Below are 220,317 nucleotides of genomic sequence, written 5' to 3'. Positions count from 1 at the left end.
AGAAGAATGAGGGGAGATCTCATTGAGACGTATAAGATGATGAATGGGATGGATAGGATAGAGGTGGAGAGACTCTTCCCGCTCAAAAAAGACAGTAGGACTAGGGGGCACAGCCTCAAGATAAAGGGGAGGCGGTTTAGAACGGAGTTGAGGAGGAACTTCTTCACTCAAAGGGTGGTGAATCTCTGGAATTCTCTGCCCGTTGAAGTGGTGGAGGCTGCCTCGCTAAATATTTTTAAGAAGCGGGTTGATGGGTTCTTGATAAGAGAGGGGATTAAGGGTTATGGGGAGAGGGCGGGAAAGTGGAACTGAGCCACAACAGATCAGCCATGATCTTATTGAATGGCGGGGCAGGCTCGAAGGGCTAGATGGCCTACTCCTGCTCCTATTTCTTATGTTCTTATTCCTAGAATACAGGCACCAGGAAGGAACAGCACCATGGGGCTACAATCTGGTTCCTAACAGGATGGTCACAGGGTCTTCAGTGAATAGGGGGAGGCCTTGATTGAGAAAGGCCACACAAATCAGAGCTTGGAAACAAATGAAGAAGAGTAACACAAATTCTGCTGTAGAGATAACAGGCAAAGGGAAAGCTTAAAGTAATTAAACTGAGAGAAATGAATATGAGAAAACATTAGAGCTAAAAGGGCATGTTACGAGATAATCATTGAATCCCTACTCTGCAGATGGAGGCCATTCAGCCCTTTAAGCCTGCACTGACTCTGAAAACATCTCACTAAGGCCCCCTGACCTATCCCCACACATTTCTCATGGCTAATCCATCTAATTTGCGCATCTCGGGACACTATGGGGCAATTCAGCATAGTCAATCCATCTAACCTGCACATCTTTGGACTATAGGAGGAAACCCACGCAGACATGGGGAGAACATTCAAACTCAACACAGGCAGACGCTAAGACTAGAACCAAACCCAGGTCCCTGCCACTGTGAGGTATCTGTGGGATTATAAGTTTGTTTTGTACAAACACATGCAGCGGAAGGAACAATTTCATTGAATTGTAGGCACAAATTAAATTTGGAAGGGATTATGTAGTCATGGCGGACTGGGAACTCACCCCAGGTTTTAAAGATGGGAAAAGTGGAAGAGTTGGAATGATTGAGGACAAAAAATAAGTAGTCCAGATTTTGAGTTGAATTAAATGGGAAATGATTGAAGATGGCAGTGGGACTTGTGTACCAGCTGTGAATGGCAGACTGCGGAGATTAGGCAAGTATGCAGCAAAAGTAGAGTTGTTTTAGTAAAGTATTTGAATCTGCATATAGATGGTGACAGGCAGATTAGTTTGAAAGGTAGTGGATTTCTGGAGAGGAATGTTTGCAGCAGTGTTGTTCCATGTTCTTACCCTGAACCGGAAAATATCATCAACTGTCCTCCCAATCACCACCATTTCCTTGCTTTCACCTGCTCTTTCTCTGATTATGCCCTTCCTCACCAAGTCTGTCTCCATTTCTGCAGATAGACTATCAATGAGTACTCACTAGAAGCGCACTGATTCACACCTTGAGTACACTTCCTCAAAATCTTGCTTCCTGTAAAGATTTGATTCCATTATCCCAGTTTCTCTTGTTTCTGTCACGTTTGTTCAGATGAAGCAACTTACTCTGCCAGTGCTTCCAAAATGTCGTTTTTTTTTCTCTCCACCATTATTCACAATCTTTGACTGTATCTGTTTCATTCCACAGTTGAGAATTTTAAGACATAAGCCATTTTGTTTCACTTTGCTACTTTTTTTAATCATTGCTTTACTTCATTTCTGGACAGCAGTTATTGTCATTCACACTTTCTTTGAAATGTTGTGTTTCTTGTTCCATTCCCATGCATTTTCACCTTGTACCATGAAGCTGTCTAATAATCTCTTCTGCCCTCCATCCTATCAGCTTGTTTCTTTTACCACCTTCCCCATTCATACATTCTCAAAACTTTTCTAACATCTCTTTACTACCTGTTCCCATCCTGGATTGATGTTAATTGGACAGGTCAGATCCCAGATTTAAACCTGTCTTGATAGATCATAACTTCATTTTTCTTAAAAAAAACCTTGGGTGACAGTTACTGAACACATTCACAGGAGTCTGCAAGTGTACTTCTAACACAAAAGATAAAAACGTTCATTCACAAGAAAAATGAATGATGTTACATTAGACAAAAATGTAAAAAATTCAATATACCAGACAGTGCTTCAAACTCACACTATTCCTTTGATCCCAGCAATCCCTTTACAGACACAAAATCCCAGTGAAAATTTACAACTATCTAACTCTAAGGCTTCTTGCTTGGATTGGCCCAGTGCATTTTCTTCTGGTGGATTCATGAGCATTTGCTAGGTGCTGTTTCCTTGGTTAGTACCCTTCCCTGAGACAATCAAAAGCAGAAATCTAAACTCACTGTGACGTCAATTGCAGAATAAACACAAATTCCTTACTCTCAGTTCCCTAACAGCCTTGCTGAATTTCTTTCCAGAGAGCTTAGAACTCCTGCCTATATTCTCTCAACCACCTTCTGTCTGAAAGAAAAAACACAATAAAATACAAAAAAAAATCCTTGTCAGTGGGAAGGATACAAAGAACAGCAAAAGATGGCAAAACAAATAGTAGGAGCCACAGAAGGGTAGGAAGTGAAATTTGCAATGGATATCAAAATCAATACAATTTTTTGCAGTTATATTAGGAAAAATATAGTCAGGAACAATTGTGAGTTGCTGGAGACAATATCGGTGATACTGTCAATGAGCAGAAGGAAACGGACAGATTTTGTATCTGTATTGGCAGTAGAGAAAGAGATCAGCACGCTGGAGTTTTAAAGTTAAAAGTTTTAAAGTTTATTAGTGTCACACGTAGGCTTACATTAACACTGCAGTGAAGTTACTGTGAAAATTCCCTAATCGCCACATTTGTGTGTGTCTGTGTTGTTATGAAACCCAGCTGATGTTATGTGCAAGACAGAAGATTGCTTTCATGTGGTATATTTTTCTTGTGAAAATAGGAAGAACTCAGATCTCTCTTTTGTTGAATGAACAAATAAAAGTATTTATTAAATTGGGAGAAAGATAATAAAAACTGCAAAGAACAACCTTAAACTTTGGCAAATTAGCAGTAATCATTTAGTCTCTCAAAAGACTAAAAACCCCAAAACATCTGTCTCCCTCTCTGCTGAGACCCCGTTTCCCAAACAACAACTGTAAATTTATTGGTCAAATCTAGCCAGTGATTACCACACTGTGAACAGGATTTGGGAATGGTCTTTGGTTCAACATGGAAAATAATCTTTTGCACAAACTGGCTTGTCGAAGCACATGATGTCTAGCTGAGCTGTTTCCTGAAGATCCTCTCTGTCTTGCTGCTGCTTTCGCAGTGCCTCATCTGTGTCTAAAAATATTTCCTGGTTACACTGAGTACTAACTGCAAAGAACATGCCATTCCCCACTCTTTCCTTTCTTTTATTAGCTGTCCAGACATGGTTTACAAAATACGTGGCAGTTTGATTTTACAAATTTATTATAATAGCCATCCTACCATCCCTTCTGAAAGAAAATGAAACATCGAACAAGACGTTTTCAATTTCTACAAAAACCTGCTTAACATTCTTACAAACAATTTTAGCATGCTTTAACAGAGAAGTAAACTTCAGTAAATGTATATACATTCTCAACAGCCTCTCGATACAGCATACACAATCACAATTTATCCACTCTGAAGCCACCTAATTCACTGCCAAGTGAACTACTTTGGACATAATGTGTCTTCAATGTTTCTGATAACTAATCAATCTTGTCAGCATTTTTCAGTAATTCTGCCTCCGGACAGTCTTTCTGTTTTTGAACATTTTCAATTCCTTCCTGAGGAAGGGATTTTCATCCTTTAAAAATTTTAACGTTTTCCTTGAACAAAGAAAATTCCAGCACAGGAACAGACCCTTCAGCCCCTCCAAGCCTGCACCGACCATGCTGCCCGACTGAACTAAAACCCCCTACCCTTCCGGGGACCATATCCCTATCCGTATCCATTGAAGTTTATAGCCTCCAGCTGGTACACTTTTACTTCATGTTGAAGCTCCACAGATTAGCAGGGTAAATACATGGGGTTACAGGGATAGGGCCTGGGTGGGATTGTTATCAGCGCAGGTGAGCTGAACATTCTCTTTCTGCACTGTAGGATTATAGGATTCTATAACTGGGTAAAAAATTTGGTCAATTGAGCTGAAATACCTCTGAGAGGGGTGGCTTCAGGAAATCTAGCTGATATATCTGTGATAATTAACAAATATTGATTTCCGCTGCCAGTTTTTGATAAGGAACCCAACCAATCAATGAGAACTCATGAAGAAGGTTCTTCAAAAGCTGGGATAGGGATTTAAGACACTCAGTAAATTATAACGTGTGATTTCCCTGCTACTTGGCAAGTGTGACAGCTTTTGCAGAAATTAGCCACATCTCTGTGTAATCCAGGCCAGTAGGGATGTTTTTGTATCTTTGTTTTGATTTTCCTTATCCTCAAATGTCCCCACTGTGGTATCTCATGAACTTTTCTTAGACTCTTGTTTCTATGTTCAGGAGGTAATACAGTCTGATGTTCTTCTGCCCATGTGTGATTTGTGTTCACCTGTGGTTGTCTCTACTTTCTCATCAGGGATTTAACATAAAGACACTGAGGAATATGCTGTGCTTCCTGTGTTGAATAGGCTTTTTGATAAATTTGCTGTAATTTGGAATCTTTTTGCTGCAACTCCACATGTTTGAAGTAAAAACATCTGTTTTTTTATCTTGATTTGATCTGCCTGCAATCAATTTGTGAAAAACCGTATCTGATTATCTCATTTCCTTCACCCTGCCCCTTCACTTCTGATTATTCTTTAAGTGTCCGTGATCTCTCTGCACAACCTGGGAAAATTCCAGGAAATTATTTTCATAAGGACTCTGTAGCTACATTGGATACAGGCTGTTCAACTACCCTGGGCATCACCACCTGTGATCTTGCCAAATCACTCCCAATATAAAGGGAACTCTTGCAATTGGTAATTTCTTTATAAGACCCTTGTCAGGCCTCATTTGGAGTACTGTGCACAGTTCTGGTCGCCTCACTATAGGAAGGACGTAGAAGCTATTGAAAGGGTACAGAGGAGATTTACAAGGATGTTGCCTGGACTGGGAGGCATGCCTTATGAAGTTAGGTTGAGGGAGCTGGGACTCTTTTCCCTGGACAGACGTAGGTTGAGAGGCGACCTGATAGAAGTTTATAAAATGTTGAGTGGAATAGATAGGGTGGATTCTCAGAGGCTATTTCCCCGGGTTGAAATGGTCGCTACGAGAGGACACAGATTGAAGGTGCGGGGAGGCAAGTACAGAAGTGATGTTAGGGGTAAGTTTTTCACTCAGAGGGTGGTGAGTGAATGGAATCGGCTGCCGTCAGTGGTGGTGGAGGTGAACTCGCTGGGGTCTTTTAAAAGACTTCTGGATGAGTATATGGGGTTTAATGAGATTGAGGGTTATAGATAGGTCTATAGATTGGTAGGTGTTGATGTGATCGGTGCAACTTGTGGGCCGAAGGGCCTGTTTGTGCTGTAGTGTTCTATGTTCTATGTTCTAATCCTACAGTTACTTCTCTCATCTTAAAATTGCTCCTTAAGTTGATCTTCACTAGAGGAATTTTCCTGTTTTTCCCATGAATGCTTGTGATCAGAATGTTTTCTTTTAGCATCCCTTCTGGATATCTTTATCCCACAGTATTAGGGATTGACTTGCTCCTATATTTCTTAATGTTTTCCCCCATTTTATCCTGTCCACGTGGAGAAATAAAATCCTTCAAGACATCTGCCACTTTACCCCTGGACAGGTAGTTCATCTCCTCTGGCTGCTCACTCACTCTGTGCATAAATCCCACCTCCTGATCTCCATTCTCAGAATTAATTTTTCTCTTTTTAAGATTGATAACTGCATCTGGTTTTTCCTTTAGTAAGCAGCGTTCTGATTGCACCTGGCCCAGTTTATTGACTTACTTCACGAAGGGTGAAGCTTCTTTCTCATGGTAATTTCTCTATCAATCTCAGCCACTCTCTTTCCCTAAACTGTCTTTCCTCACATCTCCCCATTTTCTAAATACTTCCCGATTAAAAAAAACAGAAAAAAGTTTGGTCCATTGGACCGGTTTATAATCCTCAGCTAGCCCGTCTAGCTGTGAACTCTCCATGTATGTCCTAACTATCAAAGAGATTGAATTTTTTAATTGCTCTAAACCCGTCATCTCTCTAAGGACTTCAAACATTTTGGGTATCTTTATAATCTGTAATCAATGATCAAAATAGTTTTCCTTCAGTCTTCCTAATTCAAGTTGAGTTTACCCAGTCTGTTTACCTCTGTTTCGAAACTTCTGCCTGGTTGCCTCAGGAACTAGTTTGGCAGAGGGGTGGGACCCAAAGCAGCAGGGAAACAGAAGAGAAAGTTGGGAACAGCACAGAAGTTAAAGAGAGCACATTAAATAGTAAAGGCAGTGTCAGTAATCTCAGTACCAGACAGATCAGGCAAAAGCAAGACAGAGACCAAAGGAAATCCAGATTAAACTGCATTTATTTCAATGCAAGAGGCCTAACGGGAAAGGCAGATTAACTCAGGGCATGGATGGATATGTGGGACTGGGATATTATAGCAATTACTGAAACATGGCTAAGGGAGGGACAGGACTGGCAGCTCAATGTTCCAGGGTACAGATGCTATAGGAAAGATACAACAGGAGATACCAAAGGAGGGGGAGTTGCACTTTAGATTAGGGAGCAATTAGAGAGGGGGCAAAACTTGGGAAATAAGGAAGGGCAGGTGACAGAAGTGTTAGTGAGGGATCACTTTGGGACCAGTGACCATCATTCTATTAGTTTTAAGATAGCTATGGTGAATGATAGGCCTGGCCCAAAAGTTAAAATTCTAAATTGGGGCAAGGCCAATTCTGATGGTATCAGGCAAGAACTTTCAAAAGTTAATTGGGGGAGTCAGTGGGAAGGCAAAGGAACGTCTGGGAAGTGAAAGGCTTTCAAAAGTGTGTTAACCAGTATTCAGGTTAAGCACATTCCTCTTAGTGTGAAGGGCAAGATGGCAGAAGTAGGGAATCCTGGATGACTCGGGATATTGAAGCCCTGGTCAAGAAAAAGAAGGAAGCACATGACAATCATAGACACCTGGGATCAAGTGAATCCCTTGAAGAGTATAGGGAGTGTAAGAGGAGAGTTAAGGGAGAAATCAGGGGGGCAAAAAGGGGACGTGAGATTGTTTTGGCAGATAAGGCAAAGGAGAATCCAAAGAGCTTCTACAAATACATAAAGGGCAAAAGAGTAACAAGGGAGAGAGTAGGGCCTCTTAAGGATCAACAAGTCATCTGTGTACGGATCCACAAGAGATGGGTGAGATCCTAAATGAATATTTCTCTTCAGTATTTACTGTTGAGAAAAACATGAATGTTAGGGAACTTGAGGATTGTACATCTTACAGAGAAGGAGGTGCTGGAAGTGTTAAAGCGCATCAAGGTAGACAAATCCCCGGGACCTGATGAAGTGTATCCCAGGACACTGTGGGAGGCTCGGGAGGAGAATGCGGGTCCCCTAGCCGAGATATTTGAATCATCGATAGTCACAATTGAGGTGCCTGAAGAGTGGAGGGTGGCAAATGTTGTGCCTTTGTTTAAAAAGGGCTGCAGGGAAAAGCCTGGGAACTACAGGCCAGTGAGCCTCACATCTGTGGTGGGTAAATTATTGAAACGTATTTTTGAGAGACAGGATCTACAGGCATTTAGAGACACAAGGACTGATTAGGGACAGTCAGCATGGCTTTCTGAGTGGAAAATCATGTTTCACAAATTTGATTGAGTTTTTTGAAGGGGTAACCAAGAAGGTAGATGAGGGCAGTGCAGTTGATGTTGTCTACATGGACTTTAGCAAAGCCTTTGACAAGGTACCGCATGGTAGGTTGTTGCATAAGTTTAAATCTCACAGGATCCGGGGTGAGGTATCTAAATGGATACAAATTGGCCTCTTGACAGAAGCCAAAGGATGGTTGTAGAGAGCTGTTTTTCAAACTGGAAGCCTGTGACCAGCAGTGTGCCTCAGGGATCAGTGCTGGGACCACTGTTATTTGTCATTTATATTAATGATTTGGATGGGAATTTAGGAGACAATGGTTGGTACATTTGCAGATGACACCAAGATTGGTGGCATAGCGGACAGTGAAGAAAGTTATCTCCAATTGCAATGGGGTCTTGATCAATTGGGCCAGTGGGCTGATGAATGGCAGATGGAGTTTAATTTAGACAAATACAAGATGATGCATTTTGGTAGATTGAACCAGGACAGGACTTACTCAGTTAATGGAGAGAGTTTTAGAACAAAGAGATCTAGGGGTACAGGTTCATAGCTCCTTGAAAGTGGAATCACAGATGGACAGAGTGGTGAAGAAGGCATTCGGCATGCTTGGTTTCATCGGTCAGAACATTGAATATAGGAGTTGGGACGTCTTGTTGAATTTGTACAAGACATTGGTAAGGCCACACTTGGAATATTGTGTACAGTTCTGGTCACCCTATTATAGAAAGGATATTATTAAACTAGAAAGAGTGCAGAAAAGATTTACTAGGATGCTACTGGGACTTGATGGTTTGAATTATAAGGAGCGACTGGATAGACTGGGACCTTTTTCTCTGGAGTGTAGGAGGCCGAGGGGTGATCTTATAGAGGTCTATAAAATAATGAGAGGCACAGATCAGCTAGATAGTCAATATCTTTTCCCAAAGGTAGGGGAGCCTAAAACTAGAGGGCATAGGTTTAAGGTGAGAGGGGAGAGATACAAAAGTGTCCAAAGTGGCAATCTTTTCACACACAGAAGGTGGTAAGTGTCTGGAACAAGCTGCCAGAGGCAGTATAGAGGTGGGGACAATTTTGTCTTTTAATAAGCATTTAAATAGCTATATGGGTAAGATGGATATACAAAAACAAAGAGAACAAAGAACAGTACAGCACAGGAAACAGGCCCTTCGGCCCGCCAAGCCTGCGCTACTCATTGGTTCAACTAGACCATTGGTTTGTATCCCTCCATTCCCAGTCTGCTCATGTGACTATCCAGGTAAGTCCCAGCGTGACGGCTCCAGCACCCCGCCTGGCAGTGCATTCCAGGCCCCCATCACCCTCTATGTAAAAAACATCCCTCTGATATCTGAGTTACACCTCACCCCTCTCACCTTGAGCCTGTGACCCCTCATGATCGTCACCTCCGACCTGGGGAAAAGCTTCCCTCTGTTCACCCTTTCTATACCCTTCATTATCTTATATACCTCTATTAGGTCTCCCCTCATTCTCCGTCTTTTCAGGGAGAACAACCCCAGTTTACCCAATCTCACCTCATAGCTAAGACCCTCCATACCAGGCAACATCCTGGTAAACCTCCTCTGCACTCTCTCCAAAGCCTCCACGTCCTTCTGGTAGTGTGGCAACCAGAACTGGACGCTGTATTCCAAATGTGGCCTAACCAGCGTTCTATACAACTGCAACATCAGACTCCAGCTTTTATACTCTATACCCCGTCTAATAAAGGCAAGTATACCATATGCCTTCTTCATCACCCTCTCCACCTGCGCTACCACCTTCAAGGACTTGTGGACTTGCACACCCAGGTCTCTCTGTGTGTCTATACTCCTGATGGTTCTGCCATTTATTGTATAGCTCCCCCCTACATTAGATCTACCAAAGTGCATCACCTCGCATTTATCTGGATTAAATTCCATCTGCCATTTCTCCGCCCAATTTTCCAGCCTATCTATATCCTGCTGTATTCTCTGACAATGTTCATTGCTATCAGCAAGTCCAGCAATCTTCGTGTCATCCGCAAACTTACTGATCGTCCAAATCATTAATATATATCACAAACATCACTAGTCACAGACCTCCAGCTGGAACAAGACCCTTCCACTGCTACCCTCTGTCTCCTGTGGCCAAGCCAGTTCTCTACCCATCCTGCCACCTCTCCTTGTACCCATGAGCCTTAACCTTCTTCACCAACCTGCCATGAGGGACTTTGTCAAATGCCTTACTGAAATCCATATAGACAACATCCACGGCCCTTCGTTAACCGTTTTTGTCACGTCCTCAAAAAACTCCACCAAATTTGTAAGGCACGACCTCCCTCTTACAAAACCATGCTGTCTGTCACTAATGAGATTGTTCTGTTCTAAATGTGCACACATCCTATCTCTAAGAATCCTCTCCAACAACTTCCCTACCACAGACAGCGAGCTCACCGGCCTATAATTACCCGGGTTATCCCTGCTACTCTTCTTAAATAAGGGGACCACATTCGCTATCCTCCAATCCTCAGGGACCTCACCTGTGTCCAATGAAGAGACAATGATTTCGGTCAGAGGCCCAGCAATTTCATCTCTTGTCTCCCTGAGCAGTCTAGGATAGATGCCATCAGGCATTTGTCAGTTTTAATGTTCCCTAAAAAACCTAACACTTTCTCCCTTGTATTGGAGATTCTCCGTAACGGGTCAACACCTCCCTCTGAGAAACTCCCAGTCAACACGTCCCTGTCCTTTGTGAATACTGATGTAAAGTATTCATTTAGGATCTCCCCTATTCCCTTGGGTTCTAAGCGTAATTCCCCTCCTTTGTCCCTGAGAGGTCCGATTTTTTTCTCTGGCAGCTCTTTCGTTCCTAAAGTATGAATAAAATGCCTTAGGATTCTCCTTAATCCTGTCTGCCAAGAACATTTTGTGACCTCTTTTTGCCCTTCTAACTCCCTGTTTGAGTTCTTTCCTACTTTCTCTGTATTCCTCCAGCGCTCCGTCTGTTTTCAGTTGCCTGGACCTAACGTACGCCTCTCTCTTCTTTTTGATCAGATCCTCAATTTCCCTGGTTATCCACAGAAATCCATATAGAGGGATACGGGCCAAATACAGACAATTGGGATTAGCTTAGTGGTTTAAAAAAAAGGGCGGCGTGGATAAATTGGGCCGAAGGGCCTGTTTCCATGCTGTAAACCTCAATGAGTCTATGACTCTATAACAAACTCATACGTATCAAGGTTTGCTCTTTCAACTAACTCAGCCTCTCCTCATCTTCTTCAGTGGCTTTACCTACAAGTTTACTCTGCAAGATTATTGTCCGATTCTCTTGTGGCCATTTTCTCCTCAAATTTTGGGGGTAACTATGAATGTAAACATTTCCCACCATGTTCGTGTCTGAGCTGCTTTCTCCCTCAGCCTGTTCTTGTGTCTTGCCTTTGATTTGTTGCACTCTGAGCTTAAATTCTCCCTTTTTAACTTTTCCTCTGTCTGCCATTGCTAACTTCTGCATTTCTAATTCCTTTTGAAAACCTTTCTACTTCTCCTTCTAGTTCCAGATTTCTCATTTTTAATTCACTTTCTCTTCTGGCGTGAATGTTTGCTACTTCCCTGCATTACTTTTACAGGACTGGGTTTTCTCTGGCAAGTTTATGAAGTACTTTGCCAGTCTTTCCACAATCTCGGATTTCTTTAACCCTACAACCGAGCTCCAGTTTATCTGCCAATTCCAACATCTTAGCCTCAGGCGCATGTTTCCATTTTGCCACGGTTATATTATCCACTCGCAAATAAGTTTGGATTAGAATGAGATCTGTTAGTTCTGCAGTTTTTTACATTGAATAACAAGTCCTCACTTTCTCCCCAACTTTCTCACACTCATTATCTTTAAAAAGTCAAATTCTCTCAACTAAAAGAATTCCGTTTTTTAAAATGACCCATTCCAACAGCTCCAGTTTTATGTTATGAAACCCTGCTGATGTTATGTGCTCCAGTCTCGAACACTGCTTTCCTGTTGTGTATTGTTGTTTGGATATTGTTTGTGGAAACGGGGAGAACCCAGGCCTCTCTTACTGTTTAATAAACACTTTTATTTCTTTGTTTAAGTGAAAGCAAGATAATAAAACACTGCGAGAAACAATCTTATACTTCAACAAATTAACAGTAAGCACGTAATCCCTCAAAGACCGAGAACCCAAAATATCTGTTTCCTAAACTCTGCTGAGACATCCATCTCCCGAACAACACCCACCTTAAAGAAGTTCCATTGAAGTTGATTTTTAAGGTAATTGAATTGAATTAATTCCACAACTTGATGGTCAGTAAGAATTCACCGACAGGTTCACACCAGCTGGGGTTCTGGGTTTTTGTGGGCTCGGATTCTCAGCTTTGGAGAGGTGGATCTTGCTTCACTGTGGGAACAATCTTCTCCACTGGCTCCACACCCTGCTGAAGGCCCCACTCCCTTCACCCAGCCATGGAAAGTATCTCAGAGGAAGGGGCATTGTGACCCCAGTGACAGAAGGGTCCTAGGCAGCCTCTTGAGTCGATAGGCAGAGATTAAGCTGTCGGCAAATGTCACAGACTCGCTGCATATGAAAGCTCAGGTCACAGGTGATATTCTCACAGGGGAGAACTGCCCTGGGGATAAGGGGGAGTATCTGATATCTGTCGCTTTATAACAGCCTCCTTCCAGGCAGCCTGTATCAGCAGCATCACACATCCTGCTGCACACCAATGCAGTGTTCCAAAGAACTGGGAATATAAATCCCATTCACACAGGATATCCAGGGTCAGTGGGGTAGAGTGTGAGACTGGGGGGTGATTGCAGTCTTCCTCAGGGAACACTGATTTTACTCACCTTGTTGTAAAGTTTCCTGTTGGATAGCCCCGCACCTTCATCCACACTCACTGTGAGTGTCACTAAGTAGCCTCCAGTGCAGGAATACAACAGAAGAGAGATAACTAAGAACAGCACAGCAACAGGAAACAGGCCCTTTGGCCCTAAAGCCCGTGCTGCCCATTTTAACACTCAGTGAGTGCCTTATTCAAGTCTTTTGTCAATCGTCGATGTTTTTGTCTATCTGTAATGGACCCCACAATAAAGAGGTGCAAATTTAGGGAATTATATGTGCTCCAGATTGAGGGAGATCCAATTCAGAGATAATTTATTGACACCAATCAGCCTAAAAAGCACGTTTTTTGGGGTGTGGGATGAAACCGGAGCACCCAGAGAAAACCCACGCAAGCACGGGGAGAATGTGCAAACTCCCATAGACACCGACCCAAGCCGGAGATCTGACCCGGGTCCCTGTAACTGCACAGCAGACAGTGATAGTCACTGAGCTGTCGTGTTGCCCGTCAGTTGGTCCAGTTTAAGCGTACACTAACGACGTGAAGCACTAGGCAACTCTTGAAGCAACATCCAAGAGCAGCCCTCACACGACCCACCATGTGTGTGCCCCTTGTTGGACAACAAGGCGGACTGATAAGGGAAAGAAAGTGATTACAGAGCAAAGACCACAGAGAAAATAAGAATCATTGCTTCCTTATGAGCCATGAGCCCAGAACCAGTCGAATGGTGTATTCGTGTATACAGTCCGCAGGCTGAAGACAGATTCTGGATAATCCTCTTTTCCAAAAGAAATTAATTCCACAATGGGAGAGGCAGATGTTCAATGAGTGAGTCTTGTAAATGCTGATACAGACGTTCAGATAGAAACAGTGTAAATGGGAGCTAGGATTCAAACCTGGATAGAGGTGCTGTTGATAGTGATTGGAAACCTGCTGCTTCTCATGTTCTGGGGATGGGGTGTGGTTCTGTGGGGGTGGGGTTGGATGGAGAGGTGGTTGGGTGGGGTGGGGGGGGGGGTGGGGGACCGCTGTCATGTGACATGCCGCCCACTTCTCCACCTTGGTTTTGACAAAGGATGGATGTTCCTTGTCTGAATGTTGGGATGATTAATGTTTCAGCCGTTAACAAGTTCAACAGAGGTTTTGAATCCATTTGTCCTCACAGCCAGGTTGTCTCTGTTCACCAGGGGCTTGACCTTGGAAATATAAAGGGCCTTTCTACAAGTCCTGGGGATTTGATTGTGGCAATTGCAGGGGCATTACTGCATCTTTCGAGATAACAAGGCTGTTTTGATGGCCAAAGTCATAGCTTCAGTCATTGAAAAGCTTTCATCCAGTTTAACAAAATAATTGCATCAATTAGCCAGAATGATACATATATAAAGTGCCTTGGTAGTTTGGTTTAATTGTCTCCAGTGCTTTAGTCTGATTTTCCCCGGAAATCTGTCATTGATTTGGACAGTAAGAAGATCACTAGACCTGAGGGAACCCTGGCCAGTTTCGGAGTGCACACAGTGTGTGATGGAGGAAACTGGACTGGGGTCAATTTTAAAGCTTACATCCATTGTTGTAATCACTCTTCCCATTTCTGTACTCCATCTGAATTGTCCAATAGATCCATCACTGGTAAATGTGACTAACCCATAAAGCCTGTGATGAGGTAATGATCGCTCCCTACTGTATCATGAGTAAGGAGCGTTTTTAACAATATGAATAAGACATTTCACAAACTTGAAAACATGTTTGTAAAACAAAGGTGAGGCAGTTGAGTTGTGTTCCTCAGTGGAATTTAATCCGGGGGTTGAGATGCTGATTTAGTCTGACACCTGTGCCCATTTTACAGAGGAAGCAAAGATAAGAACATAAGAAATAGGAGCAGGAGTAGGCCATCCAGCCCTTCGAGCCTGCCCCGCCATTCAATAAGATCATGGCTGATCTGTCGTGTCTCAGTTCCACATTCCCGCCCTCTCCCCATAACCCTTAATCCCCTCTCCTATCAAAAACCCATCAACCCGCGTCTTAAAAATATTTAGCGAGGCAGCCTCCACCACTTCAACGGGCAGAGAATTCCAGAGATTCACCACCCTTTGAGTGAAGAAGTTCTTCCTCAACTCCGTTCTAAACCGCGCCCCCTTTATCTTGAGGCTGTGCCCCCTAGTCCTACTGTCCTTTCTGAGCGGGAAGAGTCTCTCCACCTCTATCCTATCCATCCCATTCATCATCTTATACGTCTCAATGAGATCTCCCCTCATTCTTCTAAACTCTAACGAGTACAAGCCTAGTTTATTCAGCCTCTCCTCATAGTTCAACCCCCTCAACTCCAGCATCAGCCTAGTAAACCTCCTCTGCACTCCCTCCAAGGCCAAAATATCCTTGCGCAAGTGCAGCGACCAAAACTGCGCACAGTACTCCAGCTGCGGCCTCACCAATGCCCTACACAGTTGCAGCAAGACCTCCCTACTTTTATATTCAATCCCCCTCGCTATGAAGGCCAGCATCCCATTCGCCTTCCTGACCACCTGCTGCACCTGCAGGCTGGGTTTTTGCGACTCATGCACAAGGACCCCGAGGTCCCTCTGCACCGTCGCCTGCTGCAGTTTTTCGCCAAGTAATAGTCCTTCCTACCATTCTTCCTACCAAAGTGGACAACCTCACATTTGCCAACATTAAATTCCAATTAATGGAATTAAAGATCAGCACCAGTCAGCTCTGTTCCATTTCACACTTACTCAAACTGGAATGATTAAAGCCATTGCTGCTCTTTTGGACATTCATTTTGCTGTTGTGTGTTTTTTTTTCATTATTCCAATTCTCCTGTGGTGTTTTTGGCCTCATGCTTTGCTTCATGTTTCAATTATTAAACCACAAATTGAACAAGTGGCGTTATTCCTTTCCAATGATCTACATTTTTAAACAATGCCCACTGTGATGTTCCACAACGTCACATCAATGGTTCCACAACACTGTGGCATAGTGAATGTACTAGAACTTGGTTATAGCTTGGCAATGTTTTACCATCCAGTGACGGAGCTGATGGGAGCCAGCTATTGTTTAAACATGAGAAACATAACATTCAAAATTCTGATGGCTGTGCCCCAACTCCCCTGAATGAAGATGTTGACTTTGTTCTGAATTGTCCCCCTCACTCGCTGGGACATTATCCAAGGCAGGAAATAAGTGATAAGAATCAAACACCTTTACAAAAGTGTCCCTTCAACACAGTGTTCCTTTTCAGACTGGGACCTTTTCCTTGGAGTGGAGGATGCTCAGGGGTAATCTTATAGAGTTCTATAAAATAATGAGGGATATAGACCAGTTAGATAGTCAATATATCAGCGATCGGGGCGGCCTGAGGGGCTGGTCAGCCTGGACAGTCTGCTCCTGTAGTGGGGGTCTGCCCCCTGGGGGTGGGGGTGGGGGGTGCAGGAGATCAGGCGCTCCGGGACAAGAGGGGAGTCGGGGCATTGGGGGGGCGGGGGGGGGGGGGGCGGGGATTGGAGGGGCAGCACGCTGAGGGTCCAGGGTCGACCACTGATTGGCCAGAAAACTGCAGGCTGACAGTTCGGGGACACTGGGGTCACTGGGGTAAGAGGGGCAAGGTTTAAAGGAGATGTACGAGGCAAGTTTTTTTATACAGAGGGTGGTGGGTGCCTGGAACTCATTGCCAGAGTGGAAATGAATAGGAGAGTGACATTTCAGGGGCGTCTTGACAAATACATGAACACGATGGGAATAACAAAGAACAAAGAACAATACAGCACAGGAACAGGCCCTTCGGCCCTCCAAGCCTGTACTGACCATGGTGTTCCTAACTAGACCATCCGTTTGTATCCCTCTGTTCCCAGTCTGTTCATCTGGCTATCTAGATAAGTCTTAAATGATCCTAGCGTGTCTGCCTCAACCACCTTACTTGGTAGTGCATTCCAGGCCCCCACCACCCTCTGTGTAAAATACCTCCCCCACGTATCCACATTGAACCTTGTCCCCCTTACCTTGAACTTGTGACCCCTCGTGTTTGTCATTTCTGATCTGGGAAAAAGCTTCCAACTGTTCACCCTATCGATACCCTTCATAATTTTATAAACTTCTATTAGGTCTTCCCTCATTCTCTGTCTTTCCAGGGAGAACAAACCTAGTTTACTCAATCTCACCTCATGGCTAATACCAACATCCTGGTAAACCTTTTCTGCACTCTTTCCAAAACATAGAACATAGAACATTACAGCGCGGAACAGGCCCTTCAGTCCACAATGTTGCGCCGACCAGTCTTATTTTTAAAAAAAAACATTGACCCACTAATCTAAACCAATCCCTTTTCGTCCATAAACCTATCCACCAATCTCTTAAACGCCCCCAAACTAGGCGCATTTACAACTGCAGCAGGCAGGGCATTCCAGTCCCTCACCACCCTCTGGGTAAAGGACCTACCCCTGACATCCGTCCTATAACTACCCCCCCTTAATTTAAAGCCATGCCCCCTCGTGCTAGCTTTCTCCATCCGAGGAAACAGGCTATCACCATCCACCCTAATCCACCACCATCTAAACCTCTAATCATCTTATATGTTTCTATAAGATCCCCTCTTAGCCGCCTTCTTTCCAGTGAAAACAACCCCAAATCCCTCATACTTCCAGTAGTGTGGTGGCCAGAACTGGACGCAGTATTCCAGATGTGGCCTAACCAACGTTAGACATTACTGCAACATCACACGCCAACTTTTATACTCTATGCCCCATCCAATAAAAGCAAGCAGACCATATGCCTTCTTCACCACCCTCTCCACCTGTGCTGCCACCTTTAAGGATCTGTGGACTTACACACCCAGGTCCCTCTGTGTGTCTATACTCCTGATGGTTCTGCCATTTATTGTATAGCTCCCTGCTGCATTAGATCGACCAAAATGCATCACTTTGCATTTATCTGGATTAAATTCCATCTGCCATTTCTCCACCCAATTTTCCAGCCTATCTATATCCTGCTGTATTCTCTGACAACGTTCATCACTATCCGCAACTCTGGCAATCTTTGTGTCATCCGCAAACTTACTAATCAGACCAGCTACATCTTCTTCCAAATCATTTATATATATCACAAACAGCAGAGGTCCCAGTACACAGCCCTGTGGAACATCACTAGTCACAGACCTCCAATCAGAAAAAGACCCTTCCACTGCCACCTTCTGTCTTCTATGGCCAAGCCAGTTCTCACAGAAACCCAACAGTGCAGAAAGAGGCCATTTGGCCCATCTGCACTGACCACAATCTCACCCATTCCCTACCCCCAATCCCTCCATATTCCACCTGCTAATCCCTCTAACCTATACATCTCAGAACACTCAGGGGCAATTTTAGCATGGCCAATCAACCTAACCTGCACATCTTTGGACTGTGCCCATCTAGCTAGTCCACCTTTGATCCTGTGAGATTTAACCTTTTGCACCAGCCTGCCATGAGGGACCCTGTCAAATGCTTTACTAAAATCCATGTAAACGACATCCATGGCCCTTCCCTCATCAATCACTTTTGTCACCTCCTCAAAAACCTCAAATTTGTGAGGTTTGACCTCCCTCATACAAAACCATGTTGTCTATTGCTAATGAGACTATTCAGTTCTAAATGTGTATAGATCCTATCTCTAACAATCTTCTCCAACAATTTCCCTACCACGGATAATATCATGGCTTATAATTACCCGGGTTATCCTCGCTACCCTTCTTAAATAACGGGACCGCATTTGCTACCCCCAATCCTCTGGGACCTCACCTGTGTTCAATGAAGAAACAAAGATTTCTGTTAGAGACCCAGCAATTTCATCTCTTGTCTCTCTCAGTAATCTAGGACAGATGCCATCTGGCCCTGGGGGTTTGTCTACCATAATGCTTCTTAAAACATCTAACACTTCCTCCCTCGTAATTGCGATTTGTTCTAATGAGTCTACATATCCCTCTGAGACACTACCAATCAACATGTCCCTCTCCTTCGTGAATACTGATGCAAAGAATTCATTTAGGATTTCACCCACTTTCTTGAGTTCTAAGCATTATTCCCCTCCTTTGATTTTGAGAGGTCCGACTCTTTCTCTGGCAACCCTCTTGTTTCTAACATACATGTAAAATGCCTTGGGATTCTCCTTAATCCTGTCTGCCGAGGACATTTCATGACCCCTTTTTGCCTTTCTAACTTCCTATTTGAGTTCTTTTCTACTTTCTCTGTATTCCCCCAGTGCTTCATCTGTTTTTAGCTGCCTGGACTGTATGTATGCCTCTTTTTTCTTTTTGATTAGACCCACAATTTCTCTGGTAGAGGGATCCCGTCCCCGGAAGGGTAGGGGGTTTTAGTTCAGTCAGGCAGTATGGACGATGCAGGCTTGGAGGGCTGAAGGGCCTGTTCCTGTGCTGAAATTTTCTTTGTTCTTTGTTCACTGCGCATGCGCAAAAACCCAGAACTGTCAGTCTCTAGTGTGAATAGGGCCCCCTGAGCTTTTAGTGATACTCCCGATTGTAACCTCTTCTTTGCACAGATTGTTGGAAATTCGAATCTGAAGTTACACTGAGAAAAACAACATGATTTACATAAGTTTACCCAAGAATTCAACATTTAGAACTTTTTGGGCAGAATCATGGCCTAAATATCCAAATGGATACATTTTATTGCTATACAGATCTTATCAGGAGAGAGCTGACAGGCCCAGGACTCTATGTTCAGACAAATACATCAGGGGAAGCGACAGCAGCCTTCTGTCAAGAAATTCAACAGAGAACATCTGGCAAGGAACTGGGAAAATGATATCTTAAATTCTGTTGACACCACCTAGTGTTAATGAGAATAAAGATCTCTTCACTAAGTCAATTATTGCAGCTTAACATGATGTTGAATATAACACCCTGGATGATTTATGACTCCCAATTATTTGAACACACAAGAAACAATAAGAACATAAGAAATAGGAGCAGGAGTAGGCCATCCAGCCCTTCGAGGTTGCAAATAAGAAAATAACGCTTTCTATTTTTTCATAGCACGCTACAGCATTTAACTGAGTAAAACGTGAGTCAATGGGAATCAAGGGGAAATCTGCTTGGACTCAGACCTGACACAATGGAAGATGGTTGTGGTGGTCGCGAGGGAATCGATCATCTCAGCTCCAGGACATCACTGTGGGAGTTCCCGAGGCCCAACTACAGCTGCTTCACCAATGACCTTCCCCCCCATCATAAGGTCAGAAGTGGGGATATTTGCCGATGATTGCACAATGTTCAGTATCACTCACAACTCCTCAGATACTGAAGCCAGCCATGGGGATGTTTAATATCAGAATCAACAAGATACTGGATGCCCTGATGGACTTGGGGAATGGGCAAATCCCCAGGTCCGGATGAATTGTATCCCAGGCTGCTGTGGGAGTGAGGTAGGAAATTACAGGAGCTCTGACACAAATTCTTAATTCCTCTCTGGCCACGGGGAATACCAGAGGACTGGAGGATGGTTAATGAAGTTCCACTTTCCAAGACTGGTGGAAATGAATCAGGAAATTATGGATCATTTGGTAGGGAAATTAATGGAGAAAATTCTGAAGGAGAACATTAGTATCCACTCGGAAAGGCAAGGGTTGATTAGGGACAGTCAGCATGGTTTTGTCAGAGGGATATTGTGCCAAACAAATATTAGAATTTTTCAAAAATGTGATTGTGTGTGTGGATGAGGGAAGTTTAGTTGATGTAGTTTATGTGGATTTTAGCAAAGCCTTTGACAAGATCCCACATGGGAGACTGATGAGAAGGTTGAAGCATGTGGGGTTCAGGGAAACTTGGCACGATGGATCAGAAACTGGCTTAGTAATAGGATACAAAGAGTGATGCTAGAAAGCTGTTTGAGTGACTCGACGCTCGTGTCCAGTGACATACCACAAGGTTCAGTGCTGGGACACTTATTGCATGCTAATAATGTGGGGGGAATGATAAGCAAGTTTGCAAATAACACCAACATTTGTAGGGTGGTTAATAGTAAAGAAGAAAGTCATAGATTACAGGAATGAGTTGGTCAGATGGGCAGAGCGGTGGCAGATGGTATTTAACCCTGATAAGTGTGCGGTGGTGCACTTTGGAAGAAGTAACAAGACAAGGCAGTATTTAATGAATGTCAGGGTACACGGAAGTTCAGAGGAACAAATAGATTTCAGGGTACTTATTCACAAATCCCTGAAGTTGCCAGAGCAGGTTAATAGGATAACAAAGAAGGCATATGGAACACTTGCTTTTATCAGTCGTGGCCTAGGGTATAAGAGTAAGGAGCTGATGTTGGAGTTGTACAAAGCATTGGTTAAGCCACAGCTGGAGTACTGTGCGCAGTTTCACTCATTGTAGGATGTGATAGCACAAGAGAGGGTACAGAGGAAGTTCACCAGGATGTTGCCTGGGGTGGAGAATTTGAGTAATAAGGAAAGACGGGACAGGCTTGGATTGTTTTCATTAGAGCAGAGAAGGCTGAGGGGGACGTGACTGAGGTGTATAAGATTATGAGGAGTATGGATAGGGTGAATAGAAAGCTTGATGGGCCAAAGAGCCTTTGTTGTGCTATACAAATGTATGACGTTATGTTCAAATGCTGCAAGACCTGGACAATATCCAGGACTGGGCTGATAAATGGCAAGTAACACACACACACCACACAAGTTCCAGGCAATGACCATCTCCAACAAGAGAAGATCTAACTACCACCCCTTGACACTTAATGGCAATTCCATCACTGAATTCTCCATTGTCAACATCCTGGGGTTACCATTAACCAGAGACTGAACTAGCTATATAAATACTGTGCCTACCAAAATGAGTCAAAGGCTAGGAATTATGCAGTGAATAACTCACTTCCTTTAGATCTAAAGACGATAAAAGCAAAGTCCCTGAATGGGAGTATGCAGAGGATTAGTTTAGGACAGTCAGCAACCTGGTTTAGCCTGATTTTAATATCAGGGGAGACAGAGAGCTTTAGCATAGACTGACACCTTGCTCTGAGTTAAGGAAGGTGGGGAGAGGCTTCTGCTGTATCTTGTTTTTTTACTGTCCACAGGTCAGTGAAGGCAGATACAGCAGGAGGATGGAACCTGCGATATCACAGGTAGATTACTGGTAGGTGAGTCCTTTTCCAACTTTGAGTTTGGAAGTGAAGGCTAGGTGGGGACAGAGAAATTGCAGAAAGAAAAGATTAGTGATATAAGTAAAAACAAATTGTAATTCTAAATTAAATGAAGTCTAATTAAGTAAAATTGGGATGCAGAAGTAGATGATGTTATAATTGCAACACGTGTGGACCCCATTGTGGTTCATAGTGATCGTGTCTGCAGCAAGTGTTTGTTACTCGAGGAACTCAGGCTCAGAATTAGTGTGCTGGAATCTGAGCCCCAGACACTGTGACACATCAGGGAGGGGGAGAGGTACCTGGGTCTATAGGGAGGATGAGCAAACTGACCACAGCACGTTATTCAGGGAGTTGTTCAAATGATGTGGGGAGAAAAGACAAATGTTGTCATAGTTGGAGGTAGTATAGCCAAGGGAATAGACACTGTTCTCTATAGACAGGATCCAGAGTCTCGAAGGGTGCCAGGGTTTGGGACATTTGCTCTGGGCTGATTGGTGGGAGGGGGAGGATCCAGTGATCGTGGTCCATGTGGACCATCAACACAGGCAGAACAAGGAAGGGGGTTCTGTGTCAGCAGTTTGAGGAGTTGGACACAAAGGAACAGAAGTTCCGAGGCTATAATCTCTGGATTATTACCTGAGCCACGTACAAATTGACACAAGGTACAATTAGAGAGATGAATACGTAACTCAAAGATCAGGATGGGAGAAGTATGATTCGATTTGTGGGGACTGGCTCAGTACTGGGGAAAGTGGGGGCTGCCTTGGGACTGCTCACATCAGAACCATGCTATGACCGGTATTCTTGTGGACATATAGCTAGGGAAGGAGAGCAAGCTTTAAACTAAGGAGTGTGGGTGAGGGTTCAGTTGCTTGGAAAACTAGGAAGTCAAAGTTAAAGAAGGGAAAAGTACAGTGATGGTCCTGAGAGTGTCAACAAAACAGTGAGAGATCGTTTGAAAGTCAAATTACACAAAGGACTCATACAAGGAAAGGGAAATTAAATAATAAAACAAATTTAAAAGCTTTGTATTTTGAATGCCCAAAGTATTCAGAATAAAATTAATGAGTTACAAATTAGGACAAATGGGTACGACTCTCACCAACTTTTACAGATGCACCATAGAAAGCATTCTTTCTGGTTGTATCACAGCTTGGTATGGGCTCCTGCTCTGCCCAAGACTGCAAGAAACTAAAAAGGGTCATGAACGAAGCCCAGTCCATTACACAAACCAGCCTCCATCCACTGACACTGTCTACACTTCCTACTGCATTGGGAAAGTATAATTAAGGAGCCCACACACACTGGACACTCTCTCTTCCACTTCTTCCATTGGAGAGAAGATACAGAAGTCTGAGGACATGTACCAAACAACTCGAGAACAGCTTTTTCCCAGCTACCAGACTTTTGAATGGACCTACTTCGCATTTAGTTGATCTTTCTCTACACCCTAGCTATGACTGTAACACTATATTCTGCACTCTCCTTTCCTTCTCTATGAACAGAATGCTTTGTCTGTGTCACACGCAAGAAATAATAATACATTTCACTGTAAACTAATATGTGACAATAATAAACCAAATCAAGATTTGATAACAATTACTGAGATGTGGTTGCAGGAAAACCAGGTTTGGGAATTGAATGTTCAGTATTTGGGAAGGATAGACTGGAAGGAAAAGGAGGTGGTTAGTTAAGGAAGGGACCAGTGTTGTAGTGAGAAATGATATTGGCACTGGAGTCAAAGACATGGAATCAGTGCAAATTCGAGTCAACATGGTTTTATGAAGGGTAAATTCTGTGCAACTAATTTGCACAGATGGATAATGGGGATCCTGTAGATGTAGTATATCTGCACTTCCAGATAATGTGCCGCACACAAGGTTAATACACAATGTTAGCTCACACGGGATTAGGGGTAATTTGGGTAGAGAATTAGCTAACTAGAGAGACAGGATAGAGACAGGTCTTTTTAGGGTTGACAAGACGTAATTAGTGGAGTGCCACATGGTTCACTCCTTGGGCCCCAGCTATTTACAATCTATATTAATAACTTGGATACAGGTATAGTAGGTGCCATGATCGAATCTGCAGGTGACACTAAAATAGGTGGGACAGTAAGTTGTGATAATGAAATAAGAAAATTATAAATTGATATGGGAAGGTTAAGTAAATGGAGCAAAATCTGGCAGATGGAGTTTAACATGGATAAGTGTGAGGTTATTGTCCCACCTCATCTTAGTGTCACCTGCAAATTTGGTAGGAAAAATACAAAGGTGAACTAATATCTAAATGGAGAGAAACTTTGAAGTGCTTCAGTGCAGAGGGATCTGGGCGTCCTCGTACATTAATCGTAGAAATCTAATATACAGGTGCAGCAGTTAATAAGGAAAGCAAATGAAATTGTGTCTTTGGAATGTGAGTAGAGCTTAACCTCAAGTTGAATTTTGTTCAGGAACAGAAACTGGGAGATTATTAGTTTGAAGAAATCTACAATGGCCGTCAAAGAGACAGGTGAAAAAGAAAGGAATTTGCAGAATTAGCTGGGAGCACGGAGAAGGCAACAAGAACTTGGGATCAAGCTGGGGAGCATGGAGAAGGCAATGAGAACTAGGGATCAAGGCATCCATAACTGAGATGGATTAAACTACGAATGTTGCCTCAAAGAAAAGTTAAATTTGAGGAGAATTAAAGGAAATTCCATAAGGCTGTGGCATGCCTTTTGGTAGACCCTACAGAAGTATATTAATATTGATGTGACTTATAAGGAAAAAGCTTGGGGGAAGTACGGAGTAAAACATACAGAATTACGAGTTATAGTTTTAAAATTGCTCGTTTAGTTTAATTCTTTTAAGTATAATAAAGTTTGTATTTGTTTAAAGATGTTAAATCTTGTGGTGTAGTTTGGCACGGTGGCACAGTGGTTAGCACTACTGCCTCACAGGGATCCGGGTTTGATTCCTGGCTTGGGTCACCGCCTGTGTGGAATTTGCACATTCTCCCCATGTCTGCATGGGTTTCCTCCGGGTTCTCCAGTTTTCTCCCACAGTCTGAAAGACATGCTGGTTAGATGAATTGATCTGAACATACACTGGAGTGTGGCGACCAGGGGATTTTCACAGTAATTTCATTGCAGTGTTAATGTAAACCTTACATGTGGCTAATAAATAAACTTTATTTTACTTCATTGATTAAAGCATTGGGTGCATGGTTTTCTCTTCAAATGTTACCAGTCTTTAACTGATCAAAGGTTGGACTCAATGGGTGGGGCTTTGCTCGTTCCAAAACCAGAAACTCCGCTCGAGGCCAATGGATTTTTCCCTGGTCCACCTCTCGCCTGCCCTGATTCCTGTGGCAGGCACAGCGGTAAAATTCCAGCCATCCCTGACTGGGACAGTCCACTGTGCAGCCACCAAGGCTCCAAGCTGCTCCTTCATGGCTCCAAATCTTGATTTTGTCTGTCTTATTGGCATCCAGAGAATTTTCCAATTTAATATCTTGCCAGGAAGGAGCTCGAAATTGACCCTGCATCACCTGTAGCCAAATATGTCTTTGTTTAACCTGAGGTGACTGAGCTGCAGGGAAAGAGACAACAGAGATCTCATTCAACAGAAAATCATGAAGAAATCCTGTTTCTCTACCCCATAAGATAAAAGTTGTAATTGATTCAGATTCAGAACTTTTGTTATTTACAAAGAATTTCTTTTTCAGATTTATTGCACAATAAATACATTCTTCCCATTTGAGCTCTTTATAGAAATCAGATGTGAGTTTACAGTTGCAAGTAGAGAAAAATATTTGACTGTAAATGAAGTGGGCAGCAGGGATACTGACTGACATTTGGAATTCAGGATTCTGTACATGAGGAGCTATATTGAGGTCCATCCATTTCTCCAGTCTGATTCACTCAGTGTTTCGTACCAGGCCTTGTGTTTTCAGGGGATAACTTCCCACAGAAAATCAGTCATGAGTTTTTTTTCCATCCGGTTGATGTTGCAGCCTCAGTGATTGCACATTGACAGAGTTCTGGTCAGGTTTTCCTCCTCAGCCTGCGAGGTTTACGTATGCAGAGGGGCTGATTAAAGTTCACTGGGCTACCTCCGTCTGCGCATGCTGACCTCCATTCTCGCCAATTCCTCATACGACCGATAGAAGAGTTCAAATTCCCTGGATCCCCAGGCCCTCCAAACGTAGAGGCTCCAATTCCTGGCCTCATCCTCAAAGCAGCAGACCACTGTGTCCTTTGTCACAACGGCAGCTTCCACAAGTTTGCTGTGAATGGGTGGAGGGGGAAGAGTCAGAAAGAGTGGAGTTAGTAATAAAGTCTCTTATCAGTGATTCTAGATAAAAATACAAATTCTATATATTTAAAAAGGTTGCAGGTTGCTTTAAGAGTTGATTGCATGATTTGATAATGATGTCATTAGGGTGTTGTCAAAGTTCTACTTTCAGTTTTGTAATTTATGCAGTGCAGAGACTGTCTCTTTCGATAAGCACGGTAAGAAGTCTCACAACACCAGGTTAAAATCCAACAGGTTTATTTGGCAGCACAAGTTTTCACAGTCTCAGACTCCTTCTTCAGGTGAGAAGAAGGTGAGACTCACCTGAAGGAGCCTGAGACTCCGAAAGCTTGTGCTGCCAAATAAACCTGTTGGATTTTAACCTGGCGTTGTGAGACTTCTTATCGTGCCCACCCCAGTCCAACACCGGCATCTCCAATCTTTCAATGAGACCTGTTGTTGTTACTTTGAAGACGTGTGTGTGCAAACTACAGCTATTCTTTCAGTGTAAAACACAGTTAGGACATTATAACAAACTACACTGCTGACAAACAAGACTGATCAGAAACGTCAGTGCCCTTAAAACCAAAGCACTAGTAGCAGGTTGGCTCCAAAATGAGTTCAGTGACAGGAAGCAAAGGGTAGTGGGACAGAAAGACTCTTTCCATTGGGGTCCCACAGAGTACTGGAACACTGGACTTTTTTGGTATATAGCAATAACTTAGATTCTCAGAGACATGATTAAGAAGTTTGCAAATGATATGAAAATTGACCGTGTGCTTAATGTCACGGAAGAAAGGTGTAGACTGCAAGGTGATATCAATGGTCGAAAAACATCAAGGGGAATTCATTCTGAAAAAGTGTGAGGTAATGCATTTGGGGAAGATGAACAAGTCAAAGGAATAGATAATAAATGATAAAGTACTGAGATGTGTAATGGAACAGAGAAATCTTGGAGTGAATTTTCACAGGTCCCAAAAGGTAGCTGGCAAATAAATAAGGTGATGAAGGCATTTGGGATATTTCCCTGTATTAGCCGAGGCACAGAATAAAAGAGTGGATCGTTGATTTTAGAAATATTTAAAAGCTAAGTTGGGTCACACCTACTGTACTATGCATAGTTCTGGTCACCGCCTTACAGGAAATGTAATTTCACTACACAGGGTCACACAGATTGATAAATGAAGAATAGAGACACAAGGAGCAGGATTGGGCCATTCAGCCTCTCAAGCCTGCTCCACAATTTCATAAGATCATAGCTGACCTGATAGTACCCTCAACTCTGCATCCTGCCAACTCCTGGGATTTATCTAACTCTGCCTTAAAAATATTCAAAGACTCTGCCTCTACCACCTTTTCAGGAGAACAGTTCCAGAGACACACGACCCTTTGAGAGAAGATATTTAGCCTCATCTCTATATTAAATGGGCGACTCCTTATTCTTAAACTGTGATCCCTCGTTCTAGATTCTCCTACAAAAGGAAACATCAGCTGAAAATTTCCCGTCCCACCTGCCGCAGGAATTGTGGGTGGGATAAAAAAATTTAGCGCACTATTTAAAGATCCATTAGGGTCAGGTGGGAATTTTTGATCTTGGGATACGTGTGATTGTAAAATCTCTCCATATCGACCCTATCAATATCCCTCAGGATCTTACAGGTTTTGATCAAATTGCCTCTTACTCTTCTAAACTCCAGCAGGCACAAGCCTTGCCTATATTTCCTCATAAAACAACCCACCTGTTTCCAGGTTTTAGCCTGGTAAACCTTTTCTGAACTATTTCCAACACATTTACATCTGTCCTTATATAAGGAGACCAATACTGTATACAGTACTCCAGACGTGGTCTTACCCGTGCCCTGTAGAACATAAGTATAACCTTCCTTCATAGCGAGGGGGATTGAATATAAAAGTAGGGAGGTCTTGCTGCAGCTGTATAGGGCATTGGTGAGGCCGCAGCTGGAGTACTGTGTGCAGTTTTGGGCGCCGTACTTACGCAAGGATATTTTGGCCTTGGAGGGAGTGCAGAGGAGGTTTACTAGGCTGATGCCGGAGTTGAGGGGGTTGAGCTACGAGGAGAGGCTGAATAAACTAGGCTTGTACTTGTTAGAGTTTAGAAGAATGAAGGGAGATCTCATTGAGACATATAAGATGATGAATGGGATGGATAGGATAGAGGTGGAGAGACTCTTCCCGCTCAGAAAGGATAATAGGACTAGGGGGCACAGCCTCAAGATAAAGGGGGGGCGGTTTAGAACGGAGTTGAGGAGGAACTTCTTCACTCAAAGGGTGGTGAATCTCTGGAATTCTCTGCCCGTTGAAGTGGTGGAGGCTGCCTCGCTAAATATTTTTAAGAAGTGGGTTGATGGGTTTTTGATAAGAGAGGGGATTAAGGGTTATGGGGAGAGGGCAGGAATGTGGAACTGAGCCACGACAGATCAGCCATGATCTTATTGAATGGCGGGGCAGGCTCGAAGGGCTAGATGGCCTACTCCTGCTCCTATTCCTTATGTTCCTTCTCTTGTATTCAATCTCCTTGCAATAAACAATAACATTCTATTAGCTTTCCCAATTACTTGTTGTACCTGTATACTAGCCTACGCACTCAGGTCCCTCTGCATCTCACAGCTCTGCAATCGCTCACCATTTAGATAATAGGCTTCTGTTTTTATTCTTTCTGCCTAAAAGGACAATTTTGCATTTCCCACACTATATTTACCAGGTTTTTCCCCCTACTCATTAACCTATCTATATTTTTTTGGGGCCTCCTAATGTCCTCTTCATAACTTACATTCCCACCTATTTTCTGTCTCATCGGCAAATTTAACAATACCTTCCGTCCCTTCATCCAAGTCATTAACATATAGTGTAAAAAGTTAAGGCTCTAACATGATCACTGTGACTGATCATTCCACATATCTTGCTGACTGGAAAAAAGACCCACTTTTGCCTACACTCTGCTTCCCGTTAGCTAGCCAATATTCTGTCCATGCAAATATGTTACCCCCTATATATTTTCCACAATAACCTTTGATATGTGGCATTTTATCTTCTGTAGGCAGCACAGTGGTTAACACTGCTGCTTCACAGTGCCAGAGACCTGGTTTCGATTCTTGGCTTGGCTCACTGTCTGTGCAGAGGCTGCATGTTCCCCCCATGTCTGCATGGATTTCCCCCAGGTGTTGCAGTTTCCTCCCACAGTCTGGAGGATGTGTTGGTTAGGTGCATTGACCATGCTAAATTCTCCCACTGTGTACCTAAACAGGCACAGGAGTGTGGATTTTCACAGTAACTTTGTCGCAGTATACAGTGTGAACCTACCTGTGACACTGATAACGGAACTTCTGGTAACCTAGATCCACTGGTTCCCCTTAATCCACAGCATGTGACTTCCTCAAAGAACTCCAATAAATTGATTAAACATGATTTCCCTTTCACAAAATCATGTTGACTGATTACCTTGAACCTATCGAATTACTCTGCCAAAACATTTTTAATAATGGTTCTAACATTTTCCCTGTGACAGATGTTAAGCCTGTGGGCCTGTACTTTGCCGTTTTCTGTCTTCCTCCCTTTTTGAATAAAGGAGTTATATTTACTATTTTCCAATCTAATGGAATCTTCCCTGAATGTAGGGAGTTTTGGGAAATTAAAACCAATGCGTCAACTATCACATTTGCCAATTCTTTTAAGAGTTTAGGGTGACGCGGGTTTCCTCCCACAGTCCAAAGATGTGCAGGTTAGGTTGATTGGCTGTGTTAAATTGCTCCTTAATGTTCTGGGATGTGTAGATTAGAGGGATTAGTGGGGTAAACGTGTGATTGTGGAGACAGGGCCTGGGGTGGGATTGTTGTTGGTGCAGACTCAATGGGCCGAATGGCCTCCTTCTGTATAGCAGGGTTTCTGTGGTTTCTATGATTCCTACAAGTGATTTTTTGCCTCTAATTTCTCATCTCAACCCAAACTGTTTCATAATCCTGGTTTCCTGCAGTGTTAAAACCACCATTAACTAACAGGGTCACCTCCCTACATTTTCCTCACTTCCTATTCTTCCTAAGTATCCTGTACACTTCAAAATTCAGGTCCCAATCCATGTCCTCCTGTAGCCATGCCTCCGTAATGCCAATCAATGCGCTCTCAGTTCATCTGTTTTGTTTTAAATGCTTCATGCTTTCGGATACAGAGCCTGCAGCTTTATCCTTTCTCTAATCTTCAGTCTGATCTGTAGATTCACGGTAACTCTTGCACTCTCTATCCCTTTCCTCTGAGGTCGGGTCAGATAGGCTGCAGTATTTCCTCTGGAGCAGAGGAGGCTGAGGACAGTCATGCATAACATGGTTTGGTGTTTTAGTGGGGTAGATTGCGAGGACCTATTTTCATTCACAAAACACTCAATAATCAAGGGGAAGGAATAGGCTGAAGGAAATTGATAGAAGGATTCAAGTGGATTCCAGAAAAAAGTTTTTCACCCAGAGGTTGGTGGGGTCTGGACTTCACTACCTGAAACCCTTATTGCGTTTAAGTAGAAGCTTGAATAGGCAGTTGGAATGCAGTACAGTACAGAGGTATGGACCTTACATAAAATGTGTATTTCATAGAATGGTTATAGCACAGAAAAGGCCATTTGGCCCACTGTGACTGTGCTAGCTCCTTAACAGAGAGTTTTTCATAGAATCACAGAGACCCTACAGTCTGCACCGACCACAATCCCACCCAGGCCCATATCCCTACGTATTTTACCCACTAATCCCTCTAACCTACGCATCCTAGTACGTTAAGGGGCAATTTTAGCATGGCCAATCAACCTAACCCGCACATCTTTGGACTGTGGGAGGAAACTGGAGCACCCGGAGGAAACCCATGCACACACGAGGAGAGCGTGCAAACTCCACACAGACAGTGACCCGAACTGGGAATCGAACCCAGGTCCCTGGAGTTGTGAAGCAGCAGTGCTAACCACTGTGCTACCGTGCCACCGTTTCGGCTAATCCCACTCCCCTACATTTTCCACAGAGCCATACAACCTTTTACTTTTCAAATCATTTCCCCCGAAAACCATGATCCAATCTGCTTCCACCACATTCTCAAGCAGTGCATTCCAGGTTCATCCATAATAAACTTTCCCTCTTAAAGTCTTTGGGTCTTCCGTCATTCATTGAAAATCTGTGTCCTTTGGTTCTTGACTTCTTGCCCATGTGAACAATTTCTCTCTGTCTACTCTGCCCAGACCCCTTGTGATTTTGAGTACCTCAATCAGATCTTCTCGTTTCCAAGGGAAATGAGCCTGTTTTCTCCAATCAACGTGCATAAGGGAAAATCCTCATTCTTGGAATCATGCTTGTGAGTCTTTTGTGCGTCTAATGCCTTTCTGAAGTGACGTATTTAGGATGGAATCGAGCTGGAATCAGTGTGTTTGTTGATAAACATGATGTGGAGATGCCGGCGTGGGACTGGGGTAAGCACAGTAAGAAGTCTCACAACACCAGGTTAACAGGTTTATTTGGCAGCACTAGCTTTTGAAGTCTCGCTCCTTCATCCAGTGAGTGAGGACTTTTGTTTTCAAACAGGGCATGTAAAGATACAAACTCAATTTACAAGATAATGGTTGGAATGCGAGTCTTTACAAGTAATCAAATCTTAAAGGTACAGACAATGTGAGTGGAGAGAGGGTTAAGCACAGGTTAAAGAGATGTGTATTGTCTCCAGACAGGACAGTTAGTGAGATTTTGCAAGCCCAGGCAAGTCACGGGGGTTACAGATAGTGTGACATGAACCCAAGATCCCGGTTGAGACCGTCCTCATGTGTGCGGAACTTGGCTATCAGTCTCTGTTCAGCGACTCTGCGCTGTCGTGTGTTGTGAAGGCAGCCTGGGACAATGCTTACCCAAAGATCAGAGGCTGAATGCCCGTGACTGCTGAAGTGTTCGCCAACAGGAAGAGAACAGTCTTGCCTGGTGATTGTCGAGCAATGTTCATTCATCCGTTGTCGTAGCGTCTGCATGGTCTCCCCAATGCACCATGCTTCGGGACATCCTTTCCTGCAGTGTATCAGGTAGACAACATTGACCGAGTCGCAAGAGTATGTACCACATACCATATATGTACATGCTATATACTCTTGCAACTCGGCCAATGTTGTCTACCTGATACACTGCAGGAAAGGATGTCTCGAGGCATGGTACACTGGGGAGACCATGCAGACGCTACGACAACAGATGAATGAACATCGCTCGACAATCACCAGGCAAAAGTGTTCTCTTCCAGTTGGGGAACACTTCAGTGGTCACGGACATTCAGCCTCTGACCTTCGGGTAAGCATTCTCCAAGGCGGCCTTCACGACACACGACAGCGCAGAGTCGCTGAGCAGAGACTGATAGCCAAGTTCCACACATGAGGACGGTCTCAACAGGGATCTTGGGTTCATGTTGCACTATCTGTAACCCCCATGACTTGCCTGGGCTTGCAAAACCTCACTCACCGTACTGTCTGGAGACAATACACATCTCCTTAACCTGTGCTTAACCTTCTCTCCACTCACATTGTCTGCACCTTTAAGACTTGATTACCTGTAAAGATTCACATTCCAACCATTATCTTGGAAATTGAGTTTGTGTCTGTATATGACCTGTTTGTGAACACAAGTCCTCACTCGGCTGATGAAGGAGCCTGAGACTCTGAAAGCTACTGCTGCCAAATAAACCTGTTGGACCTGGCGTTGTGAGGCTTCTCACTTTGTTACTAAGGCCCAGGATCTCATTGCTTTTCTCAGCACTTTCCCAACCTGACCTGCTTCCTTCAATAATTTGCTCATAAATCCCCCCTCTGCTCTGGAATCTCCTTTAAAATTCTACTCTTTATTTTCCATTGGTCTCTGCATTCCACCCACCAAAATCAACTATTTCACATTTCTCTAGATTAAACTGCATCTGCCCTTTGTCCGCACACTCCACCAGCCTGTCTCTGTACTTTTGGATTTTATCACCGTGCTCCACACAGCTCACCTCCTAGTTTTATGACATCTGCAACTTTTGAGATTGTGCGCTGTACACCCAAGTCTCGGATATTAATATGGATCAGGAAAAATAGTGATCTGAGTATTGAACGCTGGGGAAATCCCACCACATAGCTTCCGACTATACATAGCCTGCAAAACAGCTGTGATCACCACCTTCCCAATCCTGTTCCAGACCCCCATGTGTTTCACCTTTGCTGACAAGCCTACTGTGTGGCAATTTATTGAATGCCTTTTGGAAGTCCATGTACATAAGAACATAAGAAATAGGAGCAGGAGTAGGCCATCTAGCCCTTCGAGCCTGCCCCGCCATTCAGTAAGATCATGGCTGATCTGTCGTGGCTCAGTTCCACTTTCCCGCCCTCTCCCCATAACCCTTAATCCCCTCTCTTATCAAAAACCCATCAACCCGCGTCTTAAAAATATTTAGCGAGGCAGCCTCCACCACTTCAACGGGCAGAGAATTCCAGAGATTCACCACCCTTTGAGTGAAGAAGTTCCTCCTCAACTCCGTTCTAAACCGCCTCCCCTTTATCTTGAGGCTGTGCCCCCTAGTCCTACTGTCCTTTCTGAGCGGGAAGAGTCTCTCCACCTCTATCCTATCCATCCCATTCATCATCTTATATGTCTCAATGAGATCTCCCCTCATTCTTCTAAACTCTAACGAGTACAAGCCTAGTTTATTCAGCCTCTCCTCATAGCTCAACCCCCTCAACTCCGGCATCAGCCTAGTAAACCTCCTCTGCACTCCCTCCAAGGCCAAAATATCCTTGCGTAAGTACGGTGCCCAAAACTGCACACAGTACTCCAGCTGCAGCCTCACCAATGCCCTATACAGCTGCAGCAAGACCTCCCTACTTTTATATTCAATCCCCCTCGCTATGAAGGCCAGCATCCCATTCGCCTTCCTGACCACCTGCTGCACCTGCAAGCTGGGTTTTTGCGACTCATGCACAAGGACCCCGAGGTCCCTCTGCACCGTCGTCTCCACGTAAGTAATAATCCTTCCTACCATTATTCCTACCAAAGTGGACCACCTCACACTTGCCAACATTAAATTCCATTTGCCAGTTCTTGGCCCATTCGCCCAGCCTATCTAGATCCTTCTGTAGACTCTCCACACCCTCCGTGCAATTTGCCGTTCCACCAATCTTGGTGTCATCAGCAAATTTCGACACCATACACTCGGTTCCCTCCTCCAGATCATCTATATAAATGGTAAATAGCTGAGGCCCCTGCACCGACCCCTGGGGCACTCCACTGGTCACCAACCGCCAATCCGAATAGCACCCATTAACCCCCACTCTCTGCCTCCTATTTGACAACCAATCCTCTATCCACGCTAACACCCTACCCCCAACTGATGTGTAGATCACATCAACTGCATTACCCTCATTGACCCTCTCTGTTACCCCCTCAGGTTTGTTCCAGCTAGCACAGAGTCCATAACCTCCACCTGTGCTGTACAGTTCCAATGTTTCGTTATTTTCTAAGAGCTCTTTTACATTTGTGGTGTTTCAGATTCTTGTTACCGAAAGCTTTGTGCAAAGAAGAAGCAATTAAAACCTCAGTTACAGCCTGAACATAAAACTGCACAAGAACTGAGTGGTTTTAGCTTAGCCACAGGCTGCTTACACTTCAAGACCTGACTAAGCAAAGAACAAAGGCTAATACAGAATGGGTTGTGTGACAGGAATCACATCTATATTCTGTACCAGGGGGAGTGGAAAACAGGGCCTGCCTATTGGAGAAGAGTGAGAAGCAGCCAGCCCACTGCCTGGGAATCAGTACTGGCAGTGTACAGTTGTACTGGCACTGTCTGTCTGTCTGTCCTGGAGATGATGTGGAGATGCTGGCGTTGGACTGGGGTAAACACAGTAAGAAGTCTCACAACACCAGGTTAAAGTCCAACAGATTTATTTGGTAGTAAATGCCACTAGCTTTTGGGACGCTGTTCCTTTGTCAGGTGAGATGCCCAGGCACCTCTGGACACGGGGAATGCCAGAGTGCAGCGGGTGAGTTACATGTAACTGCCCTTACAAGGACAGGACTATCAGAGTGGGATCGTCCTGTGTAAGATAGGGAGGCAACAAACAGCAGGATGTGCTCGCGAGCACCTTTCTAACTGCACTGAGCATCCTGGAGATGTCACAGAATTAAGAAACAGGAACCTTGGCAGATATTCCCAAATTTTCAAATATTTTGTTTTAGAAAATGGTTATTCAGAAAGATCAAGGAGTGAACTGGAATAATCCATGTTATAGCAACAAGTCTCTGTATCACTGCCCTGTGTTGCACCTGTCCTGTGGCCCCACGCCAGCTCTGCACTGCAACCCCCGCGAACCCTGCGCTGTGACCCCCACCCTGCACTGTGACCCCCACCCTGCACTGTGACCCCCACCCTGCACTGTGACCCCCACCCTGCACTGCAACCCCCGCGAACCCTGCGCTGTGACCCCCACCCTGCACTGTGACCCCCACCCTGCACTGTGACCCCCACCCTGCACTGTGACCCCCGCGAACCCTGCACTGTGACCCCAGCTCTGCGCTGTGACCCCAGCCCTGTGCTGAACAATGTGTTCAAATAGTTTCTAATGTAACTACGATCTACTTTAAACAAAAAACAAAGGAAATTACAGCAGGCCCTTCGGCCCTCCAAGCCTGCACCGACCGTGCTGTCCGGCTGAACTAAAACCCCAAACCCTTCCCTGGGACCGTACCCCTCTGTTCCCACCTCATTCATATACTTGTCAAGATGCCCCTTACAGTAATGACGTTACTAACACAGTTATATAACTAATCGAATCCAGCAATATGTCAGATTGGTTTCAAACACTTCCCCACCCTAATTTAAGCACAGAGTTAGAAATACTTTGGCTGTAAACCATGTCTCTGACACACTGTCCCTATTGTGTGTCAGGCAAGCTTTGGGACTTACTGACTGTGCAGTGGGCTTTCTCAGCAGCTTTCCATTTGCTTTTCACGCACTTACCAGCCTTTAGACATGGTTTCTGCCTTCAGTACGGCCGTTACCCTGCCTCGCTGGAATCCAGACTGGTTTTCCACCTCAATAACAATGATATCACCACTTTGTCTGGAATAAAACAGAACACAGCACTGAGAAAGGGGTTTCAGTGAGGAAGAACAGAACAATGCAGCTTGGCTACAATGGGCAGGGAATGCAACACACAGAGGAAACAGTACGGGGTGGGGTGTGGCGCAGAGCGACAAGGGGGGGGGGAAGCGGCTGCAGAGCGGGGAGGGGGGGGGGGCACGTAGCAGCAAACACATCCCATCCAAGAAATGGAGAGTCCAGAAGAGGACGATCTGACAGAGTTCCTAGGGAGAGTGGATAGTCTTAATCCTGACAGGCAGCACAGTGGTGAGCAACTGCTGCTTCACAGTGTCAGGGATCCGGGTTCAATTTCTGACTTGGGTCACTGTTTGTGTGGTGTTTGCACATTCTCCCCGTGTCTACGTGGGTTTCCTCCGGGTGCTCCGGTTTCTTTGAAAATTGATACTGGTTCTGGTCTTTCAATTGGCTTCAGCCAATAACCCTTCATCCAACAGATAAAGTTTCACGGTCCAGGCAGAACGGACCTTCCGATCCGAGGCAGAATTATTGCTCTGACAAAGGGTCACCCAGATGGGAAACGTTGGCTCTATTCCCTCTCTATGGACATTGTCAGAACTGCTGAGATTTTCCAGCATTTTTTGTTTCTGTTGCAGGATTATTGCTTGTCTTTGCTACAAGACGGTGAAGGGTCATCGACTCTGTGTCCTTCACAATCAGTGTGCCTTCCCATTGGGCGGTGACATTAACAATGTCCTCAGAATCGGAGTAAAGTTTACTGTCTTTCCTGCACCAATTTTCAACCTTTTAGTTTGGGAATTCCTCAGAAAGTGAGGACATTTCTACACTCAGGCAGTAAGTTTCTTTCAGAGAGAGACTGATGACTGGGCAGACACAGAGGTTCTGAAACCCTCAGTTCTTCATGAGATGAGATGGAAAACACTGCAGGAGACTCTGACATTCTCATGAAGACCTGTTGGACCCAAAATGTCAGCTCTGAGAGAGGGATGAGGAGGAATCCTTCGCAGGACTGAGTGACATCTTGGAGGTTGTGGTCCTGGAGAATGAATAATTCCTCCTCTGCTGTCTCTGTATTGCCAAAGCAATATTCAGGTTGTAGTCCGCTGGACTGTGTTGCTGAACCTATTGCCTGTTTCCCATGAAGAATGTTCTGGAAAGGATTCCTTGCCTGTGTCTAATCCATAGGGATCACACTGTAAGAGTGCTGGTGTCTTTCCAGGGTGACGGTCACTGGGACCCAGGCTTCTGCCCCAGCTGAAAGTTTCCGCCCCTTCAGAGCTGGAGATCAGCCCAGAATCTTTAGCACATCTGAAGCTGCAGTATCTGTCTCAGAGTTAATTCTCCCCAGGAATTTCCTCTCATCACGAAGATGAGGTTGTTAGTCTCCATATTCTCAGCTGGTCCTCTCATTGTTCAGAGTGTAACAGCCTCTCACAGAGAGAAATGTACCTCTCTCACTGCTGCCTACTCATCTCTCCCTTTCCTGACAGTCTGACAGGAATTTAGTTCATCCAAGAATTTAGTCTTGGACGATGCAGATGTGACAGCCTTGTCTGGAGTTGAAGATCATTCCTCTTCTGAAGTTTCTCCTCAGAGTCCTTCAAGGGAGAAGCAAGATCCTCGGAGTGGGCGTGCGGGTGAGGCAAGTCAGCCAATGGATAGAGTGGTCGAGGAATAGGGAGCAGTTGGATGAGATGGTAGGTGAGGTGGGGGTTTGTCAGGTTGGGTAGGGAGGTGTAGTCAGGTAGTGAGGGAGCTTGCTGTGGTCTGGAGGGGTAGTTGTGTTTGGTGGAATTGGAGGGTAGTCAGGAGGCTGGGGGGACATTGTTGGGAAGAGGGGTTAGTGTATGATTTGGGGGGAGGAGAGGGGGTGAGGTTCTGTAGTTATTCAGCAGTTACACTAGGACTTTCCTGCCTATTTCTTCCTGGGTAAATAAGTAATTTTCAGTAGTTTCCCACTCGAGCTCATAACTGGAGATATTTGTAGAGGTTCCCAGTGTGTTGGGGAATGTTCCATTGCAAGTCCTTGGGTGTGAGACTGTGTTCCATCTGGAAAAGCGGTCTCAGCCACAACAGATGTCTTTGCTGAATGGTGTTCATTGTGCTTCAGAACTTTGATTTTGAAAGGATGATGTATTTTTCTTTCCTGAAATGCCCAGAATGCACCTCACAGTGAAGATGATCAGTGTTGAGTTTCTTCTCTCGATCTCTGTACATCACCATGTTTCAGTAAAGTGCTGGGAACACCAGCCTCATTAACCAGCACCTTGGTCCTCAGACTCAGTTTGATGTTGGTTTTGTGAATGGGCTAAAGGTGGTAACTACTTTCCTGTAGTGAGTATTAAGTTCTGCATCAAGAGACAGATTGGTTGTCACCGTGGACTCAAGGACACAAGCAGAACTTGCTAACTATTTTCAGCAGGGTGTCATTTTTGGTGAGCAGGATTGGGAAAATGGCACCCTGTCCCATTCCCAACATTTTCTTGATGCCGATAGTCAGGGAGAACATGCTAGAACACGGAAGAGTAATCCGCGAATCTTTGAAGCTGAGTTTACATTCAGATTAGCACAACAACAGCATAGAGGAGTTCCCTGGTCAGGACGTGCTGTATATCTGTCATCATATCCAGTCTGGAGCTTTCTGTCGGATCTAGAATGCAGCTTAGCTCCTCTCATATCAGCAGGAAAGGTGAGGAATGGGCCTCTCGCAAGATTTCCTGCTCCTGTCACCAAACCCACCTGAATGGGAGCGGAAAATCCCAGTCAGGGAGTTTCAGCTCTCCACGATAACAGAAACAACAAGGTTACTGGGAGATGGAGTTTCAGAAACTCGTGTTTTTGACCTGCAGTTGAAGCATAGAACATAGAACATTACAGCGCAGAACAGGCCCTTCGGCCCACGATGTTGCGCCGACCAGTTACAAAACAATGACCCACTAACCTAAACCAATCCCTTTTCGTCCATAAACCTATCCACGGATCTCTTAAACGCCCCCAAACTAGGCGTTTTAGGTGTCTCCAGAAAAGATACGGGTTGAGTGAGGAGCATCAAGTGAATGCTCAAAAATTCAACAGAAAAATTTATTGTGTCAGTCCCAAACAAGCAGCCTGTGTGTCAGGCAGTGGTAACACTTCACTGGTTTATGTGCCTATAAAGATATTGCTGGGTAAAGGAGTATTGGAAAATTTAATCATTATCTTGCACTTGTATTGCCATCTTTCCAAACTTTTTGTCTGGTGTAATATGGTTCTTTTTTTTTGCTTAATTAATAATTTTATTCTTTGTTTTAAAGGTTCATCAACAGACTCGTGTGAATTTGTTCAATAAACTTACCTTCACGGTTTCACTCTGCAATCTGATTTGTCCGGTATTAACACCAGCTGAGATTGTAACACAATACATGGCAACCTCATTGGTTGGCCTAACAAGGTCAGGATCAGTGAGTCAGCAAATCGCTGCTATATATGGTCAGTGATACATTAATGCTCATTCAGTTCTAGTCAGCCTGTTAAATCCCACTTTGGTCCGTAAAGAGTTAACAGCAGAGAAACAACAAAATAGTTTTAAGAAAGCCAAGATGAAATAGAACCAGATTACAGCTCTGTCTTAAATTAGCTCTGAAATACTGTTCAAAGAAATTTACATAAACACTGCATCTGATTTACGATTGCTCAGCATGTTGCGTTCTGAGGTTACAGATAAACAAATAACTGCCCTGGAACATCAGCAGTATTGTCAGTGGTAAGGATTTAACTGGAATATCAGAGGGGCGCATGCAGTGAATCACCAAATCATTCAGAGTCTAAAAGAGGAAGAAAAGCAATCCCAGTGAGGAGCAACCTCTTCAGATCAAAGCAGAAAACTAGCTGGACCCGTGTTAGAACCACAGAAACATCACCCAGCCGAAAGAGGCCTTTCGGCCCATCATGTATTTGCTGGACAAGTGCAGACAGAAACAGCAACACATTGGGAAAAGAGCTTAGAAAACTTATCCTCTGCATCCCAAAACATTGCGTTCGTTATAGAAAAAGTTACGTAAATTGTAAAAGATAAAAGCTGAATTCTAATGCTGCTTTTCTATTTTTTTTTAAACCACCTACCTCGGGATCCACAGGGTGTCCTTTACTGTTAAGATTTTTACAGCTTGTAGCTGTTCGACATCGTCCACCGATGGGGAGATGTTGCCAGACCTGTCACACGGTACATTTAACTTGTCTGATTCTGAGTCAGTAAAATAAGGAAGACTTGGGGGGCTGACTGGTGAACTGAGTGCACCGAATGATGACCTGCTGTTCCTGTTGGTGGAGGGTTCAGAGGAGATAGAGCAGTAATCAGTTACAGAATCAAAATGTCTTATTATCTGTGTCCCAACCTCATCATTGAAGATGATGTTGACATCAGTGGAGTTTGAGTTAGTCTCGTGATTGGCTGGAATGGCTGTGGTCGCTGTGGCCCTGGTGAGCTGCTGGATGGGGAACATGTCTCTGAGCGGATTCCGGTCACTGCATGTATAACGGGCACAGATCTGGTAAGAATGATACATCACTAAGGTACTTGTCTTGTCATCCAGACACCAGATGGCCTCTTCCCCATTACATCCAAGGTTGCAAGTAATTGATATGACCTGAGAGGGAGCTTGATAAGGTTCCAGTCTCTGAGTTATTTCTGCAGTCAGTGTGTCTATGACCAGGATCCCAGGGCCGTTGCTGTACCACACTTCTGAGTCACTGCTCACCGCTACCATATCAGTTACCGGGTACGCGTTCTGTCGAGGGTCGTTGTCAGAGATTTTGAACTGAAACTTGTTTGCTGAACGTGAGCAGAGATATGAGGACCAACCCTCAGGAATCTCGTTGGCCAATGAGTAAACAGCGACCATTCCATCTGCCATGCCAGCAAGCATGAGTGGTAATTTCTGTGACAAAGGGAAAAGAAAGGTTCAGGGTTTGGAGAATATCTAACACAGTTTAAACTTGCAAATGTAATTCTTACACTTCTAGGAGATTCAGCAAAGGTGGCAAATGTGGGAGCACCAGTTAGAGGACCAGTCACCCCATCCATTAGTCAAATCGCCCGTCCTGGTGATTTCAGCTCGGAATAAGGCATGCTGATTTCTACATCCGATAATACACTGACTGTCACTCTTGTTGTTTATGACTTGTCCTCAACTACCTGCAATGTCCACGACACCAGATTAGGTTTGGGTAAACCCACAGCACAACATCACACATTCATCCTTCCAGTGGGACGTGGAACTGGGGGGCTGTTTGATGGAACATTGATCAGACCATGTTGTTTAAAACAAGATTAACCAGTCACACTGCTCCATGTGCTGTGAAAGGGGAACAGTTAACTGAAGATGGTCTTTGCTCCTCCAGCACATTCTTGCGGAGCCATGGAGTCATTGAGAACTCTATTGCCCAACACCACACCGTCCCACTGCATTCCATTCAACAAGTGGCTGAAGGTGAATCCTTTGAACAGGATTTGTGTAGAGGAGCAGGGATGTCTTGCTGCAGTTACACACAGCCCTGCTGAGGCCACACCTGAAATATTGTGTGCAGTTCTGGTGTCCTGATTGGAGGAAGGATGTTCTCGCTGTAGATGGAGTGTAGCAGACGTTTACCAGATTGGGATGACAGGATAGATGTATGAAGAAAGATCGAGTCAGTTAGGATTGTATTCACTAGAATTCAGAAGAATGAGGAGCGATCTCACAGAAACCTATAAAATTGTAACAGGACTAGACAAGGTAGATATAAAAACCATGTTTCCAATGGTGGGGGTGTCCAGAACAAGGGGTCACAGTCTGAAGTTTCAGGGTAAATTATTTAGGACTGAGATGAGGAGAAATTTCTTCACCCAGAGAATAGTGGGCCGATGGAATTCTCTACCACAGAAAGCAACTGAGACCAAAATGTATATTTTCAAGAAGAAGTTAAGATACAGCTCTTGTAGATAAAAGGAAATAGAGGGGAAGCGGGAACAGGTTACTGGATAATCAGCCACGATTATGTTGCATGGCGGAACACTCTCGAAGGGCTGAGTGGCCTCACCCTACTCCTATTTTCTACATTTCTCTGATTAGAGAATTGTGAAGACGCTGCCTAAATTCCCGATTATGAAACGTGTGAGAGGGTTGTTGCTAAGGGTGAGGGAATAGAGGAGACACACTCTGCATTTGTCTCTAAATAACCTTTTGCGAATGTTCTGATTCAATTACAATTACTTTTGGGAGTCTAATCAAAACAGGATTGGAAAAATTTTACATTTCAAAGTCCGTGTTTGGCCCAATTATTGACAGCTGGGCCCAAATTTCAGCTCAGCCCAGCCAGAAAACCATATTCATGCCCTTTTGTTTTGTTTCTTTGGGGAGTTGCTGGCAATCTCCTGCTGGAACTGCAGAGAATTCTGCAGAGAAGGTAGATACTTTCAGTCCTTAGGTCACTGCGGGGGGGGAGGAGGGAGGTGATTTTGCAGGTAAAGGAAGATTACTTGAAGGATGTTTTGAAGATTTGTGCTATTGATAGTGTGTGCGTGTGCGCATGTTTTACAGACTGACGTCTACAGTTCAGGTTCAACTCCTGTACTGGCTGAAACTATGCACGAAGGCCACATCTTCCCAACTTTGTCCCTCGCCTGAGATGTGGTGACCCTCAGGTTAAATCATCACAGTCAGAGTTTTACAGCATGGAAACAGGTCCTGTGGCTCAGTTTGTCCATGCTGCCTTTTTTTAAAACCCCAAAGCTAATCCCAATTGCCTGCATTTGGACCAAATCCCTCTATAGCCATCTTTTCCATGTAACTGTCTAAATGCTTTTTAAAAGACAAAATTGTACCTGCCTCTACTACTGCCTTTGGCAGCTTGTTCCAGACACTCACCACCCTCTGTGTGAAAAAATTGCCCTTCTGGACACTTTTGCATCTCTCCCCTCTCACCTTAAACATATGCCTTCCAGTTTTAGACTCCCTGACCTTTGGGAAAAGATATTGACTATCTGGCTGATCTATGCCCCTCATTATAAGAACATAAGAAATAGGAGCAGGAGTAGGCCATCTAGCCCTTCGAGCCTGCCCCGCCATTCAATAAGATCATGGCTGATCTGTTGTGGCTCAGTTCCACATTCCCGCCCTCTCCCCATAACCCTTAATCCCCTCTCTTATCAAAAACCCATCAACCCGCGTCTTAAAAATATTTAGCGAGGCAGCCTCCACCACTTCAACGGGCAGAGAATTCCAGAGATTCACCACCCTTTGAGTGAAGAAGTTCCTCCTCAACTCCGTTCTAAACCGCCCCCCCTTTATCTTGAGGCTGTGCCCCCTAGTCCTACTGTCTTTTTTGAGCGGGAAGAGTCTCTCCACCTCTATCCTATCCATCCCATTCATCATCTTATACGTCTCAATGAGATCTCCCCTCATTCTTCTAAACTCTAACGAGTACAAGCCTAGTTTATTCAGCCTCTCCTCATAGCTCAATCCCCTCAACTCCGGTATCAGCCTAGTAAACCTCCTCTGCACTCCCTCCAGGGCCAAAATATCCTTGCGCAGGTGCGGCGCCCAAAACTGCACACAGTACTCCAGCTGCGGCCTCACCAATGCCCTATACAGCTGCAGCAAGACCTCCCTACTTTTATATTCAATCCCCCTCGCTATGAAGGCCAGCATCCCATTCGCCTTCCTGACCACCTGCTGCACCTGCAAGCTGGGTTTTTGCGACTCATGCACAAGGACCCCGAGGTCCCTCTGCACCGTCGCCTGCTGCTGTTTTTCACCACATAAATAATAGTCCTTCCTACCATTCTTCCTACCAAAGTGGACCACCTCACACTTGCCAACATTAAATTCCATTTGCCATTTCCTGGCCCATTCGCCCAGCCTATCTAGATCCTTCTGCAGACTCTCCACACCCTCCGCACAATTTGCCTTTCCCCCAATCTTGGTGTCATCAGCAAATTTCAACACCCTGCACTCAGTTCCCTCCTCCAGATCATCTATATAAATGGTAAATAGCTGAGGCCCCAGCACCGACCCCTGGGGCACCCCACTAGTCACCAACCGCCAATCCGAATAGCACCCATTGACCCCCACTCTCTGCCTCCTATTTGACAACCAATCCTCTATCCACGCTAACACCCTACCCCCAACTCCATGTCCCCTGACCTTCTGCAATAACCTCTTGTGAGGTACCTTGTCAAACGCCTTCTGAAAATCCAGAAAGACCACATCCACCTGCTCTCCTCTATCCACTGCCCTAGACACATCCTCATAGAACTCCAGTAAATTTGTCAGACACGACTTCCCTTTAATGAAACCGTGTTGCGTCTGCCCTATCAAGCAATTCCCTTCAAGATGCCTCGCAATTTCCTCCTTAATGACGGATTCTAACATTTTACCTACCACAGACGTTAAACTAACCGGCCTATAATTCCCCGCCTTTTGCCTGGCACCCTTCTTAAACAACGGCGTAACATTAGCCGTTTTCCAATCTTCCGGCACTTCCCCGGAATCCAGCGACGTCTGGAAAATAACCACCAAGGCATCCACTATCACCTCCGCCATTTCTTTCAGAACCCTCGGATGCATTCCATCCGGTCCTGGGGACTTGTCCACAATCAGTCCCTCCAGTCTGTCGAGCACCACCTCTCTAGTAACAGTAATGTCATTAAGACCCTCCAGTCCTACCACCTTTCCATCGCTAACACCCGGCAAACTATTCACGTCCTCCTCCGTGAAGACAGAAACAAAAAAGTTATTCGAGACCTCAGCCATTTCCCCATCCCCTACCACTAAGTCCCCCTTCTCATCCTCTAAAGGACCAACGTTCACCCTAGCCAGCCTCTTCCTTTTTATATATTTATAAAAACTCTTGCTATCCTTTTTTATATTAAGTGCTAGCCCAGCTTCATAGCTTCTCCTACCCTCCTTTATCAACTTCTTTGTCAATCTTTGTTGACATTTAAACCTTTCCCAATCCTCTTCTCGCCCACTGCTCTTAGCTACTCTAAATTCCTCCGCTTTTAATTTAACACTTTCCTTCACATATTTTATAGACCTCTATAAAATCACCTCTGAGATGACTTTGGCTGATAGGATTAAGGAGAATCCTAAGGCGTTCTATAGGTATGTCAAGAACAGAAGGTTGGTTAGGGCAAGATTAGGGCCAGTTACAGACAGTAGGGGGAAGTTGTGTGTGGAACTGGAAGAGATTGGAGAGGCATTGAACCATTATTTCTCTTCGGTGTTCACGCAGGACGATATGAATGTAGCTGAGGAGGTCACTGGGGTGAAGGGGTGTAAAATAGAAAGTATTGCAGTTGATACTGAGGATGTGTTGGATATTCTAGAAGGGTTGAAAATAGATAAGTCCCCTGGTCCAGACGGGATTTACCCTAGGATTCTATGGGAGGCAAGAGAGGAGATTGCAGAGCCACTGGCTCTGATCTTCAGGTCGTCGTTGGTCTCTGGTATAGTACCGGAAGATTGGAGGACAGCGAATGTTGTCCCATTGTTTAAGAAGGGGAACAGAGACTTCCCTGGGAATTATAGACCAGTGAGTCTTACTTCTGTAGTGGGCAAGGTTTTAGAAAGAATTATTAGGGATAGGATTTATAGTTATTTGGAGAGTAATGAATTGATTAGAGATAGTCAGCATGGTTTTGTAGCGGGAAGGTCGTGCCTTACTAACCTTATTGAGTTCTTTGAGAAGGTGACCAAAGAGGTGGATAGGGGTAAGGCAGTAGACGTGGTATATATGGATTTTAGTAAGGCGTTTGATAAGGTTCACCATGGTATGCTTCTGCAGAAAATGCAGATGTATGGGATTGGTGGTAATTTAGGTACTTGGATCAGGAATTGGTTAGCAGATAGGAGACAGAGGGTGGTGGTTGATGGTAATTATTCATCATGGAGTTCGGTTACGAGTGGTGTGCCTCAGGGATCTGTTTTGGGGCCACTGCTGTTTGTAATCTTTATTAATGATCTGGATGAGGGTATAGTTGGGTGGATTAGTAAGTTTGCTGATGACACCAAAGTCGGAGGTGTGGTAGATTGTGAGGAAGGGTGTCGAAGTTTGCAGGGTGACTTGGACAGGTTGCAGAGCTGGGCCGCGAGGTGGCGGATGGAGTTTAATGCGGAGAAGTGTGAGGTAATCCATTTCGGTAGGAATAACAGATGTGTTGAGTATAGGGCTAACGGGAGGACTTTGAATAGAGTGGAGGAGCAGAGGGATCTAGGTGTACGTGTACATAGATCCCTGAAAGTTGGGAATCAAGTAGATAAGGTAGTTAAGAAGGCGTACGGTGTCTTGGCGTTTATTGGTAGGGGGATTGAATTTAGGAGTCGCAGTGTAATGTTGCAACTGTACACTACTCTAGTGCGGCCGCACTTGGAGTACTGTGTGCAGTTCTGGTCCCCGCATTACAAGAAGGATGTGGAGGCGTTGGAGAGGGTGCAGAGGAGGTTTACTAGGATGTTGCCTGGTATGGTGGGGAGGTCCTATGAGGAGAGACTGAGGGATTTAGGGTTGTTTTCGTTGGAAAGAAGGCGGCTAAGAGGGGATCTTATTGAAACATATAAGATGATTAGAGGTTTAGATAGGGTGGATAGTGATAGCCTTTTTCCTCGGATGGAGAAAGCTAGCACGAGGGGGCATGGCTTTAAATTAAGGGGGGGTAGCTACAGGACGGATGTCAGGGGTAGGTTCTTTACCCAGCGGGTGGTGAGGGATTGGAATGCCCTGCCTGCTGCAGTTGTAAATGCGTCTAGTTTGGGGGCGTTTAAGAGATCTCTGGATAGGTTTATGGACGAAAAGGGATTGGTATAGGCTAGTGGGTCATTGTTTTTGTAACTGGTCGGCGCAACATCGTGGGCCGAAGGGCCTGTTCTGCGCTGTAATGTTCTATGTTCTATGTTCTAAGGTTGTTAAGAAGGCGTACGGTGTCTTGGCGTTTATTGGTAGGGGGATTGAATTTAGGAGTTGCAGCGTCATGTTGCAACTGTACACAACTCTGGTGCGGCCGCACTTGGAGTACTGTGTGCAGTTCTGGTCCCCACATTACAGGAAGGATGTGGAGGCTTTGGAGAGGGTGCAGAGGAGGTTTACCAGGATGTTGCCTGGTATGCAGGGGAGGTCCTATGAGGAGAGACTGAGGGATTTGGGGTTGTTTTCACTGGAAAGAAGGCGGCTAAGAGGGGATCTTATAGAAACATATAAGATGATTAGAGGTTTAGATAGGGTGGATGGTGATAGCCTGTTTCCTCGGATGGAGAAAGCTAGCACGAGGGGGCATGGCTTTAAATTAAGGGGGGGTAGTTATAGGACGGATGTCAGGGGCAGGTTCTTTACCCAGAGGGTGGTGAGGGACTGGAATGCCCTGCCTGCTGCAGTTGTAAATGCGCCTAGTTTGGGGGCGTTTAAGAGATTGGTGGATAGGTTTATGGACGAAAAGGGATTGGTTTAGATTAGTGGGTCAATGTTTTTTTTAAAAATAAGACTGGTCGGCGCAACATTGTGGGCCGAAGGGCCTGTTCCGCGCTGTAATGTTCTATGTTCTATGTTTTTATAAGATCACCCCTCAGCCTCCTGCACTCCAGAGAAAAAAATCCCAGTCTATCCATTGTCTCCTTAGAACTCAAATGATCAAGTCCTGGTAGCATCCTAGTAGATCTTTTCTGTACTCTTTCTCGTTTAATAATATCCTTTCTATAATAGGGTGACCAGAACTGTACACAGTATTCCAAGTGTGGCCTTAGCAATGTCTTGTACAACTTTAACAAGACGTCCCAACTCCTGTATTCAATGTTCTGACCAATGAAGTGAAGCATGCCAAATGCCTTCTTCACCACTCTGTCCACCTGTGACTCCACTTTCAAGGAGCTATGAAGCTGTATCCCTAGATATCTTTGCTCTGTAACTCTCCCCAATGCCCTACCATTAACTGAGTAAGTCCTGCCCTGGTTCAATCTACCAAAATGCTTCAGCTCGCCTTTGTCTAAATTAAACTCCATCTGCCATTTATCAGCCCACTGGCTCAACTGATCAACATCTCATTGCAGTATGAGACAATCCTCTTCACTGTTTACTATCCTGGTGTCTGCAAACTTACTAACCATGTCTCCTAAATTCTCATCTAAATCATTAATATAAATGACTAATAACAGTTGGCCCAGCATTAATCCCTGAGGCACACCACTGATTACAGGAGACAGCAGCCTTTGGCCATCTGGGACCTTTCACGTGCATGGGTGCTCTCTGGATGGTGAAACCTTGGACAAATTTTTGTGCACGTGAATGGTGAACTTTGACTAGGATTCCTCCAACGCTGTGCTGCCATTCCTGTTATTTAAGGGGAAACTACAGCCAATGTTACAGAACAGGACTTTATTGTAAACTCATGTTAATGTGACACCTGCAGGCGTAACCAATACTGCACTCAAAGGAAATGTTCACGTTTCTATTAATGGATTTACCCAGTGTTTCTGTGCATTTTTCAGTTGATTTTGAGAAGGAATGTTGCACCTATCGACAATTTTAATAAACAACAAATTTATCATTTAAATAATTAAGAAAATTAAAACTGCACGTCTCTGGAATTCCTGTTCATTCCCTCCATGTTGGAGTTTGAAATTCCTTTCCTTGCCCCACTCCCCATCCTCCCCCCCCTCTGCTCCTGAGGCATTAACTTCAATACATGAATGAGTGTCCAATGGATACTCTGGGAGTTAAGCCTCCCTCACCTTTCATGCAGTTTTTTTTATTTGGTAAGAGAACTATCAACCTCATCAGAGACTGATTAACTGGCCATTATTTGTGGCAGCTTGCTGTGTACAGATCGACTGCGACATTTGCTCATAAGCAACAGAGGTGACACTTGGCTGTGACCCCTGTCCTGAGAAAGAGAGCAGGTACGATTGAAATACTTCTGGAGTTTGTGCACAATCAGGTCACTTGATGGGAGGAAGCAGTTCAGAGCACAGCCGATTCAGTCTCTCTTCACTCCACGTTCTGAGGAAAGTTTATGAAAGCTTCACTTTTCTATAGAAAATCCTAGAGATGGCATTCAAACTGTCAAACTTCGGAAGAAAATACAAATCAAACCACCTGAGTCACAAGGCAACGACGACGAAGTGAGGAGGAAGAGATATTGAGATTTTCTTTTTTTACAGAGTGAAAAATAAGTTAATTTTTAGTTAGCTGTAATAAAGCTCCTGGGGTGCAGCGGGTATTTGTCCCCGTCTTTGAACTAGAAGCTCTGGGCTTGAGTCCCCGCTCCAGGCCGACAACAATGTGCTCATAACGCAGAGAAACAGGTTGGGTGTCAACCCACAAATCACTGCAGTGTACGCCAGTAGCAGGCGGTGAGAGCTAGTCAGCTAGGAAGGAAAACTGGAGTCTCTATCGCCACTCTGGATTACTGTGATATTGCACGGAGCCACAATAACACAGACTCCTTCAAGGCTGCTTGGCTCGGTTGGCCAGTTTGGATCAGATCGATGCCAGCAACATGGAGTTAAATCCTGGCCCCTTGCCCTAGCCGTGGTGGGGGTGGCAGCACTGTGAGTTGGAGCTGCCCTCGGACAGATAACCGTGGTAGAAGATTGTGACTCAGACCAATCAGAGTTGGTACGTTGTATCCTCATGGCCTTTTACTCTTACCTGGCTTCCACGTGATACAGGCAAGAAACACTTAACAACAGCTGGAACATCCATCACTCGAAGTGGAACATTTAAGGGACACATCCCTTTAAGGCTGTAAACCTGAATCTTCTGATCCTGTCAGAAATAAACAAAATTCAAAAGGAATTAGCCAGAATCCGATCACAGAATTGTGAATCAACAAGAAACACTCAGTAGGATAAGCAGGTGTATTGTAGAATGTTCTAAATGCAGAACTGAGGTCAGTCAGCTCTTTTATCATAGAAATCATAGAACCCTACAGTACAGAAATAGGCCATTCGGCCCATCGAGTCTGCACTGACCACAATCCCACCCAGGCCCTACCCCCATATCCCTACATATTTTACCCACTAATCCTCGAACCTCTGCATCTATGGTTGATTTAGCATGGCCAATCAACCTAACCCGCACATCTTTGGACTGTGGGAGGAAACTGGAGCACCCGGAGGAAACCCACGCAGACACGAGGAGAATGTGCAAACTCCACACAGACAGTGACCCAAGCCGGGAATTGAACCCAGGTCCCTGGAACTGTGAAGCAGCAGTGCTAACCACTGTGCTACCGTGCCGCCCATGGTTATTATGTTTTAAAATGTCTCTGAATTCAAGGTAAAATGGAATCAAGCTGAATACAAGCTTTGCTGGAATTTGCCTGGAGACAAGCCCATGTGACCTTATTCTAAATTTTCCTAGAAACAAGCCCACGTGACCTCTTGCTATGGAGACAAATGCCAGGTCTACACTCTAAGGTCAGTATGTTGAGCTGGGTTATTTCCTGGCTTGCTTCTTTCACCTCAGGAAAAAGTGCTGCAAGTCATAGAATCTCTACAGTGTAGGTGGAAGCCATTCCGTCCATCACGTCTGCACCAACAACAACCCAGGTCCTATCCCCACACAACCCCAGGTATTTACCCAGCTAAACTTCCTGATGCTAAGGGGTATCGCCAATCCACCTAACCGCACATTTTTGGACTGTGGGACGAAACCGGAGCACCCGGAGGAAACCCACACAGACATGGGGAGAATGTGCTGAACTCCGCACAGTAACCTGAGGCCGGAATTGAACCTGGGTCCCTGGTGGTGTGAGGCAGCAGTGTGTCACCGTGCTGCCCCTAAAGTGAAGGGATCTTTATTTCACGGCTGAGTGGGGGGGGGGTGATGGTGGAGAGTTGGCAGTCCATGAGATGGGACTTGGGTCCCTTCCCCTGGATGCTGAGTGCTGAGGCAGGTGGTTCAAAAGGCACCCCTGCCTTGCTCTCTGGGATTTTCTCCCAGCTGTGTTCTTACACTCACCCTCCCACTCATGCCAACCCCTGCCCCCTCCGACATTCAGAAATACGGAGGGTCGATACCATGTTCTTCTGTAAATGCTACATTTGTTGGTGTTACCTAACCAGGAGCCAGTGTAATTCAGTGACTCATAAATAGCCAAATAAAAAGCAAACCCAGCTCTAGGTTTTATTTCGAGAGGGGCAGCATTGAAAAATAGGGAAAGAATGTTCAATCTGTATTGAACCTCAGTTATTCAATACTTAGCGCACTCTGTGCAGTTCTGGCCACACACAAAATATGCGGATCTATTTATCAGGAAAGAACTGACAGGATCGCTTAGACGAGCGAATGAGGGAAAGGAATGGAGATGCACAATGGTCGAAAAGATTGGAGGAGATGGAGCGGAGCATTAACACCAATGGGCTGGTTTGCTCAAATGGCCTATTCCTGTGCCGTATTCCCTTTACAATCCCACTCTTCCCAATGCTGTCTCACACACATCACCCCCCCTACCTAGTAATTAGAAAAGCAAGATTATACATGAGTTGCACAAGGCATTGGTGAGACCACATCTGGAGCAGTGTGTTGAGTATTGGTCTCTTTGTTTAAGGAAAGGTGTAAGTGCGTTTGTAGTTCAGATCAAGGTTCATTAGACTAATACCAAGCATGGGTGGGTTGTCTTATGAGGAAAAGTTAGCAGAGTTTAGATTTGTATCCATCGGAGTTTAGGAGACTAAGAGGCAACTTGATGGAAATCTTTGAGATCCAGTGGACATGGAGCGGATGGTCCTCTTGTGGGACAATTTAGAACTGACACCAAAATTTCAGTAAAATGTCTGACGACACCAGGTTTTAGTCCAACTGACTTATTTGATAGTAAACTCACAAGCTTTCGAGGGTACTCCCTCTTCGTCACCTGACAAAGAGGGAGTACCCTCGAAGGGTACTCTCAAAGGGTCATGAGTTTCTGGAACTCTCTTCCTCAAAAGATACTGGAAGCAGTCTTTGAATATTTTTAAGGCAGAGTTGAATAGATTCTTGATTAACAAGGAGATGAAAGGGTGTCAGGGTGGGTAGTAATGTGGGGTTGAAGTTACAATCCGACCATTCATGATCTTACTGAATGATGGAACAGCTCAAAAGGACAAGTGACCTAATCCTGCTGCTAATTTATATATTAGGTACCCACCCCCATATTGTCAATTTAGTACCAACGCCCCCCCCCCCCCCCCCACCATCTTAACCTATACATCTCTGGAAAGTGGGAGGAAACTGGAACACCCAAAGGAAACCCATGCAGACACAGGGAGAGTGTGCAAACTACACGCAGACAGTGAGCCAAGGCTGGAAATGAACCTGAGTCCCTGGCGCTGTGAGGCAGCAGTGCTAACCACTGTGCTGCCCAACAAGTCATCACAAAAACTGCGCCAAAGAATTTGGAAAGGTTATATAGGTTATGAGAGCTGACAAAAAAAGTAGCAGACGGAATATAAGGTGGAGAAATGTCAGAGCATTCACTTTGGGAGGTAAAACAGAAAAGGAGAATATTTTTAAAAGTATTGGTGTTAGCAGGATTTCAGAATCCTTGTACAGCAAACGAAGGAAGTGAGCATGCCCACACAACAAAGAATTAGGAAGGCAAGTGGAATGATGGCCTTTGCTGCAAAGGGGTTAGAGTGTGAGAATGAGAAAGCCTGACTGCAATTAAATACGGAGAACATTGCACAGCTTTGGTCTCCTTATTAAGAAAGGATAAACTTGCCTTTGAGGCAGCGACAAGGAGATCTAGTAGATTGATTGCTGGGAAGAGAAGATTGTCTTATGAGGAGATTATGAGCAAATTGGGTCTATATGTTCTGGAGTTTAGAAGAATTTCATTGAAATATCCTGAGTTTAGAAAGGGTTTAACTTGGTAGATGTTAAAAGGTGTTTCTCCAACTGGGCACTCAAACTGGGGGCACTGATACAGGATAAGGCATCTTGCACTGAGACAAGAAGGAATTTCTTCACTCAGGGAGTTGTGAATCTTTGGAATTTTCTATTATCAGATGGCAGTGGGTGTGCAGTCACTGAAAGGCAGTGAGCGATAGCTGTTCGGACACTAAGGGAATCGAAGGGTCAGGTGGGAAAGTGAAGTTGAGTTTGATGGTCAACCATTGTCTTAGTGTGAATAGCAAATCAGCCACAAAGATCACATAGGGAGGAATTCTCCAATCTTATACTTGCCTGCGGTTGCGATTCTCCGACACGGCCATTGCTGCCGGCAAGAATGGAGAATTTGGTGCTCAGCCGAAATTTCATTCACAGCAGCTGGGTCAGGGGGCCCCAGCCGCGGGGCGGGGAGGGGGGGGGCCCCAGCCGCGGGGCGAGGAGGGGGGGGGCCCCAGCCGCGGGGCGGGGAGGGGGGGCCCCAGCCGCGGGGCGGGGAGGGGGGGCCCCAGCCGCGGGGCGGGGAGGGGGGGCCCCAGCTATAGATTATCCGTGTTCTGAATTTTTACTTTCTCAGATATCCAATAGCAAAACCAAAATGATAAATACACTGCTGATGGGGGTATGTAAGTGTCTTTATTATGTAAATGATCTGTTTATATACACAGTGTAAATGTGTAGGAATGTTTCTATCGGGAGTTCTGATACGGGCTGTTGACATTGTGCTAAAAGGAACATCACTCACCTCTGTCGCTGTCCACAGTGCACTCTGCAGCTTTAACTGACAGCTTAGTCTAATTCCAGGGCAGCTGATGTGATCCACTTCAATCAGTCCTTTGTCTATATTCACAACGCTGTAATTCCTACAGTTCAGGAAAAGGGATATCACATCAGTTTGGTGAAAATACTCACCTGTCATGATTGATGAGAGAATGGGTAGAAATATCCTCTGTCTCAAGGAGAAAGGTCACAGCGTGAAGTCACTGGACACAATGATGGTCCAGTAGACTGTAAGGTGCCTAATCGCCTGAGGAGGAGTTGGGCTTCGCTGGAACATTGGCGCAGGCCAAGAGCGGACATGAGGACAAGGTGTTAAAATGGCAACAGCAGGAAGATTGGGGTCATGTTTGTGGTCTGAGCGAAGGTGTAAGGCAAAGCCAGTCTGCGTTTAGTCTCCCCAGTGTAGAGGAGACCCTATTGGGAGCAGTGAATGTAATAAACCAAATTGAAGGAGATGCAAGGGAAACAATGCTTCACCTTAAAGAGGGGTTTGGGTCCTTGGACAGTGAGGAGGAAGGCGGTAAAGGGGCAAGTGTTGCATCCTCTGCGATTGCGTGGGAAGAGGGAAGAGGAATTAGATGTAATGAAGGAGGGGACCAGGTGTCAGAGGGTGTAGTCCCTGTGGAATGCTGATGGAGGGGTGAGGAGGCTGGAGGGGAGACATGTTTGATGGGTATCATGCTGGGGATGGTGGTGATGATCCTCCGACACAATCTCCCCGAGTGTGACCCCCTGCTCAGAGCTTCAATAATTCTTTGGATTTAAATCTGAAATGTTCCAAGTTTTGATTCTTTGACAACTGTCTCTAGTGTGGCATCAGGCTCCTGATGTTTGATGTGCCCTCTGTGCCCCAATGTACCAACCAAACCACACAAACTAGAGATGTGGGACGGGGGAGCTCCCATGGGCACATGCCAAGCATACTGAGTTAGATAGCAGTGATTAATGTTAACATACAGACTGTACTGAGGAGCAGGAACATACCTATCATTTCCTTCTCCATTCCAGAAAATGACTGTGCGCTCGAGTTCCTGGGAAGGACAGAACGAGCTTTGTACACCGCATTGCAGCGTGTACATGAAGGTCGGAAAACTGGGGTCCTGCATCAACCTGAAGGTAGATCCTGCTGCTGGCCGCTAAACAATTCACACAAAAAACATACAGGTTAGAAAAGTTTCCTTCGTTCAGGTATTGGTCAACGTGACATCATAAATCACAAGTTATTTGGAATTCCTTGGCCATTCCCTGATACCCTGTCCTGAATTAGTTCGGGTAGAACTGTTGGGAATCATTTATGAGTCTGGCCCAGGACCTGGGATCAGGATAGGGAGCTGGAACCTCTCAATCCTCTCGGCAAAGGAGTAAATTCCAGACGTTCAACTCCAGAGTTGGTCAATGATACAAACATTCCATTTCGTCCCTGGTCTTTATCTCTCTGCCTCTGGTCTTCCTGTACTCTACCTCTGCCTATCTGTTCATACTCCAATATTGCTGTTTCTCCCTCTCTCTTGCTCGTTGGCTCTTACAGGCCTGTACTAATCACACATTATCACAGAATGGTCACAGCACAGAAGGAGGCCATCTGGGCCCTCATTTCCATGCTGGCTTTCTATAAGAGCAACTCAGCCACTCCCACGGCCCTGCTTTTCCCTGGAGCTCAATAATGATATTTCTTTTCCCTTTTGAAAATTAAGACTGAACCTGTCGCCACCACACTCACGGGAAATGCATTCCAGAAGGCCAGAAGATTTTATTTCAGAGAAGAATAAACAATGACTAAAAAAAAGGAACAAATTAGAACGAGAGTAAACTAGTGAGGGACATAAACACAGAGAGTAAGAGCTCATAAAAAGCATATAAAAAGGAAGAGAGTAGCTAAAGTGAATTGTGAGTCAACTCAGGTACATTTTAAATGGCACAGCAGATTTGAACGGCAGATTTGGCACCAAATTAGTTGAGAGATCTGAACTTTCAACCAGCCAAATACGAACTAATGAGGTTCCTTATTTACTGCTGCGTCTTTTCTCTCCTCTCTTTGAAGTGTTTTGGAATGTTTTTGCCACATTACGAGGGTAAGTTGTTGATATTTCACCTTCCTGCTCCGTTCTTTACCTTTTCAGGCTTTGTATCCCAGCACTCTGTCATTAGACTGTGCATTCTGTGAAACTGCACCTCCTGCAGGGTTCCCAGTGAAGGGCGTACGCCCTTGGCCAGCTTCTTAGCAATTTGTGCCTGATGTTGTCCAAGGACTGGCCGTCGCCCAGACAGCAGCTCATACAGGACCATTCCATACGAAAACATGTCAACCTTCAAAAACAAACAGCGTGGATTTATTTGTCAGATTGGTTGCAACTTTATACCATGTTCATTATATCTCTATTCATCAACTGGAAATTACACTGTCACAGAATTGTTCCATTTCTAACTATTCTTTTAGGGTTAATTTTTCTATTATCAGTTTGTTTATTATCCGTATTGTTCTAGGTACTCTTTAACTTCATCAATTCAGATTAATTCTGCTGCTGAGCCCTTTCTCAAACATCTTTGAAAGTTTGTACATCTGTTCTGCTATCGAATCTACTCTCCCCTCCTGGCCCCTTGAGCATTTCAGAATTTCATTACTCCATCACTGGCAGCCCGTGACGTTAAAGCTCTGAGCTCCAAAACGCCCTCTCAAAACTGCTCTTACTTCTTTCACTCTTTCTCCTTCTCTAAACTTCAAGATAAAACTAACCTCTTTGACCAAGCTTGCAGCAGACGGCTAAAGTAACCTGGTGTCAAAGATGCTTTACATCTCGGGACATTGTACAGATTACAGGAAGTTAGAGAGATGGTGGGGGGGGTGCATTTGGTGGGGGGGGGGGGGAATGGGAGGAGGCCAGGGAGGGGGACGAGGGGGGGGGGTGCGAGACAGAGACAGGGAGAGAGAGAGAGAGAGACAGGGATTGGGGGGGGGGGGGGGGTGAGAGAGAGACGGGGATTGGGGAGGGTGAGAGAGAGACGGGAAGGGGGGGTGAGAGAGAGAGATAGAGAGAGAGATGGGGAGGGGGGTGAGAGAGCGCGAAGGGGAGGATTGGAGGGGGGAACGAGGGAGATGGGGAGGAGGTTAGCTAGATTGGAAAATATGTTAACCAATGCAGGCACAGGGCTGATTGGTGATTGAAACAGACTGCTCCTGATGGCTCTACCATTTATTGTATAACTCCCCCTGCATTAGATCTACCAAAATGCATCACTTCGCATCTATCTGGATTAAATTCCATCTGCCATTTCTCTGCCCAATTTTCCAGCCTATCTATATCCTGCTGCATTCTCTGACAATGTTCATCACTATCCGCAACTCCAGCAATCTTTGTGTCATCTGCAAACTCACTAATCAGACCAGCTACATCTTCTTCCAAATTATTTATACGTATCACAAACAACAGAGGTCCCAGTACAGAGCCCATATGTACAAAGTGAATGGTGTGGAGCTGGGATATTAATCACACAGAATGAGTGTGTTTGGACAAATACAACATCAGAAATGAAATAAAGAATTCAACTATGAGACAGCTGCGAGGAGCAGAGTGGAGTTTGATGTTGAAATTATACAAAGCTATCTGGTCAGAAACTAATCCTGCTGTGTGCAATATTCTGAACAACTAAATTCTGCTTCATACCTTTTCATCATAAACAATTCCAGGCATGACTTCAGGTGCCTGATATCCCGGAGTACCTTCAACACCCAGAGCGCCTTCATGGAACGACTGTCGAGATATCCCATAATCAGACAGTTTCACATTCACTGGATCTGTCAGTTCCAGAGTCCAAACTAAAACATTATCAGATTTCAGGTCACAGAAGATGATGTTTTTTCTGTGCAGGTAAGCCAAGCCGACTGCAATCTGATAGGCAATTCTGTGAGTTAACATGTGTCCCAGGGGTATAAACAAGGTGCCTGTTTGAAAGAGAACAGTTATATCATGAATAATCTGTGGTTCATTTCTGATAGGCTTTCTTTCACATTGTGATAGAAATTAAATCATGAACCTTTATTATTCAATAATGGGATCTCGTAGTCCCACAACATATCCTGCTTAAAATCCACTTCTAATTTTCCACTCAAACAAGGCTGCTTTAGATTTAGTATTTACTCCTAAGTCACTTCACATTTTACCTCACTTTCCCAATAGCTCTGCAATGGTGCACTTCCACAGGCTTCATTAGAAACACAAAAGAATTTATTAATTAGAAGAACCACAACCACATGGCAATGCCTAGGTCCCTACATAGGTTGATAGGTTTTTGATAAGCGAGGGGATTAAGAGTTATGGGGAGAGGGCGGGAATGTGGAACTGAGCCACGACAGATCAGCCATGATCTTATTGAATGACGGGGCAGGCTCGAGGGGCTAGATGGCCTACTCCTGCTCCTATTTCTTATGTTCTTACGTTGTTATGTTCTTACATGTCTACTGCCTCAGGGAGGACTCCACCCCCAGCGGTGAATACCCACTCAGAGTCCCAAATGGTTCCCCCAACCCAAGTGACCCTTACTCTGCTGTGTTACCCTTCAAAGGACAAACAAATCCCCACAGTTTCTGATTCTCCAGTATGTTCTGTAAGTTATTCAGTGTATGCCAAAGTATTTTTCACTCTAACCTTTAGAGTATTCAGTCAGTACAGTATTGAGACTGCCCATTGGAGCTAGTTCCAAGGCAAAGCAAAGTGGATGAATACTGATGCCAACCAGCGAGACAATGCACGGATGCTGCATGGAGTGAAGCATGCTGGTCTCCTGACGGAACTCCAAGAAATTCCGCAACGCCTCCATGGCTTCCAGGTGCTTGAACATCGAGTCTGAAACGGAAGATTAAGAAGATAACTTTCGATAATTAGGTTAAAAGTTGAGAACAGAGGCTAAGGGCCCGATTTTATCATTTTGATTCGAAGTGCTGAATCTGGGAGTGTTCCCGATTTATAAACCTGTTCTCCGATGCCCCCACATGTTCTCAGCCTGAAGAAACAGCAGTGATTCTGAACTGTGCCGTGGAAGCCTGGGGCCGGGGCTCTTCGTGGCCAAAATCCTGCAGCTCTGATTGGAGCCTTCAACTGCGCGCAGTAAAAAGGAACTGAAAAATGCTCCACTCCACATCGCTCCCAGGTCGAATAATACCGCCCCCCCATCGGCCCCCGGAACATTACTGACTCCCTTATCCCCACCGCCCCCCCCACCCCCCACCACCTCCCCCCCCCCAACCCTGCTACCAATCATGGCCCCCTGTGCCCCCACCCCCCCCAACTGATCACACACTAAGTGGCGGTGAACCCCTCCACCCCCCCCCCCCACCAGAGAACAATCTGACCCGCCTGCCTCCAACCCCCCAACCAGAGAACAATCTGACCCGCCTGCCTCCAACCCCCAACCAGAGAACAATCTGACCCGCCTGCCTCCAAACCCCCCACCAGAGAACAATCTGACCCGCCTGCCTCCAACCCCCCCACCAGAGAACAATCTGACCCGCCTGCCTCCAACCCCCCCACCAGAGAACAATCTGACCCGCCTGCCTCCACCCCCCCACCAGAGAACAATCTGACCCGCCTGCCTCCAACCCCCCCACCAGAGAACAATCTGACCTGCCTCCTTCCTCCCCTCTCCCATTGGAGATCCATTGACCTGGGCATGGATCGCATTCTTCGCCTCACACCCGACTTTACCAAGTTTCCACGCCTGAAAACGTGTGCAACTTGATGGTAATATCGAGCCCTAAGAACTGAATTCTCCAGCCGTGCCCACTGCTGGGATTCTCCTGTCCCGCTGCCGTGAATGGAGTTTTGACTGAGTGCCAAATTCCCCATGGCGGAGTGAAGATGATCGGAGAATTCTGACTGAAGAATATTTCCAGGGCTTTGGCTTTTCTTAAACTCGGCAGTGCCTACATCACAGCTCACAATGGCGGCTCATCACCAACTTGTCAAAGACAGAGACCAGAAACAATGCTGTCCTAGTCGAGGGCACCCAAAGCTTCACAATATCTTAAAAACATTCCCACACTGCCAAACCTTTCATATTCTACATCTCTTAGTGCTAGGTTTCACCATTCCCAACCTTTCATTGCTAACTCTTATTAATAAAGATTTCTCACTGTATATTCATATGAATCATTCATTGTACTGTTAATAGACAACAGTTAATATCCTGAAATGCTAAACATCACAATTACTGATAACCTTTAATAAAACATTAAGCGTTATGATGCTGCATGTGATAAAATGACGCCTCCTCTAACTAACCATAAACAATGTCAATGTTACAGCTGGGATCTCCAGCAATAGGGTGAAGAGCTGAAGCTGGGGGTCTGAGCAGTTTCCATCACTCAGCCCTCTCACAGGTTCAATGTGCAAGTGTCTAATATCTGTAAACATTCACCCAATGACCAGAGTAAAAATGCTAAACAAGGGAACGCCAGGGGTCAGGAGAGTTTTGGTGGGCATGCAAATAAGATTCAGAGTCATAGAAGTTTACAGCATGGAAATAGGCCCTTTGGTCTAACTTGTCCATGCCACCCTTTTGTTCAAAACTCCTAAGCTAACCCCAGTTGCCCGCATTTGGCCCATATCCCTCTATACCCATCGTACCCATCTAACTATCTAAATGCTTTTTAAAAGACAAAATTGTACCCGCCTCTACTACTACCTCTGGCAGCTTGTTCCAGACACTCACCACCCTCCATGTGAAAAAAATTGGCTCTCTGGACACTTTTGTGTCTCTCCCCTCTCACCTTAAACCTACTGCCTCTAGTTTTAGATTCCCCTACCTTTGGGAAAAGACATTGACTATCTCGTTGATCTGTGCCCCTCATTATTTTACAGACCTCTATAAGGTCAGCCTCAGCCTCCTACGCTCCAGAGAAAAAAGTCCCAATCTATCCAGCCTTTCCTTATAACTAAATTCATCAAGTCCCAGTAACATCCTAGTAAATCTTTTCTGCCCTCTTTCTTGTTTAATAATATCCTTTCTATAATAGGGTGACCAGAACGGTACACAGTATTCCAAGTTTGGCCACACCAATGTCTCGTACAACTTCAACAAGACATCCCAACTCCTGTATTCAATGTTCTGATCAATGAAACCAAGCATGCCGAATGCCTTCTTCACCACTCTGTCCACCTGTGACTCCACTTTCAAGAAACTATGAACCTGTATCCCTAGATCTCTTTGTTCTGTAACTCTCCCCAATGCCCTAACATTAACTGAATAAGTCCTGCCCTGGTTCAATCTACCAAAATCCATCATCTCGAATTTCCCTGACAATTTGTTTACAGTTCCCCAGTCTTTCCTCTGGTGCAGCTGATTCCTGCAGGAATGATCTAACATTACTAGTTTTAACTCATTCCCAAAGTCCATATTAATGATATTCTAATATGAAATACAAACGCATTCAGTTACAAGATATTTACCCGAGTTGAAATCATCAGGTTGCTGTGGGCACTTTTTGAAGTGGAATCTCTTGACTGCTATGGGTATGGAGTTATATTTCGCCCTGTATACTGTCGTCCCGCTCCCTCCTTGACCCAGGATATGGTCTGTAGCTTCACTCTGTTCTAGACAGCGCATTTCCAGAAACAGCCTGTATAACAACATTAAACATTAGCCCAGGAATAATGCTTCAGTGTTCAGAATATACAATTCAAACAAAGACAAACTGAAAAATAACTATTTACGCAAGACTTAGATAACCTGGGATTGTGGGCCCAGAGCCACAGATGAATAAATGATTGTGAAGGGGCTTACTTCAATCACAGGCTGATACTCTCCTGCGTTTGTGAGCCTATCAGCAGCAAATATGGGAGAGAAACAACCTGAGATTGGAGCAGCAGCAGAAGTGAGGACAATGCAGAAAAAACCCAGAATTTTGGGGGAAGGTGAAGGAATGGCTGCTGAGATGTAGGGGAAGGAGAGTCTGAGGGAGCAATGGAGGAAGGTGAGACTGTGGGAGCCACAGAGGACGGAGAAGGTGTGAGGACCACGGGGAAAAGAGAGACTGTGGGGACCTGGCACTGAGACGCTGGCTAAAAGGCCCAGAGACGGAGGGTTGGGACTGATGGGTAAAGGCTGATAGGTGCATGAGAGGGCAGGAGAGAGAGCAAGAGTGTGCGTGAGTGAGAGAGAATTACAGAATGTGATTGTGAGAGAGTGTGAATGCCAGAGTGCAAATGCAAGTGTGAGTGTGAGAAAGGGTGTGTGTGTGTGAGTGTGTGTGTGAGTGAGCTTGAGAAAGAGTGAGCATGCAAGAGAGAGAATGAAAGAGAGAGATTGTGTGGATGTGTGTGTGAGAGAGAGAGACAGAGTGAGGTTGATTAAAAGACAACCAATCCTCCCTCATTGCCCAACCTCCCCCCCCACCCCCATGTCTGACCCTCACTCTCCCCCCTTACCCATGTTTTTTAAATCAATTTTTTTTGAGGTTACAATAAAAAAGTGTTTTGTCTTTTTAAAATCAGAGCCAACATCAGAACGAATATTTCTGAATCCCAATCTGTTTTTATGAGATTCTCACAGAGTCCTTACCGGGCTGGGAAATCAGTCATAAAGAGTTCAGGCACCAATTCCTCCAGTGATACCGGCTCCGCTGGGTGATTTGGACACTTGATGTGTGTGTCCCCGATGGCAGTCAGTAAGCAGTCTTCCATACTGAAGTAGTGCAGGCCCTGATCCTGGGAGTGGATTTGTGTTTCCCCGATAGCTGTGGGGGTGCAGTGAGGGCATGGAACGTACTGCTCCACCAGAGGAGTCCCATCAGCTTCAGTGGCCGTCAGAGCTGTTGGTCATACAAAGGGTTAATAGCCAAATTTCTGGGAGTTACATTGAGAATCCTGCACAGACATTGAGAAAACAACAATGTAGACTGACAAAAATACTTCAAAATAGCAAAGGACTAGAATCAACACACAACCGCATAATGATTGTTTACAATGTATTTAAATAATCCTTACTAACCTTATTGAGTTTTTTGAGAAAGTGACCAAAGAGGTGGATGGGGGTAAGGCAGTGGACGTGGTGTATATGGATTTTAGTAAGGCGTTTGATAAGGTTCACCATGGAAGGCTTCTGCAGAAAATGCAGATGTATGGGATTGAGGGTAATCTAGGAAATTGGATCAGGAATTGGCTAGCAGATAGGAGACAGAGGGTGGTGGTTGATGGTAAATATTCGCCATGGAGTTCGGTTACGAGTGGTGTGCCTCAGGGATCTGTTTTGGGGCCACTGCTGTTTGTAATTTTTATTAATGATCTGGATGAGGGTATAGTTGGGTGGATTAGTAAATTTGCTGATGACACCAAAGTCGGAGGTGTGGTAGATTGTGAGGAAGGGTGTCATAGTTTGCAGGAAGACTTGGACAGGTTGCAGAGCTGGGCCGCGAGGTGGCGGATGGAGTTTAATGTGGAGAGGTGTGAGGTAATTCACTTTGGTAGGAATAACAGATGTGTTGAGTATAGGGCTAACGGGAGGACTTTGAGTGGATAGGTTTATGGACGAAAAGGGATTGGTTTAGGTTAGTGGGTCATTGTTTTTTAACTGGTCGGCGCAACATCGTGGGCCGAAGGGCCTGTTCTGCGCTGTAATGTTCTATGTTCTAAAACAGAATGGTGAACTGAGGCACGTGATAATCTGGTGCATTCTCTCAGGAGCAAATCGTAGAGTCTGATTTTGGGGAGGTTTGAAAATGGGGTTGGGTGGAGAGAGGGTGGATGCAGGAAGATCAGAGGGTGAGGGTAGGCAGAGGGAGGTTGGTGTAGAGGAATTGAGTGTAGTGGGAAGGAGGCAGGGATCTCCGACAGTGGACTGGGGCTGAAATCTAAGATGGTATGCTGGTCTCGGCCCTCTGACACGTGTTGGAAATTCTGCATGTGCCTCCATGTCAGGGCCTGTAGCCAAGGGAATGTCAGAACATCTGTGATTATGGGCTACTTTAATCTGCATATAGATTGGGAGAGTCAAATTCGTCAGTACAATAGAGGAGGAAATTCTGGTGTGCTTATGGGATGGATTTCTGGAGCAATATGTTGAGGAACCAACAAGAGAACAGGCCATCTTGGATTAGATGCAATGAGAAAGGATTAGTTGGCAACCTAGTTGTGAGAGAACCCTTGGGGATGAGTGACCATAATATGATAAAATTCTTTGTTAAGGTGGATAATGGTGCAGTTGATGCTGAGACCAGGGTCCTAACTCTCAATAAAGGTAACTATGAAGAAACGAGGCAGGAATTGGCCATGTTGGACTGGACAACATCACTGAAAGGAAAGACAGTGGGCAGGCAATGGCAGCCATTTAAAGAACAAATAGGCGAACTCCAGAAGTTGCTTATTCCTGTTTGGAGCAAGAGTGGTGAGGGAATTGTGGCCAAACCATGGCTTACAAGGGAAATTAGAGAGAGTATCAGATTCAAGGAAGAAGCATACAAATTGGCAAGAAAAAGCAATAAGTCTGAGAATTGGGAGCAGTTTAAAATTCAGCAAAGGAGGATCGAGGGATTGATTAAGAAGGGAAAAATAGAGTATGAAAGTAAGCTAGCGGGGAACAGAAAAACTGACTGTAAAAGTTTCTATAGGTATATAAAGGGAAACAGACAAAAACAAATGTAGGCCCCTTACAGTCTGAAACGGGAGAATTCATAACGGGAATAAAGAAATGGCTGAAGAATTAAATCTGTACTTTGCCTCAGTCTACACAAAGGAAGACATGAATAATGTACCAGAAGTTCTGAAAGAAACAAGTTCTAATGAGGAGCTGAATGAAATCAGCATTCGTAGAGAAATGGTTTTGGGGAAATTGATGGGATTGAAGGTGGATAAATCCCCAAGTCCTGATAATCTTCATCCCAGAGTGCTTAAGGATTGGCCCTGGAAATAGTAGATCCATTGGTGGTTATTTTCCAAAATTCTTTGGACTCTGGAATAGTTCCTGCAGATTGGAAGGTAGCTGATGTAACCCACAAGAGAAAACAGGGAACTATAGACCAGTGAGACTAACGTCAGTACTGGGGAAGTTGCTAGAATCCATTATCAAGGATTTCATAACTCGGCATTTGGAAGGCAGTGGGATAATCAGACACAGTCAACATGGATTTACAAAAGGGAAATCATGCTCGACAAATCTATTGGAATTCTTTGAGGATGTAACTAGTAAAGTTGACTGAGGAAAACCAGTGGATGTGGTTTATTTAGACTTTCAGAAGACTTTTGACAAAATATCACATAACAGATTACTGTGTAAAGTTAAAGCACATGGGATTGCAGGTAATGTCTTGAGATGGATAGAAAGCTAGTTAGTAGATAGGAAACAAAGAATTGATATAAATGGGTCTCTTTCTGATTGGCAATCAGTAACTAATGGGGTTCCATAGGAATCTGTGCTAGGACCCCATATGTTCATCTTATATATTAATGATTTGGAAGCAGGAACTGAAAGTATTATCTCCAAATTTGCAGGTGATGCAAAGTTGGGTAGGAGGGTGAGCTGTGAGCAGGATGCAGAGATGCTTCAGTGTGATTTGGACAGGCTGAGTGTGTAGACATCTGCATGGCAGGTGCAGGATAATGTGGGTAAATGTGAGGTTATCCACTTTGGGAGCAATAATAGAAAGACAGATTATTACTTGAATGGATGTAAGTTGAGAGAAGTGGATACTCAGTGAGACCTTGGAGTCCTTGTGCATCAGCTGCTGTAAATAAGTGCGCAGGTACAGCAGGCAGTAAAGAAGGCAAATGGCATGATGGCCTTCATAACGAGAGGATTTGAGTATAGGGATAGGGATGTTTTGCTGCCATTGTACAGGGTGTTGGTGAGGCCACACCTGGAGTATTGTGTGCAGTTTTGGTGTCCTTATCTGGGGAAGGATGTCCTTGCTATAGAGGGAGCGCAGCGAAGGTTTACCAGGCTGATTCCTGGGATGGCAGGTCTGTCATTTGAGGAGAGACTAAGTTGGTTAGGATTATATTCACTGGAGTTTAGAAAAGTGAGAGGGGATCTCACAGAAACTTACAAAATTCTAACAGGGTTAGACAGGGTAGATTCAGAAAGAATGTCCCCCAGTGGTGGGCGGAGTTCAGAATTAGGGGTCATAGTTTGAGGATAAGGGGTAAAACTTTTAGAACTGAAGTGAGCAGAAATTTCTTCACCCAGAGGGTGGTGAATGTGTGGAATTCATTCCCACAGAAAATAGTTGAGGCCAAAATGTTGTCTGATTTCAAGAAGAAATTAGATACAGCTCTTGGGGCTAAAACCATCAGGAGATATGGGAGGAAGGTAAGATTAGAACATTGAATTCAATGGTCAGTCATGATCAAAGTGAATGGCAGAACAGGCGCAAAGGGCCAAATGGCCTTCTCCTACTTTTAGTTTCCATGTTTCTATGTAACTGATAGCTCCACTAACCCCAAGAAAGTTCTTGCTGGACAGGAACCGACAACTTGTTCCATTCTGAGCCTATCAGCAACCACAAACTGCCTGGACATTGTGATGGTTTCCAATCAATGGACTAAGCAGGGTTCCTGTCTCTGTGATCAATATAACTCATGCTAGTTCCTCTGTTATTCAGCTTCTGAGAGTGATTGAGTGAATGGGGGAACCTCTGTCCCCACACAGATTGCAGCATCTAAAAATTGGCTTGAGAAAAAGTTCTTGCAATCTAATTATTTTCATTTTAAAGAAAGTTTATTTATTAGTCACAAGTAAGGCTTACATTAACACTGCAACTAAGTTACTGTGAAATTCCCCTAGTCGCCACCTGTTTGGGTCAATACACCCGACATGTCTTTCAGAATGTGGGAGGAAACCGGAGCACCCGGAGGAAAGCCACGGGGAGAACATGCAAACTCCACACAGACAGTGACCGAGGCCAGGAATCAAATCTGGGTCCCTAGCGCTGTGAAGCAGCAGTGCTAACCACTGTGCTGCCCATGTTACACGTGGTCAAAATGTGAAAAAAAAATGCGCGGGTTAAGTGGATTGGCCACACTAAATTTCCTCTTAGTGTCAGGAGGTTATGAGGATCGGGCCTGGATAGAATTGTTGTCTATGCAGGCTCGATGGGCCAAATGGCCTCCTTCTGCACTGTAGGGATTTGATGAAAGGGTTGCATTTCTATAGCACCTGTCACAACCTCTGGGTGTCCCAAAGTACTTCTGACTTGTAGTCACTGTTGCAATCCAGGAAGTGGGGCAGCCAATTTGTGCACAGCAAGCTCCCACAAACATCCCACAGAAAATGAATGACCTGATCATCGGTTACAGATAAGCAATAGTAACAAGAGTTGGACATTCAGCCCATCACGATGTTCCACCATTCAATAAGTTGAACTTCTGCATCAATTCCATTTCCCTTACCCACATCCCAGACCTTCCTTAATTCCCAAGAACCTATGATCTGTCTTCCATTATATTCATTGAATAAAGATCTCCTAGGTAGAGATTTCCAAAGATTCAAACCTTCTGGGAGAAGAAATTACTCCTTAACCTCAGTCCTAAATGGTTGACCCGTTATCTTGAGAGGGTCCAGTGGGGGGAAACCACCTCAGTGTCCGCTCTGCCAATCCTCAAAGAATTTTACACACTTCAATGAGATCATCTTGCAATCTTCTAAACTCCAGAGAATATTCTATTTAATCTCTGCTCATAGTCCAACCTTCTCACTGCATGAATCAATCTAGTGAACCCTTGCTGCGCTTCCCCTCTTAGGAAACTCTCTCTTTCCTTAGGAAGGAGACCAGAACTGTACACAGTGCTTCAGATATGGGTCAACGTGATTGCAGCAAGGCCTGTTTGATCTTGTATTCCAACCACCCCTCTGCAATAAAGTCTATCATACCATTTGTCTCCGTATGGTAACTTTTTGTGATGTGTACAATGCCAAACAAATCCCTCAGAATAAGAACATTTAACAGTTTTTCACCACTTTAAAAAAATTTGACTTTTCCATTCTTTCTGCCCAAGTGGTTAATTTCACATCTCCCTACATAATACTCCACCTATGAGCTTCTTGTCCAGTCACTTATTGGGTCTATATCCCTTTGCAAAATCTTTGCACCCTCTTTACAGCTTACTTTTCAACTTGGTTTTGTAATATCAGTAAAGTCAACCTCTCATAGTAATAGAGATTGGAAATAGCTGAGACCCAAATACCTTGTGGCATTCACCTGAAAATTGATCTTCTAATATCTTACTCCAAATCTACAAGTCCTAAGCTTGTACAACAACCTTTCCTGTATTCCCTTATTAAATGCCTTCTGAAAGTGTTGACTGAGGATAAATCTTGGCCAGGACACAGGGATAACCTTGCTACCCTTCTATACAGAGTGCACACAGGAGTGTAATGGGAATGATTATGTTAATTAGGGAGTCAGGTTTAATAACTCACTGTTTTGACTGCAGCACTCCCTCAGCACCATGCTGGAAAGCTGCCTGGACTACGTGCTCAAGCTTCTGGAGTGGGACTTGAAACCAACACCCTCAGGGCTCAGATGAACTCACCGAGCCAATTTTAAATATTTTAGAATAGAATCCCCACAATGCAGAAGGTGGCCATTTGGTTCCTCGAGCCTGCCCCGAACATAATCCCAGCCAGGCCCTATTCCCGTAACCCCATACATTCACCCTGTTAATCCCAACACAAAGGTCAATTTAGCTTGGCCAATCAACATAACCTGCACACCCTTGGACTGTGGGAGGAAACCCACCGCCCACTTTGCCACCGTGCTGAGCCACGACACAGTGCATTAGTGGGAGAGTTTCTATGGCACGGAACTCCATATGTTACACCCCACTCTGGGTCTTACCTGGAAACCACTGATCAATCAAACAATTGACGTGATCAGTGATGAATGCCACAGCTGAGAAATCCCGTGTTTCGGAGTGGCAATTGATTTTTATTCCTGCGCTCTTCTTCCTCTTCCAGTTCACCTCAGAGGACTCCACACTGCAGGGAGGGAAGGACTTGTTGAGTTTCAAGGATTATGTGCAGTCAATGTCAGGGTTTATTTCAGTTTTCGAACAGCAGGCAGTCTCCACTGTTCCTTATCTAGTGGAAACTTCCATAGCAATACAACTAATCGTGATTACCTTAGAAACCCACCATCGTAGTTCACCTGCAAACCTTCTTGCCAATAAATAGTTTGATTTCTTCGTACTCTGAACGTGCTGCAGCGATTGCGACGGTGTGATCTTGTGAAACTGTAAACTGAGGTCCGATTGACTCTGCCTCGCTTTGGATTCTTTTCATTCTCAAAGAGCTGGTCAACAAAACAAACGGAAAAAGTTGGCAAGAAAACCATAAGATGTAGGAGTAGGAGCAGAGGTGGCCATTTGGCCCAACCAGTCTGCTCTGCCATTCAATCAGAACATGACCAATCTGATAATCCTCACCTCCACTTTCCCAATTTATCCCCATAACCCTCGATTCCCCTATTGTTTAAAAACCTGTCTCTCTCAGCCTCGAACATATTTAACGGCCCAGCCTCTAGAACCCTCTGTGATAAAGAATTCCACAGGTTCACTTCCCTCTGAGAGAAGAAATTCTTCCTATCTCTGCCTTAAACGTCTTACTCAGATTATGCCCCTTGCTCTTGAAGGGCCAGCACTGACTCAATGGACCAAATGGCCTCTTTCCAGGCTGTTATCAATTCGATGAGTCTCTAATTCACCTGCTGATGTCCCGGAGATATCAGGGGCAAAATTTCAGGTTGATGACCTTTCATCACTGATTGACAATGCGCAAACGCCTGAAGTCACGTACCAACCGATGCAAGAACAGCTGCTGTCAGACTTTTGAATGGACCTATTTCATATTAAGTTGATCTTTCTCTACACCCTAGCTATGACTGTAACACTATATTCTGCACTCTCTCTCCTTTCATTCTCTATGAACGGTATACTTTGTTTTCAAGTGACTGTACTAAAGAACAAACAGCTTTGAATGTTTGAAAACTCAGCCCTGTTTCTCTCTCTGAGCAGATACCACCTGTGGTACTTCCTACATTCCCCGTTTTTATTTTGGAATTCTAATATCTATTTAGCTATTTTTAAGAGGAAAGTTCCAATCTAACTCAAAGTGAAAGATTCAACTTTCAATATCATTTGTGATGTATGATTGAGATTTTAACTTTAACTAGTAAACATCATGAAAAAGAACCTATTTTTCCAACATTAACCTTTGATGAAGAATGTTTCCTGCTTTCGGGTTGCTGGCAGTGTGAGCAGGTTGAGGGGAAAATCCACCCAGCATTCTTCACTCAGTGACATTAACATTTCTACGATGGAGAATTTATCCATCCAATCACAGCCAACTGCCAATAACTCCTTCCCTTCTCCTTCCCATTCCCTCCTCTCACCCAACCCTTCCCCAAGTACATCACCTTGCCCCAATCTTCCTGTCTCTCCCACCCAACCCCTCCTTATTCCTTCCCTCCTTTCACAGGAACAGAAAATTGACTGAAATGGAGGCAGAGGAGAAGGTGGAGAGAGAGAGAGAGAAGGTGGAGAGAGAGAGAGAGAAGGTGGAGAGAGGGCGAGAGAGAAATAAGAGGAGTGGAGTGATGAAAGGAGGCGGGGAGAGATAGATTAAGGAGGAAGAGGTGTGTGAAAAGAAAAAACAAAGGAAGAAGAGGGGATGGAAGAAGAAGATTGGGAGAAAGGAGGACGAGAGAAGGGAGATGGGGAAAGAACCCCAAAGTGAATCTGAAAATTTGGACATGTCTGAAGCCCTCTCTTTATATAAATGCAGAGGTTGCAGTGATGGTTGACAGATTATAACAATATTCCCAGTGAGATCTAATCCAGTGTCTAACAATAGGTTAAAGTGGCAGAATTTGGGGAATCCCTGGAAGAGAACTTGGCCAAAGATCCGAGGTCTCTGCAGAAAATCCAGGAACTGTGAGCAGTGATCAGCCCTGGAAAATCTCTCTCGATACAGGTCAGTTTGCAATGTGGGTCCTACCTGGGCATCCATCTCCGCCAGGCTCATCAAAATGCGGGCAATAAACCTCTGCCAGAAACCAACCGGCACAAAGTTCATTTTGAAAAGTCTCTGGATGGTGTTGGTGCTCTTGGCCCTCAGATTACCAAATTCCAATCCTGGTTTCGGTGGCAACAGGTGTGGGAGGAGGTAACTGGAGAGAGAAGTACAGACACATCCATCAGCAGAAATGACTTCCTCTTCAATCACGCTCATCACATTCTCAGTCTTATCAAAGTGACCCTCCAAACTCCACCCCCATTCCTGACTGGTCATCCCAGATAACTTCACAAAGAGCAAGTGGGCCATCAGCAGATAGTACAGCCAAAGGGATTTGGGGATTCACACTTTCAAAGTCAGTAACAGGGACACATTTAAATATGTTGTGATTATGTAAGTGGATTAATAATCCACAGAATGAGAGTTCAGATCCCATAACGGCCATTTGAAAATTTGAATTTAATTTAAAGATCTAGAAATAAAAAATTGGGATGTGCAAGAGTGTCCATGAAGTTGTCAGATTATCATTAATAACTTGCTGCTTTAGGGAGAGAGTGCAGTCACGCTTCCTCCATCTGCTCTCCGTTTCAGTCCAGTCAACACCAAGGCCTTGTCTCTGACAAGGTCACGCAGCCAATTCCATTTCATCAAAGCACGAGATGAAGCGGTTTCAAGGCCTATCACCACCAGATGAAGAGAAAATGCTGCTCCACATCCTGAGAATGTAGTTACAGAGGCTGGCACTTTGAGGTAGTAATCAATCTGTTATGTCAGGGTGTTTGGATAGCTTCACACAGGATTTAAATGGTGGGACAAAGCTGTGGGAGAATTTAAAAATGACGACAACAATCTTGAAGTGATTTGTTTGGGCTGAGGGCATCCGTGACCAGGTCAGGGTGATAGTTACATGGACCTTCTGGGAGAGGATACGTGGAGCCCTCAATCAGATTAAAGTTATATCAACTGGAGCAGAAACCGGGAACTTTACAACATCAGAGAGGTCAGTTTGAGAGGGTACAGGTTAACGTGCTGCTGTAGCTCACTGGGCAGCATTCGCATCAATGAGTGGTCAGATTGTGGATTCCAATCCGACTCCAGAAACCTAAGCACAGAATCGAAGCTGATCCTCCAGCGCAGTGGGTGGGAGGGAGGGGGGAGGGAGGCGCCAGGGGGGTCAGGGTGGGGGAGGCCGCAGGGGGGCAGGAAGGTCACAGCCTGGCGGGAAGGTCGCATTGTCAGAGGTCCTGCTTTTTGGATGGAATGCTAAAACTGCGTGCTCAATATCGTACAAGTGTGTGTGTGTGTGTGTTCAAAAAAAATCCAAATGTTAACGCGGATTAACCAACGGGAAACAAAAACAGCATCCATTTTAACAAAAAAAAATGTCTCAGTGCATTTCACAGGGACAATATCAAAGGCAGAACAATACTGAACCAAAAAGGAGATATTAGGAGAGGTGATCCAAAACTTCCTTAAAGAGGGAGTATTAACAATAAGCTGTATTTATATAGCACCTTAAACATAATGAAAGGAACAAAGGCACCTTATAGGAGTATTATAGGATTCTGAGCCACGTAAGGAGATATTTAGCAGAATAAATTTATTACAGAAAGGATATAATTAAAGTAGAAAGAGGGCAGAAAAGATTTATTGATGGTTTGAATTATAAGGAGAGGCTGGATAGGTTGGGACTCTTTTCCCTGGAGCATAGGAAGCTGAGGGGTGATCTTATAGAGGCCTACAAAATAACGAGGGGCATAGATCAGCTAGATAATCAATATCTTTTCCCAAAGGTAGGGGAGTCTAAAACTAGAGGGCATAGGTTCAAGGTGAGAGGAGAGAGATATAAAAGGGTCCAGAGGAGCAGTTGCTTCACACAGAGGGTGGTGAGTGTCTGGAATGAGCTGCCAGAGGCAGTAGTAGAGGTGGGTACAATTTTGTTTTTTCAAAAAGCAGTTAGATGTCCAAGGTAGATTCTTTACTCAGAGAGTGGTTGGGGTGTGGAATGGACTGCCTGCTGTGATAGTGGAGTCAGAGACTTTAGGAACTTTCAAATGGTTATTGAATAGGCACATGGAGCACTCCAGAGTGATAGGGAGTGGGGTAGCTTGATCTTGGTTTCGGACATAGCTTGGCACAACATTGAGGGTTCTATGTTAGTTATATGGGTAAGATTGGTTAAGAGATATATGGGCCAAATGTGGGCAATTGGGATTAGCTGAGAGGCAGAGAGAAGTTGGGTTGAAGGGCCTGTTTCTTTGCTGTAAACCTTTATCACCAAAAACTTGGACAAAGTGATAGGTTCTAAGGGATGTCTCAAAGGAGGAAAGTGAGCTGGAGAAGTGGAGAGTTTTAGGGAGTGAATTCTAGAGCTTGGGACCTAGGCAATCCAAGGCTCAGCCACTGGGGAAGCCAGAATGAGATGAGTGCAGAGATCTGATGGGCATGAGTTGAAGGAGATTACAGAGGCAGGGAGGAGGGAACTCATGGCATGGTTTTAAAACAAGGATGAGCATTTTAAAATCAATGGGGGCGACACGGCAGCAAAGCGGTTAAATTGCTGCCTCACATCACCAGGGACTCGGGTTCGAATCCGGCCTTGGGTGACTGTTTGCGTGGAGTTTGCACGCTCTGCTTGTATCTGCTTGGGTTACCTCTGCTGTTCTGGTTTTCTCCCACAGTCCAAAAACGTGCAGGACTGGTGGATTGGCCGTGCTAAATTGCCCCTTAGTGACCAAAAGGGGATCAATGGGATAAAAAAATGTGTTGTTACGGGGATAGGCCTGGGTAAGATTCTCTATCGGAGAGTCAGTGCGGCCTTGACGAATAGGCTCCTTCTGTACTGTAGTGATTCTGTGATGTTACATAACTAGTACCAGTGTTGGTCAGTGAGCGCAGGGATAAGTGAATGGGACTTAGAGCCCAGCCAAAGCCAACAGAGTATTGGATAACCTCAAGCTGACAGAGGGTAGAATATACAACAGCAGCCAGGAATGTGTTGGAATAATAGACGTTACAAAGGCGTGAATGAGGTGAGCTGACGTGGATGATGTTGGTCAATGTTATCGAGGTGAAATGGACGATTGTGGGGGTGACTTAAATATGAAATCAGAAACTCACCTCAGAGCCGATATGTCACCGAGGCTGTGGACAGATTGGTTTAGTATCCAGGGAGAGGGGTTGAGTCAGTATCTAGGGAACAGGGTTTGGAGCAGGGATTGGAATGGCCCTTCCCAATATTTAACTGGAGAAAATCCCTGCTGACCGAGTGCTGGATGGTGGGGAAGCAGCAATGGAAGAATTGAGAGAGGTGGTGCTGAGGCAGAACTGGGTGCCATCAATGTACAGGTGAAAACTAACCCTGTGTTTTGCATAATGTCACTGAGGGGCAGCATGTAGATGAGAAATAGGAGGGAGTCAAGGAGAAACCCTCCAGGTAATGATGTGGGAGCAAGGCGAGAAATCATCACAACTTACACTCTGGGCACCATCAGATCGATAAGAACAGAATCAGGTCAGTTCAGTGCCATCAAACTGCACAAGAGTGGAGGGACATTGGGGGAGGAAGGCATGGTCAACAGTGTCAAAGGCTACAGGCAGATCGTAAAGGACAAGGAGGGAAAGTTTCTCTTGGTCACAGTCACGTAGGATGTGACTTGGATAAGAACTGTTAAGTATCCTGAAGGAGGAGATAGAGGTAGAGAAGCCGAGAGATCTAGGAAGGGAATTCTTCAACTGAAGTGAAATAAGATCAGGAATGCAATGCCAAGTTGGAAGAATATTGAGATCTTGTGTGATTGTGTGGTTGGAGGAGGTTACAGTAATAGAGAGGCCATGAATGGGCATTTTAAAATCAGGAAGCAATTTACCTGTTGCTCGCGATTGGAAGTGCAATCTCAAACTTGGCTAAAAACTGGAAATACTGCTCCTCAGTTTGTGCTGTGAAGCCAGTTCCAACCAGCAGCGCTCTGAGCTCCGACACCTGGATGATGCCATTCTTGGCAAGAGAGCGTGAGGCTTTGAGATTGATAATCCTCTCCAAGCACTCAGATAACCAGACTGGATGCAGGAAGTAGAGGTTGTGCAGGCCATGGCTGGTGTCTGGGAAATGCAGCAGGGCTCCAGTCTCAATCAGGAAGGAAAGGGCTGCCAAACAAACAGAGACACATTAGCTCACCCCCAGGGGCTGGCCTATCATTGTGTTGTCCTGAAGCTTTCCAATCGGAAGATGATTGGTTTCATTTGGGCTTTAATGGTTTCTATTTGACACTCATTGAAAAAAGTATCCAGATAAGAATACAAAAGAATGTCAGGGAAATGCACAAAAAAAAGCAGATGTTGAATTTTTACTCAAATACCAAGATGAAATACCGGTCTGAAAATCCTCAAAGTCCTGGATATCATTGCCGGGGGTCTGCTGCACAATCTCCTCCAGTTGCTGGTCAGTTAAGTATTGGACCTCGCTGCTGTTGCTTCTTCTCTGTTGTTCTTTCAGGACAGCATTCAACAGATTGAAATAGCTCTTTGGTATCTGTAAGAAAGGCCAGTGGGAAACTCACATTTCTACCGCTCCTTTCATGACATCAGCATATCTTAAAAGGACAATCAAATACTTCTGAAGTGTTACAACATCAGAAGCACGGCAGTGATCTGGCACACAGCAAGATCCCACAAGCAGCAAGGTGAGATTCTGCTCGTGATGTTGAGTGAAGGGAAACGTGGCCCAGGCCAATATTTTCTATTTTTGTTTGAACTTGGACCCTTTAACATTCACCAGCGAAGACGAACGGAATAACATCAGTTTAACATCTCAACCAAAAGGCAGGGCAGCAGTCAACCTCGACTTTGTCATCTAATCTCCGGAGTGCGAGGTGAACCCAAATCTCTGACTCACAGATGAGAGCTGTCTATTGGTATTTTACTGAATAGCTTGGCACAGTGGTTAGTACTGCTGTCTCACAGATCCAGGGACCTGGATTCAATTCTGGTATTGGGTAACTGTGTGGAGTTTGCACGTTCTTCCCATGTCTGCTCGGGTTTCCTCTGGGTGTTCCAATTTCTTCCCACAGTCCAAAGATGTGCAGGTTAGGTTGATTGGACATTTTAAATTGCCCCTTAGTGTCAGGGGAATTAGCACAGGAAATATGTGGAGTTACGGGTGGGATTGATTACAAGAAGGATGTGGAGGCGTTGGAGAGGGTGCAGAGGAGGTTTACTAGGATGTTGCCTGGTATGGTGGGGAGGTCCTATGAGGAGAGACTGAGGGATTTAGGGTTGTTTTCGTTGGAAAGAAGGCGGCTAAGAGGGGATCTTATTGAAACATATAAGATGATTAGAGGTTTAGATAGGGTGGATAGTGATAGCCTTTTTCCTCGGATGGAGAAAGCTAGCACGAGGGGGCATGGCTTTAAATTAAGGGGGGGTAGCTACAGGACGGATGTCAGGGGTAGGTTCTTTACCCAGCGGGTGGTGAGGGATTGGAATGCCCTGCCTGCTGCAGTTGTAAATGCGTCTAGTTTGGGGGCGTTTAAGAGATCTCTGGATAGGTTTATGGACGAAAAGGGATTGGTATAGGCTAGTGGGTCATTGTTTTTGTAACTGGTCGGCGCAACATCGTGGGCCGAAGGGCCTGTTCTGCGCTGTAATGTTCTATGTTCTATGTTCTATGATGGTCAAAAAGCCTCCTTCTGTACTCAAGGGATTCTATATGATTAGACTATGGCCAGAATTTCCTGGCCTCACCAGTGGCTGGGATTCTCTGACTCACCCTGTGGCTGGGGCTCTCCAACCCCCCACACCGGGATCCTCTGACCTCACCCCGTGGTTGGGTCTCTTGATCTTGCCTATGACTAGGGGGGGTCTCCGGTCCGGCTGCTGTGAACAGAGTTTTGCCTGAGTGCCAAATTCTGTATTCTCACTGGCAGTGGCAGCAGGGCTGGAGAATCCCAGCTGCGGGTGCGTACAGGATTGGAGAATTCTGCTGTAAATGGCCTTGTGGCTGCTTTGCTATTCACACTAAGAAGATGGCTGATCAACAAACTCAACTCAACTCCAACTTCCTTCGATTCCCTTAGAGTCCAAACAGCTCTCACTCACTGCCTTTCAGTGACTGCACACCCACTGCCCCCGACAATAGAAAATTCCAAAGATTCACAACTCCAAGTGAAGAAATTCCTCCTTGTCTCAGTACAAGATGATCAACACCTTATCCTCTATCAATCAGTTCAAGTCCCCAGCTGGGAAAACACGTCTTCACACATCTACCAAGTCAGACTTTCTTATTCTCACACTCTAACCCCTTTGCAATAAAAGCCAATATTCCACTTGCCTTCCTAATTCTTTGTTGTGTGGGCATGCTCACTTCCTTCGTTTGCTGTACAAGGACTCTGAAATCCCGCTAACACCAATACTTTTAAAAAATATTCTCTTGTTCCATTCTACCTCCCACATTTCCCCACTTTACATTCTACCTTTTTAGATTTTGATTTGATTTATTATTGTCACATATATTAGCATACAGCAAGAATCATCAATCAATCAGGATCAGGCTAACCTGGACCACTGGCATTCTATCAACTTTCTGAAGGAACTATTTACATAAGAACTAAGAGCAGGAGTGGGCCATCTGGCCCCCTCGAGCCTGCTCCGCCATTCAATAAGATCACAGCTGATCTTTTTGTGGACTCAAATCCACTTACCCGCCCGCTCACCATAACTCTTAATTCCTTCACTGTTCAAAAATGTATCTATCCTTGCCTTAAAAACATTCAATGAGGGAGCCTCAACTGCTTCACTGGGCAGGGAATTCCACAGATTCACAACCCTTTGTGTGAAGAAGTTCCTCCTCAACTCAGTCCTAAATCTGCTTCCCCTTATTTTGAGGCCATGCCCCCTCGTTCTAGTTTCACCCGCCAGTGGAAACATCCTCCCTGCTTCTATCTTATCCATTCCCTTCATAATCTTATATGTTTCTATAAGATCTCCTCTCATTCTTCTCCATTCCAATAAGTATAGACCCAGCCTACTCAGTCTCTCCTCATAAGCCAACCCTCTCAACTCTGGAATCACCCTAGTGAATCTCCTCTGCACCCCCTCCAGTGCCAGTATATCCTTTCTCAAGTAAGGAGACCAAAACTGTACACAGTACTCCAGGTGTGGCCTCACCAGCACCTTATAGAGCTGCAATATAATCTTGCTGTTTTTAAACTCCATCCCTCTGGCAATGAAGGACAAAATTCCATTTGCTTCTTAATTACCTGCTGCCCCTGCAAACCAACTCCTTGAGATTCCAGATCCCTCTGCACAGCAGCATGCTGCAATTTTTTACCATTTAAATAATAGTTCATTTTGCTATTATTCCTATCAAAATGGATGACCTCACATTTACCAACATTGTACTCCATCTGCCAGACCCTCGCCCACTCACATAGACTATCTACATCCCTTTGCAGACTTTCAGCCTCTGCACACTTTGCTTTGCCATCCATCTTAGTGTCATCTGCAAATTTTGACACACTACACTTGGTCCCCAACTCCAAATCATCGATGTAAATCGTAAACAATTGCGGTCCCAACACTGATCCCTGAGGCACATCACTGATCACCAACCAGAAAAACACCCATTTACCCCCACTCTTTGCTTTCTGTTACTTAACCAATCCTCTATCCATGCTAATACATTACTCGTAACTCTGTGCACCTTTATCTTATGTAGCAGTCTTTGGTGAGGCATCTTGTCAAATGCCTTCTGGAAATCCAGATACACCACACCCACAGGTTCCCCACTGTCCACTGCACATGTAATGTTCTCAAAGAATTCCACCAAATTAGTCAAACATGACCTTTCCTTCATGAACCCATGTTGCGTCTTACCAATGGGACAATTTATATCCAGACGTCTCGCTATTTCTTCCTTGACGATAGATTCAAGCATTTTTCCTACTGCAGAAGTTAAGCTAACCGGCCTAATGTTACTTGACTTTTGTCTACCTCCTTTTTTAAACAGTGACGTCACATTTGCTGTTTTCCAATCTGCAGGAACCACCCCAGGGCCCAGCAAATTTTGGTAAATTACCACAAGTGTACTTGCTATTTTGCTGCCAGCTCTTTTAGTACCCAGGGATGCATTCCATCAGGACCAGGAGACTTGTCTAGTGCAGAGGAGGTTTACTAGGCTGATGCCAGAGTTGAGGGGGTTGAGCTATGAGGAGAGGCCGAATAAACTAGGCTTGTACTCGTTAGAGTTTAGAAGAATGAGGGGAGATCTCATTGAGACGTATAAGATGATGAATGGGATGGATAGGATAGAGGTGGAGAGACTCTTCCCGCTCAGAAAGGATAATAGGACTGGGGGCACAGCCTCAAGATAAAGGGGGGGGCGGTTTAGAACGGAGTTGAGGAGGAACTTCTTCACTCAAAGGGTGGTGAATCTCTGGAATTCTCTGCCCGTTGAAGTGGTGGAGGCTGCCTCGCTAAATATTTTTAAGACGCGGGTTGATGGGTTTTTGATAAGAGAGGGGATTAAGGGTTATGGGGAGAGGGCGGGAATGTGGAACTGAGCCACGACAGATCAGCCATGATCTTATTGAATGGCGGGGCAGGCTCGAAGGGCTAGATGGCCTACTCCTGCTCCTATTTCTTATGTTCTTATTATCTCTTTTGTGATAATGACAGTTTCTCGGTTCTCACCTGCCATAGCCTTCCTGTCATCAATTTTTGGCATGTTATTTGTGAAGACCAACACAAAATACCTGTTCAATGCCTCAGCCATTTTCTCATTTCCAGTTATTACATCCCCCTCCTCATCCTCCAATGTTTACTTTAGCCTCTCTTTTTCGTTTTATATATTTGTAGAAACTTTTGCTATTCATTTTTATATTCTGAGCGAGTTTACTCTCATAATCCATCTTACATTTCTTTATAGCTTTCTTCGTGGCTTTCTGTTGACCTTTGAAGATTTCCCAATCCTCTAGGTTCCCACTAATCTTTGCCACTTTGTATGCATTTTCTTTTAGTTTGATACCCTCCTTTATTTCCTTTAGTCAATCCCAATACATCACTCTCTCCCCACGGTCCTGTAAACGTCTCCTGTCCCTCTACAGTTGCCCTTCAGAACCGAAACCCCATATCCCTGGGACTATTTTGGTAAATTCTTTCCTGGTGTTTATCAGTTTGCTGTTTGGAAGATTAGAGAAGTGAATGTGTGCGATAACGGTGTTGGCTCCATGTAAGGACTCACAGTGTCACATAACCAGTTACACAGTTGGGTAAGACCCTGCTCATAAGGGACATTATGCCCATTTCCTGGAGAAATCTACACTGCAGAATTCAGGGGAAATTCACTCCAATAGATCAAAGATTAAACATTCATTTCCAATTGTTTTCAAGATTTAAAAAAGTTGTGCTAAGATCCACTGCAACAACATTCTGTAGTTTCATAATCATCACCGCAGAATGTTTCACAACATCCTCCAAACAAAGAACCAACTATTGAATAATGCTTCCTCCACATGCTCTGTTAATAAAGATGCAGGTTCCAATGACGAAATTCAGAAGTTTATTTCAGAGTAAATGAGGAACAGTCAGTTCTCAACACATTGCCAATTCAGTGGGAGTGTGGATTGTGGGGGAGCGGTAAATCAGATTTCCCTTCCACAATACAATCTCTCTCCCTGGAACAAAACTTTATCATAATCAGAGCAAAATGGGGATGTGGCATTCAATCAAACTGCACCCATATGATGTACAGTGATGCAATCTACTGACCCCAGTAAAAAAAAAACAGCTCCAAAAAAATCAGCACCAAACATTGCTGTGCGGAGGAAATGAAGTGTTCCAATCCTGGCTGGTCACTTCACTGGAAGCTGGAATAAGCGGCTAGTGATTCCTCTGGGAATTCTGCTCCGAGGTGTTTCCATACAGGGATTCAGGCAGGCATTCCGCTTGGGTTATGTCTGGACACTGAGGAAGTGATTCTATACAGAGGTACCTCCAGTCATCAAAATCCCTCAGAAATAGTGAGGATTACATTAGCTAGACATTGACTCATCAGCAAAACAACACACAAACTCTCACGGACAGAAAATCGGTATGTTTATGGAGATTTAAAAGCTGGAACATGATCCTGTAGGAGGAGCATCCATAATCAACCAGCTGGTTTATTGTGTATCTCAGTGTAAGCAGGAGGGCACTCACCATTCTGCCCAGTAGTTTCTGGGAAGCAGTTACCATCCCGGTGTCCTTCATACTACAGGCAACTTGGAAGATCAGTTTACGAAGCCCCTCCAGTCCATCGAGCGTTTTGCACGATATCTCACTGTGAAGCAGAGATACGACAAAGGTTACGGACTACACGGGATTGATGGAGTCTTGGGTGTGGAATCGTAGAATCACACAATGCAGTACAGGCCCTTCAGCCCATCGAGTCTGTAGCCACTCACAACGTGCAGGTTAAAGTGATTGGCTGTGCTACATTGCCCCTCAATGTCCCAAGACATATAGGTTAAGGGAATTAACGGGGTAAATAAGTTGGTTGCAGGGTTAAGGTCTGGGTGGGATGATCTGCTGGGGAGTTGGTGTAGACTCAATGGGCCGAATGGCCTGCTTCTGCTTCTATGATTCTAAATTTTGGACCCATAACCCTGAATGTTATAATATGCCAAATGCTCATTCAGGTATTTTTTAAATGTTGTGAGACAACCCATGCAGCACATTCCAGACCCTCACCACCCTCCGGGTATAAGAGTTTTTCCTCACATCCCCCCTAAATCTCCTGTCCCCCACCTTGAGCTTGTATCCCGTCATGACCGACCCTTCAACTAAGGGGAACAGCTGCTCCGTATCCACTCTGTCCATGTCCCTCGTAATCTTATACAGGTCACCGCCTCACTCCTCTCTGCTTCAACAAAAGCAACTTAAACCTATCCAACCTCTCTTCATAACTTCAATGTTCCACCCCAGGCAGTATCCTGGTCAATCTTCTCTCCACCCCTTCCAGTGCAAAGGCATCATTCCTATAATGCGGCCACCAGCACTGCACACAGTACCCTAGCTGTAGCTGCAAAAGTATCAGCAATATCTTCCTCAGGGAGATGGAGCGATGGATAACTCACTCGGGGGGGGGAGATGGAGCGATGGATAACTCACTCGGGGGGGAGATGGAGCGATGGATAACTCACTCGGGGGGAGATGGAGCGATGGATAACTCACTCGGGGGGAGATGGAGCGATGGATAACTCACTCGGGCGGGGGGGGGGGGGAGATGGAGTGATGGATAACTCACTCGGGGGGAGATGGAGCGATGGATAACTCACTCGGGGGGAGATGGAGCGATGGATAACTCACTCGGGGGGAGATGGAGCGATGGATAACTCACTCGGGGGGGGAGACGGGGAGCGATGGATAACTCACTCGGGGAGAGATGTCAGAAGACAGAGGCTGGTTATAGAGGATTATTTTTCAAACTGAAGGCCTGTGACCAGCGGTGTGCCTATAGAAGTCTATAAAATAATGAGGGACACAGATCAGCTGGATAGTCAACACCTTTTCCCAAAAGTAGGGGAGTCTAAAATTCGAGGACATTGGTTTAAGGTGAGAGGGAGAGATACAAAAGGGCCCAGATAGTCAATTTTTTCACACAGAGGGTGGTGAGTGCCGAACCCCATCTTGCATCTTCCCCCAAATCTCCCCAGATCCCCCCATCCCCAACACCCTGCATGCTGCCAACTCCTGACGCCCAAGCACCTCCTTCCTATCTCCCCAAGAGTCCCACTGCACTTGGCCACCACCTGATGCTCTGCAGGAGTCACACCATCATTTAGCTCATGGCTCCTTCTGTCTCCACAGGAGAAGACCGACAATAACACCCACGAGAGGGTGAAGACAGGGGGGGTGGTGAGCCACACCTCCGGGTCCTCGCACTCTTTGAGGAGTGGGCGCTGGAGCTGTCAAGGGAAGGGGAGACACGGGCTGTCAGTGACAGTGTGGTCCGGCTGCTGTTAAGACGTGAATACTCGTCATTCCTCCACTCACTTTGAAGAAACTTCTTTGGGAGATGAGTTTCGGGTGCGTGGGGGAGGTTTAAAGGAGGTGTACGAGGTAGTGGGAGCCTGAAACTCACTGCTGGGGGAGTTCACAGATGCAGATACGATAGTGACCGTTAAGGGGCATCTCTACAGCTATGGGATGGGAATATAGTCCCTGGAAAGGTAGGGGGCCAACAAATCAGAATGGGCAGCCTGGTCGTGACAGGCTTGGAGGGCCGAAGGGCCTGTTCCTGTGATGTAAATTTCTTGGTTTTTTTGTTCTAATTCCAATGGAGACGTGTGAATCATGTGTTTGGCATCCTGGATTCCTCTCCCTCCCTGCACATAACCTTGTGTCCCGTGTTGCAGGGACAGATCCAGACGCCCCGGGGCCTTCTAGATCGCAGGCGTCAGCTACAGCTCCCGCCCATCCTGGTCCAGACAGCTCGCCAAGTCCTCGGAGGACCTCTGGGGGGTGGCACCATTTTGGCACCAGCTTCTACCACACAACTCACCACCCCAGACACTGACACGTTGGTGGGTCCAGTTAGTGGAGAGGGTTCTGGGTCACTCTCTGGTGAGCACGACACACCTGCTCACTGCAGAAGCACCGCCATCCCATGGAGGGACCCAGGGGCCCACAGGAACGCCAAGGGAGGAAGAAGGGCTCGAGACCATGCCAGGGCCTTCCAGGAGACTGTGGCTGTGGCTACACCCTCTGACTCTCTCACCCCTGCCCCCTTCCTGACACCAGGGCATCTCAGGGGCAGTGGGATGAAGAGGGTGTCATGGAAACATCCCAGGCACCTGGAAGCAGGCCAGTGTCCTCAAGGTCCAGGGTCTCCAGAGGATGCCTGCCATATACACAGGCAACCGGTCATGGTAGGCAGTTGGCCTCCTTCACCCCCGATGTACATTCTGGTGAGTCACTAAGATGTACCTTAATGTTTTCTGTTTGCAAGTTTTTATGTTCGAGCGTCTTATTTAGACACCTTTATTGCAATTAAATATTTTTCCTGCGACTAATTTGTCTCAGATTTGTCTCGAATAGGAATCCTCTTCCATTGATGGTTGCCAGAGGGATGCTTCATGTTGATGTCAGTTGGGGAAACCCCTCAATGCGGTGTCACTGATAAAAGGAAGCCACTGGTTCCCCAGAACCCACGAGTGATTCCCTCCCATCCCCCACTCGCCCCAGGGCCCTGTATGGGGGGTTTCGGATCCCTTACTCAGACGTGGGTCCAGGTGCCAGCGAGCACGCGGAGTTCAGGTAGGAGCCAGACTAGTTTGCACCAGAGCACCATCAGAACGGTGCTTAATGAGTCATCATCACCATCCTGCCTGCCAAAAACTCACTAACAGAATACCCAGGCCCAGCCCTCTGGTGTGGCAACGTCGCAGGATATAAAAGGAATTTGTGGGGGAGGGGGAGAGAGGGGGCATGGAACCCACAGACACAAACCCCCAGTGAGTGATCTGCCTTGCCAACCTCGCATGCCTCATTTGGGCTGCCAGCCCCCCAGTGCCTGGTTGGTGTTCCTCGGCACAGTCTTCCTCCTCCTCCTCTTCCTGCTGGTCATCCTCCCCAGTGAAGCCCAGATGTTGAGCCTCCACATCTTCCTGCCCCTCCAATGGGTCACCTCTCTGTAGAAGCAGATTGACAGCACATGACCACAATGCAGGGAGACATCACCGGGCTGTATTGTAGGATACCACCAGATAGGTCCAGGCACTGGAATCACATTTTGAGTAGCCCAATGCACTCTCCACTATTGCGAGGGTGGCAACATGAACCTCATTATAGTGGGTCTCCACCTCAGATGATGCCAGGGTCAAGGACGTCTCTGAGCGATTGCAGGACATTTTTAAATGAGTAGCCAGAGGTTGTTGTACATATTGGTACCAATGACATAGGTAGGAAAAGTCCTGAAGTGTGAATATAGAGAATTAGGCAGAAGGCTAAAAATGCAGGACCTCGAAGGTAGTAATTTTTGGACTACTACTGGTGCCACATGCTAGTGAGAGTAGGAATAGGAAGATTAGGGAGATAAATGGTTTGAGAGATGGTGCAGGAGATGGAGTTTAGATTTTTGGATCATTAGGATCTCTTCTGGGGCAAGGGTGACCTGTTCAAGAGGAATGGGTTACACCTGAACTGGAGGGGGACTAACATCCTGGAGGGGAGATTTGCTAGAGCCACTCGGGAGGGTTTAAACTAGTTTGGTGGGGGGTTGGATCCAAAGCAATAGGGATACAGAAGAGAAGGCTGAGAACAGCACAGAAGTAAAAGAGAGGACATTAATTAGTAAAGGCAGAGTCAGTAATCCTAGTATTAGACAGATCAGGCAAAAGCAAGACCAAGAAGAAGGGAAGACCAGATTAAACTGCATTTATTTCAATGCAAGAGGCCTGACAGGAAAGGCAGATGAACTCAGGACATGGATGGGGACATGGGACTGGGATATTATAGCAATTACTGAAACATGGCTAAGGGAGGGACAGGACTGGCAGCTCAATGTTCCAGGGTACAGATGCTACAGGAAAGATAGAACAGGAGGTAACAGAGGAGGGGGAGTTGCACTTTCGATTAGGGAAAGCATCACGGCCGTACTGAGAGGGGATATATCCGAGGGTTCGGCCACTGAGTCTATATGGATAGAACTGAGAAATAAGAAGGGGGAAATCACTTTGATAAGGTTGTACTATAGGCCCCCAAATAGTCAGCGGGAAATTGAGGAGCAAATATGTAAAGTGATTACAGATAGCTCCAAAAAAAACAGGGTGGTAATAGTTGAAGATTTTAATCTTCCCAACATTGACTGGGACAGACATAGTATTAGAGGGTCGGATGGAGAGAAATTTGTTGAGTGTATTCAGGAGGAATTTCTCATTCAGTATGTGGATGACCCGTCTAGAGAGGGGGCAAAACCTGACCTCCTCTTGGGCAATAAGGAAGGGCAGATGACAGAAGTGTTAGTGAGGGGTCACTTTGGGACCAATCACCATCATTCTATTAGTTTTAAGATAGCTATGGAGAATGATAGGTCTGTCCCAAAAGTTAAAATTCTAAACTGGGGCAAGGCCAATTTTGATGGTATCAGGCAGGAACTTTCAAAAGTTAATTGGGGGAGTCTGTGAGAAGGCAAAGAGACGTCTGGTAAGTGGTTGAATAAACTGGGCTTGTACTCGTTAGAGTTTAGAAGAATGAGGGGAGATCTCATTGAGACGTATAAGATGATGAATGGGATGGATAGGATAGAGGTGGAGAGACTCTTCCCGCTCAGAAAGGACAGTAGGACTAGGGGGCACAGCCTCAAGATAAAAGGGGGGCGGTTTAGAACGGAGTTGAGGAGGAACTTCTTCACTCAAAGGGTGGTGAATCTCTGGAATTCTCTGTCCGTTGAAGTGGTGGAGGCTGCCTCGCTAAATATTTTTAAGACGCGGGTTGATGGGTTTTTGATAAGAGAGGGGATTAAGGGTTATGGGGAGAGGGCGGGAAAGTGGAACTGAGCAGCGACAGATCAGCCATGATCTTATTGAATGGCGGGGCAGGCTCGAGGGGCTAGATGGCCTACTCCTGCTCCTATTTCTTATGTTCTTATGGCAGGCTTTCAAAAGTGTGTTAACCAGAGTTCAGGGTAAACACACTCCTCTTAGAGTGAAGGGCAAGGCTGGCAGAAATCAGGAATCCTGGATGACTCAGGATATTGAGACCCTGGTCAAGAAGGAGGAGGCACATGACACACATAGGCAGCTGGGATCAAATGACTCCCTTGAAGAGCATAGGGGGTGTAGGAGTAGAATTAAGAGAGAATTCAGGAGGGCAAAAAGGGGACACAAGATTGCTTTGGCAGATAAGGCAAAGGAGAATCCAAAGAGCTTCTACAAATACATAAAGAGCAAAAGAGTAACTAGGGAGAGGGTAGGACCTCTTAAGGATCAACAAGTCATCTGTGTGCGGATCCACAAGAGGTTGGTGACATGATGTTAGGGAACTTGGGGAAATAAGTACATCTTACAGAGGTGGTGGTGCTGGAAGTCTTAAAGCGCATCAAGGGAGATAAATCTCCGGGGCCTGATGAAGTGTATCCCAGGAGATTGTGGGAGGCTAGGGAGGAAATTGCGGGTCCCCTAGCTGAGATATTTGAATCATTGATAGTCCTCTAACTCCTCCTCCTCAGCTCCAGCAACAACCAAAAGAACAGCAAGCTTGGTTGCTTGCATTGCAAAAGCCATCTCATCACTCTGAAGGTTGGGGAGATACGGAGAGGAGCACATGTAGATGTAATGGAATGTTGCTAGCCGCTTGCGCATCAACAGTCACAGCCCCCCCAATTCCCCCAGCCACATGCTCCCCACAATCACAGCCCCCCCAATTCCCCCAGCCACACACTCCCCACAATCACAGCCCCCCCAATTCCCCCAGCCCCATGCTCCCCACAATCACAGCCCCCCCAATTCCCCCAGCCCCATGCTCCCCACAATCACAGTCCCCCCAATTCCCCCAGCCACACACTCCCCACAGTCACAGCCCCCCCAATTCCCCCAGCCCCATGCTCCCCACAATCACAGCCCCCCCAATTCCCCCAGCCCCATGCTCCCCACAATCACAGCCCCCCCAATTCCCCCAGCCCCATGCTCCCCACAGTCACAGCCCCCCCAATTCCCCCAGCCCCATGCTCCCCACAATCACAGCCCCCCCAATTCCCCCAGCCCCATGCTCCCCACAGTCACAGCCCCCCCAATTCCCCCAGCCACACACTCCCCACAATCACAGCCCCCCCCAATTCCCCCAGCCCCATGCTCCCCACAATCACAGCCCCCCCAATTCCCCCAGCCCCATGCTCCCCACAATCACAGCCCCCCCAATTCCCCCAGCCACACACTCCCCACAATCACAGCTCCTTGAAAAGTTGAGAGGCTGCAGCTTTGTGCACATCCTTCAGCTGGAAGTGAGCTGAGTGCACTAGGACCCAGCAGCATCGCAATACCAGAGGTCAGTGCTGAGTCCCGAGTCTGTGCTGCAAATTGGACGCCGGAGATTTCACTGAGCAACAGCCCCCCCCATCCCCAGCACACACTCGCCGAGCTCCCACTGACCCGAGACAGAAAATGGCCACAACAAAAGGACATCAGTGAGCAGCAGAGCGCTGTCGGACGCTGTACACTTACTTCCTCATTAACCCTCACTGACAGAGCACCTGAACTGGACTTTTATGGAGCAGGGCTATTTTCTGCTGATTCTGGATTATTGAACGCGGTGGTAAAGAGGGAAGTGCTGCCCACTAATTTAATTTAAATGCATTTAAATGGTTGCTGTGTCCGTTTTGTGCATGGTCCCAATTCCGGCCATTTTCAGGGCGGAACTAGCTTGGGGGGGGGGGGGGGGGGGGGGGGCGGGGTGGGGAGGGCGTGGAGCTTCTCACGCCTGACTTTACCAAGTTTTCGCGACAAAAACATGATGGTAAAATCGGGCCCCATCTCACTGAGAGAGAGACAGAGTGACGGATATCCCGGTACTGAATCCTGGTACTGGCAAACATTTACAACATCTGTATTTACACATCTCTACTTACTGCTTCTCAACAGTGTAAGGGGAAGGAAACATCTGGAATGGAAAAGCGTTGAAGATTACACAGCTGACCAAACATCAAACTCCCTGAATGGACACTCACTGTAAATTCCGGCAGCTGATGTCAGGATAACCTGTCGCTCGGGGGCCAGATGGAGAGCGGCACAGCGCCAGGACATAGGCTCGGAGTGTCGCTATTCTCTCTGTGCGGAACTTGGTATCAATTAAATCCAGGTGGGTTCCAACAACAATCACTGTAGCATTCGGAGATTTCGCCTGAAACAGAACACAACAAAATATCTTTGCAAGCCCACTTCTGGTTCAATTGGTTCATTTTTTGTATTTATTAAACAATATTTCCCAGAAAGCTGAAAAAGCAAGAATCCATCTGTGTAAAGATCATGTGGAATTAAAAGAGAGGGAGCAAGACAGAGATAGAGAACCAGAGAGACAGGGGGAGGCAAGGGTGGGGGCAGAGTGGAAGGAAGAGAGGAGGGAGTGAGAGACAGAGGGAGAGAATAAGAGAGGGAGAGAGAAAGGGAGTGAGAGAGAGAGAGAGAGAGATAGGGAGAGAGAAAGAGAAAGAATGGAGAGAGGGAGAAGGGAGAGAGGGAGGACGAAGAAGAGAGAGACAGAGATAACGGGGAAAGTGAAGGGAGGAGGAAAGAAAGGGAAGTACAGAGAGAGAGAGGAAGAGTGGGAGAAAGAAAGACGGGGGTGGGGAGAGAGAGAGGGAGTGAAAGTCAGAGAGCCAGAGATTGATTGAGAGAGAGAACGACCATGAGAGACACAAAGACAGGTAGGGGCACGCACATATACCCAAAAAGAGAGGCAGTCAAACAGACACACACGGTATCTGGATTGTTAGCCGTTGGAAACTGATGGGCCTCAACTAACTTCATGAGGAAGCCAAGTTTAGGAATATTTTCCACTTGCAGAATGTTGTCGATGACACATGGATCCTCACACTGTGTCAGAAACATGTACAAGGGGTTATGCAGCAGGATGTTATTGAGTTAAATGAACTTCATGGACAGTCACAGAGCTCACTGAAGAAACAGAGCTCATTGACTGAGAGCTAAAAGAATCATCGAATCAGACAGAGGCCCTTCGGCCCATCGAGTCCACACCGACACATTAGAAACACCTGACCTCCCACCTAATCCCATCTGTCAGCACTTGGCCCATAGCCCTGAATGTTAATCGTGTAGTGGAGAAGTGCACGCTGGTTCCATCAAAATGAAAAAGGGGGGAGATTCTTAGTGCTGTCGTAAATCTTGATCAGAAAAAGGTGCCAGTGAATTTCTGTATCCGCAGTGTTCGTGGCCAAGGCTGTGTTAGTCACGTAGAGATACAGGGGTGCTGGATGAGGGGTATGAGAGATAAGAAAAAAATTGCTGCAGATTAGAGTGCGTACACCAGAGAGACCCCTTAAAATCTGATCCATCGATCTCTGGAATAGCACTGGTGCAGATGTTATTCCAAAAGATAACGCTTTATAATGAAAAAGATTGTTATGAGTAACAATGCTAACTAATGGTTATGATTGATTTACCTCTACATTTACCTGTAAGTATGCTTATGAAAGATAAATCTTGCTGAATTTCTGCCCACCTGATAACCCAGCGAACAAATCTTCAATGAAAGGAAGTGGATATTGTTCAGCACACAAACACTGGATTTATGGTTGTTTAAAAATCACCACAAATACCAACTGAAACATCTGGTTTCATGACAGGTACAATGGAGGTAGCCCAGTCAGTCTTGTAAGTCATACTAATTCTTCTTTGACCTTGGGATAAATTGCACATCGCACTGCTCTTGCTTTGAGATATTTTGGTTGACTATTTGGCTTTATTGTGAGTTTTACTTGAACTCCCAACATTGAGGCAAGTGTCTCTTTGAAAACACTCTGAAAACAATCCAGAACCCACTGTAGGTCTGTTTCTGTTTTGTCATTGACCAGTCTGCTACAGTGCTCCAGTTAAGCTTCATCTTCACCAACCATGATCTCCCAAAGAGAGTTGGAAAATTACCACAGACCATGTGAAGAGGCAACTCCGCTTTCTGTCCATTCAACTCTTATGTTTATCATGGTGTAACCTTTTAACAGCACAGTCTCTTCCACGTATATCCTTAAAATCACATCAGCTCTTTGTAAAGGAAGATATTTCAGCCTTTATTGGTATCTAGTCTCAGGAATTAAAGCTACAGCAGCATCAGTGTAAACAACTATCCTAACAGATGTCCATTTAACTTCAAAATCACCCAGAATGTGTGAGATTCACCCTGTATGGAGAAGACATTCAGTTGGAACTCTTTATATTTCTGGACATTCTTTTCTTCACCGTCATAATTACTTTCTTCTATGTCATAATTTTTGTTTTGCAGAATTCAATTTGTTCTTCTGCTTCTGAATATTCTCGGTGTTTTGGGGGCATGGTGGTTAGCAAGAATAGTCGTGCAAAAATTGGCTGCCTCAACACCAGGGACCCGTCTTTCGATTCCAGCCTTGTGTGGAGTTTGCACATTCATCCTGTGTCTGCGTGGGTTCCCTCCGGATGCTCCAGTTTCCTCCTACAGTCTAAACATGTGCAGATTTGGTGGATCGGCCATGATAAATTGCATTTTAGTGTCCAATGATGGTTAAGGGGATTAGCCATAGTAAATGCGTGGGGTTTTGGGGATGAGTGGGGTTGCCTGGGTAAGATGCCCTTTCAGAGAGTCGGTGCACACTCCTGGATCGCCTCCTTCTACACTGCACGGATTCTATGGTTCTCAATAAGCTTTTGCAATATGACCCATTTTTGCATTGACTATCCTTGCCCCAGTGTTCACTCGCTGAAAGGCCCATTTTGGCACATTTGTGACATACTTGTTGCTGTTTTGACTTATGGGCAGTTCCCAACTTGCACACCTTCATTCCTGTACCAAATTGTGAAGCCTCTTTAGCAGCCAGTTCCATTGACATTACGATTTCTACTGATGTCTTTAAAGTAAAGCATGTTCAGTAAGCGATCTTCTTTAGATAGCTTCACTGGAGACCACAAACTAGGCAATCTCAAAGAGTATCTTCTAATGACTCACCAAACTCACAATGTTGAGCCAGCCTTTTTAAGGTTGACAAAAACTGTGTAAATCTTTCACCTTCCACTTGATGCCTTTGGAGGAACCTGAACTGTTCCACAATGATCAGTGGCTTTGGAGATTATTGCCCTTCAAGATCCCTGTCAAGTCATCGTGAGCTTTGGTTTCTAGCTTTCCTGGATGAACCATGTTCAAATTGTATGGTTTACATCGTATTGTACAGAGAAAAACTGGAATGAATAACTCGTTTGCAACTTTGTTTAGAGTTATAGAGGTTTACAATATAGAAAATGGCTCAACTTGTCCATGCCACCCTTTAGTTTTTAAAACCCTGAAGCTAATCCCAATTGCCCGCATTTGGCCCATATCCCTCTATAACCATTTTACCCATGTAACTACCTAAATGCTTTTCAGAAGACAAAATTGTACCCACCTCTACTACTCCCTCTGGCAGCTTGTTCCAGACACTCACCACCCTCTGTGTGAAAAAATTGCCCCTTGGACACTTTTGTACCTCCACCCTCTCCCCTTAAACCCTATGCCCTCTCGTTTTAGAGTGTCCGACCTTTGGGAAAAGATATTGACCATCTAGCTGACCTATGCCCCTGAGGTATTTTATGGACCTCTATGAGATCATCCCACATCCTTCTACAGTCCAGAGAAAAAAGTCCCAGTCTATCCAGCCTCTCCTTATAACTCAAACCCTTAAGTCCTGGTAGCATCCTAGTAAATCTCTTCTGCACACTTTCTAGTTTAATAATATCCTTTCTATAATAGGGTGAACTGTACACAGTATTCCAAGTATGGCCTTACTAACATCTTGTACAACTTCAACAAGACGTCCCAACTCATGTTTTCAATGTTCTGACCAATGAAACCAAGCATGTTGAATGCCTTCTTCACCATTCTATCCATCTGTCCCTCCACTTTTAAAGAGCTTTGAACATGTACCCCATGATGGGCCGAATGGTCTAATTCTGTTCTTATTTGTTGTGATCTTATGGTATGCTAAATTAATGATCCAGTTTTGTTCATTAACTGGTGGCACAGTGGTTAGCACTGCTGCCTCACAGTACCACGCACTGGGTTCAATTCCTAGCTTGGCTCACTGTCTGTGTGGAGTTTGCACATTCTCCCCATATCTGCATGGGTTTCCTCCAGGTGCTCCAGTTTCCTCCCACATTCCAAAGATGTGCGGGTTAGGTGGATTGGGCACGCTAAATTGCCCCTTAGTGTCAGGAGAACTAGCTAGGATAAATGTATTGGGTTATGGGGATAGGGCCTGGGTGGGGTTGTGGTCGGTGCTGACTCGATGGGCTGAATGGCCTCCTTCTGCCCTGTAGGGATTCTATGATTCTATGAACTGATTCTGATTACTGTTAAAGAACAATCTTGCTATTGGATCTCTCTCTAAGAGGAGGTTTGAAGAGTTTAGTGCTTGGCAGGATGAGCCCCTCAGTCTGGCTGTGCCCATTTCCTACCTCAATGTTCAGTAGCCAAGACTGCAGGTTTGCGACAGCTTCCTCTCCGAGAGCGAGGTTCCAGACCACCACGTAGAGAGCTTTATCAGTGAAAAAACACTGATTCACTGTCGACATCCTGGCAGCTCCTCCCACATCCCACACATTAAACACAACTGAATCAACCTGTACAAAGAAGAATAAAAACACTTAGAACAAAGAAAATTACAGCACAGGAACAGGCCCTTCGGCCCCCCAAGCCTGCACGGTGCCCGGCTTAACTAAAACCCCCGACCCTTCCGGGGACCATATCCCTCTATTCCCATCCTGTTTGCGTATTTATCAAGACGCTCCTTAAAACTCACTGTCAGGTCTGCTTCCACCACCACCACCCCCGACAGTGAGTTCCAGGCACCAACCACCCTCTGTGTAAAAAACCTGGCTTGTACACCTCCTTTAAACCTTACCCCTCACACCTCAAACCTATGATCTTCCATTATCTGTAATCTGAGAATAGAAAAGAACTTTATTATCAACATGAAAGTGGAAATTTGTTCTAATTAATTTGCTGTAAGAACATAAGAACTAGGAGCAGGAGTAGGCCATCTAGCCCTTCGAGCCTGCCCCGCCATTCAATAAGATCATGGCTGATCTGAAGTGGATCAGTTCCACTTTCCCGCTTTCTCCCCTTAATTCCCTTGGCTATCGGAAACCTATCTATCCGCGTCTTAAATATATTCAGTGAGTAGCTTCCACCTCTTCAACGGGCAGAGAATTCCAGAGATTCACCACCCTTTGCGTGAAGAAGTTCCTCCTCAACTCCGTTCTAAATCGCTCCCCCCCCCATTTTGAGGCTGTGCCCTCTAGTCCTGCTGTCCTTTCGGCTATGTGGCTGTCAGGAGCCTGGTGAGGGATTGGTAGATTTTTCACACGGTTGGTTAAATATCCTCCTCTGGCATTGAGAGATTCAATGGGATACAAAGGAATGACGTGTACCTCCCCTGCTGGAGGGTCAGGTTTGGGGGTTGTAACCCAAGGTGTTTCTGAGGGAGTAAATGTTCTGATTGTTGGACATATTTGTATTTTTGCAACATGAAAATCACTTCCCTCGTTCTCTTCCCATTGGATATTTTCAAATGTTGTTGTTTTGGACAAAACACTGCAGCGCTGGGGGTGAACTTTAACCCCAGCCCAATGGTGGAGACGGGGAGACGGGGGGGGGGAGCGGGTGAGACGGGGAGGATTGCAGTTAAAATGCAGATGTTGATCAGATCCCAACTCTCTGAATATAAAGCTGCAGCGATCCGCAGACAGGTGGGAGACCGCCTGAACCGAGCTGAGGCCCAGTGAATTTATAAACGTTTAATGATTTCAATGAGGCTGGACTGGGGAAACTCACTCCCCCACCCATCACCATCCCCCACCCCCGCCGTCACCCTCCCCCCCGTCACTGCTGTCACTCTCCCCCCCCCGTCACTGCCGTCACTCTCCCCCCCCGTCACTCTCCCCCCCGTCACTGCCGTCACTCTCCCCCCCCCGTCACTGCCGTCACTCTCCCCCCACCGTCACTGCCGTCACTCTCCCCCCCCCCCGTCACTGCCGTCACTCTCCCCCCCCCCGTCACTGCCGTCACTCTCCCCCCACCGTCACTGCCGTCACTCTCCCCCCCCCGTCACTGCCGTCACTCTCCCCCCCCCGTCACTGCCGTCACTCTCCCCCCACCGTCACTCTCCCCCCCGTCACTGCCGTCACTCTCCCCCCATCGTCACTCTCCCCCCCGTCACTGCCGTCACTCTCCCCCCACCGTCACTCTCCCCCCCCCATCACCGCCGTCACTCTCCCCCCCCCATCACCGCCGTCACTCTCCCCCCCCGTCACTCTCCCCCCCCCATCACCGCCGTCACTCTCCCCCCCCCATCACCGCCGTCACTCTCCCCCCCGTCACCCTCCCCCCCCCATCACCGCCGTCACTCTCCCCCCCATCACCGCCGTCACTCTCCCCCCCCGTCACTCTCCCCTCCCCCCGTCACCGCCGTCACTCTCCCCCCCCGTCACCGCCGTCACTCTCCCCCCCCGTCATTCTCCCCCCCCCCGTCACTGCCGTCACTCTCCCCCCCCATCACTCTCCCACTTGGCAGAGACTGAATGACAGAAATGATGCTTCCTGTTATCTAAAACTTTCCTCAGTTTGGGCAGGTGGAACAGGAATGTTCCTCAGGGATTCCCAGGAAATCAGAACCTCATCTGCCTCAGAGTCCCCTCCCCTACTCCTCCTGTCTCCCAGTTAACAGGACGCCAGTAAGTTGGCCATGGACTGCCTGACCTTTATGTGTTGGCAGTCACTGTGCTCACCCTCCTTCCCACTGCCACATCCCTGCTGGCTCCTAGTGTTTAAGGAGGTGTGTGATTTTATTTGCCAAGCCTTGTTTAAACACTTGGCCTCTTTTAAACACTTGGCCTTAAAGGAGGCCAAGTGTTTAAACAAGACTTGGCAAATAAAATCACGCAACCTCCTTGGTTTCCCTTCTAATAGTAGAGATGGTTGATGAGGGGTATCCAAAACCCTGAAAGCTTTTGGTAAAGTAAATCAGGAGGGTTTTAGGGTCAGGAGAATCAATAACCAGAGGGACACAGGTTGAAGATAAACCAAAGGGAAGATGAAGCATTTTTATCCTAAGTTGTTGTGATCCAGAAGGAACTGCTTTCCACCTAAACTTTCAAAAAGAAATTGGATAAATATTTAAACAGGAAAACTTTCCAGGGTCTATGGAAAAGGATCAAGGGAATGGGACCAGTTGTTTTGCTTTAAGAGTTGTCGCTGGCCTGATAGGTTAAATAATCTTCTTGTGCGATCCATGAATCTACAATTAAACAGGAAATGTGCCCAATCATCAGTTCAATATTAATGATAAAATGAAGGCCAGTCAATATGCAAGTTAATTCCCCCTGCTCCAAGGGCTGGTTTGACCTTAATGTAACATTAAATAATACAACACAAATCAATGATAAATTACATTGCGAACAGAGGGAAAACTGGACTGTGAATTGGCCTAATAGCTGAAAGATTTGGGCGCTGGGACAGAGAGGAGTTCTGACTCTCCATTCCACCCCTCCCTATAAATGTTCTGATGTGCCAAGTGGGGCTATGGTGTTATAACCAGCTGGGTTTTCCTGTCTCCAATGCATCAATCTGGCTGAATACCAGAATCTAGGGTGATGCAGAGGAGCAGATCATATTGCCAGGATCTGGGTGAGGGTGTGTGGATTATCATAGCTGATAAGGACTTGGAATTGAGGCAACGAGCACTCAGACATAAACCTCTATAAAGGGGGCTGATACAAATCAAACAGGCCTTTTAATCTAACTAGGCTGTGCGGCATTTACCATCCACACAAGCTATATCCTAATCTCACCTGCCTGTCCAGTCCAATATTTATAGAGTCATATGGTCATAGAGGTTTACAGCATGGAAACAGGCCCGTCGGCCTAACTTATCCATGCCACCCTTATTTTTTTTTAAAAACCCCTAAGCTAATCCCAATTGCCTGCATTTGGCCCATATCCCTCTATACCCATCATACTCATATAACTACCTAAATGCTTTTTAAAAGATAAAATCGTACCTGCCTCCACTACTACCTCTGGCAGCTTGTTCCAGACACTCACCACCCTCTGTGTGAAAAAAATTGTCCCTCTGGACATTTTTGTATCTCTCCCCTCGCACCTTAAACCCAAGCCCTCTCGTTTTAGACTCCCCTATTGTTGGGAAAAGATATTGACTGTCTACCTTGTCTATGCCTCATTATTTTATAGACCTCTATAAGGTCACCCCTCAACCTCCTTTAACTCTCTTTCCTTCTCTCACCCACCCTATTTATTAGAAGTTGAAATTAAATTAGAAAATGCTGGAAATACTCAGCAGGTCTGGGAGCATCTGCAGAGACAGAAACAGAGTTAATGTTGTAGCTCTGGGATCAATCTGTTTCTCTCGGTGTGAGAATAAGCATTCTCCCTTAGCCCACAGCCAGCCAGTTTGCCCAGTGACACTCCCCTGCTGAAATCAGCAAAGTGAGTTGGTTTCCTGAATTCTCTGAAAGGATCAGCAGTGGAGGCATCGCAGGATTCTCGATCTGAGAGACTCCCAGTAATGATCCACTTCGCACCCACTGTGATCTTTCGCAATAATATCATCCTCTGTATTGTAACACCGCCACAATCTAGAAACACAAATTGGAGATACTGTTAGTACCTTCGCCTTGATTGTGGCAGGTCGCAGGAGCTCCCAGCTGGAGGTCTGGATGCTACTTTCTTTGTACATGTTGTGTGTGGCCTTCCCAGACTGCAGGGTCTCCAGCAGAGCGGACTTGCCTTGACGTGGAGGCCCAACAATGATCATCTTCAGCAGCTTGCAGGGCTCAGCTTTGCGTAGCTGTGCTCTTAGATAGGCCAGCACTGCCGAGGGCCCTGTGGAAAGGTCATTTACAACACAGCATTGATGTTTCGTTTCAGACAGAGAGCTCAGACTTGATTCAGATCAGCTGCTGATCTATGTTTCATTATTAGAGTGAAATAATTCCCCCAAACCAAACATTGTTCATAATCTCACTGCATTACCATAGCAACAGGTACTCCTTCATTCACAAACCTTGCATTGTGACAATTCCCAGAATTGTATTTAAATTATTTTGATTGTTTAGTTGGTAAAATCTAAACCAGAATTTCCAGGATGGTGAGGGCTTAGTGCCCTCACTGGAAACAGCCTCCACCTCCTCCCCTCACTGGAAACAGCCTCCACCTCCTCCCCTCACTGGAAACAGCCTCCACCTCCTCCCCTCACTGGAAACAGCCTCCACCTCCTCCCCTCACTGGAAACAGCCCCACCGCCTCCCCTGACTGGATCGAGCGCTCCCCCCTCGGCGGACTAACCTGTCCTGGGACCCAGTTGGCCCTCCACCCCACCTCCCCCATCACTTCCCCAAAATTCTCACCAGACGATGATTGCTGCTATTAATAAAAACACCCCAAAGTTCTATCCACAGAGACATTTGCTAAGTTTCCACAATTTCCCTTCTATATCACTCACTTCTTTAGGTGGTTTCAAAACAGATCTTCACCCTGTAAAAATGTGTTATTTTTATACTGACCCACAAACATGTGACTAAGAGAAATAAGAAAGTCTTCACGCTCACGTTCCCTGCAGTGGGGAATCCACTCTAACATCAGATCTGTGGTAATCTCATTGAATGGTGAAGCAGACTCAGTGGGCCGAATGGCCTATTTCTTATGGTCCATGTCCAATTTCATTTGTGCCTTTTTTTTACGGATGGCTTTCTCTGCAGCAAGGATGGTTCATCAATACCACATCTGTATTAATAAAATGCCTTATGCCGGACACATCCTCACTCCCTGAGCTCTATAATACCCTCATTAAACTTGTCCATCTCGCTCTCTGAGACACTCCTTCAACTTGACCACTATGACTAAGCATTTGACCAAATATGATTCAGTATCAAATGATGTTTTATAATGTTCCAGCAAAGCAACTTGAGACATTTTTTTGTTGTAAAACACACAGTACAAGTGCAATTTGTTGTCTTTAATTTTAAGTTACAGATTGATAAATATTTGTTTACCAAGTGTATTGAAGAATATGGAAAAAGAAAGCTCTTACTGATTGGTGAAACAGTCTCCAAGAGCTAACTAGTCTCCTCCTGTTCCAATCTGTACAAACACCTCAGTCGCCCACTCTCCCAATGCCTTAATATAAAATCACATCAAGCTTAGTTTGAAAATCATTGAAGTAATGAGAAAAGCTCAATTTACCTTCATTCCTGACCTCTGGGGACACATTGGAGATGTTTAGTTGCTCAATATCCAGCTGCCACAGGCTAGCCAGCTGACCAAGCTCAGCCGGGAGTTCCCGGATCCCAGGGTTGCTGGAGAGACAGGAAAGGGTTAACTACTTAGGCAGATAGAATTTGCACTGTGCAAGTGTCGCATTGATTGTGGAGTCAGTTCTGATGTCCAACGTGTCTGATAACACTCTGTGACGTACTATGTGACATTTCATTATGTGTTAAAGTGCCATTTAAATGCAAATTCTTTTGTTTATTTTGTCTTTCTTAATCCTGAGATATAGACAGAATACAGAAGTCCAAACTGGAACTGGGGACCAAATCATGCCCTTTTCCCATTCCGCTACAAGGACTCAGGCAGGGGAGCCTCGAAGAGGCATTAATTGGATGGTAATATTTTCTAGAAAGTAAACTTTTAACAATTTGGCCTCAGTATTTAATTGAATGTAGCACGCTGCCATCACCATAGGAGTCCAAGGTAATGCCATACTCCAGAGTTTAATATAAACAAGGAACTGACTTACTTTGAAAGGTAGAGCTCAGAGAGTGTTCGTAGCCAGCACACCGACTGAGGGACCGAATCAAGAAAATTATTGTCCAGATGCAGAACTTCCAAGCACTCACCAAGGAACTGCGGGAATTCAACTGGGGAAGCTGAAAATATAAGAAAGATTCCATGTTTCTCTGTTTAATAACACTCTGTTGTTACCATTCATTCAGAGACTGTGTTACCTTCATCAACATCCTGGGGGTTACCATTGACCAGAAATCGAACTGGGACTAGCCAGATAAATACTGTGGCCACAAGACCAGTTCTGCGGCAAACAACTCATCTCCTGTCTCCCTAAAGCCTGTTCACCATGTACAAGGCACCAGCAGTGTGGTGGAATACTCCCCACTTGTCTGGATGGGTGAAAACTCCAACAGCACTCAAGAAGCTTGGCACCATCCAGGACAAAGCAACCCCGCTTGATTGGCACCACATTGACCATCTTCAACTCTCTCCACCATCGACACAGTGGCAGCAGCGTGAATGATGTACACAGTTAGAACCCCCAAGATGTAGATGATAATATTCTCTGCAAAAAACGCTTCTTCTAATATCTCCTGATCTATTCTAAGTCCTTATCTTAAGGTCATGGTTTGTGCCTAATCCCTGTTGGTGATTATGTTTATCTATTTTCCTTCCAACATCAATCTGAGCAGCCCCGTCAAAACTCCCACTATCCACTCACATTTGCTTCTACTCGTAACCCAGAGCACACATCATCATTCAGATCAATCTGGGTCACACCTTCTACCAGGTTGCTATATCCCTCTTAAAGTGGGAGTCTAAAGCTGCTTTCTATCTCACAGCAGCAACTCACCAAGGCTCCTTCGGCAGCACCTTCCGAACCTGTGGTCTCGATTGTCCAGAGGGACAAGGGTAGCAGATACATGGGAACATCACCTCCTGCAAGTTCATCTCCAAGTCACTCGCTATCCTGACTTGGAAATTTATCACCGTTCCTTCACTGTCGCTGGGTCAAAATCCTGTAACTCCCTCCCTAACAGCACTGTGGGTGCACCTACATCACATGGACTGCAGCAGGTCAGCTCAAGGGGCAATCAGGAATGACAAATAAATGCTAATCTAGTCAGCAACAGCCATAACACAAGCACACGTTTTATAAAAAATAATATGATGCTTGACCACAAATGATTCAATTTTTGTAAATACTGGAAAAGTCAGAATTCAAAATGGGTAAATTGGACTGCATTAAATTGAAGTGGGGTCCACGTTCAGTGAGGGCTGAAGGGCCATCTTTTGCAGTCCTGTCTGGTTATCGACAGATTCTTTACCTGTGTCAGAACTCTTCTTTTGGCGAGTTGTAAAAAAACTGACTTTTCGCGTTCTGCTGCTTTCTTCACTTCTGTAAATGGGAGGAAAACACAGTCATTAACTCCAGGAAAGGTAGTGAGCTCTCACTCAACAACCTGCAGCCCTGGCACACACATCACTGCACGCCCCATCCTCCACCCGCGCCCCCCCCCCCCCCCCCCGCCCAGCTCATGTTTCCCTGCCCTCTCAGGCCAATCCACCCTTCCTGCTGTACTAGCCCAGGCCTGGCAGCCCTCTGCGGCAATACCCGAGCTGCCCCCTCCACATTTACTCAGTAGCCAGTCCAATGATGATCTCCAGTGGAGACTGGACACAGTCCCCATTGACTCTGCTGCCAAAATGCATCACCATGCACACTTTTGAATTAGATTCCACCTGTCTGCCCCCTCACTGGACCACAGTGACCGGGGGCTGTTAAACAGCCGCAAGCTAGCTGGCAGGACAGTGGGGAGGGGCTTTATCATTAACACCAGTGGGGCAGGAACTGCACCCATACCTTCAGAAAGTTACGTCAGGGTCTTCGAGAGGGTACAGTGGTTCATCAGAATGGGCCAGAGAGGGATTTCAGTTCCATGAGTTGGAGAGGTTGGGGGTTGTTCTCCTAGGAGCAAAGGAGATTGAGGAGAGACCTGATTGAGGTGGGCAAGACTGGGACAGGTTTAGATAAGGTAAATAAGAAAAAGCTGTTCCCATTGGCTGATCGTACAAGCAGAAGGAAGTGTGGAATACAAGAAAGGTAGAAAGAAACCTAAGAAAGGAGTTGGCCAGCAGGATTAAGGGAAATCCCAAGGCTTTTTATACATATATAAAAGAGCAAGAGGGTAGCCAGGGAGAGGACTGGCCCTGTCAAGGACAAGGGAGGGAATCTACACATGGAGCCAGAGGAAATGGGAGAGGTATTAAATGAGTATTTTGCATCAGTATTCACCAAAGGGAAGGACTTGGGGGATGATGAGTCTGGGGAAGGATGTGTAGATAGTTTGAGCCATGTTGAGATCAAAAAGGAGGTGGTATTGGGGCTCTTGAGAAACATTAAGGTAGACAAATCCCCAGGTCCAGATGGGATATACCCCAGAATACTGAGAGACATAGGAGGAAATTGCTGGAGCCTTTGTATCCTCACTGGCTAAAGGGGAGGTCATGATGTGGAGGTGCTGGCATTGGACTGGGGTAAACACAGTAAGACGTCTCACAACACCAGGTTAAAGTCCAACAGGTTTATTTGATGGTAATCTCTGATCAGAAACTTCCACACATCGTTTCCGAAAGCTTGTGGGATTACCATCAAGTAACCTGGTTGGACTTTAACCTGGTGTTGTGAGACTTCTTACAGGGGAGGTCCCAGGGGATTGGAGAATAGCCAATGTTGTTCCTTTGTTTAAGGAGGACAGCAAGAATAATCCAGGTAATTACAGGCTGGTGAGCCTTACATCAGTAGCAGGGAAATTATTGGAGAAGATTTTTCGAGACAGGATTTATTCCCACTTGGGAATAAGTGGACGTATTAGTGAGAGGCAACATGGTTTTGTGAAGGGAAGGCTGTGTCTCACGAACTTGATTGACTTTTTTGAGGAAGTGATGAAGATAATTGATAAGGGTAGGGCAGTGGATGTTGTCTACATGGACTTCAGTAAGGCCTTTAACAAGGTCCCTCATTGCAGACTGGTGCAGAAGATGAAGCCGCTTGGGATCAGAGGTGAGCTGGCAAAGTGGATATAAAACTGGCTCAGTCAAAGGGTGTGTTTCTGAATGGAGGGCTGTGACAAGTGGTGTTCCTCAGGGATCAGTGATGGAACCTTTGCTGTTTGTAAATATATATAAATGATTTGCAGGAAAATGTAACTGTTTTGATTAGTAAGTTTGCGGATGACACAAAGGTTGGTGGATTTGCGGACAGCAATGAGGACCATCAGAGGATACAGCAGGATATAGATCAGTTGGAGACTTGGGCGGAGAGATGGCAGATGGAGTTTAATCCGAACAAATGTGAGGTAATGTATTTTGGAAGGTCTAATACAGATAGGAAATATACAGTAAATGGCAGAACTCTTCAGAGTATTGATAGGTAAAGGGATCTGGGTGTACAGGTACAGAGGTCACTGCAAGTGGCAATGAAGGTGGATAAGATAGTCAAGAAGGCATACGGCATGCTTGCCTTCTGGGGTATTGAGTTTAAAAATCGGCAAGTCATGTTGCAGCTTTATAGAATCTTAGTGAGGTCACACTTGCAGTATAGTGTTCAATTCTAGTCATCACACTACCAGAAGGATGTGGAGGCTTTGGAGAGGGTACAGAAAAGATTTACCAGGATGTGGCCTGGTATGGAGGGCATTAGCAATGGGGAGAGGTTGGAGAAACTTGGTTTGTTCTCCCTGGAGCGACGGAAGTTGAGGGGAGACCTGATAGAAGTCTACAAGATTATGAGAGGCATGGACAGAGTGGACAGTCAGAAGCTTTTTCCCAGGGTGGAAGAGTCAATTACTAGGGGACACAGGTTTAAGGTGCAAGGGGGGAAAAGATGTACGAGGCAGATTTTTTTGCACAGAAAGTAATGGGTGCCTGGAACTCATTGCCGGGGGAGGTAGTGGAAGCAGATACGGCAGTGACTTTTAAGGAGCATCTTGACAAATACATGAATAGGATGGGAATAGAGGGATATGGTCCCCAGAAGGGTAGGGGGTTTTAGTTAAGTCAGGCAGCATGGTCGGTGCAGGCTTGGAGGGCCGAAGGGCCTGTTCCTGTGCTGTAATTTTCTTTGTTCACTACAGGACACCAGATTTAAAGTTCTGGTCACAGATAAAAATAAGTTTATTTCTTAGTGTCACAAGTAGGCTTACATTAACACTGCAATGAAGTTATTGTGAAAATACCCTAGTTGCCACACTCCTGTTTGGGTTACACTGAGGGAGAATTTAGCACCTAACCAGCACGCCTTTTGGACTTTGGGAAGAAACCAAAACATCTGGAAGAAACCCATGTAGATACGGGGACAACGTACAGACTCCGCACAGACAGTGATCCAAGCTGGGAATCCACCCGGGTGCCTGACGTTGTGAGGCAGCAGTGCTAACCACTGTGCCATGTGAGGAAGATTTTTGAAGTACCGAGTGATGCTGACCTGGAACTCTCTGCCCTTGTGGAGAGGTGGAAGTGGAGACAATCGGGGAAATTGGATAGACGCTCGAGGGAAATGAACTTTCAGAGCTACTGGGATAGAGCCAAGGAATGGGCCTGATTGGATTGCTGTATAGGGAGTCAGCATGAACCCAATGGACCGAATGGCCTGCTATGCCATCATACTTTTATGTCACCCTCACACACTCATCATTCTGGTTTGACAATATTGCTACTAATTGTGAGGGAAAGGTACAGTCAGCAGGGGCTGCTGGTGGGTTCAAGGTGGTCTGACCAGCACCCCCCCCCCCCCCCCCCCCCCACCACCCACACTGCCTGTGTCACTGGAGAAACTGCGCTGAGTAGACAAAGCTGAACAACAACTGGGTGGGTCAGGGTGAGGCTTGGGGCACGTGGGGTAACTAGTGAATTATTTTTCTACATTTTCTCTGGAGTGAGGGGCAAAGGGGGACTTGTTCCAGCAGCAGATGTTCTCGGGCATTCAGCCCAGTTCTCACTCTGAGTCCTACAACCAAAATCCAAACTGAGGAATCCCGTTCTTCCCAATGCTGCCTCCAGCCAACCACTGGGCAGGGGGGGTTGCAGGTCCACGTCACATTCAGGTCATGCACACTGGCATCTCTCACGGTGCCAGCTCTGCTTCAAGTATTGAGGTAACCTCATTCCTCGGGATCTGACGTGGATTTACAGAGTTTGCAGTGGGTTATCCTTCCACTCCCTCCCTGGCCAGTATTTAACGTGACGTTGAACTTAGCAACATGAACATAACAGGAAAAAGCCTTTTTAAACTTTAAATGCTCCTTCGACTGTACTTACTTTCCAAGCTGATTTCGAGAGAGATCAAGCGACTTGAGGTTTGAGCACTGCCATCTGTCGACTGAGGGGAGCGATTGTAACTGATTGCCAGCAAGTTTCAGAGAGTTCAGGGCCTGAGATCAGTTAAAAGATGATTTGTGTCATTGTGGCTCCAGATGGCAGCACAGGATAACACAGGAACATTCACCAAACACCAACATTGCATACAATATCACAGCGAGATACACAGGGAACAGGAGCTAAGGATTGCGAGCAGAACGGGGGATTGGGGGTCATTGGTCCGGGGGGGCGTGGGGTTGGGATGTTGCCAGAGTGTTAGATTAAAGGAATCGAGCTTTCAGCTCAGACACCATCAGTGACGTGGTCTGACAGAAATGGCAAAATGGAAAATATATTACCGAGAAATATCAGAGAAAGGGCTACAGATAGAAATAAATATATGAAGTGTTCTAGCTCCAGACATTCCTTGGGAATCCTCCCAACTGGCTGTTGTTACTTTGCAGAAAGATTACGCAGAGTCACGAGGCCATTTGTTCTGCCACTCAAAGTTGATCTGTACTTGACCCTATTTGCTCACACTCATTCCCAATACCTCGATATCCTCACCTAATAAAAACTTATCAAACTCCTGAAATGCTTCCTGACTTCCGTCCTAGCTAACCTCTATCTAATCGCAATTTTATGTAACTAGTCCTCAGAATAAACCCCTTTCGGTCGTGTGATCTTTCTGAAGCATTGACATTGCTGCCTCTCCAAGTCTCAGTTTCTCTGAATCCAGTTTGCTGCCTTGGATCGAATGCAGTTCTCCCAAGGCCTTGTACTCCCTCACATTGGAACTTGCTGCTTCTAGCTGTGCCTCTCATTGCATGGCTGTTTGCAAATATTTATGATGTGGGGATGCCGGCGTTAGACTGGGGTAAACACAACACCAGGTCAAAGTCCAACAGGTTTATTTGGTAGCAAACGCTACTAACTTTTGGAGTGCTGCCCCTTTATCAGGTGAGTGGGAGTTCTGTTCACAAACAGGGCATATAAAGACACAAACTCAATTTACAAAATAATGATTGGAATGTGAGTCTTTACAGGTAATCAAGTCTTAAAGGTGCAGACGTGAGTGGAGAGAGCATTAAGCACAGGTTAAGGAGATGTATATTGTCTCCAGGACAGTTAGTGAGGCTTTGCAAGCCCAGGCAAGTCATGGGATTACAGATAGTGTGACATGAACCCAAGATCCTGGTTGAGGCCGTCCTCATGTGTGCTGAACTTGACTATCAGTTATAAAATGGCTTCCTTGACGTGTTTTGGGTGGAAGCTGGAGAAGTGAAGCATCGTGAGGTTATCCCTGGGCTTGCGGTACAGTGAGGTGCTGAGGTGACCGTCCTTAATGGAGATGCGTGTGTCCAAGAATGCAACCGATTCCGGAGAGTAGTCTGTGGTGAGTCTGATGGTGGGATGGAACTTGTTGATGTCATCATATAGTTGTTTCAGTGATTGTTCACCATGAGTCCAAAGGAAGAAAACGTATCCAGTGTATAGCATCGGTTGAAGGTCCTGTACGGTGAAGAAGTCTTGTTCGAACCTGTGCATGAAGATGTCGGCATATTGAGGTGTGAGTTTGGTCCCCATGGCTGTTCTGTGTGTTTGGATGAAGAACAGGTTGTTGAAGGTGAAGACATTGTGGTCCAGGATGAAGTGGATGAGTTTTAAAATTGCATCTGGAAACTGGCAGTTGTCGACATTGAGTACTGAGGCAGTTGCAGCAATGCCATCGTTGTGGGGGATGTTGGTGTAGAGCACTGAGACATCCATTGTGACGAGGAGTGTCCCTGGTTCAACTGCTCCGTGTGTGCTGAGTTTCCATAGGAAGTCTGTAGTGTCACGACAAAAGCTGGGGGTTCTTTGTACAATGGGTTCCAGGATGCCCTTGATGTAGCCGGAGAGGTTCTCGCACAGAGTCCCATTGCCCGATATGATGGGACGGCTGGGTATGTTTGCCTCGTGTATCTTTGGGAGGCAGTAGAGATCTTCAATGCTAGGAGTATGTGGGACGGGACACGGAGGGTGTTCTGAAGGTTCAGGTCAAAGGTCTTGATCAGATTGTTGAGTTGACGGGTGTTTTCTTTGGTCAGATCTGCGGGTAACTGTCTGTAGTGTTCCTCATTATTCAGTTGTTGGTACACTTCTTTGCAGTAATCCGTTCTGTTCAGTGTGACGATGGCCCCTCCTTTGCTGGTTTGATGACAGTGTTGCGGTTGGTCTTGAGAGCGTGGATGGCGTTGCGTTGTGCTTGGGTGATGTTCGGGGCTGTCTTGTGAGTGCGGCTGATGAATCTGGTGTTAATGCATCTCCTGATGGCTTGGGCATACAAGTCCAGTCGAGGGCAGCGGCTTTCCGGAGGAGACAATTGGACTCTTTCCTCTTTGGTTGCTGCACTGCAGATCTCTCTGTCAGCTGTTCCAGTTCATCGGCTGTCTCATTGTGTTCGTTGCTGGCCTCTTGGGGTTTGTGGAAGAACTCCCGCAGCCTCATTCGTCTGATGAATTCCTCTGTGTCCGCTGCGAGACTGATGGGGTCTATTTTGGTGGTGGGGCAGAAATTGAGCCCTCAGCTGAGAACTTCGATTTCATCTGGTTGAAGTGTGTAGTCCGACAAGTTGACAATAGACTCCCTGTGGTCATGCTGTTCTCTACTGTGGTACCGGGGGAGGCTTGGTTGCTGCTGGTGGTGATGCCGAGTTTCTCAAGTTTCCTGTTCTTGGTGAGCATGTAGATGGTGTAGTTCCTTTGTCTTATCGGCTGGGCAGAGTTTTGCAGCTGGTCTGCGTCCTAAGTGCAAGTTGAGAATATGGACTCTATCTTGGTTTCCAGGATGCGGCGTTTGCTGTCGAGCTGGTGTATGAGGTGGTTGAGGAGTGTGAGAGAGGTGCGACGGCAAAGTCCCTCAGTGTGGTCTGTGTTCGAACAAGACTTCTTCATTGCACAGGACCTTCAACTGATGCTATACACTAGATACATCGATGACATTTTCTTCCTTTGGACTCATGGTGAACAATCACTGAAACAACTATATGACAACATCAACAAGTTCCATCCCACCATCAGACTCACCATGGACTACTGTCCAGAATCGGTTGCATTCTTGAGCACACACATCTCTATCAAGGACAGTCACCTCAGCACACAACCCTGCCATAGCAACATCTGCAAGATGTGCTGGATCATCAACACAGATGGCATCATCTCACGTGAGAATACCAGCCACCAGGTACACGGTACATACTCTTACAACTCAGCCAACATTGTCTACCTGATACGCTGCAGGAAAGGATGTCCCGAAGCATGGTACACTGGGGAGACCATGCAGACGCTACGACAACGGATGAATGAACATCACTCGACAATCACCAGGCAAGACTGTTCCCTTCCTGTTGGCGAACACTTCAGCAGTCACGGGCATTCGGCCTCTGATTTTTGGGTGAGTGTTCTTCAAGGCGGCCTTCACGACACACGACAGCCAAGTTCTGCACACGAGGACGGCCTCAACCAGGATCTTGGGTTCATGTCGCACTGTCTGTAACCCCGACTCGCCTGGACTTGCAAAATCTCATTTAACTGTCCTGCCTGGAGACAATTCACATCTCTTTAACCTGTGCTTAACCCTCTCTCCACTCACACTGTCTGTACTTTAAGATTGATTATCTGTAAGACTTGCATTCCAATCATTATTTTGTAAATTGAGTTTGTGTCTTTATATACCCTGTTTGTGAACAGAACTCCCACTCACCTGACGAAGGAACAGCGCTCCGAAAGCTAGAGGCTTTTGCAAAAAATAAACCTGTTGGACTTTAACCTGGTGTTGTGAGACTTCTTACTGTGCAAATATTTATACAGAATTCTCTACTCCTTTATCCAGGTCAATATAGTCATCGGATGGACATGTCAAAGCTGTGGAGAAATCCACTGGAAATTTCCGTGTGAAATAGCCACCAGTCTAATGTACAAAAAAACAAATCCCAAAAGTTGCCCACAGATACCTTCAGCTCAAAGATGTTTGCTGGTACTTCCTTCAGTAAATTGTCAGAAAAATTTGCTTCTTTAAGATAATTCTTCCAGAAGACACAGAGTGTGTTCGGCAGGAATTCCAGCAAATTTCCCGAAACGTTACAAACTTTCTATAATTGAAGGAAAAAGAATTGAATTTGAATCATTTCATCCATTAGCTTTAATCATTTCCCCCTATCTGCTGGGAGGTAGAGACAAAATGTGACCATTGTCTAATACAGTCAGCCAGCAGCCAAACAATGAAGACAGTCGAATCACCGCGGATATGACCGGCTGAATAATGTTTAAATATTGATGAAATTATCATACTCCAAAAACCTTCCGTAGAGTGAACTGCCCACTGAGTTCTGACCTGCTGATGTCCCTATCTCCGTGACAAGAACAGCTGAAGATGGCAGATATCAACACAAGCCACAGCTGCCTTCACAGGGCTGGAATGGAAAGGATTTTGGGAAAGCTCAGCTCATTAAGAGGGTAGAAAGCAGAAGCTGGTAAATGATGTGCCTTCTCAGTGTCCTCTGCAGAAAGTGCTCACCAGAGTGAGGTTCAGGCAATGTTTATCAGAGAACAGATCACCGAGGTGCTCAGAGCAGGGATATTTAATATATTAAGTGTTGCTAGAGAAACACTTTCTATTTAAAGGCAAATTATTCTGGTTTTGACAAAAACATGACAAGTGTTGGTAACAATTCATTTAAAAACCTGTAAATGAAAATGATCCTGTCCATTACACATTGCACTGTCTTGTTAAACGTTCACCAACCACTTAATGAGAAGAGCACCTTATATTGAGGACACAGTTACACTAGAATAGGATCGAATAGAATCCCTGCAGTGCTGAAGGAGGCCATTCGGCCTATCAAGTCTGTACCAACTCCCCAACTGAGCATTTTCCTCAATCCCCACCCAATCCCACATGGGGCTGGGACTGTGTTATCCAAATAATGGGTAATGGGTCTGAGAGACCCATCCGATGTGTATCAAGGCAGACACGGAAAGAGGATATTCCCAGGTAGAAAAGGCAGATCTAACTGTTACCTTAACCATCAAGAAGCGTCATCAATACATAAATGGGAGATATTTCACTGACACCACAAACCCTAAACTGCCTCTCAGACTTTACAAGGAGGACAAGGAGGTTCCACCTTCTGCAAGAATACAGGATTGGGCACTGTTCCTGTTGGCTTACAAATGTACCTCCAAACATCGGCCAGGGGCTCACCTAAGTCATCTCCTGTTACCCAAAACAACACCGCTCCCTCTAGTCTCACAAGAGATCGTAATGGCTTTAAACTTTCTGGACTCTTTACCGGTAACAATGCATTTAAGTCTTAGACGAATACCTGTTATCAAAGATTAAACATATGATCCTGCATGGATGGTAGGACGAGAGGAAACAAAGTCTTATCAGCTCAGGAAACACCAGCTCAGTTATGAGGATGGTGCCAAGCTTTGGGGAGTGAGAGTGGAAGACAGCTATTGCTTGAAGAATTGCACAGTGCCCATCTGGGTGTGTCGAAGATGAGAATGCCAATCGGAAGCTATTATCTGGTGGCCTCACGTCAATGCTGATATAGGAAGGGTTATCAAACACTGTGACCAGTACCAGTTCCAGCAAAAGCTACCAGCTATAGTACCACCCCCCACCCCCGCTGCACATGGGAATGGCCAGGTCAACACTGGGTAAGAGTTTACATGCATTTCACTGGTCCAATAATGGGCTTAATATTCCTTTTGTCAGTGGACATCATTTAAAATGGATGGAGATGTTTGAAATGAGGTCCACAACTTCACTTGCCACACTTGAAAAGCTGCGTTAATTGTTTGCAGCCCACGGTGTACCAAAAGTAGCTGCCTCAGACAGTGGGGCAGCGCTCACAAGGCCAAATTCCAGAAGCTCAAGACCTACAACGGAATAAAACATATCCATTCAACAACTTATCACCCCTCATCAAAGGGCAAATGAAGAAGCAAACACCTGCTTCATTAGAAATGAACGTGGCTTGTCTTCAGTTAGCTTACAGAACCACCCCACACATCAATACTGGAAATAGATCCAGCCGAGCGGCGAATGGGCCGATGCTCAAGGACCAGGTTGACCCTAGCTCCTAATTTGGTGAGGAGGGTGGAGACAAGGTAGAGCTGTCAGAAAGGAAACCATGCTTCATCAAAAATAGAAAGAGCATTTGAGATAGATGATCCAGTTTTTGTGAAGAATTTTGGAAGTGGATTAAATTGGCTCTCAGTAGTTGTGGTGGTCTATTATCTAATGAAGTGGCATAGTGGTGGCACCAGAGACCCGAGTTCAATTCCAGCCTTCTGTGGAGTTTGCACATTCTCCCAGTGTCTACATGGGTTTTCTTTGGGTGTTCCTGTTTCCCTCCCACACCCCAAAGACGTGCGGGTTAAGTGGGTTGGTCAGGCTAAATTACCCCTCAGTGTGGGCCAGGGGGGTCAGCAGAATAAACACATGGGGTTACAGAGATAAGGCCTGGGTGGGAATGCTCTGTTGGAGGGTTAGTGCACACTCAATGGGCCGAATGGTCTCCTCCTGCACTGTGGGGATTCTATGAGTTTCAATGAGGTGAAAGTGCAGGACAAGTTGGTGAAGAAATACATTGATCTTTTAAGGAGGTGGGAGCTGTCCCAAGACACAGTGGGAGGTCAAAGTGCTGCTCCCAGTGAAATTAAAGGAATATTGGGAAGTGAGGCACGGATTCTGGAAGGGAGTTTTAGTGAAGCAAGTGAACCAAAACTACTTCACCATGTTGAGCTCTGTCTCTCCCAGAGAAAAAGAAAGTCCCCTGACAGACTGAGTTTCTGATAAACTGTAAAAATGTTCACTTTTGCTATTGTTTTGAAAACTGTGTACACTTTTGTACAATCAGGGACTTAAAAAGGAGGGATGTAGTGACTGGCTCCAATAAGGGGTGTATATTTGGGAGGGTTATGTGACCCGATAGCTCAGTGAGGAACGAGCGTGAGGATCTCGGTGCAGTGTGTGGGTCTTTGCAGACAGTGTGGGTCCTGGAGCTGGGAGTGTTAACATTGTGAAGGTACTCTGTATATTTATCTACTTGTAAATAACCCATTATAGTTCATTATAATAACAGGTGGTTGTGAATCTTTGCAATTACCCACACCGATGTTTACCTGTGAGGATTTGCCGAGCTGGAAAAAGACATGTTTCAAAAGGCTGGCAAAGAAAATTAATCTAATCACAAACATCTCTTTATCCATACACAATGGGGAACGTCTGATCCCAGAAACATAAGACCCAAGGGAAATATATTACAGAGTCTGGAACAAGGTGAGTTTCTCACTGACCAGTATAACGTTCTAATGCAAATTTCTGATAGACTTCCCCATATTCTACCAAGTTTAGACAAGTTCCTAGGGCAGTGACTGTCACCTAAATAAAAGTTAGAGTGACCTCTGATCTGTCGTGGTAGCTCCATTGTTTACATCTGCCTCACTGGAACATTTGAAATTCTTCCGTCCCAGCCCAATCTCAGATTAGGGATCTATTTCAAATTGGGTAACAGTATATCCTAAGTGTGAAATTTAATGAAAGTTAGTTCCTTATCTTAAAGATTAACCTCTGGTTCCCTTTTTTGTTTAAAACGCTGGGGTCACAGTTCACTTCCTCTATTTCTGGTTTTGGTTCTGACAGCCATTGCTTTCCAGAACAGATAGATTTCAAACCTGGTTCTTATCCAGATTCCTCTCCAACCTTTCATTATTGGTTTAAATAAATTCTTTGTGAATTCTTTAAAACGGTACTTACCAAAGGGCAGGCCCAGGGTTCTGGAAAACACTTGAGTATATTCTGAGACACTTTCAGGCTGCTGAGAGACTTGAAACAGTGCAGGAAAGTTGTGGGCAAAAACTCGAGTTTATTGTTAGAGACGTCAATCTCCTGGAGTTTCCTCAATCCAATCCAGTTTGTTGCTGAAGGGAAAGGAATCAAACATTTAGCTGACCAATCATACAAGAGTCACCAATTTAACTGACCAATCATACAAGAGTCACCAATTTAACTGACCAATCATACAGGAGTCACCAATTTAACTGACCAATCATACAGGAGTCACCAATTTAACTGACCAATCATACAGGAGTCACCAATTTAACTGACCAATCATACAAGAGTCACCAATTTAACTGACCAATCATACAAGAGTCACCAATTTAACTGACCAATCATACAGGAGTCACCAATTTAACTGACCAATCATACAAGAGTCACCCCTTTGACAAGGGCGGGGGAGGCAGTGGTGTAGCGCTATTGAGACTGGATTAGTAATTTAGAGACCCAGGGTAATACTCTTGGGACCTGGGAATGAATCCCACCATAGCAGATGATGCAATTTGAATTCAATAAAAAGTCTGGAATTAAAAGTCTAATGATGGCCATGAAACCATTGTCAATTGTTGGAAAAACCCATTCAGTTCCTAATGTCCTTGCCTGGTCTGGCCTACACTGCTGTGGTTCTGGAGTCAATGTGGTTGACTCTCAATTATCCTCAGGGTTGGGCAGCTAATGTCGCCCCAGCCAGTGATGCCCACGTCCCCTGAATAAATTAAAAAGAAAATCACACACGAGTCGCCCAATGATCACTCAGTGTAAAGGAAAAGAATTTTGGGATATTTTCTCAGATTAAGATTGCTGTACCTTTCTCCTCATCAAATAACTTCTCCAGTAAATTGGTGGAAGCAGCGAGTTTCTCAAGCTTTGGGAGATGCAAGAAGCCAGTAGGCAGGCAGCTCAGCTGGTTCCTCGACACATCAATCTCCAAGATGCTGACAAAATATAACATCATCTTGTTAATTTCATTGCTAACATCAATCATATTGCTATCCCAACCTCAACTCTCAATGCTTAACTGCAAAGAGTGCAAGATCGTAAACCCGTATCTCTGTTGAGTCAAATTTTTGCAAAAATATACTTTATTCTTAAAATATCTGGAAGAATCACAGACTACTACAGTGCAGGAAAGGTCCTTCAGCCCATCGAGTCTGCACCAAGCATGAAATATCCTGTCCTGCCCACCTAATCCCACTTGCCCCATAGCTTTGAATATTACGGTGTGCTAAGTACTCATCCAGATACGCTGGGCCTATCGGACCGTCCCAGACCGTCACCACCCTCTGAGTAAAATAGTTTTTCCTAAACCTCCCACCCCTCCCTTTTAACTTGTGCCCCCTTGTAACTAACCCTCCAACGAAGGGGATCCGCTGCTCCCTACCCTCCCTGTCCACACCCCTCATAATCTTGAGCATCTTAATCAAGTCGCCCCTCAGTCTTCTCTGCTCCAGGGAAAACAACACAAGCCTACCCAACCACTCTCTATAATTTACATGTTCCAACCCAGGCAGCACCCTGGTAAACTTCCTCTGTACCCGCTCCAGTGCATTCACGTCCTTCCTGTAATGTGGCAACCAGAACTGCAAAAAGTACTCCAGCTGTGGCCTGACCAAAGTGCTATACAACTCCATCATGACTTATCTGCTTTTGTAATCTATATCCCAACCAATAAAGGCGAGTGCTCACCACCCTATTAACCTGCCTTCCACCTTCAGAGATCTATCGACAAAAACACACCATTGGTTTTTTTTTGGAACTTCCCTGTGTCAGACCTTTCATAGTATACTTCCTTGACAAATTACTCCTTCCAAAGTGCATCACCTCACTCTTTTCAGGGTTAAATCCCATCAGCCACTAATCCACCCATTTGACCATCTCATCTATATCTTCCTGTAATCCAAGACACACAACCTCACTGTTTCAAAATGGTCATCACTTGCTATAATATTCAGGTTCTCTCCATCCATCATGCTGCATTCTTCAGGTGCTTCAATACTGCCAAATAAATACTACAGACATTTCCAAGTAGTCACTATAAATGGTGAAAGGTTTTCTACAGAGATCAAGTTGCACTCAGAGATGCTTCAATACAATTGTGATGCATGTAATATTCACTGAGTTATAGAGGGGGTTCTGTACAATTCCTCTCCCCTCAGTTCACTGTGGCTGAAATGTCTCAGATAGTGGCCTTCTCCCACGGTGTCTCTGCTGTGGCTGTCCCAAGCTTCAGTGCATCCCTCAGCACGCAGTCCTGGGCGTTGCAACATGCCAGTCTGCAACACTCAGTCGAGAACAACTCTTTGCCCCGGAAGACCAACAAGTTTCAGGCAGACCAAACAGTACTTTCACCGAGTTAAACAGCTGATGTTTGTCTCGGTGTGCGTCCCTGGAAACATCCCATAGATACAAAATCCTGCGTCATGGAGCTGCTTGGGATGAAACTTGACAAAAACCACCTGATCTCTGTTCAGATCTTCTTTGCAAAGGCACATTTCACAAGAAGTGGATAGTACACTGATCTTGAGGGCAACGTGCAGACGGGGTTGAGGCTCTGGGTGTGTAGGAAGGATCTGATGGTGAGGGCCTGTCTCACCACCATCCAAATCAGGTCTTGGTGCTGGTTTGCAAGTTTTGGCGATGAAGCATTCTGCCAAATGACCTTGGCAGTTTGCTCAGAGAACTGAGGGATCTAGGTGTATGTGTATATAGATCCCTGAAAGTTGGGAGTCAAGTAGATAAGGTTGTTAAGAAGGCATACGGTGTCTTGGCGTTTATTGGTAGGGGGATTGAATTTAGGAGTCGCAGCGTTATGTTGCAACTGTACACAACTCTGGTGCGGCCGCACTTGGAGTACTGTGTGCAGTTCTGGTCCCCACATTACAGGAAGGATGTGGAGGCTTTGGAGAGGGTGCAGAGGAGGTTTACCAGGATGTTGCCTGGTATGGAGGGGAGGTCCTATGAGGAGAGGCTGAGGGATTTGGGGTTGTTTTCGCTGGAAAGAAGGCGGCTAAGAGGGGATCTTATTGAAACATATAAGATGATTAGAGGTTTAGATAGGGTGGATAGTAATAGCCTTTTTCCTCTGATGGAGAAATCTAGCACGAGGGGGCATGGCTTTAAATTAAGGGGTGGTAGTTATAGGACAGATGTCAGGGGTAGGTTCTTTACCCAGAGGTTGGTGAGGGATTGGAACGCCCTGCCTGCTGCAGTTGTAAATGCGCCTAGTTTGGGGGCGTTTAAGAGATCCGTGGATAGGTTTATGGACGAGAAGGGATTGGTTTAGGTTAGTGGGTCATTGTTTTGTAACTGGTCGGCGCAACATCGTGGGCCGAAGGGCCTGTTCTGCGCTGTAATGTTCTATGTTCTATGTAACTATCTGACAGGATCTGCCATCTCCTTCTCCCTCAGGGTCATTAGGGCATTATGTGCAGACCACTGCCTGATGGACTTATGATCAAAGGTGTTTCTTTGTATAAATCTTTCCACGAAGGACAGGTGCTGAGGCACGGTCCAACTATTTGGGGCGTTGTGTAGCAGTGTGGCCAGACCAATCCTTCACAACATTGCAGGCATGGAGGTCCTCAGTGTGCAGTGACACTTAGTACTTGCTTACTGAGGATCTAAACACAGCTTGATGCAGCCAATGTTGGGAATATATTTTATCATAGAACATAGAACACTACAGCACAAACAGGCCCTTCGGCCCACAAGTTGCACCGATCACATCTATACCTACTAAGCCATAGACCTATCTATAACCCCCAATCCCATTAAACCCCATATACTCATCCAGAAGTCTTTTAAAAGACCCCAGCGTGTTCACCCCCACCACCACCGACGGCAGCCGATTCCACTCACTCACCACCCTCTGAGTGAAAAACTTTCCCCTAACATCTCCTCTGTGCTTGCTTCCCTGCGCCTTAAACCTGTGTCCTCTCGTAGCGACCATTTCAGCCCTGGGAAATAGCCTCTGAGAATCCACCCTATCTATTCCTCTCAACATTTTATAAACCTCTAGCAGGTCGCCTCTCAACCTGCGTCTCTCCAGGGAGAAGAGTCCCAGCTCCCTCAACCTATCCTCATAAGGCATGCCTCCCAATCCAGGCAACATCCTCGTAAATCTCCTCTGTACCCTCTCAATAGCTTCCACGTCCTTCCTATAGTGAGGCGACCAGAACTGCGCACAGTACTCCGAGTGGGGTCTGACAAGGGTCTTATAAAGTTGCAGGATTACCTCCCGACTCCTAAACTCAATCCCTCGATTAATGAAGGCCAGTACACCATACGCCTTCTTGACCACATCCTCCACCTGCAAGGCCAATTTAAGAGTCCTACGGACCCGGACCCCAAGATCCTTCTGCTCTTCAACACTACTAAGACTCCTGCCCTTGATATTGTATTCCTTCATCCCATTGGTCCTGCCAAAATGGACCACTACACATTTATCTGCGTTGAAGTCCATCTGCCACTTCCCCGCCCAGTTTTGCATCCTATCTATGACCCGCTGCAACTTCTGGCATCCCCCCAGACCATCCACAACACCACCAACATTCGTATCGTCGGCAAACTTACTAACCCATCCCTCCACTTCCTCATCCAGGTCATTTATGAAAATGACAAACAGCAAGGGTCCTAGAACAGATCCCTGGGGCACTCCACTGGTGACCGACCTCCATGCAGAAAAAGACCCATCCACAACCACTCTCTGCCTTCTGCAGGCAAGCCAGTTCTGGATCCACAAGGCCAAAGCCCCTTGGATCCCATGCCCTCTCACTTCCTCAAGAAGTCTTGCATGGGGGACCTTATCAAACGCCTTGCTGAAGTCCATGTAAACCACGTCTACCGCTCTTCCTTCGTCAATGTGTTCAGTCACATTCTCAAAGAACTCAACTGGGCTCGTAAGGCACGACCTGCCCTTGACAAAACCATGTTGACTATTTCTGATCATTCTAAACTTCTCCAAATGCTCATAAATCTTGTCCCTCAGAAGCCTCTCCATATTCCCCCTTATCTTACTGATTCTAAACATTAAAGATAGACAATTTGCCGTTATCTGGCATCTTTCAAACCCAGACACCTCACAGTGATTTCCGAAGTTGTTTTCCAGGTGTAGTTATACTGTATTGTGTGAACTTGACAGACAGTTTGCAAAAACAGCAATGTGTAACGTGATAATGGCCTTTGTGTTTTTGTTGACAATATTGGTGAGGATACTTTGCTCTGAAATAATAAACACCGACTGAGCGGGGCAGGTATGGCATTGGCTTAACATAGAATCTGATAGATAGCAGCTGGAAAAGTTCAGGGCTCCCTCAGCACTGCCCTGGAAAGGTTGAGCTCTGAGAGTGCGACTGGAATCATAGAACCCTACAGTGCAGAAACAAGCCCATCGAGTCTGCACTGACCACAATCCCACCCAGGCCCTATCCCCATATCCCTACACATTTACTCACTAACCCCTCTAACCTACACATCCCAGGACAATACGGGGCAATTTTAGCATGGCTAATCAACCTAACCTGCACATCTTTGGACTGTGGGAGGAAACCGAAGTACCCGGAGGAAACCCACACAGACACGAGGAGAATGTGCAAACTCCACACAGGCAGTGACCCGAGCCGGGATTCGAACCCAGGTCCCTGGAGCTGTGAAGCAGCAGTGCTAACCCACTGTGCTACCGTGCCGCCCCCAACTGGTAGGAATTGACTGGAACTCATTCCCTACCTCACATGCAAATTGGCAGAGGGATGAGAAAATTAGGGAAGTAGGTGAAAAGAAGGGTTCAGTTTTATGGGGCATTGACATCAGAATTGGAGCAGAGGGAATCTGTTCCATTGGGACAATGTTCACCTGAACTGATCTGGGACCTGTGTTCTAGCAGAAAGGATAAAAAGGGTGGTTATAAGGACTTTAAACTAGCAAGTGGGGGGAAGGGAAGGGTAAAACTATGGGAATTATAATGGTTAATATAATGGTAAAGCAGCAGGTTACCATGTCGGGTTTCAACTACATGGAAATTTATGAATAAAGATAAACGGAGGAGAACCCAGGAGATGTTATTAATGTAGGTGTTAGGATTCAAATAGGTATAAAAGCTAGGAAAAGGGCACTTTAGCTAAATGCTCGCAGCATTTACACAAGGGAACTGAGTTGATGACACAAATCATCATGAATGAGTATGATTTGGTGGCCATGACAGAGACATGGTTGCAGAGAGGTCATCACTGAGAGTTAAATATCCAAATGTATCAGACGTTTCAGAAGGACAGAAGGGAGGTGGTATTTCAGGATGATATCAGGGCGGTAGTGAAGATGATATACATTCTATGGAGAAAAAGGTTGAATCCATTTGGATGGAAATTAGAAATAGCAAGGAGAAAAAGTCATTGGTAGGCACAGTCTATAGGTCACCAAATAATATCACGATGGAGTGAGACATAAATAATGAAATAACTGGTACAGTGATTATCATGGGGGGGATTTTAATCTACATCTCAATTGGTCAAACCAGCCTTGAGCAGGAGTTCATAGAATGTATCTGCGATAGCTTCCTTGAACAGTATATAATGGAATCTACGAGGGAGCAAGCTATCCTAGGCCTGGTCCTGTGTTATGAAACAGGAATAATTAATAATCTCACAGTTAGGGATCCTCTTGGACGGAGCGATCACAGTATGTTGAATTTAAAATGCAGATACAGGGTGAGAAGGTAAAGCGCAATAACTTGTGTTAAACAAAGGAGACTACAATGGGATGTTGGTAAATGTGGGGTCATCCATTTTGGTAGGAATAACAGCAAAATGGACTATTATTTAAACGGTAAAAATTGCAGCATGCTGCTGTGCAGAGGGACCTGAGTGTCCTGGTGCAGGAATCTCAAGGAGTTGGTTTGCAGGTGTAGCAGGTAATTAAGAAGGCAAATGGAACTTTGTCCTTTACTGGTAGAGGGATGGAGTTTAAAAACAGTGGGGTTATGTTGCAGCTGTATAAGGTGATGGTGAGGCCACACCTGGAGTACTGTGTACAGTTTTGGTCTCCTTACTTGAGAAAGGATATACTGGCACTGGAGGGGGTGCAGAGGAGATTCACTAGGTTGATTCCAGAGTTGAGAGCGTTGCTTATGAGGAGAGACTGAGTAGACTGGGGCCATACTCATTGGAATTTAGAAGAATGAGAGGAGATCTTATAGAAACATATAAGATTATGAAGGGAATAGATAAGATAGAAGCAGGGAAGTTGTTTCCACTGGCGGGTGAAACTAGAACTAGGGGGCATGGCCTCAAAATAAGGGGAAGCAGATTTAGGACTGAGTTGAGGAGGAACTTCTTCACACAAAGGGTTGTGAATCTGTGGAATTCCCTGCCCAGTGAAGCAGTTGAGGCCCCCTCATTGAATGTTTTTAAGGCAAGAATAGATACATTTTTGAACAGTAAAGGAATTAAGGGTTATGGTGAGCGGGTGGGTAAGTGGAGCTGAATCCACAAAAAGATCAGCTATGATTTTATTGAATGGCGGAGCAGGCTCGAGGGGTGAGATGGCCCACTCCTGCTCATAGTTCTTATGTACAGGCAGCAGTCCTACCCATTGTGTCACATTTGATACAATTCACCAGCTTCAGAGAAACCCAAGAGCTAAGAGTAGCTTTGTTTCAGTCGAATCTGTTAACGGTTGAGCATCTGCATTACTTCCAGACCTTGGCGTTTAAATCATTATCATTTAAAACTTCAGAATCAGCGTCATGTAACCGTTACTTATTCAGTGTCTGAGGGACAGTGGGCTTTACATACTCAGTAAGGTAAAGGCAAAATACTGCAGATGCTGGAATCTGAAACAAAAACAAAAAATGCTGGAGAAACTCAGCAGGTCTGACAGCCTGTGTGGGGAGAGCATGAGGTAATGTTCTGAGTCTGGAATGCTCTTCATCAGAACAGATGCTGTCAGACTTGCTGAGTTTATCCAGCATTTTCTGTTATCATAATCAGAGTGGTTTGTGTTTAAGGATTCCTCTCTCTACTGTGAGGGTTTCTGGTTTCTGTTCACATGTCAGATTCCTTGCAACTGCAGGCTTTGCTAGTTTAGCTGTATATATCACCACACATTCCAACTACATTTAACATTGAACCGCACACAGGTTACAGGCAGACAGCTGTGTAGTGAGAATATAACTGGATGAGTAATCCCCAGGCCCAGGTGAGTTCTCTGAGGATGTGGGTTCAAATCCCACCACGGCTCTTTAGGGGAGGAAATCTGCCGTCCTTACCCGGTCTGGCCTACATGTGGCTTCAGAACCACAGCTTAACTGCCCTTTGAAATGGCCTAGAAAGCCACGCAGTTCAAAGGGCAACAAACGCTGGCCTATCCAGCCACAACCACACCCCATAAAATATATATACTTTTAAAACCCTCTGATTGGTCACTTACCCAGTGCAGAGGATTTCCTCTGAAGTGGTTGCGTTGGGCAAATCCTTCAGCTGGTTTGCAGACAGGTTGAGTTTTTTCAGATGTACCAATCCCCAGGGAATAACTGACGGAAGGAAAGTGAGGCAGTTCTTACTCAGGTCAAGCTCTGTGATTTGATTGGAAACATCTACAAACCAGTCCACCTCTAACCAGGGCAGCCTCAGACAAGACCACTTCAGAGACAGACCCTGCAATGTAAACAGAGGAGTCAGAGAACCTTACCGCACAGAAAGAGGACACTTACTCCTTTTAGTCCCATTTCCTCTCTACTTTCCCACCATAGCCTTACAATTCTTTTTTAATTTTCGGTATCAGTGTAAATAAAGGGCAATTGGTGACGGAAGACTGGCCTCAGTTAGATAATTTCAGTGGTGAACGTGATAGTTTGGACTTTCAAAAGGCCTGTGATAACCGTCTCATCATTAAAGTCACAACGTGTGTGGTCAGAGGACAAGTAATTGATGGATAATAAACTGGTTACAAAACAGAAAGCGGAGACTCAGGGTGAAGAGTATTTACCCAGCCTGGTGAAAGGTGGAGAGTGGCACTGGGTCAGTGCTGGGATCCATTATTATCTGGACTCTGGAATCAGGAATACAGATAATGCTTCAATGTGAGAAAAGTGAAAGTACGTGGGTATCTGATGGCAGTAAATCGGAGGGTTTATCCTGGAGCATTGCTCTTCATTGAACAGGCCAGAGTGAAAAATACCAGAAGCTGTAATACTCCTCACAAGATGACAGGGTTATCAAAACTCAAATGGGAGCAAAGCCACAGGCGCAACAGGTTGTGATTGAGGTGATAGAAAACCACTTTTAAAAGTATCAGCACTGAAGCTAATTGCTGCTTGTTGCAGCAGCAGGAAGCTAACTGAGGTGAACAGGGGTCTGCAAATCTCAACAAGACCCAAAAGAATCTGTTCGAAGATTTCAAAAGATTCTTCACGAAGGGAAACAAGTATCACAGATACTGAGTCTCTCTCGCCCTCCAATCAGATACTGAGTCTCTCTCGCCCTCCAATCAGATACTGAGTCTCTCTCGCCCTCCAATCAGATACTGAGTCTCTCTCGCCCTCCAATCAGATACTGAGTCTCTCTCGCCCTCCAATCAGATACTGAGTCTCTCTCGCCCTCCAATCAGATACTGAGTCTCTCTCGCCCTCCAATCAGATACTGAGTCTCTCTCGCCCTCCAATCAGATACTGAGTCTCTCTCGCCCTCCAATCAGATACTGAGTCTCTCTCGCCCTCCAATCAGATACTGAGTCTCTCTCGCCCTCCAATCAGATACTGAGTCTCTCTCGCCCTCCAATCAGATACTGAGTCTCTCTCGCCCTCCAATCAGATACTGAGTCTCTCTCGCCCTCCAATCAGATACTGAGTCTCTCTCGCCCTCCAATCAGATACTGAGTCTCTCTCGCCCTCCAATCAGATACTGAGTTTCTCTCTCTCTCTCTCTCTCCAATCAGATACTGAGTCTCTCGCCCTCCAATCAGATACTGAGTTTCTCTCTCTCTCTCTCGCCCACCAATCAGATACTGAGTTTCTCTCTCTCAACCTCCAATCAGATACTGAGTCTCTCACACTCTCCAATCAGATACTGAGTTTCTCTCTCTCTCTCTCGTGCCCACCAATCAGATACTGGGTTTCTCTCTCTCTCACCCTCCAATCAGATACTGGGTTTCTCTCTCTCACCCTCCAATCAGATACAGGGTTTTGCTCTATCATCACTGGTGAAGTTTGTTGTTTGCTGGAATTCAATGTTCTGGCCTTTCCTCCTGCAGTGACCCCAGTAGACAGGGTAATGACACTGAAGATCTACCCAAAATCTGTCTCAAAATGGCCAATCAGTCCAGTTCACTGCAAGAACTTTATCAGATTCTCCATTCATTGAAGGCTGAAGTTTAGCTGTGAGTGTCATTATCCCTGGTTAAAAGCTGCCAATTACTGATCAGAAAACATGGGGAACATTCAGCTTCTTATTTTGTGACAGTCTGTTAAAATTTTTACTTACTGTTTGTTTGTTAGAGACTTCATACAGGCTACTTGGCTCCGTAAATTGTTTCCTGAGGACCTGGTTGCTGAGTTCTGGGTGATCCAGTAAAACGTAAGATGAGAAACAGGCTCCATGCTCTAGAAGAAATCCTGCAATCTCTTCACTCCCTAAAACAGACACAACCTCTCTCCAATAAAACAGTAACCATTTACCAAACAAACTCATACTCCAGATTAAAAAAAACTGGAAAACAATTTTAAAGGACTAGAACAGCAGTGGAGGCTATTAAAAACTGAGAGTTTAGGAAAGATATATTCTGCAAAAAGACAAGGACAAAGGATGGATTAGTAAATTTGCTGACGACACCAAAGTCGGAGGAGTTGTGGACAGTGAGGATGGATGTTACAGTTTGCAGAGGGACATAAATAAGCTGCAGAGCTGGGCCGAGAGGTGGAAATGGAGTTTAATATGGAAAAGTGTGAGGTGATTCACTTTGGTAAGAGTAACAGGGCTACAGAATATAGGACTAATGGAAGGACTCTTAGTAGTGTTGACGAGCAGAGGGATCTTGGGGTACATGTGCATAGCTCCCTGAAAGTTGGCACCCAGGTTGATAAGGTTGTTAAGAAGGCGTACGGTGTGTTAGCTTTTATTGGTAGAGGGATTGAATTTCGGAGCCGTGAGGTCATGTTACAACTGTACAAAACTCTGGTGCGGCCGCACTTGGAGTATTGCGTACAGTTCTGGTCGCCGCATTATAAGAAAGATGTGGAGGCATTGGAAAGGGTGCAGAGGAGGTTTACCAGGATGTTGCCTGGTATAGTGGGAAGGTCTTATGAGGAAAGGCTAAGGGACTTGAGATTATTTTCATTAGAGAGAAGGAGGTTACGAGGTGACCTAATTGAGGCATACAAGATGATCAAAGGATTGGATAGGGTGGATAGTGAGAGCCTTTTTCCTCGGATGGTGACGGCTAACACGAGGGGACATAGCTTTAAATTAAGGTAATTATAGGACGGATGTCAGAGGTAGGTTCTTTACTCAGAGGGTAGTAAGGGCGTGGAATGCCCTGCCTGCAGCAGCTGTGGACTCGCCAACTTTAAGGGCGTTCAAATGGTCAGTGGATAGGCATATGGATAACATTGGAATAGTTTAGGTTAGAGGGTCATTAGATTGGTTCCACTGGTCGGCGCAACATCGAGGGCCAAAGGGCCTGTACTGTGCTGTAATGTTCTAAGTTCTAAAGAAACAATGGCAAATTAGATAAGGGTGGAGTTAGGAGGCGATAGACTGAAAATGCTTAGAAAACAGAGAGGCCAATAAAAGGGAATATAAAGAGATCACAAAGTAAGTCACCAAACAAACAGGAGGGCAAAAAAAGACAAACTGCAAAATTAAATTATCAAGGAAGGCAAAAAACAGAAAAAAATCCAAGGGAAGAGCCACTATCCATGGTTAATTAGAGAGGCGAAAGATAGCATCAAACTTAAAGAAGAAAACACCTAATTGTGCAAAGACAGGAACAAGAGCAGCACAAAAAGATTATAAAGGAGTGGAAAATTAGAGTATGAGGAACGATAGCTGGAAATATAAAGACAGAAAGTAAGAGTTTCTATTGATGGTTTTAAAAAAAAGTTAACAATGTGGGCATTGGTCTTATACAGATCGCTCTGGGGAATTGGTAATAGAAAATAAGGAGATGGTAGATGAATTAAACAGATATTTTACATCAGTCTTCACTATAGAGGACACAAGTAACGTCCCAGAAACAGCTGCAAATGGAACGAAGGGAGAGACTTGGGAAAATTACCATCACCAGGGAACTGGTACTGAGCAAATTCTGGGAGCTACGGGCTGACCCCAAGGTGTTGAAAGAGTTGGCTGAGGTAGTTGGTTGTAATTTCCCAAAACCCTCTCGGTTCAGAAGTCCCATTAGATTGGAAAATAGTAAATATAACTCCTTTATTTAAAAAGGGAGGGAGACAGAGAGCAGAATATTACAGGCCAGTTAATTTAACATTTGTCAAAGGGAAAATGTTAGAAACCATTATTAAAGATGTTATAGTAGGACATTTGGAAAAATTCAGGGTAATCAGAAAGTCAACATAGTTTGTGCAACTGAAATCATGTTCAACAAATTTATTGAAATTCTTTAAAGGAGTCACATGTGCTGCGGATAAAGGGGAATCAGTGGATGTACTGTACTTCGATTTCCAGAAGACATTTGATAAAATGTCACACATTAGGTTAGTGTGGAAAATTAAAGCTCCTGGTGTAGAGGGTAACATATTGGCATGGACAGAATATTGGCTTGCTAGCAGGAAACACAGAGTTGGTCTAAATTTCTCAGGTCAGCTGGATGTGATGTGGGATGTGCTACATGGATCAGTTCTGGGACATCAACTTTTTACTATTTATATAAATGGCTTTGAGGAAGGGATTGAATGAATAGTTGCTAAATTTGCTGATGGCGCAAAGATAAGTAGGAAAGTAAATTGTGAAGAGGACATAAAGAAGCTGCAAAGGGATATAGATAGGTTAAATGAGTGGGCAAAAATCTGGCAAATGGAGTATAATGTAATATATATGAAATAGTGAAATTGTCCATTTTGGCAGAAAGAATAAAAAAACAGACTATCTAAATGGAGAGAGATTGCAGAGCTCGGAGATGCAGAGGAATCTGGGTGTCCTCGCACACGAATCACAAATGGTTAGTACACAGGTATATGTTATCGTCTATTGTGAGGGGAATTGAATACATGAGTAGGGAGGTCATGGTTCTGTTGTACAGAGCACTTATGAGACCACACCTGGAATAGTGTGTACATTACTGATCTCCTTATCCAAGGGAAGATATAAATGTGTTAGCAGCAGTTCAGAGAAGGATTACTAGACTAATGTCAGGAATGGGAGGGTTGTCTTGTAAGGAAATGTTGGAGAGGTTAGATTTGTATCCACAGGAGTTTAGAAGAGGAAGAGGTGACTGACTGAAACCTTTACGATCCTGAGGTAGTGATAAAAATCAGGTGATGACAATTCCACTTGAGAAACACACTGACAACACAAGTGTTGACAAGAAAACGTTTGAAAGATTGAACAGTTACTTTGCCTCAGAACTGTACAGGAGGCTGACAAGGTGGACCTGACTTCAGAAGAAGGGGTGACTGAAGTTATCAAGGAACTTAATATAGAAATGAGGGGGATAATTGATAAACTAATCGAACTTCTGGAGTTGAGGGGGTTGAACTATGAGGAGACGCTGAATAAGCTAGGCTTGTACTCGTTAGAGTTTAGAAGAATGAGGGGAGATCTCATTGAGACGTATAAGATGATGAATGGGATGGATAGGATAGAGGTGGAGAGGCTCTTCCCGCTCAGAAAGGACAGTAGGACTAGAGGGCACAGCCTCAAGATAAAGGGGGGGCGGTTTAGAACGGAGTTGAGGAGGAACTTCTTCACTCAAAGGGTGGTGAATCTCTGGAATTCTCTGCCCGTTGAAGTGGTGGAGGCTGCCTCGCTAAATATATTTAAGACGCGGGTTGATAGGTTTTTGATAGGCAAGGGGATTAAGGGTTATGGGGAGAGGGCGGGAATGTGGAACTGAGACACGACAGATCAGCCATGATCTTATTGAATGGCGGGGCAGGCTCGAAGGGCTAGATGGCCTACTCCTGCTCCTATTTCTTATGTTCTTATAAAATTCCCACACATACTAAAAGAAATTACCGAGATAGCAGACGCACCTACTGGATTGTTAAGAAAGGGAATAGTGTCAGAGGATAATTAATGTCAGTTTTATGTTTGAAAAGGGAAATAAGTCCAGAAAGTTGAAGGTCAATTAGCTTAATATGGGCTGTAGGAAAGACAACTACAGGAAGGATGTAGAAGCTATTGAGAGGGTGCAGAGGAGATTTACAAGGATGTTGCCTGGATTGGGAGGCATGCCTTATGAAGATAGGTTGAGGGAGCTGGGTCTCTTCTCCCTGGAGAGACGAAGGATGAGAGGCGACCTGATAGAGGTTTATAAAGTGTTGAGAGGAATAGATAGGGTGGATTCTCGGAGGCTATTTCCCCGGGCTGAAATGGTCGCTACGAGAGGACACAGGTTTAAGGTGCTGGGAAGCAAGTACAGAGGAGATGTTAGGGGTAAGTTTTTCACTCAGAGGGTGGTGAGTGAGTGGAATCGGCTGCCGTCGGTGGTGGTAGAGGCGAACTCGCTGGGGTCTTTTAAGAGACTTCTGGATGAGTATATGGGATCTAATGGGATTGGGAGTTACAGATAGTTCTATGGCCTGGTAGATATAGATGTGATCGGTGCAACTTGTGGGCCGAAGGGCCTGTTTGTGCTGTAGTGTTCTATGTTCTATGATGGGGGAAAGGCAAATTGTGCGGAGGGTGTGGAGAGTCTGCAGAAGGATCTGGATAGGCTGGGCGAATGGGCCAGGAAATGGCAAATGGAATTTAATGTTGGCAAGTGTGAGGTGGTCCACTTTGGTAGGAAGAATGGTAGGAAGGACTATTACTTACGTGGCGAAAAACTGAAGCAGGCGACGGTGCAGAGGGACCTCGGGGTCCTTGTGCATGAGTCGCAAAAACCCAGCCTGCAGGTGCAGCAGGTGGTCAGGAAGGCGAATGGGATGCTGGCCTTCATAGCGAGGGGGATTGAATATAAAAGTAGGGAGGTCTTGCTGCAGCTGTATAGGGCATTGGTGAGGCCGCAGCTGGAGTACTGTGTGCAGTTTTGGGCGCCGCACCTGCGCAAGGATATTTTGGCCTTGGAGGGAGTGCAGAGGAGGTTTACTAGGCTGATACCGGAGTTGAGGGGGTTGAGCTATGAGGAGAGGCTGAATAAACTAGGCTTGTACTCGTTAGAGTTTAGAAGAATGAGGGGAGATCTCATTGAGACGTATAAGATGATGAATGGGATGGATAGGATAGAGGTGGAGAGACTCTTCCCGCTCAAAAAAGACAGTAGGACTAGGGGGCACAGCCTCAAGATAAAGGGGGGGGGGCGGTTTAGAACGGAGTTGAAGAGGAACTTCTTCACTCAAAGGGTGGTGAATCTCTGGAATTCTCTGCCCGTTGAAGTGGTGGAGGCTGCCTCGCTAAATATTTTTAAGCAGCGGGTTGATGGGTTTTTGATAAGAGAGGGAATTAAGGGTTATGGGGAGAGGGTGGGAAAGTGGAACTGAGCCACGACAGATCAGCCATGATCTTATTGAATGGCGGGGCAGGCTCGAAGGGCCAGATGGCCAACTCCTGCTCCTATTTCTTATGTTCTTATGTAATTCAAAGAGGCAAGAGAGAAGCATCGAAACCACATACGACTATTTAACTGAACAGGTGATGGTCCTGAGTTCCTGGCACGCAGGGAGGCATTGTGACTGCCCACATACCTGCCTTCATCGCTGCGTACAATGGCTGGCCTGTGATGATAGGGTGATCCTGTGCCTTCATCCCACAACTATCAGCTTCTGCCTTGTACACAAGCACCAAGAGCTTGACTACGACCAGGTGTCCTTGCTTACAGGCTGCAGCCAGCATCCAGTTCAACAGATCCTTGTTATCACACAAACCTAGAGAAACACCGTGCAAACAGCGATGGAATGATCAACAATAAATTTCACTCACCATTTCCACTCTAAAAATTAGAAGTTAAGGAACAGAATGAGACCTTTCAGTTGGTTTGTATTTCCCCACACTCAAGCTGTCCACTCAAATTCAATTTCTGCCATTGATTTTCAAACCCTTACCCAATGTCCCGATGTATCTCCTGTACGCCTGTGATCACAGCCACCCCCAGCACCCGGGATATGCTGAGGATGGTGGCATCCCAGCATCCTAAAGAAACATTTCCATTTATACAGAGTCCTGAAGGAAGGGAAACCTTGGAGGGTGCATCATCTGATAACATTTGATATCAATGATGTGAATTGATAGTTTTGGGTTTGATGAGAGGGGAGGTTTTAATGGAGGACACAGAATGAGAACGGAAGAGCAGTTTGGGGGGGATTTTTCCATTTGAAATCTGAGGTTTTGTGATTCACATCCACAAAAATGGCCTGATGTTAGTCCGAATGGATTTGGGTGCAAGACTGGACTGCAATACTCAAATCAGATCTCACACCGTGTCCCCCATCACACCCACATCACACCCACTCCCCAAACACTGCCCCCCCATCACACCAACATCACACCCACTCCCCCCAAACACTGCCCCCCCCATCACACCAACATCACACCCACTCCCAAACACTGCCCCCCCCATCACACCCACATCACACCCACTCCCCAAACACTGCCCCCCCCATCACACCAACACACCCACTCCCCAAACACTGCCCCCCCCATCACACCAACATCACACCCACTCCCCCCAAACACTGCCCCCCCATCACACCAACATCACACCCACTCCCCCCAAACACTGCCCCCCCATCACACCAACATCACACCCACCCCCCAAACACTGCCCCCCCCCATCACACCCACATCACACCCACTCCCCCCAAACACTGCCCCCCCATCACACCAACATCACACCCACTCCCCAAACACTGCCCCCCCCATCACACCAACATCACACCCACTCCCCAAACACTGCCCCCCCCATCACACCAACATCACACCCACTCCCCAAACACTGCACCCCCCATCACACCAACATCACACCCACTCCCCCCAAACACTGCCCCCCCCATCACACCAACATCACACCCACTCCCCAAACACTGCCCCCCCCATCACACCCACATCACACCCACTCCCCAAACACTGCCCCCCCCATCACACCAACATCACACCCACTCCCCAAACACTGCCCCCCCCATCACACCAACATCACACCCACTCCCCCCAAACACTGCCCCCCCATCACACCAACATCACACCGACTCCCCCCAAACACTGCCCCCCCATCACACCAACATCACACCCACCCCCCAAACACTGCCCCCCCCCATCACACCAACATCACACCCACTCCCCAAACACTGCCCCCCCCATCACACCAACATCACACCCACTCCCCAAACACTGCACCCCCCATCACACCAACATCACACCCACTCCCCCAAACACTGCCCCCCCCATCACACCAACATCACACCCACTCCCCCAAACACTGCCCCCCCCATCACACCAACATCACACCCACTCCCCCCAAACACTGCCCCCCCCATCACACCAACATCACACCCACTCCCCCCAAACACTGCCCCCCCCATCACACCAACATCACACCCACTCCCCCAAACACTGCCCCCCCCATCACACCAACATCACACCCACTCCCCAAACACTGCCCCCCCCATCACACCAACATCACACCCACTCCCCAAACACTGCCCCCCCCATCACACCAACATCACACCCACTCCCCCCAAACACTGCCCCCCCATCACACCAACATCACACCCACTCCCCCAAACACTGCCCCCCCCATCACACCAACATCACACCCACTCCCCAAACACTGCCCCCCCCATCACACCAACATCACACCCACTCCCCCCAAACACTGCCCCCCCCATCACACCAACATCACACCCACTCCCCCAAACACTGCCCCCCCCATCACACCAACATCACACCCACTCCCCCCAAACACTGCCCCCCCCATCACACCAACATCACACCCACTCCCCAAACACTGCCCCCCCCATCACACCAACATCACACCCACTCCCCCAAAACACTGCCCCCCCCATCACACCAACATCACACCCACTCCCCCAAACACTGCCCCCCCCATCACACCAACATCACACCCACTCCCCAAACACTGCCCCCCCCATCACACCAACATCACACCCACTCCCCAAACACTGCCCCCCCCATCACACCAACATCACACCCACTCCCCCCAAACACTGCCCCCCCCATCACACCAACATCACACCCACTCCCCAAACACTGCCCCCCCCATCACACCAACATCACACCCACTCCCCAAACACTGCCCCCCCCATCACACCAACATCACACCCACTCCCCAAACACTGCCCCCCCATCACACCAACATCACACCCACTCCCCCAAACACTGCCCCCCCCATCACACCAACATCACACCCACTCCCCCCAAACACTGCCCCCCCCATCACACCGACATCACACCCACTCCCCCCAAACACTGCCCCCCCCATCACACCAACATCACACCCACTCCCCCCAAACACTGCCCCCCCCATCACACCAACATCACACCCACTCCCCAAACACTGCCCCCCCCATCACACCAACATCACACCCACCCCCCAAACACTGCCCCCCCCATCACACCAACATCACACCCACTCCCCAAACACTGCCCCCCCCATCACACCAACATCACACCCACTCCCCAAACACTGCCCCCCCCATCACACCAACATCACACCCACTCCCCAAACACTGCGTCCCCATCACACCAACATCACACCCACTCCCCCCAAACACTGCCCCCCCCCATCACACCAACATCACACCCACTCCCCAAACACTGCCCCCCCCATCACACCAACATCACACCCACTCCCCCCAAACACTGCCCCCCCCATCACACCAACATCACACCCACTCCCCCCAAACACTGCCCCCCCCATCACACCAACATCACACCCACTCCCCCCAAACACTGCCCCCCCCATCACACCAACATCACACCCACTCCCCAAACACTGCCCCCCCCATCACACCAACATCACACCCACTCCCCCCAAACACTGCCCCCCCATCACACCAACATCACACCCACTCCCCCCAAACACTGCCCCCCCCATCACACCAACATCACACCCACCCCCCAAACACTGCCCCCCCCATCACACCAACATCACACCCACCCCCCAAACACTGCCCCCCCCCCCATCACACCAACATCACACCCACTCCCCAAACACTGCCCCCCCCATCACACCAACATCACACCCACTCCCCAAACACTGCCCCCCCCATCACACCAACATCACACCCACTCCCCAAACACTGCCCCCCCCATCACACCAACATCACACCCACTCCCCCCAAACACTGCCCCCCCCATCACACCGACATCACACCCACTCCCCCAAACACTGCCCCCCCCATCACACCAACATCACACCCACTCCCCCCAAACACTGCCCCCCCCATCACACCAACATCACACCCACTCCCCAAACACTGCCCCCCCCATCACACCAACATCACACCCACTCCCCAAACACTGCCCCCCCATCACACCCACATCACACCCACTCCTGAAACACTGCCCCCCCCATCACACCAACATCACACCCACTCCCCAAACACTGCCCCCCCCATCACACCAACATCACACCCACTCCCCCCAAACACTGCCCCCCCCATCACACCAACATCACACCCACTCCCCAAACACTGCCCCCCCCATCACACCAACATCACACCCACTCCCCCCAAACACTGCCCCCCCATCACACCAACATCACACCCACTCCCCAAACACTGCCCCCCCATCACACCAACATCACACCCACTCCCCAAACACTGCCCCCCCATCACACCAACATCACACCCACTCCCCCCAAACACTGCCCCCCCCATCACACCGACATCACACCCACTCCCCCCAAACACTGCCCCCCCCATCACACCAACATCACACCCACTCCCCCCAAACACTGCCCCCCCCATCACACCAACATCACACCCACTCCCCAAACACTGCCCCCCCCATCAGACCAACATCACACCCACTCCCCAAACACTGCCCCCCCCCCATCACACCAACATCACACCCACTCCCCCCAAACACTGCCCCCCCCATCACACCAACATCACACCCACTCCCCCCAAACACTGCGCCCCCCATCACACCAACATCACACCCACTCCCCCCAAACACTGCCCCCCCCATCACACCAACATCACACCCACTCCCCAAACACTGCCCCCCCCATCACACCAACATCACACCCACTCCCCCCAAACACTGCCCCCCCCATCAGACCAACATCACACCCACTCCCCAAACACTGCCCCCCCATCACACCAACATCACACCCACTCCCCCCAAACACTGCCCCCCCATCACACCAACATCACACCCACTCCCCAAACACTGCCCCCCCCATCAGACCAACATCACACCCACTCCCCAAACACTGCCCCCCCCATCACACCAACATCACACCCACTCCCCAAACACTGCCCCCCCCATCACACCAACATCACACCCACTCCCCAAACACTGCCCCCCCCATCAGACCAACATCACACCCACTCCCCAAACACTGCCCCCCCCCCATCACACCAACATCACACCCACTCCCCCCAAACACTGCCCCCCCCATGACACCAACATCACACCCACTCCCCAAACACTGCCCCCCCATCACACCAACATCACACCCACTCCCCAAACACTGCCCCCCCCATCACACCAACATCACACCCACTCCCTAAACACTGCCCTGAATGTACCATTGAGTGAAGATTGAGGACAGAGTTTCCATGCTGCTTTATTCACTCAAATAACAGCAGCAGCAGCTAGCATCTTACCTGGAGTGGAATTCAGCAATATTTTCACCACTTCTGCGTGACCCTCATGCGCAGCAATAATTGCGGGATTTTCACCGTTCAGCTCCTTTGAAGGTTCTACACGTGTTTCCTGGAGCAGATGCTGCACCCCCTCTGTGTCTCCATGTGAAGCTGCGATACCCAGTAGCTGGTCAAGAACAATGTCAAGAATTAGAACATCCAATGCTGTGTCACATGTGTGGCCTGAGGAAGGCTGATAAAGAGGGAGAAGGATTTCCACAGGTTATATCTCTTCTGCTGAGCACCCTACTCCCCTCATACTCGCTGTCCCTCAGCCTCTCCTGCTGCTCCCCATCACTCTCTAGCTCAGCGCATCCGGAGCCAGACTGTTAGAACATAGAACATTACAGCGCAGAACAGGCCCTTCGGCCCACAATGTTGCGCCGACCAGTCTTATTTTTTAAAAAAAAACATTGACCCACTAATCTAAACCAATCCCTTTTCGTCCATAAACCTATCCACCAATCTCTTAAACGCCCCCAAACTAGGCGCATTTACAACTGCAGCAGGCAGGGCATTCCAGTCCCTCACCACCCTCTGGGTAAAGAACCTGCCCCTGACATCCGTCCTATAACTACCCCCCCTTAATTTAAAGCCATGCCCCCTCGTGCTAGCTTTCTCCATCCGAGGAAACAGGCCATCACCATCCACCCTATCTAAACCTCTAATCATCTTATATGTTTCTATAAGATCCCCTCTTAGCCGCCTTCTTTCCAGTGAAAACAACCCCAAATCCCTCAGTCTCTCCTCATAGGACCTCCCCTGCATACCAGGCAACATCCTGGTAAACCTCCTCTGCACCCTCTCCAAAGCCTCCACATCCTTCCTGTAATGTGGGGACCAGAACTGCACACAGTACTCCAAGTGCGGCCGCACCAGAGTTGTGTACAGTTGCAACATGACGCTGCGACTCCTAAATTCAATCCCCCTACCAATAAACGCCAAGACACCGTACGCCTTCTTAACAACCTTGTTGGTGAGACAAAGAACAACAACAGGACAATAAAAACAAAGCTCCCCTCTTGCTGTGCAGATAAAATGCCTAGAAGTCAAGCAATAGCCAGAAACCCTCAACTAACATGGTCCCTTAAAACTGCATGGCTGAGAGGGGGCCTTCCTACCAAATTAGTATTCAACGTGTGAAGCAAGCTCTGCAGATACTGATTCACACTGATCAGTGTGATCAGTCGTTTGCATCCCCTTGTCCAAGGTGAGGCAGGGTCCTAACCCCAGGACAATTCCTTCGACACCGTACCCTCCTATATTACCAATTATTGCTGCTATGGAAAATCAAAACAAAGTTGTTCTGTTTTCAACTTGAGGCAGATTTGGGGCAGGGAGTGTGGGTGGTGGGGAGGGGGGATGGTGGTGATGTGTGGAAGGGATGGTCCCTGTTATTTCTACCTCCTGAATGATCCACTAAGAAATCAGAGATTCTCCCTTCTGATGAGAGAGAAATATTTCAATTTTGTAACAACGTGTGAATCACAGAACTGGAGCAACTCCCCAAGCCTCTGCCAGATACAACTTCATTCTGAAGATGACCACCTTACGTTTAATAATGGGTAATGAGGCAGTAATCAAAAGCTGAAGGAACATCGTGTTAACAGTGACTGGAAAACCAGTTATTCCAGGTTAAGTTTATGATTGAGGGGGTTGAGTTATAAACCAAGGTTTTGATGCAAGGTACAACTGATTTAAGGGGGATTGGGTAAAAACTGAACATGGGCAGAATTACTAAAGGATAAAAATACAAAATGAACAGTAGGAGATGTAGAAAATACAATGATGGATATAAGTCCAGTACGTAACAGCAGTACGGTGGTTAGCACTGCTGCCTCACAGTGCCAGGCACCTGGGTTCAATTCCATCCTTGGATATCTTATGGAGGTATCATAGAATCAAATGGTACAGAAGAGGCTCTTCGGCCCATTGAGTCTGCACTGACAGGTGAGAAACACCTGACCTCTCACCTAATCCCATTTCCCAGCACTTGGCCCATAGCCCTGAAATGTTACGATGCATTCCAGGCTGTCACCACCCTCTTCCTCACATTCCCCTCTAAACATCCTGCCCCTTACCCTAAAACTAAGCCCCTTGTGACTGATACTTTAAGGGGAGCAGCTGTCCATGTCTCTCGTAATCTTGTACACATCAATCAGGTCTCCCCTCAGTCTTCTCTGCTCCAACGAAAACAACCCAAGCCTCTCCAGCCTCTCTCATAACTCAAAATGTTCCATGCCAGGCAGCATCCTGGTGAATCTCCTCTGCACCCCCTGCAGTGCCACCACATCCTTTCTATAAGATGGTGATCAGAACTGCACACAATACTCTAGCTGTGGCCTCCCCAAAATTCTCCACAACTCCAACATGACTTCCCTGCTTTTGTAATCCATGCCTTGATTAATAAAGGCAAGTGTCTCATTCTCCTTGTTCACCACCCTACTAACATGCCCTTCCCCACTTTCAGAGATCTGTGGACAAACACACCAAGGTCCCTTTGTTGCTCAGAACTTCCTAGTCTCAAACCATTCATTGAATACTTCATCAAATTACTCCTAAAGTGTATCACCGCACGCTTTTCAGGGTTAAATTCCATCTGCCATTTATCCCCCCATTTGACCATTCTGTCTATATCTTTCTGTAGTCCAGGCCACTCAGTCTCACTGTTAACTACCCAGTCACTCTGTGTGTCATCTGCAAACTGGTACCACAAAGTCATCTATATTGTTCATGTAAATAACGAATAATAGTGGACCCAGATCCCTGTGGTACGGCCGCTGGACACGGGCTTCCAGTCACTAAACAGCCTTCTGTCACCACCCTCTGTCTCCCACAACTGAGGTAATTTTGAATCCACTTTATCAAATTACCCTGTATCCCATGTAAATTTACCTTCTTTACAAGTCTCCCAAGTGAGATCTTGTCAAAGGTTTTGTCACCTTCTTCAGACTGGAGTTTTATGTCTATCCCCTGCATCTGGAGAAAGCAGCAGCTTGTGGATGTTTGTGTCCACTCTCTTGTCCCACTCCCTGTCCTCCTTCCCCCTCTCCTTTCTCTCCCTGTCCTGCTCCCTGCCCTCTCTCTCTTGTCCTGAATGGGCGAATGGGCCAGGAACTGGCAAATGGAATTTAATGTTGGCAAGTGTGAGGTTGTCCACTTTGGTAGGAATAATGGTAGGAAGGACTATTACTTACGGGGCGAAAAACTGCAGCATGCGACGGTGCAGAGGGACCTCGGGGTCCTTGTGCATGAGTCGCAAAAACCCAGCTTGCAGGTGCAGCAGGTGGTCAGGAAGGCAAATGGGATGCTGGCCTTCATAGCGAGGGGGATTGAATATAAAAGTAGGGAGGTCTTGCTGCAGCTGTATAGGGCATTGGTGAGGCCGCAGCTGGAGTACTGTGTGCAGTTTTGGGCGCCGCACTTATGCAAGGATATTTTGGCCTTGGAGGGAGTGCAGAGGAGGTTTACTAGGCTGATACCGGAGTTGAGGGGATTGAGCTATGAGGAGAGGCTGAATAAACTAGGCTTGTACTCGTTAGAGTTTAGAAGAATGAGGGGAGATCTCATTGAGACGTATAAGATGATGAATGGGATGGATAGGATAGAGGTGGAGACACTCTTCCCGCTCAGAAAGGATAGTAGGACTAGAGGGCATAGCCTCAAGATAAAGCGGGGGCGGTTTAGAACGGAGTTGAGGAGGAACTTCTTCACTCAAAGGGTGGTGAATCTCTGGAATTCTCTGCCCGTTGAAGTGGTGGAGGCTGCCTCGCTAAATATTTTTAAGACGCGGGTTGATAGGTTTTTGATAAGAGAGGGGATTAAGGGTTATGGGGAGAGGGCAGGAATGTGGAACTGAGCCACAACAGATCAGCCATGATCTTATTGAATGGCGGGGCAGGCTCGAAGGGTTAGATGGCCAACTCCTGCTCCTATTTCTTATGTTCTTATGTTCTATATTTGGTGAGTTTCACAGCTCAGGAAACTGGGTTATATTTTCATTTCACTACCTATTTACATATTCAGATCCTGTCGGGGCTATTCCCTATCCACCTCCAAACAAACGGTAGAAATTAAAAGAATCATAGAATCCTGCAGTGCAGAAAGAGGCCATTCAGTCCATCGAGTCTGCACTGACCACAATCTCACCCAGGTCTCTATCTCCATAACCCCATGCATTTACCCCAGCTAGTCCCCCTGACACTAAGGGACAATTTAGCGTGGCCAATTCACCTAAGCCGCACATCTTTACTGTGGCAGGAAACCGGAGCACCCGGAGGAAACCCACACAGAAACGGGGAGAATGTGCAAACTCCACCCAGACAGAGACCCAAGCTGGGAATCGAACCTGGGTCCCTGGCGCTGTGAGGCAGCAGTGCTAACCACCGTGCCACCCAATACAGCCAGCTTTCAAACACCCTCCCTGTTTGCAAATCGATATTCTCCCCAATATCCCCAGGTCATCAATATAGCCAAATGCTTTACTAACCATGAATATAATCACCTTGTTCCTGTACAGTACTGTATGCTGCATACATTATATACATAAAAATAACATGATCACGAAGCTGAGGATATGGGAAGTGTAAATAGGAAACTGGAGATATCATACATCACTGGAGGCCACTTGGCCCATCACACTGATGCCAGTTCTTTCACACACCTATCCAACTAGCACCATTCCCACACCATTTCCCCCAAAGAGCTGCCAATTTCTCCCTTTCTACCTGCAGGTCAGTTATGTGGGAGATTCATGCTTCATCTCACAGTCTTGCTGCTTTACTCCCTCTCCAATGGTGATAGCAAACATCCACTGACACAGAATAAACTTCCAATTGACTTAAGATCAGTTTAAATTCTCACCTTTTCCACTTTGCAATCTGTCGCTAAACACAGCCTGGCAAGCTGCTGAGCTCGATCCAGCTCTCCTGCTCTGTACGCTGCCTCAATGTTCTCCAGGGCTGGGCACTGACCCAAGGTCAGACTGCCCAACCCTAACTGCTTGCTGTCCACAGCCTCAGGAGCCATCTCTAAAAAGAAAAGTATTGTTCAGATCCTTAAAGTCAGGTATTCCCTTACAGTTTACGATTTCAAAAGTAAAAGTTAATTTATTAGTCATAAGTAGGTTTACATTAACCCTGCAATGAAGTTACTGTGAAAATCCCCTAGTCCCATACTTTGATGCCTGTTTGGGTACACAGAGAGAATTTAACACAGCCAACCAGCACGTCATTCAGACTGTGGGAGGAAACCGGAGCACCCAGAGGAAACCCACGTAGGCAGAGGGAGAACTCCACACAGTGACCCAAACCAGGAATTGAACCTGGGTCTCTGGCGCTGTGAGGAAGCAGTGCTAACCACTGTGCCACTCGAGATACTAATGTAATGAATAATTTACTCCATTTCAGTGTTTAGGAACATGACTGGCTGTGACACATTCGTATTTTTATCACTGCAATTTAGGGTTTAAATCCAGCCAGGAGAGTGAGAGATAACTACGTAATGGTCTCGGTGAACTGCTCCATGGCACGGAGCTCCCTATAAGGTGGCACTAAATAGGAATGGAGAAACCCTCACAAAGTTATGGAATCTGGGATCTCAGCTTCACTTAAAAGCAATGTCGTTTTAGTAGAAAATGAACTATTGATCCATGTTAATACTGTTATTGGGTTATATTCAAAATGTACCTTTACCTATGGTATCTCCCAAGGGTCTATCCTCTTATTTCTGATATGCCCTAAGGCGATATCACAACATCAAAATTCACCTGGCCAACATCCAGTTCTCCCTCACCAGCACCTTCCCAAACCCTCCACCGTCACAAATCTGGAACACTGATTTCTGGGATTGGATGAGCAGAAATTTCCTCTCAATAAATCACAGGAAGACTTTGCTCCTCACCATGATCTTAGTTCCCTCGCTACTGGCTCTATCCCTCTCCCTGGCAAATGTCTGAGGGTGATCCAGACTGCTTTCAATCCTGGTGTCCCCTGTCTCTATAATCACCAAGCTCGCCTCTTTCTCCCGCTGTAATAACGCCCAACTCCATCCCAGCTACAGCCCTTTAAATTATTCAACACTTTGTTACCTCTAGACTGGAATGTCTCTATGGCTCCCTGGCTGGCTCACATCCTCTAATCTTGCGCAAGGATATTTTGGCCCTGGAGGGAGTGCAGAGGAGGTTTACTAGGCTGATACCGGAGTTGAGGGGATTGAGCTATGAGGAGAGGCTGAATAAACTAGGCTTGTACTCGTTAGAGTTTAGAAGAATGAGGGGAGATCTCATTGAGACGTATAAGATGATGAATGGGATGGATAGGATAGAGGTGGAGAGACTCTTCCCGCTCAAAAAAGACAGTAGGACTAGGGGGCACAGCCTCAAGATAAAGGGGAGGCGGTTTAGAACGGAGTTGAGGAGGAACTTCTTCACTCAAAGGGTGGTGAATCTCTGGAATTCTCTGCCCGTTGAAGTGGTGGAGGCTGCCTCGCTAAATATTTTTAAGAAGCGGGTTGATGGGTTTTTGATAAGAGAGGGGATTAAGGGTTATGGGGAGAGGGCGGGAAAGTGGAACTGAGCCACGACAGATCAGCCATGATCTTATTGAATGGCGGGGCAGGCTCGAAGGGCTAGATGGCCTACTCCTGCTCCTATTTCTTATGTTCTTATGTTCTTATGTTCTTTAAACTGGAGCCCATGTCCTAACCTGCACCAAATCCTGTTCATTCGCTGAATTTTATTGGCTCCCAGTCTGGTAATATCTTGACTTCACAATTCTCATCCTAATTTCCCTCCGTGAAGGTCCTGTCTCTGCAACTGCTGCCACATCACAATCCCCCATTTTAACCTCTTATTCATCCCCACTTTCCATTGCTCCATCACTGGCCGCTGTGCTTTCAGTGATTCACCTCGAGATAATTCTGTAAACAGAAAACAGCTACAAAGAAACCTGCAGGTAATGCTAATGTGGTGGATATTAGAGTCGATTCAGATTTCAGTTATCAAGAAGGATATTTCGAAGCTAACTACTGATCTGCTTCAGGATGTCTCCGCATTATTTATATTCTGTTTATTGGCATCGTTTCACAGACTGACCCTGTCACCTACGTGATCAGAGACACAAATACTGTCCTCGATCTCCGAGACAGCCAGGACACATCAGCAGTCAGAGTGTGTAATATCCACGGTCATCCCCAGGAGATGCATATGTTGAACTTTTGGCTGGAATTCAGGAACAGGGAGCGTTCCCTGGTGCGCTGTACTGCTGAGTCCCAGCCCACAGGCTGCTCACATGTTTGATCTTTGTCTACAGACTTCAAATAATTGGCAAAAGTCAGGAGCAAATGAGAGTTTTGTCTTGTGCAAGTGTGTCCTTGTTGGCTGGGGGGGGTTGAGGAAGCAGATGGGGGAGATGGTGGGGGAGGGGGGGCAATCTTTCAGAGCAGATACACGCTTAGAGGGGGAATTACATGACACTGGGGAAAGGAAACTGGGGTGGGACGAATTGGGAGGGCTAGCACAGACATGATTTGGGATACGATGAGGACTGTGTTGGGAAGGCTACAGGAGGCTGCTGATGAACTGTGCATTGAAATGCTTGGCAGGTTTGCCAGTTCGCTGGCATTCACTGGTGAAGGTGTGTGATGGAGGCCCAGCTCTGATGTGGCACCATCACCGATCTCAGAGCTCAACCTTCCCACTGGAGCCTTGATGAGAGCACCGTCAGGCCAATACCGGACAGAGCTCAGTGACTGATTTACAATGAATCACACAGTGCCCTGGCACAGGGCCCCTAATAACAGGAGGATCCATTAATATAGTGTTTACACTCAAAATAAAGTTTAATAAACCAACACAAAAGCCAAGAGCAACATTGAAGTAGAAATAGGTGAAAGTGAAAGTGAAATTAAAATACAAGCACTGGGCTGCTCCATGTAGCTGGGAGGCCCCCTCCCCACCCCCTGACAACAGGCATGTTTCACCCCCAACAGGCACACCTCACAACCCCCCCCACCCCCGACAACGGGCACACCTCACAACCCCCCCCCCCACCCCTGACAACAGGCACACCTCAACCCCCCCCCCACCCCCGACAACAGGCACACCTCACAACCCCCCCACCCCCGACAACGGGCACACCTCACAACCCCCCCACCCCCGACAACGGGCACACCTCACAACCCCCACCCCCGACAACAGGCACACCTCAACCCCCCCCCAGCCCCCGACAACAGGCACGCCTCACAACCCCCCCACCCCCGACAACGGGCACACCTCAACCCCCCCACCCCCGACAACAGGCACGCCTCACAACCCCCCCCACCCCCGACAACAGGCACGCCTCACAACCCCCCCACCCCCGACAACAGGCACGCCTCACAACCCCCCCCACCCCCGACAACAGGCACGCCTCACAACCCCCCCCACCCCCGACAACAGGCACGCCTCACAACCCCCCCCACCCCCGACAACAGGCACGCCTCACAACCCCCCCACCCCCGACAACGGGCACACCTCAACCCCCCCACCCCCGACAACAGGCACGCCTCACAACCCCCCCCCACCCCCGACAACAGGCACGCCTCACCCCCAAACCCCGCTCTGACTGTGGCTGGACCTGGATGTGAGCAGCTACTGTCTGGGATGAACACCTTTCCCCAGGACCAGAGGGGCTGCCACTGTCCGGTATTTTCCACCTGTAGATTCCGGGTCTGGAACTGAACATTCCCCATCCTTTCTGTGCAGCTGGACACAGGAACCGGAATCTAACTGTTTGAACCAGGCAGGTATCGCAGTGCACATTGTAGAAATGTATTATTGTCTGTGTAACAGGTAGTTTTGTGGCCTCAACAGTATGTTATACAATTCCAACATCAAATCTTATGGTTATATTCTGTATCTCTGTCAGTGAAGGAGAGCATTCCAAAAGCCTTCTTCACAACCTTGTCTACTTGAACTGCTGCCTTCAGGGACCTGTGTATTTGTACCACAGGATCTCTCACTTCATCCAGCCCCTAATTAAGGGGGTTTTGCCCACAGCAGTGGGAGAATGCGTGGCCTGGCCCTTCCTCATATCTCATGGCCACAGGGTGGGCAAAAATATGCCTTGTACTGCTCAGCCCTCACACTGGCGTGCCCACCCCCTACACCGGGCACCGTACTGTCGACCCCTCAATACATCACCACTCCTTAGTCAGGCAGGAGCCTGAGCCCCACGATTCTGCTGTGTGTTTGTTCCTTACTACATTTTCCAAGATGATTCCACATTCCTTAATTCCAACGTCTAACAGAAATCTCATTGCTCTGAAAATTCCCATTCACCTCAAGGCTCAACCAGATTTTTGGAGAGACAGTTCCAGATTTTCACGTGAAGAAGTGTTTCCTGACATTGTTCCAGAACGTTCTTATTCTAATGTTAGAGTTATGCCTTCTTGTTCTAGATCCCCTCAGCTCCCAATACAGAGGGTCACCATCAAATCACCTTCAACACCTCAGCCAATAGAACATAGAACGTAGAACATTACAGCGCGGAACAGGCCCTTCGGCCCACAATGTTGCGCCAACCAGTCTTATTTTTAAAAAAAACATTGACCCACTAATCTAAACCAATCCCTTTTCGTCCATAAACCTATCCACCAATCTCTTAAACGCCCCCAAACTAGGCGCATTTACAACTGCAGCAGGCAGGGCATTCCAGTCCCTCACCACCCTCTGGGTAAAGAACCTGCCCCTGACATCCGTCCTATAACTACCCCCCCTTAATTTAAAGTCATGCCCCCTCGTGCTAGCTTTCTCCATCCGAGGAAACAGGCTATCACCATCCACCCTATCTAAACCTCTAATCATCTTATATGTTTCTATTAGATCCCCTCTTAGCCGCCTTCTTTCCAGTGAAAACAACCCCAAATCCCTCAGTCTCTCCTCATAGGACCTCCCCTGCATACCAGGCAACATCCTGGTAAACCTCCTCTGCACCCTCTCCAAAGCCTCCACATCCTTCCTGTAATGTGGGGACCAGAACTGCACACAGTACTCCAAGTGCGGCCGCACCAGAGTTGTGTACAGTTGCAACATGACGCTGCGACTCCTAAATTCAATCCCCCTACCAATAAACGCCAAGACACCGTACGCCTTCTTAACAACCTTATCTACTTGATTCCCAAATTTCAGGGATCTATGTACACATACACCTAGATCCCTCTGCTCCTCCACTCTATTCAAAGTCTTCCCGTTAGCCCTATACTCAACACATCTGTTATTCCTACCGAAATGGATTACCTCACACTTCTCCGCATTAAACTCCATCCGCCACCTTGCGGCCCAGCTCTGCAACCTGTCCAAGTCACCCTGCAAACTTCGACACCCTTCCTCACAATCTACCACACCTCCGACTTTGGTGTCATCAGCAAACTTACTAATCCACCCAACTATACCCTCATCCAGATCATTAATAAAGATTACAAACAGCAGTGGCCCCAAAACAGATCCCTGAGGCACACCACTTGTAACCGAACTCCATGATGAATAATTACCATCAACCACCACCCTCTGTCTCCTATCTGCTAACCAATTCCTGATCCAAGTACCTAAATTACCACCAATCCCATACATCTGCATTTTCTGCAGAAGCATACCATGGTGAACCTTATCAAACGCCTTACTAAAATCCATATATACCACGTCTACTGCCTTACCCCCATCCACCTCTTTGGTCACCTTCTCAAAGAACTCAATAATGATCTTCTTCATTCAGGAAACGCAAGTCTTATTTATACAATCCATCTTCAAAACAACCATTTATCACCCTGCTGCCTTCAAGGGTATTGGGTATAACTTGGATTTGCATTTGGCGTTGAGTGGATTCTTGTTACCGCCTGGAAACACAGGGTGCCAACCCTGGGGAGGAACCCTGCCTGGTGGAGGCAGCTGTGCGAAGTTCACCCCCACCCCCTGCCCCCCTCCGGCCCACTGCTCCGGTGATTCAGACACCCCTCCCCTGGTGCAGAGAAACCGGCCCCATTTTACTCTTAGGAAGAGGACATTCTGAAAATGATGCCCAAAATTGGTTTTGTCATACCAAGGGCAAAACCTTAGACAGAGCGTGTTCCAGGAGAGCAGAGAAGCAACTCACGCTCTGGACCATGATGTACAATTTCCCGTTTGATGTGTACAAAATTCTCTGTGGAATTTCCAGTGATTAGTTTCAGATTGGAGCCTCGGCTGGTAAAATAAAGTGGCGGGTGGGACATGGAGAAGTGAGTTCAGCAGGAGTAGGAAGGTGAGGATTCACATTGGATAGACAATAAAGAGACAGCTGGTGTGTCACTGCAAATCAAGGGGAGATGGACCTTACGTGCTGTGAGTGTGGTGTTACACAGGTCAACTCACGTTCACTAACTTCTGGGGTTCAATGCCAGTTCCCTTATACTTGTTGTTAACTCAAACCACGTCTCAGCTCCCTGTTTGCACCAAACCGCCGAAACTCCAACACTGACACCCCTGGTGAAGTCTTTCACTCTCCACTCCCCACACAACACTCGCCCCCGCCACCCCCGTCCTCGCTGAAGCAACCTCCTCCCCCACCTCTCTGTAAAGAGCTGTTAAAATACACCCTGACTATGTCTTTCAGACTATGACCCCAGCTTTGAGCCCGTGCCCTCCGCCCCCTTCCCTCGATGAGGGCAGCTTTTGCCTCAGGTGCTACAGTGGTTCCCCCTCAGTGGGTGGGTTGGGGAGCGGCTCCTGAGGTGTGTGAGAAGAGTGCACCAGAGGACATTTTGTTGCCTGTTCCTTCCCTCCCTCAGTGATCAGTCTCTGCTACACCAACTACACCAATCACACAGGGGGGTGTTCAAAAGGCCTCAAGAGAGCCCTGACCACACTGTCCAGCTTGTCTCAGGTATTCTCAGCTGCTGATTAAACTCCCAAAGTACAATTCTAACTGTCCTGCCCCGGGATTTGAAATGGAGTCTCTCCCGATATTGTAACTGTTGAAGAACACAGTTACTTTGCACCGTAACATACACGCCTTTCAGTTCCTGATTACAACTTCCCCTTTTCAATCCTTCATGGTAAAGCAGATAGTCACTGAATAAAAGCTTCCACAAGAAAAAAAGACCCACAAACCCCCAAGAGAAAGGACTTTGGTCCATTGGTCAAAGAGGATTTGAATTCTTCGTACTTTGGCCAAGAGGCCATTCTGAAGGTATTTTACTTCCTCTTCCAGTTTTAGCTTCTCCTTCCAATGTTTATTCATATTTGAATTCTAAGTTTTGAATTATAATCTGAGTTCTCTTTCAGAATTTCACTCTGTTCCGATCAGGTAATTTTTGAACAACATTAGCTCAAATCTTCAGTTCTCCAGCCTGCGGATTCAGGATGTGTGTCGGGATCCCATGTGGATTCCGATATGTGGGAACTGCCCTTGAAACTTCAGCTTCTAATGGGAACACCCTGCTCCCCGGGACCCTCTGCAAATGTCTCTAAGCTACAGTGAGAGTTTTGGGGTTGGACGGAGAGAGGACATGTCCCCTTTCCCTCGTGCTCTGCCACTTTTCTTCCGGCTCACGACAAACCCTCTTTGCTCCTTGTGATGCCTCGCCCTTATCTTGTGGCTCGTTGCCTTCTTGCCTCCTGGGCAAGAATTTTCTCAAAGATTGAGACCTTGGACAATCACGGTACAAATCTGGATCATTACCTAGGAAATGCTGGACAGATTAAAATCTCGTCTAAGAACTGGATAACTACACAACTGCACCCAGTCCCCCATCCCCATCACTCACATTGGCCTCCAACACATCCTTTAACCTCGACTATGCCCCAAACCTCGGGCAATATCCCCTACCACCCAACTACCTCAAATAGCTGCCTCATCTAACTCAACTCACTTACCCACCTACCTCTCCAGCCACCTGCCACCCTACCCCTGCTATTTCACCCACCTTACCCACTAACATCCTGGTGCATTCCGGGAGAAGTCAGACCCGCAACATTTACCAAGAAGTGGGAAGCGGAAGGTCGAAACACTACATTAAGGTTACCCTCCCTCCCTTCTCTAACTAAACAAAAAGCCACAGTGAGAAGGTAAAAGTAAAGGTAAGAGTTTTATAAGTTTTCTCAAATAAATTAATTGGTGCTTGAAATGTCGGTCAGTGGGGGTAAATGTTGCACGTGTGAGATGTGGGAGATCCGTGACACTTCCAGTGTCTGCAGGAAGTGTGTCCAATTGCAGCTCCTTACAGACCGCATGGATAGGTTGGAGGAGCAGTTGGATGCACTTAGGAGCGTGAAGGTGGCGGAAAGTGTCATAGATAGGAGCTTTAGAGACATGGTCACACCCAAGGTGCAAGCAGATGGATGGGCGATCGCCAGAAGGGGCAGGCAGTCAGTGCAGGAATCCCCAGTGGCCATCCCCCTCTCTTTAACACGTCTATCATTTTGGATACTGTTGGGGGGAGATGGGCTATCGGGGATACCAGCAGCAGCAACGTAAGTAGTGGTACCATGGCTGGCTCTGTTGTTAAGCAGGGAGGGACAAAGGGGACGAGAGCAATAGTTATAGGGGACTCTATAATTAGAGGAGCAGATAGGGATTTCTGTGGATGTAAAAGAGTCTTCAGGATGATATTTTGCCTCCCTGGTGCCAGGGTCCAAGATGTCTCTGAGCGGACAGAAAGCATTGTGAAGGGAGAGGGTGAACAGCAAGAGGTTGCGGTACATATTGGTACTAATGACATTGACAGGAAGAGTGACGAGGTGCTGCATCAGCAGTTTAGGGAGTTAGACAGAAAGTTAAAAAGCAGGACCTCTAGGATTGTAATCTCAGGATCACTCCCTGTGCCACGTGCCAATGAGGCTGGGAATAGGAAGATAGTGCAGCTCAACACGTGGCTAAACAGCTGGTGTAGGAGGGAGGGTTTCAGATATCTGGACCATTGAGTTCTCTTCCGGGGCAGGTGGGACCTGTATAAGGAGGATGGGTTGCATCCAAACTGGAAGGGCATAAATATTCTGGCTGGGAGATTTGCTAGTGTTACAGGAGGATTTAAACTAGTCTGGGGGGAGCGGGGGAGGGAACCAAAGCAAAGGTGAATTAACTGAAGGGGAACCAGAGAGTAGGGGCAGTCAGACTCAGAGAAACAGCAGGCAGGGTGGGGTTGCTAATCAGAGAGGGTCTGGTGGACTGAAGTGCATTTGTTTCAATCCGAGAAGTGTAACAGGTAAGACCGATGAACTTAGAGCTTGGATTAGTACTGGGAACTATGATGCTGTTGCTGTTAGAGACTTGGTCAAGGGAAGGACAGGATTGGCAGCTTAACATTCCAGGATACAGATGTTCCAGGCAGGGATAGAGGGGGGATGAAAAAGGGGTGGGGGAGTTGCACGACTGGTTAAAGAGAATATCACAGCTGTACTCCAGGAGGACACCTCGGATGGTTCATACAGTGAGGCAATCTGAGTAGAGCTCAGGAATAGGAAAGGTGTAGTCACAATGTTGGGGGTTTACTATCGGCCACCCAACTGCCAGCAGGAGATAGAGGAACAGATATATAGGCAGATTTTGAAACGGTGTATAAGTAATAGGGTTGTTGTGGTGGCAGATTTTAACTTCCCCGATATTGGCTGGGCCTCACTTAGTGCTAGGGGCGTGGATGGGGCAGAGTTTGTAAGCAGCATCCAGGAGGGATTCTTGAAACAGTATGTAGACAGTCCAACTAGGGAAGGGACCGTACTGGACCTGGTATTGGGGAATGAACCTGGCCGGGTGGTCGATGTTTCAGTAGGGGAGCAGTTCGGGAACAGTGACCACAATTCAGTAAGCTTTAAGGTACTGATGGATAAAAATAAGTGTAGTTCTCAAGTGAAGGTGCTAAATTGGGGGAAGGCGAATTACAATAATATTAGGTAGGAGCTGAGGAACGTAGATTGGTGGCAGATGTTTGCGAGCAAATCAACATCTGGCATACGGGAGGCTTTCAAGTGTAAGTTGATAGGGATTCAGGACCGGCACATTCCTGTAAGGATGAAGGATAAGTATGGCAGGTTTTGGGAACTGTGGATAATGAGAAATATTGTGAGCCTAGTCAAAGAGAAAAAGGAAGCACTTGTCAAAGCTAGGAGGCTGGGAAGATACGAAGCAAGTGTGGAATACAAGGAAAGTAGAAAGAAACTTAAGCAAGGAGTAAGGGCTAAAAGGGGCCATGAAAAAGCATTGGCCAGCAGGATTAAGGCTTTTTATATATATGTAAACAGCAAGAGGGTAACCACGGAGAGGGTTGGTCCACTCAAGGACAATGAAGAGAATCTATGCGTGGAGCCAGAGGAAATGGGCGAGATACTAAATGAATACTTTGCGTCATATTCACCAAAGAGAAGAACTTGGGGGATGATGATTCTGGGAAAGGGTGTGTAGATAATTTGAGTCATGTTGTGATCAAAAAGGAGGTGGTATTGGGGTTCTTGAGAAACATTAAGGTAGTCAAATCTCCAGGGCCTGATGGGATATACCCCATACCCCATGAGAGAGGCAAGAGAGGAAATTGTTGGGGCCTTGAGAGAAATCTTTGTATCTTCACTGGCTACAGGGGAGGTCATGATGTGGAGATGCTGACATTAGACTGGGGTAAACACAGTAAGAAGTCTCACAACACCAGGTTAAAGTCCAACCAGTTTATTTGATAGTAAACCCACAGCTTTCGGGGTTTGCCCCTTCGTCAGGCGAATGGAGAGTTCTGTAAAGCGTTTGATAAGGTTCCCCATGGTAGGCTATTGCAGAAAATACAGATGCATGGGATTGAGGGTGATTTAGCAGTTTGGATCAGGAATTGGCTAGCAGATAGAAGACAGAGGGTGGTGGTTGATGGGAAATGTTCAACCTGGAGTTCAGTTACAAGTGGTGTACCTCAAGGATCTGTTTTGGGGCCACTGCTGTTTGTCATTTTTACAAATGACCTAGATGAGGGTGTAGAAGGATGGATTAGTAAATTTGCTGATGACACTAAAGTTGGAGGAGTTGTAGACAGTGAGGATGGATGTTACAGTTTGCAGAGGGACATAGATAAGCTGCAGAGCTGGGCTGAGAGGTGGCAGATGGAGTTTAATGTGGAAAAGTGTGAGGTGATTCACCTTGGAAGGAGTAACAGGATTACAGAGTATTGGGCTAATGGAAAGACTCTTGGTAGTGTCGATGAGCAGAGAGATCTCGGTGTCCGTGTGCATAGATCCCTGAAAGTTGGCACCCAGGTTGATAAAGATTGTTAAGAAGGCATACGGTGTGTTAGCTTTTATCAGTAGAGGGATTGAGTTTTGGAACCATGAGGTCATGTTGCAACTGTACAAAACTCTGGTGCGGCCGCACTTGGAGTATTGCGTACAGTTCTGGTCGCTGCATTATAAGAAAGATGTGGAAGCATTGAAAAGCATGCAGAGGAGGTTTACCAGGATGTTGCCTGGTATGGTGGGAAGGTCTGAGGGACTTGAGGTTGTTTTCGTTAGAGAGAAGAAGGTTAAGAGGTGACTTAATTGAGGCATACAAGATGATCAGAGGGTTAGATAGGGTGGACAGTGAAAGCCTTTTTCCTCAGATGGTGATGGCTAACACGAGGGGACGTAGCTTTAAATTGAGGGGTGATAAATGAAGGACAGATGTCAGAGGTAGGTCCTTTACTCAGAGGGTAGTAAGGGTGTGGAATGCCCTGCCTGCAGCAGTTGTGGACTTGCCAACTTTAAGGGCATTCAAATGGTCATTGGATAGACATATGGATTACATTGGAATAGTTTAGGTTAGAGGGTCATTAGATTGGTTCCACTGGTCGGCGCAACATCGAGGGCCGAAGGGCCTGTACTGCGCTGTAATGTTCTATGTTCTACGTTAACCTGGTGTTGTGAGACTTCTTACAGGGGAGGCCCAGAGGATTAGAGAATAGCCAATGTTGTTCATTTGTTTAAGAAGGGTAGCAAGAATAATCCAGGTAATTACAGGCCGATGAGCCTTACATCAGTGGTAGGGAAATTATTGGAGAGGATTCTTCGAGAAAGGGTTTATTCCCACTTGGAAATAAGTTGATGTATTAGTGAGAGGCAACATGATTTTGTGAAGGGGAGGTCGTGTCTCACGAACTTGATCGAGTTTTTTGAGGAAGTGACAAAGATGATTGATGAGGGTAGGGCAGTGGATGTTGTTTACATGGACTTCAGTAAGGCTTTTGACAAGGTCCCTCATTGCAGACTGGTGCAGAAGGTGAAGTCGATTGGGATCAGAGGTGAGCTGGCAAGGTTTTTTACAAAACTGGCTCGGTCAAAGAAGACACAGGATAGCAGTGGAAGGGTGTGTTTCTGAATGGAGGGCTGTGACAAGTGGTGTTCCTCAGGGATCAGTGCTGGGACCTTTGCTGTTTGTAAATATATATAAATGATTTGGAGGAAAATGTAACTGATTTGATTAGTAAGTTTGTGGACGACACAAAGGTTGGTGGATTTGTGGATAGCGATGAGGACCATCAGAGGATACAGCAGGATGTAGATCAGTTGGAGACTTGGGTGGAGAGATGGCAGATGGAGTTTAATCCGGACAAATGTGAGGTAATGGATTTTGGAAGGTCTAATACAGATAGGAAATATACAGTAAATGGCAGAACCCTTAAGAGTATTGATAGGCAAAGGGATCTGGGTGTACAGGTACACAGGTCACTGAAAGTGGCAATGCAGGTGGAGAAGGTAGTCAAGAAGGCATACGGCATGCTTGCCTTCATCGGCCGAGGCGTTGAGTTTAAAAATTGGCAAATCATCTTGCAGCTTTATAGAAACTTAGTCAGGCTGCACTTGGAATATAGCGTTCAATTCTGGTCGCCACACTACCAGAAGGATGTGGAGGCTTTGGAGAGGGTACAGAAAAGATTTACCAGCATGTTGCCTGGTATGGAGGGCATTAGCTTTGAAGAGAGGTTGGAGAAACTTAGTTTGTTCTCACTGGAATGATGGAAGTTGAGGGGAGACCTGATAGAAGTATATAAGATTATGAGAGGCATGGACAGAATAGACAGGTTGGGGGGGGGGGGGGGGGGGGGGGGGGGTGGTGTGTGTGTGCCCAGAACTTGTTGCCAGGGAAGGTAGTGGAAGCGGATACGTTAGTGACTTCTAAGGGGCGTCTTGACAAATACATGAACAGGATGGGAATAGAGGGATTTGGTCCCTGGAAGGGTCGGGGGTTTTAGTTCAGTCGGGCAGCATAGTCAGTGCAGGCTTGGAGGGCCGAAGGGCCTGTTCCTGTGTTGTAATTTTCTTTGTTGTGTGTGTGTTTGGGAATGTTTCACTTTGCTCCATGCCTGACTGACGTAACTGGCACAGAAAAATGAGAGTTTGATGCTTGAGCAAGAATTGGGATAATGAAAGGAATAAATAAGGAGAAACTGCAGGAGGGTTAGCAACCAGGAATCAGAGACTTAAAGTAATTGCCAAAATATCAGAGGGGGAGCTGAAGTGAAACTTTCACAAGTAGTTATGGGCTGGATGGTGCCAGCTGACAGCATGATAGATACAGATAAAATCTTACCTTTCTAAGGGAATTGGATCAATACTTTTGAAGGGCTGTGGGGCAAGAGGAGATTGGGAATGCATGGATAGCTCTTTCAAAGAGCTAGTACTGGTACGTTGGGCTGAATGGTCTCTATAGTCCTTCTTTTTAATTTACAACATCTGGTTCTACAGGATTGTGTTAGCTGAGCCGTGATGTTTTGGAAGGAATATTTCAATTAAGCTGCAGAGTGTAATGTGAGATTCTGCTGACTGTAATGTGGATGTTTGAGGTTTGTATTGCGTAAGCTCCCACTCCAACTGCCTGAGGGACAGTTTGCCATGTTCAAGCTTGAACACACACTCAGGTACACCGTATAGTGCTGGGGCTCACACTGGGCTAAGTGAAGCTCCCCTTAGAGAGAAGGAGGCTAACACAGCAGACAGGGCAGTGTCCAGGGGGAGGATCTGATTACTGAAGCACAGAACAGCGGCAGGATTTCCTCCTCCTTCTGAGACAGCGGCAAAGTCAACATTTATTGTCCATTCTTAATTGGTCTGAGGGTTTTTGATTTAATTTGATTTACTGTCACATGCATTAACATACAGTGAAAAGTATTGGTTCTAGCGTGCTGTGCAGATAAAGCATTCCATTCATAGAGAAGGAGACAAAGAACACAGCACGGGAAAGAGGCCCTTCGGCCCAATGAGCCCGCGCCGCCATTTTAACAATGTGCTTTTCCTCTTCCACCCTCGACCCATGTCTATGCTTATGGCACCCACATTGGAAACCAGATTGAGGGGAGAATAAACAAGAGAGTTCAGAATGTAGTGTTACAGTCATTGCTAGGGTGTAGAGAAAGATCAACTCAATGCAAGGTAGGTCCGTTCAAAAGTTGGATGGCAGCAGGGAAGAAGCTGTTTTTGAGTCCGTTGGTATGTGACCTCAGATTTTTGTATCTTTTTCCTGATGGAAGGTGGTAAAAGAATGTCCGGTGTGTGTGGGGGTCCTTAATTATGCTGGCTGCTTTGCTGAGGCAGGGGGAAGTGTGGACAGAGTCAATAGATGGGAAACTGATTTGTGAGATGGATTGGGCTACATTCACAATCTTTTGTAGTTTCTTGTGGTGTTGGGCAGAGCAGGAGTCCATACCAAGCTGTCGTACAACAGGAAGAATGCTTTCTATGGTACATTGGTGGGAGTGGAAGCTGACACGCCAAATTTCCTTAGTCTTCTAAGAAAGTAGAGGTGTTGGCGAGCTTTCTTAACTATAGTGTTAGCTTGGGGGGTGGGGTGGCACCAGGACAGGTTGCTGATTTGGACACCTAAAAACCTGAAGCTCTTGTCCCTTTCTACTTTGTCCCGTTAATGAAGACAGAGGCAGGCTCCCCTTTAGGCTTCCTGGAGTCAATACTGGGTGCTTTACTTGAACTGCTGCCGTCTTTGTGATCATGAGAACATTTCTCACACGGCTCTGTTTTTGAGCGTTTCACTTGGAAACACAGAAACAAAGACAGCTTAACATTCAGCCCATCGAGCTGTCCCTCTAACTCAATGCAATACTCCCGCACTCACCCTATTCCACTTAACACCTTTAGATTTTAGAAATCTATCTATTTCCTTTTTAAATACATTCAGTGCTTTGGTCTCCATACCCTTCTGAGTTAAAGAATTCCACAGGTTCAGTACTCTCTGAGTGAAAAAAGTTCTCCTCATTTCAGTCCTGAAGGTACACTGCACCCTGAGACTGTGACCCCTTGTACCAGACCCCCACCCAGCATCCTGCATCTAGTCTGTCCAATCCTGACTGAATTTTATACATTTCAATAAGATCCCTTCTCATTCTCTTCAACTGCAATGAATACAGGCCCAATCAACCCAATCTCTCGTACAAGTACCCTGCCATCCCAGGAATCAATCTGGTGAACCTTTGCTACATCCTCTCCTTTCTTAGACAAGGAGACCAAAACTGGACACAATATTCCAGGTGTGCTCTCACTAAGGCTCCGTACTAAGGGCTGCAGTAAGACGCTGTCACTCCTGCAGACAAGTCCTTTTGCAATGAAGTTCAACAAAACAATTTGTCCCTCAGAACTTGGTGTTTTGCTAGGGAATGTCAGAGTATTAAGAGTCAATGATGCAATGTGGAACTGGAGTTAAAGTACAGACTAGGTAGAGGAGACAAGTTGCTTTTGCCAAGAGCTCGAGTGAAACAGCTGCATTGATGCTGTGTCCAATACCAGTGAATGGCAGAGTGCTTCTTCTGCAATAACCAAGACTTCTAAAACTGGGAAGGACACCAAATATCTATCTGTGAAACATCATCACTAAAAGGGAGTGACTGCTTCTTATCACAGTGCTGCTTATTTGAGTTTGCTGGGTACAAGTTAGCAGCTGTCCTTCCTGCATTACAACAATAACTACTCTTCAGAAGTACATCTTTGGCTGTAAAGTGCTTTCAGACATCCTGATGCTATATAAATGCAAGTCTTTCTTTACTTTCAAACGTAAGATCGAAACCAATTCTCCCACCTGATTTGGTTCTCACAGCCTGTAAGATTCAAGTCCTACTGAATAATCCAGGCAGACAGAGGGCTGGAGAACTTTACGGTATGGGTCGGTCTTGTTTAGAATGCGAAGGGAGCAGTAGACAGATGAAAATTATCCTCTGGATGAAGGATATTGAGGCAATATTAGAGTTAAATTCACTTGGATGCTAATCAGGAAATACAAATATGGAGAAAGACTCAGAAATCTAGGGTTATTTTCATCGGAAATGAGTTATAGGATGATTTAATACAATTGTTCGGAACCAGAGAGGAACAGAATAGGAACAGATTGCTTCCTGTGGTCAAGGGAGACAACGACGGAACACAGATAAAATAAATGGATGAGACCAGAAAAAACAATTTTTTAAAAAGTCACTGAAACGGACACCATGGCTGGAATTCTCTGGTCTCATCCTAGTACTACCACCACTCAGGATGGAGAATTTAGTGCTCAGTCAAATCTCCATTCACAGCAGCAGATAATCCTAGCTGTGGGTGAGATCGGAGAATTCTAATCCATGATAATAGGGAAGGGAGAAGAGAGCGGGAACATGGGATTGGAGAGCTGTTCCTGTCAATATTAAACACCAATATCGACTCTGACAAAAAGTCACTCTGATTCCAAATGTTGGCTCTATTCTCTTTCCACAGATGCTGTCAGACCTGCTGAGATTTTTCAGCATTTTCTGTCCTTGTTTCAGATTCCAGTATCTGTGGTAATCAGCTTTTACCAATACAGACTGATTGAGCATTTTCCTATGTTGGAATTCCATGGAAATTTGTGGATTCCATACTCGGTTTATTATAGGAACTGTTCTCACCCGAAAAACCTTTCTCAGATATTTCAAGGTTGTGGCATTGAGTTAACTGGGTAATCTGTGAACTAACACCATAAAAACCACATCTAGTGATATGCAGATAACATTACACTGATTGCAGAGTCAGGAGAGGCACAGCAGAAAACTGTAAATAAAGTAAGAGCAAAGAGTGAGGAATGTGGATGAAGAATGGATTGAAGAAAAGAAATACAATGCAGAGGCAGAAGCAGAGAAGAAACTCTCGAAGTGAATACTGAAGTAAAAGGGCAATCCTGGAACAAGGGAAAACAATCACATCCCCCTGGGCAGACCCTGGGAAACGTCATTGAGATAATCGAGACAGATAGGACCAGCTTTGGCAGAATGAAGGATATGTTAACGTTAAAGAGACTGAAGCTGAATCTTAGGAAAGCAATGCTGAGGTGTCACATTTCTACATCTTTGCCTCAGAGACATGGATAAAAAGTCTAAGATCAGCATCTGAGATGTGGCATTTAGGAGGATGTTCCACATTTCTTACACAGATAGGAAAACTAATACCTGAAGAGGAAATGAGTACATAACACCACAGAGAGAATATTTCAGTTATATCATTGGAGCAAGTTTTTCTTCAATCCATTCTTAATCCACATTCCTCACTCTTTGCTCTTACTTTATTTACAGTTTTCTGCCGTGCCTCTCCTGACTCTGCAATCAGTGTAACGTTATCTGTGTATCACTAGATGTGGTTTTTATGGTGTTAGTTCACAGATTATCCAGTTATGCAGGAGATAATTGACAGAAAACGTAGGAGGGGAATGAGAGGGAAATGAATGTGGAATACTGGACTGGAAGCAGCTGGTCTGTGTGGAATGTACAAGGACAGAATGAACAGACAGAGGTGGAGATCCAGGAGCCTCTACCTTCAAGGAAGAAGGTAACATCAAATGAATGAACAATCTACAAAATTAACAGCAAAAGCTGCCACTTGTCAGAAAAACACAACTGGTAGAAAGGAACTTGCCACCTCTACTTGCTCCAATCTATATCCAACTCCGGTCGTGTGCCATACCCTCCCATCCCAAATCAATAACTATCAGTGAACTGAAGTGGTGTCAGATTCAACTCAATGGCACACCACCACCTACTTCCAACAACGATAAAAATCCATACTTAACTCCTACTCTCATTCCATTTAATCTGATTCCCACTCGCCCCTTCATATCATAACCTATCACCTTGTCAAAGATTTTTCAAGAGTCCACGTACACAGCATCCATAGCATTTCCAAAATCTGCCAGAGAACTCTCAGACTCATCAAGCACAAGCTCCTTTTTTGGGACCTGAGTCAATTACTTCTAATTATTTTATCTTCATGAGGTAATTTAATCTTGTCTTCAACTAACGATTTAAAAATTTCTCCCGCCATAGATGTTAAACGAAGCTGAGTCTGTTTACCAAGAATAGGTATTACGCTAACAAGTGTTCAGTCCTTGTGCAAACGCACATTCAATACTCCCCAAAATATCGTTTCACGGCCTTCACTTATTTCTAGTTTTCATGGACGTGGACATATTGACAAGCTCAGCATTTATTGCCCAGCCTTAATTGTCTTTAGGAAGGTGGTGGTGAGCTTTCTCCTTGAACTGCTGCCATCCATTTCAGTAAACTTACACCAACAGAACTGAGAAGGAGGGATTTTCCTATTTTGAACAAGTGACAGCGTAGATCCAAGACAGGATGGTATTGACTTGGAGAGGGACTTGCAGATGGCAGTGTTCCCACCTGCTGCTCTTGTCCATCTTGGTGATAGAGGCTGCGGGTTTGGAAGATGCTGTCAAAGGAGCCTGGGCATTTTATATCCAGTACAGCATACTGCCACTGTGTATCAGTGGTGGGGGGATTGCCAATCAAACAGTTTGCTTTGTCCTGCATCATTTTGGCCTTCTTGAATGTTGCTAGAACAGTACCCAGGCAGACAAGCAGAAAGTATTCCACCACACTCTTGACTTATAGCTGCTAGCACTTGTACATCAAACACAGGCGCTGGGTTAATAATTGCAGATGTCCCAGTGTCTGATCTGTCCTTAGACCCACAATATTGATACGACTGGTCCAGTTAAGCTTGTGGTCAATTGCAACACTCAAGAATTCAGCAGCATTGAACAAAGGGTGGTACTGCTGCCTCACAGTGTCATGGACCCGGGTTCAATTCTAGCCTTGGGTCACTTTCTGTGTGGAATTTGCAAGTTCTCCCTGTGTCTGCGTGGGTTTCCTCCAGGCATTCTGGTTTCCTCCTACAGTCCAAAGATGTGGCGGTTAGGTGGATTGACCATCAATAATGTTCACAGTTAAGGGGATAGGGCAGGGGAGTGGGCCTAGGCAGAAAGCTATTTTTGAGTGTCTGTGCAGACTCAAGGGGTGGAATGGTCTCCTGCACTGTTGGGATTCTGTGAATTACTAGAGTGACAACACTTCAAAAGTTCCTAATTGGCTAGAGAGTGCTTTGAAATGATCCATGATGATGTTTTTTTTCTGTGGTGCAAATGTCACTTACCAGCCTAAGGCAGACTGCTGTCCAGGCAGTCGGACAGGGCCTGTTTCAGTATCTGAGGAGTCATGAACGAACATAGAACATTACAGCTCAATACAGGCCCTTCAGCCCTCAATGTTGCGCCAACTTGTGAAACCAATCTAAAGCCCATCTAACCTACACTATTCCAATATCATCCATATGCCTATCCAATGACCATTTGAACGCCCTTAAAGTTGGCGAGTCCACAACTGCTGCAGGCAGGGCATTCCACGCCCTTACTACTGAGTAAAGAACCTACCTCTGACATCCATCCTATATTTATCACCCTTCAATTTAAAGCTGTGTCCCCTCGTGTTAGCCATCACCATCCAAGGAAAAAGGGTCTCACTGTCCATCCTATCTAACCCTCTGATCATCTTGTATGCCTCAATTAGGTCACCTCTTAACCTTCTTCTCTCTAACGAAAACAGCTTCAAGTCCCTCAGCCTTTCCTCAAAAGACCTTCCCACCATACCAGGCAACATCTGGTAAACCTCCTCTGCACCCTTTCCAATGCTTCCACATCCTTCCTATAATGCAGCGACCAGAACTGTACGCAATACTCCAAGTGCAGCCCCACCACAGTTTTATACAGTTCATGATCTCGTGGCTCCAAAATTCAATCCCTCTATCAATAAAAGCTAACTCACCGTATGCCTTTTTAACAACCCTATAAATCTGGGTGCCAACTTTCAGGGATCTATGCACATGGACACCAAGATCTCTCTGCTCATCCACACTACCAAGTAACTTACCATTAGCCCAGTACTCTGTAATCCTCTTACTCCTTCTAAAGTGAATCACTTTTCATCACTTTTCTGTATTAAACTCCATCTGCCACCTCTCGGCCCAGCTCTGCAGCTTATCTATGTCCCTCTGCAAACTGTAACATCCATCCTCACTGTCTACAACTCCTCTGACTTTGGTGTCGTCAGCAAATTTACTAATCCATCCTTCTACACCCTCATCCAGGACATTTATAAAAATGACAACAGCAGCGACCCCAAAACAGATCCTTGAGGTACACCACTAGTAACTGCACTCCAGGATGAACATTTCCCATCAACCACCACCCTCTGTCTTCTATCAGCTAGCCAATGCCTGATCCAAACTGCTAAATCACCCTCAATCCCACGCCTCTATATTTTCTGCAGTAGAAAATTGGGGAACCTTATTAAACGCTTTACTGAAATCCATATACACCACATCAACTGCTTTACCCTCATCCATCTCTTTGGTCACCTTCTCAAAAAACTTGATCAGGTTTGAGAGGCATGACCTACCCTTCACTAAACAGTGCTGACTATCCCTAATCAAATTATTCCTTTCTAGATGATTATAAATCCTATCTCTTTTAATCTTTTCCAAAACTTTGCCCACAACAGAAGTAAGGCTCACTGGTCTATAATTCCCAGGATGGTCTCTACTCCCCTGCTTGAGCAAGGGGACAACATTTGCTATCCTCCAGTCTTCTGGCACTATACCTGAAGCCAATGACGACATAAAGATCAAAGCCAAAGGCTCTGCAAGCTCCTCCCAAGCCTCCCAGAGAATCCGAGGGTAAATCCCATCCGGCCCAGGGGACTTATCTATTTTCACACTTTCCAGAATTGCTAACACCTCCTCCTTATGAACCTCAATCCCGTCTAGTCTAATAGCCTGTATCTCAGTATTCTCCTCAACAACATTGTCTTTTTCCTGTATGAATACCGACAAAAAACATTCATTCAGTGCCTCTCCTATCTCTTCGGACTCCACATACAACTTCCCACTACAGTCCTTGACTGGCCCTAATCTTACCCTAGTCATTCTTTTATTCACTGATTATTCTACAATGCTGAACACTGTAGAATAAATCAGTGAACATCCCCAATTCTAATGATAGAAGATTGATGATTCATCTATTGATGAAGCAGCTGAAGATGGTTGGGCCTAGGACGCTACCCTGAGCAACCCCTGTAGTGTTGTCCTGGAGTTGAGATGACCATCCTCCTTTGTGCCAGGTATGACTCCAACCAGCAGAGGGTTGCCCCCCACCCCGATTCCCACTGACTCCTGGTCAAATGCTGCCTTGATGTCAAAATGTGGAGATGCCGGCGTTGGACTGGGGTAAACACAGTAAAAAGTCTGACAACACCAGGTTTCAGTCCAACCGATTTATTTGATAGTAAACTCACAAGCTTTCGAGGTTCTCCTCTTCGTCAGGTGAATGGAGAGTTCTGGCCTCAGACAGAGCGTATAAAGCACAGACAGTTTAGAGACTACTGATTAGAATGCGAATCTTTACACCTAACCTCAAGTTCAAGTCTTAAAGTGGCCGACAATGTGTGTGGAAGGAGCACTGATCACAGGTTAAAGAGATGTGTATTGTCTCCAGACAGCACAGTGAGTGAGGTTTTGCAAACCCAGGCAAGTCACGGGGGTTACAGATAGTGCAACTTGAACCCAAGATCCCTGTTGAGACCGTCCTCATGTGTGTGGAACTTGGCTATCAGTATCTAGAGTCGCTGAGCAGAGACTGATAGCCAAGTTCTGCACACGTGAGGACGGTCTCAACAGGGATCTTGGGTTCAAGTTGCACTATCTGTAACCCCCGTGATTTGCCTGGGTTTGCAAAACCTCACTCACTGTACTGTCTGGAGACAATACACATCTCTTTAACCTGTGATCAGTGCTCCTTCCACACACATTGTCAGCCACTTTAAGACTTGAACAGCAGGTTAGGTGTAAAGATTCGCATTCTAATCATTAACCTGTAAACTGTCTGTGCTTTATACGCTCTGTCTGAGGCCAGAACTCTCCATTCACTGACAAAGGGGCTAACCCGAAAGCTTGTGAGTTTACTATCAAATAAATCGGTTGGACTTAAACCTGGTGTTCTCAGACTCCTTACTGTGTTGATGTCAAAAGGCAGTCACTCTCTCACCTTGTCTCTGGAATTCAGCTCTTTGGTCTATGATTGGACCAAGATTGGAATGAGGTCAGGAGCCATGTGACCCTGGTGGTGCCCATATCTCTTCAGCCACTTCCCACAGAATCTTTGGACATAACCCATCAGGTGCTGCCACCTTATCTTCCACCAGCTTAACTAACAAAAATAACACTTTCCATTACCTAATCATTTCTGCTGAAACACTCTGATAATCTGTTATTGTTTCCTTAGCAATAGGTGCATGGAACCTGGCAACATCTCAAATAGTGATGCCACTGATGCAGAATCTCACAGAACAAGATCAGATCCAGTCAAACAAACCAAACTTCAATGGGACCTGGAGCCAGGAAATTTCACAGCTGCGGGAACTTTGGAATTTTCAATGCCAGTTTTTTTGGGCTGGGAATTTCCAGCACTGCCCTCTGCAGGGATTTTCCGATGCTGCCGCGCGTCAATGCATTTTTGGCTGGCTGGCTCTCCAAATTTTCCATTCCCATCCACCTTGGAATGGGAAAGTCCCAACCGAGGAAACTGACCGGAACCCTGGGTGAATGAAGGACTAAGGCATGCTGGGAATTCTGACAGAAATCGGAACCTGTCCAGTAAATAGTTTGCAAAGTTTCAGATGAGGAAGCCTCGAGACCGTGGGAAACTGGGAAGCACTGAGTGCAAATCATGGGAGAGAAAGAATGGAAAACCTGTTTTTTTTGGACAAGAATTGTATTAAGAATAAAAAAGTAGGAGGAGCAGTGAGTAGTGTCCCTGCATCTGTGCCAGAAGCTCTGGGTTCGCGTCCCACCCCAAGAGTCAATGGCCATGGAAGGTGTGTTTGTAACAGAGCCAAACAACTTGAAGATCAACCTGTAAATCCTTCCAATGGCTAAACGGTAAGAACAAATCTCCCGGTCACCCAGAGCCACATGGCAGCTGCAGCACAATAGCTAATGTTAAAATAATCCTTGTACAGCTTCTTGCCATGAGATGTACTGTGTGGTGAAATTCCTCCTCACTTTGATGGACTGCCAGAGAGAGAGAGATTAGGAGCAGCCATTTTAGTGTGAGAGAAAGTCAGGCCAGCAGAAAGCCTGGTCCAATCATAGACCAAAGAGCAGAAGGATGTTGGGGAACTCGAAACATCTGAATCAGCCATTCCGAGCATTGAGTTGTGCTGTTAAATTTAGTGTCTGGATGTATCTGTAAAATGTGTGGAACTGTTACGGTCTTAAAGTTTCATAACTAATTGTTTTAGGTCTTGTTTGATTTTACTTATTATCCTAAATAGCTAACATTCGAGGAAATACAGGGAACAGCAACAGTAAATCATTGGTCAATCAACCTGTCTGTTGTTCAAAGGGAGGAGATTCCATAAAAACACAAAACGGTCTCCACTTCCAAAACCCCAAGCTAGCCTCAGAATGGTCTCTCTTCTCCCCCCTACCCTCAAAGTCCCATATCTATCCCTCTTTAACTCGGCCTTCCATGGACAACTATCTTGATTTATTAATAGTTGGAGGAGATGGCATTGTGGTATTCGCACTGGATTAGTAAACCAAAGACAAGGGATAACGTTCTGAGGATCCAGGGCTCGAATCTTACCATTGAAAAATGGTGACATTTGATTCAAATAAAATCTAGAATTAAAAGTCTACTGATGACCATGAAACAATTGTGAATTGTCGGAAAAACCCACCTGGTACACTAATGTCCCTTAGGGAAGGAAATCTGCCATCCTTGCCTGGTCTGGCCTTCATGTGACTCCAGAGCCACAGCAATGTGGTTGATTCTTAATGTATCTCTGGAATAACCCTAATAAGCCACCAGTTCAAGAGCAATTAAGGATAGGTAATAAATGCTGACCCATCCAGAGATGCCCACATCCCATGAAGTAAAAAAATGGAATGAATGGAATGAATGCAACTGATTACCCCATCCTACCTAATCCAATTTTAATTACCACATACAAGCAGCATCATTCATAAAGATGCTTCAATGAGTGACCCAAAGCAGGAGACAAGACAACAATAACCATCTACATCAACCTGGCTATCTGTGAAATTATATTGTATTTTTAGTAGACAAAGCTTTACCCTGCCTCGCCCTCATTCATTAGAGGAATATCTACCTTCAGGAAAACATTAGAGACATGTTATCTCTAAAATTACACTAATATCCCTTCCTAGAACCACACAAAACCACATTACATTTCCATAGAATCCCTACAGTACAGGAAGAAGCTGTTCAGCCCATCAAGTCTGCACTGACTCTCTGAAAAAGCATCCCAGCCAAGCCCTCCCCATCACCCCATCCCTCTAACCCCACACATTTACAATGGTTAATCTACCTACCCTACACATCTCCGGACACTAAGAACAACCTGCACATCTTTGGTCTGTGGGAGGAAACTGGAGCACCCGGAGAAAACCCACGCAGACATGGGGAGAATGTGCAAACTTCCACACAGACAGTGACCTGAGGCGGGAATCGAACCTGGATTCCTGGTGCTTTGAGGCAGCAGTGATAACCACTGTACCAACAGTCTACAAAGGACAAAAGGGACCCTGGCTCCTCTAATAACTCAAGATTCCAGTCCTGACAAAATACATCCTTTGTCTAACAGGGGAGGCAGTGGGAGATATGTCACATGACCTCCATCCAAGCTGCTGGAACATGTAATATTGCCATGTGGACTTGATCTCCAGAAGATTACCATTTTACACCTAATAGGGAACAGCAGAAAGAGACCATGTCCAGATAAAAGGCCTGACCCTCATCAACACTGAACTACTGAACTTCAAAACTCCTGTCTTGGTGCCTACAAGACTAATTCTTCCCCACATTCCAGGGAATACTGATCACACTGATACAGTCCGTCTGCTGCCCTCTGTAGGAACTCACCACGGGACTTTGGATTCTGGACTCTGGTAAAACCATCACTTTGGTTTATATTGTGGTCTTTGCTCTGTACCCCTTTTCCTTCCCCTGTTTATTGTACAAGTGCAAAACAGGGCAGACAACACAAATCCCCTTTCCCACACTGTGTGTGCGTAACAAAGCAACCCCCTTATTTTATGTTAACTTGAGTTTGCTGTGGGGTTATTGGAAGAGGATCGGAACACTCCAAACCGAAGGGTTGGGGAAAAGATGCCACCATTTACAAAGGGGGAAATCAAAAATCATGTTTACGGATGGATTGTGAAATGACAAATCAAGGACTGTTTAAGTTAAGCCCCTCCTTCTGTAACATAAGGATCCTGCATGTGGACCTGATTTCAAAGATTAAATTAAAAGCAGACAGTTCCCTTTGCAGAATTTCTCTTCAATTGCCACACTGGGCAGTTTGATAATTACTTCTCTGAGTTGGAAATCCCTCAGTTATATAAACTCCAGGTTAGTTTCTGCCATTAATATAGTGTTTCTACAGACCTGGATCAGCAGGAGGCACAGACAGAGCACAGCTGGACAATCCCCAGTCTCTTATAGTCAACCTCCAAAACTTACCGAATAAACAGGAAATCGGAGACGAGGGAACAGCAATGTCAGCATTGCTCCTCTTATCCACACAACCTCTGATTACAACACGTCACTGCCCTGCATTTTTATCATCTAAACCATGAGAAGGCAGACCATGCACCTCTGACAGTACAGCACTGTCAGTCCTACCCCAGCTCACCCAGCAGTGAGGCTCTCCCTGTCCAACTTTTCCTCATAAAACAATTTGTCCATTCTAGTCATTTTAATTTGAACTGCTTCCATACATGTATACACTCCTTCCTAAATAAGGAGACCAATACTGCAGAGGTGGTCTCATATGTACTCTGTAGGTGGCACGGTGACACAGTAGTAGTTAGCACCTCAGTGCCAGGGACCCCAGTTTGATTCCCAGTCCGGGGTCACTGTCTTGAGTCTATATGTTCACTCCATGTCTGTGTGGGTTTTCTCCAAGTGCTCCGGTTTCCTCCCACAGTCCAAAAGACATGATGGTTAGGTGCATTGGCCATGCTAAATTCTCCCTCAATGTACCCAAACAGGCATTGGAGTGTAGACAGCAGGGTATTTTCACACTAACTTCACTGCAGTGTTAATGTAAGCCTACTTGTGATACAAATAAAAAAACTTAAATTACTAAAGCATAACCTCTCTACTTTTTAATTTAATTCCCTTGTAATAAACGATAACATTCTATTAGAGTAATAGAGTCACACAGCACAGAAACAGGCCCTTCAGTCCACCATGTCTAATGCTGACCATCAGATACCAATCTATACCAATCCCATTCACCTACATTTAGCTTTTCTAATTACTTGCTGTACCAACATATTAACCTTTTGTGATTCATGCACTGACACACAGATCTCTCTGCATCTCACAGTTCTGCAATCTCTCACCATCTATTTTCAAGCCACGCCAATGTAACATTTCCTATTCCATGAGTTTCTATTTTCTATAGTAACCTTTGATGTGGCAGTTTATCAAATGCCTTCTGGAAATCTGAGTACACCACATTCACAAAATATGTCACCTCTTCAAAGAATTCAAATAAATTGGTTAAACATGATTTCCCTTTCACAAAACCACATTGACTCTGATTACTTTGATTTATTTCTAAGCACCCCGCTGTAATATCTTTAATAACGGCTTCTAACATTTTCCCTCTGATGGATGTTAAGCTAACTGGCCTGGAGTTTCCTGCTTTCTGTCTCCCTCTCTTTTTGAATAAAGAAATTACATTTGCTATCTTTCAGTCTACTGGAAGCTTCCCCGAATCTAGGGAGTTTTGGGAAATTAAACCCAATGCATCAGCTATCTCATTAGTACCTTCTTTTAAGGCTTTAGGGTGACGTCCATCCGGATCTGTCAGCTCTCAGACCCAACAAGAGTTCCTTCCTCCATTTCATTTCCTCATTTTCAGCTGTTTCAGGGATGTGTTACTTACACCCTCCACTGTGAAGATTAATGCTGTTTAATTCACCTGCCATCTCCTTATTTTCCATTACCAATTCCCCCGGCTTGCTTCCTATATGACCAAAACTCACTTTGTTATTGAGTCAAAGAATCAAAAAGGGCAGTAAAGGCCCTTCAGCCCATCTTTTCTTTGTAATATTTACAGAGGCTCTTACAATCTGTCTTTATGTTTCTGATCAGCTTTCTCTCGTACTCTAATTTGTCCCTCCTTTAGTCATTCTTTGCTGTTTTTTATATTCATCCCAATCTTCTGACCTGCTGCCCATCTTTATGCTATTAGACGCTTTTTCTTCCAGTTTAATACTATCCTTAACCCTTCAAGTTAATCACGGATGATGGAACTTCCCCTTGGAATGCATCTACTCTGCATATTCTGAAATATCTCCTTAAATATCTGCCACTGCATCTTTACTGACCTATCTCTTAACTCAAGTGACAATTCACTATGGCTAGCTCTGCTTTTATCCCCCCATAATTGCCCTTATTTAAGTTTAACGCACTTTTCTTATTCATTTTCAGGATGTGGACTTTGCTGGCTAGGCCAGTATTTATTGCCCCTCCCCCATTACCCTCCAGAAGGTTGTGGTGAACTGCCTTCTTGAAGCCTGCAATCCATTGGGTTTGGATGTGAGTGGGAACTGCAGTCCTTTTCCTCCCAGGTGGTAAAGGTCACAGGTTTGGAAGTTAAAGGAGTCTTGGTGAGTTCCTGCGGTGCATCTTACGGATGTTTCACATTGCTGCCCTCGTGTACCAGCGGTGGCGGGAGTGAATGTCTACGGATTGAGTGCCAATCAAGTGGGCTGCTTTGTCCTGGATGGACAAGCTTGAGTGTTGTTGGAACTGCACTCCTCTGGGCAAGTGGAGAGTATTCCATCTCACTCCTGACTTGTGCCTTGTAGATGGTAGGCAGGCTTTGAGGAGTCAGGAGGTGATTACTCGCCACAAAATCCCTAGTCTCTGACCTGTTCTTGTAGCCACAGGATTTATGTGGCTAGTCCGGTTCAGTATCTGGTCATTAGTAACTCCCAGGATGTTGACAGTGGGGGATTTAGTTACACCATTGAATGTCACAAAACACGGTTAAATTCTCTTTGCTGGAGATGGTCAGTGCCTGGTATTTGTATGGAGCTAATATTCCATGCCATTTATCAGTCCAAGCCTGGATATTTTCCAAGTCTTGCTGTATTTGGACATGGACTCCTTTAATAGAGTCCTACTGTGCTGGAGGAGGCCATTCAGCCCATCAAACCTGCATAGGCCACAATCCCACCCAGGCCTTATCCTCATAACTCAATGTATTTATCCGAGCTAGTCCCCTGACACTAAGGCGCAATTTAGCGTGGCCAATCCACTTAACCTGCACATCCTTAGACTGTGGGAGGAAACCCATGCAGACACTGGGAGAATGTGCAAACTCCACACAGACAGTGACCCAAGCCAGGAATCAAACCCGAGTTCCTGGCGCTGTGAGACAGCAGTGCCAACCACTGTGCCACGGTGTTGCTTTGTTCCCTGAGGAGACAAATGTTGCTGAACATTGTGCCGTCATCAGCAAACATCCCACTTCTGACCTTTTGATGGAAGGAAGGTCATTGATGAAGTAGCTGAAGATGGTCAGGCCTAGGGTATTACCCTGAGGAACTCCTACAATGATGCGCTGGAACTGAGATGATTGGTTTCCAACCACAACAATTATCTTTCTTTTTGCTGGATATTACTTCAATCAGTGTTGGGTTTTCTCCTGATTCTCATCGGCTCCAGTTTTGCAGGGCCTCCTTGATGCCACACTCGATGTCAAGGGCAGTCACTCATCTTTGGAGTTCAGCTCAACTGTCCATGTTTGGACCAACACAGATATTAAAATATTTAAGTATTGCTACTTTACCTGCCTCCTGTGCCAGGCTGTCCTCATGGTTGTCCTCATGTCCCACATACCAATACATCTCAGCAGTGGTTACTTCACTGACGTCCCAGGTGAAATCAGCCACAGGGATGTGACCTCAACTCATTGCACACACATTATCCAATGTTCCCAGGAAGGATCTTCAGCAACATTTAATCCCTATTAAAAAAAATACAAATGTTAATCAGTTATTTTGCCCCCACTTTGGCCCTATTACCCCTCCAAGAGAGGTTCCTCCACCCATGCTGCTTCTTGTTCACACTGTCCGAGGCGAGTTATAGTGCAGAACCATCACTCATCTGGAGTCAAAATCCATGTGCTGGATTTTCTGAGCAGTGTATTTTAACCCTGGTATGAACATAATGTCAAAATGTTTGTTGTCAAATAACCCACTTGAAAGATTTGCTTAAATCAGGATGCACAAATCTATGTTTAATCCAGGAACACAAAATAGCCAAGACAAGAAACATACTTACACTGCAGAGTACGCTTTAATTTGATTTGATTTATTAGTATCACACGTATTGGGATACAGTGAAAAGTACTGTTTCTTGTGCACTATACAGACAAAACATACTGTTCATAGATTATACAGGGGAGAAGGAAAGGAGAGGGTGCAGGATATTGTGTACAGTCATAGCTAGGGTCTAGAGAAAGATCAACTTAATAAGAATAATATTTTCAACAACCTATGTTGGTCTTGTATGGCCCAGCCTTTATATGAAGAAAATAGAGGATAGAACATTGTCAAAGTTTAAGAACAGCGTAACAATTGTTCTTAAGAACAGGCCTAAGAGCAACTTAGGCCTATACTCACTAGAGTTTAGAAGAATGAGGGGAGATCTAATTGAGTTTTGTAGATGTGAAGAGGATATTTCCCCTTTGTGGACACTATAGAATGAGAGGCCATAGTTTTAGGCTGAGTTTTAGACTAAGCGGTGACATATTTAAAATAGGAATGAGGAGGAATTAATTAATGGGCTGTGAATCTGGGAATTCACTACCCCAAAGTGCAGTGGACACTGGAACACTAAATAAATTTGAGCAGACAGATAGGTTTTTAATTAGTAGCAGGGTGAAGAGAGTTATAGGGAGAGGGGAGGAGAGGGGAGCTGAGGTGGAGACTAGATCATTAATGGTGGAGCAGGCTCGAGAGGCTGGTCTGCCGACTCCTGCTCCTCGTGTGCTTTTTTACAGATATCCTGCTCCACATAAATGGAAAATACTAACTGGCGAATTGAACATAATATAGATTTTTCTTTTCCAGTTGGTGGTCAGGTTGGAAAATCCTTTTCAAGCAGATTGTTCCAGTTGTAATGACATTTTTTGGACAACACCATTGGAACACTGCAGCCAATCTCAAGTCTTGCGTCTGTTCTAGGTATTAGTCCACTTACTCAGGATTGTAACTATGGCAATTGTAACACTGTGGAAACATCTGTTCTCACTAACAACAATAACATTCTGGATATTTCTCTTGAATGTATTTTTTATTTGGATATCTAGCAAACATCTTTATCAAAGGGAACTTTCAGCGCATGCTCTGGACTGTACTTATTTATGAGGTTTATTCTGATCAAGTTAAAAGGAAGGATATTTGGGGACTTTTTCAGAGATGTTGCTTTCTTAGTGACAAGGTATTTCACTCAGGGATTGTTGCTGGAAAACAGGGATATATGGTCACCCTAAGTACAAACAATAAATCTAGATGCAGCCTAACTACAGCAGCTGCCATAACTGGGGTCAACCATCAGCTTTGTTTCGTGTTTAAACGCTTCTCCTATTTGCTTTGTGGTTTTTGTAACAGCGTCTGAACTGAACTCTGGCCAAAATTCGTCCAAACGCAAAATGAAACAGAAAGCAACAAACAAGAAAAGAGCCAACTGGGAAGAATGTGAGAGAGAAGAGGGAACAACTCGAAGGTGGGCGTTCCTAGAAGACGAGTACCAGTGAATGAAACAAACACTGACACAGAAACAAAACTCCCTGACTGCTGGAATTCCAGACAGGAAATCACAGACTGAAAATACTCAGCAGGTCAGACATCTCATTATCAATATTCTGACGAGACTATTTCACCCCGATATAACAATGGCCCGTTCTCTGAAAACAACTGCCCTTCTCGAGTAAATCAAAAAACCGCAACTTTACTTTCTCACAGTAACTTCATTGCAGTGTTAATATAAGCCTGTGATACTAATAAATGAACTTTAAACTTTACTCCCTTCCCACCATCCAGAACCTCAAACACTCCTTCCAGGGGGAACACTACCTTACATCTACTTCTTTCAATTTAGTATACTCACAGAACACACTAGAAATAATCAGGAGGGAGCAGCAGAGACAAGGGAACACCAACACCTGGAGGTTCCTGTACAAGTCACTCACTATCCCGATTTGGAAATATGTCACCGTTCCTTCACTGGGTCAAAATCCTGGAATTCCCTCTCTGACAGCACTGTGGGTGTACCTACACCACACAGACTGCAGCAGTTCAAGAAGGCAGCTCACCACCACCTTCTCAAGGGGCAATTAGTGATGGGTGGTAAATGCTGGACTAGCCAACGACAGACACCCTGATCAAAGTTAAACAAGGGAAATGAATTGGGCACGAAACCAGAGCTAGCTAAAATTAAAAAAAACGCAGCTCATGGTACGGTCTCCTCTACACTGGGGAGATGGGACACAAACAGTATGAGTGCTTAACTGAACAGCTTCATTCAGTCTGACCTCAAACTGCCAGCGAGCATCATTTTAATTCTCCGTCCCACTCACTCTCGGTCCACCGACAGGTTCAAATAAAGCTGAACGGTAGCTGGAGGAACAGCATCTCACCTTTCGATTTGGGGCTGTGCAACTTTTCAGACTCAACACAGTGTTCAGTAATGCTCTTTTTACTCTGCACAGCAGAGAGCTGGGTGTGCCATTACTGCGGCCATCCACACACGCTCCTCTGGAAACATCTTTCCTTCACTTCTCCCATTACCACCCCTTCTTTTCCCTTTCTCAGTTAATCGCTCCCCTCCCCCTCCATGGACCTTCCCTTTAGTCTGAACTCTTTCCACAGAGGCTTCCAGACCTACTGGTCATTTCCAACCTCTTAGTCAGAATCTTTTAGCTCAGGCAAGTTATTAATGAAAGGGAATATTTGTCGTGATGAATGCATCATTCCCACGACATTCCTGCACTGACTCAGGGATAGAGAGGATCACCTCATAATTCACTGGGATAAGACAGTGAGGCGGGAAAGGTTCCAGCGCAGGTTCCCCCCCGTTAGTGCCTGGGTGACTGTAGTGTTATTCTGATTATCCACAAGATCCTGGTGAGATAGACTGGGATATTTGTCCAGTGTTCCCATTCCATCTGGGACTGTGGATCAGAACAGGCTTGGGTTCAACTGTGAAGCCCCTGCAGCTGAATAACCTTGTCACTGTTATGACTCATACTGAGTCAGAGAGGTATGGGAGGATGATTGTACCTAGGAAAGTTCCCAATGTGCAAGAATCCAGCATTGCTGTCATACATTTTCCGTTGTTCTGAAGTAACAGAGTACCAACCAACCCCTGGAGGTGAAGATTGGAGTCACAGTCACTAACACTAACGTGCCGTACAGTCACTGGCATCCAGAGTGCAGCGTGCTCCACACCAGAACCAGGAGCAAACTCTGGTGGCTGGAGAGAATTATAAAAACCAGAGCAAAAAAACACTGCAGTTTGCTTAACAGGAGCAATTAGTTTAATTTCAGTGCCGGAGTAACTTCTAGAAACAATAATTCTGGAATAAAAAATAGTCACAGTGATAAAAGGGTTAATTAAGGAAAGCCAGCATGGATTTCCGAAGGGATAGTCATATTTAATTAACATACTGGAGTGTTTAGAATCTATAGAATCCTACAGTGCAGAAGTAGGCTGTTCAGCCCATCAAGTTTGCACCAACCACAATCCCACAATTGAATATAAAAGTAGGGAGGTCTTGCTGCGGTTGTATAGGGCATTGGTGAGGCCGCAGCTGGAGTACTGTGTGCAGTTTTGGGCACCGTACTTACGCAAGGATATTTTGGCCTTGGAGGGAGTGCAGAGGAGGTTTACTAGGCTGATGCTGGAGTTGAGGGGGTTGAGCTATGAGGAGAGGCTGAATAAACTAGGCTTGTACTCGTTAGAGTTTAGAAGAATGAGGGGAGATCTCATTGAGACGTATAAGATGATGAATGGGATGGATAGGATAGAGGTGGAGAGACTCTTCCCGCTCAGAAAGGACAGTAGGACTAGAGGGCACAGCCTCAAGATAAAAGGGGGGACGGTTTAGAACGGAGTTGAGGAGGAACTTCTTCACTCAAAGGGTGGTGAATCTCTGGAATTCTCTGCCCGTTGAAGTGGTGGAGGCTACCTCACTAAATATTTTTAATACGCGGGTTGATCAGTTTTTGATAAGAGAGGGGATTAAGGGTTATGGGGAGAGGGCGGGAATGTGGAACTGAGCTACGACAGATCAGCCATGATCTTATTGAATGGCGGGGCAGGCTCGAAGGGCTAGATGGCCTACTCCTGCTCCTATTTCTTATGTTCTTATGTTGTGTTCACCCAGGCCCTATACCCATAACCCCATGCATTTACCCTAGCTAGTCCCCCTGACACTAAGGGGCAATTTAGTACGACCAATCCATCTAACCTGCATATCTTTGGACTGTGAGAGGAAACTGGAGAAGACCCACGTAGACACAGGGAGAATGTGCAGTCTCTGCACAGACAGTGACCCAAATCGAGAATCGAACTTGGATCCCTGGTGCAGTGCTAACCACTGTGCCATCATGCCACCCTTTAAAGAGGTAAACAGAGATACATATACATATAAAAATACACACACACACACACACTCAATGCACGTAAGAATTATACAGTAAATGGTAGACCCTTTAGGAGTATTGACAGGCAGAGAGGTCTGGGTTACATGTCTACTGATCTCTGAAAGTGGCAACGCAGGTGGATAGGGTAGTCAAGAAAGCATACGGCATGCGTGCCTTCACCAGTTGGGGCACTGCGTGTAAAATTGGCAGATTATGCTGTAGTTTACAGAACCTTAGTTACGCCTCATTTAGAGTATTATGAATTTAGAATTCTGGTTGCCAGACTACCAGAAGAATGAGGACGCTTTGAAGAGGGTACAGAAGAGGTTTACCAGGATGTTGCCTGGTCTGGAGGGTATTAGCTATGAGGAGACACTGGATAAACTCGCTTTGTCCTCACTGGAACAGCAGAGGTTGAGGGGTGACCTGATAGAGGTTTACAGGATTATGAGTGGCATGGACAGAGCAGATAGTCAGATACTCTTTCCCAGGGTAGAAAAGTCAAGTACTCGGGGACATAGGTTTAAGGTGCATGGGGAGAAGTTTAGAGGAGATGTGGGAGGCAAGTTTTTTTTTACATAGAGGGCAGTGAACATCTGGAACACATTGCCCGGGAAGAGGGGGGGGAAACCAGGTACGATAGTGGCATTTAAGGGGCAACTAGCTGAATACATGAACAGAATGGGAATGGAAAGATAAGGACTCTGTAAGTGCGTACGGTTTTAGTTTAGGTGGACATCATGATCGGCACAGGCTTGGAGGGCTGAAGGGCCCATTCCTGTGTACCCTTCTTTGTTCTTTGAATATGGACAAGGTAGTGGACGGAGGGGATGGGTGGGAAAGGCCTTGGCGTAGTGGAATTGTGACTGGACTAGTAATCCAGAGATCCAGGGCACTGCTCCAGGGACCCACGTTCAAACCTGACCATGACAGATGGTGAAATTTGAATTCACTGGAGGACTTGTCAGCAAAGATACAGCTCATGGAATTAATGGGGCAGGGACAACGTGGATATGGAATTAGTGGAGTAACAGGTAACATAGAGCAGTGGTTAGTGGATATTTTCAGGCTGGAAGGAGCTTGTAGTGGAGTTCCTCAGGGATCAGTGTCGGGACCCATGCACTTCCAAGACCTAGGCCTTTGTGTGCAGGGCATAATTTCAAAGTTTGAGGATGTTACAAACCTCGGAAGATTGTCAGGAGGGTAGTGTCAACTTCAAAGGGACGTGGACTAGCTGGTGGGATGAGTGGATAGTTGGGGGAGGCAGTGGTATTTTCACTGGACGAGTAAACCAGGGATCAGGGGTAACGCTCTGGGGACCAGGGTTCAAATCCCACCATGGCCGATGGTGGGATTTGAAGTCAATGAAAAAGATCTGGGATTAAAAGACAAACGATAACCGTGATTGTCGAGAAAACCCATCTGGTTCACTAACGTCCTTCAGGAAAGGAAATCTGTTGTCCTTACCCGGTCTGGCCTACATGTGACTCCAGAGCTGCAGCAGTGTGGGGTGATTCTTAACCTCCCTCTGAAGCAGCCTCGCTGTAAATGAATTAAAAAAAATGAAATTCAATGCAGAGAAATATGAAGCAATTAATGAAATTATATAAAATAAAGGGTCTGACACTAAAGGGAGTGCAGGAGTAGAGAGTCCTGGTTATAGGACAGTAGAGAGCATGGTTAATAAAGCATGCAATATCTTGTGCTTTATTATTGGGGACACGAGTACAAGAGCAAGGAGATTGCTTGTCAAAGATGCTAGTTGGGTCATGGCAGAATTATACAGTGCCGCACTTTAGGAAGGAAGTGAATTCATGGGAGAGAGTGCAGAAAAGATTTACAAAAACTGTTCTAAGGATGCGGAGTATCAGTTATGTGGATTGATTGAAGAAGTTTATGATTGTTTTCTTTCATAATGACTACCCACAGCAAGCTGTAGCAGTTCTCCCCGCCTGGCCAGATGTTGCTGTCCTGTCTGGTTTTCTTACATCTGTGATTCTTCTACAAGTTTCTGGGAGAGAGATTCTCATCCAGGGGTTGCTTCTCCAACAGAAATTTGACCTGTCCTGATGTTACTATTTCTAAAAGATCCAATGGCAAAGAAAATCATCAGAAAAAATTAAAATAGGAAAGTAACAAAGGGCAAAGAGAAATTGAAAATAAAGGAAATAAAGCAGACGAGAGAAAGAAGGGAAGAGGAGAGATACTGATAGAAAGAACAGTGAGACCAATGGGAATCAAGAAGTAAAACCATTCCAATTCTCCCTCTCACCCTATTATAGAAAGGATATTATTAAACTAGAAAGAGTGCAGAGAAGATTTATTAGGATGCTACCCAGACTTGATGGATTGAGTTATAAGGAGTTGTGCAGCAGTTGTGGATTTGCCAACTTTAAGGGCGTTCACATGGTCAGTGGATAGGCATATGGATAACATTGGAATAGTTTAGGTTAGAGGGTCATTAGATTGGTTCCACTGGTCGGTGCAACATCGAGGGCCGAAGGGCCTGTACTGCGCTGTAATGTTCCAAATTAAGTTCTATCCCCGAATCAGTGCCAGAATGTTATAGGAGTGACTCATTTACACACAGACAGTGTTATCCTGGCCTCTACTGTGGATGGCTGCATTGGCTTCTGTCTTTAACCAAAATGTGGATCACAGTTGATGACACCCTGTGCCTGACAGAAACCTCTGTCTGGCTTCTCAAACCACCATCAGGCTACTGTGGCCATCATCACTAAATCCCACCCGGATCATTCCCCCTAATACTCAGGCAGCTTCTCCTCCTCCGAGCTCCTCACTCGATTCCAACACACTCCCTCTCAAATTTTCACTCTCTCCCATCTATCCACAGTGTCTCCTATCTCTCCATAGCCTATCCTTCCTTTCCTCCCTCGATCTTTGTAATGAGTTACATCTCATTTTACTATTTCAATTTCAATCCATTTCACATTCTCCCTGTTGATCTGACTGTGGTCTGGTCCCTCTGTCATTTCCTTAGTGTCAGGACCACCCCTGACCTTACCCTCTTCCCACTGTCTCAAACACAGGCCATTCTATTTCTAACCACTCCCTAGCCCTTACTGTCCACATCCCCCCTTCCCACTCCCAGCCCAGAATCATCTTTCTCCATCCCTGGAAGACACGTTCCTGTCTTGGAAGTGCTTTCAAATTTCCAACTCTAACCTTTGGCTCACCATTCAGCGGGATATTTCTACATCTGTCATTCTGCTCAGTCACTTCCCCAGCTCCATATTTTCTAGCTCGGATCTTCTCTGACGTTTCCTGGTGTACTTTCACCCGCAGTCCCACAATTCAAAGGGGCGCAGAACTGAGCCAATCATTACCCAGCATTCAGCTTGTGCATACCTACATCATCCTGGAGTGTTCCTGTTATCAATGACCATATCCTGACCCCGACTCCCTTACCCCTTCCACCCTCACCTTCAGCTGATGTCTTTGTCACTGAGATGGAGACCACGTAGACATTGTACACAATTCCGGTCGCCACACTACCAGAAGGATATGGACGCTCTGAAGAGGGGACAGAAGAGGATGTTGCCTGGCCTGGAGTTATGAGGGGATAAACTCGGTTTGTTCTCACTGGAATGATGGAGATTGAGAGGTGACCTGATAGAGGATTACAAGATTATGAGTGGCATGGACAGAGTGGATGATCAGAAGCTCTTTCCTAGGGTAGAAAAGTCAAGTACTAGGGGACATAGGTTTAAGGTGCATGGGGAAAAGTTTAGAGGAGATGTGCATGGCCAGTTTTTTTAAACATGCTGCCGGGGGCGGGGGAGAGAGAGAGAGAGAGAGAGAGACAGACAGACAGAGAAAGCCCAAGTACCATAGTGACATTTAAGGGGCATCTGGACGAATACATGAATAGGGTGGGAATGGAAAGGTATGGACTCTGTGTATATGGTTTTAGTTTAGGCAGGAATCATGATCGGCCCAGGCTTGTGGGGCTGAAGGCCGTGTTCCTGTGCTGCACCATTCTTTGTTCTTTATTTGCTCCATTGTCTCTGCTTCATTTCTTTCTTCCTCAGCTCAACAAGCCAAACCTTCCTCAAGGTTCATTCTTGCCCTAACCCTAACCCATCCTAACCTCACATCTTGTCTTCTACTGCTCCCACACTCTCTCCAATTTTGGCCGTGAGACCCACCTTACCTTTAAGCTGTTGACCTCCCAATTATCTCCCACGTGAGCTGCCTTTATAAATGGCAGTGCCCCTCACTCTCCTCCTCCCTCTCAACACCTGTTTTCAATTTTCCTCAAAATGTCCAGCCTTGACTAGTCACCGGCAACAACCAGCCCCAGCACTGACTCTCTGTCCCCTCCTGATTCCACGAACATGTTGTTACCTCCCAAATCCACAGCTCATTTCCCTAACTCCAGATTCTCCAATTGAGTTTCCGCCAACACCACACCGGGACACCGCTTTCAGGTGCTTTTACATTTCAGCCAAGTACTGAATATATTTTCTCTAAGTTAAATGTGCGATATAAATGAAAGTTGTTGTTGAGGGGCAAGAGGGAGAGGAATTCAGTGAAAGGGTTAAAATCAGGTCAAGAGTGAATAAAGGCAAAGTGGATGATAATGGGATGCAGCATTAATCAGACACCATTTTCTGAGGATAAATGTAATCTGATGTGCCCCGCACGTGTTGCAATCTGGCTCACTATTACAACCAAAACACATTCAACGCTTCTATTTACTTAATCTATAGAAAAAAAATCAAAGTTACATTTCACCTGATGTAGCAACAGTTTTGACGCAGTAGCGATCATCCAACTTAATAAGAACGTATGAATATAAGAAATAGGAGCAGGAGTCGGCCATCTGGCTCCTCGAGCCTGCTCCATCATTCAATAAGATCATGGCTGATCTGAGGCACACCACTAGTCACAGATCGCCAACCAAAAAAACACCCATTTACCCCCACATTTTGCCTTCTGTCAGTTAACCAATCCTCTATCCATGCTAATACATTACCTGTAACTCTGTGCACCTTTATCTTATGTAGCAGTCTTTGATGCGGCACCTTGTCAAATGCCTTCAGAAAATCCAGCTACACCACACCCACAGGTTCCCCATTGTCCATTGCACATGTAATGTTCTCAAAGAATTCCACCAAATTAGTCAAACATGACCTTTCCTTCACGAACCTATACTACATCTTCCCAACGGAACGAGTTATATCCAGATGTCTTGCTATTTCTTCCTTGATGATAGATTCAAGTATTTTCCCTACTACAGAAGTTAAGCTAACCGGCCTATAGTTACCTGCCTTTTGTCTACCTCCTTTTTAAAACAGTGGCGTCACATTTGCTGTTTTCCAATTTGCAGGAACTACCCCGGAGTCCAGCGAATTTTGGTAAATCACCACTCGTGCATTTGCTATTTCCCCGCCATCTCTTTTAGTATCCAGGGATACATTCCATCAGGACCAGGAGACTTGTCTGTTTTTCACCCATTAACTTGCCCAACACTACCTCTTTCATCATAATGATAGAGCATACAAAAACTACAGTACAAACAGGCCCTTTGCCCCACAAGTTACGCAGATCATACCCCTACCTACCAGGCCTATCTATAACCCTCAATCCCATTAAATCCCATGTACTCATCCAGAAGTCTCTTAAAAGACCCCAGCAGGTTCACCTCTACCACCACCGACGGCAGCCGATTCCACTCATTCACCACCCTCTGAGTGAAGCTTCTACTAATAGTTTTTAGGTTCTCACCTGCCATTGCTTTCATGTCATCAATTTCTGGCATGTTATTTGTGTTTTCCACTGTGAAGACCAACACAAAATACCTATTCAATGCCTCAGCCATTTTCTGATTTCCAGTTATTAGACTCTCCTCCTCATCCTCTAAAGGACTAATGTTTACTTTAGCCTCTCTTTTTCGTTTTATATATTTGTAGAAACCTTTGCTATCTGTTTTTATATTTTGAGCTAGTTTGCTCTCATAATCCATTTTACTTTTCTTTATAGATTTTTTTGTGGCTTTCTGTTGACCTTTAAAGTTTCCCCAATCCTCTAGGTTCCCACTGATCTTTGCCACTTTGTATGCATTTTCTTCTAATTTCTTACCTTCCTTTACTTCCTTAGATATCCATGGCAGATTGTCTCTTTATCTACAGTCCTTCCTTATCACTGGTATATACTTTTGCTGAGCACTGTGAAAGATCGCTTTGAAGGTCCTCCACTGTTCCTCAATTGTCCCACCATAAAGTTTTTGTTCCTGTCTACCTTAGCCAACTCCTCCCTCATCCCTTTATAGTCTCCTTTGTTTAAGCTCAAGATTTCATTGGATTTTACCTTCTCACGCTCCATTTGTATTTTAAATTCAACCATACTGTGATTGCTTCTTCCGAGAAGATCCCTAACTGTAAGATCATTAATTATTCCTGTTTCATTACACAGGACCAGATCTAGGATAGCTTGCTCCCTTGTCAGTTCATTCTGTTCAGGGAAGCCATCATAGACACATTCTATGAACTCCTGCTCAAGGCTGCCTTGACCGACCTGGTTTGACCAATTTGAGTTTGAATAGATGCTGTTCATTGATTTACCAATAAACTGCTCTTGAAGTAATCATTAATTTATTGTTAGAACATCACCTCTCCGCACTGCCCCCCTCACTGAGAGAGCACCTCTCCAAACTGACCCCCCCCCTCACTGAGAGAACACATACATTGTCCCCTTCCCCTCACTGAGAAGCCACCTCTCCGCACTGACCCCTCCACACTGAGAGACCACCTCTCCATACTGACCCCTCCACACTGAGAGACCACCTCTCCATACTGATCCCTCCACACTGAGACACCACCTCTCCATACTGATCCCTCCACACTGAGACACCACCTCTCCGCACTGACCCCTCCACACTGAGAGACCACCTCTCCGTACTGACCCCTCCACACTGAGAGACCACCTCTCCGTACTGACCCCTCCACACTGAGAGACCACCTCTCCGCACTGACCCCTCCACACTGAGAGACCACCTCTCCGCACTGACCCCTCCACACTGAGAGACCACCTCTCCGCACTGACCCCTCCACACTGAGAGACCACCTCTCCGTACTGACCCCTCCACACTGAGAGACCACCTCTCCGTACTGACCCCTCCACACTGAGAGACCACCTCTCCGTACTGACCCCTCCACACTGAGAGACCACCTCTCCGTACTGACCCCTCCACACTGAGAGACCACGTCTCCGTACTGACCCCTCCACACTGAGAGACCACCTCTCCGTACTGACCCCTCCACACTGAGAGACAACCCCTCCACACTGAGGGGCCACCTCTCCGTACTGACCTCCCTCCCTCCCTCCCAACACACAGAGAACACCACCTCATCACCCCCCACCCCCACCAAACACCCGGTTTCCTGCAGCAATGGGGGTTGAGGGGTTTATGCTACACAGATATGATGTCAGAAAACTCGTTCCACACCCCTTGTGGTGCAAACGTGATACAGACAGATTCAACTGAGACATTCAAGAGGGCAATGGGTGATTATTCAAAGAGAAACACTGTGCTGGGGTAGGGGGAAAGGCAGGGGAAAGGCACTAAGTCACGATGCTTGTTTGAAGAGTTGGTGCAGACATGATGGGCTGAATGGCCTCCTGCCCCATAACAATTCAGTGATTATGTGATGGATTCAGTCACTCAGGCATGTCGGGCAGAACTGTGACAACACCAACCATTAAAAACAGGAACATTTGATCAGCTATCAGGTGTTGCCTGGAGACAAGCAGTGATGGTGAAGACCAGGTCCCTCACTCTGACCCCACTCCACACCAGCTGAATCTGCCCAATATCCCCAACATTTTCTACCTTCCATTTCACATCCTGAAGTTTGCTGTCTGAGCTCAGAAAGGGCCATTCCTTAAAGCAAGATGCCTGCCCACAAAACTAATGAATTTCCCAGTGAATGCTTGATGTTGATTAAGTTGCAGATTATAAATAGCTCCTACTGAGAGATGCTGGGTGCACAATGTTGTGAAGTATTGGGCAGTGAGCAATGTTTCCAAAACTTTATCTCAGGGAACAGGCTGGGAGTCAGTTCCTGACCTACTGCGACCAGACATCAGTCAGACTGAAAGCAAAACCATGGAAAGTATGGAGTGTTAGCATAGGCTGAGGGAGGGGGTGAGGGATTGAGGGGAGTGCGGGGGGGGAGTGCAAGGGGGGGGGGAGTGCAAGGGGGGGGAGTGCAAGGGGAGGTGGGGGGGGAGTGCAAGGGGAGGGGAGGTGGGGAGGGGAGGTGGGGGGGGGAGTGCAAGGGGAGGGGAGGGGAGGTGGGGGGGAGTGCAAGGGGAGGTGGGGGGGAGTGCAAGGGGAGGTGGGGTGGGGGGGAGTGCAAGGGGAGGTGGGGTGGGGGGGGAGTGCAAGGGGGGTGGGGTGGGGGGGGGGAGGGGGGAGGGGGGTGGGGGGGAGGGTTGGGGGGTGAGGGGGGGGTGATGGGGGAGTAGGGGGTGAGGGGGGGGTGCGCTGACAGAGGAGCCCCGCTTTCCGCCGCTCTTACCTGGAAGCTGCCCGTCCCTGAGAGCCGGAGTCCGATGGTGTCCCGGGGGGGGTGGGGAGCCGGGTCTGTGTCCCGGGGGGGGTGGGGAGCCGGGTCTGTGTCCCGGGGGGGGTGGGGAGCCGGGTCTGTGTCCCGGGGGGGGGGTGGGGAGCCGGGTCTGTATCCCGGGGGGGGGGTGGGGAGCCGGGTCTGTGTCCCGGGGGGGGGTGGGGAGCCGGGTCTGTGTCCCGGGGGGGGTGGGGAGCCGGGTCTGTGTCCCGGGTCTGTAGCAGTTTGTGTGTCTGGGTGAGAATGAGGAAGTGAGACAGAGGATGTGGGAGGAGATTCATCACAGCCCCGCCCCCGGCCCCGCCCCTCAACTCATCCCCTCAGCCTCCAACTCTCAGACTCACTCCCCTCCTCCAACCTCAATCCCTCAGCCTCATCTCCCTCAGCCTCACCTCCTCACTCCCTCGGCTTCCCTGCCTCACTTCCCTCATTTCCTCAGCCTCACCTTGTTCACCCCATCAACCTCCTGGCCTCAGCCTCCTCACTCCCTTAGCCTCACTTCCTCAGCCTCCCATCCTCAACTCCTTCAACTTCCTGACTCCATCAGCCACTGGACACATCCTGGGTTATCACCTCCCCCCACCATCCCTCACCATCCCTCCCTCCACAGCCTCATCTCCCCCTTACTCAGAATCATAGAATCCCTGCTGTGCAGAAACAGGCCATTCGGCCAGTCAAACCTGGACTGACATCAGTTTGACACAGGTCTTATCCCCGTGTCTCTATGATATTTACCCTGCTAGTCCCCTTGACACTAAGGGGCAATTTGGCGTGGTCAATCCACCTAACCTGCACATCTTTAGACTGTGGGAGGAAATGGAAGAAACCCATGCAGACATGAGGAGAATGTGCAAACTATACACAGTCACACAAGGCTGGAATTGAACCTGGGTCTCTGGCGCTGTGAGTCAGACTCGATTCCTGTTCCCTCCATCGCTGATAGTGACTGCAATCCTCCTCTCATTCCAAACGACCTCTGTCACCCTTTCTCATTGGTCATCCTGAAATGGCACCAGGATCACATTTTCATGTTGCCAAATTCTCACCTTCACCTTTCTCACTATAATTTGCAGACACCCGGTGTAACCCGCAAAGACTCGGTGTAACCCATGGAGATAAAGTGTCCTCAGAGACATTGCCAAGTCTGTCATGGGATTTCCAGTTCCTTCAGCTGAATTGGGTGTCTCTGTGGCACAGTGATTAGCACTGCTACCTCACAGTGCCAGGGACAGGGGTTCAATTCCAGCCTTGGCTAACTGGGTGGAGTTTGCACATTCTCCCCATGTCTGCATGGGTTTCTTCTGGGTGCTCCATTTTCCTTCCACAGTCTTTAGATGTACAGGTTAGGTGGCTTGGCTGTGGTAAATTGCCTCTTAGCATCCCAAGATGTGTAGGTTAAGGGGATTCATAGGATAAATACGTGGGGTTATGGGTGTACGTAGAACACTACAGCACAAACAGGCCCTTCGGTCCACAAGTTGCGCCAATCACATCTATACCTACCAGGCCATAGAACTATCTGTAACTCCCAATCCCATTAGATCCCATATACTCATCCAGAAGTCTTTTAAAAGACCCCAGTGAGTTCACCTCTACTACCACTGACAGCAGCCGATTCCACTCACTCACCACCCTCTGAGTGAAAAACTTACCCCTGACATCTCCTCTGTACTTGCTTCCCAGCACCTTAAACCTGTGTCCTCTCGTAGTGACCATTTCAGCCCTGGGAAATAGCCTCTGAGAATCCACCCTATCTATTCCTCTCAACATTTTATAAACCTCTATCAGGTCGCCTCTCAACCTTCATCTCTCCAGGGAGAAGAGTCCTAGCTCCCTCAACCTATCTTCATAAGGCATGCCTCCCAATCCAGGCAACATCCTTATAGGGCTGGGTGAGATGATCAATTGAAGAGAGTCGGTGCTGGCTAGGAGGGTGAAATCACCTGCTGCTGAACTGTAGTGATTCTGTGATTCTATAAATTCCCAGCTCCCTCAATGGCATTTCAAGATCCCGCAGTAGGATTTCCAGATCCTTCAGTGGCATTCCCAAATCCCTGAATGGGATTCCCGGCCAATGCACTTAACCAGCATGTCCTTTGGACTGTGGGAGGAAACTGGAGCCAGAGGACATCCACACAGATGGGGAGAACATGCAAACTCCACAGACAGTGACCCAAGCTGGGAATCAAACCCAGGTCCAGTATGCTGTGAGGCAGCAGTGCCACCCTAGATTAGATGGATTAGCCATGGGAAATGTGTGGGGCTACAGGGATAGAATGGGTTGAGGGGTGGGGAGACCTGAGTAAAACACTGTCAGAGAGTTGGTGCAGACTTGATGGGCTGAAGGGTCTTCTGCACCCTAGGGATTCTATGATTCTCCCTGAGGGAAAACAAACATCTGGCAATATTCCAGTTTGTCACTATTTCACTTTTTAAAAAACTCCCACTTTCCAAATGTAGATTTATTTGTATGTAGCTGCTCCCAGTTTACTTTTCCCAGATCCTGTCTAATGATATTGAAATCGGCCTTCACCCGATTCAGACATTTGATTTCTGGACTATCCTTGTGCCTTTCCATAATGGCTTTGAAACTTACAGAGTTATGGTCACTATCACCAAAATGCTTGCCCACTGACAGTCCCACCACCTGCCCAGCTTCATTTCCTAGGATTAGGTCTCGCACACTCATAGTTTTTGGCAGACACCAAAACTGAACATTGATGATGACTTCTGCTTCTAGTTCTGTTCTGAATCTGTTACGTGGCCTTTGTCTCATTGTCTAATCTATTTTCGGTACAGCTTCTACTTTCGCTATCCTGTCTGTCAGGACAATTGTGAGAGCTCCCACTTGTACTGATTAATGTTCACTGTCAGCTCTAGAAGTGTTTCATGTGACATTTTCAAAGTACCAGTACTTCATATTGCTTCTTCCTTCTCCTCCAGGGTCAAAGCGTACCCACCGAGATCTGCTGACTGACTGCTGCTGATGAAGACTTCTCAGAGGACGTGGGCATTGCTGGCTGGCCAATGGCTATTGCCCATCCCTAGTTGCCTGAGGTCAGTTGAGAGTTAACCGCATTACTGTGGATCTGGACTCACATGTAGGCCAGACCAGTTAAGGGCAAGGGATTTCCTTCCCTAAAGGACATTAGTGAACCAAAAGTGTTTTTTCGACAATGGTTTCATGGTCAACAGTAGATTCTTTAATTCTAGATATTTTTTATTGAATTCAAATTCCACCATGTGTCATGGTGGAAATCAAACCCGGATCCCCAGAACATTAGCTGAGTTTCTGAGATAGTGGTATCTCATGATACCACTACGCCATCTCCTCCCCTTAGTATACACTGACTGTCACAGGACACAAGTGTAGCAGCATGAGAGCATATTGGTTGGTCAGATAGATAAGTCTGCGCTGGGTGAGAGTGGGAGCAGAGAGTAGCAGAAAGGACGGTTGATGAGATTACGGCACACTTTCCAAATTCAGACAGAGACTTTTTTGATAATTGTTTATGGGATGTGGGTGTTGCTAGCTAGACCAGCATTTATTGCCCATCCCTAGTTACTGTGTTTGAGGAAGTGAGCTGCCTTTTTGAACTGCTGCAGTCCATGTGGTGTAGGTACATACGTGGTGCTGTCAGGGAGGAAGTTCCAGCATTTTGACACAACAACAGTGAAGGAACGGCCGATGTATTTCCAAATCCGAATGGTGAGTGGCTCAGAGAGGAATTTCCTGGTGGTGTTCCATGCGCCTACTGCCCTTGTCTTTCTGGGATTCAGAGATAGAGGATTTGGAAGTTGCTGCCAAAGGATCTCAGTTGCCTGCAGTGTATCTTGTAGATGAGGCACACTGCTGCCACTGTGCTTCAGTGCTGGAGGGAGTGAATGTTGGGGTGTCAGTCAAGTGGGCTGCTTAATACAGAACTCATGGAGCCAGAGCTGAGAAGACAAAGTTGCAGCCCCAGCTGACCTGAGGTATTGGCAGGTCAGTCAGTCACACTACCCAAAGTAGCAGACAGTCCAACTCAAACTAATTTGCAATGTCACAGATTTCTCTGCTCTGCAATCCTCCAAGGAAAATGCTTTGGAAATGACTGTTAACTACTCACCAATCTAAACAGACTGCAGGCTGAGATGGTGCTGAAGACCCAGGTTGCAAATATCTACACTGACCTTAACCAGATTGTACACGGACTAGGTCAGAGTTTCCAAAAGGCTCTAATCTTCTGATCTCTTTTAGACTGAGCACCCCCTTCCCTACGGGAGGGAGGGTGGCAAAAAACTGAGAAAATGTAGAACTTTCTCAGAATACCTGATCAGGTGCCACCCTCTCAACCAGTATTTGACATGGAGCTAGGTCCCTTCTCCCTGGAGAGACGAAGGTTGAGAGGCAACCTGATAGAGGTTTATAAAATGTTGAGAGGAATAGATAGGGTAGATTCTCGGAGGCTATTTCCCAGGGCTGAAATGGTTGCTATGAGAGGACACAGGTTTAAGGTGCTGGGGAGCAGGTACAGAGGAGATGTTATGGGTAAGTTTTTCACTCAGAGGGTGGTGAGTGAATGGAATCGGCTGCCGTCGGTGGTGGTGGAGGCGAACTCACTGGGGTCTTTTAAAAGATTCTGGATGAGTACATGGGATTTAATGGGATTGGGAGTTACAGATAGTTCTAGGGCTTGGTAGGTATAGATGTGATCGGTGCAACTTGTGGGCTGAAGGGCCTGTTTGTGCTGTAGTGTTCTATGTTCTATGTTCTATGGTGTCACCAACCCAGCATTGCCCCGACTCGAAGCCATTTTTACAGTTGACGTGAGGATTGATGGAGTGGAAGCTGTGCAGTTCATAAATATTCCAAACTGGTCAGAGCAAGCTCTGATTCCCAGATGTGAGTGAGAGAAATCTACTGCAGATGTGAATCCCAATGCTTATTCCATCTGACCCATGGGAAACACATTTATCTGTTGCTGGCTCTGGAAAATAACCTACCCATTACCTGTCTGCCTGTGTGGTCGGTGTTAATACCCCTGTTATATCACTGTCCTTTTTATTGCCTGTCTCAACCCATTCCTCAACTCTTGCTACTGTTCCTCTTCATTTTTTAACAGAGCAATATCCACAATAGACTTGGCCGTTGTCAACTGGAGATTCTGAAAGTGATTATCTGAAGCTAAAGACTGACCAAACAAAGAACCAAGGAAGGGTCCATATTGTGTTCTAGGACTCTGATGTAAATGGCCCAGTTTCTGCATCTGTCACAGTGGCAAAGTTGCTCGTAAGCCTTTGGCCTCTAGGGACCTGTGCCCCATGCCATTGATTAGGAGTTGGAAAATGGGCCAATTATTTTCTTGGTGCTGTTTCTTTCACTCGAACCCTCCTCTGGGATCTTGATTCTAACAGTAATATTGCTGTGAATATTTCACCGCTGCAGATAAATGCAGAGGGCACCTGCCAGGGCCTGGAACTCTGGTGGCCAGATTTTCCCCATTGGGAATCAGAAGTTGGGATCCATCCTGCATTGTGATCCCACCTCTGCCCCCAGTGATCTTATGGTGACCGGGCCTCACTTTAACAGACCTGACCTGAAATGGAGGTGGGCGGATTCTGGAGCGGGCCCTGATGAAAGGTTTATCTCAGCCACCAGCTTGTCAGAAAATCAGGAGAGCATCTTGAGTTGGTGGTAGAAGATGTCGAGGTTGCTGAGAAGTGTGGGCTGCAGCTCAAAGTGTAAAAATATGGCCTCTCTTATTCCACCTGATTTGTGAATCACCTAATGAAAGACAGAACCCTTACGAAATTAAAAAAAACATCGCAAGTTCCTCAAAATCTCACCCTGCTGTGTTACAGCGCCCTCAATGAAGGCCTTACCTGTCTCTACTCCCTCCCCCTGCATGTTCTTCATTCTGTCGTGTGGAGTTAGAGAAGGTCTCAGCAGAGTGCTGAAGTTGAGCCGTTTGAGGGGTTGCTTGCCACAGACATCCCTGAAGCGAAATTCCTTTTCCAGTCGCTCCATCTGACCACCCTTCAGCTATGAGGACAAACACTGCACAGCTCCCCGGGCACTCTGAACTTCACCCCATCTCCGTGGGAGTGAACACCTCGAGCTCATTCTCCCACTAGCCTTGCCGGACAATAGGGAAACATTCCGTGATGGCCTGTACCCATGACCAGCCACTACTTATCAGCTCAAGTCTGGATGGTGCCCAGCTCTTGCAGCATGCAGGCTGAGACTGCTTCAGGAGTTATGACTACACGGTCACCAGGAGCTTCCTCGTCTCTGAGATCATGATGAAGCAGCTGAAGATGGTTGGGCCTAAGACACTACTCCAGCTACTCCTGCGGTGATGTCCTGGGGCTGAGATAATTGGCCTCCAACAACCACAACCATCTTCTTTTATGACAGTTATGATTCTGGCCAATTGAGAGCTTTCCCCAAATTCTATTGACTCCAGTTTTACTGGGGTTATTTGGTGCCGCACTCGGCTGCCAGTCTCCCCTTTCCTTTAGGATTCAACTCATAGTGGAGTCTGGATTGAATGAAATTTAGTAAGAAGTCTCACAACACCAGGTTAAAGTCCAACAGGACTTTTCAACAGACTTTAACCTGGTGTTGTGAGACTTCTTACTGTGTTTACCCCAGTCCATCTCCACATTGTGAATGAAATTAGCAGAATTTAAACTGAATATCTGTGATTTGCTGGATGAGTTCTGTTTGATAGTCGAGTAACATCCTCCAATGATTGAGAATAGCTGGATAGGACGGTAATTCACATTTATCTTTACTTTCTCTGGGCTGAATTTTGTTATGGTGATTTTGGTATAAGCCTTTTAAAACAGGTCAATCCCACCACTTTCCTGCCCAAATCTGCAGACTGTGTGCTGTATTTAAATGAACAAGTGAAGGTCAAGGAGCAATTTCCTATTGAGCTGAATAATGTTGGTGTCAGTGGGTCATGCTTTGGCACACCATCTTTTAAAGCCTACATGAAAAAGGCAGGAAGTAAGGGGAGTGCCCAGTGTGCATTCCAACCTTCCTGCGTTGCTGTCCGTACAAAGCCTAGCCTCTTCCATCCACCTGCCCCCCCCCCCCACAACTCCCGAGCACCTGAGTCAGGTCTCTCCCTGGAATCTATGACCCATTCTCCTCCTAAAACCCCAGGACTTACCAACCATGGGCAGACACAATCCACTTTGTGCTTCTTCCTGTAGCCCTGGCCCTGAGCTTTGGTACCTGCTGAGACACGGGGAGCTGCTGCCCTGTGTGAGAGTGTGGCAGGAAAGGACAGGGTACAAAAATCTACCCTGATTTACCCAACAGGTAAGGCACCAACAGGTTAAAGAAAGTAGTAACAAGAACTGAAGGCTCTCTATCTGAATTTATGTGACATTCACAACAAAATATACAAATTGATAGCACAAATAGAAATAAATATGTATGATCTGATAGCCATTATAGAGACATACCGGATTGAGCTGATCTGCTTTCTGGTTAGAACATAGCACATTACAACGCAGTACAGGCCCTTCGGCCCTTGATGTTGTGCCGACCAGTGGATCCAATCTAATGACCCTCTAACCTAAACTATTCCATTGACTGTAAGAAGGTGCTGCTGTAAGAAAATGTCCCAAAAACACCATGTAAACTTATCATGCAGGATGTCTTTGCTGTTCTGATTCATCCAATTATTATGGATAGGAATTTAAACAATGCTGATTTCTTCTCTCACCACTCACCCGTCAATAGGAAGGTATTTTGATTTCCTCATTTTTACACAATGAGTATTTCCCAGCCATTCAGTTTGGTGTGATCCATTGGTTGGTGAGTAACTGCTAATTTGAATGACCTATTCTAAATTGTTTTCAGATTAATGGTAAATAGGATAAATATTTCAGATTAAAAATTTAAGACCAGTTGGCGATTTAATACAGGAGCTCCCCTGTGGCCATCCCACTTTCTAACAGATATACCATTTTGGACACTGTTTGTTGAGGAAGGTGCCTGGGAAAGCAGTGGTGGCCCAACTTTACCCATGGGTAAAGAGGAGGAAGAACAGCCAGGCTATACTCATCAGGGATTCAACTGTAAGGTGAACTGATAGGCATTCCTGCAGCCGCAAAAGAGACTCCGGAATGGGATGTTGCCTTCCTGGTGCCAGGATTAGGGCTGTGGAGCATTCTGAAGGGGAAGGCAGAGATTGTGGTACATGTTGGTACCATTGATATGGGTAGGAAAAGGGTGCGTTCCTGCAAGCAGAATTTAAAGAGCTGGGAAGTAGATGAGAAAACAGGACAAAGAAGGGAGTAATCTCTGGATTACTTCCAGTGCCATGTGCTAGTGAGTTTAGAAACAGGTTAATCCAGATGAATGTGTTGATGTGAAGAGGGATTTCTTTTGATTTGATTTATTATTGTCACATGTATTAGCATACAGTGAAAAATATTGTTTTTTGCGTGCTATACAGACAAAGCAGACCGTTCATAGAGGAACATAAGAACATAAGAAATAGGAGCAGGAGTAGGCCATCTAGCCCTTCGAGCCTGCCCCGCCATTCAATAAGATCATGGCTGATCTGTCGTGGCTCAGTTCCACATTCCCGCCCTCTCCCCATAACCCTTAATCCCCTCGCTTATCAAAAACCCATCAACCCGCGTCTTAAAAATATTGAGCGAGGTAGCCTCCACCACTTCAACGGGCAGAGAATTCCAGAGATTCACCACCCTTTGAGTGAAGAAGTTCCTCCTCAATTCAGTTCTAAACCGCCCCCCCCTTTATCTTGAGGCTGTGCCCCCTAGTCCTACTGTCCTTTCTGAGCGGGAAGAGTCTCTCCACCTCTATCCTATCCATCCCATTCATCATCTTATATGTCTCAATGAGACCTCCCCTCATTCTTCTAAACTCTAATGAGTACAAGCCTAGTTTATTCAGCCTCTCCTCATTGCTCAACCCCCTCAACTCTGGCATCAGCCTAGTAAACCTCCTCTGCACTCCCTCCAAGGCCAAAATATCCTTGCGTAAGTGTGGCGACCAAAACTGCACACAGTACTCCAGCTGCGGCCTCACCAATGCCCTATACAGCTGCAGCAAGACCTCCCTACTTTTATATTCAATCCCCCTCGCTATGAAGGCCAGCATCCCATTCGCCTTCCTGACCACCTGCTGCACCTGCAGGCTGGGTTTTTGCGACTCATGCACAAGGACCCCGAGGTCCCTCTGCACCGTCGCCTGCTGCAGTTTTTCGCCACGTAAGTAACAATCCTTCCTACCATTATTCCTACCAAAGTGGACCACCTCGCACTTGCCAACAAGTGGAAAGGAAATGAGAGAGGAAACGAGGAGGAAACGAGAATGCAGAATGTGGTGTTACAATCATAGTAGAGAAAGATCAACTTAATGCAAGGCAAGTCCATTCAAAAGTCTGACAGCAGCAGGGAAGAAGCTGTTCTTGAGTCAGCTGGTACGTGATGTTAGACTTTTGTATTTTTTTCCTGATGGAAGAAGGTGGAAGAGAGAATGTCAGGGATGCGTGGGGTCCTTAATTATGCTGGCTGCTTTGCCGAGGCAGCAGGAAGTGTAGACAGAGTCAATGGATGGGAGGCTGGTTTGTGTGATGGACTGGGCTACATTCACGATCTTTTGTCATTCCTTGTGGTCTTGGGCAGAGCAGGAGCCCATACCAAGCTGTGATACAACCAGAAAGAATGCTTTCTATGGTGCATCTGTGAAAGTTCTGTAGAAGTTCATGAGAGTCGTAGCTGATAAGCCAAATTTCCTTAGTCTTCTGAGAAAGTGGAGACAGTGGTGGGGCTTTCTTAACGATAGTGCCGGTATGGGAGGAACAGGACAGGTTGTTGGTGATCTGGACACCGACAAACCTGAAGCCCTCGACCCTTTCTACCTCATCCCCGTTGATGTAGACAGGGGCATGTTCTCCTTTACGCTTCCTGAAATCGATGGCTATCTCCTTCGTTTTGTTGACATTGAGGGAGAGATTATTGTCGCCGCACCAGTTCACCAGATTCTCTATCTCATTCCTGTACTCTGTCCTGTCATTGTTTGAGATGCGACCCACTTCGGTGGGGTCATCAGCAAACTTGAAAACTGAATTGGAGGAGAATTTGACCACACAGTCATAGGTGTAGTAGGGGGCTGAGAACACAGCCTTGTGGGGCACCGGTGTGGAGGATGATCGTGGAGGAGGTGTTGTTGCCTATCCTTACTGATTGTAATCTGTGGGTTAGGAAGTTCAGGATCCAGTCACAGAGGGAGGAGCCGAGGCCCAGGCCACAGAGTTTGGAGATGAGTTTCATGGGAATGATGGTGTTGAAGGCTGAGCTGTAATTAATAAATAGGAGTCTGACACAGGTATCCTTATTATCCAGGTGTTCCAGGGTTGAGTGCAGGGCCAGGGTGGTGGCGTCTGCTGTGGACCCGTTGCAGTGATAGGCAAACTGTCGTGGATCTGGGTGGACCAGGAGGCTGGAATTGATTAGTGCCATTTCAAAGCACTTTCTGGAATATTGGGACCATTTTTTTGGGATGATGGGACCCGTACAAGGTGGACCGAAACGGGCCATGCATCCCTGCAGGGAGGTTTGCAAGTGGAGAGGGTTTAAATAACTTGGTGGGTGTGGGGAGGTGGGATCCTGCAAAGATTTTGTGGATGTAGATGTTTCCCATGGCTGGCGAGTCTAACACCAGACAGTATAATCACAGGGTAAGGGATAAGCCATTTAATAATAGGGAGGAGGAGGAATTTCCTTACTCAGAAGCTCAATCATTGAGTATGTTCAATAGTGAAATAGATTTCTAGAGACCAATGACATGGAGGGATTTGGAGATAGTGTGGGGAAAATGATATTGAGATGGGCGATCAGCCATGATCCAATTGAATGGCAGAACAGGCTCAATGGACCCAATGGTCTACATCTGCTCCCATTTTTCTCAGTGTGTATGGGAATCAAGTAGATAAGGTTGTTAGGAAGGCATACGGTGTCTTGGCGTTTATTGGTATAGGGGGATTGAATTTAGGAGCCGCAGCGTCATGTTGCAACTGTACAAGACTCTGGTGCGGCCGCACTTGGAGTACTGTGTGCAGTTCTGGTCCCCACTTTATAGGAAGGATGTGGAGGCTTTGGAAAGGGTGCAGAAGAGGTTTACCAGGATGTTTCCTGGTATGGAGGGAAGGTCCTATGAGGAGAGACTGAGGGATTTGAGGTTGTTTTCGTTAGAAAGAAGGTGGGTAAGGGGGGACCTTATTGAAACATATAAGATGATTAGAGGTTTAGATAGGGTGGACAGCGATAGCCTTTTTCCCCGGATGGAGAAAGCTAGCACGAGGGGGCATAGCTTTAAATTGAGGGGTGGTAGTTATAGGACGGATGTCAGGGGTAGGTTCTTTACCCAGAGGGTGGTGAGGGATTGGAATGCCCTGCCTGCTGTAGTTGTAAATGCGCCTAGTTTGGGGGCGTTTAAGAGATCCGTGGATAGGTTTATGGATGGAAAGGGATTGGTTTAGGTTAGAGGGTCATTGCTTTTTAACTGGTCGGCGCAACATCGTGGGCCGAAGGGCCTGTTCTGCGCTGTAATGTTCTATGTTCTATGTTCTAAATCCGGTTGGAAATATAAAAAAACAGACATTAAGAGTTTCTGTACATAGTTAAAAAGCAAACGGTAAGTGAAGTGAGCGCTGGGTCCCTGGAGAGTGAGAATGGGGAATTAATAGTAGAAAATAAGCTTGTGGTGGCTGAACTGAACAAATATTTTGCATCTTTTTTCACTGTAGAGGATATAAATAACATTCTAGAAGAAACTGTGAATCAAGAGGCGAAAGGGAGGAGCAACTTAAACCAATTATAGTTACCAGGGAAAGGGTACTGAAAAATTTATTAGAACTAAAAGTTGGCAAGCCTCCCCAAATCCTGGTGGACTTGGTATTAGGCCTTGAAACAAGTGGTTGCTGAGATAGTCAATGCATTGATTGTAATTTTCCAAAATTCCTGACCTTCTGGAAAGGTCCCAGCAGGTTGGAAAATTTTGAATGTTCAAGAAAGGTGGAAGACAGAAAGCAGAAAACGACCAGGCACATCTGTCATTGGGAGAATGCTGGAATCAGTGCCTGAATTTTCAGGATGGTGAGTGCTCGGTGCCTGTTATCCTGAGAGTTGGCAGCTCTGACCAGGTTCACTGAGCATTCAACTGAACATCGATTGGCAGCAAGCCATCAGCAACAGAGAGAGACAGCCTTGGAGAGCTATTGACCAATCAGATTGACTGACAGCTCCCTAGCCCCTCCAGGCACAGCGCTGCAATGGCCAGAAAAGGTACTGCAGCACCATGCCTAAGTCTAAGTTCTGGAACCACATTTCAGGTAGGTAGCAGGGGTCCTGGGTTGGGAGGGTAGGGGTGCCCTGGTTGAAGGGGAGGGGGGAGGTCAGGAAGGGGCTGATCTTGGTGTCAGGGAATAGACCAGGAGGTGATGGAGGACTGATGCTCCCAGGTCCCTGAAGGAACCTGGTACAGTAGTGGCACAGTAACACAATGGTTAGCACTGCTGTGGTTAGCACAGTGGTTAGCAGAGTGGTTAGCACTGCTGCTTCACAGCTCCAGGGACCTGGGTTTGATTTCTGGTTTGGGTCACTGTCTATATAGAGTTTGCACATTCTCCTTGTGTCTGTGTGGGTTTCCTCCGGGTGCTCCGGTTTCCTCCCACAGTCCAAAGATGTGCAGGTTAGGTTGATTGGCCATGCTAAAATTCCCCCTTAGTGTCCTGAGATGTGTAGGTTAGAGAGATTAGCGAGTAAATATGTAGGGATATGGGGGTAGGGCCTGGGTGGGATTGTGGTCAGTGCAGACTCGATGGGCCGAATGGTCTCTTTCTGCACTGCAGGGTTTCTATGGTTCTATGGAAGGGAGCCATAAATATGACGGGGCCTTCTGACTGCGGTGTGCCCCCACAACCCTGCCCAGGAGTGAGGATGAAGACTTTTTCTGTTTGGCATCTGACTCCAGTTGGCACCTGCCAGCCTAAATATTGAGTCCGGATTGGAAAAGGCCAGGAAATGGTCACTTTAGGGTCTCAACAGAGGACCAGTCCGAGGTCCTGCCCGCTCCACTGTAACTTTGCGTCTGAGTGCGGGCTGGTGGAATCCTGAAAGGAATCCTGTCCATGCAATTTTACGCTTCCCCACCATAGAATCCTCCAGGGAAGACCATAAGATTTAGTTTGATTTATTATTATCACATGTATTAACATACAGTGAAAAGTATTGTTTCTTGCGCACTATACAGACAAAACATACTGTTCATAGAGAAGGAAATGAGAGAGTGCAGAATGTAGTGTTACAGTCATAGCTAGGGTGTAGAGAAAGATCAATTTATTGCAAGGTAGGTCCATTCAAAAGTCTGATGGCAGCAGGGAAGAAGCTATTCTTGAGTTGGTTGGTACTTGATCTCAGAATTTTGTATCTTTTTCCCAATGAAAGAAGTGGAAGAGAGAATGTCCGAGGTGTGTGGCATCCTTAATTATGCTGGCTGCTTTGAAACATAGAAACATAGAAACATAGAACATTACAGCGCAGAACAGGCCCTTCGGCCCACGATGTTGCGCCGACCAGTTACAAAAACAATGACCCACTAGCCTATACCAATCCCTTTTCGTCCATAAACCTATCCATAGATCTCTTAAACGCCCCCAAACTAGGCGCATTTACAACTGCAGCAGGCAGGGCATTCCAATCCCTCACCACCCGCTGAGTAAAGAACCTACCCCTGACATCCGTCCTGTAGCTACCCCCCCTTAATTTAAAGCCATGCCCCCTCGTGCTAGCTTTCTCCATCCGAGGAAAAAGGCTATCACTATCCACCCTATCTAAACCTCTAATCATCTTATATGTTTCAATAAGATCCCCTCTTAGCCGCCTTCTTTCCAGCGAAAACAACCCTAAATCCCTCAGTCTCTCCTCATAGGACCTCCCCACCATACCGGGCAACATCCTAGTAAACCTCCTCTGCACCCTCTCCAAAGCCTCCACATCCTTCTTGTAATGTGGGGACCAGAACTGCACACAGTACTCCAAGTGCGGCCGCACCAGAGTAGTGTACAGTTGCAACATTACGCTGCGACTCCTAAATTCAATCCCCCTACCAATAAACGCCAAGACACCGTACGCCTTCTTAACAACCTTATCTACTTGATTCCCAACTTTCAGGGATCTATGTACACACACACCTAGATCCCTCTGTTCATCCACACTATTCAAAGTCCTCCCGTTAGCCCTATACTCGACACATCTGTTGCTCCTACCAAAGTGAATTACCTCACACTTCTCCGCATTAAATTCCATCCGCCACCTCTCGGCCCAGCTCTGCAACCTATCTAAGTCTCCCTGCAGACTATGACACCCTTCCTCACAATCTACCACACCTCCGACTTTGGTGTCATCAGCAAATTTACTAATCCACCCAACTATACCCTCATCCAGATCATTAATAAAGATTACAAACAACAGTGGCCCCAAAACAGATCCCTGAGGCACACCGCTCGTAACTGCACTCCATGATGAATATTTACCATCCACCACCACCCTCTGTCTCCTATCTGATAGCCAATTCCTGATCCAACTCCCTAGATTACCCACAATCCCATACATCTGCATTTTCTGCAGAAGCCTACCATGGTGAACCTTATCGAACGCCTTACTAAAATCCATATATACCACGTCAACTGCCTTGCCCCCATCCACCTCTTTGGTCACCTTCTCAAAAAACTCAATAAGGTTAGTAAGGCACGACCTACCCGCTACAAAACCATGCTGACTATTTCTAATCAATTCATTACACTCCAAATAACTATAAATCCTATCCCTAATAATTTTTTCTAAAACCTTGCCCACAACAGAAGTAAGACTCACCGGTTTATAATTCCCGGCAAAGTCTCTGTTCCCCTTCTTAAACAATGGGACAACATTCGCTATCCTCCAATCCTCCGGGACTACACCAGAGACCAATGACGACCTGAAGATCAGAGCCAGAGGCTCTGCAATCACCTCTCTAGCCTCCCAGAGAATCCTAGGGTAGATCCCATCCGGACCAGGGGACTTATCTATTTTCAGCCCCTCAAGAATAACCAGCACATCCCCCTTATCAACCGTAATACTGTCTATTTTACACCCCTGCAACCCAGTGTCCTCCTCAGCTATATTCATGTCCCCCTGCGTGAACACCGAAGAGAAATATTGGTTCAATGCTTCTCCAATCTCCTCCGTTTCCACACACAACTTCCCTCTGCTGTCTGTAACTGGCCCTAATCTTGCCCTGACCAACCTTCTGTTCCTGACATACCTATAGAACGCCTTAGGATTCTCCTTAATCCTATCAGCCAAAGTCTTCTCATGTCCTCTTTTAGCCCTTCTTAACTCCCTCTTCAACTCCCTCCTAGCCAATCTAAAGCTTTCTAGTGCACTACCTGAGCCCTCAAATCTCATCCGAACATAAGCCTCCTTTTTCTTTTTATCCATCGACTCAACTCTTTTAGTGCACCACGGTTCCCTAGATCTACCAATTCCTCCATGCCTGACAGGGACATACCTATCAAGGACTCGCAGTAGCTGCTCCTTGAAAAAACTCCACATTTCGGATGTTCCCAGTCCCTGTAATCTCCTAGTCCAATCTATGCTTCCTAATTCACTCCTAATAGCCTTATAATTACCCTTACCCCAGCAAAAACTACTGACCCGAGGTTCATGCCTATCCCTTTCCATCACTAAGGTGAACGTAACCAAATTGTGGTCACTATCACCAAAATGCACACCAACTTCCAAGTCTAGCACCTGGTCTGGCTCATTTCCCAGCGCCAAATCCAATATAGCCTCACCTCTAGTTGGCCTATCTACATACTGAGTCAAAAAACCTTCCTGCACGCTTTGTACAAACACTGACCCCTCTAACGAGCTAGAAGTATAGCAATTCCAATCAATATTCGTAAAGTTAAAGTCCCCCATAACAATTACCCTATTACTTTCACTCCTAACCAGGATTGACTCCGCAATCCTTTCCTCAACTTCTCTAGAACTTTTAGGAGGTCTATAAAAGACTCCTAACAGGGTGACCTCTCCTCTCCTATTTCTAATCTCTGCCCATACTACCTCAACTGACAAGTCCTCATCAAACTTCCTCTCCGACACTGTGATACAGTCCTTGACTAGCAATGCTACCCCACCCCCCCCTTCTACCTTCTTCTCTACTCCGACTAAAGCATTTGTACCCCGGAACCTGCAACAACCATTCCTGACCCTGGTCTATCCATGTCTCTGAAATGGCCACAACATCAAAGTCCCAGGTACTGATCCAAGGCAGCGGGAAGTGTAGACAGAGTCAATGGATGGGAGGCTGGTTTGTATGGTTCACTGAGCTACATTCACAATCTTTTGTAGTTCCTTGTGGACTTTGCCAGAGCAGGAGCCATACCAAGCTGTGATACAACCAGAAAGGATGCTTTCTATGGTGCATCTGTAAAAGTTGGTGAGAGTTTTGCTGACATGCCAAATTTCCTTTGTTTTCTGAGAAAGTAGAGGCGTTGGTGGAGCTTTCTTCACTATAATGTCAGCATGGGGGGACCAGGACAGGTTGTTGGTGATCTGGACACCTAAAAACCTGAAGCTCTTGACTCTTAAGCAATAGGAACATAAGCAATAGGAATGGGAGTCGACCATTCAGCCCCTCTAGCAAGCTCCGCTACTCTATAGGATCATGGCTGATTCAGCATTCCTCAGGTCCACTTTCCTGCCCTTTCTCTGTCAACCCTTGATTCCCTTACTGAATAAAAATCTATCTCAGCCTTAAATATACACATGGACTCTGCTCCCACAGCTCAGTGTTGGCAAGGACTTCTAAAGACTCACAACCTTCAGAGAAGAAATTCCTTCTCATCTCAGTCTTAAATTGGTGCCCCTTTATTCTGAGACTGTGCTCTCTAATCCTAGACTCGCCATGAGGGGAAACATCCCCTCAGAATTTATCCTGTCGAGCCCTGTAAGAATCCGATATGTTTCAATGAGGTCACCTCTCATTCTTCTAAATTCTTCTCCACTCTATGAATAGAACCATAGAACCCTACAGTGCAGAAAGAGGCCATTTAGCCCATCGAGTCTGCCCTGACCACAATCCCACCCAGGCCCTACCCCCGTATCCCTACACATTTTATCCACTAATCCCTCTAACCTACGCATCTCTGGACACTAAGGGACAACTTTAGCATGGCCAATCAACCTAACCCGCACATCTTTGGACTGTGGGAGGAAACTGGAGCACCCGGAGGAAACCCACGCAGACATAAGGAGAATGTGCAAACTCCACACAGACAGTGACCCAAGCCGGGAATTGAACCCAGGTTCTTGGAGCTGTGAAGCAGCAGTGCTAACCACTGTGCTACCGTGCCACCCAATAGAGTCCCAACCTGTTTAACCTTTCCTCATAAGACAACCTGTCCATAACGGGGATCATCCTAGTGAACCTTCTCTGAATTGCCTCCAATGAAATAAAATCTTTCCTTAAGTAACAGGACCAAAACTGCTCTCAGTTCTCCAGGTGTGATCTCACCGGTACCTTGTACAGTTGCAGCAAGACTTCCCTACTCTTATACTCCAACTCTTGAAATAAAGGCCAACGTTCCATTAGGCTTCCTGATTCCCTGCTGCATCTGTGCGCTGGCTTTCTGTTTCCATAGAATAGAATCCACAGAATCCTTACAGTGCAGATGGAGGCCATTGGGCCCATTGAGTTTGCATAACTACAATCCCATCCAGGCCCCATTCTGTAAGCCCACATATTTACCCTGAAATGGAAACATGGTTCAAAGGAAATCAAAACCGAGAACGTATTATCCAGGGATATTTGACCTTATGGAAAGACAGGAGGGAAGGAAAAGGTGGTGGAGTAGCAGTGTTATAAGAGATGAAATTAGATCAGTTATGAGAGATGATCTAGGCTCTGATGATGTAGAGTCCTCGAGGGTCAATTTAGCATGGCTAATCTACCTAATCTGCATAACTTTGGACTGTGGGAGGAAACTGGAGCACTGGGAGGAAACCCATGCAGACACGGGGAGAATGTGCAAACTCCACACAGACAGTAACCTGAGGCCGGAATTGGACCTGGGTCCCTGGCGCTGTGCGGCAACAGTGCTTACCACTGTGCCACCACACCACCCATGCTCCGTGCACAAGTACCCCCAATTCCCTTTTGTGTTGCAGTTTTTTTCCATTTAAATAATACTCTGTTCCTTTGTTCTCCCTTCTAAAATGAACAACTTCACATTTTTCTACATTTCACTCCATTTGCCAACTTTTTGCCCACTTTATTGTATTTTTGTGAACAGATTATATCCCTGTTGCAACTTACTTCTCCATCTATTTTTGTGTCATCTGCAAATTTGGCTGCAGTACATTCACTTCCTTCCTCCACTTCCTTCCTCCACGTCATTAATATTTATTGTGAACAGTTGCAGTCCCAGCGCTGAACCCTGTGGAACCCCTCTAGTTACAGATCACCAACCTGCAAAAGGACTCCTTATCCTCACCTCCCCAATGGCCAATTCTCTATCCATGACAATATATTACTTACAGCGTCTTAGGCTCTTATTTTATGACTTAACCTTTTGTGAGGTCCTTTGTTGAATGCTTTCTGGAAATCCATTTACTGGTTCCCTTTTAGCCACTCTGGTTGAGAATTTCTTGAAAAAGTCTAATAAATTAATCAGACATGATTTCCCTTTCATGAAGCCACACTAACTCTGTTTGATTAAATTGTGATTTTCCATATGTGCTGCTATTACTTCCTTAATAATTAATACCAACATTTTTCCAATAATAAATGTTAGGCTAATCTGCCTATTACCTGCTTTGTGCCTCCCTGCCTTTTTGAATAGAGGTGTCACATTGGCAGTTTTCTAATCTTCCAGAATCTACTCCAGAATCCAAGAATTTTTAGAAAATTGCAACCAGTGCCTCCATTATCTCTGTCACTACTTCTTTTAGGTTTATTAAACTGCCTCATTAGCCAATCCAAGATACTCTGTTCCCTGCTTGGCTCTATGACATATTGCTCCAGAAAATTATCCTTAATGCAGTCTATGAATTCATTGTCATAGCTCCTGTTCCAAATCGATTAATTCAATCAACATGAACATTAAAGTCATGTACAGTTACTGCTGTATTCATTTTACATGCTCCAGTTATTTGTTGCGTTATGCCCTTCCCTATAACATGCACAGACACTATTCCTAACAATGCCTTCTGCCTCTTTTTACCTCTGTCCAAATAGACTCTACATCACCAGAGCCTGGATTATCTCTCATAACTGATCTAATTTCATCTCTTATAACACTGTCACCCCACCATCTTTTCCTTCCCTCCTGTCTTTCTGTAAGGTCAAATATCCCTGGATATTAAGTTCCCAGTTTTAAAGAACGAAGAACAAAAACAGCCCGGGAAACAGGCCCTTCGGCCCAACGAGCCCCCGCTGCCATTTTAACATCACCAGTCCCCCCCTCCACCCATGACCCTTATCTATTGTTTATGGCATTCCACATTGAGGGAAACTAATTTAGGGACAATTTATTACCACCAATCAGCCTAATAGCACATCTTTGGGGTGTGGGAGGAAACCGGAGCACCCGGAGAAAACCCACGCAAGCACGGGGAGAATGCGCAAACTCCCACAGACACCGGCCCAAATCCATGTGTCTGCACAGCAAACAGTGATAGTCACTGAGCTGTTGTGTTGCCCAGTATCTGGTCCAGTTTAGGCACACACTAACGACATGAAGCACTAGGCCAATCTCGAACAACCAAGAGCAGCCCCAGTACGACCCACCACGTGTATGCCCCTCGTTGGACAACAAGGCAGACCGACTTAAAACCGGATATGAGATCATAATCTTGACCATAACCATTTACCTTGACTTGTGACGTTAGTTTGCCTCCCTTATTCCAAATACTTTGTGTATTTTAAGATACAAAGCCTTTTTTCTGCGTTATTATGCACTAGTTGCTTGTACGTTATCCCCTTTTAAAAGGATTTTTAAAATTCCATTCATAGGATGTGGGCATTGCTGTCTAGGCCAGCATTTAATACCCATCCCAAATTGCCCTTGAGAAAGTGGTGTTGAGCTGCCCTCTTGAACTACTGCAGTCTCTGCACTGTGGGTAGCCCCACAGCGCTGTTCGGGGGGGAATTCCAGGAGTTTGATCCAGAGACAGTGAAGGAACAGCGATATCTTCCCAAGTCAGGATGGTGAGTGATTTGGAGGGAACTTACATTTGGTGGTGTTCCCATGTGCCTGCTGCCCTTGTCCTTATAAATGGTAGTGGTTTTGGGTTTGCAAGGTTCTAAGTAACCTTGCTGAGTTCATGCAGAGCATCTTGTAGATGGTACACATGGGTGCCACTATTCATTGGTGGTAGAGGGAGTGAATATTTGTGAAAGGAGTGCTAATCAATCAGGGCTGCTTTATCCTGGATGGTGTCAAGCTTCTTGAGTGTTGTGGGAGCTGCACTTGTTCAGGCAAGTGAGGAGTATTCCATCCCACCCCTGACCTATTCTTTGTAGATGGTGAACAAGCTTTGGGGAGTCAGGGGACAAGTTAGCCACCATCTCAATGCTGCCATCAAGCCATGAAACATTCTGCCTATCACACAAATGAGTAATGTGGTAGATTAATTCCAGTGCCAGTGTGATATCCGGTCTGCGGATCATACATCCCAATGATTGATGTGCCGAATCAAACAGCATGTCCCTTTAGCTGTTCACAACAGGCAAACTGTACAGAACCAGCCGTGCTCGCAAATCTCAGAATGTCATGCATAATGTTAGATGTGATTCTGCAGTTGGACAGCACTTGCTGAATAATGCTGATTGTGCTAAAAATTACACTCAAAACTAGTTTAAGATTATTAGTCAAACTCACAGTATGACTAACACATGCATGCTCGAAGCTGCATATTTGTACATAGGGCTCTGTCATTCACAGACAGGAGCATGTACATGCGTTGTGTTTTTTCAATGAAACAAAAACTTAGGGGACAACCATTCCTCATGGCAATGCAATGGCCAATTGGAGTCAACCTGTGTGGTTGAATTCGTCACAGTTAACTTCTCAGTTGACTGACATCTGGTGTAATCTCCATGGCAATGCCTCTGCTAATCAAAGGACACTTGCCAACCAAGTAGCACCCTCTTCTCATGCAGTATAAATTGTTGTCCCCTTTACTATTGCGTAACATCCTGATGAATGCAAGACGAAAAGCTTCAGCTGCACTTATCTTTTTTAGCTATTTTCCAGTTCTGTACTACCAAATGACCAAACACAATTTCTATCAATGTCTTGGATGAAGGGATGCAATGTGAGGTTGTTAAATTTGCCAGTGACAGAAGATAGGTAGGAAAGTGGGGAGATCATGGTGTAGTGGTAATGTCACTGGATTGGTAATTGAAAGACTTGGGGTCACAGGTTCAAATCCCACCACTGTAGCTGGTGGAATTCAAGTTTATTGAATAAATTTGGAGTATAACGCTAGTCTCAGCAATAATAACCTTGTCAATCATTGTAAAAACTCATCTGGTTTGTTAATGTCCTTTAGGAAAGGAAATCTACCACCCTTACCTTGTCTGTCCTTTGTGTGGTTCCATACCTAATGCAAAGGCGTTGACTCTTGATTTTGAAATGACTGAGCTCAGTTCAAGGACAAGTAGGGAGGGGTACCAGATGCTGGCCTTGTCAGTGACACCCCCATCTCATAAAAGAATACAGGAAAAAATAGGTCATGAAGAAGGTCTGCAAAGGGACAGAGAGAGGTTAAGAGAAAAGGCAAACGCTTTGGAAATGGGGCTTAATGTGGGAATATATAAATTTGTCCATTTGGCAGGAAGAATAAAAAAGTGGTGTACAATTGAAATAGAGAGAGATTGCAGAACTCTGATGGGTGTCCAAAGATGTATAGCTTAGGTGGATTGGCTGTGGTAAATGCTTGTTATTACGGGGGTAGGACGGAGGATTGCACCTGGATAAGATGCTGTTTTTGAGATTCGGTGCAGACTCAATGGGCTGAATAGCCTCCCTCTGCACTGTAGGAGTTTCATGGTTCTATGGTTCCTGGTGCACCGATCACACAAAGTTAGAGTGTTGGTGGGCAGATGGAATGGAATATAAAAGCGAGGATTTTTTGTTACAGTTGTTAAGGGCAGGTCTATGATGGGATTCCACACCCAACCACCACCCCGCCACCCACCCCCTCCCCGACCGACAACAACAACAAGCCATGGTAAACAATTGCCTTCACCGACGGCCAACAGCAACCCATCTCTACCACGAGGGAGACATTCAAGCATGCTGAGAGGAGAGACTAGAACACAATTTAAAAATAAGACATCACGATAGAAACGAAGAGAAGATTTTTTTTCTCAGTGAGTCGTTAGTCTGTGGGATCCTCTGTCTTGGAGAGTAGTGGAGGTTGGCTCATTGAGCATCTGTAAGGCTGAGTTAGGTTCTTGATTGACAAGGAATCAAAGGGAATCGGGGGGTAGACAGAAAAGTAGAGTTGAGGCCACAATCAGATAGAATCATAGAAAAACTACAGCACAAACAGGCCCTTCGGCCCACAAGTTGCGCCGATCTTATCACTACCTACTAGGCTTACCTATAACCCTCAATCCTATTAAATCCCATGTACTCATCCAGAAGTCTCTTAAAAGACCCTAACGAATCCGTCTCCACCACCACCGACGGCAGCCGATTCCACTCACCCACCACCCTCTGAGTGAAAAACTTACCCCGACATCTCCTCTGTACCTACTCCCCAGCACCTTAAACCTGTGTCCTCCTGTGGCAGCCATTTCAGCCCTGGGAAAAAGCCTCTGAGACTCCACTACCTCTCAGTACCTCTCAACATCTTATACACCTCTATCAGGTCACCTCTCATCCTTCGTCTCTCTAAGGAGAAAAGACTGAGCTCTCTCAATCTATCTTCATAAGGCATGCCACCCAATCCAGGCAACATCCTTGTAAATCTCCTCTGCACCTTTTCAATGGCTTCCACATCCTTCCTGTAATGTGGCGACCAGAACTGAGCACAGTACTCCGAGTGGGGTCTGACCAGGGTCTTATAAAACTGCAGCATTATCTCCCGACTCCTAAACTCAATTCCTCAATTGATGAAGACCAGTATACCATACGCCTTCTTAACCACACCCTCTACCTGCGAAGCTGATTTGAGAGTCCTATGAACCTGGACCCCAAGATCCTTCTGATCTTCCATACTGCTAAGAGTCTTATCCTTAATATTATATTCCTTCATCCCATTTGACCTGCCAAAATATACCAACACACACTTATCCGGGTTGAGATCTATATGCCACTTCTCCGCCCAGTCTTGCATCCTATCTGTGTCTCGTTGCAACTTCTGACATCCCTCCAAACTGTCTACAACACCACCAACCTTTGTGTCATCAGCAAACTTACTAACCCATCCCTCCGCTTCCTCATCCAGGTCATTTGTAAAAATCACAAACAGCAAGGGTCCTAGAACAGATCCCTGGGGCACTTCACTGGTGACCGATCTCCATGCAGAAAAAGACCCATCCACAACCACTCTCTGCCTTCTGTGGGCAAGCCAGTTCTGGATCCACAAAGCAACAGCCCCTTGGATCCCATGCCCCCTCACTTTCTCAATAAGCCTTGCATGGGGGACCGTTTCGAACGCCTTGCTGAAGTCCGTAAAAACCACATCCACCGCTCTTCTTTCGTCAACGTGTTCAGTCACATTTTCAAAAAACTCAACCAGGCTCGTAAGATGCGATCTGCCTTTAACAAAGCCACGCTGACTACTTTTGATCATACTAAACTTCTCTAAATGTTCATAAATTCTGTCCTTCAGGATCTTTTCCATCAACTTACCAACCACTGAGGTTAGACTCACCAGTCGATAGTTTCCTGGGCTATTCCTGTTCCCTTTCTTGAATATAGGAACCACATTTGCAATCCTCTTGAATCTCTCACGTCTCCATTGACGATGCAAAGATCATCGCCAGAGGCTCTGCAATTGTTTCCCTCTCCTCCCACAGTAACCTGGGGTATATCCCATCTGTTCCCGGCGACTTATCTATCTTGATGCTATTCAAAAACTCCAACATATCCTCTTTCTTAATGTGCACATACTCAATCTTTTCAGAGCACCGCAAGCCTGCACTACAACCACCCAGATCTTTTTCCACCGTGAGTACTGAGGTGAAGTGTTCATTGAGCATCTCTGCTATTTCTACCGGTTAAATCAGCCATGATCTTATTTAATGTCGGAGCAGGCTCGAGAAGCTGAATGGTCTACTCCTCATCCTAGTTTGTTTATATCATCCTTTCCCCTTCCCAATAATATTCCTTCTAGTGTTCATCGCTAGTTCTCACTCTCACTCATTTAATTAGTGATTTATTCACTGATGACCTTTGTATCAATAACTCTGCTGGTGAGAAACTATTTAGTTCTGGAATAAATCATATTGGACTTGAAACTGGAAGCTGGATTCTCCGACCTTGCTCGCAGCCGGGATCCTCCCATCCCGCAGTGAATGGAGGTTTGGCTGAGAATTCTGGCCATGAATTCTGTTTCTCTCTCCGCAGATGCTGCCAGTCCTGCAGAGATTTTCCAGCATTGTTTGTTTTTATTTCAGATTTGCAGCATTTGCAGTATTTTGCTAGATAGCTGTGTGATGATTGTTCAACACTCAACAGGTGGGATCACAACGTAAAAGATATGATACAAAGCATGTTGTGTTTGTTAAAGAATTGCAGTTGGCATCTTCTGAATCTCTTTCGCTTGTGGACAGCTCGAGGACAAAACTTGTCCGTAAAATAGCAGCTTAATTTTCCACGCGAGGGTTAACTCAGCACAGCATTGAAGGCAGGGGGACTGCTGGGCTGAATGATGACTTCATCACCAATTTCTACTGTTCTTATTTAACCCAGGGCGTTGAGAGTTGATCACACTCCCAGAAATGTTACAATGAAAAATGAGTTTAATCAAAATACAGAAACAGTTCTCATAATCCGAACAATAATTTATAACAAAATATTGCATTGTAACGGACCCTCATTAGTTAATCAAAAACTAGAAAATCATCAATTAAACCCTTATACACTTGCATAACATTTACTAGAAAGAAATTGTGAAGAACCTAAACCTGAAGGAAAATGATTAAGATACTAACAATTGTTAACTTGAGACCTCCATAGCCCAGTGCTGATTCTACACGAGGCCCAGCCACTAACAATTTAACACGTCTCACTCCAAGATTGAGATGTGCACACTTAGATATATATTTGCTTCTACATTATTAACATTATTTTACAAATTCACAGCCTTTGCGATAAGCTTTGCCAACAATGAGCTTGGATCCTTGCTAACTGATTTCTCATTACCTATTTGTGAATTATCGTGGGATATTTTGTCACATTAAAATCATTCTAAAATGTCACTGCCTGTCTATCTACTGGATGGCTGTTCTTGGATAGAAAATTTGAGTCCAGTTAACACCCTCCCACTGAGTAGTTTTTTTAAAGTTTATTTACTAGTGTCAGAAGTAGGCCTATATTAACACTGCAATGTAGTTACTGTGAATTCCCCTGCCCGCCACACTCCAACGCCTGTTCAGGTACACTGAGGGAGAATTTAGCACGGCCAGTGCACCCAACCAGCACGTCTTTCAGATTGTGGGAGGAAACCGGAGCACCTGGAGGAAACCCATGCAGAGATGGGGAGAATGTGTAGACTCTGCACAGACAGTCACCCAAGCTGGGATTTGAACCCAAGTCTCTAGTGCTGTGAGGCAGCAGTGCTAACCACTGTGCTGCCGTGCCACACCACCTCCACCTCCTCCTCTCTCTACACCCCCCCCCCCCCCCCCCCCGTGTAGTAAAGCTCCATGCTAAGAGTGTGAATTTATAACTTTGTCCAGTAAATGCTGGTAAGTTTCCTCACCATGCTAGTAAATTAACCTATTGCCACCATTAACCAGAATCCTCCACAGCTTAAAGCTGCCAATAACCAGCATCGCCACGTGAATACAAAGGGTGAATTCCTGCAGTCACCATTATAGAATGCTGTATATTAAACCAAATCTACAAATTCTAAGTTACAAAGAATACAAAATATTTTCTTTTGTGCAAAGTCAGAAATTACTTCTTAGGAACTTAACAAACTTTGTCTAGTTAAAAAACTTGGTTTTGTCAGTGTTGCCTTTTTGATGGAGATTTTCTTCAGACGTCTTCTGCCGTTTCACCATCTGTTTCTTGCCAGTTTAATGGTTATTCTGTCTGATTTTGATAGTGACAGTTTTCACTTCTGTGTATTCCCTCAGTCCGTATTCACCCCTGTTTGACACAACACAATAAAACTCAGCGTGATTCATTAACTCAGAGTTCTGATCAAAGAATATCCACCCGCAGACATTTACAAGAAGATTACCCGCAACTTTCAGTCCTCACTATGTGCTGTCGGACTGATCTCCCATTTCTGTAGAGTTTCCCTGGTGAAACTGCTATTCCCAAACAAGTGAATGTGCTGAGACTTCCACTGGTCTGATGTGAGAGGTGCAGACTCATTGATACCACATTGAACACCCTCCCCATTTCCTGCCTTCCTACCTGACCCCCACCTAAAGCAGATCCCGTGTTGGTAGAAAGGCAGAGAGAGGGAACTCTCCTTTCCGTCCACACAGGAATGAACCACTTTGCTGAAATTTCTCAACTTGTACACTGCAAAACCCAAAATTATTAGATCAAACTTCATCCCTCTGCCAGGCGCCTGACAGTCAACCAGTGAAATTGGTCATTAAAACCTTTCTTACACATACCCATTTCAGCCTGGACATTACTGGTGGCCAGTGTTCCCGTCAAAACACTGGGCTTGCAGGAGACAACGCTGCTAAACACCAGCTTAGCACTTCTGTCAAACAGCAGTGACCAGGAAGCTGATGTCAGAACTAAATTTTCACAAAACCATCACTCCCAATAATTACCAGGCTTCATTTTTGGTTTGTGGAGATAATAAACATTCTTCAAACCTGAGCTAGCCTGTGACTAAACCCACTGGAAGGGAAAGCAGGCAGTGTATCGTTCTGTAAAGCCGCAAATACTGAATTTAACTGTGAACATACCCAAAATTCGAGCGACAGGAAGCGGCCAATGGGCTTCCTGCTTAAATTATATCAAACCACAGTCCGAGAAGGTCCACTAGTGCAAAAATATCGCAGTGAGACGAACGACATGCTCAGAATCTCCTTCCTCGTCCTGGTCTGAACAGCTAGCTCACGATCTACCAACTATCTTATAAAAAGAGCAAGTCCAATTCAAATGGAGGGTTCAGTTCAGAGGGGGGTGGGTGGGGACGGGGGTGGGTGGGCAGGGTGGGGGGGGGGTGCCCAATGGGAAACGAGCAGCGGGGGCTTAAAACCCACTGCCTCGGGCCGGACCAGTATTGCGTGGGTCTCTGGGATTGGACCTACGTGCTGTGTCCAATAAGGAGTTATGTACGGTGATGTAAGACTGGCCTTGGCAAGATTCTTCTAGATTCTCTCAAGTAGAGCATGCTTTGTACTTAGCTCACCATGGTAACAGAGTGATAAGGGACACAGACTGCCCTGGCCTCATCAATGAAGTGAGTTCTTTTAAGAGTGTTGCTGGACTTCTCATAGTTAGAGACGAAACACTTCAAATGGGAAATTAAAATATTGCAGATACTGGATGTCTGAATTAAAAACTGGGAATTCTGGACCTACTCTGTGATCAGCAGGAAGGATCTCATTAACATCAGGAGTGAAAGGTCTTCAATTTGCGAGGTACTTTCCAAATAAAAAGCGTCATAAGGAAGTGGCCTTGGAAATAATAGAACAATTAGTAGTCATTTTCTAAAATTCTTTGGACTCTGGACTGGTTCCCACAGATTGGAGAGTAGCTAATGTAAATCTACTTCTCAAAAAGGGAGGTAGAAAGAAAACAGGGAACTATAGAGCAGTGAGCCTAATGTCAGCACTGGGGAAGTTGCCAGAGTCCATTATCAAGGACGTCATAACTCAGTATTTGGAAGGCAGTGGGATAATCAGACACAGTCAGCATGGATTTACAGAGGGGAAATCATGCTTGACAAATCTATTCGAATTCTTTGAGGATGTAACTGGTAGAATTGACTGAGGAGAACCAGTGGATGTGGTTTATTAATGCTTTCAACAAGGCCTTACATAACAGATTACTGTGTAAAGTTAAAGCACTTGGATTGCAAGTAGTGTCTTGAGACGGACAGAAAGCTGGTTAACAGATAGGAAGCAAAGAGTTGGCAAAAATTGATCTTTTTTCAATTGGCAAGCAGTGACTAGTGGGGTTCCGCAGGGATCTCTGATAGGCCCCCAACTGTTCACATTGTATATTAATGATTTGGAAGAGGGAACTGAATGTATTATCTCCAAATTTGCAGATGATGCAAAGTTGGGTGGGAGGGTGAGCTGTGAGCAGGATGCAGAGATGCTTCAGTGTGATTTGGACAGGCTGATGGTGTGGGGATCTGCATGGCAGGTGCAGTATAATGTGGGTAAATGTGAGGTTATCCACTTTGGTAGCAATAATAGGAAGACAGATTATTATTTGAATGGGTGTAAATTGAGAGAGGTGGGTACGCAACAAGACTTTGGAATCCTCGTGCATCAGTCGCTGAAAGTAAGCGTGAGGGTACAGCAGGCAGTAAAGAAGGCAAATGGTATGTTGGCCTTTGTAGTGAGTGGATTTGAGTATAGGAATAGGGATGTTTTACTGCAGTTGTACAGGGAGTTGGTGTGGCCACACCTGGAGTATTGCCTGTAGTTTTGGTGTCCTTATCTGAGGAAAGATGTCCTTGCTACAGAGGGAGCACAGCGGAGGTTTACCAGGCTGATTCCTGGGATGGCATGGCTGTCATTGCCAGGAGATACTAAATCAGTTAGGATTATATTCACTGGAGTTTAGAAAAGTGAGAAGGATCTCATAGAAACTTATAAAATTCTAACAGGGTTAGTCAGGATAGATTCAGAAAGAATGTCCCCAGTGGTGGGGCTGTCTAGAACAAGGACTCATAGTTTGGGGATAAGGGGTAAATGTTTTAGGACTGAGATAAGGAGAAATCTCTTCACCCAGAGAGTGGTGAATCTGTGGAATTCACTGCCACAGAAAGTAGTTGAGGTCAAAACGTTGTCTGATTTCAAGAAGAAATTTGATATCGCTCCTGAAGCTAAAGGGCTGAAGGGATATGGAGGGGGGTGGGGTGGATGGTGGGATCAGGACATTGAATTTGATGAACAGCCATGATCAAAATGAATGGTGAAGTAGCTGAAGGCTGAATGGCCGACTCTGCTTAGAGTCAGAGAGGTTTACAGCATGGAAACAGGCCCTTCAGCCCAACTTGTCCATGCCGCCCTTTGTTTATAACCCCCAAGCTAGTCCCAATTGCCCACATTTGGTCCATATCCCTCTATACCCATCTTACCCATGTAACTGTCTAAACGCTTTTTAAAAGACAAAATTGTATCTACCTGTGGTAGCTTGTTCCAGACACTCACCACTCTGAAAAAATTGCCCCTCTGGACCCTCTTGTATCTCTCCCCTCTCACCTTAAACCTGTGCCCTCTAGTTTTAGACTCCCCAGTCTTTGGGAAAAGATATTGACTATCTAACTGATCTATGTCCCTCATTATTTTATAGACCTCTATAAGGTCACCCCTCAGCCTCCTACGCTCCAGCGAAAAAAATCCCAGTCTGTTCAGCCTCTCCTTAGAACTCAAACCATCAAGTCCCAGTAGCATCCTAGTAAATCTTTTCTGCACTCTTTCTAGTTTAATAATATCCTTTCTATAATAGGGTGACCAGAACTGTACACAATATTCCAAGTGTGGCCTTACCAATGTCTTGTACAACTTCAACAAGACGTCCCAACTCCTAGTTACAATGTTTCTACAAAGGCGAGAGAACTGAAGTGACCCACAGCAGCCTATCCGGTGTGGACAGGACCACAACTTTCCCACACTCAGTCAGTTTTTGGGAGAGCAGTGAATTGTGTGCTGTTTTTTTTACAGTCTGATTGTAAAGTGATGGGTTGCCAGTTTTACAGGGTGCCCCAATCTTACAGTGTGCTGGAAGATCCCCTCCTCACCCCATCTGCACCCCCTCCCACCACCATCAGTAGCATGTTTCCCCACCCCCTTCCCAACATAGCTTACTAGCATCAGGGCATTATGCCCTACCTGTTCATGAACCCACTCTCAGACCCCACCCACATTTACGCCCACGTGTTAACTTGGCACTGCCCAGCCACGTCCCAGAGCAGCCAGGGTCCTCATTAGCCTCCGAACCCCGAGTATCACAGCTGACCTCTGCTAATGGAGGCTAGCAGTGATTCTTGCTGGGTTTTTGCGTTGCCCGATGATCTGGACAGCTGGGAGAATCCGGTGTCGAGTGGGCTAAGAATACTTAAATACTACTTTAGAGATGCTAATCAGCCTGGTGCAAGGGACCTGGACGATGGTATTGTATTTGGTGCTGGGCGTTAAATCCGTTTTTAGGCCCACACACAATTTTCCAGGACTGGTGCAGATTATGCCAGGCTCGGCGAGGCTGGAAAATCATGGCTGTAAGCTCTGCTTCTCTCTTTACTGATGCTGCCGGACTTGCTGAGTATTCCCAGCTGTTCCAGTTTCAAGGGGAGTCTGGATCCAAGCCTTGGGAAGATGTTTTGAGCAGTGATATCTTCTGGCTACTGTTCAAGTACAAGCAGTGACACTCTGGATTTCTTCCCCTGAGACTGGGGTATGTTTTGGGACTGTGCAGGTGTTTAGTGACCATATAATATGAAGGTGAGTAAGATATCAGTGTGAGACTTGCTCATTGAAAGTTATAGAGGCAAATGACCATTCTCTGCCCCAACATTCAAGCAAATACAGAAGATGTAAGTACCAAGGCTGTGTGATAACCCCTTTCTATTTAAAATCTATCTGTGGCTTTCCATTTCCTAGATTTACTGCAGTCTGCCTTGATGAAATACTCTTTAGTTTTCGCATGCAGGCAACTGAGGTTAAAGTGTTCACCGCAGACACACATGAACTCCAGTTTACTGCAGTGTTCTTCTCCACTCTGCACCCGATTTGCAAACCATTCTCCATCTTTTCGATTCTACATGCAAGAAACTCAGCTTGTCCCTGAATGTTGCTCAGAGTAAACTGCACCCAGTCATCCAGATATCCCCCCAACCCAAATATGTTAAAGACATCACTCTGGAATGTGCTGAACACTTCTCAAAACTCGCAGCCACCTCGCTCAAAAGGTCACCATTGACGAGGAGATTAAAGACTCTTAGCTGAGTGAATTTAGACTTGTACAACTATGGCAGTGTGTATTTGACAACAAGGCAAGTTAACAGAAATCCCAGTTGTCACCACACTCCTCCTCTGCAGTGGGACCTGGCCTGTGTTTCAATGATATGTAAGAGCCCCAGAGAAATCCTGTCAGCTACGCCTCCACCACATCCTCCAGATTAAATGAACGAAAGCTTGTGTCCTTGACACGAGCTCCACAAGAGTTCAGGCAAAAGTCTGAAAAAAATCAACCACAATAGACTAGATGCTTCTGAATGGCTGGAAAGAATCTTCCCCCACCAGGTCCTGCCAGGAGGGTAGAGATAGACTAAGGTCCCAGAAACAAAACCATGATTCAGGGAAGGCTGGAGTTTTCCAAGTTAATGATCTAGTGGTGGCCAGGAACCATGCAGCAAGACTGACATTGTGGAAAGAACAGGACCAGTTTCCTACATTGTAGAAATACAAAGTTGTCTTGTGAAATAACATGTGGATCACTTGAGGAAAAGAGTTGGGCTTGATGCAGGGCACCAACAGGTACCCCCTGTAGAGGACTGGAGTTCAGCGGTTACTGATAAAGAGATCCTGTAGTAAGTGTGGAGCCAGGGACAACAGCTACTGAAGATCCTGGAATGGTGAGTTCACTATTTGCCGAAGCTTTCTCAGGCACCTTACTCATTGAAGATCAGAATATCGAATTGAAATGTTCCTCCAGACAGAGTGAAACTGTGATGAGATTTTCACAACGGTTCCCTGCTGGTCTTGTTGAGTGGTGCTTGCCTTTGTTTAATGATGTTCCTTCTGTTTTCTCCATAGGTGAACTCCAAAGCTCAAGATGGAAAGAGTGTGGTGGCATGGCCCCTTTAAGGGGGAGGTGGGGGGGGGGGTGCATGGAGAGGGGGGGTGGGGGGTGGGCAGAGAGTTTAATCGTGTCGTCTAGTTCATAGAATCATAGAACCCTACAGTGCAGAAAGAGGCCCTTCGGCCCATCGAGTCTGCACCCAACACAATCCCACCCAGGCCCTACCCCCATATCTCTACATATTATACCCACTAATCCCCTCTAACCTACACATCCGTGGAAACTAAGGGGCAATTTCTTAGCATGGCCAATTAACCTAACCCGCACATCTTTGGACTGTGGGAGGAAACCGGAGCACCCGGAGGAAACCCATGAAGACATGAGGAGAATGTGCAAACTCCACACAGACAGTGACCTGAGCTGGAGGACCCTGGAGCTGTGAAGCAGCAGTGTTAACCACTGTGCTACCGTGCCGTGGTTCTGTCAGACCACTGCTTGTGCTTGTAAATATTGCTGTCAATAAACCCTTCTTAATGTGAAGTCACGATGAAATTATTACACAGCCAGAGATCTGCGGGGTTGAGAATCAGCCTGTTCAGACAAATGACGACACACAGCAGAAACTCATCATCCTCCAACTGAGGGACAGTCGACAATTAAAGCAACTTTAGCTATTGAGCATCCAGAGGAGTTCAACTCACTCCCAGTCCTTTCCCCCAGATTAGGATACACCTTGGACCTTTCTGTTCTACTCAAAATAGAAATCACCCTCAATGGTGGCACAGTGATTAGCACTGCTGCCTCACAATGCCAGGGACCCAGGTTTGATTCCAGCCTTGGGTGACTGTGGAGTTTCTTATTTCTCATCTCCATTCTGTCCGTCATCCCAAAACACAACAAATTCCACTGATAACATCCAGCAGTTTGACTCCGCCAATCTCAATGATCTACCATTGCTGTATGTCTGATACCCAGTACGACCTGAGCGGAAATCCCTTCTAACCAAATTGCAAAGCCTTTCTATTCAGTTCTCCCCATGTCTGTGCGGGTTTCCTCCAGGTGCTCCGGTTTCCTCCCACACTCCAAAGATGTGTGGCTTAGATAGATTAGCCACGGGAAATGTGTGAGGTCTTGAGGTAACAGAAGCATGAATGAAGGTTTCAGGAGTAGATGAACTGAGACTGGGGCAAAGTTGATCAGGTTTACAGTGTGTGAAAGTGGAAGTGATGGTGTGGATTTGTGGCTGGAACTGCAGCTCAAACATGACCAACGGCTGTGAAGAGTGCTCTAGCCCCAGGCAAAGGAACAAGGTCAGTGGCTTTGGGGAGGCAATGGCCAAGGGGTACTATTGCTAGGCAATTAATCCAGATCCTCAGCTAATGTTCTGGGGACCTGGGTTCGAATCCTGCTAGATGGTGGAATTTGAATTCAACAAAAAAATCTGGATTAAGAATCTACTAAAGACCATGAAACAGTTGTCAATTGTCGGAAAATTCATCTGGTTCACTAATGTCCTTTAGGGAAGGAAATCCAGCGTCGTTACCCGGGTCTGCTCTACATGTGACTCCAGGGCCACAGCAATGAGGTCAAACGTCCTCTGAATAAGGGCAGTTAGGGATGGGCAATAAATGCTGGCCTGCCAATGACACAAAGAAATCCCACAACACCAGTTTAAAGTCCAAACAGGTTTATTTGTAGCAAAAGCCTCAAGCTTTCGGGACAGCCTGTCCCTTCGTTAGGTGGCCGGGAGTTCTGGAGTTTCCCAAAAATGAACTAAAAAAAGAGTTAGTGCAGATCCGATGGGCCAAATGGCCTTCTTCTGTACACAGTAAGAAGTCTGACACCAGGTTTAAGCCCATCCGATTTATTTGATAGTAAACTCACTAGCTTTCGGGTTTGTCCCTTCGTCAGGTGAGTTTACTATCAAATAAATGGGTTGGGCTTAAACCTGGTGTTGTCAGACTCCTTACTGTGTTTACTCTAGTCCAACGCCGGCATCTCCACATCACTTCTTCTGTACTGAAGGATTCTATGATTCTAGGATCACTGGGATCCTCCCATTCCCCGGACAGGATCCCTGCTGAAACCAAAGCTGGGTAGGTGCCTGGAAGCATCTTGTTGAGTGTTGGTGAGGGAGAGGGCTGGGGAGTAACTGCCCCCACTCCCCCGAACAGGATTACCATCCTGTGGGGGAGTTACCCTCCAGCGGGGGTGGGGGGGGGGGCCTGTCAGCTGTGGCCACAGAGTAAGTACCTCACTAGAAGATGTCCGACTATTGCAGCAAGGTCATCTGCTGACCATCCGATTGGGTGGACAGCACGAGGAACCCATCCGCTGCCTTTAATTGGACAGATCCTGCCAACGAGAGGACCAGCTTGTGGCGTGGCACTGCCCGCTGGTGCAGCGGACGGGGTGGGGGGGGGGGGGCTCAGAAATAGCCCCAAACAGCCCTCACTTTACACCTGGGAAGAGCTGCACTCTGAATTTGTGTCCCAATAAGATTCCTACAGCCTGAGCTGTTCCTGTTCATTATCCAGTCATTCTAACTACCCCAGTTCAAGAGTCCTACACACAATTACCTACTATAACCTCAGATAGACATTTCGATCAGATATAGCTTACATTAACCAACAGACTGAAAACAGAGGGGAAAGCGGGTCAGTCTCAGTGGATTGACAGAAAAGATTATTCAATATTTTAATTCAGACACAGGAAGAGGAACTAACCAGCTCGAGCTATATTCAGATGAAAATATATGGTATAAAAATTCTTACAGTTCTCTTCCATTTCCAGACATCTTGAAGCCTCCAAAAGGTGCCTGAGCATGAAGGGCATTGTAGCAATTAATCCTGAAACACAAACAGAAATAGATTTAAACTTCTGTATATCCCGATACAGGGACTTGATGAGGTGAGGCAGAGTCCGCCATCTGCTGGCTGATACTGTATAACACAGTAAGGAGTCTGACAACACCAGGTTTCAGTCCAACCGATTTATTTGATAGTAAACTCACAAGCTTTCGGGTTAGTCCCTTCGTCAGGTGAATGGAGAGTTCTGGCCTCAGACAGAGCATATAAAGCACAGACAGTTTACAGATTACTGATTAGAATGCGAATCCTTACACCTAACCTGCTGTTCAAGTCTTAAAGTTGCCGACAATGTGAGTGGAAGGAGCACTGATCACAGGTTAAAGAGATGTGTATTGTCCCCAGACAGCACAGTGAGTGAGGTTTTGCAAACCCAGGCAAGTCACGGGGGTTACAGATAGTGCGACATGAACCCAAGATCCCTGTTGAGACCGTCCTCATGTGTGTGGAACTTGGCTATCAGTCTCTGCTCAGCGACTCTGCGCTGTCGTGTGTCGTGAAGGTCGCCTTGGAGAATGCTTACCCGAAGGTCAGAGACTGAATGCCCGTGACCGCTGAAGTGTTCGCCAACAGGAAGGGAACAGTCTTGCCTGGTGATTGTCGAGCAATGTTCAACTGCTGACAACTGCCAGTTTCCAGATGCAATTTTACAACTCATCCGCTTTATCCTGGACCACAATGTCTTCACCTTCAACAACCAGTTTTTCATCCAGACACACGGAGCAGCCATGGGGACCAAATTTGCACCTCAATATGCCAACATCTTCATGCACAGGTTCGAACAAGACTTCTTCACTGCACAGAATCTTCAACCGATGCTGTACACTAGATACATCGATGACATTTTCTTCCTTTGGCCTCATGGTGAACAATCACTGAAACAACTATATGATGATATCAACAAATTCCACCCCACCATCAGACTCACCATGGACTATTCCCCAGAATCGGTTGCATTCTTGGACACACGCATCTCCATTAAGGACGGTCACCTCAGCACCTCACTGTACTGCAAGCCCACAGACAATCTCACAATGCTCCACTTCTCCAGTTTCCACCCTAAACATGTTAAAGAAGCTATTCCCTATGGACAAGCCCTCCGTATACACAGGATTTGATCAGATGAGGAGGATCGTGACAGACACCTCCAGACCCTGAAAGATGCCCTCATAAGAACAGGATATGGCGCTCGACTCACAGATCGACAGTTCCGATGCGCCACAGCGAAAAACCGCACCGATCTCCTCAGAAGACAAACACGGGACACAGTGGACAGAGTACCCTTTGCCGTCCAGTACTTCCCCGGAGCGGAGAAGCTACGACATCTTCTCCAGAGTCTTCAACATGTCATTGATGAAGACGAACATCACGCCGGAGCCATCCCCACACCCCCACTTCTTGCCTTCAGACAACCACACAACCTCAAACAGACCATTGTTCGCAGCAAACTACCCAGCCTTCAGGAGAACAGTGAACACAATACCACACAACCCTGTCACAGCAACCTCTGCAAGACATGCCGGATCATCGACACGGATACCATCATCACACGTGAGAATACCATCCATCAGGTACACGGTAAATACTCTTGCAACTCAGCCAACGTTGTCTACCTGATACGTTGCAAGAAAGGATGTCCCGAAGCATGGTACATTGGGGAGACCATGCAGACGCTACGACAACGGATGAATGGACATCGCTCGACAATCACCAGGCAAGACTGTTCCCTTCCTGATGGCGAACACTTCAGTGGTCACAGACTTTCAGCCTCTGACCTTTGGGTAAGCATTCTCTAAGGCGGCCTTCACCACACACGACAACGCAGAGTCGCTGAACAGAGACTGATAGCCAAGTTCCGCACACATGAGGACGGTCTCAACCGGGATCTTGGGTTCATGTCGCACTATCTGTAACCCCCGTGACTTGCCTGGGTTTGCAAAACCTCACTTACTGTGCTGTCTGGGGACAATACACATCTCTTTAACCTGTGATCAGTGCTCCTTCCACACACATTGTCGGCTACTTTAAGACTTGAACAGCAGGTTAGGTGTAAAGATTCACATTCTAATCAGTAATCTGTAAACTGTCTGTGCTTTATATGCTCTGTCTGAGGCCAGAACTCTCCATTCACCTGACGAAGGGGCTAACCCGAAAGCTTGTGAGTTTACTATCAAATAAATCGGTTGGACTGAAACCTGGTGTTGTCAGACTTTTTACTGTGTTTACCCCAGTCCAACGCCGGCATATCCACATCATGCAGTATTTAACCAGGCACCTCAACAGGCTGAGCATTGCTGCCAGTTACCTGTGTGTGTTCATAGAATCCGTATAGTGCAGGAGGCCATCAGGCCCATCAAATCTGTACTGTCCACAATCCCACCCAGGTCCTATTCCTGTAACCCCACACATTTACCCTGCTAATCCCCCTGACACTAAGGGGCAATTTTAGCATGGCCAATCTACCTAACCCGCACATCTTTGAACCATGGGAAGAAACTGGAGCACCTGGAGGAAACCCACGCAGATACAGGGAGAATGTGCAAACTCCACACAGACAGTGACCTGAGGCCGGAATTGAACCCAGGACCCTGGAGCTGTGACTCAGCAGCACTTAGCCCTGTGCCACCGTGTTATAGCGTCCTCATGGGCAGGACTAACAGATTAAAGTCATCAGAAGCCATTTGGCCCCTCAAGCCTGCTCCACCATTCAGTGAGATCACTGAGCTGATGGTCACCTCAACTGCACTCTCTTGTCTGTCCCCCAATAATCGTCGAAACCCGTTTCAATCTGAAATCTCTCTAACTCACCCAGGGACATATTTAGTGATCCAGCCTCCACTCTGGGATGGAGAATTCCAAACACTATTGACCCTCTGAGAGGAACTTCCTCTCCAGCTCAGTTTTAAATGGGAGGATCCCGATTTTGGAACTCTGCCACCTGGTTCTAGATTCCCACAGGAAGGGAGAGACTCAGTCCAGTCCCTTCACAAACTTGTTTATGTTTTAATAAGATCACCTCTTATTCTTCTAAACTCCAACTGAGTACGAGCCCCAACCTGCTCAACTTTTCCCCTTAAGGCAAACCCCTTCATCCCAGGAATCAGACTGGTGAACCTCTCTGAACTGCTTCCAATATAATTATATCTCTCCTTAAGTAGGAGGATGAAAGCTGGGTACATTAGTGCAATCACATCAATACCCTGGACAGTTACAGAGAGATGTTTAAACTCTATTCTCCTTGAAACAAAGGCCAACACTCCACTTGTCTTCCTGATTACTTGCTGTGCCTTATGCTAATCTTTTCTGATTCACATACAAGGCCATACAGCTGTACTGCAGTGTTCTGCCGTCTCTTGCTATTAAAATAATATTCTGCCAAAGTGGACAACCTCACGATTTCCCCACATTATTCTCCACCTGCTCATTCACTGTTTATATTCCCTTGGAGACTCTTTGTATCCCCCTCAATGTTTGCTTTCTGACCTATTTTTATATCATCAGTAAATCTGGCGACAATACGAGTCAAATAACAAAATTAGATTTTGATTAGTTGAGGCTACAGCGCTGATTCCTGTGACTCTTCACCAGCCTGAAAATGAGCCTTTTATCAAAGAACAAAGACCAGTACAGCACAGGGACAAGTCCTTCAGCCCTCCAAACCCACGCCGATCATGATGTCTGCCTAAACTAAAACCGTTTGCACTTACAGAGTCCGTATCTTTCCATTCCCATCCTATCCATGGATTCCTCCAGATGCCCCTTAAATGTCACTATCGTACCTGCTCCCATCACCTCCCCAGGCATCACATCCCAGATATCTAGATCCCTAGTACCTTTTCTACCCTGGGAAAGAGCATCTGACTATCCACTGTGTCTATGCCACTCAATCTTATAGACCTCTATCTGGTCACTCCTGAACCTCTGTCGCTCTAGTGAGAACAAACTGAGTTTATCCAACCTCTCCT

At 46.0% G+C, this 220,317-nt stretch overlaps 2 protein-coding genes across 3 annotated transcripts in view; both read right to left on the bottom strand.

Annotated features, from left to right (window-relative positions):
• Positions 1-25,795: 25,795 nt before the first annotated feature.
• lrrk1 (leucine-rich repeat kinase 1) lies at positions 25,796-181,293 on the bottom strand. Of its 2 annotated transcripts, XM_080214094.1 has the most exons (35): positions 181,225-181,293; positions 174,146-174,220; positions 167,818-167,994; positions 138,472-138,638; positions 133,570-133,735; positions 128,464-128,643; positions 123,086-123,234; positions 121,035-121,261; positions 113,421-113,548; positions 112,533-112,696; positions 108,718-108,855; positions 104,685-104,797; positions 100,694-100,764; positions 99,376-99,505; positions 98,820-98,932; positions 97,246-97,460; positions 93,017-93,181; positions 88,552-88,724; positions 81,048-81,168; positions 75,225-75,384; positions 74,723-74,999; positions 70,836-71,007; positions 68,963-69,132; positions 68,680-68,819; positions 62,412-62,661; positions 61,301-61,470; positions 58,502-58,699; positions 57,521-57,798; positions 55,971-56,165; positions 54,843-54,994; positions 53,824-53,941; positions 49,857-49,973; positions 40,302-41,116; positions 36,099-36,200; positions 25,796-26,085 (listed from the first exon to the last, which is right to left on the bottom strand). In XM_080214094.1, the coding sequence occupies exons 3-35, from the start codon at positions 167,873-167,875 to the stop codon at positions 25,908-25,910; spliced, it is 5,970 nt and encodes a 1,989-aa protein (XP_080070220.1). In that variant the 5' UTR covers positions 167,876-167,994; positions 174,146-174,220; positions 181,225-181,293; the 3' UTR covers positions 25,796-25,907. The 2 variants fall into 2 exon arrangements, with proteins under 2 accessions (XP_080070220.1, XP_080070221.1); XM_080214095.1 differs by lacking the exon at positions 174,146-174,220 and having other exon boundaries at positions 181,225-181,244.
• A 25,928-nt stretch (positions 181,294-207,221) lies between these two features.
• Positions 207,222-220,317, bottom strand: part of aldh1a3 (aldehyde dehydrogenase 1 family, member A3) — a 149,855-nt gene continuing 136,759 nt past the window's right edge. Inside the window, exons 9-10 of the mRNA XM_080214456.1 lie at positions 216,260-216,334; positions 207,222-207,683 (exon numbers count right to left, since the gene is read on the bottom strand). Of these exons, the coding sequence (XP_080070582.1) occupies positions 207,611-207,683; positions 216,260-216,334 (148 nt within the window). The 3' untranslated portion in view covers positions 207,222-207,610. The remainder of the gene's footprint in view (positions 207,684-216,259; positions 216,335-220,317) is intronic.

The sequence above is a fragment of the Carcharhinus amblyrhynchos genome, chromosome 28, assembly GCF_965287045.1.
Source record: "Carcharhinus amblyrhynchos chromosome 28, sCarAmb.v2.hapA, whole genome shotgun sequence".
Classification (NCBI taxonomy): Eukaryota; Metazoa; Chordata; class Chondrichthyes; order Carcharhiniformes; family Carcharhinidae; genus Carcharhinus; species Carcharhinus amblyrhynchos.
This window is presented reverse-complemented; position numbering and strand designations above follow the sequence as displayed.

What these genes read in the sequence shown, in the direction of transcription:
- lrrk1 (XM_080214094.1), bottom strand. Translation starts at nt 167,875, where the DNA reads ATGTATTGGTATGTGGGACATGAGGACAACCATGAGGACAGCCTGGCA. An exon ending in AACCCTGGGCCTGCCCTTTG is followed by an intron (nt 108,856 to 112,532) that starts GTAAGTACCGTT and finishes CTTCAATTATAG; the next exon opens with AAAGTTTGTAACGTTTCGGG. An exon ending in GAAACCATGTCTAAAGGCTG is followed by an intron (nt 26,086 to 36,098) that starts GTAAGTGCGTGA and finishes ACCCATTCACAG; the next exon opens with CAAACTTGTGGAAGCTGCCG.